This window comes from Sinohyriopsis cumingii, chromosome 13 (assembly GCF_028554795.1).
Source record: "Sinohyriopsis cumingii isolate HCF-2022 chromosome 13, ASM2855479v2, whole genome shotgun sequence".
In the NCBI taxonomy this organism is placed as follows: domain Eukaryota; kingdom Metazoa; phylum Mollusca; class Bivalvia; order Unionida; family Unionidae; genus Sinohyriopsis; species Sinohyriopsis cumingii.
In genome coordinates, this window is record NC_142973.1 from 19,432,322 (window position 1) to 19,720,679 (window position 288,358).

General features: G+C 38.4%; 1 protein-coding gene across 4 annotated transcripts; it reads left to right on the top strand.

The window, feature by feature from the left end:
- The first annotated feature begins 93,235 nt into the window (after nt 1–93,235).
- Nucleotides 93,236–203,243, top strand: LOC149785011 (core alpha-(1,3)-fucosyltransferase-like). Of its 4 annotated transcripts, XM_089978705.1 has the most exons (4): nt 93,236–93,361; nt 99,524–99,605; nt 165,196–166,321; nt 194,427–203,243. In XM_089978705.1, exons 3-4 carry the CDS (start codon nt 165,297–165,299, stop codon nt 194,788–194,790), a joined length of 1,389 nt encoding a protein of 462 aa, XP_089834831.1. In that variant the 5' UTR covers nt 93,236–93,361; nt 99,524–99,605; nt 165,196–165,296; the 3' UTR covers nt 194,791–203,243. The 4 variants fall into 4 exon arrangements, with proteins under 4 accessions (XP_089834831.1, XP_089834832.1, XP_089834835.1 ...); XM_089978706.1 differs by lacking the exon at nt 99,524–99,605 and having other exon boundaries at nt 93,239–93,361; XM_089978709.1 differs by lacking the exons at nt 93,236–93,361; nt 99,524–99,605 and adding an exon at nt 93,511–93,619.
- The last annotated feature ends 85,115 nt before the right edge of the window (nt 203,244–288,358 follow it).

Genomic DNA, 288,358 nt, shown 5'->3' on the forward strand with positions numbered 1-288,358 from the left:
ACCGCCTTGGAAGAAATACATCGTGGTTATTAACGACTGCCCCAAGACGCGTACACCGCATTAGAATAAATACACCGTTGTTACTCAAGATTACTCCAAGATATTCATGGCCAAATTACATAAACCGCCTTGAAAAAAATGAATCGTTCTTACGAAAGACTGCCCCAAGATGCACACGCCGTCCTGGAGAAAAATGTACATTGCTCGCTAAAGAATGATCAAAGACATATATAGCCAAAATGCATGCGCTGTCTGTGAAGAATTGTAAATTTCCTGGTCAATATTTTCCTCAAAATTGTATGGCAATATGATCATCGACTGATCGTAAGAGGCAATTAATATCGATACGGCTGTAATTTAACTCTGAAGGCCGAATACCCAACAAAGAAAGGTTATCTTAATTATTTTCAATTTTGTTTAGTTATCTTTATGTTTTGAGGCAAGAGGTACGTTGGTGTCTTTCATTTGTATTGAAACATACTATGCGATTTAGTATCAAGACGGTCATGTAAAAAATGAACAGGTTTTGATCAAATAACTTCACATGCCTTCTCTAAACCTGCAAGTGCGTATGCAGCACGCCGGGCACATGCAAAAGTAAACATGCGACGTAAAGTAACTAAATGAAAACGAGGTACAAATGTCGTGGAGCATGGAGCTTGCTACAAAACCCATGCGCATTGAGAGTGGGCTCTCACTGATATCAAAACCTGATTGATAATGTTTGAAAATGCAATTCTCAGCCATACCCTAAAATTTTAAGAGGAGGCTCATGTGTTATAGATGATAACAAAGCCACGGAAGATGACCAACATTCTGGAAGGCCGTTGTCTGAGGTCAGAGAAATGGAAATAACTGCTGTGAATGTCATTTTTGGAGTAGATGACCAAAACACCGTTAAAGATCTTCCGTTGTCACTGATATTAATTCGTCAACTTCCTCTTCAATTTTGAAGAATCAATAGAAACTCTGAAGGTTTTGTGCAAGATGGGTCCCACGTTTATTCATGGCTGATTAAAGACAGACTTGGGGTAGCAATCGAAGAACAGCTACTCGACGAACATAACAAGAGTGACTAGAGACGTTTGAATGAGAAAGTAATACGTGATGAAATTTGAATTATTGTTTTGGAACCAGACTATTAGTCGAGTCTATATGGTAGAAAACAAGCAGAGCCCACAAATCACTCGACGTAGCTGGACTACCACTAGAGTTATATATGCATTATTTTTCGAAGAAAAACACCTGGTCGTCCAGGTACCTGTGACTGGTATTATTGGAAATATGTATGCATCCAAAGTGTTGCCAAAAGTTATGGAACACTACTGAATCACGCGTCTTGTACCCAAGGAACCCATCTACTCAATGACAACTAACCGGCGTATAAATCCGCCGTCTTGACAGACGTTTAAAGGAGTACAGTATCAAAACTTTTTAACATCCTCCTTAGGACCCTAATTTAGCTCCAGGTGAATTTTGGCTAAATTCCGTTATCAAAGGCTTGTTTAGGGGCAGATGATTTAAAAGCCGCAATGTGTTTGGAAGAGCAGTTGTCCATTGCATGAACGACGTGCAAAACATGAATGCAAATTGGAATGTAATAACTGTATAATCAAACGAAGAAAGTGCATAAAGGTACATCGAGAGTACTTTGATGTGATGAACCCACATAATAAGGAACTTTGTTGTTGAGGGCACTAATATTCGAAGATTTTTTCCTTCGTAATACGCAGGCTATATCAATATTAATCATGGCCTTATGGGACGTGTCGGAGATTTACCGGTTAGCACGATTGTTTATACATTTTCTACGCATTTTGACATATTAAATGACGTTGCATATAGCTTAACCCAAAGAATATATTTGCTAGCATTGGGTAATTCAGAGACAAACTCAGAGATTTTTTGATAATAAAAGATTTCGTCACAACTGGATTGTCGCGTACTTTATTTTCTACGCTTATGTATGTTATTGAATCCTTTAATTTTTACCACATCAAGTTCATCAAACTTTGGCCCCAAAACTCCATAAAAATCAAACCTATTAACAAAACTAAAACATGTGGCATCATAACTTGTTCTGTAACCTAACTTCTGAGTGTTTTGTTTTTTTCATGTACTAATGTTGCATTTTCTTGAGAAAACCTCTTAGGGAAAAGTGTATCCATGAAACACCAATGTTGACCAGACCGTGTGCGAGTAAGAAAAGATTAATTTTAAGATAAGAACTATGCCGGGGTCTTTCAGCTACATGTAGCCATAAAGTGTGTCGGTAGCTTTATGCCAAACTGCAATCATCTGCGTGCTTTCTATTCAGTGTCGACAATCATGCTTATGAAAATACGAGACAAACTGCCTTGTTTGCAAAAATCACTTTCAAACATAAAATCTGAACAAAGACGATACACGTTCATGATGCCAGATAACGAGAAAGCAACTTGTTTTACAACACTTGCAAAGAGAATTAGTTATATACCCTAATACTGAACTTACAGTAATATTGTCACAACATTACCGTAAGATCATGACTCGCGAAGTAAAAAGGCTACACAAAAATACACAAAGACCTGCAATTGGTGAACATTTAAAATTTTGCGTGAAGTTAATAAAACTTCGAAGGATGTTAAACACGTCGATAAGAGTTTTCAGTTTCGATAAATGTTTGATGTTTGCGTTTACATGTCACGGAGGAAACAAGAATTATGCTATGCTAGCATAAATAGAGTTTTGGTCATTTATTAATCATGTAAAATCATAGTAAAATAAAGTCTACTTGACTTCTTGTGAGAAATGCTAATTATGTATATATAAAACTAAGTCTTCATTTGCAGTCGTGTGCATACGTGGCATTATAAAAATAAGTCCTCATTTGCGGTCGTGTGCATACGTGTCATATATATTAATAAGTAAGAGAAAAACAAATCAGTTTTAATGAATTATTTTACAATTAATTGAAGAAGAAATGGATTTCTTGAAATTAATCTTCACTCGAAAAGCTTGAAAACAATGGATTTGCACACTAAATCTATTTCTCTGTCTCTTTTGCATGCTTTACTTGTAACCTAGTATACGGTGATCGCTATATCACGAATAGTGTCTATACCTGTTTGAAGATGAAAACGAAATAATACAATTTTATCAAAGTATTATCTTTGCAGAATATTCGTCAGTGTTATTGACAACACAGTTATGCATACCTTATATGTGACGAATAGAATTTGGACATTAATTTGCCCAGTTGTCTTTTTCAATCTAACCAGTTCAAACATGTTAGTTTAGTAAAAAGTCCATTTAGAGAATAAAATCAATCAACGTACGTCATCAGAGGATTAGAACTTGAAAATGGTTGCAAGTAATACATGCATAAATATTGATCAGGGAATTGTCAAGCTTTTCTTCTTTTGAAATCTCAACAGACTTTTAGGTGTAAAATAGCTTTTATTGGCAAATTTTAGCACTGGAAAGATAAATTGAACATGACATTTTTCGAAGTTTATCAATTCACCTAACATGGTGAATGCTTTACCAACCGAACATTTATGCTGATTATGACAACGAAACACCTTTAAATCTGATTATTTAGAATCATATAAATGTAGAGTTGTACCCTAAAAGTGGTATCAAATGCTAGGATAGTTTTACCGTAAAAATGACAAGACAATTGTTTTCTAACACCTCTACGAAGTTACAGAAATGAGGGGAGAAAAAAGTCAATAATGTTCCTTTACATGGCGAACGGTAGGATAGCATTCTCGAAACTTTATGCTTTCTAAATTAATTACAAAAGAACAAAAAGGTTTCTTAGCTATCCACTAGATATAAGACAATATGAAAATATATTTTGTGACTGTTAAATCTAATTATATGAGCAAAAAATATCCAGAATCGATTTTTCGTATATGCTCTCCACTTTACTTTACGCAGGATGTGCCATGAACATGTTCATAACAATAGGAAACATGTCGGAAATGGTAGCACAAATGATTCAGTCTCATTAATATTTAAATATCAACAATACATAGTCTTGACTTTTCCTTCCTTAAAAGAGAGAGCATATTTGCTTGTATTGAGCGAATGATCGATATATTTATTTCATCGATTGAGAGAGAATGAGTATTTCACCCACGAGATGAAATGTACCCTTTATTCACTCATAAAAGGCATGTTGTTTTTAAATTACTCTCAGACTTATTATTTAGCAACGAGAATGACATGTTGAAGTAGCCAGTTCCTAACGATATACTGCGCAACGCTATCAGCTGTTTGCCTTATTATGTTCAGCTGTGTGTTTGTGTTTGCTCGCAAAGAAAATGTCAACAGTAATATAATCCTCCTTCCTGAAACGAAAAGAACACTTCAAATATAAGCAGAAAAAAATGAGCATTATTTTTAATTTGAACCGGGATTTTCATAATGATAGGATGCCATACTTCCGACCAGACTAAGTCAATGTTTAAGCGGCAAATCAAATTTCTTAATAATGTTATTGATGTATGTTGACTGCAGTGGGAAAAAACCTTGGTACTATACCCCAGTAAATTATCACAGTTATTTCTCTTGTAAAATCGAGTATTTCACAGCCTATCATAACATGATAAGGTTTCGTGTGTTCTAAAGAAAACGGGTGAAGGACATTTGAACTGTAGGATATCTCATCAGGAGTAATTTTGTTCCGCACATGGATGCCCTTGTTGAATGATAAATACAGCATTGTGCATCACCGATCATCTGATACGCGTTGACTTTTAGGTTCTTCTTAACTTAAATAGGTTCGTTTCAATTTTCTAATTGTGTTTTCCAGAATCATGTTACCCATGATAAACTCCTCCCTATTGTACGCCACTAGGGGTACAGTATTATTTGGTAGACATAAAATAAACACGAGTACATGTTTTCTCATACAAAAGTAGTAGCCGTTTTATTATATAGTCACCTACATAAGGCTAAATACTAAAATGAACACAGTACAAGAAATAAAGTAATTTAATTTATGCTGGATTCCAAAGGAAATACACGACTGTAGGTTATACAGTATACAGTAATATCATTAATGCGCACATATCATCGACCGAACTTGGTCGAACACAAAAAAAATCAAAAACAATAAACAATCTCCTTTGGTTCTACTTAAAATGGAAAGTTAGAGTCATATATTAACGAATGTGCAGTTAAACAACTTTTCCAGTTTGTCACGAATGGTAGTTTATTTTCTTTCTGGCAATCCAACTGAATGCTGCATATGTACTTCTGATGGATTGGATTTATTAGCTGGGTAATTTTGTACGATATGCATGTGATTGGAGGAACTCCCCATTATGCGGCTGCACGTGTATTCCTGTTCTGTCGTGGATTGTTTGGATTCATAATGTTTGAGAAAATATGAATTCTTTTAATTGAAATTCTCAAAAAGACTCAGGATTATATGTTATTTGCTAGGCAGTAAGGAGAATATGATTTTGGTTACAAATATGCTCGAAATTAAAGTAAAATTTCGCTGTGTGCATCCATTTTTTGGAACTCATGTAATTTTGATTAGCAAAAATAACTAAGAAGGTATATTTTTAAGACTTTCCAAAGGATAGTCTTAAGACCCCTTTTTGTACTTCAAGATGCAAATAAATTTAAATTACTGTCATTGTTATTACCAGATGAAGAATTCAAATGTTTATGCCCCATCACTAGCAAGTTCTTTGTTAGAGGGATTCCAGCTGTTTACATGACCTGAATGACTTATACTGCCTCTATGATTCCACGCTTTGCCTCAAAATAGTAAAACGGAAAAAACTGCAAAGCGGCTAGGATATGGTAGCAAATTTCGCCAGCGGAATTAAGATCTTTTCGTTATCTTGGTTAATTGGCTCTGATGCTTTTGATTTTCTACCAAAACCAGCAAACTTCAGTTCCAAATCTTGTTGTTGAATTTACTTTCAAACTAACTTGTAAAACATTACGTTTATGAGAGAGACCAGATATTCCATGACTTAATATGCCTTCCTCTGTTCCCTCATGTGTTGAAAAGCTCTTGCTATATATAGACAGAGGGAGTGGGGAAAGTGAGTTTTGTTGTATATGTTTATTTAATAAAACTGATTTTATTGTGCATATAATCTGTTTAAAAATTAAATCTGTTTTATAAGTTAAGATGAAGTTCCTATCAGAAAGATTGAAATTTTAAGCAATCCTTAAGCAATCCTTTTTTAATTATGCTTTGGGATTTTATCAATTTCGCGTTTCGTAATGATCTGGATTTTTTGGAGCCGACAAATCAACTTGATATAGCTATAAGATCTTGCATAAATATGATTAGATAGATAGATAGATTGGGTTTCCATGGTGTCCTAGAATGGGCATGGCTTTCTGCCTAATAAACGCTGGTCACATTTCAGAAATAAATAAATAAGATATTTTAACAAAACCACAAAGATTCTATTTATCAAGGGGACAGATTATTCGACTCGTATTAATTATAAATTACTAATATAACAATGACAGTAAAAGATTAATGTGACACCTTATGTGACAGTCTTAATTCTACAAAAATAAACATAAGTTTATTTCTAAGCTATAATTTTGTTCCTAAATATCACTTAAACTGTCCATTAGAAAACGTAAGGCGTGTTTAACCCTGATTTTGGCGATTCAGACAATTTATCTTTTTCCTACAATTAAATAATAAAAATCCTCTTTTGGGGGGAAAAAGGCAATCGAAAGGCTAGCATGCCAAAACATTTTATTATCTCCTAACACTGAGCATTTTATTATCTCCTAAGACTGAGCCTCTTATTATCTCCTAAGACTGAGCATTTTATTATCTCCTAAGACTGAGCATTAACCTTTGTGAAATAAGCCAGATAAAGAAGATACCCAAAGAAAAGGCATATTGAGATGTTTGACGAACAACATCATTTGTACGTGGGCACTGTTAGGATATAAAGATGAACCTATTCAAAATAATCTTAGTCTTTAATAATGTTATATGAATCCCAGACTAAAGGAATGTCAGTACCTTAGGATGATTAATGTATTTCACTGTGATAATTGATCTCTAAGACTTATCGGAATGGAATTTTGGTGAGTCAGCGAAAAGTTCTACATGTTTTCTGCTAAGTTCCTGCCAGATGTATGTAAAATTTCAAGATTGTACAATGTTCGGGGTGATTTTGTGTCCTTGTTGCTACAATAAATTGATTTCGCGCCTTAATTATAGGCAAGCGGGAAGAAATATTCGAGGTCAGGATAAACCTGTCGCCTGATCTTTTAGTGGAATATTCAAAGATGCGCATAGTCCACACATTGAAAAAGCTAAGCAGTGGATACATGTAGCATTTCTAGAATGGCTCTCGCTCACGTATGTTATTTCCAGTGCATGCATCCCGCTTTCGCTGGTATCATTTATTACCACTCTATGGTCTGAATCTAAGTATCTGTAAAAGCGAAAACCAACACGTTTTGTAAAATTCAACAAATAACTTTTTTTCCTACAATGCAAAAGAGAAAATGTAAAAAGAAATTACAGTATTGTGAATTAAATCCCAAATAGTCATAAAGGTTTTATCACCAGTCCAAATGTATGAAGTTTTAAATGAATTTCGGTGGTATTCCTAACATGTTATAATATTGAATGTGTTGATGTGCCTGTAGTCTCGAATATTATAATGTGCAAGTAGCCTGGATTGTAGACATGTTTTACGAGTCATTTGATGTATCAGAATAATATAATACAAAATGTTCTTGTCTGAATTCATTGTAACTCCAAATTAATTTTTCTGTCTAAGAATATTAATGATGAACATTTTGTGTTTACAGTGAAAAATAATTTGAATAAATAATTCCACCCAAATGAAAATCCGAACACAACAGTAGGATTGTGTCTGCTTCAAGATGATAAGGCAGTAATCAGTAATTTCTAAAATAAACATTATATATAAAGCCACGACACAACAATAGAAGCAAGCTGAGGGTAAAAAGGTTAGTTCTAGAACAATCTAAGTTGTTAACAAGATAAGGTATATTACTCAAATTATAATAAAGTACATGGCAAACATAAGGAAGAGCTTATTTTCCCATGGGGGTTTTGCAATGTCCTGGACTCAGATGAAGATAAACTTGTTCACATTATTAATGATTTTAACGTTTAGTCTAGACTCATAGACAATATTTTAGATATTTGTTATATTGTTTACAAAATTAATGTCACTAGTCAGATTTACAGTGAACTAGATTTTTTACTAAGGTCAATCATGATTTCAAATAAAAAATATAAGCATTAAGAAAAGCCAATAAATAATGCAAATTTCATGTGCATAACATATTACCACAGATCACTGACGACCAAATTATGTCTCCATATCTGTTTGTCAGTGACGTGAATCACACAACAGTAACTGGTTCGTAGATTTACGTCAGCGCGGTGAATATGCATAAACAACGACATCTTTGTTAGTCGAATGGGCAGACACACAGCCCGTCCGATATCCAACTATGGAGCCATTGCTGTGATTGCGTGCAACAAATCCATTTCTGAATGTCACGATGTTTACACGTACGTTCTACACATAAAACAGCACAGGACAGCCCTACAACAGATACAACAGACAACAACATAGCAACATTAGTCGATGTTAAATTAATTTTAAATGAAACAAAATTAAATCGCTTTATTGTATTCCGAATTACAGGATTTGCCTTGCAAAATCATTGTGCTAATTCACAGGAAAGAAATTCGATAAATGTTTTCACTGTCGCCTCGCTACCACTATCTGTCTTTGGTAAGTATTATCGCCCAGATGAAAAACTGCAGCATTTCCACTCATGGCTTCCCCACTTTCTAAAATACTGCCCTTTCACCCACAAGATGAAATAAACGTGGGACAGGAATCAATTTATAAATAATAATGCGAGTTTTGTTTAAAAACTGTACCCATGGGGAGTAAATCTCATATAAACAAATTTATAATAATTCATTATAAACTCAAAATAGCCTCGTTCCCTCTGCAAGAATATATGTATGCGCATTTGTTTATAGCTTTCCATTTTAAGGATGTCTTAAATTTTTGTGATCACTTGTTTGATGACCGGAAGTCGGTGCTGGGGATATAGTCCTCAGCCCGAATAATTATCCAGTTACTAGGAGCGAACGTCACGAAGTGAGGTGTTGTTGACATTTTTTGATATCTAAGTTTAGTTTTAGTGAGTTCAGGTCAGAGCCGCATAAGTGTCAATTGAGCCAAGTAGTCTGTATTAAAATCTAATTGTGTGGATTGATAGTGTGACTTCATGGGAAGTATTTATTATTGGGGACTGGTAAATTGTACAAAGGAGTAATTGAGAAGATCTGTTTCATCACCTGGTGGCGCCACTTATTGTTGTTATGATGAAAAATGTGGTGTCGAGTTACAGGCCAAATTAGGCTTAAAATCATGATTTGACTGACCTAGAGTAGCATAGGGAAAATAGTTCCCTGTATTTGGTGTTTGAGTTGTATATTTTCACGGCGTGAAATACTGGTGATACGTTACGGAAATGTAAACAGGAGAAACCATGCAGTTATGAGGTTGTCAGGCAATTGTGAAGTTGCGAGATTTGTGCTCATGGATTGATTAGAGGAACATTATGTATTGTCTAGGTTAGTTGGAATTTCCAGTTTACAACAGTAATTGTATAGAAAGTCTTGGAAATCAAGGGGAAGCAAGTAATTTCTAGTGAGATTAACGCCAGGGTTGAATTTGTTGGGCAATGAAACGCCTTTGGCGTATTACAGTAATATTGTAGTACAAATGTTTAGGGATGACGTCATGATTTTAAAAAATATGCATTTCTACTTATTTTTAATCAGATGATGAGAAAGCTTGCCTTTTCCTGTTGGTTTTACTTACATAAGGAAATTATTTTAATTAGTTTCAATTGTAAGATATTCCTAGCAATATCCTGAACGCTCCTGAATATTAAAATATGGAGAAAAAAACAATACATTAAGTTCTGAAAAAATACTTAAGGACCGTTGCAATTAAAGACTCTACCATATAATCTTTATCCGATAGACATGGATATAAGGTGGTCTTTGTGATCTGATAGCGCATTGAACAGTTTTTTGTAACCATACTCATTGTGCTAGAGCAATTACTGGAGAGTATACAACGACATTCTATCATACATGTATACCACTAGTACACTAGTCGGTAACAGATGATTTCGATCTGATCTTTGCAATGATGGATTGATATTGACAAGCGTCATTCAACAAAGCAACATCAAATTCTAGATGAATGTTTTTTATTTTTATTTTCTTCAGTTACTTTTAACACGGGCACCATACTGAAATTAAAACCTCCATTATAAACGAATTTGCATTTAAAACTAATTTGTTTACGTAGAGTGATCTAATAGCAATTATTTGGATTCAGAAAATCTGAAATAGGCTTGGTAAAGAAAACCCAACTCTACTTTATAAGAATTTGGACATGCGCATTGTAGATTCTGCAATTACCATAGAGTTCTAATAAAAACCCAACATTCAACTATCTCTTCATTTGATGGATGATAGTGGAACTATTTATAAAAAGTGCAGTTACAGTATATCTTAAATTGCGAAATTATTCGAAGGAAATAGGCTACAAAAATTATTTTACCCTATTCGCTTCTGGTGTAAAACGGTTTAGCTCGGGCCATGCACATTTGTTAACTTCCCTATTTATCATTAAAAAAACATTTAAAATATATACATGAAAGCTGTAGATATTATTAACTACACTTTCATTAATCGAATTAAACTATAAAACGCAACGATAGAATAAACATTTACATCTTTTCAGGGGCTAGTAAGCTTGCTTTAGGGTGGCATGTCGATATACGATTCGCACAATTTTACGTTCTAAAATGTGTTTTGCTCAACAATCATCATAGAGCCTGTAGTAACCTAAAAAAAAACGTTCATTTCGTGGAGTTCTCGTACTTATTCAAATGTGCTTTATTACGATCAATATTTCTTACGAGATATGAAATGACCGTTACTGTTTGAAACTAAAATATTTAACAGACAGCAACATATTATAAATAAAAGCCCAAAGTGGAGACAAAAATAAGAAAAAGAGCGAAATAGCTAGTTACGCATTTAGTTCCATGACATTATCTGGTAAACACATGACACATGGAGTTCCTTGGACCCGTGATCGCAATGAAAGGCCTGAAGAAGAGGTAGTTGCCCTGCATAAGAGTTGAATTTTATACTTTACACAATTCGTGCAGCTTGAAAATCAGTTAGACGCTACCTGAATGGCTGTAGACAGGTCCGTTCATGCACTGTGTAATTGATTTTCAACCTTTTTTGTATTCTATAGAATATGAAGTTCAATTTTTATCATTACAAATAGTGAGAAAATAATAATGAAGTTCCATTAACAAATAACAGAATTATATTTTAACAGTTTTTTAGAAATATTGTCAATGCGCATAAAAAGGGCGCAAGAATACAACCAAAGTTCCTTTCAGGTGTTATTACTAACAGCTTGTATGTTTCTGAGTCACAGGAAGCGACTGTAACTATTGAGATGTTTGTTACAAAGGTTTCATAAAACTGTCTCTTTATGTGAACAAGAAGATTAATAAGTTATTAAACAATTTATGATGTCCATATTTTATGAGATATAAACCTGCTTGAACTATTTACCCTTAAAAAAAGAAATGTCTGTATTTGTAATAATTCGTTAAACACCCAAGTAGTATATGTTTCTATTTACATTGTAATAAATTTTCACTTGCTGTTACTGACAAGAACACTTGTGCACTTAATGACTTTCGGGTTGCTCAAAACACAGCCTGAAATTGCTGTAACTAACGATATCCGCTATATGATTTCCTTTTAATAACGTCACGTCGATGGAAAATTCCTTTCTTTATTGATTTCGCACACAAAGCAGCAAGTATTCCAACAATAACACGAATAATGTTATGCTCAGATTCTATGATTATAAAAAAACAGTTCAAGAATAGACGGCTATAATTAAGATGTGGGGGTTTTAAACTGTCTTTTACAGTGGAGAGAGTATTTATATAGCATTTAGCCATTACGCTTTCTAAACAATGTTATTCAATTTCACTCCATCAGGATAATCAATACGTTTTTAAACAACTATTTTGTTCTGATTCTATTTTATTTTAATCACTGAGCGGTTTATGACGAGTAAGATGATTACTGTGCAGCGTGTATTGGAAGAAAATATTGATTATTCAAATAGGATGACTTAGAAATTAAGTATTCAGGCTCTCGTAGTTATTACTAGGAAAAAAGATGGACGCCAGAATGGTTAGCTAAAATATAGTGTAGCAATTCTCTCATTTTAAGTGGCCAGTACTTGAAGAGTACCGTATGTACTCATTTATACCTTGGGTCCAGCTGCAAAAAAGATATACCGAGGTGTGCCGTCACAGAGCAGTGTCTAAATTGTTTGTTCTAGTGATTACTCCCAGGAAAATGTAGAAAAAAGGCTTACCTCGACTTCGAAGCGAGAAAAGATAATACATAGTATTATTGCACAACAGCATACCTTTCCACACGTTCTAGAGTGGCCGTAACGAAACATTCTACAGCTTGTACGGACCAATATAAATTGTACCCATTTCTTGACAAAAGTACAGAGAACGGCACATAGTACATCCGCCTCGTGTTTAATAGGTGTATTGGACTAATTGTGACCGGTTGACTTGAAATCATTGACTAATAATTGTCAATTATCGGGACCGTTGGTTAATGTTTGCAGTCTTGAACTAGAGTTGCAGTACAGAAACCATTATTTTTTATGAAATGTGCTATTGCTTTGACTTCTGACATCTAGCTCCCCTGAATCCAAAGATTGCTTTATTACTTTCAATGTAAGCCACCCAAAACTATCGGTCAAGCAACTTACTCTAGAAAACAAAATATTTTGCAAAGCCATTTTTAGTCATAATGATCTTGCCTGTCCACTTTTTGACATCGAAATCATTTAACCTCTCGTATCTTACGTGCAAAATCAACACAAACTGTATTCATGTTATGTAGTCTGGAACACAAGTTATTATGCCAAGAAAGTTTTATTCTTCCATTAAATTACCTACATCTTTGACTTTTCGATCCAAAAATCTTTAAACTTCTTCCTTACTCCAGGTGCACGATGTCCACAAAGTCTTGTTGAAAAAATCCATGAAGTTATTGTGCAGAAATCAGGTCTGTTCTTTTAGTCTAAGTGATTTTTACCTTAGATTTTTTGACCCTAAAAAAAGTAGTACATGGTGAAAGTATATGGTCGAGAACTTCAATAAATATAGAGAAAATATTTTTCTTCTTTTAGACATATTCACCTTGATATTTTACCTTCTGACATCCAAATACATAGGTATTTTCCAACTCCAAGTGCAAGCTATCTATGATGTATGGTCTAGGTATGTTGTATAGAACTAAAGTTGTTGTACGAAATATATTGTTTTCTTTTTTCAGTCACATGTAGCTTGACCAGTACTTATTTTTTAACCACAGCCCCACCTACCCAAATCGATAAGCATATAAACATCATGTACAAGCCATCCATAAAGTATGGTCCATGCCTGTGATGTAAAACCAGTCACAGTGACCGTCCCTTTTGATTTATGTGACCCTCAAATCTATAACATTCTTTCTATAAATTCAAACTATGTACAACGTTGTGTCCAGGTGTGTGATGTGAAACTAACATTATTGCAAAAAAAACTTGTCTTCTTCTTTCAGTCACTGTGACATTGACTTTTGAAGTGTTGACTCTGAATTCATTAGGCTTCTTCCTTTAACGAGGTTCGAATTTTACTCAGGTTCGAGCTTTACCCAGGTTCGAGCTTTACCCAGGTTCGAGCTTTCCGAGCTATCCAAAATCTTGGTGAAAATGCGTCATGTAGATCTGAAGTCATCATTAGGTAGCGAAAACTTTCACGGACAGACAGACATACAGACGGGGTCATAACATAATACTCTCCGCCAGATTTGGATACATAAAATGTTTTAAAATCTTGGAAATAAAATGATACAGTTCCTACAAGTAGATTTTGTGCTACATTATAAGTAATCGAAAATCATATTTTTAGATCACATTTTCTTTCAGAGTACGCTCCTCGTAGCAATAGCTTTTCTCAAAAAACGTAAGTAAACAGTTTTGTTTCTGTATATCAAAATTTTCTTTAAAATAAACACCCTCAAAACAACTCAAATTTGCATAATATAATGATCCATAAACATTAGATAAATATATTATCACATACATCATGATTATGAAACAAAGCACTGAAATGTGAACAACAATTTGGAACACTCACAACACACGCACACACACACGCACGCACACACTTAAACAGATAAATATTCCGCTGAATTTCAATTCAAATAATGAAGCTGACCCTATGGTTCTTTTCTTGATGTTTCCTTCTGCACGAAAGTAACAAAATATGTCAAGATACATACTACACTCCTGCATGGCCAAAAAGTGTTTTTTTCCTGTATTCGATTCTCAAAATTAACCATGATTTCTAAACCATCTACGAGTATAGTGAAAGGTATGAAAACAATATGAACTTACATTGTTGTTTTTATAGATTTTTCCTTCTCGCTCTCTTGTATTTTGATATGCGATACATGTAAGTATGGTCAGGTTCTTTGCCAGAGCTTTTTGAATAAGATTGTTGAAGGTGATGGAACGTGTAGTTCCTTTTTTGAACCCGACGAGAGATGATAATAAAATTTCGATCAGAGAAAATCAGAAGTGACCACAAATCACCCGAAATTGTTGAAATATCGAGAGAATGTTATGCATATTATTTTTTTGTATTATTAAGTGCCTGTGCCGGACTCTTCTAGTGTCACTGGACACTATAATGCCTGCAAAGTGATGCGAGAAGTGTGAACTATTACCAAACCCGGTACCCGACGTATCCATCTATTCCATGACAACGCACCGCTGTATAAATCCGCCGTCATGACCGACGTAATGAACGATCACAAAGTTGTGGTCTGACTGGACAGTTTATCTGATGAATTTTCATCCGACAATGACCTATTGCAGAAAAATGAGAATAATTTTACACTGAAGATACTAATAGAAACAAACTAATGATTTTTGTAGAAAGCATATGTGAGATTTTAACAGCGGCAATCAGGTTAATTCCTGATGCAACTGGTGGCAATTATACTGAACAACGCTGCCACCAACCCCTAAATTTTACATTCATGTTTGACAACAAAGAGCTATTTTGGATATTTTCTTGTGACAAGGCAGCTAAAAGAATCAGTATGTGCCTTATGCATGAATAAAGTACACTAGTACTTTAACAAATTTGCACACTTTTCATCACCCCTCAGCCATCTAAATTTTTAGATATTTACCTCTGTAGCAGACACATGTAAATACATAAGCCAAGTCGGCTGCTCATTTGCAGCCTAAGTTACGCATTTGATCTCCAGTGCTCGTCGAACTGTGACAGGCAGTCACCAACAAGCCAACCCATTTCCAAGCCTAACTCAAAGTAAGCCTCAGCCACACTACAGATTTAGCTTATGTGTCAATTTATAAATGCTAGGCTTGTGATAATTAGGTTCATGCCTTCTACCTTAAAACTTAGGAAGGTGTCAAATTACGAAACTAGCCAGTGAGACCTTAAGAATTTATATGCCAGTCGGATTAGGGGAAACACTTCTCAGTTTCAAAACTTTGGTCAATTCTGAATAAAATGCAACCTCAACATGTGTAAAATTCACTACCGTCTGTTTCCTATGATGTATGGCATTTGTCGATGATCGAGAGCCATTATATAGTGCAACAGCTGAGACACCATCATACTTTCATTTTACTTTCCACGCTTAAACATACAATTTCCTTATAAGAAATTAATGTCATCATTTTTCATAGCTAACATAGCGTGTAGTGTTAATGCCTGGTGATATATGTGATATCTCACAGCAAAAATTATAATATTTATGAAATCTCAAAATGTGAGGAACAAAAGATGTTAAAAAAGCCAAGCTGATTCTCCTGTAAAATAACTGCAAATTTGTGCATGCTAAGTACTTTACGAAATATGAACGATGCACAGCATATATAAACTGACAAGAGCTCTCTCACTGATTTCATGAAGAAGGTCAAATCTATACTAGAACAGATAAATCTTAGGTGGAATGTAAGGGAGGCAACTCATCTGGTAACATAAAATGTATAGACCAATCTTTGTAAACTGAACCACGTCAGCTGAGAAATTTAAACTATGAAATTCCCAGATTCATAGATTCATCCCATCTGTTGACGAAACAATATGTATGGATAATGTATTTTAAGAACACTAAGAAGGTCACATTTGCATCACATTTTCCCACTGGCCATCACATTGTTACTGAACCTGCCGCTATTTAGAGAAATTTGTTTCGCTAGTGATTTTAACCTTCATGGAATCAAATCTAAAGCAAACAGAAAATCAATGAAAGTAGAAGAAGAGAGGAGAAATAACACAATGTAAGAAGGGACATCCATTTCACATAACTCACCAAAAACTCCAATGAAGCTAATCCAGATACATTTGTTCTTGTGAAATCTCCACAACAATTGGTGCGGCTGACTCCAAGGAAATTTCTATCACTTCGGCAGGTGAGCTCCCATACACCTTGAGGCCTACAAGAAAATAAATCCTGAACTTCTTATATATAGGTCATTATAACTTAAATTTCTGGAAATAAGATGCAATCTATGTATTGAAACATTACATCATGAGTAGATATGTATGTATAAGCATTAAATTAAGGCACTCATCATTAAATTAGGAAAATATACTAAGTATGTACTGAAAATATTGATAAACTGAATAAGTATGTGAAATACTTTAATTAAATCACCTTACATGAAACTTATAAGGCTTTTGTTGTTCATTAGCAGAATGTATCAGAAGCAATACCTGGTAAGTCTAACAATGTTGAGTGAACTCCCTTCTTCTACTATGATTAAGTGCTATCAAATCTATAGGAAGTGTATGTTTGGAATATCCAACTATGACAGATTCTAGATATGGAGGTAATAAGGAAATGATTTATGGCAGAGTGAATCACATTTGACAAGACTGAAAAAATGACACTGGTACTTAAGGTCTCACTGGACAGTTTATCTGATGAATTTTCATCCGACAATAACTTATTTGATAAATATGAGAATAATGTTACACTGAAGATACAAATAAAAACAAACTAATGATTTCTGTAGAAAGCATACATGTGAGATTTTGACTGCGGCAATCAGGTTAAATCCTAATGCAACTGGTGGTTATTATAGTGAACCAACACTGCCACCAACACTGCCACCAACCCATAAATTTTACATTCGTTTTTGACAGCAAAGAGTTATTTTGGATATTTTCCTGTGACAAGGCAGCTAAAAGAATCAGTATGTGCCTAACTCAAAGTAAGTCTCAGCCACACTACAGATTTAGCTTATGTGTCAATTTATAAAGGCTAGGCTTGTGATAATTAGGTTCATGCCTTCTACCTTAAAAAATTAGGGAGGTGTCAAAATACGAAACTATCCACTGGGACTTGTGTTCATTCAAATTTTGCCACACTCCCCACCCCCACCCCCCACCCCCCACAAACACACACATACAGCCCTGCTTTAGCGACTGGTAATGTTTGCTGAATCCCGCTCTCAAAGATTTGCTTAAGGGCATACACTTTGAATACCGCCATGCGTTTGAAGAACAGTTTTCCTGTGCATTATACCAAAAAGTGTAACAGAACGCATTTAATAATTTGATTATCGGGCTAAGAAAGTGTGGTAGATGGAAAGCACTTTGAGCAGATGCACTGATATATTGTACACTATCAAAGAACATTTTTGAACTTACATTGCACTAATATGCAAATCGTTTGATATCCCCTCCAATTTGCATTGGTAACCTTACGCATGAGACATATTTATTCGCGGGTCTTTAGAACTGTTTGCCTATAATTATTTTCACGCTAAAACTGACGCTGATGATTTAGAAATTATGAGCAATGCATAGTTTAGTATCAAGCAAAATGATTACATAGATTCTAAGACAATTGTACACAGTTCTTGACGACGATTTTTGCATGTTTAATCTCTTGGAATCCTTTGTAAAGCATTTTTACTCGATTGAATCAAATCAATTTGTCATTTGCAATTCAATGCCACTGGTAGTGTTCCTTCTGACAACTGCATATTATTTTCCTGACAAAACATCATTATTTATTCCAGTCAGTATATGTTTTAAATAAAGCCTCTGTTTCATAATTTTATCACCGAGTGATGTAACCGCAAGAGCACTGCTTAAGAGATCATGTTGACTTTAGCCTGAGAAAAAGCTTGAGTCACAATATGTGTTCTGTAAATCAGATGAAGACATTTGTTTGAAATTCCGTTAGCAACTATATTTGATCAAAACTAACATGGATGGGCTGGTGGCTTAGGGGCCCGAACGGGAAATCGCGATGAAATAAAGTCTTGGGACCAGATCTTAGTGACCGTTACCGTCCTCCCGCACGCACACACACACACACATGCACACAGCATAATCTTTCATCACCCTCAGAAACAAAAGTGTGAATTTTTGCGCAATTATATCATCCTAGAGTTTTTGAATTTGTTCAAAGGTGAACGTAATTATTACAGGTTATTGCAGGTTTCTGTTTACAAATTGGCATCTGCATCAATTTTTGTGGTTTTGGGAAAAACTGAATTTTTCTTGGTACTTAAATTCTTAGATTGGCAAAGAGGCTATATTCTTTATATTTCCACGAAAGAATTAGAGCTCATTAGGTTTTTAATATCGATCTTCGTGGCAACCGGAGAAAAAAATGAACATCAGTATCTCACGAACAATAACGCATTCACGTTATCTGACCTAAAATTACAGTAGTATTATAGAGTTATTATGTTTGATTATGAACGATCCTACACCAAGCAAAGAAAATAGAGCTCTCAGCGTCTAATTCGCGAATATCTTTTTCACTTAAATTCAACTGTTTTCTCACGTTAGTCTTTTCTAGCTGATCCTTCATCAGTCTAACATTAATAATGTCCAGATCAGTATTAATATTCAGATCCATATCAACGATAAGCTCAGTATTAACAACCAGATCAACAGTAATGTCTAGATCAATATTAATAATCAGATCAATATTAAAAATATCCATGTCAAAACTAATATCCATATCAGTATTAATATCCAAATCAATATTTAAAATCATATAAATATACTATCTAAATCAATATTATTAATATCCAGATCAATATTAATATCCAGATCAATATTATTATCCGATTTCCAGATCAATATCAATAACCATATCAATATTATAAACCATATCAGTATTAACATCCAGATCAGTATTACTAATATCCAGATCAATATCAATAACCATATCAATATTAAAAACCATATTAGTATTAATATCAGATCAGTATTAATAACCAGATTTTCAGAATACTTTCGTACGATATGCTCTACAGTTTTCAATAAATTTCAGTTCCTTAGACGTTTGTCGTCTTTGTGATGAAGACTGCTCAATACTGCGACCCTTTTACATCTCTTACGTTCTATAATAAAATTCTGTCTTGCTTATGTTTTTGCCGTATTTATCAGTCTGAATGATTTCGAACTTCTCTAAATCAAGCTTGTGAATTAGTAACAATACTTTAAAAAATGTGGAAATTATGTATTGTTGCCCCTTGCAAGCTGACCAGACATGTTGATTTATTAAAATCGGCATTTGTTTTATAACGGCTATGTCTGACCAATAAATCATTAGGCCCTCTGGAAACCCGTCCACAATTTATAGAGAATCATATTTGTCTCAGTTCTACCGAAATAGACCTTTGTGACATGAAATAAATACCTTTCTGAACATATAGCATTAAGACGCTTGCGCAAGGTTAACATAGGTCATTATATAAACAGAGATAAAAGTTCCCGACGGACAGTGTTATGGTAGAGAACTATAACTCAAATCAAATAATCACACACGTTTGACTTTTGCTAATATCTAATATATAACACGGAATTATAAACCGTCTTATATAGGCTTCTACATATTGACTTTGGTCAGCAAAACAAATCTTGCTCTGTAAAGTAACAGGTCTCGTTGTATTTTAAAGGGAGGTTTATTAACAAGAGTTTTCAACATTTGAGAAAGGTCACCTTAATGTAAACCATGCATTCACGTTCACAAGCCATCACTGTTCCAATTAGTGCTCTATATGTTAACTCTATAACATGATAATTGCCACGAATCATTGTCAAATCAACAAGCCATCATTGTCCTTTGTAGTGATCTATATATTGACTCTATTACATGATAATTGCCACGAATCATTGTCAAATCAACAAGCCATCATTGTTCCAATTAGTGCTCTATATGTCAACTCTTTTACATGATAATTCCCACGAATCATTGTCAAATCAACAAGCCATCATTGTTCCAATTAGTGCTCTATATGTTAACTCTGTTACATGATAATTGCCACGAATCATTGTCAAATCAACAAGCCATCATTGTTCTTTGTAGTGATCTATATATTGACTCTATTACATGATAATTGCCACGAATCATTGTCAAATCAACAAGCCATTATTGTTCCAATTAGGGCTCTATATGTTAACGCTTTTACATGATAATTGCCACGAATCATTGTCAAATCAACAAGCCATCATTGTTCATTTTAGTGCTCTATATGTTAACTCTGTTACACGATAATTGCCACGAAACATTGTCAAATCAACAAGCCATCATTGTTCTTTTTAGTGATCTATATGTTAACTCTGTTACATGATAATTGCCACGAAACATTGTCAAATCAACAAGCCATCATTGTTCTTTTTAGTGATCTATATATTGACTCTATTACATGATAATTGCCACGAATCATTGTCAAATCAACAAGCCATCATTATTACTATTAGTGCTCTATATATTAATTATATTACATGACAATTGCCATGAATCATTGTCAGATCAACAAGCCATCATTGTTCCAATTAGTGCTCTATATGTTAACTCTTTTACACTATAATTGCCAAGAATCATTGTCAAATCAACAAGCCATCATTGTTCATATTAGTGCTTTATAAATTAATTATATTACATGATAATTGCCAGGAATCATTGTCAAATCAACAAGCCATCATTGCTCATATTAGTGCTCTATAAATTGACTCCATTACATGATAATTGCCACGAATCATTGTCAAATCAACAAACCGTCATTGTTCCTATTAGTGCTCTATATATTGACTATATCACGTGATAATTGCCACGAATCATTGTCAAATCAACAAGCAATCATTGTTCCAATTAGTGCTCCAAATGTTAACTCTGTTACATGATAATTGTCATGAATCATTGTCAAATCAACATGCCATCATTGTTTCAATAAGTGCTCTATATGTTAACTCTATTACATGATAATTGCCATGAATCAATGTCAAATCAACAAGCCATCATTGTTACTATTAGTGCTCTATAAATTGATTATATTACATGATAATTGCCAGAAATCATTGTCAAATCAACCAGCCATCATTGTTCATATTAGTGCTCTATATATTGACTCTAGTACATGATAATTGCATGAATCATTGTCAAATCAAATCAACAAGCTATCATTGTTTCTATTAGTCCTCTATAAATTAATTATATGACATGATAATTGCCACGAATCATTGTCAGATCAACAAGCCATCATTGTTCTTTTAAGTGATCTATATATTGACTCTATTACATCATAATTGCCACGAATCATTGTCAAATCAACAAGCCATCATTTTTCCTATTAGTGCTCTATATATTGACTCTATCACATGATAATTGCCATGAATCATTGTCAAATCAACAAGCCATCATTGTTTTTATTAGTGCTCCATAAATTAATTATATCACATGATAATTGCCACGAATCATTGTCAAATCAACAAGCCATCATTGTTTCATTTAGTGCTCTAAATGTTAACTCTGTTACATGATAATTGCCACTAATCATTGTCAAATCAACAAGCCATCATTGTTTCATTTAGTGCTCTAAATGTTAACTCTGTTACATGATAATTGCCATGAATCAATGTCAAATCAACAAGCCAGCATTGTTACTATTAGTGCTCTATAAATCAATTATATTACATGATAATTGCCAGAAACCATTGTCAAATCAACAAGCCATCATTGTTCATATTAGTGCTCTATATATTGACTCTAGTACATGATAATTGCATGAATCATTGTCAAATCAAATCAACAAGCTATCATTGTTTCTATTAGTGCTCTATAAATTAATTATATGACATGATAATTGCCACGAATCATTGTCAGATCAACAAGCCATCATTGTTCCTATTAGTGCTCTATATATTGACTCTATCACATGATAATTGCCATGAATCATTGCCAAATCAACAAGCCATCATTGTTTTTATTAGTGCTCTATAAATTAATTATATCACATGATAATTGCCAGGAATGATTGTCAAATCAACAAGGCATCATTGTTTCTATTAGTGATCTATAAATTAATTATATCACATGATAATTGCCACGAATCATTGTCAAATCAACAAGCCATCAATGTTCCTATTAGTGCTCTATATATTGACTCTAGTACATGATAATTGCCACGAATCATTGTCAGATCAACAAGCCATCATTGTTCCTATTAGTGCTCTAAATGTTAACTCTATTACATGATAATTGCCACAAATCATTGTCAAATCAACAAGCAATCATTATTACTAGTATTGTTTTAAATGTTAAGTCTATTACATGATAATTGCCATTAATGTTCAAAAAGTTAAGGGGCCATCGATATGACGTTACACAATTTTTGGAGGATTACCCCTCGCCACATTTCGTAAAAATACCCCTTCATATATGACGTCAGAAAGCTCTTACCCCCCCCCCTTAAAAATTACAAAATTGTAATTGCTTTAAAATTACTTTATATAGAAATACGAAAATACAACAGTAAGTTCTGAATTATTTAATACTTTCACAAAATATCTTGATCATTCTGGGTTTAATTTTCTGGAAATATATACTAAAGAGGCAACTTAGGAATAAGAAAAAGACCTACAGACCAAGGAAGAACGTTGCAGATATCTCATCTAATTTCTTAATGTTTTCCAAGCATGGTGATAGATCTTTATTAAATAATTTACATTTTCTCTGGAATATGGCGTGTTTTGTGACTTAAAATTTTCAGGAACCAATATCGCACGCCCCCCCGACCCCAGTCACACATTGTCACCCAAGTCTAACCCTCCTCACCTCCGGTGCGTGACGCATATATAGTTGGCCCCTAAAGATTATTAAAGGTCTCACGCCTGTCTAAAAAGTTGTTATCTTGAATAATAAGATGAGTGTCCTATGTTCAGCATCGTTATGAATGTCATATGTTCAGCATCGTTATGGATGCCATATGTTCAGCATCGTTATGAATGCCATATGTTCAGCATCGTTATGAATGCCATTATGTTCAGCATCGTTATGAATGCCATATGTTCAGCATCGTTATGAATGCCATATGTTCGGCATCGTTGTGAATGCCATATGTTTGGCATCGTTATGAATGCCATATGTTCGGCATCGTTATGAATGCCATATGTTCAGCATCGTTATGAATGCCATATGTTCAGCATCGTTATGAATGCCATTATGTTCAGCATCGTTATGAATGCCATATGTTCAGCATCGTTATGAATGCCATATGTTCGGCATCGTTGTGAATGCCATATGTTTGGCATCGTCATGAATGCCATATGTTCGGCATCGTTATGAATGCCATATGTTCAGCATCGTTATGAATGCCATATGTTCAGCATCGTTATGAATGCCATATGTTTAGCGTCGGTATGGAGCATACTAAACAGAAATAGTTGTTGATTGAAGGTAACAGAGTTTAGCGGCTTGCCAAATACTGGTTGTTATTAAGGAAGTCAGAAAACCGGAGAGTCTACTTTTCAAGATGGAACTTGGATGAAATCAAAGTTTAATAAGCGAAATGAGAATAACGAAGTAGTATCGAAGACTGATATTTTGTGGGTTCTGTAATCTTCAATAGAGAAACGTGCCTTACAAACTCTTTAAAGATACTTTAATGTTCCATTGTCATACCTACGTGCTATACTTTATTTATGTACTAATAAAATATCACGTCTACGTCAGGAGTAAAACAACGCTTAGTGTCATTTATCCAAAATTTATATTCCTATCTGTAGAACTGACTAATATTCTGATTATGCTTTCTTATGTTTTCACTTCATATCTTATAACGCCTCGGATGCGGGAGGTCGTGAGTTCGATCCCCGGCCGAGTCATACCAAAGACTTACAAAAATGGTACTAACAGCTGCCTAGCTAGACGCTCAGCATTAAGAGGTTAGTGTTAGGACTGGTCGGCCTGGTGTCAGGATAATGTGACTGGGTGGGACATAATGCTACATATCTGCGGCGTGATGCCCCAGTGCTAGACATAACTATAAACTGCCACACTGCAGACATCGTAGCGATATGACTGAAAAATTGTTAAAGTTACGTTTAAAATCCAAATCACATCACATCACATCTTATAACGTTTTCAAGTCAGTGAGAAAGAGTTACTTTTACAACACAACCTGAAATTATCTTCGCTCGTGCATGTTGATACGTTGATTAACGCTCTAATAAGCCAAGGTAACAAAAACAAATGTGTGTGTATGGATTGTGTGTCTTGGAGCACTGACTACAACATGGCGATCTTTAATTTATTAATAGTGCACAACTGGTAAAAAGCCCGGCGTGAGAGAATTTACAGAAATCAATTATACCTGCCTAAGTCTCTTTGAATGAAAATTACCATCTGGCTAACTGTCTTCCTTTGAGTCATTTATTATATTCTACTTTTCTTTATCCTTTCACTGAATGCTATATTAAGAAGTTTAAAGTGCAGAAAGATGACAGAGCAAATTAAATTCCAAACAATAAGCTATTTCATATTTTCTGAATCGCTCATAGTGAGACAGAAGTAACCCCAAGATTCAACACGATACCTGATATACAAATTAATCGTTCATACTGTTTCTTGGGCTTGTGGGGAATTAAAGTGGTTAATATGTATTGATCGCGTGCTCCATAAACAAGCGCACGAGTGGGATTTAGTGTGAGTTCAAGGACCAAGTTGTATAACTTGTCAAGCCGAATTGATCATACGTTAATCAAAACCTATGGGAAACCCGATAATAAAACACAGAAAGTTACCCCAAAAGTTTGTTGTATATTAAATTGGAGTTTATTGTAGGAAACACTAAAACTTCGATATAACTATGAACAATGTCAAATAGCATTTTATCCACTTTTAAAATTTTGCTACTTATACTAAATATCATTCTCTATCATATATCATGAATAACACTGGAAGATTAAGACCATATCACAATGCGTGAAATCTGTTGATAATATTGCCAAGTTTCATTATAAATACGTATCACACCATCGACATCCTTTACTGTAAAATGCTCCTATATTGTTATTGTTATATGTTATGCAAAGATAACATCAGTAAACGAGAAGGTGTCTTTCCTGCAGTCATTTAAATTCATGATATGCGATGAACCATGTAAATGTCATCAAAATCAAGGATCATTATAACCGTATATACTCGCTTGTAAGCCGACTCCAAAGACAAATTGCTCAGACTCACAATGCGCCGGCACATCTGTGTCAATGCAGTTTGCTAGGTATAACATAATGAGGCGGTAAATCAGGGTTTATGTTGCTTGCAGTTGGACACACCTTCGAGTACATAAGGCAAATATTTTTCCTTCTTTTCGCTCAAATTCCACTCAAACTTTTGTTCCACACCAACCGATTGTGTACATGTCTTAGCCTAATTACAAGATTAGACAAGAAGTAGTGTCCAGTTCCGATTTTTAAAAGCTGAATAAAATAAACTAGCTGCGTGGTATTACTGTGACAGGGTCAACACTTCCGGTCCAAAAATACAACTGATATATTTGGAATGTTTATTACTAAGTGTGTACAATGTAATATGATGCGCAAGCATTAGATGTGGTGATTTTTTATCACAAATTACATTTTCGAACAATTTTTATTTTGTGATATCATTTATGAATATTAAAAGGTGGTTTCAGCGGTAGATTGATACGGATTCAACTTCTGTGTTGAACACTCTTCATCTGGAAAACGCATAAAACCGTGACCGCCAAAGTCAGGGATTCATTTCACGTAGTATTTGTCTTAGAACTACAGACTGATGAGTGAAATCATGACTATACAGTCTACATTCAGCAAGATCTTTAGACGTGTGATGTAGAACTGATGTCTGAATACATGACTAAAATCATGACTATACAGTCTACATTCAGCAAGATCTTTAGACGTGTGATGTAGAACTGTTGTATGAAGACATGACTGAAATGACTATACAGTCTACACTCAGCAAGATCTTTAGACGTGTGATGTAGAACTGATGTCTGAAAACTGAAATCATGACTATAAGTCTACATTCAGCAAGACCTTTAGACGTGTGATGTAGAAATGATGTCTGAAGACATGACTAAAATCATGTCTATACAGTCTACATTCAGCAAGATCTTTAGACGTGTGATGTAGAGCTGTTGTATGAAGACATGACTGAAATTATGACTATAAGTCTACATTGAGCAAGATCTTTAGACGTGTGATGTAGAACTGATGTCTGAAGACATGACTGAAATTATAAATATAAGTCTACATTCAGCAAGATCTTTAGACGTGTGATGTAGAACTGATGTCTGAAGACTGAAATCATGACTACAGAGGTAACAGGTGCATGATTTAAACGTGCGATGCAAATGATGAATTCAGATGGTTCTGTATTATCACAGAGAAAATCACAATGAGATTGAAATTCTTGAGTTACTAAGGAAATAAACGATACATGATATCTTCTGCTGACTCGTACTATATTAATGAAATGTTCTTGAATTTTCATTATTAAATTGGTTACAACTGAGCAGAAATTCTCGCAGGTGCCTTGCTTTGCTTGGCTTGTACGTTTGACCGTTCTGCAGACACTGCTTTTATTTTGTGTTCAGCGTCGACGCAATCTTTGAATTACTCAAGCTAGTATGTGATTTATAACCACCATGTCTGGCCAGTAAATCACAGTGTATTCTAACGGCACCATCAAATTTAAAGAGTAGCATTTATTTCGTCTCCACCAAAGTAATGTAGAGTCATTAGATCGATGGTTTCGAAAAGTGGATATTTAGAATTTTGTTTCAGGTTATCAGCAGTCATTATATAAATTCAGAGTGAAGTTATTGATGAACAGGATTGAATTTGCATTGTTAAATAGAACGATCGCAAAAAGAAATAATAGTGTTTGATATATTTACAGTGCTTGGAAATTCAGACTTTTTGAATGTTTTAAATACTGCGTGTAGGTGAGTGAGTGGCCGGGTATACAAGCAGAAAAATAAATCAGAATTAAAGACTGTCCCACCAACAAGACTTGGGGTGTTATGAAAATTACCAAATTACTAGACCAGATAGACTAAGAAAACTATTAGCGGACACTAATTTTAAATGATTTACACAAATAGCTGCAAAAAAAACCTATTGATTCCATCAGTTCTAGACAGGAGATATACATATTTCACGAGCTTCGTATGAAAAAATAAGCAGTTGATAAAAAAGGTAATTCTCCAACATTAAGATTTAACATTTTCTGGAGCAAGAAAGCATGAAATATTTCTCAGTTAGCGCTGTCAAAAGTATCTTTAGTGGAAAGGATTAACAGGAATTTTAAGACTCGAGTGTGAAATATTTTACATAAAATGAAACCAGAAAATGTTGTGTCGTTTTGTCAATGCTATAATATGGGTGGAACACAACTCAGCATACATGCCTCAAGGTTTAAATAAGTAAAGAAAGAAACGTATGAATATATTTTGAATAACATCCATCTGTCTGAGTTAGATCATTTTGGTCTAATCTGCTAATCGCTACAGTGGGTATGTGTGTGTGATTTGGATTTTTAACTTAACTTTAATACTTTTTCAGTCATATCGCTATGATATCTGCAGTGTGGCAGTTTATAGTGATGCAGTGGGGTATCATACCGCAGACATGTAGCATGATGTCCCACCCAGTCACATTATCCTGACACCAGGTCAACTACTCCTAACACTAACATCTTAATGCTAAACTACCCAGTCACATTATCCTGACACCAGGTCGACCCGTCCTAACACTAACCTCTTAATGCTGAGCGCCAAGCGAGGCAGCTGTTAGTACCATTTTTATAAGTCTTTGGTATGAGTCGGCCGGGGATTGAACCCAAGACCTACGGCATCCGAAGCGGACGCTCTAACCACTAGGCCAGTGGAGCGGTCGTTCTCATTACACGTTTCCATAATGACAAACACTATTAAATGCTTAACTGAGTCATTGATTTTAGGACAGCAAGGTTGCGACACAGATGAGAACATTATAGTATTTTATTTCAACAAGAAGAATCAAAAGTAAAATTACACAGTGGCGGTATTCCTGTGTTACCGAGTAATGTGCTCATGAAAATAGGTAGAATCATCAGATTATTAACATTTTTAAACAGAAGTCCATTGATTTTTTTAAAAGTGTAATGAAACCTTGACATTATTACTGATGTAGAAAAGAAATGTATTTTAAAGAATGATAAACAACACGTGACGGCAAAACAAGAAATAGTACAGGACAAACAAAGGGTTAACGTGTGTAAACATTATCTAAAACAAGAACGCGAGCGGTGATGATAACCCTACCGTTACATGTGTCAACACAATGTAGCGAACAGAACAGATTGTTTCATACGCTCTTAGATATTCCAAAGTTTCAATTCTTGTTGCGGAGCATGTTGTATCTGGCTAGATATGGCTATCAGGAAGTATGGAAAATGTTCATCGCAAAACGTCAACCAATGATGTCCATTGTAAAATTAGAAAACGATCATTTATATTGACATTATTGGTTTACAGTTACGATTTTGGCTCAATTATACTCGTTTCATTGTTTATATATTTAATTCAAAATGTACCTAGCGAGCCCAAGTATGCCAGAACAAGCTATAGGACGAGAGTAGCTGGAAACGAAAAAACGTCTTCACTAATCTAATATAGCTAGCAATACAGATTTCCAACAACAGAAGATATTGCTGCTGATATGGGTTTTGTTTTGATTAATTCGAATAAAAAATGGAGCAAAGAATTACATTTTTGATTGTTAGAAGGCGATTTATTTGGAATATTAGGTGGAGTAAGAAGAATATAATGGTACCAAATCAAACAATACTTTAACCAAATTTGTTATTAAGGAGAGAGCAATTGTTGACATTGTCATTGTCATCGCTATAGCTATTGCATCAATTTTTACACCTTTATATTTTGTATATTCTTTTCAACAATATAAAAATTACTCCTTGCTAAAAATCTTGGTTGCATTGTTTAAATGGTTGTTATATTCAGTTACATTTGTTACAGCAGCTTTTATTAAGAATGGTGATCTTGTTGTATATCAGAGTACAATTATGCCGTAAGGTCGATACTGAAAATATAATAAACACAGTAGAGATCGAATAGACATACGAAAATGTAATCAAAATCTCCTCTCTTATGAAGTTTGCCATCTTCAGTGATTCTGCTTTTTTTTTTTTTTTTCGTGCTCGTCTATTTCTTTCTTCGATGAGATCTTTGCATTTTGTTTCTCTTATTTTTTTTACTGGTTTCATGTATCAAGTCTTTGGTCAATGCAGACATTTTTTTTAATGTTGCTGAATCAGACAAATCAAATGAAAAACGTGGCATGACGTGATCAATGCCTCATGAATCAGAGAAATCAAGTGACATGGCATCACGTGATCAATGCCTCTGTCATCTTAATCTTTAGGCTTTATCAATATTTGTCATCTTCGGTGGAATTCACTTTGCAAAACATTTAATATTTTCGATTTAATGTTTTGTCTTAATTCTTATAAAATTCTCACCCTTATCCTTTTAATTATCATACATTTTCACGATTACGGTACCTATGTTTTGGTGATTTTTACTCACTGTTTTGTTTTGATTTTCTCATTCTTAACATTTCCTTAAGCGTATTCTTTGTTGATATTTTACCATTTATTGCTATTCTACAGGACTCATTTTACATTATTTGCTAGTTTAATTAAGGACATTTATGTAATATATTTTTAAGTGTTTGGGACATATCATAAAATCCACCCATTTCGGACGTATGAAATCCACATCGTTCGAACATATCGTAAAATCCACCTCGTTCAAACATATCGTGAAATCCACCTCGTTTATTTCCAAAAAAAAAATTTATAGAGTTATAATACCACGAAAAGTTCACAAAACCCCAACTGATCAATATTAAACGAAAACTTGGCAGAAAACATTGAAAGTGTTCACAAGAATTTTCGACAGCCACTTCACGCTTAACGAATGAACAAGAAGGTTCCAAAATATAAAGAAAAACAAAACTACGCGAAAGAAGTGATTTAAACTGTTTAATAGTGTAAGTGTTGTAGGAAGATGGTGGATATTTTGACATCATAAACAATAAATTCAATTGCATGGTGTATGAATGTGAATATTTATGTGATGCATGGTCAAATGAGGGGTTGTTGTAGATTGTTTTCGCGCAACATTTATTACTCAGACGGTTTAATCATCTCTGCGATTGGGTTGGACAAAGTTCTGGTTTTTGCCGTTGTCACAGAGTGACGTCCCATGTCAACAACGTTTTATCATACAGGCGTTGCTGTTGTTTTCTAGTGGTCTTGATTTTCATGATCTGTCACATTGTGTTTTTACAGGTTTGGTCATTTTATCATTTGAAAAACAAACAATATAAAAAAGTAAAGACTATGGGCACTGGAGAAATTGCCATATAATTGTTCGTTGTTCACTTACTCTCTTTGCAATCGACCAGCTGATAGCAAGTGAATTGTTACCAAATAAAATTGGTGTCACTGTATTAGACTATGCTACGGCAATGTTTGAAAAAGACGCATGAAATTTGCATTGCTAAATATCTGAAAAGGTGTAGCCATTAAATAGCAGACGTTTTACCTGCAGACGAAGGACGACATAAATGAAAACCATCATAATAAGAATTTATTATGCACCATTTAGCTATGATGAAATCTAAAGAGATGCTAAAGAAACATCCAGATTATATTGTGCAAAGTATATCTTTTGAACTCAAACACGGTTTTTCCGGCGCACACAAGTTGAAAACGAGACTTCAAGTTTCCATTATACAAACTGGTATGCTTATAAACGTGCACTTTATTAGCCCATTTCTGATCTGATAGATGGAAAGTTATGTTGCAATCGATGATCATACGGTGTCTGTCTCCTTGGGAAAGAAATCCATTTCAATGCATAAGCTGAATAACCACCTACTGCATTCCAAAGATTCGATTTTGTCATTGGTTACTACAGTAATTATTATCTGATTAAGATTATCTGGGGTGGTATTATCATCAGTATGAATTTAACTAAAAGGAACTTTAATTAATAGAGAAGCGCAAGTTTTAACAACAAAAACTTTTCTATCTGAGACACATCTGGGTCAAGCCATAAATTAGCTGCGTTTTATAGATTCGACCTTACTGTAGCACGTCTCCCTAAATATAAATTACGCACAATAAATAATTTACAATATTATTTTAATCTAATGAATTAAAAGTGAGGTTTATAAACAACTGTTATCAACCAGGACATTGAACATGTACTAGTTAAAGCTTCTATATATATATATATATATATATATATATATATATATATATATATATATATATATATATATATATATATATATATATATATATATATATATATATATATATATATATATATATATATATAAAAGTAGTAAGGTGGGCCACCATAGGGACAATGGGACTTACTATTAAAAACACCCCTGGGCCACTATAGGGACTATGTAAATTTAACATGGGAATAGATTTTGGGCTTGTTTAGGGACAAGGGGAATTTAACATGGGAGGAAAAAAAACTACTTTAGGGACAAGGGGAATTGAACATGGGAGAAAAAAATAGCAATTCTAGGGACAAGGGGAATTTAACATGGGAATAGAGTTTGGGTCTGTCTAGGGACTATGGGAAATGGAACAGGGTCGGGACCCTATTTTAATACGGTCTCGACCTGATGGGTCTCTATTTTTTTGTTTTTTTAAAAAATAAAAAATAAAAAAATGGGGTAGGCAATTGAAAGTCTATCTCTTTTCGAGAGATTGGAGTGGCCCTGAAAAGGGCCTTTGGGTTTCTTCTTCTTCTTCTAACTCCTTAACTTCTTTATCCATCCCCTTATTTTTTCCATCATTCCTTTCTTCTTCTTTTCTGTTTCCGGTATCCAGTCCGGGTGACCCATGGCTCGGAACTTCTGTTGGATTTTCATCCAGTTAGCGTTCAGTTTCTCTAGTTCTTCCTTTTTCTTTCTATTTTCTTCTTCTTTCCTATCTTTTGCCCACCTGTCCTTGATTTTCTGCACTTCTTCATCTATCACCTTTCTCATCTTTTCTTCCCCTTTTTTCAATTGTTTAACACTCCTTTTGACAAAGGGCCACTCTGACCTTTGTTCTATCTCTTCCAAGAACCTTCTTACTTCTTTTACCTTCTCCTTGGCCTCTTTTATTGTCCCCACTCTGACATAAGGGGGATTTATCAGACCTCTCAATCTCTTCACTTCTTCTTCAATTAATCCCTCTATCATCTCCCTGGCTAATTTTAGTTCGTTCACGTAGTGCAGACTTGTTCTTAACCTCCAATCTCTTTCAATCCTTTCAACTCCATATTCCCCATCCACCATCCAAAAATAAACATGCCTTAAATCATTAAACAGTTGTGACACCTCCATCTTCGTTTTGGTTATTCCGTAGAATGGTGCGAACGACGAACACTGTGGGTTCTTATAGTTAAAGTGCGAACGTGAAGGAAAACATCCCCCTAAAACAAAATTTATCTTACCTAGATCATGACCAAACAACGCGCGGACGTGAAGGAAAACATCCCCTACTTTTCTCATTTCATATTATCTACTATCCACATACGTGAAGGAGCAATAAACAAACCCCAAATCTACTATCCACACACCCAAAGCGTTAAAATGAAACCCAAATCTACTATCCACACAAAACAACTTAAACACTTACAAAACCCAATAATCTACTATCCACACAAACGCACGTGAGCGCTTACAAACACAAACACATGCACTCACACTAGGAAAAAAAAGAGTCAGTGTTTATATTCACACTACTCTACATACACACATAGGCAAATCTATTACTATTTCTTTTCTAAAGGTTTGGGTAGCCCTGAAAAGGGCTGTTTGTTTTTGAACTCCAGTGACACCTGGTTAATGATGGCAACTTCCAGGCCTGGCACCACACACACATCTTCTTCCCCAGTCTCCATTTACTTTTTTTCTTGAGAAAGCAGAGGGAGGATGATTGGCTTCAGCACCCCAATCCTCTGTCTCTGGTATCTTGAAAGCCATCCTCTCTCCTATTTTCTTTTCCTCCTCTTCCCTCTGTCTTCGCTCCTCCTCTTCCTTCTTTATTCTTTCCTCTTCTACTATGGCCTCCGCAGCCAGTTCATTTACTATGCGCCTGGCATATTCCAGGTGCATCTGGAGTTCTAGCAGTTTCACAATCCTTGTATTTATTGTCTTGCTGTTAACAGGTCGACGATGGGTAGCCAAACTGACGATTAGTTTGCAAGTTATACTAAAAGCGCGGACGTGAAGGAAAACATCCCCCAAAAACAAAAGTTATATTACCTAGATCATGACCAAACAACACGCGGACCTAAAAGAAACACTCACTCACATTTTTACTACCCATTACTAATTTAAAAATTTTCATTAATCACTTCAATATACTATCCACATACCCAAAGCAATCAAATCAAACCCCAAATCTACTCTCCACGCACGTCAAACAGCAAAAAAACATTATCATTATCTACTATCCACACAAACACACACACTCACACCACAAAAGAGTCAGTGTTTATATTCACACTACTCTACATACATACATTGGCAAATCTATTGTTATTTCTTTTCTAGAGTATTGGGTAGCCCTGAAAAGGGCTGTTTTTTGTGTGCGAAGTTCAAGTTAGGGCGATCTTTTAGTTTCTAAGAATGCGACGTCCTCTGAAGATAGACTTTCTGACGATAGGTCTGCTTCTTCGGAAAGAGAAGAAGAACTCTTTGGTGTCGATACGACAATCGACAAAGCCTCTGTCAGGTTCAGGTTCCTGCTGCTGCTGCTGCTGTTGCTGTTGCTGCTCTCTCTCTGCTGTTTCTGAAGTCTGTACTTCTCTGTCCATTCTTCTTTCTCCCTGTTCACTTCTATCAGGTCTTCAGTGACTTTTAACATTCTCACATTCTCTATTTCTTCTGGCTTCGGTATCAGACTGTGTCTGACCCTATGCAAATTCACGTAGGCTTCGTTTAGCTTAGCTAGTTTGGAGCACATCTTCGTAGGAGGATGAGTCGACAATGGATGGTTAGACTGGAAACTTCCCCTGCTTTAAAGTGAAAGCGAGGACGTGAAGGAAAACATCCCTACACGGTTTTCGAGCCGCAACGTTTAATGAGTGTCATGAGAGGGATAATAAGATGTCAAAGAGCATGAATCAAGATTCCTATAGTCAAACAAACCACAAAGGCATTTCTTTTCAAAACACAACATTTTTTATTCAAAAATCACTTAACACTAACAAACAACTCTAACATTTTTAACAATAATCCAACAATATAACATCAAACATTTTTTTTTCAAATCACAAACATTTTATTCAACTCACACATTATTTTGGACAGGGCTGACAACGTTGTGAATGAAATTGTGATTTCCACTGTTGGAAGTCATTAGGCCATTGATGGACACTACGTTTCCTAGCTAGAGACAAAAGATAAGCATAATGGTCACAAAACCACTGATCTAGTTTCACATCGTTTCTAGAAGAAGAACGAGGATCAAAATGAGTCACTAAATCTTCAAAGGAATAGCCCTGACTGCGATGATGCAGAAAATACACGCAATATTGTCCACACACCAAGGAATCTGTGCCTTGTAATTTCACATTATTGAATCGGGTGATCTGAGCATTTCTTCTCATAAAGTTAATGATATCATCTTCCAAAAGAGGCAATCCATACGAATCGAAATATTCCACACATCCTTCTTGAGGAAAGTAGACGGCTACCCAGTGGGTTCCTGGGAGATGACTGTTGTCCGTGTTGATCACATAAGCTTGATGGCCTTGAGGTTTGCGATGAGGGAGTTCATCTTTAGCACAGCCGACAGGATTCCAAGAAGCCGTGTACGAGCTGTGGTTCAAAAGGTAATAAAGTTCCCAGGTATCCATTGATTTGTGTTTTTTTTTTTCTTTTCTTCACAGGTAATAATAAGTGATCAATTCGATCCTGACTTTTTGCTTGAAAATGTCTGACAAGTAAAAGGCGTTTAGCTTCGTCTCCCCACTCTGATTCAGAAGAGCTTCGATACGATGGATCTCTTGAGTGGTTAATGGTGGACAAGAATGTTTACGCAAGTCTTTATACCACTGATGCAACACGACTTCGTCCGAGATGAGACTCCAAGCTTCGTCCAGATACTCGTTTAATTTTTCTTCTTGACTCAGCATCAGGCATTCATCGTGTTGAATTTGACTGGGATGATCGTTTTGACATCCATAGCAATCTTTCTTGATCAATTCCGTCATTTTTTCGACCAAGTGTTTGGCAAAACAGGAGACTAAATGGGCTTCTTGTTCAGGCCATCTTGACTTCATCATGATAACTTCTTCGTCTTTGTCTTGCGATTCTTCTTCCCCGGTCTCCTCACATTCCATCTCCAAAGTTTCTCCACTAGGCATAGAGGGATAACAGTCTGCCATGGCTTCTAATAGTCTAGATTGACTTCTCTCAAACTGTTGATTTCTATGGTATTGTCAAATTCTGCATACAGGAGGACGTTCACTGTGTGATCTGGAGGTGGATTTGCAAACTGAAGTTCCACACGAATCTGACCCGATTTTATAGGGTGGAAATGTCCCTCGTCGCTGCCTTGGTCTGGAGTGAAATCAAAACCCCACAAAGCATAGCCTCCTGCATAATCGTCGTACGAAATACCGTGACTGGTGTTGGTTCCTAACTGTCCCGTGGCTTCGTACAGGGACAAGTACGATCTCAAATAATTCTTCGCGACACCAAAGTTGGGTTCAAAGGGTCGGGTACACAAGGTCTTGCCGTCGCGACTGACTTCGATCTTGGACACATTGTAATGTTGAAACTCAAAAGGATTTTGATCGTGGGTTCCGTTGAAGGCTGAATTCCTGACGATACCAACAATCAAACGTTTGGGTAACTGTCCTCGGAACAGATGATCTTCGATCATAGAACGCTGTCCAGCGGGAATGGTGAACGTTTTCACTTCTACGCGTCGTATCGGATACTTGGCAGTCGTTCTGCTCAACATCTGACTGACGTCGTTTCTCACTTTAGGTAACACTTCCACATGACGCACGTAAAGTCGGGTTTCTTGAATGATAGTTTTGTATTCATTGGCATGGGTCATCAAATGGAAAGCGGCACTGATACGATTCAGTCTCAGACGGATATCCACCCATTGAGCAAATACTTTTCCTGTAACCACATGTCCAAATGCAAACGATCCATCAGTTCTAAACTTCGCCCTTGCAGAATTTTCTTACGACGGTCGTTAAACCCCACATTGTGAGGATTGTCATCTTCTGTCAGGACTGTGTCGCTAAACGTGGCCACACCTGCCGTGTCAGGTTTCCATACCACGCAAGCATCCAGATGAGTATTCTTAGCTTCTTTTCCGTACGTCAAGAGATTTTCCAGGTAGGCACGATAAGGGTAAATATCCATGCTGCTGCTGACCAGTTTGTTATTCAAGTACAAGTCCACTTCGCTGAACAAGGAATGCATGGAATTGTTGACAGGAGCTACTCTAGCATCGCCTCCTGGATTGGTGTTGTCCGTTTTGATCACTTTGACTTTCAAATACAGGTAACTGCTATTCAGATCGATGTAATCTTCGGGCTGACCTTTGATTTCAAACTCGATGGGAGCGGAATCCGTCAAAGAGGAGACGGGGTGAAATTCCACCCATTGGGATTCTTGCATCGTCATCATGGTGGGTGGCATGGCAAACAGATCCAGTTCCGACTTGGAACAAGCGCAAGACTCTCGGTGCATCATTTTTTCTCTTTCTCAATAATCAAAAACGTCTAAGTCTCGAACGGTTCTTCTTTTCTTTGCCTTTCTAGCTTTAGACGTGTGAAGTCTGGTGAAAGGGTGTTTTCTTCGTCGTCTCTTTCTGCCTTGTCCTTGCTGAATGCCTGACTCGGTAGCGTGCAGGGCATTTATAGGTGTGTCTCGTCGGCCCAAAAGGTCTTTACCCGTTTGCAGCAAGACATTTTTGCCTGCCCTCATGAAGGCTTCTTTTGGGGTTTTTTTTGTCGATGATGACATTTTGGAGAAATTCTTTGCCTTGCGTCAATGCCGCATCTTTCAAGGCGTTCAATCCGCGTGTCACCATCGGTTTCAACACCGGAGCCACCGAACGAAAGGCCGATTTTAACATATCTCCTAAACCGTGTCCTCGCTGTCGAGCAACCCCTCGGTACACTGGATACATGACTTACGAGTCGTGAGAGAACCGTTTTCGAAAATGGAGTTTCACCGTGACTTTTCTTTTGGTGAATGAAATATTTTGTCCCAGATCTCCTTTTACAGCAATGTTGACCGTGTCCAAATAAGACTTACTGACAGGCAAATAGTGTGGATGAAACAAATTCGCGGTGAACGTGGTAAGTGTTTCCACCTTCCTCGTCAGCGTTCGTGGCAGAATCCACTTTGAAAGGAATCACACGCAGTAACGGCACAGAGGTGTGTCCCACCACGTTGTACTCCACCACATCGGAGTACACAAACATCAAATTCAGTCCTTGGTTCAGTTCTACCGGGGCACGAAATAACTTGCTTAAAGACTCGTTGTCGTAAATGATTGGTAATTCGCTTTTCTTGATCATGGCCATTCTCATGTCCATCTCTCCGCCCAACATGTCAAACAATTCAGGACAAAATAAAATGGACACGATTTTACTCCCGTCAAATTTTATCAAGAAGCGACGAGCTGCTTTGTGGTATTCCATGGTGACACTTTTTTGACACTTTCCAAAGCTTTCAGAAACACGACATTAAACCTGGAGGCTATGGTGCTCACCAAATGTTGACTACTAAAATAATAGACTGGGGGAACGAACAAGTGATACGAGGTGTACTTTTGATTTTGTGTGCCAGGGGTTTTTATGTTATATTTGTCATGGGTATCCATGTACTGTTGCATTGGCGTGTCATGAACTTCCACATCAAAAAAAGTTTTGATTGGGAAGGACATTGAGGACTTGGGTCGGGTGAATGATTTCTACTAAAGCCACTTCCCAATCGGCTTCGTGATCTAAGGGGATGGTTTGAGGTAATTTGGCCGTGTCACAGCACAACGTGTTCTTGGGAAACACCTCCATGGAACTGTCACTGGGTAAGGTTAAGTAAAATTGGTTTTGGTGACTCATAATTCCAGAGTTCTGTGGCTGTCCGAGGGGTTACTGGACGTTAGAGGCGTGTCTCCGCCTAAAATAGGGTTGTTGTTGTGGTTGTTATTGGAGTGGTGACTGGCACTGGCACTGGACACAAGGTTCCCGTGGTTCCCGTTCGAGGAGAATTTCAGGGAGGGATTGGGAAGCAGGTAACCGATGCAACTGCTTAATAAAATGGTCCACAATTGTTTGTCTCCTTGTTGCAAATTCAAATTAGCGATGGCTGCCCCGATGACACAATACACCACAAAGATTTGGCAGAAAAAAACGATTTGCGTTTTAGGCAGACGTTCTCCACACCACACCCACAAGGGTTGTTTTTGCAAATCTTGTAGAGAAGAACTGGGTGAAGGCTTGGTAGCCGTAGTACCTGCGTCTGTGTGAAAGGGCATGATGGTCACTTCTTTTTATAGTCGATGACTTGCAAAGCGCCGATCCAAGAATCAAAACTGGGTGGATATCCTTTCCAACGTACTTTGACTTCTTTGACACGTCGTTTGCCTACTTTACGGGTTCTGCGTTCGAGAATGCTTTCAATGTCGTACACGTCGTCTTCTTTTTTGGCGACACGTTGTAACTCGGGCAAATAAAACGCTCCTTTGAGCACTTCTCCGTTTATTTCTTCTAATTTATAGACGGTAGGATGACGGCCATGCACTCGTCCAATGACACGAAACAATTTGGTCGTCCAGTTAGGTAAGTAACCTTTGTCGAAAGTGCGTTTAGTTTTGCCAATGCGCACCCAATCTCTACGGTCAACACTCCACTTTTCTTGGGGACAGCCCTCGTCGGGGACGTACCAAACAGGCGCTCAAACACCAACAATTCGTTCTCGGGAGTCACTTCTTGCGGGGCACGTCCAATGCTTCGATGGTAAGATTGGTTGTACGCTTGCACCAGGTGCGGTAAGATGTCGATGTACTTCAGAGTGTGGTGATGCATAAAATATTTCCACATGCGTTCTTTCAAAGTGCGTTGAAAACGTTCCACGATGCTGGCTTTGGTTTCAGGATTCTCGGTGGTAAAAAAATGAATGTCACGTTTCTTTAATTCTTTTTGGAAAGCTTGGTTCAGAAATTCGGTGCCTTTGTCCGTTTGCCATCGAAGAGTGTGACGACCACTTTGTTTCAACACCCGTTGCAGGGCTCGGACTAACTCGCTACTCGATTTGGAAGTCAAGGGTACGACCCAGGCAAATTTGGAAAAGACGTCGATGACACAAAACATATTTGTACCCGCGATTGTAGCTGGCCAAATGAGAGTCATCGGCTAAATCGGCTTGCCATTGATGATCGATGCCTTCCACTAGGGTACGACTTGTGGAAATGCGTCGAATGGGTTTGTGTAAAGTGTAGGTAGCTTGTTCTTGTAACCATCGTTGCACTTGAGGTAAACGGAGACTTTTCAGTCGAGTTTTGGCAGCACGATACAATTTTTGAACTCCTGCGTAACCTGCAGGATGGGAGGGATCGTAGTAAATGCTGGCTAAGACTTTTTCCATTTGTTAGTTTGTGTGTTAATAAGGCACCCACTCTTGGAAGATGCTACTCTTTTTCTCTTGGGGTACTTTCTTGGATTGTAATGCTTTGCGTGTGAGGCCGGCAATAGGTGTCGAGGAGGAGGAGGATGTCTGAACAGGAGATATTTTTTCTTGTTTCACTTCTGTCTTCACCTTCTTTTTCTTTTGCTGCTGGACTTTTCATCAAGGTCTTAAAATCTTTCAGAGTGGGAAGAGCTGTTTCGTCTAAAGCTTCTTGGTGAAAGAGTTGCAGTCGTTGCAAGAGTTGACCGTACTTTTGCGATTATTCTGTTTCGGACAAATCTTGGCGATCCATCAAGGACTGCAATTCGTGTTGTAACTGGGACATCTCGCTCAAATGGGAATTGGGAGGTAAATGCGGGGTGCGTTGTTCTTGCCAACGATGGTATTCCATCCATCGCTTGTAAGGTACTAAAGCTAGTTTTCGTCCTTCCATGGGATGTCAGGGGTCGATTCTGAGATCTTGGGACTCCAGAGGGCCTTTTTATCTTGCTCCCATCAGTCCTCCCAACATGGTTCCCAAGACTCCTTTCAGTAATGGGCCTAACAAGAGGGGTAAAATTCCTCCACGTTGGACCAACATCTTCTTTTGGCGAAGGGGGGTTTTCTTTTGAACCATTTGGCGAAGAACGTGACGATGTTTGCCTAAGCATTGTTTCTGGTGTTTGGACAAAGGGATCGTGCCTTTCAAGACGTTCAAACAACATTCGCACACGGTATCGATGACCTCTTTGGAGGCTGTTTGAATTAGTTTTTTTCGTAGGGGTGGAGAAGCTTTGGACAGGACAGATAACATGTCGCCATGTTTGACTAAACGAGGAGGTAGTCCTTTCCTTTTCTTTCCTTGGGGCTGCTTAGAAGAGGGATGTTTTCTGGAGGGTGACATCTTCAGGAGCACCAAAACACTGATACCCCTACTTGGTCACAGAGCTTTTTTATACTGGAACGCGTCGTCACTGATTGTCTTTACGTCGTATTAAAATCAGAACAGGCATGACACGTCGTGCAGGGGTACGCAACGGACTAAATCGAGCCAGTTCTTGCTTGGACAAATCCAGTAAACTTTGTAACATGCCCGATCTTTCTTGAACTTTGATTTTGGGAGCAGGTACTTTGTGAGCAGCGGCCACTGCCACTAAATTGGAGGGTCCTGCCACTGGAGAAGTTCTTGGGGTCATCAACGGAGAAGTTCTTGGTGTGATCAACGTCTCCAAGTACTCTTCAGTTCTTGGTGACATCAACGGAGAAGTGAATGAACCTGAGGCTACCGGAGACGCGGTCACTGCCGTGGCAGGTCGTGGTTTGCGAGTGTAAGGTTGCGTCCTGGCCGAAGTGCCTCTCTTGCGACTAGTTTTTTGTGGACTTTTCTTTTTCTGGGGACTTTTTCTCTGCTTCTTTTTCTGGGGGCTTCTTTTCTTTTTCCGGGGTGGTGTCTGGTAAGAGGAGGGTCCCGCCACTGGAGAAGTTCTTGGAGACACAGGTCTCCTTGGGGACCTGGTCTTTTTCTTCTTCTTCTTCTTGGAGCTTCGTTTGACTTTTTTCTTGGGGAGAACTTTGGGGGCATTAGGATCCCATCTTAAGAGAGAGCGAACGATGACCCCTCCTAGAGTACCGCTCCCTCCAGGTTTCAAAATGATTTGTTTTTTGGTTTGAGTGTCAATGCGGGGATCGGCCAGTTGGGTCAAAGCGACTTTGTTTCGATCAAAAAAGCGTTTGGTTTGATGAGGAATCTGAATGATCCCTTGCAGTAATTGACGTGCAGTCACCGTAAACCATTGTAAGACTTCTTTGAGACTAGCTTCTAAGACACGAGCTCGTATTTGTGGATTTTTTTCTCGACTGATGCCATACAAGGCACGAATCAATTTAACGGGGAGATGTGATTGTAGGGACGTCATGTTGACGATGTGTGAGACAGACGAAAAGTGTCTGAGGTTTTTAAAGATATTTTTGGTGCGGTTAAGTCGAGGACGGAGACGTGTACAGGACAGGCCCTCCGTCTTGGCACCAGTGGTGAAACAATTGGGTACGAAATCGCAAATCATCAGAGGTCGTAGATTTCAAATCGACGAGTAAATAAGCGTGTGGAGTTTGAGTGGCATCGTCGTACGCCTGAGTCAGCCAATGCGTTCCTAACTGTTTAGCTAAGACTTGCACTTGCGATTTATCTCGAGGGCTTTTAAACAAGACCACGTAATGTGCATTGAGACTGATGGTGCGGTGGGCTTTACTTTGTTGAAACAAATTTTAGGTGATGTAAACGACACTAGCATTACGGTGATGCCCTTTGCGCATGAACCACAGTTTAATTTCTTCTTCGTCTTCTCCTAACATGTCGTCGAAAATGACCAAATGGGTTTGACGGGAGTCAGAGACGATGCCGTCGTCTTCTTTAGGAATGCCTTCCACAAACACGATGGAATCGCCTTGACTTTCTCGCAAGAGGCTGTACGCCGATTGCCACTCTTTGTAACACCACACGATGCGTTGAGGTGGTCGATCGATCAAATGATGCTTATGTTCGATCAAACGTTTGACAAATTCGGTTTTGCCTGAACCGCTAGGTCCAGCAATGAGCATGTTAAAGGGATGGCGAAGATACAAAGCCTCCCAACTGACACGATCTAAGTGTTCGTCGATGACTTTGATAGTGGAGGAAGAGGGAGCAGAGACAGCAGAGGTAGTCATAGTGTTAGGAATGTCACTTGTGACACGAAAACAAGCAAGACAAGAGTTTGTATACTTTTTTCAGAACACGTTTATTGAATGTTTTAAGCATGAATACAAAAGACAAAAATACATAAAAGCCAAAGGCTTAAGTACAACGATAAAAGGCACATGAAAACCATTAACGTGGAATAAAAACAAGTGTCTGTACAACATGTTTTGGGTAAGGTTCTGACCAGTTCTATAGGGGGTAAGGTCACACAAGTGTCCTCCCGAAAGGGTCTTTCAGGCATGTCCACGACAGTCCTGTCCTGGCTGACGGGTTCTTCTGACACTGTCACTAACACTGGTTGAAAAGTGACTTTTTTCCTTGAACAACTCTCGTGCATACTGGGCCACTTCTTGGGTCCAAGCCTCAAAATCCCATTTTTTTCAGTCACGGACATCTGTCCAATGGGGGTGTAAGTCACAAGCTACACACACATCGTCATACACGTCTTGGGTAGCTAAAAGTTGACGAATCTTTTTTTCCTGTTGAGGTCGAGAAGTATCCAGATGAAAACGCAAGGCTTTGAGCAAAAGGAGTCTTTCGTGACTATTTAAGGCCATTGGGGTGGTAAGTACTGATCGTAAAGAGCCCACAAAGAATCGGCTGGTAAACGAAATCCCAGAAAACAAGTCACTAAGAAACACACCACTTGTCGACCCAAATTGAATGGATACAGTTCTTGTAATAGTTGATGGTAATGATCCACGGTTTGAATGTGGTCATTGAGTTCATTCCACGGAATCTGTTCAATCACTTGTGACATAAGCCGTGGCATGGATTCCTGATTTTATAGTCTCTTTATTTCGGAAGCAATAAAGGTACGTTCTAACTAGACATCTTCGTTCTCCAGTAGGGAATCTAAATATTGCATACGGTAACCTACACTTCAGAGTTTGTTTAGATGTTTCGTCTTCCGCTAAGCAGATTCCACGTAAGATATGTTGGTAATCCTTTAACTCGTTTTCCTCAATACGTTGCTCTAGGTGAATCTCGAAGTAACCAAAATTATGAACATTTAGTTCATTCACTAACTGAAAGTGTTGAACAAGGTCTGACCACTGAAACAATTTCTGACGAATCAGTCCTCTTATACCATTCAGGTACCAGTGGTTAAAGATCTGGTGACGTAACGGATGCAATTGTTCTTTACGTTTGACTTGTATTTTGACAAGCTCTCGGTAAATGCGTTCTCTCAACTCCACAGGCAAAGCACGAATGTTCTCTTGTAAAGTATCCATGAATAGGCCAGTCCGTACAATTCACAATCTTCTCCTAGAGCAAAAGTAATCCACATGGTGAGTAATTCCTGACCACTGCCATTCAGGGTAACGTCCAAGAATCTCATTGAACTCTTTTGATGTAAACGTTCTAGAGTGATATAATAGGATGAATGCACACTTGACCCAGAGAAATCTAACACACTGATTGACTTTTTTCACTTTCCTCTTGTGAATTTCTCGGCACAAAAGTTCTACAGTTACCCACTGAGATTTCACTCTGGCAAACCCCTGCCAAACTTCCTTGTAAATCTTCTCTTGCAGTTCTTTAGGTAATGATTCAATATCGTTTTTTAAATGGAGTTTAAATACTGGTCTCGGTGATGTCCAGCATTTGCTTCCTAAACAGTCTGGTTTCTTCTTCTTCAACGACATGGTAAGTTACTTCAATGTCTCGGTCCAACTAAGGGTAAGTAATGACAATTCGGTGACCATCGAGCATGTTCTAGGTAGGCCGAATCTTGCGGTTCCCAGTGGTGAAGTGACACACCGCAACTGAAGCACTTGACTTTATCCCCTTCGCCCAAGTAGAAAAATCCAGCTCTGGCTAATTCTTCGGGGGTCGGTCCTCCCAGATACTTAGGCCATTTTCCTTTGAACGATTGAAGACGATTTTCAAAGTCGCAGTATTCCGACAAACGCACAGGAAACGAATATTCTTCTTTCACAGGTTCGTTTCGATGAGGGTTGGGTGACATGGACAGGAGTTTGCTCAGGGCTGAATGACATCCGTAGGGGGGTAGACGTGAAGGTGAACATTCACCTTTAAAATGAAACCCAGTAAAGTGTCCAAGAGGACGAGCGGCATCGTTTTCGCATCCCTCAGGTTTCACACGAACAGCATCACTTTCCATGATAGGGGTTGTGAGAACAAAGTTCCCATGATGCTTTACGGCGTCGCTAAGGTCACAACGTACAGCATCGTTCCCATCGCAAGGCTCACAATCGCATTCCACTTCAGAAGTCCCAAACTTGAATTGTGCCCGTCTGAACTTGTTTTGTGTTTCTCTGAAAGTATTCATCTTGTTCGCTTGGTCTTAGTAGTCACAATGAACTATCGATCTTACCTAGGGTTCCTTTTTATATACAGACCAATACCGACGTGTCCATACGGTAAAGTGAAATGATTGGGAAGTCGCACTCGCTTCTGGTACACAATTTGATAGACTTTTTCTAGGGATCGACTCACAATGTGGTGGGTGGGTAAACGTACAATCTTGTTGGGTTGATAGGTGGTCACTTTAAAGTGTTCATCTTCTCCAGATTGCAAGGCTTCTTTCAATACCCCAAAGTTCACCACTCGACTGGTACGATAATTCAGAGTCAGTCCTTTCACTTTGCACTTCGTGTGCGCTTCTCCTTGTTTGTCCCGGTATTCGTAGCCGTAATTTTTAGGACCACCACTGACGAAACTTAAAATCTTGTCGTCGGGATGCTCGTCTGTCCAGGCTCCTAAACGGTCTCCTTCGATGTCAGGGTGATGTTGACTCGGGTGATGGATGTAAATGCAACTGTCTGTGTCAAAGTACAGGACGCGTTCCCCTAACAGTTCTAAAGCTTCGTACAATTTTAAGCGAGCATGAGCTGTCACGTAAGCCGCAATGATGACATTTCCAAAAGGGTCGTCTTGTCCAGATCTTCTTCGTAATTCATTAAGATCAAATTTTCGCGAACTACGTCCACGTGTTTCATGAATTTGGTTTTGTCGTGAATCATCTGGAAGTAGCGGGAAGGTTCTGTCAAACATTCCGTCTTGGGTAAACACGGTCGTTGTGCCATTTTGCCCCACAAGCAATTTCACATCACTTTGGCAAACGATCGCCTGCCTTCGTTTTTCTCGATGTGATCTAAAGTGATGCCTTCTTGTGCCCAGTATTTCTCTTTGAATGTCTTTCGGTCTTCGGGAGTGTGACACCAGGAAGGAAAGCCACTGGCTTCTTGCTTCAGTTTGTTTCAAAAATGCATCCACGTAGTCTGCGAAAATGCCTTTCTGACTGGGGTCACCCTTGTGGTATTGTTGTGTCTTGGGAAAGTGACAAATTTCGTACACTCCTAACAGTTGGTATCCCATGTCCAAAGCTTTGAACAATTCTTGACCCACGTCCCCGTCAAGGCCCGTTCTTCCTGGGTGTGATGACAAGGTTGATCTTGGTTGCACGTTTCCGCACAAGTACGGCACAAAGGAAACATCAGTTTGCCTTGCCAATGGTGAGGTAAGACGGGATGGTGCAAGTCCGTGGGAGGCAAAACTTTGCACTTGATCAAGCCTTCGTATTGTCGAATGTTTTTCAAGTCGATGTGTTCCGTGAACAATTGCGCGTGTCCTGCAGGAAAGTGACAATATTTGCACACGAAGGGATACTGCGAACACACGTCGAAGTATTTGATTTCTTCTCCTTTCTCTTCGTCGGCTTGGTACAACAAACAGGCGGCATTGGTCCTCCTCCGTACAAACTATCCCTCGGGTTCAGGGGGTCCATGAACTGGTAGCTTTCCACGAGGCGTTTAAACTCGGGATAGGTTTTCAAACGGTGATCGTACTCGTGTTCCCACATTTCCACCACCTGGTATCCTTGCTGTTCTAACTTTAGGCGTCGCTGACAAGTGGCCTGGTACAAGTCTTCCATGGTCCGTTGTAAAAACTGATTTTTAGTGTCACGATCATGGTAGCAGACGGGACATCCGTGAAATAAGCAACCGTTAAACTCGTACACGATCTTGGGGTTTTCTAAGTCCCACCCATCGACCGAACACGTTCCGATTGTCTTTTCGCCCCCTCCGTTGCGGGCATGCTGAATCCATTTGTCTTCCTTGTCGCACAAGTAGCGTAACCAGCGTAGGGCTTTGACCGAATATTGACGTTTGACATAGTTGGTCGTTTGAGGACTGATGACAGCCACGGTGTTTTCAGGCATGAATCGTTGCCGGTAGATTAAGGAACACGCTTTGGCAATGGTGCAAGCTTCTTTCAAAGGATCGACCCCTCCGTGTTCCATGAACAGTTCTCGAAATTTTCCACAGCAACGTCGTAAAATGTCCACGTCGGAACGACAATACTTTAATATTTCTTCCTGAAAGTAGAAAGGGTCCGAGGCGTGAGCCTGGTACCAAGCGTAGAAAGCTTCTCGTTGTTCGGTACGCATATTGTCAGGGTCGTAATAGTGAGCCTCAGGTAATTGGGGTAGAACGGCGTGTTGATTGGCTTCCGTATCGAAAAAGTATTGAAAAAGTGTGGAAAGTACCCTTTAGCCATTTCTGTCATTCCAAACGTTTTAGGCATTCGGCTCAAAGGCATGGCCAAATAGCTCATGGAATCTTTAAACTGTACTTGTCCCACTTGCATGGAAATGATTTTGGCTCCGTTCAAAGTCACTTTAGGACGTTCGGTGCCTTGTTCCGTATAGTATCTGAGAAGAAACTTTCCATCGTATCCGGAGAAATTGTGAGCCATCACCGTGGCATGACGATGACAATCTCGGTAACGTTCGATGTCCTCTTGGCTCCACGTCTTGTCGATGGGGTCTAAGACCCATTGTGCGAAATCGGCTAGCGTGTTCGGCCTTCGAAAGATTTTTTCACGCCCTCCAGGAATCTTACTGCAGTGAGGGCAATGACTGAAAATAGGTTCTTGAATGCACTTTTCGCACGCTCGATGAGCCACGCAGAAATTAGGAATGTGAATGCCGGTCTCTTGCATGCATTCGAAATCGAAAAAGATGAAATTGCCTTTCTTCTTGTGTCCATCCTCTTTCTCTGGTTGGGATTGGCATTTTTGCACGTAGCATTGGTGTTCCAAGTCCACGATGTGGTGACAAATGTGACATTTTTCTTTCCTGAACATACGTGTGCTTTGGCATTATTGGTACGTATGCCTTGTCCACACGTAGGGCACAATCTCAGCAGTTGACAAGCATATTTCTGCTGTGAACCTTGCGTCTTCAAATGTTGTTGGTAACAGGCAGGGCTGACAAACGTGCGCAGACAAGCAGAACAATGCACTGGTTCTTGTCCCTCGTTCAGACAGGGTGGAGAGGCCAAACATCCTGAGCATTTCGATCCACAATGTTTGTGTTGCTCTCGATTGTTATAACCATAGTCACATTTCTCACAATAATATATGTATCCCAGGAATCCAGTGATACTGGTAATGGTATCAAAATGGTCATCGTGATGATAGAGGTGAATGTATTTTCCATCCTTAAAGTCTTGGCCTCGAAACAACAGAGGCCCGCGTACTTCTTGAGGGCACACTTTCAAGGTGTAGCGTGGAGCTAGGATATCTTGCAATTTTTGCATTTCAAGAATGCCACAGGGTTTGTCTTTGGGCAAGTCGGCTTGTTGCAACAGGAGTTCTGCTTCGTTTCGTTGTTTGGCTCTGTCCGATTATCGAATGTTCTCCCAGGCTCTTTTCCATTCTGTCGTGTCGTTTTTGTCGACATAGGTTCGTCCCACCACAATGGCACGGGCTAAACACATCTGGTCCTGAGGGTTGTGAATTCGGACGAGGCTCTTTTTGGTGGTGCGAAGGTCGTTCACCAATAAGACCTTTTTGCGACCAGTCCCTTGAGGAGGAGAGACGTGGGTCATGTCCAGTGTGGCTTTTCCATCGGTGATGTCAAACTGGTCATTGGATTGTTGCACGTGTTGAATCTATCTTGTCCATGACTTTGGAAGCGGTCAATTCTGCAAGGGTGCTAAACTCGATCCAAACAGGGGATTTCAAACCGTCGTGTTGTATGGAAAGTCTCAAGCGATCGTCTTCTTTGGGTTGACATTGTCGCTTGAGTGTGGTAAGTAAAGAATACCACACCCCGGTGATGAACCCTTCTGCTTTCTCTAACGGTACTTCGGACTTGAAATCTTTAAACTTCACCGTGTATTTGTAAGCCGTGGTTCTAAATTTTCTAGAGGAGCGCTTTTCTGTCTCTCGAATGTCATAGTACTTTTCAGGGTTGACTAAGGGCGGTGAACTTTGTTTAGAGGGTTTGGATTCTGGTTCACTCATTTCCTCTTCAAAATCAATGGCATGAATTTGTGCCAAGACTTCAGCCCTGGTACGAGGCGATAGATCACGTTTCTGCCTCTTACTTTCTTCTTCTTTCTTCTTGAATGAATTGGATCGTTTCATCTTGATAGCAAACAGTCAAATGACTACAGTTTAAACACCATGGACTAATTTATAGTCATGGCAGACCAGCGTATATAAAAGGGTGTGTGTCTTGTCCTTTCACTATTCATTTCACTCTCAAACCGAGCACAACGATGGAAGAGACTACACAAATCGAACGTTTCATCAGAGCGTTGCGAGGAGTCATTAGAAAATTTTCTTCAGACCAGCCAACAGACTACTCTCCTTCCTTGCGAGATAAAAGTCAAGATACTTGCTATATCTGTCAGAAAAAGGGGCATTGGTCTTCAGAGTGTCCAGACCGTCAAAAAAGAAAAAAGGGGTTAGAAAAGACAAAAGTCAAGATACCTGTTATTATTGTCAAGAAAAAGGACATTGGTCTCCAGATTGCCCAAAAAAGAAAGAAGAGGAGCCAGAAGAAGAGAGGGATTCTTCAGAAGAAGAGAGGGATTCTTCAGAGGAAGAAGAAGAGGAAGAAAGCAGACAGGTGAAGAAAAAGAAACAGGAGAAGAAAAGAAGAAGGGAAGAAAGTGAGGAGGAAGACGAGGAAAAGACTGTGACGGTGAAGAAATTTAAAAAACAGAGAGACTAAACAATGAGACAGAAGAAGTGTATGAACTTTTTAAAGTGTTCTGTTGAGAATTGTAAATTGTGAATTGGATTGTAAATATTTATAAAAGAATAAATTAGGTATAAACGGTAAGTGTCTTTGAGTTTTGATTTTAAAATAAGAACGTACACTCACACACTCATACACACGTACTATAGGGTAAAATGTTTGGGGTTTTTTTGAGTTATTGGCAACTGAAAGTCTATCTCTTTTCGAGAGACGTGGGTGGCCCTGAAAAGGGTCTTTTTTGGTGTAGGGGTGAGTTTAAGCAGTCAACTTTAACTGCCTTAAGCCTTTGCCACGGCTGAGGCCTACTTCTAATGATGATGATTTGGTTGAAATCACTAAGGGTGGTATGGTAGGCTTAGTCACAGGGTTGGCGTGTTTAGCTCGGGAAGGACGTATTCTCTTCGGTCGTAATAAAGAAGTCTGATACATTTGTTTCAGACTTCTTAACTCCGCTAAAATGTCTAACAGTACCGTGACCGTTTGATTTTCACCCTCTTGTTTCTTTGCTGCTACTGCTTCTTCTTCTTCTTGTTTTTTTCTTACCTCTTCTTCTTGCTGTTGTTGCTGTAGGAGAAAAGCTTGTTCCGCTTCCTTTTGCTGTTGTATAAATTTCTCCAATTCTTCTTTCTGTCTCTGTCTAAAATTCTCCACGTGCGGTAATGAAGAAGGTGACGAAGGTTCCGGAACAAATTCTTGCGAGGTAAGAAAATCCACAAAATCCCAATTTACCTCTTCTGAAAGTAAGTCCGGGTTCCCTTGGGTGGTCTCCACTGCTGGTGCACCCCAATTGATCGTTTTCTGAGTTTTCGTGATGTTGAATAACTGTCGCATGAATTGACTGCGCACAGGCCACGTGACGTCACAGACTGCTCTCTTCGGATTGGCTGCAAGCTGACTGAATTTTGAAATGCGTGTTTGGATTGGTCAATGAACTCAATCTGTTTCAATCCTTCCTCTACCTATAAATAAGCGCAGTTCACTGCATTGATTCACCTGTTCTCGGCGCCTCAGCATGTAGACTGACGTTGAATCTTCCACCCTTGTGTCAACAATGATGTTCAGGACGGACATACATATATTATTGTATAAGAAGGAAACATAACAGTTGTATTACTCATTAGACGATAAAAAGAATCTGATATTTGCAGAGAATAAGAAACACTTACATACTTAAAATAAGAAAACAATATGTTCATGAAAGGATTGGAAAACTAAATATGTGCTAATAAGTGAGGACATAAATTACAAATATTACAACAGAATTAGCTAAACATCAGGCATTTACACGACTCAAACATTTGTTCAAGTTATTTGATCTTAATATATGTGATGAGAAAAGATAAAAGTGACAAAATATGAAAGAATAACAGAAATTCTACCATGTTTAATGAAAACAAAAGAACGAAACAACGACACCCGGTTACTTGAGCGGGAGATTGAGAAAACGAGATTTTTTGATGAAACAGAATTAATAAAGTCTGAATGATGTCTTGCTCTTTATATCTGAATGCACATTTCATGGGTGTCTGGGGATTTTTTTCTTGCAAATTTTTTGATCTTATTCCTCGCCTGGAGTGACGAAAAAGTTAAGTTTGCTTTCATTATATCATGGAAACCTGTACTTGCCCATTACATGGTCATGATGATTTTTAATGATGGACACTTAGACTTGCGTTATTTCTTTTCTAGTCACAAAACGTTGTATTTGTTTCTAATTTGTTGTAATCGAGAATAAAACCTTTTTTTTATTCATTTAATGTTGAAATATTTAGTAAATATTTAAGTATTTTGTATTTTTAACTACACATATTTCATTATATATATATATATATATATATATATATATATATATATATATATATATATATATATATATATATATATATATATATATATATATATATATAACTATCTTGCATTTGTATGTAAAACTATTTCAATATATATATATATATATATATATATATATATATATATATATATATATATATATATATATATATATGTTGCATTTTATTATTTAAACGTTTACCTTTAATGTAAACGTTTGTAAAATGTCCATCACAGTCAAAAGATTTTGTTAGTGAGGTAGCCATTTTGCCATTGTACCGTTTAACACCCTAACGTAATGTTACTTATGAATGGCGTCCTAGTGGGCGTATGACACACCTCGTAACAGTATCACGCGGTTCCTTTGTGTCAGACGTAAAATGCAAATTTATCTCCTTTTAGCACGCCTTTTTTTAAAATCCTTTCATGATCGTGTAGCTTACATTTATTTCCATATCATTTTTATCTAGTTGGTTTCTATACACAGCAAAATGGTTCTTCACCTATGATACCCAATGACCTTGCGTGCTAACATTATAAACTTACTTGTATAATAGGATCGTGCAATTGAAATATGATGATGGTTGGGCCTTGAACATAGTCTAAGAGGCCCCTATACTAACAATTATATTAGCCAGATTTCAGCTCGGTTTTCGCTCTGAACCAGTTGGTGATGTGCGGTATATCTTGAACTAGTACCTAGAAAGATTTGGACATATATCAAAAGTATATTGTTCTCAGCAAATACCAACACATTTTCTTTTTAAATCTTGTTGTAGACCCTATTGATAACAAATTCCTAACAAAAAAGTAAATTCTGTAACAAAACATATCTGCAGTCCGAGGCAATCAATATTTCACTCGTAAAGAGAGATAACCTAAAATAATCTTGCCTTGCTCATCACGTGATACTCTGATCTAGAAGCTAGAACCTGTTGGTAAGATTTGACTCAAGAGAGTTGATATTTAGGATGATTTGAAACACAAATAGCCAGTACATGAATTCTACTTGTGTATTTCTTCTAGGTCATATTTTTAAAAATTGTAATATGGTCCAAAATATTTTTAATTTTAATACGATATAAATATGAATAGTTTTGTAAATTGTAGCGATTATTGTTTTTAAAACAAAAGGATCACAGGTCCTGCTGGTCTTGCCATTTTAAATTTGATTTTAAGTATTCTCTTATTACTATGGAAGCAGTTTTAAAAAAAAATAAAAGATATTTTCTAAACAAATATAAATGTTAACTATCAACTACTAGTATCTAAACATGACACTGATGCATGTTTTCGAAATTTAAAAAGACAACAAGTGAATGAATTTGATAAATAATGTTACTATCTGGCTTCGTTCACTAAAAACGCCACCCATTATAATACTGACCTTTATTAGTTTCGTATAAAACAATTAATGATATTAAAATATTACAAATGTAAAACCTAGTTCTACACGACATATACCGCTATATTCGACGTCAAAAAGCTATGCTGCTGATATTTTGTGTGTGTTGCAAGAGGTTATCCTTATACCATGGTAAAAGAAAACATAAGACATTTCGTTGAAGCAGTCATGAATTTAATATGAGTTCACTTGATATCATAGCATGCATTTATTACGAGTTCACATGATGACATATCATACATTTAATACGAGTGGGCATGATAACGTATCGTGCATTTAATATGAGTTGACATGATAGCATATAATGCATATAATACGAGTTGACATGATAACATTTCACGCATTTAATACGAGTTGACATGATAACATTTCACGCATTTAATACGAGTTCATATCATACACTTACGAAAATATCCTTATTTGAATTTGACACATGTCTACGTCATTTAAAACGTATTGATATGGATATCAAATTAGACATGAAACATTAACAGTTTTTGTTTTTATAGCATGATCAGCCATGTACGGATCTGAATATATGTGGAAATGTGAAATACTGACTTGTGTTTTATTGAAAATGTCATTGTACCTTGACAACATAACATGCAATTGTACATGTTCTCAAAACGTGTTACTTATGTTACATCTAGGACAGTGGTTCCCAAGCTTTTCAAGGAGAGGGCCATATCTACTATTTTCGGTAACTAAGCGGGCCACAACGTTATAAAATTATAAATGTTTATAAAATTATAAAAGTCGTGTAATATCATTCTTAAATATATTAACTTTCAGCAACCAAATTCTAAAACTTTAAAAGCAGTCAGTGTGAGTCCTGCACTACAGTCATTTTCGGTTTTAAATCAAATCTGCAAATTAAGCAAATTGGTTTACCACTACGACTAGGCATAAACATAAATTTCTCCGTCCAATCTGCGTTGAATTCACGACAAGCAACGTTCTCACGTTTTCGCTTATTAGCATTGTTTGATTCTACGTTATCCACGTTCATGCTTATCGGCTTGAACGGTAAATTTGTATTTGAAAAATCTAATTTCAGCACAAAACTGCAGACTACTAAACAGTTGTAACAGATGACATCATGGCGTCTTGCGCACTCTGATTGGTCGACAAGGCTGGGAAAGGGTATTTCCAAAGTTTCGTTCGCTAACTCAATGGGCGCATTCGATAATTATATCCGAGCACAACAACCACGCGCAGAGTCAATTATCGAACGCCGACGGAGCTCCGAGTGCTCGACCAAAATGACACACTTCTTAGAAATAACATTCTAGACTCTAGAATACTGTAGATCGCGCATTATTGCAACTTTCGTCTAGTTATTATTTATTTATTTGAACGTCAATAAATTGTTGAAATTATTAAAATACATTTGAGTAAATATAGAGGCCTCGCGGGCCACTTTATGAGAGCTGACGGCCCACAAGTTGTCCGCGGGCCGTGGTTTGGGAACCTCTGAATCTAGGGACTTAAACTTAAGAAACAAGATTGGATGAACCCTAAAAGCAGTCCATTATCCAAAATATAAACTTGTTTAAATAAAATTCAAAGTCAAACAAAGCGAAAGAATAAAAACAACAGTGTATGAATTCCTAGAATAGTATCCTAAATTATATTACAAATTTCTCACTAATCCGGAAACTGGCCAGAGTTATATAGCCTGAAGGTTCTAATATTTTAATTGCTACCGTGCTAATACCACTTGAAAATCAGTCATTAATACAGACGTATTTACTTCAGTGTAATCACCTGAACATAGAATATCACTGACGTCCTTGAAAGTTACACATAATCCAATAAAATTATTTAAATATTCAAATCCACTCTGCTAAATCCAAGAAACAAATATTATAAATATATCACTATTTCTTCTCAACGAATCTTACAAAATTGGCATAAACTGAAGAATAGAATACATGTGGGTATTCTCATTATATGGTCTCTATATATAAGCATTAAAAAATCAACAAACACTGATTCGCTAACAGACTCTGGAACAAATCGTATTAGTTCAAAATAAATCAGTCACGTTCTGACTTTTTCCAGCTAATGAACCAATAAACAAAGGAGCAAATGCGCTCCATATTTTAACGTGATGTTTGTCTGACCTCCATTCAAATTAAAGCGTAGCGCCTTCGACCTAAATAGTTCTTGACTTGGCCTTAGCGATCGGCCATGGTTTGTAATTGAGATTCCTACAATGAAGCATACATAGGAATCTAAAGTTCTGTTCAGCCACTGAATTAAAGAATTTCAAAAACAAAAGTCAGAAACATAATAAAGCTATAATATAATTTTAATATATGATTTAGATATCCGTAACATTTATTAGTGATAAAATCCTGATTGGATTAGTTTTATGGAACTGGGATTTACAATATTCGTTATATTGGCTAATTAGATGTTAATTAGTTCTTGGAGTTGTGACCCTTATGAATCGATCAAATAGTGTGTGTGTGTGTGTGTGTGTGTGTGTGTGTGTGTGTGTGATTTGGATTTTTAACGTAACTTTAACAATGTTTTAGTCATATCGCTACGAGATCTGCAGCGTGGCAGTTTATAGTGATGTCTAGCACTGGGGCATCATGCCGCAGACATGTAGCATTAAGTCCACCCAGGTAATTATCCTGACTCCAGGCCGACCAGTCCTAACACTAACCTCTTTATGCTGACAGCCAAGCGAGGCAGCTGTTAGTACTATTTTTATAAGTCTTTGGTATGACTCGGCCGCGGATCTAACCCACGACCTCCCGCATGCGAGGTGGACGCTCTAACCACTATTCCACCAGAGCGGTTTGGCTCAAACAGACCTTGACCTACTATGTATAACTGTCAAGAACTGTTCCTATTGAGTCATGGAAATAAAAGAAAGTGAGCTCGCTTTTAATGTGATATAGACAAACCTGGCCATTAGTTTAACATAAAGAAAGAAGATAAACTGTTCTATAAATCACTTATTGTCACTTATTCATCATCATTATCATCGTTATCCATCACAGTAATGTCGTTATCGGAATTGACCGCATGAAGTAAAATCAATTAGATTCAGCAGTCTAATTCATCAAATATAAATATAAAAATTAATAACATTGAACACATTGAAACATTAACATGTACCAAAAGAATGCAAAACTTCGCACATTTTCCAACGTAAATCTTTCTGTGTATGAAAAAGGTTCATTCTTAGTACTAGTTGTGTATTCAAATTCCTATCTAGGAACTTTGACAATTTTATGTAGCTAATGTCGTTTTTCTTCTTTTGAGACTTTGAAGATTTATATTGATATTTCAAAAACACCTAAAACGATCAAAATCCGCTGCTTGTCTCTAGTTAGTCTAGTTTGTTTAACCGTTGTCATCACACCACATAGTAGTAAGTATAAGGCATTTAAATTAGATGATCTAGTACTGGAACGTCTACGATGTCAATAGCTTATGACGGCCAACTGACATGCTTTTTGTTGCCGTCCTCATAAATATCTATCATTTATTGATTAATCACCTTAATGAATGTTAATCATTGCTGTATCATCCCTTCACATATTTCCAGATCTTTCACACCACAGTCAGTCGACCGTCATTTGTGGCTTTTAAATTTTAAGACTTCAGCTAATGTTTAGAATCACATTTGATTGCGCAATGAAATTCCCTGAAATAAGAAAATATTAATATTGTAAACCACTTTTGCAGCATTCGGTCTTCCCAATTTTGTAATAAGAAAATAATTAGCCGATCAAAATATATGTATTACCTTCCCTATATAAATGCCATGTCAATATATCAACCAAGGAAACTTTCTGATTTTATTCTGACGCGATAATTCAGCAGAAAACATAAGGTCCGTCACCACTAATATATCTGCTTTTATGTTAACTGACGCTTCTTCCTTTATGAATGTAGTCTGTATATAAATAGTCAAAATAAATGATTAGAAACAATAACAAGTCAATACTCAGACGCAGTCGTTTCATCTCTTTCAAATTATTAAATCGGTAATAAATTAGAGCTTTTCTTTGTCGAACATATTAAACATTACATTTTTTAAATTAGTTGATAATTATTTTTGTAGGTTGATATTTTTGTTTCTAGACGTGTTAGATAGGTTGAAACATGGTACAGTGAAACATATACTTCAGGGTTGTGAATTAGTGAGAGAAGCTGACAATGAACAGGAAAACTTTTGGTGTTCTTTCTCACTTATACATTGTTTTATTTGACATGTGTTTAAAAGATACATTATTAATCTGAACGGGAGTTTACAGATACATTATAAATCTGAACGGATTTTGAAGATACATTATTAATCTGAACTGGAGTTTATAGATACATTATTAATCTGAACAGGAGTTTAAAGATACATTATTGATCTCGTAGGGATTTTAAAGATGCATTATTAATGTCGACGGTATATTAGAGATACATTGTCAATCTGGACGGGAGATTAGAGAAACAATATTTATCTGGACATTAAATGAGAGATACGTTATTAATCTGGACGGGAGTTTAGAGATAGATTGTTAATCTTGATAGAAGTTCAGAAAGACACCTTTTGATATTAAAAGATTTCGCGATTTTAAAAAACTTGGCAATGATGCTAAGATCTTGGACTTGGAAATAAAGCAGAAAACGCGTGAATAAAACTTGTGACACGTGTATCAATGTGCTGCGCAAGTTTTTGTGGGAGTGAAAACATAAGTTATTCACCTAATTTCGCTATCTGGATACGGTTATATTATACAACCCTTATATTATCCTATTTAACAAGTTCTGCATTTTGTACAAGGTCAAGTCCCTCTTCTCCAAATATGTCATATGGCGTCCCAAAAACATGAGGAAGAGTTATAACTTTGGGATGAGGAACAAAATCCTTCACCAGTGAATATGATAACTTATGACTTACAAAAACTACGGAAGGAACTTTCTTTGGAAGAGACCATTCTTTGGAACAATATTCTGCCTTTCTTGACAAGATGGATCCCCTTAATGGCCCCTCCTGATGAACGGCAAACAAAATGGCAGTATTCACTGCAGTTATGTTAATTAAGGTACTTGTTAACGTGCTTTGCTGAAATCAAAATTCAAACTTATGGAATACCATAACAGAGACGAATGAGTTATCCTTTGCATCACTGCTTCCTGTACGAAGGAACTTAGTAGGCAACAACTACTTTCACGCGAGTATGTAATGCTTGTACCCTCTGTAAAGTTTAACTTTTTACAGCTATTTTCAAAGTCAGCCTTGAAACATCCACTTTCGTTTAGAACAAGACCAGATATACTACCTAAAGTATTCGATGGACTTTCCAAAGGCTGTAACCATCGTTCCTCTTTAGAGGAGGAGAGGGACAGGAGGGTACTTTTGTTGTTGTTGTTGTTGTTGTTGTAGGGTTTAAGGACATTTTACAGCACACGATAGGTTATACATGGCGGCCAGTATTAATGGTGGAGGAAGAACCCTGGAAAACCCAGGAAAGAACCACCGACCCACGAGAAACTACTGGCAAGCTTTCTTACATACCCACATTGGCTGAATCCGAGACTCGAACCCACGCAGACAGAGGTGAGATGGCAGTGATCCGTAACGGAGAACGCTTTAGACCACTCGGCCACTAGGGGCCCCCGGTACTTTTTGTATGTGTACTAATTGCATTCACTGATTATATTACTTAATTATAAAATATAGACCGTATCTGATGCTTAAATATTATTCCGATATAGTACTTTCGAAGTGCAAAATGACAAAGCAATGCATCTTGCATATAAAATTGCAGTTGCAAATACAGAATAAATGCGAATTGTATTAACTATTTTGACGAGATGTTTTATGATATTGTTTTAACAAATTGTAACCAGACGTTTAAACCCCCAATGCCGCCGTGTTTCATAAATTCACCAGTCTACTAATCTAATAAAGCCTAGAAGGAAGAAAATTATTTGTTAAAAAATGCTATCTGACACAAACTGTTCTTTAAAATATTTAAGATGTTATGTTTAAACGACGGTGAGATATTCGGTTTAGAATTAAGAGGTGCCACCTCTTAATTTAGTCACCGAAGTCGTTCGTAATTACATCCTTTTAAAGGAGTGCTCAAAACATAGTGACGTTATTCATTCCACAAATTTCGCTCGTGACTAATCTAATAACAACAATATTCGCAGATGGCAATTACGTTGGATAGAGAGGTAAGGAAGAGAGGCAGGCCCGCTTTTTTAAGTGGATATGAGATGTTAGATTTTTTGCACGTAACGACAGCATTGGAGCTTTAAAATCGCATTGGACTTTGACACGAAACAAAGAAAATCCACATATTGTAAAGTCTGCCATGTTTTGACATAATCAGAAGCCTACAATCATGTTCATTTGTCATAACAATTAAGTCCTTTATTATGTAATACAGTGAGCCATTCTCTGCATATGGCTTGTGGCATACAATGCTGTTGAACTCGTTTCGTAAATTTCATAGAGATTGAAAACTCGCTAAAAATCCTCCATAAATCCTATGAAATGCATAAATTCGATTTAGTATGTTCCGAAGAATTGTAAAATTAATATAGCCATCGGTAAACAAAGCCGCAAGTAGCATCTATTTACGTAATACATTTATATTTGGTGACTGTCGATGCCGATATTGCGATCGCATCCAGATCAAATCACGCATGGCATGCTGCAAGATGGTATTTATTTAAGGAATATTGGTAATACGAATAGGCTTAGCACGGTGGGTGGGTGAGGTATCTCCAAATATCACGTATAGTAAGCAATAAATGAAAAGGAATAAATTGTTACCAAAAAAAAAGACTTAAATATTCAGAACAAACTCTTTTGAGGAAAATATATTTGTTTTACCTCAAATAGCCAATTTGATATTGTATATTACGCACAGTAGATCACTGTATTGATCTATTGCATTGTAATTGTCTTGTTGCATGAAGAAAAAGCAAGATGCAACAAGCGTTACATTTTTTATATACACTCGGCCTTGCGTACAGTGCACGTGACAAACATCACGATGCCATGTAAAAGGGGCTTCCAAATTAGACTTCTTCCAACATTCCCGGTCCCTTGACTGAATGTCATATTACACGCGTACCTGTAACCCGGTGGCTATTTATCTTCCCATATAGAAAACAGAAAATGTTGTCGGTACTGATAATAGCGATGTGGATTCATTCCGAAACATTCCTGAAATGCATAATATACAATGACTTATTTGCTCGTTTTCATTTGAGTTCTTTTCCTCTTTTCCTTCACCGCATGTAGTTCTCTACATATTAATCCATCCAAGTTTATATTTTCGGGTATCATCAGTTCTTTATTCTTAATACCCATTTGATGATGGTGCAAAGTACTTGCCATTAACCACGTATTCTATATAAACATTATACGTATGCATGAGTGGGATATATGTTGAATTAGCCTATGAGCATGAGAACTATAGCTGTTGTGGTATGCGTTTCAGAGTGTGGGAAGGCACCTCCATCAAACAAAAGTCAGGTTCAAACTTAGTATAAAGACAAGTTTTAGCAAAATTAAAAACTGATCATATGAACAGTTGCTTACTTAAGATGATACTTGGTTCAAGTCTGGTGGATGCCACGATTGTCACTAATCGTGAAAGTTAAACTTAATATACGGCTACATGCTTAGCGTGGATGAATATTACATGTGTACCTGTATATAACCATGTGCGTTCTTACACGTGTACCTGTATATAACCATGTGCGTTCTTACATGTGTATGTGTATATAACCATGTGCGTTCTTACATGTGTACCTGTATATAACCATGTGCGTTCTTACATGTGTACCTGTATATAATCATGTGCATTCTGTAATGAATTCTACGGTGTGTCTATTATGATAAGCATTGTGAAAGAGTTTATACTTATTAGTACAGTTATTTGTGTAACTATTAGTGGTAATTTACCTACTTTTTTCTGTATTTGTGATACAGGGGTCTTTACTTGACCGAACGGTGTCAACCCTGGCACGATTCGCGCTAGAAGTCATACGTTTACCCCAAATTTCCAAAGATTTCCATACAACTTCAGATGTAAATTAGAAAGCCCGACGTGTTCGTTCTATACATCAATTATACTCGAATCAATGCAACACCACAGATCACACAACCTGCCAAATATCTATCAACCGCACATCAGAACTGTTTCTCTTCGTTAGGTTTCCAAACCGGCAGCAGTTTACGCAGTAGAAACTATACAACTGTCCCTTAACACAAGGAACTATTTTAACTACGCCACCTTAGGCCAGAAAACTATGGTTTCCAGGCAAATTTCACCAGTACAACTGCATCACATTTGCCACCATGGCGACTTAAACAGTATCTGCCGACTCCCTTCTTATAGATTTATTGTGTAATTTACCGGTTTCCTAACGTAAATACCGCCACTGCAGTTACACCACCAATGTACACCGCTAGGTTTTAACAGGGACTATGTTCATTCGGTTTTGACCTGAATTCACTACTAGTGAACCATTGCATCATGGAAACTCATATATACTTTACTCTGTGACGTTTGCTCCTAGTAATTAGCTAATAAATTCGTGAAAAGACATATGTCTATTGCACCAAATTCCAATAATCATACAAGTCGTCACAAAAATCTAAGAATACCTTAAAATGGATATAGTGTTACGAGTCTAGGCTCTTACCAAAAGTAACAGAAAGAGTGAAGACAACAACCTTTGTAAAATTAAACAAATAATTTATTTACCTAGAATATCAAGTGAAAAATTGAGAATAAAAGAACTTACGGTTTTACGAAGCAAATACAAAAATAATCCAAGAATTAAACAATAGAAGTCCTAATAATAAAATGTCCTGAATGAAACTGAGTTCGAATCCCTATGAAATCCAAAATGGAATACAATGACGTATGTTGTAACCTGCGAAGTGTTGTTGTGTCAGAAAATACCATTCAAGTTTTGAATTCAATATAACTTCCAGTAAATGTTTTTATCCAAGAATTTGTAGAAACACGTTTGTATTTCCAGGGAAAAGAATCACTTGAAATTCAATAAAATAAAATTTCAACTCAATTTGAACACAAACTATGTTTGGTGCCCGACTGAACAATCACTATAAAGACCTTGTCGACTCATGCAGTACAATCATAAGTATTAATGGTGACAGATGCTGCAAGATCAGCACGCCTTGTATGAAGCATTAACTGGTTATGTGATTAGTAATCTTGCTAAACACGGAAAGTGCTGGGCAGCAAAGACTAGACTGTATAATTCTATATTATTGCTGGTAGTAACTGGTTATTTTGTAAAGCTGTACTGGAAGTCAATACGACGTTACACTCTTATTAAAATCGAAATCTCCAACATAATGGCTATCTCGTGTATAAAGTTTATATTCTGCGGACATAAAATTCGCTGCATGCCTAGTTTTCAGTAGCCAGTCTGATAAAGCCTCCCACTTCTTGTGAGTATCCCTTTTCGTTAGTGACCATACGTTCCGAATGACGTAAGCTGTACAAAAGCTGTAGTTTGATGGTAATAAAAATGATCATTAGAACATGACATCGTGGGGGTGCCGGTCAGACGTACTTATTGATGCGCAAATTTCGAACTGAGTCATATTGTAGGAAGGTCTAGAGTGGGTAGGAAGCTGTTTCGGTAACATATTACCCTGCATGAGTTGACATGTAACAATACATTGCGATAAAGATACAGATCATTGGATTTGGGGTGACATTAGCATCGACTCCCACGCAGATTTTCTTTTTTTTGTTTTTTTTTTTGGCTTTTTCTTGCATTTTGCTTACGTATCGATGAAGATGAATACGTTGTCAGCTTCCCCCTTTATAGTCCACAAGAATAAATGATAAAGTCCAAGGTTTCATCAAATGTCACGACAGTTTAGAAAACGACATGTTCATAGCTCCGATGAACAGTTAACTGCCACAATCGAGAGAATGATTGTGTGAATCCCTCTGTGCTGCTCTGATATACTGGGATTGAAATGTCTTTATATGTGATATTAGGAACACGAAGCTCTGTCGAATGCAGGCACTTGATCAAATTGTCTGGTGCCATATGTTCGAGACATGGACTTGAATTTGTCCAAAGTACATTAACTTTGGTAGTTATTCCAATAAGGAAAATTAATTTGCAAGAATGGACCATACTAGTTTCCGAATGAGCAACAAACTATGAAAAAAGATATGTTCTAGACTATTTTGTTTTCCAGTTCACCTCTGGAGTCCAGGAAGTGAAAATGACCAATAATAGCCACAGTCTTTTGAGAGCTGTACATCGGAAGTAACGCCAAGTTAAATATCCTCAAGCTCAAATTACACCTATTAATAGTACAACCATCAATCATACAACCATCAATCAAACACCAAACTGAAGGAAATTGAACTCTATTGTTACAATACCAAATCCCAATTTTATTTGTTTTAAATATATAAGATTACCAGCGACGAAGATCTGGAAAAACAAATCTTTAAAAATGAAAGCCTATGCAAAGTTCAAACCTGTAGAGCGAAGCCTATAGTGAGTACTAAAACGAGCGATTATAAAAGAACAAATCTCCTGAACTCCTAAAAAGACCAGCCACACCTTCTGAATGGCGATTTCCGATTCTATTTTCTTTTCTGTAGAAATGCAATATGTAATTGTCAGACAGCTTAAACCAAGCTTTCAATTAATCATCCAGTATTTAGAAATATCCGCAAAAGAATTGATTCAAACTAGTTCTCTCGGTTCGGGAATCGTTTTGTTAAACCGCGTCCCATTTTACTGAAAGAGCGTTCGTCACCGTGTATCAGTGACGGTAATTATCTTCAGAAATGTAGTGAAAGATGGCGATTTTCTACTGAATATGGAAAAGTTCAGAAATTCAGAAAGAAGTGATTACATAGCTTTCTTAAGGACTGGACGATTTTGTTTGAGACAATTTGTGAAAGCATACTTTTGTTTGGAGCAATATATTCTAATTCAACTTTTTCTTGGAATAATACTATTTAACCTGCGTATGCGTTCTAAGTAGAAAGTACGAAATTGTCTTTCATTTTAATTTGAAGAAAGTCTATTTTAATATTTGATAAACGTCTAAAGTTATTCAGATCGATTCCAAATGATTGTTAAGAAATAATTAGATTCCTTGAAGAATCATGATAGGAGAAACAAGATTCCAAAAATTTATCCATCTTATATATAACAACACAAGTTTCAGTAGAATTACGCTCGGTACCGACACTTTATTAGGTAATTGATCAATAACGCCAAGTGACAGCTATTTAGTGTCAGTCAGTTTAGTTAATAAAGTTGTTTATAACCATAAAAGTTCCAATTTAACAATGCATGACGTTCAGTGTTGACAATCAGCAAGGTAATTGATCAAAAACGTCACGTGAGAGGTGGATTATTTCGGTTCAGTTAGATAATAAAGTTGCCTATTACTGCTACGGTAGATAGATAGTTAGATATCTTTTAGTTTATTTTCGAGGGTAATAGGTAACATATACATATATACAAAGATATGTAGGGCAGGGAGAAGAAGATGGAGACAGACAGACAGACACACAGAAAGGGAGAGATAATGAGAGAGAGAGAAGTCTTACGTATATGCCTTTTAAAAGTTTGCAAAGTGCTTATAGATACTTAGCCAAGGCAAAATAATGTGCATTTCCACAATTAAACTCAGCCTAATTGTTTGTTAACTGGTAATATGCAACATTTTAAAGAGAAAATGAAACGAAAAATTAATGAAAGAATATAGATTTGGTACCTAGACATTTGAGCAGTGGCAATACAATAATTAGTCCGTAGGCCTGATTCGTCCCTATGACAGTTAGATTTCCAGGCAGAAACGTCTTAAAAATCAAAGTACCAAGAATATTAATGAGGGACAAATATCTCCATGAAATGTAGTTAAGCTGCGAGTGCTTTTGTAGAATTGAAGAAACGTGCCATTTTTCAGAAAGTCTACAAGAAACGGAAAGACAGTATTTTGTAAATACTTGTTGAAGCTGATGAAGCTAACAAAGACTGCCGTTCTACCATGCAGACCGGACACTATTGCGACCAGACAAAGAAAAAAATCAAGTGACACAAAATGCGCAAGCAAATAAAACATATGTCGAAGACCATCACAAAAGAAACTTTAATGAAAGCCGGCATAATAAAAACTGGCCGACAACTTATGCACGAAATATCAGTGTCTTCAAACTCATAATCACTGTTTTGTCTTATCCACCTTGCTAAAGACAGTCTTCCCCGAAGTGAAAACTGTAGAGGAGGAAAGCTAAGAAATGGGATTCGTATTCATGTATTATGGGTACAAGATACTCTATCAAACATAACGCAACCATGTCTTTCCGATGCTATTATCAGCGTTGACATGAGACCTATTTTGCAATTCAGTCAAGTGTCTGAACAAATTATGGAATTCGAAAATATTTAAAGTGAACTGCACTTTACTTTGCAGAGGAGATTTTGTGTTCTGATTGAAAAGACTGTGCTGATCAAAAACGGTATTAAACATTGACACCATTGGTACAATGATAGCAGATGTATAGATAGGAAACTTGTTTCAATTTCTTATTGATTCTGGGAAATCTACAGACGCCGGCATGAAGTATTACACTGGTGTACTACAGGGATATAACTGTTGAGCAGGTCATTGACTTTGATTCTGCTTACTTTTGAGCTAAGCTCTGTTTGCAAAAGCTTTCTGTGGAGTCTCTTGAGTCGCCGTTAAAATCCAAATGCAATGTCCCAACGCATCCTGGCCTAACAGTGTATGCAACACCAGGAATGCAATTTTCCAACGCTTCCTGGCCTACCATTGTACTCCAACACCCAGGAATGCAATTTTCCAACGCTTCCTGGCCTAACAGTGTATGCAAGACCCAGGAATGCAATTTTCCAACGCTTCCTGGCCTAACAGTGTATGCAAGACCCAGAAATGCAATTTTCCAACGCTTCCTGGCCTAACAGTGTATGCAACACCAGGAATGCAATTTTCCAACGCTTCCTGGCCTAACAGTGTATGCAACACCCAGGAATGCAATTTTCCAACGCTTCCTGGCCTAACAGTGTATGCAAGACCCAGGAATGCAATTTTCCAACGCTTCCTGGCCTAACAGTGTATGCAAGACCCAGAAATGCAATTTTCCAACGCTTCCTGGCCTAACAGTGTATGCAAGACCCAGAAATGCAATTTTCCAACGCTTCCTGACCTAACAGTGTGTGCAACACCCAGGAATGCAATTTTCCAACGCTTCCTGGCCTAACAGTGTATGCAACACCCAGAAATGCAATTTTCCAACGCTTCCTGGCCTAACAGTGTATGCAAGACCCAGAAATGCAATTTTCCAACGCTTCCTGGCCTAACAGTGTATGCAACACCCAGAAATGCAATTTTCCAACGCTTCCTGACCTAACAGTGTACGCAAGACCCAGGAATGCAATTTTCCAACGCTTCCTGGCCTAACAGTGTATGCAACACCCAGAAATGCAATTTTCCAACGCTTCCTGACCTAACAGTGTATGCAAGACCCAGAAATGCAATTTTCCAACGCTTCCTGGCCTAACAGTGTATGCAACACCCAGAAATGCAATTTTCCAACGCTTCCTGACCTAACAGTGTATGCAAGACCCAGGAATGCAATTTTCCAACGCTTCCTGACCTAACAGTGTATGCAAGACCCAGGAATGCAATTTTCCAACGCTTCCTGACCTAACAGTGTATGCAAGACCCAGGAATGCAATTTTCCAACGCTTCCTGGCCTACCAGTGTACGCAACACCCAGGAATGCAACGATACAAGAAATAATTTTGTATGTTTCGGATACTGCAAAAGACCAAGTTAATATGATTGTCAGGTCCCCCGATACTGGTATGTGTTCATTTCTCCACCCAATTTAATCTCATGATCAGGGTTGAACTGGTGTAAAGAAAAATATCATGATATAGCCTAGGCAACGAATATTATTCTCTTCTCCTATGACTCCAGTCTTTAAAATAGTGTGATCAAACCTATGGATTCGTCCTAAATAGGAGAAATGTTCAAAACAAAACGTTTTGTACTCGGATGTCGCAAATAAAGTTAATTAAAAAAATAAAGTAGAACTGTTTGCCAAGAAACTATCTGCAAATTGTATGATGAAAATTGTGCCGTTGACTAATATTCACAAACGCAAGTATACGCCGGAGATACGATCCGCGGAGGGCTCTACATGAACGACAACAGAGCTATCGCTATACAAAGCGACCCGAAACTAAACCAGGATGTGGCAATAACAAAAGCTCGTGGACATCCAAACCACAGTGCATGAATACGATCTCGATGAACATGTAAAGGCACTTATCCGTTTACGTAACAACGTCCAGGACAACTATAAAACCATCAATAGATAGTTTGGAAAAACCCAATGTTGTTGCAGCAAAACTTGTCAATATTGTAACAAGACAAACCACGCTAGAAACAAGGGTTAGTGTTAAAATGTCACAATCTAAACTAGAAATTGGCAGGACTTGTATTAACACACTCACAACCCATTTAAGTGTCGTCTATTTATAAATTTGTGATTTCCGCGACGAAATAAAAACTATTATTGAAACCCCAATAAATTCCTTTGAACTTATTGATATTGCCACGCAACAAACCACGCTAGTAACAGTATAAATACCACAAAATGAAATTAGATCGTTACAAAGTGATCTTAAGTTAACCAAGAATGAAATAAGGGATGAAGTTCAGATAGTTATTAATTTAATAAATCAAATGGTTTGCTGACAACCCAATGACTCATCCAATGGTTGTGCTGGAGATACGGCTCGATTCGTCTATATGAATTTTGAATGATGTTACAAGCGGCGTAAAACAAGCCAATAAATTAATTAATAATCCACAAAGTTTACAAATTTTGGGCAAAGACTTCCGAGCGTAGTTGCATCTGGAGCCGGGACGTGGAAGGGAATAAGACGAGATGAGTATCTGGCTTTTTACCTGAACATAATGGTATTTATCTTGTGTCAATACACGGTGAGACAATATTCATCGTTATCGTACACCCCCACCCCATCCCTCGGGACGGGTACCCACAGCTGAGTCCAATGGAGGGTTGATAAAACTGGAAAACACTCTGGATATGATCGGAGCGGGAAAGTAGTTTGGTTAGATATTGTTTCTAAATTAGTCCCAGATGACAAAAGTATGCCTCAAGCAGACTGTCTTCTGTATTGCAATTTTATACATAACCACGTGATTTTGTGAAGAGTGCCACGACACTCTGACTTCATGTCAAAAGTTATAATGTCAGCCTTAGAAAATAATGTACCCTCGGCCGTATCACTGTCTTAGAATCAACAACGCAGAAACGCAATTGCGAATGGAAATTGACAAACTCCAAAGAATACTTCAGCGATATAAAAGTGGAAATAGAAACATTGACGTCACATATGGTGCAGCTTCTGTCGCCATGCTGGGCCTTGGAGTAACTGGAATAGCCACCACTTTGATGATCGGCGTGGGTGGGTTCCCTGTTGCAATAACTGTTGCTGATGTACTTTTATTGCTGGAGCAGTTAGTGCTAGTGGAAAAATATTATCAACGAGACTTCATAAAAAAATTAGTGGTCATCGCGCTATCATTACAGCTGCGGAAAGTAGTTTATAAAGGATTATTAAACTGTTTTCGAAAGCCATTAATGACTCTACACTGACCGCATATGAATGGGCTGATGTGCTGGTCTAGCTTGACAGTTTCAACTCACACAAGCATACAATAAGGGCGTCAAAGGAAAATAAATGACCATTTTCTCGTAATCAAGCATGATGTATTAATGATAATTATAAATATTTTTGCTTTAAAAGGTTTTACTATAGTCCCAAATTCTCTCCCATTCACACATTTTTTTCAACTATTTAAGACGTCTTTGATTTCATAACTTGTTTCTCATATTGTTGGTCCACTTGAGCTAGACTTTTATCAACAATACCATGAAGTGTAACTAATTCTTCCAAGTCTATGTAGGTTTCAGAAAAGGATTATTCAATTTCATTGAGAAGTTTACATTCAGTTTGTAGTGCACAACAACTGTTGTTTTTAGCTAATGTATCTTATCAAACTTTTCTACTATACAACCCGCGGTTAGATTTGGGTGAGGAATGTATCCCTTTCATCAGTATTAAATCTATTCTCACAACCTTCGTGGTTATATAAAATTCATCTTACAAAAAGAGATAGTAAAGCTTAAGATTAACCTTGAGAAAACATATCCCGTGGGCGTGGTTCGAACCTATCATGTCGTTTTCTATCATTACACTATCCGCCATTTAATCAGTTCGCCACCGAACAAGTTACATTTAGATAAAATGAACAAATATATAAAGTTAACAGTTAATAGAAAAATTAGTCGTATATATCCCCTACACATTTTATAACCAGTAACTATAGTCGGCTATAAAGTGAAGATCTCAGGAGTTTCAAATTTGAGACCAAGAAATTAAATCTCTGGGGTTAGGGTTGAATCAACTGGTCAATGTCAGGCTAATGCATACATTTGTGTTTTGCACCTGAAGTATGTACGTATGTGGTTGTAAGTTGGGGGATCTCAATCGGTTCTACGTGAAGACCCAGGGACTACACCCCTGGGGTGGAGAAAAACACCAGAGACATAACTCTACAGAGTTATTTTAAATTGATGTAAAATCACCCCACATACTAGTCCCACCACCAGCAGTGTTGGTACAATGTATACAATAGCTCTCATTTGACTATCATAAACCCAATCTTCAGGTAATTAGCTTCAAGGATGTGGTAGGAGTTTGAAGACACACCTGACTTAAGTTCGTATGGAAAAAATTGTTATCAGTACAAAAGAGAGCTTTTTAAAAACGCTAAGGGATAATAAATTTGTATATTAAAAATACATTTGTCCTATTTGATATCACCAAAAGCTGTTTTCTCAAGTAAGCAAACATACTGCTTACAAAATTTCGGCCAGAACAGGTTTGCTTTGTAATACCACCAAAATACACCTTTGGTTGAGTCATGCATGGGTCAGTTCAGTACATTCTATTTATGGATTATGCATGAGCAATGAGTTAATTATCTCGTCCTTTGTTTGTATGCACATATTTAATGTCGCATCCACCTACATAATACTGAAATTAAATAAGGAATAAAATACACAAATGAATTTTAAAAAATTCATACCTTTGGATCACTATTTAGAAATGAAACATTCGAGTAGCATTTCAGTTAACCTGACTAGTCACTGGAAGTTCATAACCTAAAGAGGTTTATGCACCTCAACCCCAAAAGTATTTATACATGCGTTTTTCACGTACAAAGATCGTGGTTTACAAAGAGTGATGATCAAAGCCCTGCCCTTTTCTTAGGCGATACTTTTGAAGGAAAAAAAAACTTGTGTGCTTTTAGATTGTTAACGTAGCTTTAATTTTAGTCCTATCGCTACGATATCTGAGCGTGGCAGTTTGTTATGATGTCTTAGTACTGGGGCATCAATCCACAGATATGCAACATCATGTCCCGCCCAGTCACATTAACCTGACACCAGGCCGACCAGTCCTAACACTAACCTCTTAAAGCTGAGCAACAAACAAGGAAGCTCCTAGTACCATTTCGTGTAAGTCTTTGGTATGATTCGGCCGGGGCTCGAACCCACGACCTCCCTCATCCAAGGCGGACGCTCAAACCACTTAGACCACCTCAGCAGTCCGAAAACAAATTGTTTATTAAACAGCTTGATGCATTTCAAAATAAATTTACTTTACTTGTCTACTGATATGTGGGGGGGGGGCCGAGTGGCCTAAAGCGCTCACCGTTACGGATCACTGCCATCTCAACTCTGTCTGCGTGGGTTCGAATCTCGGGCTCGGCTAATGTGGGTACGTGAGAAAGCTTGCCGGTAGCTTCTCGTGCATCGGTGGTTCTTTCTAGGGTTTTCCCGGGTTCTTCCTCCACCATTAATACTGGCCACCATGTATAGTCTATCTTGTGCTTAAAAATGGCGTTAAACCCCATTACAACAACAACAACAACTGATATGTGCGACTAGCTCTGTTTCCTATCCGACTATTGGTATTTTGCTGTCTACAAACTGCGAAGTAATGATGGGAGGTGGCTTTGTGTAAGCCCCATCACTCTTCAGTCCGATGTTTTCTACCACGTGTACTGATGCCGTCTGTGACACACATACTGTGATCGACGTTAGATACCGGACTGGTGGCATGCTCTTCGATCCAAGCAGACTAAAGGCGAGGGCGAAGTTACAGGAAGTGCCTGTTCGTGATATTCTATTTGCTGACGACTGCTCCCAGAATGCCAGAATTGAGTATGTAATGCATCACAGAATGGAAAATTTCTCTTCAGTTGTGACAAGTGTGGTCTCATAATAAATATCAACAAGACATAGCTGATGAAAGAATCTGCACCATAAAAGAACTACAAAGAGCCTACTATCAAAGTAAATAGCCAACCCTCGTGAAAGTGGAAGAGTCAAACAATCTCGGCAGCATACTGTCACGTGCAGTCCTCAATGACGTTGAAAATACCACCAGAATTGCTAAAGCATGTCACACTAGGGGCAAATGTGTGTTTATAAAGCCATTGTGTTGCATATCCATATGTTTATTTGCGAAAGCTGGATAGTGTACACACGCTGTGCCAAGCAGCTGAGGCATTTCACATGGGCTGCGTGAAGACACTGAAGAGGATAGTATGGCAGGAGAGGTTCCAGACAATGTAGTCCTCATGCGAGCAGGAATTCTAAGCGTCCACACTTTGCGGATGAAATCATAGTTGAGGTACCTGGATGTCTGAGGAAAGACTACCAAGGAAAATCTTCTAGAGCGAGCTGAAAGGGAAAGCGATTTCAGGGTGACGCTCCAAAGTTTGCTAAAGGCATTCTGAAACACTTCATTATTGATCCTGGATCCAGGTAAGATCGTAAACAAGATCGCTCCAGCTGAAGGAGTCTATTCCTTACTAGAGTTACATACGTTGAATGGAAGAAAATTTCAGAAACAATGCAAAAGCGCGAGCAGCGTCAGAACTGCAACACTTCCTCTATTGATCAAACAAACCCAAAAATCATCTTCAGTAATGTGGGACATTCATTTTAGAGCACAAACTGGCTTGATCACTCATTCACGGACTCACAGAAATAAAACCAGTTAGTAATGGCTTGGTCATTTTTTAACTGGAAGGAAGAACATTACTTAAAATTTGTTATACAGTATTTCCTTCGGATAGAAAATGGTTACAAATCAAATCATGTAACATACTAGGAAAAAAGTACAGAGAAACGAGGTAGAGATGCACGATTGGCATAAATATGTATATAGGCTTTTTCAGTCAATTGATTTCTGATATCTTGTATGTCCTCCTCCAAAATTAAATCTATTGTAATCTGATTATGGAATGTATCTTAAAGGGTTATGAGTTGGTGCCTGAGCTTATCGACAAAAGTTTAGGAACTATAAAAAAGAAACTGGACAAACCTTTATTAAATTTGAAGAGAAAAAGAGCATATATTTGACATGTGTTGTTAAGCAAAGAACGTTGGTCATGATTATGAAAATCTCATACAACTCATGTTATTTGAAGAAGTCAAGAAATGTGTCCATAGTAACGTTAAGACTTACGTTAATGAGCACAAAGAAGAGACTTTAGAAAATGCGTCTCATACAGATGACGAATCCTCCTTAGCTCATATTTGTTATCAGTTAGTCTTCTACTCAGCAATCTTCTGTATGTCACGGAATAATATAAATCCTTTTATTTATTAAATACATTCACTCGGGTTTCGTTTTTTGTGTAAAACGGTACCCGAGGGTGATTTGTGTATATTGTACAATATTTCGAAACAGTGAGTTCAGTTTATCCTATGCCGCACGTGCGAAGTACGTTCGATGGGAGAACGGAATACTTCCAGCGCATAGACGATGTATGGCTGCATCGTCTGTGTATAAATGCCTCCCAGTATGACTAAAATCTTTACATTACGGACCATCTTGTCAAAGAGCGGACTACTTAAGGATTTGCACATCTTCAGCTGTAGAGCTGATCGGAGTCGACGTGGTATTAGTTGTATAGCTAATCAAAGAAGTTGACCATAGCATCGGTAAAGCTCAATCATAGCAGCCGTAGAGCCGATTTAAGTGTTGCGGGTTGAGTAGTATGTGACCGTGTGTTGCTGACCGGTTGGTGGGCGCTGATTGCTTGAGTGACCAAGGAATTGAATGATGGTCGGTGACTACCTGGAACACTGACTACTTGACTGACCAGTGTGACTGGTTGCTAAGTGTGCTGGTGACGGAGTGTGTAACTCCATACGTATAATATTTTAGCCGTTAGCTAATTATGGAGTTTGTAATAACCAGTGTTTGGGATTATAAAGATATTTTCTATATGTGTCCCTTTGTTTTCATCATTTTACTATTGGAGTAAAATACCTTATTTTTCACTATTTGAGTGAATTCATTCTTTTACTATTTGTGTAAAATTAGTAAATCATCCACCCTTGTCCTTGTACTGTGTAAAGTCATGTATTTGTATTTTGATTTGTTGCATTATTAGGTTCATGCGGATTATATTAATTTTTCCACTATTTGGATCTAACAAACGCCCGTATTAATCATAATTCATACGCCCGTATTAATCATAATTCATTTCTCCTTTACGTCATTCATCATTAAACATCGTATTTGTATCAACATCAAAATCCAAACTCCAACCCGCTTATCTTTTTACACTGGTATAAAGTAACTATTTCAATTTGATGCGAGCAGTTTCAAATCGCAATCCGGCACAACGTTTAGAAATTAAGTTTCTCATAAGACTGATCAGAAATACTTATAGCTTTCTACTTGCACCTATTGCAAGAAGAAAAGGCAGGTTATGTCTGATTAAAAATTGAAATTTAAGCACCAGAATCAAGACAGACCTATTCCAAAGGCTCTTCTTATTTCTAAGAGGTCATGGTTACTATCATGTGCTGAAAGCAATATATCTTTGGGGTCTAACAAAACACTACTCTGATTTTGTTATGGCGAATTATGAACCATTCATGTTGAAAGGTTCTATATCACTCTTGGGTGATTCTTCCAACATTATTGCCAGTAAAATTGTAAGGAACACACAAGCGTTTCAGAGTATTGTATTATCAAGTACTTTTCCTTTTTCTGACAAGTCTTCTTCCAATTGGAGTTTTCAAATTCAGGGAGTAGAGAGCGGCTTTGTTGATGTTCATCTCCACATCCCATATTTGTCCAATCTGATCAAGGGTAAAATTTTGCCTGGAATTTTCAAGCAAGTTATGCGTTAATTAGGCATCCAGAAATACAAGTTTTGTGCCTATCACCCAAAAAACCAAGGAGCTTTAGAAAGATTCCATGAAACTTTTAAAAATATATTTTGGTCATATTGTTTTGATGCTGGAAAAGATTGGGACAAAGGTGTGTATTTACTGTTGTTTGCTGTTAGGTAATCAGTTCAAGAATCTTTAAAATTTAGCTCCTTTGAACTAGTTTTTGAATATACTGTATCCGAACCATTGAAGTTGTTTAAAAAAAGAAACTCCTTTCAAATGAAGATACAGAACTTAATCGGCTATGTTTCTGATTTCTAATATAAGTTGTCAAAGGCTTGTAAAGTTGCAAGAACTAGTCTGCACTGTATTTAGTAAAAACTGAAATTAAGGTACGACTAAAATACAAAGGAAAGGAGTTTAAATAGTAGGACTTTTATTAGATATTATATGATTATAGGGATTTAATTCGCAATATCGTAAGTTCTTTTTACATTTTTTGCTTTGACTTCTCGGGAAATAAATTGTTCGTTAACGTGTGTGTGTGTGTGTGTGTGTGTGTGTGTGTGTGCTTATACTTACGAGAATTACCGTAACCCCTGTACAATCCATGTAAGGTCCATCGGTGGTTTATAAATGAACTACTTATCGAAATTTTCGATGGCATGTTTTAAATATACGCAAAACCAGGTAAACCAAAGCATTCATAAACATTTTCATAAACAGGTTATTCGTCCACGTAAGATATTGATTTTAAGTGCACAACTGGCAACTCTAGGTATTAGATTTAATACCATATAATACACGTGCAGAGCTAATTGTTAGATCCCTTTATGGCATTTAAATGACGTCTAAATAACTTTGAGAAATCAATACTAACCTTGTCCATTTGATATGAAAATTGCATGAATTACAATGCTCTTGGGAGGGATGCATTTCCAGGAAGCAATGCGCTTAGAGCCTGTCCTAATGTACATTAATGTTTGGTTTCTTACAAGCAATGTGCTTGCAGACATCGCCTATTGTATATTAAAGTCTGGTAGATATTCCGATCAAGGTGCTCCAGCCATTCAAGCATCGCCAGTTTCTGAAGCTGGACGTACTAAAATGGGAATTATACACAGCTATGAATGAAACAATGGAATCATTCAAACAGGTATTTAAATCTTAATAATACATTTGATGGGATCACTATATTTTATAAACATTGCATTTAATGAAATCAGTGATACGCTTTATTTTTGACATAGTAGATAAGTCGTGTTCACTGACGCTATGAAGAAATATTCGATTTTTGCTGGATTTTTGAGGGTATTTTATGGATCAATCAACAGCGGAGAAGATTCGTAAAATCCTCAATAATTAGACCATTGAGAGAATTAATTTTATCGTGAGAAAAGTAGAAATAGAGTTGATATATCTAGATACAATGAAATAGATGGAATAAAAAATGTAAATTCAATAGCCTATTTTCATAAGCATGTACAAGTTCATAGACTACATACTACGCATATTGCGTGGATATCAAATTCTTTAGAGTACATACTAGAAATATTGCGTGGATATCAAATTACATAGGGTACATACTAGAAACATTGCTTGTTCGCAAAGATATACGTACAATTTTAAATTGAACCTCAAACAAGGTAATAAAATAAAGCTGGACAGGAGAGGTTAGACAAATATAAACAAATGTTGTAACAAATTACTATTCAAATAATGATTTATCATATTAAACGTTTCGAAACCATATTTATCTAATGTACATATTGTTTTCTTGTTACTAGGATTTAACAATTGAATACAATAATATATGGAATGTTTGTTCAAGAAGTATGTTTTAACTAATTTTACCCGTAAGTTAGTTTATACTTGAGACTAAACGAAACGTATATTCGTCTTCAATAGAATGGTTGTCATATAGAAATACAAAATCCGTACCTTCTATGCATTCTTTTTGTTCCTGAGATATTGTGAATACATACTGTTTAATTCAATTTTGTATCAGTATCCGTGAATGCTGTATTATTGCGATACTTAATGTTGTTATCGGGACATATTAAAATCATTTTGCTACTGTTGCATGGTTACATATTGTATGGTTTGTATGGCCTCGACTCCATTTATTTATATCAAAAATGTCTGTCAATCGTAGCTAATAAATGTAAACAAAATTGTAAATGGTAGCTGACCCAAACTACTGTACCATGGATAAACAACACTGTATTATAGCTGTATTTTCCTAACCCAGTATAGTACAACGCTCGCATCATAATGTACATAAATGTGAACACACTGATAAGAAGGTATATCCACACCTGGTTGAATATTTTCACACACATATAAAATACACAACAGATCGAATGATTAAAGGAAACACAGAAAAGTCAATTCAGTTGAAATACATGAATAAGAAACAGAAAAAATCACAAACTCATTATTTAATATTGTCTGAATTTAAACACAACGTGAGCAAATAATCGAATCATGTCAGCTCACAACTAACGTTTCAAATAAACATGGCGTGTCCAGTGGTGACAATTGTCTCATTTCGCCAATTTAACAATCACACAATAAGTACATCAACTGGATGCATTTACACAGAAGTTTTGAAGTTTCATCCTCAGACGTAAACTGTCTTGACTGTCATCGAAATTATTCTCATCAGAATCATCCATATAAAGTGTCCATGCACGGCAGTTTGAGGATTCATTCTCAGACATGGGTAAGCTATCTTAAATGGAAAATTGGTAGCTTTTTCTGTAACTTCTTAATTCTGCAGTTGAAGACTTCAAGGATGAAGAGGATGAGTTTGTGAAGTCACTCTGTCTTAGAAGTTACAATTGCGGATTTAGTTTAATTCATGTGTCAATTTTAGAAGATGATGATTCTGCATCGTGGTAACATTCTTCCTTCTACCTAGACTTATGGCGAGAAAAGGTTGAAGAAACTTCTTTCTGTGCATTTGGACGCCTTTTATTCTTTTCATAAAAATATAACATAAGTCTTCGTCTTTCTCTGGTGCTCTGGCTTTCCTAACGTGTTCCTGGTAATATGTTTGTATCAGTCTAACGAAAAGATTGCCTAGAGTAATATAGTACAGTGTCAGTCTATCAACATGAGTGCCTAAGGTAAAATATTTAAGTGTCAGTCTAACACCAGGATTGCATGGAGTAAAATATTCGAGCGTCAGGCTAACAACATGATTGCCTGGAGTAAAATATTTGAATGTTATGTCTAATAACAGGATTGCCTGGAGTAAAATATTCGATGTTGAGTAAAATATCTTGTGGTGTTGGTTGAGAGGTTCAGTAATATTTTTTCTTTCCTGACTGACAGCATTTTCTGCACGGTAAATGGTTTATAGTGTTACCTGGGAATCTAACGTTGACTTGTTCAAAAATTAATTGTTACGTATATATTATTTAATTCATATTAATTATAATTTTATTGTTTGTTTGTCAGCTTTAAAAAAAAAATATTTTTATTGTGCATGCTATTATAATATAATCTGGTTCACGTGATTTGGAATTTATTTTCAGAAAAGAGTTTGACAATGACTGATTCATTTGCAAACACATAAAGCTGACCTAGTTCCCGACCTTAATTCACAATTAGTAGCAGTAATATGAACAAGTTCATATTTTATTTATTTTTCTTGTGGAAATAATAAGAGTGATATCGAGGCTGTATTAAATACGTGACTCTATGCTTGTAAACAGTTTTATTGAAGTAAACAACTTTTTAATTTTATTCTTCGAGTAAAATGTTTGGTTTTCGTCAGGGCCATGTTTTGAGTAAGAGATTTAAACAAGATTATGTGACCCTCATATGGAGACCCATTATGCGCCTCACAATTAGTGTATGACCATCGTTTTAGAGAAATAATCTCAGTCGAGCTTCTAAACACTGGGACGTAAAGGTGTTTCTTTTGTTGTGTCAGTTTGGATTTGTTTTAACGGTTATTCGAATTATTTGGAGTCAAAGGGATTAATTCTTTTTCCCTGGAAATATGTGTGCTCATGCAGAATTCTTTAGCAAAGACATTTCTTAAAAACTGTATTCGGATTTCGAACACCGGGGTGTTATTTCTTGTGTTTCTACAAGGAACTGTAGACAACCACAATATATAGGATACATCATATGTCATAGCCTTCCATCCTGGATTCTTCGTAGGGACTCAAATTGGAATTCATTAAAACATTTCATTATTAGGACTTCGAAAATTTTATTCGTGGATTATTCTTTGATTATTTTTGGATTTGATTCTTAAAACCGTAAGTTTTTTCATTTTACGGCATTTTTCCAAGGAAATAAATTATTTGTTATATTTTTCAAAGCTTGTTGTTTTCACGCTTTCTTGTGATACTATTTATTCGAGTCTAAACACGTGACAGAATAAACTCCAGCCTTACCCAAAGGCAGAAGTGTTACGCAACATCATACTCTGCTTGTGACTGGCACAAGTACAGGCGATAATAACTATTGTACATGCGTTTTGATGGTCCATCAGTAGCAATGTCCAGAATATCTTTTCAGATACAATTCTTGAAGGGGGGATATTCATTATTGATGCCGGCTTCCTCAATGTTAAATATTATCTCTTACCTGTCTCCTTAAAATAGCGGTTTCATGCTTCCCTTAAAGTAAATTTTGCTCGCAGCATATACAGTTTTATGGGTGTGTCAAACTTTAAATCTGGTCGCCTATCCATAAGCACATAACACCACCAGTCGCTAAAAGGTTTGTCACTCAGATCTTTCTTTCCACGTAAGCTACACAGTTAGTCCGAGTTTCCTCTGACCCTTGCCACCCCATTTTTGGATATTTGGACATTTATGGTGGGGTGTAGGGTCAGAGCGCATTCCCTATCTAAAAGTTGGAATTCGCCGACACCATTTGGTGTCGGCATGGGGTAGCAGCTTTCTAGCCGACCCAGCACACTTGAACGACCTTTCATCGAGATATACCTGCATGAAATCGATAGGAATATGATTTATTTTCTCAAAAATCGTGAGCACAGCATTCGTCATGTCTTTAATCCGCTGACAGACTAGACGAAAGTACGTCGATGCTGAAATCTGACCTGGATCTGGCTATTTGCATTCAGAGTCACATGATTATACAAATCTCGGAACCTACATGTCAATGACATCAGAGGTCATATAGTCACGTGCTATCGAAATAAACAAATTTCCCAAGTTGTTGTACATAGAATTTGGACATATTATATAGAAGTCACTTAATATTTGTAAATAAATATAATGCACACTTAATTCTCAACATATTTATTTTGAGAGCAACGAACAGAAACCTGTCAGTATCGCAGCAGAGTGGAGAAAACCGTTTTCAAGAAGTACCGAGCACGTGTCAGCGATGGGTTTTTTGTTGGTGTCACGTGACTACCACATTGACACGTGCTCTTTGTAGTGAATCTGGTTTTCTTCAAATTTCTACAACATTTACAGATTTTCGTCGTTGTTTTCACAATAAATATTTTGAGAAGTTTGTTTTTTAATTTTTCTATAATAATTACATTACCTTTATTTATATGTTCGATTTGTTTTCCTACAGCAACACTAGCAATGGTCTGTTGTTGATATCACGTGACTGTATGACCTCTGATGTCATTCAGATCTCGGTTGCGAGAGTTGTGTAGTCACGTGACTGGTAATACAAATGGCCAGATCCAGGTCAGAATTCAGCAACGACGTACTTTCGTCTAGTCTGTCAGCGGATTAAAGACATGACGAATGCTGTGCTCACGATTTTTGAGAAAATTAATCATATTCCTATCGATTTCATGCAGGTATATCTCGATGAAAGGTCGTTCAAGTTTGCTGGGTCGGCTAGTAAGCGGCTACCATATGCCGTCGGCGAATTCCAAATTTTAGATAGGGAATGCGCTCTGACCCTACACCCCAACATAAATGTCCAAATATCCAAAAATGGGGTGGCAAGGGTCAGAGGAAACTCGGACTACTACACAGTCTGCTTCAATGTATAACATACACAGCTGTCCTGGTGTATCCATATTCAATTTTAGCCTTGTGTTCGGACCTTGATTGGCACTGAAGTCCGTAAGTCTAAAGGTAGACTCCGACATTCCGAATTGCCTGGCTCTGTGATAAACCGACATGCTTGCAAGGGTTGCAATCAATGCTCTGCTTACATTGTCTGAAATTGTACAACCGTAGTCAGACTTTTCTGCGCGTTATGTTTCTGTCACCAATATTTGCGCTAAACACATACCGAATTCGACTGATAGACCAACAAATATACTATAATACTTACCGTCTGGAAAGCGATTATTGAACATAATACTCATACTGGATATTAAACAGGGATAACCTATGAGTTATTTTTCACGATTTGTCGATCTATTCTCAAGTTCATTAAAAGATGTAATATATATGCATCAGGCTATGGAAGTGGAAAACTTCAGTTCCACAGCTAGTTAGCAGTACAAGTAAATCCTGTTTAGATTTTGTTTTACAAAAAAAAAAACAGCGTAAAACTGTCACTAAATTGCAAGAGATGTTAGCCAGACTAAACAGTTATTTTAATATTTTAAAAATCAGTTTACTTTCAACATTGTGTGAGACATAAAAAATTATAAAATTCGATATTGAGTCATTATTCCTCTGAGTTAAATATTATTTTTTTTAATAATTTATCTCTTTGTACGATTTTATAAGATAAATACTAGATAGACATTGATCAATGGCAGCCTTTACTATGGATTCAGGGACTCAAGTCGAAGAAGGTCACAGGGTACTTATTCATGTTGACATTTGGAAAGCACATAGTCAGATGCATTCCGAATAGATGTGGAATCTTTTTACACTTTATTAATATCTTTTTTCTCAATTCAAATTCGATCTTCGCCAATAGAAAACACGTGAGCCTACGTTTAAGGAATGGCTTATCGTTGCGAATAAAATTTTTATAATAATTGTTTTTATCAACCTCATTATTATTATCGTTATAATCATCACCATTATTATTGTTATTATCATTATTATCATTATTATTATTATTATTATTATTATAGAACTTAAATATATTTTAATATTATGTTTTCCTATTAAGAGGTTAGTGTTAGGTCTGATCGGCCTGGTGTCAGGATAATGTGCCTAGGTGGGAGACCATGCTACATGTCTGCGGCATGATGCGTCAATGCAAGACATTACTATAAACAACCACACTGCAGACATCGTAGCGATATGACTTTAAAAAAATAAAACTAAGTTACAAATTCAAATCACACACACACATACATAGAGTATTGTCATTTTTGGGATCTAAGTGAATGCAACCGAATGAAATTCGATGCGCAGCCCTGCTATGACATGTACCTCACTGCCAGTTTCATAATCGTGACTGATGCAGATGTAAATAACTGTTATATGCGCTTCAGAATATGGGGGTAGATGGAATTGCAATAAAAGTGAGGATTTTTCAGACAAGACCAAAAACTTTGAGATTTTTTTAGGTAGTATTCCCCTGACAGCTTTGCGAATTTCCTGGTTACAAATTAAAGGAGGTAAACTACTTCTCGATGTCGCGTGTTCAAAATTTCCCGGAAAATCACATTTTTCGCGGCAATAGAGCGCCCGCGATAATACAGCGTTAGAGTATAATATCTTTAGTTACTATTCGTTCGGGTGTTTTCGAGTCCTTATAATGGACTCTTTTCAGATATTTAAATTATACTTTGAAAGTACATTTTGATGTCATTGTTGTGACGATTACATCCTTGTTTATTGGTTGAGAAATAAACAACTTTTATACATCAATGTGCAACACATATTTACAAAAAAACACATATGTTAGAAATCATTAAATAACAGTGTGTTGTATTGTTAACTTAAATGAGAGCTGATATGAACTTAAGGAAAAGGTACAAGTAAAGGAATTAACGTTCTAGAATAAATATGTTCTCAGCAACTTATGCATTTTATAAAAGCTCTTGTGAAGTCCTGAATTTAATCTTTGGCATTCATATGTTCGTTGTTCTCTTCATTTTCGATGAGCAAAGAATCAATAGTAACAAAACAGTATCAAGATACAAACAGTCCCATGGATCAGTCAAACAATGTGCTGTTATCAGTAATTTTAGAAACGTTTGATCAATATTTATATGACATTAATAGTCATGGATGTAAATATTTCATTAATACTGTGGTCAATAATTTAACAGATATTTTCAGTCATAGTGCAAGGCTGATTTTTCCAGGAAAACATACATCTGTTTTTATTTTAGAAAATGGTAGAAACTTCGACAAGGTAAAGCTGTGGAAACTGCCAACTTAAATTACTATCTGGCAAGCAAGGAATATAAGTTCAGTCGTACTAAACATAACAGGCAAACTATGATGCCAATAGATTTTATAAAAGAATAACGGATAAATATTTTGTTCTGATTAGAAGAATGACTCAAAAGAAAATCCTAATTATGAAACAAAGTTCATGCATGTTTTTGGAGACAGATCAGTAATGTTGGAAAAGAAAATGGATTCAAACAAATAAGAATTTTAATATCTAGTTACAACGAGGAACTAACAAATTTCCCATTTAAGCAGTGTGTATTCAACCTTGATGTCTGAGCTTAAACTAATTATCCCCACCTCCACTCACCCACCTGTCAAAAAAACTACAACAATAAACGAACAAAACAAACAAAATAAAAAGCCTAACAGCGACCTCTTTAACACATGATCAAAAATCCGATCTTGAACCACCTCCCCCGTATCCTGCATCGACCGTAATCCAAGCCTGGATTCGCCTATATGCACCTCTAACTTGTTTTGCTGCTTGAAAAATATTCCCCAAAGATACAAAGATTCAACTATACTATCCCGACACCAATTTATGAAAATGATTTACGGTAAAATCCGTTCTGAGATCTGATGTTTTAATGATGGAAATCTCTGCAAGTGCAAACAGTTAGAATTAACCTTCTTTGAATAGAAAACGTCAAAGATACATAAATATACGGAATGGATGGTATATTGTCTTGATAAAAACAATACATTGCCGCTTTCATTTCCTCTGACCTCGAATTTCATGAGTCATATCCATGGTAAAATGACAACTATGTTAAAAATGTCTTGCCAGTAAAATGGCATTCCCCTACTGAAAACGAATGGAAGGGACTATTGTTAAATAAACTTTCAGACAAACGGCTCGTTAAAAGAGGACTATAGATGGAGACCATTCATGGATTGAAAACTAATCAGGAAAGAAATTAACAGAACAGTTAAGTACTACTTCCTCACGTTAACTGTTACTTGTGTGATTCAATCTCTATCATCCATCATGGTTAAATGTCACACATAAGAATGTTGACGTAACTGCTACATGTGCAGCCCTTTTTTCTCGTTTTGATCTGCAAATTTCCGCACTCATACAACTTTTGCTGCTCAACTTAATTTAAGACTTTAAAAAAACCGGAACTCCCCACTACCATCACCCTCATCGAAACGCTGCATCTCCACACCAATTCACCCTTATCGAAACATCGCACCCTCCGACAACCTTCACCCACATCAAAACACCGCACTTCACGACTATCATCACCCGCATCGAAACGCCGTACCTCCCCACTACCATCACCAGCATCAAAATACAAATCCTCACGGCTGCCATCATCTGTTTCAAAACACCACCTTTCAACTTCTTCATCCGCATTGAACAAAACGTCTGTCAGAATTCCCTGGTATTTTTGGATACCCACCCCCACTTCAGTCACACTATATAACCATCAACATATTCGATAATTTTACAAAACTTGCTAGTCACTATACAAGGCAAAGTATAAACTCAGATCAGATTTTCATATATGTCTCGTAGTTCATAACTTCAGAAAATGAGAAAATCATAATTCAAAATTTCAGTAAGTTTTTCGGAAATCAAAGTTCATAATCTCATAAAATATAAAAAGCCATCTTCTCTCCACAAGTAACGTACACAGAGTTCTTTGGGTGTCACTCAATTAAGCATAATAAAAAAATAAAACTACTTTTAGCCTTGAAGAAATCCGTAAACTCGAACTCTTGTACCTCGCCGTGTAAATCTTTCCAAATAAATACGGTTATATCAAGACTGGTTCGAGGTATGTCGTATATTTTCATACATCGGTAAACTTAATCCATTTTTCCAAACAAAATCGGCGATACGCTTTTAAAAACTGAGAGTACGAGTCAATGAATTGTATACAGGTAGAAAATGGCATGCAGTACAAATCAAAGAAGTCGATCAGTATGTCAATAAATGCGTGTCATACGAAATGCTAGCCAAACTGTACGTGAATATCCCGGTAAGAACCACCGGCCCACGGAAGGCTACTGGAAGCTTTTTCACATACCCACATTAGCAGAGTCTTCGACTTGAAAACACGCGGACAGAGGTGAGATGGCAGTGATCGATCAAGGCGAGCGCTTTAGACCGCTAGGCCAACTATGGCCCCAATATCAAAGATACAATAAACGTAATTTAACGTCAGTCGTGTTAAGATATAAAAACACTAGATCCACACAGCTTACAGTGCCGACCTTGACAGCAGGTGAATGAAAAGGAGTCCCACATGTATACATATTAAAAACACGTAGCGTGGCTCTTAATACCTATCTGCTGATGTTTGTTAGAAGATATATAGTGACCGCGATTATACGCATTTGTGCACAAACGACTGTTCTCTTTGATTTAATACAACCATCCAGCCTTTGAATTGCATATGATGAGATTTGGGGTTATAATTTACGAATTCTGATGCACCTTATCCGACCCCATATCACTCTAGAAGTAGGACATTAGTTGTTGGTAATGTGGAATAGTGCAAAGCATGGACCGCGTAGTTGTGGGTAATGTGGAGTAGTGCAATGCATGGACCGCGTAGTTGTGGGTAATGTGGAGTAGTGCAAAGCATACTTCGTTTTATCTAGTATCTGGTAAAGGCAGTACATGTATGTAAAAATATTTATGGAAGGGGAAGAAACTTTATTTTCATTTTCTAAGCTTTAAAATATACTCTTGCTCTGTGAATGTAATAAGAAAATAAGTTTTTTTATCAAATTTGTCGATAAAAATATTATCTCGAAAATAAAAAAACATCCGTATTGGAAATACAATTCTAGACGTCTATTCTCGGTGAAGTATGAAATAATCTGTCCCCTAGGAAAGCACAGTCTTGTACAAAATACGAGACGGTTTATTATTTCCATGTACAAAAAAAACTTGTATTTTTACTTGACCATTAGAGGATTTCCAAACCCTAAACCATTATAATTTTATAACATACAGTGAGCAACGGGATTTATATGAAGTGTTTGTAGGCGGTTGTGATCATACAAAAAATTTCGTCAAACAAATTATAGAAAGGGCCCTTCTAGGAAGTGTGTGTAAAATATTTTTTGTACACCAGCCCTATACATGCACATAAAAGTGGCGTACCTGAAGATGACGGTGAATGAACCGCAAGTTTCTTCAAACAAGTAGCTAAAATAATGGTTCGGGTCGGCCAGAACCCAAAGAGGGCGAACGACTAAAATAGTGGACTCACAAAAAAGCCATTAAGTGCTGTTTTTAATGGCACACGTTCTTTTGAGAAATCTATATTTTTAAGATATTTAAAAATGCCTGTGGGTGGGGATATTAACAACACGAGTTTTGGCGAAAATAAATTTTGAATCGTGGGGTTTGAAGTGTAGTGTGTTAGCCCATCATGCCGTTCATAAGGCTGTTTTCCTTTGAGTATGTATGTATGTATGTATGTATGTGTGTGTGTGTGTGTGTATGTATGTGGTTGTGTGTGTGTGTGTGTGTGTGCGTGCACTGAATAAGCTCAAGTGATGAATGGAGTTACAATTTATCACTGATAAACATATGCATATGTTTTGCTGTTACGATTTATATGCCTACCATATTTAGCCTTGTAAAGGTAAATTGTGTACCGGTTATTTTATTATGGACGCTTTTGTGCCGAACAGTTGCAAAGTTAATTATTGTGGGTGCCGTTTTGGGGCAGCGGTGGCAAATAAAGATGATGTCACAAGCAATGGCAGCGCACGACCGGCTGCTGTAAATTAAACCGTACACCGTACACAAGGTTGGTGATGACAAGCGAGAGTCTGTCAGTTTTCTTTACGAGACGAAAAAATAGGTGTTGAAAACTCCGCATTGTTTAATCCAGTGTAAAGATGTAGTCTATAAAGATCTATGAACGTCTAACGAGTAAGTTTTCAGCAAATATCTCATAATTTCTATCAAGCGTGCTGAAACCATAGGAGGGCAAACAATTATTTGGTAAATGAAGAAAGCCAATGCGTTCCATTTTGTGGGTTGCGTCATACATTCAGCAAGTAATCTGCGTTTTCTGGTGAGACAAATGTTGCGGGAAGCTTTAAAGTGCACGCAGCCGCTCTTTCTGAGAGCATATGTTCCGATTCCTTCTCTGGTAACAACAAGGTGTATACTAAATTGTTGGGAGGGGGTGCCGCGGGGAGGGGGTGCCGCGGGGTAGTAAACTGAGGTTGGCACTTAGTATAATGGTAAACTACGGATAGATCTCATGCACTGCTCTATCAACAGTGGAGCATTCGAGCAAGAAGGCTGTCTTTCCGATGTTCCATTGTTACTGTTCTTTCCACGATTTTTGTTTCGACGGAGGCCGCACATGTCACAACTATAATGTATTCTCAGCTATGTTTTCATCATCTCTACGCGTATTTCAGTTTTTCTGCAGGAACTGAGCTCGTTACATGCTAATCTGTCGATTACAACCGAATATGTGCCTTGTGCGCTCTAGCCTGTATTTCATTATTATGACCGTCTATTTATTGACTTCATCGAGGATAAGCTTGAAATCTTCCTCAGAGATTGCGTTTTCATCAAGAGGCTTGAATATATGGACAAAGATTATGTTGCGTTTTTTTATAGCCAAGACGCATATTTCATCATGATTTGGGGTTGTCTTGGATAGTCGACAGCTATTTAGATTTTGGCAAAGGAAACTAGTACACTGCCCAAAACGGTAATTCAAGGACAACCGTGTTACGGGCGGCAGCGATTGTTGACAGTATCTCAGTCCCCGCCGGACTGTTGCCCACCAAGTCACTGCTGTAAGTGTAGAGTCAAAGCCGTGAAACACATATAGTGTACGTAAGGATGTTTCATGTTCAAATGAAAAACTTGTGGATCTTAGAGATTTCGGGTATGGTGACATTTTAATTCCTCTACGAGCAGATTGATATGAAATTTCATTGCACAGAAGGGTGGGAGAAATAGCTCCTCTGTGAAAGTGCACCTCTAGCCAGTCATTTTGCTGGCGAAACGGAGATTACGTCAGGAAGATATCAGTTTCCTTAATATTACTAGAATTATGTATAACATATCCTTCTTTACGCCCATGTTCATCATTGACTAAAGATACCATTACATCGGACATCGCTTTCAGCGATTGTTATGTTTTGCTCCCAAGTACGGTGGTCCGGTAAAATACTGGATTTGTTTAAAATTGTAACTTTTATTTTGATTTGTGTAAGACGAGTGAAAGACGTGCATACATACCCTGGGGGAAATGTTATTGTTATGATGTCACTTTAATCTAATACCACTCTGGCATTGTATAAACAATAGCGCCTGAGATGATCCAGTGGTTGTGCTTTTTCTCTGTGTTTCTTTTTGACACCGATTTGCAATTACTCCTAGCTGCATGTGGATTGGCTAAATTACAATTACTCCTAGCTGCTTGAGGATTGGCTTAATGTGATGTGGGTGGTTCCTGTTCTAAAATTCTGTCTGCTTTGCCTTTTCGTTCCATCCAGACGTGAACTAGTATATGTCAACCCCGTGTTGGTGCTGATACACTTGCACCTGCTTATCTGTGTTCCTTGTCAATATCAATTCATTTGCTAGGTGTGCCAAAACTTAATTTCGTTCACTTCCACGCGCTTGGCAGAAGTCGCAATGATTCGTATTCATTCTCTATGTCAGAAATACTAAATAATATGGACCAGAAACAAAACATTTGCAGCTGCAAGAAAATTGTAAACTGAAAGGGGTTTTTAAGTGAATATGAGCACGTGTTTCCAGATGTTCAAACACGAACAAATAATATATACCTGATGTTGGAGTTGTACATTTCACGCCTGTGAAATAGCAACCTTACAGGTTGAATCCTCTCAAACAGGAATGTTTGAAAAAAGAAATTCGTTATTTGCTGGAGAATGGCTCTGGCTTAGATTTTTATATAATGTTGTTTACTTAAGGAATTATTTATTTTGCCTCAACATCTTTAAGTAAAATCAGTCTTATTGTTTGTTTAGTTTTTCATTTGGGTCAAATTATTTATTCGGATTATTATTCACTGGAAATACAAAGTGAAAACCAAGGATATTCTTGGGCTGGAATCTTAATTTGGCATTATACTGAATTCATACTAGGACATTTATGGACTTGAAAGACTATTAGTAACTCATTTCGCTCTGTGTAATTGGTATATTGGCAGATTCAAAACTACAGACACAGCAACACGTTCAATATTGGAACTTATTTGGAAGATCACTGGAATTCAATTGCAATTTTTTTCATTAAGACTTGTAATAAAACTTTTTAAGACCATTTGAGATTTGATTCACAGTATTGTAATTTCTTTTTACATATTCACTCTGTATTTTAATGAAATAAATTATTTGTTGAATTTTACAATACTTGTTGGCTTTTGCTCCTTTGTGTTACTTAATTTTGGACCATAGAGTCTAGCACATACTTGCACCATCAACAATAATAACTTGTGTAAGGCCACTGTTTTCTCCTTCAAGAATATTCTCGGTTGGGGTAATCTGATCAATCAGAACACAAAGCTACGAGATGTTGATAAACACTGAGGGATTGCATGCTTAATAAGTGATCCGTGAACCGATAACCTCGTCATAGTGTTAACCAAAGAGAGAAGACAGATATACAGACAAATAATCGGTGGATCCATCCAGGTGCAGCGTTCTCTTCCAAAACCAAACAGGGTAGAACGCGCTTCGAACTAGTATTGGCATGGTTGCATACGAGCGCTTGATTGCAGCTGACATGAAGCTTACAGTTGACACCTATGGCGGTTGAAGGAAGGAGTTTCTTATAACAAATGACATAAACTATATTGATTCGATATAGATTCGCGTATAACTGGCCACCTCACAAATACAAAGCACACAATTTGGGCAACATCCAAATGGCAACGAAACATGAAGAGGTCGGGTCTGAACTGCTCGCTGATTTATGCGCTTCTGAACCGCTAGTTAAGTCACTTATCTGTTATCGCAGACAAGCTCGAACATAGAACGCCAACAAGCCCGACGGCTATCGTGACCAGAAGCTCTGCGATGTGTCTGGCCAGCTAAGAGATGTCTTTGTCAGTGGACTTTAGCAAGAACGACATGACTGACCCAGGGGATCCGGTTATGGTCGCTGCTACTTCCTCTGCCTATGATTTAGCATTCATGCTAATTTTTGTGTCCATTATTTGGCAATTGAGGGATGCAGATGGGGGGAGGGGAATAGGCGTCGGAGTAAGATGAGCAGACATGCACATGACTGTAAGTAAAATCGTGCTTACTATGAACCCCAGCGTAGTGAGAATCGATGCCATTGTAATGATTTGTTTGCAGAATAGCGTTCTCAGCCTCTGCGCTTGGGTTTTATCCTCATGGGTTGTTCTGTTGATGGTCTACCTTAACTAACTATACTGGATGCGAAGTGGTTCTCGATTGATGCTGTCAGCATTTAGCTGTGGCCCATTCTCATTTTCAAAGTTTTCAATGCGATTTTGTATCTTCTGGCTGATCCTTTTGTGCCTCGTTGACAGACTCGTATAGTTCTCCACCAAAATCAGCTTTATTATTTTTACGGTTATATGATTATCCAGCTCTACAAGCTTCAAGTGGTTATTTATATGATCCCCACGCATCGTTAGAAACTATTCCTTGAGACCATGGATGTTTAATATTTAAAGGTAGCTAGGCTCCTGTGCTGTTGCTTCCATGACTGATGTGTCAGCAGACACCGCTTAAGCAAGTATCTTACAATCTGTCAACACGTCCACAGTGGTTTCATTTGGGAGCTCTTCTCCAGCTTGGGAAAGAAATCTTTGTGCTCCGGGTGGCATCTCTCTTCTTTAATGCCCAGTGATCAGCTGAAATCATTCCAATGCAGTCCGTGTAGGCCAAATTGAGATGAGATATATTTTGACTGGGTGTTTTCCACTTTAGCAAAACCCTGTTTTACTACACTTTGCAAAGACGACGACTCATTTAGCGACACGCTAAGAAAAAAACGAGATTAGTGTGGTCTTAAGTCGACCTACGTCTTTCTTTAAAAAATGAAAGATTTTTTAAACTCCACCTCCGCACATATCCGCCAGTGTCTTACTAGTTTGACTGCTTGGCCTGTACACAGCAGTTGTAAGCCATATTTTGACTATAGACAACCGCACGCACCTTGCGAGAGACTTTAAAGACGATCCACTCATCCATGTCTCTGTATTCGCATCAGCAGCAATTATTACTTTTGGTGGCCCAGTACAAGCGATAATTGTTGCTGACATCAAGGGCGTCCTAAGAACGTTTTCCAGTGAGTGGTGCAAACATGTAGTGGCCAGCATCAAGTTTTAGGGATGTAAGCCAAGACATGTTTAGAGGTGACAACGGGGGGGGGGGGCCACCTTGCCCCTATGTGCGAGCGCCCATGCCAAGAATGATAACTTACCGGTATGTTGAAATAAAGCAGAAACAAAACATAGTAAATGATCAGTGCGGCTTCGGAATCTAAGCAGGAACCCGCACATGTGTAAACAGAACTGATGTTAGAATCAGATTCGGAACTTGCACACGTGCAGCAGAAAACGACGAAAACGGCAGCTCGACGGTAAAATAGCGTGATGCTTTCATATGTTCCTTGGAACGGTCTAGTAAACCCCACAACAGCGGACCATAAAGGGCAACAAGCGTCGCAAGCGCTATCAGGCACTGTTAGACATACATTCGACCCTTTTATATGGAATATTAGACTTGCAGATGAGCAAATATCATATTAATGTACATCGCCTTACGCCAGAGACTTTGAAACCTCCTTTACCAAGGAAAAGAACTCAACGGCCTTGACGTTGGTATACGATGATTAGCAAACTCTTGTTAAGAATGGAACTGGATGAACACGCAGCAAAGGCTGTCACCGTTACAGTTTATGGACAATGTCAAACGTCTCTTGGCCAAGCATAAAGTACAGGTGAAGTGTTGCGAGGATACCGTGCACATTTGGCAAGACATTTATAGAGACGTTAAACCGTACTTTAACCTAGTATCTCTTTGGGCTCCTTGTGTAAACGTTGTTTGCACTGAGTGGGTTCGAGAACTGTTGTCATTGTAGTGGCCCTAAATAGTGAGGTAACGACGCTCACAGGAAGGTGCCCTAATGATGACATTCGTGCTACATCCGAGCGGGCTACGCCTGCTTCAGACGTCTCAGCTATAATGCGGCCAAAGTAAGGCGGAGCAACGGCTGCTTTCAGGTACCATGGTGCAGAACCTATATGCACCAATAGAGCTGGAAGAAGGAAAACGTCGTGCCATCGACCTTGTGAGGTGTAAAGGGTTACAAGCTACAGTGTACGGTTGATAAGACCAGCTTGCCCATACTATAATATATACTTACCACCAAGCCTAAGGGATCGCTTGTGTGTGAAGAAGTGCGGGAGAAAGCGGAACAGTTCCCCTTTTGTGGTTGCACCCTGAACAAGTCAACCTTACCCTTCGACTGTCATTATGCATTGTACAGGCCATCTACGCTAATCTGCCACGTGTCGTTTGAATCGTAAGCCCAGAGCATTTTGATACTGTAGGAGGTACAGGGGTTGTTTGTTATAACTTCCGGGAAAACACATCATCGACCTTGAAACATTCTACGTGGGCTATAATGTAACAACTGATCCTTTCCCTCCTCTCTCTCTCTCTCTCTCTCTCTCTCTCTCTCTATCTACCTATATATATATATATATATATATATATATATATATATATATATATATATATATAAAGGGCCCCGAGTGCCTGAGTGCATCACTGCCATCTCACTTCTGTCTGCGTAGGTTCGAGTTTCGGGCTCTGCCAATGTGACTATGTGAGAAAGGTTGCCGGTAACTTCTCGTTATACCCGCCGCACGGAGATAATATACATATCTAGGCATTCTGAAAGATTTCAACTAATTTGAACTCGAGGTCTGCTGCCTTTTGCCGTCAAAATTAAAATTTCATTACACAAGTTAGATTTACATTTTAAATAGGTATGCAGACAGAGAGACCCGATGCCAGTAAATTCTTCCCCAATAAACCAAGTAGTGTCAAATGTGACAGCAAATTTAAAAAATGTTGGAGTTCCATGTGAACATATGCTCAGACATGTACGTTGTGCTCTATTGGAATAAGTTGTATCCCATTCAAAACCGTGAGTTTACTTATTAGCTTTATTTACAGTGTTTCCTCTCACAATTCTGTCCCACATTAAATCGCCAGTCAATAAACGTGTAATAGACGCTTTCCTCGATAAACTAAGACAAGGTAGGACACATTACAAGGAGATATAACTACCCCACGACAACCCTTCGCTGTGCCTAAAGCATGATTATAGTCAATTGTATTCGAGCTTTTGAGCTGTATTTCTAAAGCACCTGTTTACTATTGTGTTTGCCATTAGTTTGCGACTTGGCGGTCAATGATACCGGTTCAACACGCTATTACTCACTCAAGGTAAGGTATTTTACCTGCATTTTATGTATAATTGTCCGAGAGGAATGTATGTCCGAGTCATATATTATGTATTGGTTGCCTTAGATTGTGAGATAATGTAAAGATCTACATATTCGAGGAAAATGGAGTACATGAGATGTTCATAAATTGTTCCGGGTACGTGACTAGTTGGTGATTACCTGTACATAAATTGCTTTGTGAATAACAATCCAGATTACTTTCAGAAAGGTGGGGTGGCATGAGCTGAGCGTAACGAAGGTACTGTTTGTTTCTTCCGTAACTAATACAACCTACGAGTATAACTGTTTGTTTTTGTTTGTTTTGTTTGGGTTTTTTATATTTAGCGTCAACCTTTATATTATAAATGTGATCAAAACAAATGAAGCAGATTTGTAAGGAGTCTGCCAGCAGTAACGTATATAAATTTGTGTGGGAATACACATTGAGAGAGGGGTTGGGGGTTAACAACTATAGTGAGTATTGGTGAGATTTTAAATAAAGGAGTTTTGATCGCCGGGGATGGGGTTGGGGGTTGTAAAAATGCATGCAATAGCAGCTGGGCGTAAATAGGAGTTACTTGCGATATTTTCAATCGCAGATGGGGTTTTCCCAAAACACGTGTCATTAAAACAGACAATCAGAGTTGTTCTCTTTGCGTAATTGGGCTGTGGTTGATTCCCAGATTTTTATTATATACAAGACTGGATACACCACAAGTGCAATATAGCTTTTATTTTCAACCCAAAAATAAATCAAATTTATTAAGAAATAGACATCGAACATTTAGAAACTTGAGACGGAATGTAATCTTGACTAATTAATCATACTAATTAAAGGCCTATACTATCTGTAATTAATTACTTGAGCAAGCGAAATTTTCCTTCCGGCAATTAAAATTAGTTGTTTCTTGTTCTGCTGGTTATAACTTTTATCACATTAATACCTAATCATACCAAGGAAGTTGTAACTAAGTGCCTATCAGACCTGCGACCCTGGATTACGAGGCCGACGCTCTACCAACAGAGCTACCACGGTTCCCTTTGATATGTCCATTAAAAGGGGGTAAAAGTGCCGTTAAAAACAAGACATTTTGTGTGCGAGATTACTACTACGAGTAAATATATCAGCAAGTTCTTATCATATTAATCACAAGTCTGATGATAACGTTCCTAAGTTTTAAATTTGTAATATCATTTTATTTAAAAAGAAATACAAAAATCAAAGCGTGCACGTGTTGTTCCAAACACTTTATGTGAAACTTATTTGTTGAAACTAAGTGTTATGATTTTCAAAAAAGCAATAACAGACACAGTACTACTTGTCATCGTCTGTGGGGTACATTCGAAACATTTTGTCATATTAATAGCTTATTTTTCCAACTGTATAAAGCCTTCCTTGTTGTGGGTTGGGGGGGGGGGGAAGACTCAAAGCGATTTTAAGGCTTTGTTGTTTTGAGACAAAATAACCGTATGTACTCGCTTATAGGATGAATCAAACTATAAATTATACAGCCCCAGATCTGCTGTCACATAATACACCGGTATATCTGGCTCTGTGAAGTTTGTTAGGAGTAATCAATAGAACAAATATCGTAGATCCTGATCTGAAGGTGCATTATCCTACGACAGATATTGATCTTTGCTGATTGCAGTTTAACTCAGCTATTAATTGAGTATATACTGTGGGAGTTTATTCGTTGGAGTTCATGCGTTACCTCTACCGCAGCGACCTGTCCTTGTTAAATTTGGCATCTTTTCTTGCAGCTATTATATAATAGGAGTGTGAGACCAAAAATTAAAAAAAAACAATACAAGGAGTCATAGAAGGAGTCCCGGTGTTCATACACGTTGTCTTTTGAGTTAATACATCCCGGTCAGTCTTATTGTTTTTTCTTTCTTTGTGTGGTCTTTTTTATAGTTAGTATAGCTTATTAAGTGAAAATGTTAAACATTAGAGATTGTCTACTGAAAGGTTTTGAGCACTGTTTTTCTAAATCGTTATTTGACAATTAAGGAAAGAGAAAATAACCGTAGGCTACGATTAAAACCAGCAGGGTCTGTCAATACTAATGTAAAACCTAAGATCGGGAACTAATCTTGTATGCATCTGTAAATAGAATTTTTATTGAACACATGATTCGGTCAATACTGCATTTTCAGACCTTTGCAAACTAGTCACGTACTTGCATTTCTCTACAATTGTAACTTCACAAAGACGTGTTTGAAGTATGGACATAACGGGTATATTTGTTCTTTTTATATATTAAGAGCGCTATGGAAATATCAGACAGTCGATACATAAGCCAATGTTGTTGTTGCTGTTGAATGGAAACCAATCAAATTTGTCCGGATTGTCTCAATAAATTAGACCCACATGATGTTTAGAAATTAAGGCGTTATTTACTCACCTAGTTCACGTCATCGCGTCACCGCAACAGGTGGAAATACTATCGGAGCAATAGAAAATGGGGCAAAATCTCCAACATCTTTCATAAAATTGTCAAAAAATGGTTTTAGCTCTATTGGTCGTAGACCGTCCGTCCGTCAGCATAAGTTTTTTTTTCAATCTCTACTCCTACTACTGGGACGATAGCCAAGAAAATGTACACACACACACACACACACACACACACACACACACACACACACACACAGACACGTCGCACGGTTTTGTTGGTCTTCAATGAAAATAGTGCTGCTCAGAGACCAGCATCTTGTTATCGCTACTCCTGTTGAATGCATCGTGATATCATCATGGGGCTATCTCGTATAAAAGATTCGTGTCATGTCTATTCGGTCCTAAACGCAAATGTTTCCAGTATGAAGACCAGAATGCCTTCAATGGAAACCATCTTGAAGATTTTGTTGTCGCTACTCGTCTTGAACGGAAATTAATATCGGCATGGGGTTTTCAACTGAAGATTTGTTATCTTGTCCAGTTAGCTACAAGTAAAAACGATGCAATCTGGACATAAAAAAAAAACATAGCGTTCATGTTGAAAATCTTGTTGTCAATGTTATCCAGAATGGATGATCATACCAACATGGAGTTTTCCGCAGAAGGCTTTTCATCACGTCTGGTTGGTCGTAAATGAAACTGGTGCGAATCTGACGTCCATCACAGCTGCCATCTTAAAAATATGGTTATTGCTGTTCCTCCTGAAAGGAAAGGCATATCTGAACAGGATTTTCGCTGGAAGATTTCTTACTTTGTCTAGGTGGTCTTCAACAAAATCTGCGCCGATCTTACATCCAATATGGCCACCATGGCGACCGTTTAAAAAATTTTTTCGTAACATCTCCTAGATACAAAGACATGTCAATATTGACGTGTCGCCAGAATGCATATTGATATCTAGTTGGTATTAGACGAAAGTATTATTAATCTGGTATCCAGGTAACCACCGTCACATCACTCGTAAAAAAAAAAAAAAAAAACTTGTTATTGCTATTCCTTCTAAATGGAAGGTTGCATCGATATGGTGATTTCTCCAGATGACTCCTTGTGATATTTAGATGATTCTGAATAAAACTAGTGCTATTTGGACCTTAAATATGGCTGTCACAGTGAACATGTTGAAAATCTTGTCACTAATTCTTTTAAAGTCACACTTACATAGCATTTTCACCAACATTTTCAAGTGGTATATAGTGGGTCTTACAAGAAAATGGTATTGATTTTGCATCAAATATGACTGCCACGATGTATAACTTGAAAACCTTAACGCTTATAATATCAGATGGTTTGAATACTCAGCCGTTAAAAAAAGAAATGGTCTTATCTTGAACTCGTGGACATTTTTTTTTCGAACAGTATCGCTTCACTCTCTTTGAGGAACATTTATTTAGCTTTATTTCAGTCCTTAGAATAAGTTTGTTATCGATAATCTTCTCACACATAACACACGCACGCAGGCACGCACATGCATACATCCATCCCAAGGTTTAGTTGGTCCTCAGTTAAAATGATGCTGCTTGGTCATCCAAAATAGCCGATACGGCGGCCGTTTTAGAAATCTTATTATCGCTTCTCCTCCTAATGTAACGTAACGTAAAGTAACGTAAACTAGCAAAGTAGAGCACAAAAACATTTCATATATCATATCATATCATATCATATCATATCATATCATATCATATATCATATAATATCATATCATATCATATCATATCATATCATATCTCAGATCATATATCATATATCATATTATATAGGGGGCCCCGAGTGGCCGAGTGGTCTAAAGCGCTGTCCGTTACGGATCACTGCCATCTCACCTCTGTCTGCGAGGGTTCAAGTCTAGGATTCGGCCAATGTGGGTATGTGAGAAAGCTTGCCAGTAGCTTCTCGTGGGTCGGTGGTTCTTCCCGGGGTTTTCTCGGGTTCTTCCTCCACCATTAATACTGGCCGCCATGCATAGCCTATCGTGTGCTGAAAAATGGCGTTAAACCCCACAACAACAACAACAATCATATTATATCTCGTATCACATTGCATCACATCGCATCGCATCACATCACATCACATCACACCATAAGCACACACATCACATCGCATCACATCAATTCACAATACATCAATTCACACCACAAACATACATCACATCGCATCGCATCAGATCACATCATAATGATCCATCATTTCATCGTAGATTTGTTATTGTCGAGTCCACGTTAGTGGGAAGGGAGACATAGATGTCACTATTATGGCGGCATGAACAGTTTTTTTCAAATGATTTTTAAAACAAGTTATTTGCTCATATTTACTAAACCCCTTGATTCTCATCTTACTTGTCGTTAATCATTAGGAAGCCAATACAATTCTTTTTACGACATATTCGCAGTGTCCTTTGCAAGGTCCAAGTCATACCATTGAGGTTTATGGTTATTATTTTTTTCATCTGTTTATATTGATATATTTGCTTTCATGTCAAGATCACAGTTTTAGAATTTTGCGTAGATTTTGTACAAGTTGTCATAGTTTGTTTATATTGTTATGTATATTTGATTTAATTTATATTTGATTTAATTTAATTGTTTGTTTGTTAGTTTAATTTTTTTAATTCCATTATTTGCTATTGTAATGTAACTTAATTACTGGAATAGAGTTCAGTTATGACTGAATCTTTTATATTTTTGACGTAAACAAACTTTATAGAGATATTGTTTCTAACGCTGACCTAGTTACTGACCTTGATTCAGAAATCGGTGAGGGTTGTAGTAAGCGACGTTTTTTTTTTAAAACAAAATTTCTCAGATTCAGATTCATAAAGTGAAATTGACGCCATACTTGGAGTACGTGACAAATAAAATGTCGGAATTGTTACAAACTCTGGTTTTTCCAGCGGATTGACCCACATCCGGTCATCTGTTTTGCGTTGTAGCTAGATTCATTATTGATGTTTTGAGAAATAATAGTTATTCTTGCCATAAGTTTGGAGAAAAAAAAGTGTTTTATGTTGTGAATAGTTTGGAGTTAATTATTTTGTTTTCTTCAATTTATTTTGGATTTCAAGTTTTTTTCCCCTGGAAATACTAGTGCTCAAAGTTAATTCTTGGACAAAGACATTTATCGAAATTTACACAATTCAAAAACTGGAATATTATTTTATGTGATTCAACAAAGAACTGTTGATACATGAGTACGATGCTGACCACAGCATACGTCATCGCGTTAACTGGGGAGAGAGCTGATATTTTTCCAATAATTTTTTGTAGCTTATAAAAGACATTTGTTTCAGCAGATAAAACGAAGTATGGGCTGGTGGAGTTGAAAGTAAATGTTATTTGTAAGCTTCCCATACTCTCTTCATAAAATAGTCTGTGCCTTTATGTACACGACCTCTGCCACGGTTAGTCTACCAAGCCGTCATACCCTCCATATTTCGTGTGCAGTTATGCAATAAACGAGATATTAATTTCACATAGTATGCTCTTCTCGATTAGCCACAGATATAAAACAAATTTCACAACAACAACAACAAAAAAAAAAAAAAAAAAAAAGAAGGAAAACAAAACAAATGGGTGCCAGGAAAGAGATACATAAAGAAAATATATGTGACCCGGTTCCAAAAAAAAAAAACAAAAAAAAGAAACAGTTATGCAATATTCTTAAATTTAGTGACGAAGAAAAGTATGTTTCTACATCACTATTTTTATCTTCTAGGTTTACGATATTACCGGATATTCCACTCGACTATATCGTCTATAAACACACCCTGCACATGTAGTCCACTGGGTCCAGCCAGGTAATGCTTTAGTTGATATAACTGCTTTCAAGTAACATGATACCAGTGAACATTATTATTCAGGGTTGGTTAATTTGTCATGATATTATTATACTGTCAACTCATGGTTATTTTTACTGCACAGTTAAAAGAACAAGTTGTCATATTTTTTGTATTTTATTATGAAATTTTACATAGAAGAGTCTTTCAGTAGTTTTTAATCTGTCTCCTGATTTAATCCTGTATTTAAGCGTCTTGCAAATGATAGGTTCCAGTCGTAAAGCATGACCCAGTTTTTATTTTTGTAAAGAAATTCATGCTAACATTGTACAACAGAATTTTTCTTTTATAATGCACACCTGTATTGTTACTTTTGAAACGACCCGACGACTTCTTTTTCAAAACCCGTTAAACTAATTTGGGTCAAACTTGGCATTAATATGCCCTATGATTTGCACTGAAAAAATGTCATTGTCGGCCTGGCTTCCCTAGAAACGGCGTGGATTCCATATTAGGAATATGGAAAACATCTTTACTTTCTCTTCTAGTACTGCTGATTCGATAAAGTAGACATGTTTTTCAGGGCCTAGTCTATAGGAATTGTCTCCTGTGTGGCGCTCCAACGCTGTGGCTTCCATGATGAATACAAACAATATTTTTGACTTCTTGTGAATGGCTGATTCAGTTTTGATTAAATTTGTTGGATTGTCTCATAGGTTATGCTTTATGCAATGTAGAACTGGGCATTGGGCATGGGAGCCCGCACATAGGGACAAAGGGTGGGGTAACACTCCCCTCATCCCCAGTTTCACTTCTAAACCTGTTTTGATCTACATCCTTAACACTTAATAGCTGAACACTACATGTTTGCCCACCACCTACCCCCGGCCAAATTTCTGTGGGCGCCCTTGTAACTGGGGTGATTCCCCTATCAATGGCGTGACTCTTTGCAACCATCTGTGAAACCTATTATTAACTTATACAGAACAGCTAGATGATTTAGGATTAAATGAGCGTCGGGGTTATTACTCGGGTATTGCCTTTAGTCTCATGAAATCCGTACGCTACATTTTATGGCAGTGGTAACCATTCATAAAATTAACAAAATGTTTTATTAATAAATAAGACACACAAACATACACACACATATTCCATCTTTTCTCATTATTATTGTATCTCAGCAATAATATTTATAGTATAAACAAATATTCAATGATAGAATTTCTTTGTAATAAGGCAGACATGTTTTAATAAGCCTCGACATTTTTTCCTACCGGCCCCCCCCCCCCAATAATGCATTGTTTTGAATTATATGCTAAGATGTTTTCTTGAATAAATATTCTTAAAATTAAATGGAAGTGGGGAAGAGATGCATAGCAGTACAGACGCTAGTGGGACGACGGTTTGCGTCAAGCACGTGTTATGACCGTGAGGATGAAATGATCTTACAAGAAGAAGACTTCTGTTTTTATTCTCGACATATGATGTGCTAAAAAAGCTGTAGAGACAGTTGTACGAAACAAAAGATTATAATTTCTTTAATAATGGAATTATATATATATATATATATATATATATATATATATATATATATATATATATATATATATATATATATATATATATATATATATATATATCTGAATTAAATGACATAAACTTGAGCAGTGTGTCCAAAATTATATACATGCTGTAATAATGAGAATTGAGGTGGGCAGCGCTGGCGTCGGTTTTGCTCGTCTGTTGATCGCTAAAGCTTGCCAGTAGCTTCCTATAGGTCGGTAATTCTTACCGTGATTTTCCCCGTTATTCATCCACCAGTTATCCTGGCTGGCACGTATAACCTATCCTTCGCTGAGAAATGGCGTTAAACCCCACCAAAAACAAAACAAACAAAAAAACGTACATACACAGTTGTTCCCCATAGTCTAAGAAAGACTTATATTCGTGTTGGGGTTTGTTGTTGTTTTTGTTGTAGGGTTAAACGCCATTTTTCAGCACAAGATAGGCTATATATACTTGGCGGCCAGTATAAATGGCGGAAGAAGAACCCTGGAAAACCCCAGAAAGAAATGCCGACCCACGAGAAGCTACTGGCAAGCTTTCTAACCCATATTAGCTGAATCCGAGACTCGAACTCACGCAGACAGAGGTGAGATGGCAGTGATCCGTAACAGTGAGCGCTTTAGACCACTCGGGGCCCCCATGTTGGGGGTAAATGGCTCCAGGACCGCAGAGAGCGATCACGGACCATGGCGTAAGAAACACCCGGGCCTCTCCTAGTTCTTGTTCAAACAAACAATTTCTGTTATAAAATTAAAAAGTGTTGTTCGGTCCATGCCACCTTACGGTCCCGGTCCCCGGGGATATATCCCCGGCTGCACCACCTCCCCTTGTCGGACCTGAGTGGCTCCAAGGTCGAAGTACATGTTGCTAAATATATACTTCGCCCATGAATTTTATTTCCGGATAAAAGTTTCGTGATTTATTTAAGAAAGACTTTGCATATCTTGGGCATTGTTAAAATAACTTTTAATTTACTTTGTATTGGTGAATGATTGATTGGTGTAATTAGGACGTATACAGCTTGGCCTTAACTCATGCACCTATCAAAAGATTGCTATGTCCACTTGTTCATTTTCACTTCATGGATTTCAAATAAAATTTGAAAACGAGGGAAAAACCTGATTTCTTTTTTTACTTTGTGCATGTTTGATAATTCGTTATTGCACTTTCAGAAGCTGCCATTGTTGACTCTTTGTACTCTTGGAAATAGATCAGTATGATTTTTCGAGCAGGTGGGAACAAACATTATGATGCCTGTCTGCTTTAGAAGTTTTGATAGTGCATGGTTTCCATAATTACCAAATGCAAAGAAAGCTTCAGCCACATTACATGAAAGTAGCACAGAAGTATAACAATATTCTTTTCATTTCGCTTGTTACCAGTGCAATCAATATCACCTTATACCGGTTATTCTCAGAAGTACATATAAACTGTATAGGGGTACATACGTTGGAGATTCCTTAAGAGCTGTACCTGAATTGCAGATTCCTCATAGAGCGGTACCTAACTTAGAGATTCCTGACAGAATTGTACCTAAATTAGAGATTCCTTACAGAGCTGTACTTAAGTTACACATTCCTCACAAAGCTGTTCCTATGTTACAGAATCGTCACAGAGATGTACCTAAGTTACAGATTCCTCACAAAGCGGTACCTAACTTAATAGATTCCTCACAGAGCGGGACCTAAATTAGAGATTCATGACAGCTAATTACCTCTTTTGAATAGTATAATTTCTCTGCCACACCGCTGAAAATATACACTTTGATAAAAGCATGACACACAATTTAGACTGCAGTTGTTGCAATCTTTATTCAGCAATGACTTGAGAGCAGACCGTGAAGATTTTGCCAAAATACGTCAGAAAAAATTATTTTTTTTACTTTCCGTGGCTTACAGTGGTACAACATAGCTTGCAATATATGTAACATACCTATGATGTCACACTGATGCTCTTGTGAGCCACCTAAACAGCCTAGTTCTTATTGTTTGTTCTTGTCTAATTGGATTTGAATTTATGATATGTAATCTAAGGTATCATTTAGTCGGTGTGTGTGTGTGTGTGTGTGTGTGTGTGTGTGTGTGTGTGTGTGATTAGGATTTTTAACGTAGCTTTAACAATTTTTCAGTCATAATGCTACGATGTCAACAGTGTGGCAGTTTACAGTGATGTCTAGCACTGGAGTATCATTCCGCAGACATGTAGCATGATGTCCCACCCAGTCACATTATCCTGACACCAGGCCGACCAGTCCTAACACTAACCTCTTAATGCTGAGCGCCAAGCGAGGCAGATGTTAGTACTATCTTTATAAGTCTTTGCTATGATTAGGCCGGGGTCGAACCCACGACCTCCCGCTTCCGAGGCGGACGCTCTAACCACTAGGCCACCACAGCAGTCACGTGTACTAAAACCCGGAGACGATTTACTAACGGTTATATGACCATAGGGGGCAAAAGAGCACATGACAACAATATTCTGAAAGAGGATTAGCTGTGAAGTGTGTGCTTAAGTTATAAACAAAAGATATCAACGGAAGAAGACACGCTCTACTATCCACACAGAAGGGATGGAAAACAAACTCCAAATATAATATTCACACAAACGTACGCGAACACATACAAGCACACTATCTACTATCCACACAGAAGGAAGGGGAAAAAACCACACACTCTACTATCCACATAAAGAAACGCTAACTCTCTCTCTCTCTCTCTCTCTCTCTCTCTCTCTCTCTCACACACACACACACACACACACACACACACACACACAATTACATCAGCAAAGGAGTCAGTATTTATAATTACACTACTTCACATAGACACCAATTGGCAATTTGAATTGTCTATTTTCTAGAGATCTGGGTAGTCCTGGGAAGGGCTGTCTTTTTTTTTGGGGGGGGGGACTTCAGACGCACCAGCTTGATGGCGACATCTCCCAGGGCGAGCACCACAGACACAACGCCGACTCCAATCATTGTCCCAGTTGATTGTTGCGGTTGGAAGCGCAGATGTGGCTTGAGTGGCTTCACTATTCCACTCCTCCGTTTGAGGGATAGTGAAGACTTTTTCTTCTCACCTTCGTCTAGGTTTTGCCATCTCGACTGACTTCGATCTTGGACGTGTTGTAGCGCTGAAACTTAAAAGGATTTTCTTCGAAGGCTCCATTGAAGGCTGTATTTTTGACAATACCAATATCAAACGTTTGGGTAACTGTTCTTGGAACAGATGATCTCCGATCATCGATTAATGTCCAGCGGGAATGGTTAAAGTTTTCATTTCCATTCTTCTTATCGGATACATGGAGGTTGTTCTGCTGAAAGTGTGTCTGATGTCGTTTGCCACTTTAGGTAACACATCCACACGTCGTACGTAGCGTCTGGCTTCTTGAATGACTATTTTTTAATAGTCAGACTCGGTTATCAAATGGAACGCGGCACTGCTACGATTCAGTCTCAGGCGGATATCTACTCCGTTCAGCAAATATTTCTCTTGCAACCACATGTCTAAATGCAAACGATCCATCACTTCTAAATTTTTGTTGAGTCTCTTTCATTTTGTTTCGTCGATCGTTGAATCCCACTTTGTGGTTTGGTTCTTTATCTGTAATCAAATCGGTATCGTTGAATTTGCCTGCTGTGTCAGGTTTCCATACCACGCAAGCATCCACATGAGTGTTCTTGGCTTCTTTTCCGTACGTCAAGAGATTTTCCAGGTACGCTCGGTAAGGGTAAGTGTCCATACTGCTACTGACCAGTTTGTTATTCAAGTACAAAATGCACTGAGCTAAACAAGGAATGCATGAAATTGTTGACGGGGTCTACTTTATCTTCGTCTATTTATATCGGAACTGTCTGTCGATGTGTCAATCACTTTCACTTTGAAGTAACTCCTATTCAGATCGATGTAATCTTTGGGCTGTCCTTTGATATCAAACTCGATGGGAGCTGATCCTGCGTCCTTGACAGATGCGACGGGATGAAATGCGACCCATTGGGATTCTTGCATCGTCATCATCGTGGGGGGCATGGCAAACAGATCCGAATCCGACTTTGAACAGGCACAAGACTCTTGGTGCATCATTTCTTCTCTCTGTGTGTTTTTCAATGATCAAAAACGTCTAAATCTTCAGCAGTTCTTCTTTTCTTTGTCTTTATTGCTCTAAGGGTATGAAGTCCCATGGAATGGTATCTTCGTCGTCTCTTTCTGCCTTTTCCTTACTGTGGCGTCAGGGAAGAGTTGTTTTTGTACATATTGCAGAGAAGAACTGGGTGAAGGAGCGGTCACTGCGTTGACAACGGTAGCTGAGGCTGTGCGGAATGGTATGATGGTCACTTCTTTTTATAGTCGATGACTTGCGAAGCGTCGATCCAAGAATCAAAACTGGGAGGATATCGTTTCCAACGTACTTTGACTTCTTTGACACGACCTATTTCCACTTTACGGGTTCTTCGTTCGAGAATGCTCTCGATGTCGTACACTTCGTCATAAGTTTTGGTTACGCGTTGTAACTCGGACAAATAAAACGTTCCTTTTAACACTTCCCCGTTCATGTCTTCCAATATATAGGCTGCAGGATGACGGCCACGCACTCGTTCAGTGACATGAAACAATCGGTGGTCTAGTTGGATAAGTAACATTTGTCGAAAGTGCGTTTGCTTTTGCTAATACGCACCCTATCTCCTGCTGCCAACACTCTACATATCTTGACGGCAGCCACCGTCAGGGACGTACCAAACAGGCGCTCAAAAACAGTCACTTTGAAGTCGGCAGTCACTTCTTGTGGGGCACATCCGATGTTCCGATGGTAATATCGGTTGTACGCTTAGACCAGGTGTGGTAGGATGTCGATATACTCGAGAGTGTGTTGATGCGTAAAATATTTCTACACGCGTTCTTTCAAGGTACGTTGAAAACGTTCCACGATGCTGGCTTTGGTTTCGGGATTCTCGGTGGGGGACAATTGAATGTAACATTTCATTATTTCCTTTTGGAAAGCTTGGTTCAGAAATCGGTGTCTCTGTTGGTTTGCCATCGAAGATAGTGATGACCACTTGTTTTCAACACCAGTTGGAGGGCTCGCATTAACTCATTGTTCTATTTGGAAATCAATGGCACGATCCAATTAAATTTAGAAAAGACGTCGATGACACAAAACAAATATTTGTAGCCATGACTGTAGGTGGCCAAATTAGAGACATCGGCTAAATCGGCCTGCCATTGATGACTCGAGTGTGACTTTTGGAACATTTTCTTCGAACGGATTTTTGTAAGGTGTCCATGGCTTGTTCTTGTAATCATCGTTGCACTTGAAGTAAACGGTGAAGTTTTGGCAGCACGATACAATATCTAAACTCCTCCTTAATTGCAGGATTGGATGAATCGTAGTAAATGCTAGCTAACACCATATCCATTTGTTTGTTAATAGGTCACCCACTCTTCACTAATGCTACTCTTTTTTTCGTGTGGCATTTTCTTGGCTTGTAATGCTTTGCGTGTCCGGCAAGCAGAAGGATGTCTGAACAGGGGTAATCTGTTGTTGCTTCACTTCTGTCTTCACCTTCCTTTTCTCTTCTGTTGTAGAAGGGGTGGACATCGTCATTTTAATCCATCCAATTCTAGATGTAGGTGGTGTTGTTAACTTGCGTACTATTTCTGGTGCAATTTGAAACCGTTCTTCTTCTCCTTTTTTTGTCTTCGTCACTGAATTTAGTGGCGGAGGTGGGCAATTCATCAGGGTCTTAAAATCTTTTAGAGTCAGCTGAGCTGTTTCGTCTACAGCTTTCTGATGAAAGTTTCAGTCGTTGCAACAGTTTACCGTACCTTTGCAGTTTTTCTGTTTAGGACAAATCGTCGCGATCCATCAACGATTGCAATTCGTATTTGTAACTGGGACATCTCGTTCAAATGAGAATAGGGAGGTAAATGCGGGGGTCTGTTGTTCTTTTCAACGATGGAATTCCGTCTATCGTTTGTAAGGCACTAAGGTCATTTTTGTCCTTCTATCAGTTTCCAATGGTAACGTCTGAGATCTTTTAACTCCAGAGGTCCCTTTTATCTTCTTGTCCATTTCATATTTGAGCTATGGCGGGTAAAGCACTTCCCATGAGTCCCAACGTTGGTCCTACTATTGCTTTGGCAAGAAGTCCTAACAGAGTTAAAAATCATCCGTGTTGCACCAAGAGCTCTCCTTTTTAAATAATGGTATTTTCTTTTGGACAATTTGGCGAAGAACGTTGGATGCTTGGCTTAGTATTTTTTCTCATGTTTAGACAAAGATATCGTGCCCTTCAAGACATTCAAACAACATTCGCACACGGTATATATGCCATCTTTGGAGGCGGTTTGAATGATTTGTTTTCGCATGGGTGGAGAGGCTTTGGACAGGACTGACAACACGTCCCATTATTTGGCTAAACGAGGAGGAAGTCTTTTCCTTTTCTTTCCTTTAGGGATAGAAGATGAATGTCTTGGGGGGTGGGTGATGTCTTTATTTGTTGGTTGATTTCTTGGTTCTGGGATACACACCAAACGTACACTGACGTCGATGACTTGGCGCACTCCCTTTTATATTTTTTATTTGCTTATCGCTTCGTCAAAAAGGTGACGATGTGTTTTCCAAAATCCCCAAAGAATCTTCCCCTTTGGTTGCTATAATTTTCTTTTGACGATTGTGTCTTTTGTTTTGGGGGTTTCGAGGATTGGCTAACCTTTTCTTTTTTCTCAGATGAAGACGCTGTCCTTTTCTTTACTTTTCCTTGTTGGACAAGAGAATTTCGATGGTGACGATGTGCACCTCTTTGAGGGGACATGTTTGGGCGTTCAGGAGCACACATAAAAGTGCATTGAGTCCCATGGTTTGACACGTGTCCTTTTATCTTTTTTAATAAAATAAATTCTTCAAGGTTTTCTATAAATTGATTAACCATATGTTCTATGCCAAAATATCCTTCCCTTCGTTGGCTTCTCCTTTTCTTTGGACTATAGGGTCTTTTCTGGGAGTGACGTCGATGTTTGGCTAAGCATTTTTTCAGGTGTCATTGTCTTTTTCCTTTTTATTCTTTTCGGACAGGAGAATGACGATGGTGACGGTGTTAGCTTCTTTGAGTGTGCATCTTTGGGCCTTCAGGATCTCAAAAACACTGATACCCATCCTTTACCGTAGTTATTTTATGCCGGAATGCATGGTCACTGATTGTCTTTACGTCGTATCAACTTGATGACAGACATCACACGTCGTGGAGTAGTCCCGCAACGGACTAAATCGGGTTGCTTGGACAAAGCCAGTAAACTCTGTAACATGCCGGATATCTCTATGATTTTGATTTTGTGAGCAGGTACTTTGTGATCAGCTGCCACTGCAGCTAAAGAGGAGGACGGTGTCACCGCTGGAGGAAACGTTCTTGGAGAAGCGGGTTTCCGTTGTTTCATCAAATTAGGAAGAACGGGTTTCAAATTGAGTTCGGCAGGCATCACCAACAGCGGAGAAGTGGAAGAACCTGAGGATACCGGAGACGCGGTCACCGTCGCTGCAGGTCGTGGTTTGCTAATATAAGGTTGGTCCTAGCCGAAGTGTCTGTCTTGCAGGGAGAAACTGTCTTCTTTGGGCTTTTCTTTTTCCGGTGACTTTTCGTTTTCTTTCTGCTTTTCTTTTTTCTGGACTGTAACCTGGTCTTGATACCGTTCCTCTTTTTCTTCTTTTGGGTTCATTTGGCTTTTTGGGGAGTGGCATTTTTCTTGGGGAGGACTTTGGGGTCATTAGGATCCCACTATATTAGGGAGCGAATAATGACACCTCCTAAGAACCGCCACCTCCAGGTTTCAAAATGGGTTGGTTTTCGGTTTGAGTGTCGATGCGGAGATCGGCCAGTTGCGTAAAGGCTACTTTGTTTCTGACAAAAAAAGCGTTTGATGAGGAATGTGAATGATGCCTTGCAGTAATTGACGTGCTGTCACCGCAAACCTTCGTAATTCTTCTTTGAAACTGGCTTCTAAGACACAAGCACATATCTGTTGATGTTTTTCGCGACTGATACCGTTCAAGGCACGAATCAATTTGATGGGAAGATGAGACTGAAGGGACGTCAAGTTGACGCTGTATGAGACAGACCCAAAGTGACCGAGGTTTTATAGAGTTTTTGTTTCTTAAGTCAACAACGGAGACGTGTGCACGACAGGCCCTCTGTATTGGCATCAGTGGTGAAACAGATGGGTACGAGACTGCAAATAATCGGGGATGGTTGGTTTTAAATCTACGAGTAAATATGCATGTGGGTTTAGAGTAGCATCGTCGTACGCATGAGAAAGCCAAGGCGCTCCTAACTGTTTGGGTAAGACTTGTACTTGCGATTTATCTCTAGGGCTTTTAAACAAGACCACGTAATGAGCATTGAGACTGATGGTGCGATGGGCTTTACTTTGTTGAAACAAATTTTGGATAATGTAAATGACACTGGCATTACGATAATGTCCTCTGTTCGTAAACTATAATTTAATTTCTTCTTCGTCTTCTACTAACATGTCGTCGAAAATGACCAGATGGGATTTACTGGGAATCAGACACGATCAACTCGTCTTCACAATGAATGGCTTCCACAAACACGATGAAATCGCCTTGACTTTTTCGCAAGAGACTGTACGCTGATTGCCACTCTTTTTAACACCACACGATCCGTTGACGTGAACTATCGAAAATGATATTTATGTTCGATCAAACGTTTGACAGCTTCGGTTTTGCCTGAACCACTATTTCAGGCAATTAACATGTTAAAGGGAAGGCGAAGATATAAGGCCTCCCTAATGGCACGATCTAAGTGTTCATCAATGACTTTGAAAGTGGATGAAGAGGGAGCAGAGAAGCAGAGGTATCCATAGTGCATGGAATGTCACGTTTGACACGAAGACAAACAAGACAAGATTTTGTATACTTTTTCAGGATTACTTTCTTTTTTACGTTTATTGATTTTTAAAATGGAAGAAGACGAAAGACAAAAATACATAAAAGCCATAGGGTTAAGTACGACGATGAAATACAAATCAAAACGATCAAAGTGAAATATAAACAACTCACTGTACAACATGTTTTTTGTAACAAGGTTCTTACAGTCTTTACATTGGATACAGTCACACAGGTGTCCTCCCAGAATGGTCTTCGGGAATGTCCCTGACAGTCCTGTACAGAAGGGAGTGGTTTTCCTCGGTGGCGGTTTCTTATTATGGCACTGTCACTAACACAGGTTTAAAAGTTACTTTTTAAAGGTTACGTTTTTCACTGGACGTATGAATTGAGGATCACAACTCTTGGGAATAATTGGCTACTTCTTTGGTCATAGCCTCGAAACCCCAACTTTTCCAGTCACGCACATCTGTTCAGTGAGGGTTTAAGTCACAAGCTACACACATATCGTCGTACACATCTTCAGTACCTAAAAGTTGACGAATCTTTTTTCCAGTAGAGGTTAAGAAGTATCCAGATGAAAACACAAGGCTTTGAAGAAAATGAGTCTCTCGTGGACATTTAAAGGGACCACTTTCATGTCTTATTTGGTGGTAAGTACTGTTTGGAAAGAGCCAACAAAGGAATCGGCTAGTAAAATAAATCCCAGAAAGCAAATCAATAAGACACACAACACACGTCTACCCCAATTCATGGGACACATTTATTATAATAAGTGTTGGTAACCCTCCACCCTTTGAATGCTCTCATTGATTTTCTTCCACGGAATATGTTATATCACGAGTCATAAAGATCTTCGCATGGTAGCAAGTGTTACACCCTCTTTGGTGTAAGGTAATTAGTGTGCCTTTTTAACCGCATCAGTTTTATTTTAAATCCGTACCAAAATTGTTTAGTCACTAACTCAAACACCACAAGTCGTACAAAAGTTTCCGCTTGAACCAAGATTTATTGGTGTAAAAGAATTTGGTAATCCTCTAACTCGTCCGTTGAAATTCGGTCTACTAGGATCACCTTTTAACAAAAATGAGTTGCATCCAAAACTTTATGAACCTCACGCGATTCATCAATGCCTGACCAATGGAACGCTTTGCAGTGAATCAGTCCTCTTATGCCCTTCAGGTAACAGTGGCTCCAAAATCGGTGACGTAACGGATGCATTTGTTCTTTGCGTCGAACTTTTATTTCGACCAACTCTCGGTAAAGGCGTCCTCTTAACTCCGCAGCAAACCACGAATATTCTCTTACAATATTCAGGGAAACGCATAGGGAACAAATACTCGTCTTTAACGGGCTCATTTCGATGAGGGTACGATGAAATCCTCAGGAGTTTGGATGACACCCGTAGGATGGTAGACACATGGTTTTACGTGGAGGATGACATCACCATGAAAACCAGTAAAATGATAATGTGTTCTGTAACGAGTGGCATCGCTTTAGCATCCGTCAGGTTTGACACGTGCATCAACACTTTCCATGATACGTTTAGTGGTAGTAGTCATAACAAAGTTCCCATGATGTCCTGCTGAAGTAGTCATAACAAAGTTCCCATGATGTCCTGTTGAAGTAGTCATAACAAAGTTCCCATGATGTCCTGTTGACGTAGTCACCGCAAAGTTCCCATGATGTGGTACTGAATTGCTGGGGTTACAGGGTACGACATCGCTCACATCGAAAGGCACATCATTGCTCTCCACTTGAGAACCACCGAAATTTAATGATGTCAGTTTAAAAGTATTCATCTTTCTCGCTTGGTCTTGGTAGTTACAATGAACTATCGGTCTTGGACGTTGTCTCTTTTTATATGCTGAAAAAATATACGTGTCAATACGGCAAAGTGAAGTGGTTGGAAGCCGTACTCGCTTCTGGTACACAATTTGATAGACCTTTTCCAAAGGTCGACTGTCGATTTGATGTGTGGGTAAACGTAAGTTCTTGTACGTATCGTAGGTTGTCACTTTAAAGTTTCCATCCTGTCCAGACTGCAAAATTTATGTCAGTATACCAACGTTCACCACTCGACTCGTGCGATGATCGAGAGTCAATCCTTTCACTTTACACTCCGTGTGCACTTCTCCTTATGGGTCCCGGTATTCGTAGACTAATATTTAGGACGGCCACTAGCAAAACTTAAAATCTTGTCGTCAGGGTGCTCGTCCGTTCAGGTACCTAAACCGTCTCCTTCGACTTCAGGGCGACGTTCACAAAGACGATCGATGTAGATACAACTGTCGTTGTTGTTGTTGAGTTTAATTATAGTAGCGTTCGCACAATTGTGCATGTGCCACGTTTTTCTGACTGCACCGCAGCCTGCTAGTTGTTCCTGGGGAAGGGGATGGTGCCACCTCCCCCAGGCTTTTATGGATTCAAGGAACCCTGATAGTTTGGCCTCAATCTGTGGGTCCATAAAGGTCCCTACAGTTGAATGGTTGGCTGTCATTAGTGGGAAGGAGAGCTCGGGAACGGTCCTGCTTGCTTTACATCGCTGGTTTCTTGTTGCATTTGCCTTTTTTTTTTTTTTTTTTTTTTTGAGATATTTTTTTCCGATTTTTTTTTTTTTTTCCTCTTCAAAATGTTCTAAAAGGAGGGGGGATGTTCTATGCTGTTTATAGAGGTTCTTAGTAGATATCATGTATGAAGAGAGATTTTCAAGATTATTATGGTATTACTAGTCGAGGTGTTTAGGGTGTGTTTCCTACGTTATGTTATTTATAAGTTTTTAGATATTACCTCTTTAAGTTATTTATTAATTGATGTTTTTAGAGATTGAATGTTATTTATACTTTATTTAGCAAGAGACCGGAGTCCTAGCCGATTACACGGTTCGTTAAGGACATCTAGGACAGGAATCCTAGCTGATTACTAGGTTCGTTAAGGACATCTAGGGCATCCGATTTTGCGGTTTCCTTAGTTTTTTATAGGTGCTTCGTAAGTGAATTATTTTTTAATACTTTTATAAAATTGAATGATATGTTATGGTTTTTTATGTGGTGGCTTCTACATTTATTTAGCTAGTTACTGGGTCTTTTGGTTTTGTGGGGATAGTAATTATATTTTGTTCCTAAGTCCTGCTGAGTCTATGAATTGATTTATATTTTTATATGCTGATTGTTTATTTTTATTAGAGTCCATAAGTAACTCTGGGTATGTGTGTGGTAATCCAATCTCTTTTTGGTTTTTGATAAATATTTTCCGAGCGAGTTGATATTTTGGGCATATATTAAATACGTGGTGTAGATCTTCGGTGGTGTGGCAATTAAAGCAGTTAATGGTTGCTGGTTTGGGTCCTATAAACCTTCCAAAACTGCTTGCTAGTTTAGTTTTTCCAGTTATTATCCTGTTTATGGTTTTCTGTTCTAAATAGGTACCCTTAGGTAGCTGTATGTTCCTATCTACGTTTTCTTGGGTTTCATGGTGATTTTTCCCTTTTGTGGAGGAGTTCCAAAAATCTTGCCATGTTTGGTCTATATATGTTTGTGCGAAGCTTATTGCTTCTGTAGAGCTATAGTTAAGTTTGATAGAGTTTTGATCTCCTAGTTTGGTTTTTGCAACTTTGTCTGCTGTTTCGTTGCCAGAGATTCCAATGTGCGACGGTATCCACATGAGCTCGACTAATTGATGTGCTGTGGTGATATCGTCGATTAATTGGCATGCTCTGTCGAGGAATTGTTCCCTAGAGTGTGTATTGCGATTTTGGATCGATTTGATAACGCTTAGGGAATCGCTTATAATGACTGCTTTAAGTATTTGGTTGTCTTTGATCCATTGTAGTGATTCAAGTATAGCCCAGAATTCAGTGGTGTAAATGGAGCAATAGTCAGGTAATCTGGATCCCGTTTGTATATTGAATTCAGTGATGACTATTGCTGCTGCTGTTCTTGGTGGGTTGTTTGTTTTTGATCCATCGGTATATATTTTAACATAGTCCGGGTATTTTTGGTTGATTTCGTTTACCAGTACAGGTTTTAGTAAGTTTTCTTGTCCTTCTTTATTGCCTAATTTGGTAGCTTCAATGTTAATCCTTGGTGGTTTTTGTAACTATGGTGATTTGTTCTGGTCTGTATTGTTTGTTACCTGTTTTTTTAGTAGAGGTATCTTTTCTCTTAGTTCAAGGATTACTTTGCACTTGGTGTGATAGGTATGATTTTGGGTTTGAAGACAACTTTACACTTATTTATAGCTATTTTGGTGGGATGGTTGTCTGGGTGGGTATCTAATCGAATGGAGTATCGGAGGAGCAGTTCTTGCCTACGTAATTTTAAGGGTAGTTCTCCTGTTAGTGTTTGTAGTTCTTCTAATGATGTTGAAGGGAGTGTTCCTGTGCATAATAGCAAGGCTTTTCTCTGGATAGTGTCAAGTTTTTGTAGTACAGGCTGCTTAGCCGAGTTCTGTGCTTCGCAACCGTAATCCAGTTTTGATCTAATTAGGCTTTTATATATCGTGAGGAGTGTTTCCTGGTTGGATCCCCAGTCAGTCCCTGTGATGTTCCTGAGTAAATTGAGATCTTTGTTACAATTCTGGGTGAGTTGTTCAATGTGCTGTTTCCATGTGAGGTGGTTGTCAAAGAACATTCCTAGGAATTTTACTACTGTTACGTATTTGATTAATTGATTTTGTATATAGAAGTTTGGATAGACTAGGTTGTTATTTCGTTTGGGGGTGAATATGATTGCCACAGTTTTTTCATGAGATATTTTGAAACCCCATTTGTCCGCCCATCTCCCTATGTTGTCTAGGCTCTGCTGGATTTCTTTAACTACTGTGTTATTGGCAGGATTTCCATTCCTCCATATGCCACTATCATCTGCAAATTGTGACAAGGTTATTTTTCTGGAGGCTACATTGAGGTCAAGGTCGTTTACCATTAGGTTAAATAGTAACGGACTTATTACACTGCCTTGCGGTGTTCCATTTTCAAGTGAAAATTCTTCCGAATGGGTGCTGCCTATTCTTGTGGTAATTTTCCGGCCTGTGAGGAAATCGCCAATCCAGTTGAACAAGCGTCCAGTTATTCCAAACTGGTTTAATTTGGCCATTAGTCCGTTGGTCCATACTAGGTCGAACGCTTTTTCTAGGTCTAAAAAAACCGCTGTGAGGTTGCGATCGGTTTTCCTATGTGCGTTAAAAGCGAGTTTGATGTCTGTTTCCAATCTGAGAAGTTGGTCAGTTGTGGACCGTTTGTTCCGAAAGCCACATTGATTTATGGAGAGTAGGTTATTGGTTTCTAGGTGGTGTTTTAACCTATTTGCGATTATTGTCTCCATTATTTTGCAAATATTGTTTGTAAGGGAGATGGGTCGGTACGAATTTATGTTGTTGGGATCTTTACCTAGCTTCGGGATTGGTATTACTATGGCCTGTTTCCATTTGGTGGGTAGTTGGCCTTTATCCCATATCCTATTAAACAGTTTGATTATGGCTATTGTTATATTGATAGGTAGTTTTTTGTAGATAATGTAACCTAACTGATCCTTACCAGGGGATGTTTCGTTTTTGGATTGTAGGGCTATCTTCCATTCATGTACTGTGATGTCGCTATTTAGGTGAGATTCTTTTGTTCCTTGGTCTTGAAACATTTGAGGTTGGGTTCCCTCCATTAGTTTTTTGTGTTCTTGAAAGTTTTTGGTGTGATTATTGTTGCTACTCATGTTCGAAAAATGCTTCGCTAGGAGGTCTGCCTTATCTTTATTTGTTATGGCATTTTTAATTTTACTGATTTATTGATAGGGTTGTTTGGTGGTTTGTGTATTTGCGTGTTTGGATTGAATAGAGCCATTTGTTTGGACCTAGTTTGCATTCTTCTACTTAAATTGCGTATAGCATTGAATGATGACTTATCTTTTGTTTTTGTCCTAACCCAGTCTGCTCCTCTGCTAGAAGTCTCTCCTTTGTTTTCTGTTACGTGTTCCTATCGTTCCTTTGTTTGATAGTTCCTTTGTTCTGTTCAATTCCTTTGTTCACGGCTTGGCGGTTTGCTAATCGTTTCCTCTTCTTGGTATTATTTCTTTGCTCTTGTTTTCCTGTTCCTTTATTCTATTTTAATCGGTGATGGTGGTGGCCGCACTCAGTAGAACTTTTAAAATTATACACGAAGCCGGTTTTACACAGTAAACGATACAACTGTCTGTGTCAAAATACAACACACGATCTTCTACTTGGTATAACACTTCGTACAGTTTTAAGCGAGCATGGCCTCTCACGTAATCCACAATGATGACATTTCCTAATACGTCGACTTCTACAAAGTCCAGTTCTTCTTCGTAATTGACTAGGATCAAGTCTTTACGAACGACGTCCACGTGTTTCATGTATTTGGTTTTGTCGTGAATCATCTGGAAGTAGCGGGAAGGTTCTGTCAGATACTCCGTTTCGGATAAACACTATCGTTGTGCCATTTTGCCCCACAAGCCATTTAACATCACTTTGGCAAACGATCGCCTTTCTTCGTTTTTTCCACATGGTCTAAAGTGATGCCTTCCTGCTCCGAGTATTTCTCTTTGAATTTCATTTGGTCTTCGGGAGTGTGGCACCAGGAAGGATAGCCAATGGCTTCTTGTTTCAGTTTCAAAAATGCGTCCACGTAGTCTACGAAAATGCCTTTCTGAGTCTCGCTCTTGTGGCATTTTTCTGTCTTGGGAAAGTGGTAACTTTCGTACTCTTCTAACAGTTGGTATCCCAGGTCCAGAGCTTTAAACAATTCCAAGCTGACCTACGTTCCCGTCAAGACGCGTTCTTCCTGGGTGTGCTAACAAGGTCGGTCTTGGTTGCACGTTTCGGCACAAGTACGGCACAAAGGAAACATCAGTTTTGGTAATGGTGTGGTAAAACAGTGTGTGTCTTTGGATATCCAAGCTTGCTGTAACACGAGTTCTGCTTCACTTCGCTGTTTGGCTCGGTCCGATTGTCGAATAGTTTTTCCGGCTCTTTTCCATTCTGCCGTGTCGTTCTTGTCAGCACACGTTCGTCCCACCACGATGGCAAGGGCTAAGCAAATATGCTCTTGAAGGTTGTTAATTCGAACAAAGATCGTTTTTGTGCTACGAAGGTCGTCCACCAACAACACCTTTTTGCGACCGGTCCCTTGGGGAAGAGACACGTGGGTCATGAACAGTTTCGCTTTTCCGTCAGTGATGTGAGACTTGCTTTGGATTGTTGCACGTGTTTAATCTTGTCGATGACTTTGGAAGGTGTTAATTCTGTTGGGCTGCTAAACTGGATCCGAACGGGGGACTTCAAACTATCATGATAAAGGGAACGTCTCAAGCGATCTTCTTCTTTGGCTTCACATTGCCGTTTCAGTGTGGTTAGCAAAGGAGAATCCCACTGCTCAGTAATGAACCCCTCTGCTTTCTCCAACAGTTAGTCGACTTGAAATCTTTAAACTTCACCGTGTACGTATAGGCTGTCGTTCTAAATTTTCTAGAGGAGCTATTTTCTGTCGCTCGAATGTGGTAGTACTTTTGAGGAGTTAATGGTGGACTTTCGAAGGGTGTAGACTCTCTGGGTCTGGATTCTGGCTCACTTATGTCATATTCAAATTCACTGGCATGAATTTGAGCCAAGGCTTCAGCTACTGTGCGAGGCGATATATCAAGTTTCTGCCTCTTTTTTCTGCTTTCTCCACGAAATAATGCGATCGTTTAATTTTGACTTCAAAAAGTCAAATGACTACATCTTAAACGCCATGGGGCCCTATATCTATGTCAGACAGATCAGATCAGAGCTTTGCGAGGTGTCATACGAACGTTTTCTTCACACAAGCCGAGGGACTACTCCCCTTCCTTTCGATATAAAAGGTCAAGATACCTGATATATCTGTAAGAAGAAAAGACATTGGGCTACAGAGTGTCCACACAATCAAAAAAGCAAGACAGGTGTCAGAAGAAACAAAAGTCAAGATACATGTTATCATTGTCATGAGAAAGGACATTGGTCTGCAGAATGCTCTATAATATGAAAAAAACCAGGAAACAGAGGAAGAGAGGGGATCAGAACAGGAAGAGTTACCCTATCAAAAGGAAGAACCCAGACATGTCTAGAAAGAGAAAAAATATAAGAAAGGACGACTAGGAGAAAGTGAGGAAGAAGAGGAGAGAAAACCTGTGAAAGTAAAGAAATTCAAAACACAGAGTAAACAAAGACACATAAGAAGTCTATAAACTTTTTAAAGTGTTATGTTGTGAATTGGATTGTAATATTTGTACCAGAACAAGGCCTACTTCTGGACTTGCTCGTGTCGATGGTGATTCGGTAGAAATCACTAGGGCTATTATCTAGGGTATATTAACAGGGTTGGGTTGTTTGGCTCGGGAATGTATTTTTCTCTTGGTTCGTATTAAAGAAGTCTGATACATTTGTTTCAGACTCCTTAACTCCGCCAAAATGTCTAAGAGTACCGTTACCATTTAACTTTCACTGTCCTCCTTCTCTCCTAAACCTTGTTTCTTCTCTGCTGCTGCTTTTCCTTCCTGTCGTTTTCTTCTTCTTGCCTCTTCTTCTTCTTCTTGTTGCCGTTGAAGGAGAAAAGTTTGTTCTGCTGCTTTCTGTTGCTGTAAACATTTCTCCAATTCTTCTTTCTGTCTCTGTTTAAAATCTTAGACGTGCGATAAAGAAGGAGATGGTGGCGATGGTACTGGCACCGGAACAAATTCTTGCGAAGAAGAGAAAATCGACAAAATCCCAACTAAAGTCGGTCTCTTCTTGAAGTAAGACTGTGATGACTTTGGTAGCCGCTGTTATGCCATCACTTCTCGTCTCCACGGCAGGTGCAGTCATTTCATCATCTTAATACTTTCCGTCATGTTTGAAAGTTTTGTCGCATTGATTCACTGCTCACAGACGCTACCGCATCTATATAGGGAATGTGACGTCACAGGCAGCTCTCTTCGAATTGGAAGATTTTATCCACACTGTGACTAAATTTTGTCACGCGTGTTAGGATTGGTGAAATAAACTCAATCCGTTTCGATCGCTCTTCCACTATAAATAACTGCAGTTCATTTCATTCCCTTCACCTGCTCTCGTCGCGAGATGTAAACTAACGTTGAATCATCTACTCTAGTATCGTCGATGCTGATCCGTAAGGACTTGCTCATGTATGTCAGATAATCATAGGCAATCATCCGGATCACCGATACGAGCGTTTGGAAAATAAGAATTTATGTGGCGAAAAGGGCTGTTTGAAAAGAGTCCTCATCTACGGTCCAAAAGTCAGAAGAAGTTTGAGGAAGAGAAGAATAAGTATGCGATGCCGTCTATGTTAACGGAATGGTGTTAACAAAAAAAAAACAACGGTCGTTTTCAGGACCACTCATATGCCTCGAAAAGATATTTATTCTCTTTGCCATCTATGTGTGTGTGTGTGTGTGTGTGTGTGTTTATTGGTTCTATACAAACTCACTCCATTCCATTGTCCGCAGACAGACCCAATATTCTCAATGTTCAATTCTCCTTGTCGCCAAACGTGTCCATGACTTTTCAAAATCCATTGAGGCTATAGTTGCCCACGACCTTTCAAAAACCCTTGAGGCTAGGGTGTCCCACGACCTTTTTGATTGGGAGTTCCATTGATGCTAGGGTGTCCCAATCCCTTGTCGCTATGTTCAATTCCCCGTTCACTCCATGTTAAATTTCCCCATGTTATGTTAAGTTCCCTTTGAGGCTAGGATATCCCAATATACTACTATCAAGGCAATGTTACTTAAATTCAGTTTATTCTTGTATTTCATTCCTGATCAAGAAATGAACTTCTTTATAACCGATTAAAAAATGTGTATCTTCTTTGGAGATAGAATGAAATTTTTTATGAACGCTTGATTCCGTGTGGTATTAGGGTTGCCATACGTCTCAATTCTCCCAGAAATGTGCTCCTTTTCGGTCCTTAAATCTTTATATAGATTCACCCACTCTACGGAGTGTCCTCTTTTTTGAAATTTCAAATATGGCAACGCTATGCATGCATGGTAAAGTTCAAATGTGGCAATGGTATGCATTATGCATGGTAAAGTTAAAATGTGGCAATGCTATGCAGCATGCATGGTAAGCTCAAATATGGCAACACTTTGCAGCATGCATGGTAAAGTTCAAATATGGAAACGCTATGCAGTATACATGGTAAAGTTCAAATGTGGCAATACTTTGCAGCATGCATGGTAAAGTTCAGATATGGCAACGCTATGCAGTATGCATGGTACAGTTCAAATGTGACAGCGCTCTGCAGTATGCATTGTAAGCTCAAATATGGAAACACTTTGCAGCATGCATGGTAAAGTTAAAATATGGCAATGCTATGCAGTATGCATGTAAGTTCAAATACGGCAACGCTATGCAGTATGCATGTAAGTTCAAATATGGCAACGATATGCAGTATGCAAGGTAAAGGTCTTTCAGTATTCTTTATTTTAGGTTCAGACACCTTTCAGTTCAAAGTTCTATATATGTTGAAAATAGCGTTTTCCTATATATGGTAAAATCATACATGTTATTACCCTTATTCATCCGCTAAATCTGAATCACAGCTTAAAAGAACTTATTTAACGTTCTTTGCTTTGCCTTTTAATAAATTGTATCTTTTAATCCTTTCTTCCCAAATATACAGGCTCTTTATCATTACTTGTAGTCTTGTCCGTTACATTTGTATATGTTGTCCGTTACCTTTGTATCTATTGTCCGTTACATATCTATCTATTGCCCGTTCCCTTTGTATATATTGCCCATTATAGATGTATATTTTGCCCATTATAGATGTAAGTAATGCCCGTTATATATGTATCTGTTGACCGTTACAGATGTATCTATTGCCAGTTACAGATGTATATAATGCCCGTTACAAATGTATCTGTTCCCCGTTATAGATGTATATATTGCCTGTTACAGATGCATCTACAAAGGAGTAATATCTCTTTTCTTGGAACATTTCAGGCCAGAAACATAAAACAAATGAATGAAGAATGGTCTATGAGTACTGATGGCGTTGTGTATGTCTTTTCACGTGTATACTACAGAACAAGCATGCATCCATCCATTCATCCATCCGAATATGCATCTATGCATACATACATACATACATACATACATACATACATACGACAGGGTGTAGTGTGTCGTTTGTGGAGCTCTTGCTGAATCAGAGAAACTTGACGATGGGCAAAGTTATTTGGTTAAATGTATATGGCCAACTCAGAATCAAACCTACTGATGCTAATCAAGTAATTATCAACTTAAAAATAATACCATTTAAGAAAAAGTCATTCAGTCTAAACTTTATCTGTTTTAATGGCCATACTCCGGTCACCCAGATATGGTGCATTTCTTTTAGTTTAACTGTTTTCAGAGCTATCGTTCTTTAGTTGCCTAGCGTTAATATTATTTTGCGATAATGTTTTGAGTAGAGACTGAAAAATAAATGCATTGCTGGCGGGGTTGCGACACTCGTGTATGCACTAACTGCATTCGTCACCCTGTTCGCTCTCTGTAATATTGATCTAAAGTTTTGATATTTCCCACTGACTCAAGATGATATATGCAAAGAAGACACATTGCATGCACATTTTCGCTGTTAAACCTCTTTTTTCAATGGTTCTAACAAGGTTTTTCAACATTAAACCTGTTTTCAATGGCTCTGACAAAGTTATTCACTGTTAAATCTCTATTTTCCATGTCTCTGAGTATGTTATTCATACGTTTATACATACTGCATGTAACAGGCATGGACTGATTTTTTATATTTTATTTTTTTTTTTTTGTTTTTTTTGTAAGATTACTGAAAATTGTGTTTTCTCGAAACACGGCAGGTTTAGAACCTTATTTTTAGCAAAGAATCCATTTGATTAAAATCAGATATCAATTTCACATAGAACAGTGGTGATTTGATTTAGATTGTGCTGTGTTCAGGCATGTATGTCAACATCTTGAAAATACATTTACTCATTTCACCAGCGCGGTCAAAGTTAACTCAGGCAAACAATTTTTGTTTCGACAAGCTCGACGGGCACCTCAGTAGTGAAGTGGGATACTATAGGCTCAATGGGAATTAGCATTAAAAACACCCTTGGGAACATATAGCCTCAATGGAAATTTAACATGGAGAAAAATCGTGGGAACATATAGCCTCAATTGGAATTTAACATAGAGAAAAATCGTGGGAACATATAGCCTCAATGGGAATTTAACATAGAGGAAAATCGTGGGACGATATAGCCTCAAGAGGAATTGAACATGGGAATTGGGACTGTATAGCGTCAAAGGAATTTAAACAGGGTGGGACTATATAGCGTCAAGGGAAATTGAACATGGGATTTTTTAAAAAAAATAAAATAAAATAAAATAAAAAATGGGGTAGGCAATGGAAAGGCTATCTCTTTTCGAGAAATATGGGGGCCCTGAAAAGGGCCTTTGGGTTTTCTTCTTCTGCTTCTAATTTCTTCTTTTCCTCCACCAACTTCTTATTTTATCTCCAACACTCTTTCTCTTCTTTTCTTTCTTTTTTTTCTCCTCCTCTTCTTCTTTCTTCTCTTCCTCCTCTTCTTCTTTCTTCCTCTTCTCATTTTCTTCTTCTTTTTCAATTTTTTCGTTCCATTTGCGTATTCTTATTCTTTCCTCTTCATCCTCCTAATCCTCCTTTATCTCTTTCATGACACCACTAATCTTGTCCTTTGCTTTTCTTAAGTTATTAATTTCCATCTTTACACGATGGGGACTATAGGAATAATGGTCTTCAACGAGTCTTATTAGCATCTGTTCCATTATTCCTAAGTTGTCTAAAACGTCTTGCAAGGTTTGTATTTTGTCCATTTGGTTTGACGCCATCTTCTTTTTATTCTTTGCAGAATGGTTTGAACGACGAATACTGTGGGTTCTTATACTTAAAGCGCGTACGTGAAGGAAAACATCCCCCTAAAAACATAAAATGGATCTTACCTAGATCATGACCAAACAACGCGCGGACGTGAAGGAAAACATCCCCCTACTTTTTCATTTCATATAATATAACCCAAACTATACTCTCCACAATTGCTAAGAAACAATAAAGAAACCCATAGTCTACTATTCTCACAAACATACCTTTACTCTTACAAACACAAACACACAAACACATACCCTCACATTTTTTTAAAAAAGAGTTAGTGTTTATATACACACTACTCTACCTACACACATTGGCAAATTAATAGTTATTTCTTTTCTAGAGTATTGGGTAGCCCTGAAAAGGGCTGTTGGTTTTTTTGAACTCCTGATGCACCTATCTAATGGTTGCACCTTCCTGGCCTGGCGCCACACACGCATCTTCTTCCCCAGTCTTCTTTCACCTTTCTTCTGGGGAGCGCAGAGGGAGGATGATTCGCTTCAACACCCCAATCCTCTGTCTCGGGAATATTGAACGACATCCTCTCTTCTCTTTTCTTTTCCTCTTCTTCCCGCTCTCTTCTCTCCTCCTCTTCTTTCTTCATTCTTGCTTCTTCTACGATAGCCTCCGCTGATAGTTCGTTTACTATGCGCCTGGCATATTCCAGGTGCATCTGGAGTTCTAGCAGCTTCACAATCCTTGTATTCATTGTCTTGCTGTTAACAGGTCGACGATGGGCCAAACTGACGATTAGTTTTTAATTTATACTGAAAGCGCGGACGTGAAGGAAAACATCCCCCTAAAAACATAAAATTCATAGTTAGTTAGTTAGTTGGATTATAGTGGTTTTCGTTCTTTTGAACATGTACCACTTTTTTATTCACGCACTGCGTGATTTTTAATTACTCCTGGGGGAAGGAAAAGGAGCCTCATCCCCCAGGCTTTTATGTACTCAAAGAGTACTTTTTAATTTAGCCACTCAGGTGTAGGACTAACTAGTCCTTAACAACCTGACTGAAAGGCTAATAGACATGAGTGGGAATAGTCACACCACACACTCGTGTTTCTTAGTTGGATTGAAATGCCCCAGGTGTCAAACCAAGCAGTATGTGACTCCCGCCACGATTGGTCGGCAGCGATGAGGTCACATTAGGACACCCGGTCTTGTGGCATTGACGAAGTGGCCCGCTTTTTTGATATCATAAAATTCATCTTCCCTAGATCATGACCCAAAACAACGCGCGGACCTAAAAGAAACACTCACTCACTTTTTTATGCTACCCATCACTATTGTAAAATTTTTATAAATCACTTCAATAGACTATCCACATACGCAAAGCAATCCAATCTAACCCAAAATATACACCTCTAACAGCCAAAAAAACAAACATCATTTTAATCTACTATCCATACCAACTTACTTAACCACTTACAAACACAAACACACAAACACATACCCTGACATTTTTTTTAAAAAAGAGTTAGTGTTTCTTTTCACACTACTCTACCTACACACATTGGCAAATGGATCGTTATTTCTTTTCTAGAGTATTGGGTAGCCCTGAAAAGGGCTGTTTTTTTGTTTGCTATGGCATTCTTTTTTTAGTTTCTAAGAATGCGATGTCCTCTGAGGATAGACTTTCTGGCGATAGGTCTGCTTCTTCGGAAAGAGAAGAAGAACTCTTTAGTGTCGATACGGCAATCGACAAAGCCTCTGTCAGCTTCAGGTTGCTGCTGTTGTTGCTGCTGTTGCTGCTGTTGCTGCTGTCTCTGAAGTCTGTACTTCTCTGTCCATTCTTCTTTCTCCCTGTTCATTTCTTCTCTGAAGAGCTCTTCTATCAGGTCTTCAGTGATTTTTAACATTCTCACATTCTCTATTTCTTCTGGCTTCGGTATCAGACTGTGTCTGACCCTATGCAAATTCACGTAGGCTTCGTTGAGCTTAGCTAGTTTGGAGCACATCTTCGTAGGAGGATGAGTCGACAATGGATGGTTAGACTGGGAACAAACCGGTTCTTAAAGTCAAAGCGCGGACGTGAAGGAAAACATCCCCCACACGGTTTTTCGAGCCGAAACGTTCATGAGAGGGATAGTAAGAAATGAAAGAGCATCAATCCAACATTCTTATAGCTAAACAAAAGAAAAAAGCATTTTTTCAAAACACAACATTTTTTATTCAAAAATCACTTAACACTAAACAACAACTCTAACATTTTTAACAATAATCCAACACTATAACATCAAACAATTTTTTTCAAATCACAAACATTTTTTTCTCATTTTACAACCTACTTTAAACAGGGCTGACAACGTTGTGAATGAAATTGTGATTTCCACTGTTGGAAATCATTAGGCCATTGATGGACACTACGTTTCCTAGCTTGAGACAAAAGATAAGCATAATGGTTACAAAACCATCGATCTACTTTCACATCGTTTCTAGCAGAAGAACGAGGATCGAAATGAGTCACTAAATGTTCTAAGGAATAGCCCAGGCTGCGATGATGCAGAAAATACACACAGTACTGTCCGCACACCAAGGAATCTGTGCCTTGTAATTTCACATTATTGAATCGGGTGGTTTGAGCATTTCTTCTCATAAAGTCGATGATATCGTCTTCCAAAGGGGGCAATCCGTACGAATCGAAATATTCCACACATCCTTCTTGAGGAAAGTAGACGGCTACCCAGTGGGTTCCTGGGAGATGACTGTCGTCCGTGTTGATCACGTAAGCTTGATGGTCTTTAGGTTTGCGATGAGGGAGTTCATCTTTAGCACAGACGACAGGATTCCAAGAAGCCGTATACGAACTGTGGTTCAAAAGGTAATAAAGTTCCCAGGTATCCATTGTTTTGTGTTTTCTTCTTCACAGGTAATAATAAGTCGTCAATTCGATCCTGACTTTTTGCTTGAAAATGTCTGACGAATAAACGGTTATTCGTTCTGTTTCCTCACTCTGATTCAGGAGAGCTTCGATACGATGGATCTCTTGAGTGGTTAATGGTGGACAAGAATGTTCACGCAAGTCTTTATACCACTGGTGCAACACGTCTTTGTTCGAGATGAGACTCTAAGCTTCGTCCAGATACTCGTCCAATTTTTCTTCTTGACTTAACATTAGGCATTTATCGTGTTGAATTTGACTGGGATGATCGTTTTGACATCCATAGCAATTTTTCTTGATCAATTCCGTCATTTTATCGACCAAGTGTTTGGCAAAACAGGAGACTAAATGGGCTTCTTGTTCTGGCCATCTCGACTTCATTATGATCACTTCTTCTTCTTCCACAGTCTCCTCACATTTCATGTCCAAAGTTTCTCCACTAGGTAAAGAGGGATAACAGTCTTCCATGACTTCTAGTAATCTAGAATGACTTCTCTCAAACTGTTGATTTCTATGGTATTGTCAAATTCTGCATACAGGATGACGTTCACTGTGTGATCTGGAGGTGGATTTGCAAACTTAAGTTCCACACGAATCTGGCCTGATTTTATAGGGTGGAAATGTCCCTCGTCGCTGCCTTGGTCTGGAGTGAAATCAAAACCCTACAAAGCATAGCCTCCTGCATAATCGTCGTACGAAATACCGTGACTGGTGTTGGTTCCTAACTGTCCCGCGGCTTCGTACAGGGACAAGTACGATCTCAAATAATTCTTTGCGACACCAAAGTTGGGCTCAAAGGGTCGGGTACACAAGGTCTTGCCGTCGCGACTGACTTCGATCTTGGACACATTGTAATGTTGAAACTCAAAAGGATTTTGATCGTGGGTTCCGTTGAAGGCTGAATTCCTGATGATACCAACAATCAAACGTTTGGGTAACTGTCCTTGGAACAGATGATCTTCGATCATAGATCGCTGTCCAGCAGGAATGGTGAACGTTTTCACTTCTACGCGTCGTATCGGATACTTGGCAGTCGTTCTGCTCAACGTCTGACTGACGTCGTTTCCCACTTTAGGTAACACTTCCACACGACGCACGTAAAGTCGGGCTTCTTGAATGATAGTTTTGTATTCATTGGCATGGGCCATCAAATGGAAAGTGGCACTGCTACGATTCAGTCTCAGACGGATATCCACCCCGTTGAGCAAATACTTTTCTTGTAACCACATGTCCAAATGCAAACGATCCATCAGTTCTAAACTTCGCCCTTGCAGAATTTTCTTACGACGGTCGTTAAACCCCACATTGTGAGGATTGTCATCTTCTGTCAGGACTGTGTCGCTAAACGTGCCTACACCTGCTGTGTCAGGTTTCCATACCACGCAAGCATCCAGATGAGTATTCTTGGCTTCTTTTCCGTACGTCAAGAGATTTTCCAAGTAGGCACGATATGGGTAAGTATCCATGCTGCTGCTGACCAGTTTGTTATTCAAGTACAAGTCCACTTCGCTAAATAAGGAATGCATGAAATTGTTGACAGGAGCTACTCTAGCATCGCCTCCTGGATTGGTGTTGTCCGTTTTGATCACTTTCACTTTCAAATACAGGTAACTGCTATTCAGATCGATGTAATCTTCGGGTTGTCCTTTGATTTCAAACTCTATGGGAGCTGATTCCGTCAAAGAGGAGACGGGATGAAATTCCACCCACTGGGATTCTTGCATGGTCATCATGGTGGGGGGCATGGCAAACAGGTCCAGTTCCGTCTTGGAACAAGCGCAAGACTCTCGGTGCATCATTTTTTTCTCTTTCTCAATAATCGAAAACGTCTAAGTCTCGAACGGTTCTTCTTTTCTTGGCCTTTCTCGCTTGAAGTCTGGTGAAAGGGTGTTTTCTTCGTCGTCTCTTTCTGCCTTGTCCTTGCTGAATGCCTGACTCGGTAGCGTGCAGGGCATTTATAGGTGTGTCTCGTCGGCCCAAAATGTCTTTACCCGTTTGCAGCAAGACATTTTTGCCTGCCCTCATGAAGGCTTCTTTAGGGTTTTGTTTGTCGATGATGACATTTTGGAGAAATTCTTTGCCTTGCGTCAGTGCCGCATCTTTCAAGGCGTGCAATCCGCGTGTCACCATCGGTTTCAACACCGGAGCCACCGAACGAAAGGCCGATTTCAGCATGTCTCCTAAACCGTGTCCTCGCTGTCGAGCAACCCCTCGGTACACTGGATACATGACTTACTTACGAATCGTGAGAGAACCGTTTTCGAAAATGGAGTTTCACCGTGACTTTTCCTTTGGTGAATGGAATATTTTGTCCCAAATCTCCTTTTATAGTAATGTTGACCGTGTCCAAATACGATTTGCTGACAGGCAAATAGTGAGGATGGACAAATTCGCGGTGGACGTGATAAGTGTTTCCACCTTCCTCGTCAACGTTCGTGGCAGAATCCACTTTGAAAGGAATGACACGCAGTAACGGTACAGAGGTGTGTCCCACCACGTTATACTCCACCACATCGGAGTACACAAACATCAAATTCAGTCCTTGGTTCAGTTCTACCGGGGCACGAAATAACTTGCTAAAAGACTCGTTGTCGTAAACGATGGGTGATTCGTTTTTCTTCATCATGGCCATTCTCATGTCCATGTCTCCGCCCAACATGTCAAACAATTCAGGACAAAATAAAATGGACAGGATTTTACTCCCGTCAAATTTCATCAAGAAGCGACGAGCTGTTTTGTGGTATTCCATGGTGACACTTTTTTTGACACTTTCCAAAGCTTTCAGAAACACGACATTAAACCTGGAGGTAATGGTGCTCACCAAATGTTGACCACTAAAATAATACCCTGGGGGAATGAACAAGTGATAGGTGGTGTACTTTTGATTTTTTGTGCCAGGGGTTTTCTTGTCATATTTGCCATAGGTATCCAAGTACTGTTGCAATTGTTCGTCATGAACTTCCACATCAAAAACATTTTGATTGGGAAGGACATTGAGGACTTGGGTCGGGTGAATCATTTCCACTAAAGCCACTTCCCAATGGGCTTCGTGATCTAAGGGGATGGTCTGAGGTAATTTGGCCGTGTAACAGCACAACGTGTTGTGGGGAAACACCTCCATGGAACTGTCACTGGGTAAGGTTAAGTAAAATTGGTTTTGGTGACTCATAATTCCAGAGTTCTGTGGCTGTCCGAGGGGTTATTAATGGACGTCAGAGGCGTGTCTCCGCCCAAAATGGGGTTCTGATTGTGGTTGGAGTGGTGACTGGCACTGGCACTGGACACAACGTTCCCGTTCGAGGAGAATTTCAGGGAGGGATTGGGAAGCAGGTAACCGATGCAACTGCTCAATAAAATGGTCCACAATTGTTTGTCTCCTTGTTGCAAACTCAAATTGGCAATGGCTGCCCCGATGACACAATACACCACGAAGATTTGGCAGAAAAAGACGATTTGCGTTTTAGGCACACGTTCTCCACACCACACCCACAAAGGTTGTTTTTGTAAATCTTGCACAGAAGAACTGGGTGAAGAAGGACTGGTCGACGTAGCTGCGTCTGCTGTGTGAAAGGGCATGATGGTCACTTCTTCTTTTTATAGTCGATGACTTGCGAAGCGTCGATCCAAGAATCGAAACTGGGTGGATATCCTTTCCAACGTACTTTGACTTCTTTGACACGTCGTTTGCCCACTTTACGGGTTCTGCGTTCGAGAATGCTTTCGATGTCGTACACGTCGTCTTCTTTTTTGGTGACACGTTGTAACTCGGGCAAATAAAACGTTCCTTTGAGTACTTCTCCGTTCATGTCTTCCAATTTATAGACGGCAGGATGACGGCCATGCACTCGTCCAGTGACGCGAAACAATTCGGTCGTCCAGTTAGGTAAGTAACCTTTGTCGAAAGTGCGTTTGGTTTTGCCAATGCGCACCCAATCTCCTACGGCCAACTCTCCACTTTTCTTGGGGACAGCCCTCGTCGGGGACGTACCGAACAGACGCTCAAACACCAGCACTTCGTTGTCGGGGGTCACGTCTTGCGGGGCACGTCCGATGCTTCGATGGTAAAATTGGTTGTACGCTTGCACCAGGTGTGGTAAGATGTCGATGTACTTCAGAGTGTGGTGATGCGTAAAATATTTCCACATGCGTTCTTTCAAAGTGCGTTGAAAACGTTCCACGATGCTGGCTTTGGTTTCGGGATTCTCGGTGGTAAAAAAAATGAATGTCACGTTTCTTTAATTCTTTTTGGAAAGCTTGGTTTAGAAATTCGGTGCCTTTGTCCGTTTGCCATCGAAGAGGGTGACGACCGCTTTGTTTCAACACCCGTTGCAGGGCTCGCACTAACTCGCTGCTGGATTTGGAAGTCAAGGGCACGACCCAGGCAAATTTGGAAAAGACGTCGATGACACAAAACAAATATTTGTAGCCACGATTGTAGCTGGCCAAATGAGAGACATCGGCTAAATCGGCTTGCCATTGATGATCGATGCCTTCCACTCGGGTGTGACTTCTGGCAAACTTGCGTCGAATGGGTTTGTGTAAAGTGTAGGTAGCTTGTTCTTGTAACCATCGTTGCACTTGAGGTAAACGGAGACTTTTCAGTCGCGTTTTGGCAGCACGATACAATTTTTGAACTCCTGCGTAACCTGCAGGATGGGAGGGATCGTAGTAAATGCTGGCTAAGACTTTTTCCATTTTTTATTTTTTGTGTTGGTTGATGTGTTAATAAGACACCCACTCTTGGAGGATGCTACTCTTTTTCTCTTGGGGTATTTTCTTGGATTGCAATGCTTTGCGTGTGCGGCCAGCAATAGGTGTTGAAGAGGAGGATGTCTGAACGGGGGATATCGGTTCTTGTTTCACTTCTGTCTTCACTTCTGTCTTCACTTTCTTTTTCTCTTGTGATGAAGAAGGGGTGGCCATCATCTTTTTAATCCATCCAATTCTGGAGGTAGGTGGTGTTGTTAACTTGCGTACTTTTTCTGGTGGAGTTTGAAACCCTTCTTCTTCTTCTTCTTTTCCTTTCCCTGTCTTGGTCACTGGTACTGGTACTGGTGATGGTGCTGAACTTTTCATCAAGGTCTTAAAATCTTTCAGAGTGGGTAGAGCTGTTTCGTCTAAAGCTTTCTGGTGAAAGAGTTGCAGTCGTTGCAAGAGTTGACCGTACTTTTGCGATTTTTCTGTTTCGGACAAATCTTGGCGATCCATCAAGGACTGCAATTCGTGTTGTAACTGGGACATTTCGCTCAAATTGGGATTGGGAGGTAAATGCGGGGTGCGTTGTTCTTGCCACCGATGGTATTCCATCCATCGTTTGTAAGGCACTAAAGCTAGTTTTCGTCCTTCCATGGGGTTGTCAGGGGTCGATTCTGAGATCTTGGGACTTCCGAAGGCCTTTTTATCTTGCTCCCACTAGTCCTCCCAACATGGTTCCCAAGACTCCTTTCAGTATGGGGCCTAACAAGAGAGGCAAAATGCCTCCACGTTGCACTAACATCTTTTTTTGACGAATGGGAATTTTCTTTCGAACCATTTGGCGAAGAACGTGACGATGTTTGCTTAAGCATTGTTTCTGGTGTTTGGACAAAGGAATCGTGCCTTTCAAAACGTTCAAACAACATTCGCACACGGTATCGATGACCTCTTTGGAGGCCGTTTGAATGGGTTTTTTTCGTAGGGGTGGAGAAGCTTTGGACAGGACAGATAACAGGTCCCCATGTTTGGCTAAACGTGGTGGCAGTCCTTTCCTTTTCTTTCCTTGGGGTTTTCTGGAGGGTGAGTCTTTAGGAGCACCTAAAAACACTGATACCCTACTCGGTCACAGGCCTTTTTTATACTGGAACGCGTCGCCACTAATTGTCTTTACGGCGTATCAGTTTGAGGACAGGCATGACACGTCGTGCAGGGGTACGTAACGGACTAAATCGAGCCAGTTCTTGCTTGGACAAATCCAGTAAACTTTGTAACATGCCCGATCTTTCATGGACTTTGATTTTGGGAGAAGGTACTTTGTGAGCAGCAGCCACTGCCACTAAATTGGAGGGTCCTGCCACTGGGGAAGTTCTTTTGGGGGTCATCAACGGAGAAGTTCTTGGTGTGATCAACGTCTCCAAGTACTCTTCAGTTCCTGGTGACATCAACGGAGAAGTGGATAAACGTGAGGCTGCCGGAGACGCAGTCACCGCTGTGGCAGGTCGTGGTTTGCGAGTGTAAGGTTGCGTCCTGGCCGAAGTGCCTCTCTTGCGACTAGTTTTCTTCTGTGGACTTTTCTTTTTCTTGGGGCTTCTTTTCTTTTTCCGGGGTGGTGTCTGGTAAGAGGAGGGTCCCGCCACTGGAGAAGTTCTTCTCTTTGGGGTCTTTTTCTTTTTCTTCTTGGGGCTTCGTTGGACTTTTGTCTTGGGGATAACTTTGGGGGCATTAGGATCCCATCTTAAGAGTGAGCGAATGATGACCCCTCCTAGAGTACCGCTCCCTCCAGGTTTCAAAATGATTTGTTTTTTGGTTTGAGTGTCGATGCGGGGATCGGCCAGTTGGACCAAAGCGACTTTGTTTCGATCGAAAAAGCGTTTGGTTTGATGAGGAATCTGAATGATTCCTTGGAGTAATTGGCGTGCCGTCACCGTGAACCATCGTAAGACTTCTTTGAGACTAGCTTCTAAGACACGAGCTCGTGTTTGTGGATTTTTTTCTCGACTGATGCCATACAAGGCACGAATCAATTTGACGGGAAGATGCGACTGAAGGGACGTCATGTTCGCACTGTGTGAGACAGACGAAAAAGGGTCTGAGGTTTTTATAGATTTTTTTCATGGGGAGTGAAATGAAGTCGAGGACGGAGACGTGTACAGGACAGGCCCTCCGTCTTGGCACCAGTGGTGAAACAAGTGGGTACGAAATCGCAAATCCTCGGGGGTCGTAGGTTTCAAATCGACGAGTAAATAGGCGTGTGGTGTTTGAGTGGCATCGTCGTACGCCTGAGTCAGCCAAGGCGTTCCTAACTGTTTGGCTAAGACTTGCACTTGCGATTTATCTCGAGGGCTTTTAAACAAGACCACGTAATGCGCATTGAGACTGATGGTGCGATGGGCTTTACTTTGTTGAAACAAATTTTGGGTGATGTAAACGACACTGGCATTACGGTGATGCCCTTTGCGCGTGAACCACAGTTTAATTTCTTCTTCGTCTTCTCCTAACATGTCGTCGAAAATGACCAAATGGGTTAGACGGGAGTCAGAGACGATGCCGTCGTCTTCTTTAGGAATGCCTTCCACAAACACAATGGAATCGCCTTGACTTTCTCGCAAGAGGCTGTACGCCGATTGCCACTCTTTGTAACACCACACGATCCGTTGAGGGGGCCGATCGATCAAATGATGTTTATGTTCGATCAAACGTTTGACGAATTCGGTTTTGCCAGAACCGCTAGGTCCAGCAATGAGCATGTTAAAGGGATGGCGAAGATACAAAGCCTCCCAACTGGCACGATCTAAGTGTTCGTCGATGACTTTGACAGTGGAGGAAGAGGGAGCAGAGACAGTAGAGGTAGCCATGGTGTGAGAAATGTCACTTGTGACACGAAAACAAACAAGACAAGAGTTTATATACTTTTTCAGAACACGTTTATTGAATGTTTTTTTATCAAACATGAATACGAAAGACAAAAATACATAAAAGCCAAAGGCTTAAGTACAATGATAAAAGGCACATGATAACGATGAACGTGGAATAAAAACAAGTGTCTGTACAACATGTTTTGGGTAATGTTCTAACCAGTTCTATAGTAGGGGGTAAGGTCACACAAGTGTCCTCCCGAAAGGGTCTTTCAGGCCTGTCCACGACAGTCCTGTCCTGGGTGACGGGTTCTTCTGGCACCGTCACTAACACGGGTTGAAAAGTAACTTTTTTCCTTGAACAATTCTCGTGCATACTGGGCCACTTCTTGGGTCCAAGCCTCAAAACCCCATTCTTTCCAGGCACGGACATCTGTCCAATGGGGATGTAAGTCACAAGCTACACACACATCGTCATACACGTCTTGGGTAGCTAAAAGTTGACGAATCTTTTTTTCCTGTTGAGGTCGAGAAGTATCCAGATGAAAACGCAAGGCTTTGAGCAAAAGGAGTTTTTCGTGATCATTTAAGGCCATGGGGGTATGGTAAGTACTGATCGTAAAGAGTCCACAAAGAATCGGCTGGTAAACGAAATCCCAGAAAACAAGTCACTAAGACACACACCACTTGTCGTCCCAAATTGAATGGATAAAATTCTTGTAATAATTGATGGTAATGATCCACGGTTTGAATATGGTCATTGAGTTCCTTCCACGGAATCTGTTGGATGACATGTGACATAAACCGTGGCATGGCAGCCTGTTTTTATATTCTCTTTTTTTTTGGATGCAATACACGTACTTTCTAGCCAGAGATCTTCGTTCTCCAGCAGGGAATATAAATCTTGCATACTGTAACCGAAACGTCAGAGTTCGTTTAGAAGTTTCCTCTTCCGCTAAGTAGATTCCACGTAACAAATGTTGGTAATCCTTTAACTTGTCTTCCTCAATGTATTGCTGTAGGTGAATCTCGAAGTAACCATAATTATGAACATGTCGATCATTAGCGACCTCAAAGGGTTGAACAATGTCTGACCATTGAAAGAATTTCTGACGAATCAGTTCTCTTATACCATTCAGGTACCAGTGGTTAAAGATCTGGTGACGTAACGGATGCAATTGTTCTTTACGTTTCACTTGTATTTTGACCAGCTCTCGGTAAATCCTTTCTCTCAACTCCACAGGCAAAGCACGAATGTTCTCTAGCAAAGTATCCATGAATAGGTCATACTAAATCCTCTTTGGTCTGACACAAGAAATGTACTGTTTGCACAAACATGGTTTTAATTCATTGTCGAATCTAAATCGTTTCACCACTAATCTACACATTACAATTCGTTCAGAAGTTTCCTCTTTCACCAAGTTGACATTGCGTGAAAGATGTTGGTAATTCGTTAACTCTTCCTCTGGAATTCGATGCAGTACGTTTACAATGTAGTAGATAGAATCGTCAATACCAAACCATTCCTTTTTATAACCAGGAGGTCGTTGATCAATGTCTGTCCAATGGAACACTTTCAACTCAATCAGTCCTTGTATAGCCTGAAGGTACCAGTGGTTCAAACACCGGTGACGTAACGGATGCAATTGTTCTTTACGTTTCACTTGTATTTTGACCAGCTCTCGATAAATGCGTTCTCTCAACTCCACAGGCAAAGCACGAATGTTCTCTTGTAAAGTATCCATGAACAGATTATTATGGTAAGAAGTTACTTCAATGTCTCGGTCCCACTAAAGGTAAGTAATGACAATTCGGTGACCATCGAACATGTTCAACGTAGGCCGAATCTTGCGGTTCCCAGTGGTGAAGTGACACACTGCAACTGAAGCACTTCACTTTATCTCCTTCGCCCAAGTAGAAAAATCCGGCTCTGGCTAATTCTTCAGGGGTCGGTCCTCCCAGATACTTTGGCCATTTTCCTTTGAACGATTGAAGACGATTTTCAAAGTCGCAGTATTCCGACAAACGCACAGGAAACGAATATTCGTCTTTCACAGGTTCGTTTCGATGAGGGTTGGGTGACATGAACAGGAGTTTGCTCAGGGCTGGATGACATCCGTAGGGAGGTAAACGTGAAGGTCGACATTCCCCTTTAAACCCGGTAAAATGTCTAAGAGGACGAGCGGCATCGCTTTCGCATCCCTCAGGTTTGACACGCACAGCATCACTTTCCATGATAGGGGCAGTGAGAACAAAGTTCCCATGATGCTTTACGGCATCGCTCAGGTCACAAGGTACAGCATCGTATCCATCGCAAGGCTCACAATCGCACTCGTCTGCAAACTCCGTTACGCAATTACAATGGTAACCACATGGACAATCGCAGTTTCCTTCCGGACATTTTCCGTCGCAATGCATGGGTCTTATCCATCCAATATTAGTCACACTAGAGGAAGATACAACTTTTTTACAATCCCCAAACTGGAACGATGTCTCTTTCAAAGTATTCATCTTGTTCGCTCGGTCTTGGTAGTCACAATGAACTATCGATCTTGCCTAGGGTTCCTTTTGTATATACAGACCAATACCGACGTGACCGTACGGTAAGGTGAAATGATTGGGAAGTCGCACTCGCTTCTGGTATACAATTTGATAGACTTTTTCCAAGGGTCGACTGACGATGTGGTGAGTGGGTAAACGTACAATCTTGTTCGGTTGATAGGTGGTCACTTTAAAGTTTCCATCCTCTCCCGATTGCAAGGCTTCTTTCAATACCCCAAAGTTGACCACACGACTGGTACGATAATTCAGAGTCAGTCCTTTCACTTTGCACGTCGTGTGCACTTCTCCTTGTTTGTCACGGTATTCGTAGCCGTAATTTTTGGGACCGCCACTGACGAAACTTAGAATCTTGTCGTCGGGATGCTCGTCTGTCCAGGCTTCTAAACGGTCTCCTTCGATGTTAGGGTGATGTTGAATCGGGTGATGGATGTAAATGCAACTGTCCGTGTCAAAGTACAGGACGCGTTCCCCTAACAGTTCTAAAGCTTCGTACAATTTTAAGCGAGCATGGGCTGTCACGTAAGCCGCAATGATGACATTTCCAAAAGGGTCGTCTTGTACAAAGTCCAGATCTTCTTCGTAATTGACCAAGATCAAATTCTCTCGAACGACGTCCACGTGTTTCATGTATTTGGTTTTGTCGTGAATCATCTGGAAGTAGCGGGAAGGTTCTGTCAAATATTCCGTCTTGGGTAAACACGGTCGTTGTGCCATTTTACCCCACAAGCAATTTAACATCACTTTGGCAAACGATCGCCTGCCTTCGTTTTTCTCGATGTGGTCTAACGTGATGCCTTCTTGTTCGTAGTATTTCTCTTTGAATTTTATTTGGTCTTCGGGAGTGTGACACCAGGAAGGATATCCGCTGGCTTCTTGCTTCAGTTTCAAAAAGACATCCACGTAGTCGGCGAAAATGCCTTTCTGCGTGGGGTCACCCTTGTGGTATTGTTGTGTCTTGGGAAAGTGGCAAATTTCGTACACTTCTAACAGTTGGTATCCCATGCCCAGAGCTTTGAACAATTCTACGCTGACCCAGGTTCCCGTCAAGGCCCGTTCTTCCTGGCTGTGATGGCAAGGTTGGTCTTGGTTGCACGTTTCGGCACAAGTACGGCACAAAGGAAACATCAGTTTGCCTTGCCAATGGTGAGGTAAGACGGGATGGTATAGGTTCGTGGGAGGCAAAACTTTACACTTGATCAAGCCTTCGTATTGTCGAATGTTTTTCAGGTCGATGTGTTCCGTCAGCAATTGCGGGTGCCCTACGGGAAAGCGACAATATTTGCACACGTAGGGATACAGCGAACACACGTCCAAGTATCTGATTTCTTCTCCTTTCTCTTCGTCGGCTTGGTACAGCAAACAGGTGGCATTGGTCCTTCCTCCGTACAAACTATCCCTCGGGTTCAGCGGGTCCATGAACTGGTAACTTTCCACGAGGCGTTTAAACTCGGGATCGGTTTTCATACGGTGATCGTACTCGTGTTCCCACATTTCCACCACTTGGTATCCTTGCTGTTCTAACTTTAGGCGCCGCTGACAAGTGTCCTGGTACAAGTCTTCCATGGTTCGTTGCAAAAACTGATTTTTAGTGCCACGGTCAGGGTAACAGACGGGACATCCGTGAAATAAGCAACCGTTAAACTCGTACACGATCTTGGGGTTTTCTAAGTCCCAGCCATCGACCGAATACGTTCCGATGGTCTTTTCGCCCCCTCCGTTGCGGGCATGCTGAATCCACTTGTCTTCCTTGTCGCACAAGTAATGTAACCAACGTAGGGCTTTGACCGAGTATTGACGTTTGACAAAGTGGGTCGTTTGAGGACTGATGACAGCCACGGTGTTTTCAGGCATGAATCGTTGTCGATACACTAAGGAACACGCTTTGGCAATGGTGCAAGCTTCTTTCAAAGGATCGACCCCTCCGTGTTCCATGAACAGTTCTCGAAATTTTCCACAGCAACGCCGTAAAATGTCCACGTCGGAACGACAATACTTTAGCATTTCTTCCTGAAAGTCGAAAGGGTCCGAGGCGTGAGCCTGGTACCAAGCGTAGAAAGCTTCTCGTTGTTCGGTACGCATGTTGTCGGGGTCGTAATAGTGAGCCTCAGGTAAATGGGGTAGAACGGCGTGTTGATTGGCTTCCGTATTGAAAAAGTGTGGAAAGTACCCTTTAGCCATTTCTGTCATTCCAAACGTTTTAGGCATTCGACTCAAAGGCATGGCCAAATAGCTCATCGAATCTTTAAACTGTACTTGTCCCACTTGCATGAAAATGATTTTGGCTCCGTTCAAAGTCACTTTAGGACGCTCGGTGCCTTGTTCCGTATAGTATCTGAGAAGAAACTGTCCATCGTATCCGGAGAAATTGTGAGCCATCACCGTGGCATGGCGATGACAATCTCCGTAACGTTCGATGTCCTCTTGGCTCCACGTCTTGTCGACGGGGTCTAAAACCCATTGGGCAAAATCGGCTAACGTGTTCGGTCCTCGAAAGATTTTTTCACGCCCTCCGGGAATCTTGCTGCAGTGAGGGCAATGACTGAAGATAGGTTCTTGAATGCACTTCTCGCACGCTCGATGAGCCACGCAGAAATTAGGAATGTGAATGCCGGTTTCTTGCATGCATTCGAAATCGAAAAAGATGAAATTGCCTTTCTTCTTGTGACCGTCCTCTTTCTCTGGTGGAGGTTGGTATTTTTGCACGTAACATTCGTGTTCCAAGTCCACGATGTGGTGACAAATGTGACATTTTTTCTTTCCTCGACATACGTGTGCCTTGGCATTGTTGGTAAGTATGCCTTGTCCACACGTAGGGCACAATCTCAGGAGTTGACAAGCACATTTCTTCTGTGAACCTTGTGTTTTCAAATGTTGCTGGTAACAGGTAGGGCTGACAAACGTGCGCAGACAAGTTGAACAAGGCACTGGTTCTTCGCTCAGACAGGGTGGAGAGGCCAAACATCCTGGGCATTTCGATCCACAATGCTTGTGTTGCTCTCGATTGTTATAACCATAATCACATTTCTCACAATAATAACCGTATCCTAGGAATCCGGTGATACTGGTAATGGTATCGAAATGGTCATCGTGATGATAAACATGAATGTATTTTCCGTCCTTAAAATCTTGGCCTCGAAACAACAGAGGCCCACGCACTTCTTGAGGGTGCACTTTCAAGGTGTATCGTGGAGCTAGGGCATCTTGCAATTTTTGCATCTCAGGAATGCCACAGGGTGTGTCTTTGGACAGACCAGCTTGTTGCAACAGGAGTTCTGCTTCGTTTCGTTGTTTGGCTCTGTCCGATTGTCGAATAGTTTTCCAGGTTCTTTTCCATTGTACCGTGTCGTTCTTGTTGGCATAGGTTCGTCCCACCACGATGGCACGGGCTAAACACATCTGGTCATGAGGGTTGCGAATTCGGACGAGACTCTTTTTGGTGTTGCGAAGGTCGTCCACCAATAACATCTTTTTGCGTCCAGTCCCTTGAGGAGGAGAGACGTGGGTCATGTCCAGTGTGGCTTTACCATCGGTGATGTCAAACTGGTCATTAGATTGTTGCACGTGTTGAATCTTGTCCATGACTTTGGAAGCAGTCAATTCTGCAGGGGTGCTAAACTCGATCCAAACAGGGGATTTCAAACCGTCGTGTTGTATGGAAAGTCTCAAGCGATCGTCTTCTTTGGGTTGACATTGTCGCTTGAGTGCAGTGAGCAAAGAATCCCACACCCCAGTGATAAACACTTCTGCTTTCTCTAACGGCACTTCAGCCTTGAAATCTTTAAACTTCACTGTGTATTTGTAAGCCGTAGTTCTAAATTTTCTAGAGGAGCGCTTTTCCGTCTCTCGAATGGAATAGTACTTTTCAGGGTTAACTAAGGGTGGTGAACTTGGTTTAGAGGGTTCTGATTCTGGTTCACTCATGTCCTCTTCAAAGTCACTGGCATGAATTTGTGCCAAGATTTCAGCCCTGGTACGAGGCGATAGATCACGTTTCTGCCTCTTACTTTCTTCTTCTTTCTTCTCGAACGAATTAGATCGTTTCATCTTGAAAGCAAAAAGTCAAATGACTCAAGTTCAAACACCATGAGTTACTTTATAGTCATAGCAGACCAGCGTATATAAAAGGGTGTGTGTCTTATCCTTTCACTATTCATTTCACTCTCAAGCCGAGCACAACGATGGAAGAGACTAACCAGATGGAACGTTTCGTCAGAGCTTTGCGAGGGGTCATTAGAAAATTCTCTTCAGACCAGCCGACGGACTACTCTCCTTCCTTTCGAGATAAAAGTCAAGATACTTGCTATATCTGTCAGAAGAAAGGGCATTGGTCTTCAGAGTGTCCAGACCGTCAAAAAAGAACAAAAACAGGGACTAAAAAAGACAAAAGTCAAGATACCTGTTATTATTGTAAAGAAAAAGGACATTGGTCTCCAGATTGCCCAAAAAAGAAACAAGAGGAGTCAGAAGAAAAGAAGGATTCTTCAGAAGAAGAGAGGGATTCTTCAGAGGAAGAAGAGGAAGAAAAAAGACAATTCTATTTACAAGAGGCAAAGAAACAGGAGAAGAAGAAAAGAAGAAGGGAAGAAAATGAGGAAAAGACGGTGAAGAAATTCAAAAAACAGAGAGACTAAAAAAGGAGAAAGAAGAAGTCAATGAACTTTTTATTAAAGTGTTGTGTTGTGAATTGTGAATTGGATTGTAAAAACTGGATAAAAGAATAAATGAATGATATAAGGTAAGAGTCTTTTAGTTCTGATTTTAAAATAAGAACGTACACTCACGCACTCATACGCAGACACGTACTATAAGGGTAAAATGGGTGGGGTTTTTTTGAGTTATTGGCAAATTGAAATTGTATTTCTTTTCGAGAAATGTGGGTGGCCCTGAAAAGGGCCTTTTTCTTTATGGTGAAGGGGTGAGTTTAAGCAATCAACTTTAACTGCCTTAAGCCTTTGCCACGGCCAAGGCCTACTTCTGGACTGCGTAATGTTGATGATGATGATAATGATTGGGTTGAAATCACTAAGGGTGGTACGGTAGGCTTAGTCACAGGGTTGACGTGTTTAGCTCGGGAAGGTCGTATTCTCTTCGGTCGTGATAAAGAAGTCTGATACATTTGTTTCAGACTTCTTAACTCCGCTAAAATGTCCAACAGTACCGTGACCGTTTGATTTTCACCCTCTTGTTTCTTTGCTGCTACTTCTTCTTGCTGCTGTTGCTGTTGTTTTTTTCTTACCTCTTCTTCTTGTTGCTGTTGCTGTAGGAGAAAAGCCTGTTCCGCTTCCTTTTGTCGTTGTATAAATTTCTCCAATTCTTCTTTCTGTCTCTGTCTAAAATTCTCCACTTGCGGTAATGAAGAAGGTAACGAAGGTTCCGGAACAAATTCTTGCGAGGAGAGAAAATCCACAAAATCCCAATTCACCTCTTCTGAAAGTAAGTCCGGGTTCCCTTGGGCGGTCTCCCCTGCTGGTGCACCCCATTGGATCGTTTTCTGAGTTTCCGTCATGTTGAATCACTGTCGCATAGATTGACTGCACACAAGCGCTAGCGAATCTATATAGACTACGTGACGTCACAGACTGCTCTCTTCGAATTGGATGCGGGCTGACTGAATTCTGTAACGCGTGTTCGGATTGGTGAATGAACTCAATCCGTTTCAATCCTACCTATGCCTATAAATAAGCGCAGTTCAGTGCATTGATTCACCTGTTCTCGTCGCTTCAAGATGTGGACCACAGTTGAGTCATCCACCCTTGTGTCTTCCATGATGTTTAGGACAGACATGCTCATGTATGTCCGATCCAAGTGGACCGTTGTCCACATGACAAACACCAGCCTGTGGATACGTAGGATCTACGTTGAAAGACAAGGATGCCTGAAAAGAGTGCTAATTTACGGGCCAACAGTGAGACGCAGCCTAAGGACAAGAAGAAGACCAATGCGGTGCCCTTTATGTTAATGAATACATTAACATAAACCCAAAGGCCCTTTTCAGGGCCAGCCATATTTCTCGAAAAGAGATAGCCTTTCCATTGCCTACCCCTTTTTTTATTTTATTTTATTTTATTTTTTAAAAAAAGTCCCATGTTCAATTTCCCTTGACGCTATACAGTCCCACCCTGTTTAAATTCCTTTGACGCTATACAGTCCCAATTCCCATGTTCAATTCCTCTTGAGGCTATATCGTCCCACGATTTTTCTCTATGTTAAATTCCCACTGAGGCTATATGTTCCCACGATTTTTCTCTATGTTAAATTCCCATTGAGGCTATATGTTCCCACGATTTTTCTCCATGTTAAATTTCCATTGAGGCTATATGTTCCCAAGGGTGTTTTTAATGCTAATTCCCATTGAGCCTATAGTATCCCACTTCACTACTCACCTCACTCTGAATACATGATGGGCCCTAACTAAAATCAGAGGGGCCCCGCGTGTCGGGCTATCCGATTTTTTAGCACTGCTGCTGTAGATAATAGATCTGTGAATTGATTGTTGCATTTTGTGGTCACTTACTCGGCCTTCTGCCTATTTTCGTAGCTCACACGTTTAACACTTTTCCCAGGATTTAAAATATCCAACGGTATGTCTGGAACAGCGCCAACTTTTACTCTAGGCCTAGCATTTGTGTATCCTAGAGCTGCCATTTTTCAGGATCCCTCTCGTAACATTCCTTTGAGAAATGTAACAAGCAGAGAGTGATGTATGGTGTTGCTTTGCAATCAACTCGCTTGTATTAATGTATCCATACTTTCTTTATACCTTTATCTTTTGGAAAAAGAAAAAAATGTTGTCCACAGGCTTTTCTTAATGTTCTATTACAACCGTAAGCAACGCAAAACGGCATTGTCTTTTACTCTGGCAACTCCCACTTGGGATGCTGTAGTCGCTACTGTGACGTCACATCTCGAAAGTAACCAAATAGGCGTAGAAATTTTGCATACGAGGTCACGGAAAATCACTCCTAGAAGATATGCTAATATTTAAGTATTGGCATTACGGTCGCAGATGATACTTCAGAATAAAGTTTTCTTTTATAGTGCTTTAATTATTATTCTATTATTTCCATTGATTTCTGGTCTCCTTTAAACCTCTATTATCATTGGTTCTAACAAGGTCTTCCACTAATTAACCTCTATTTGCAATGGCTATAACTAGGTCATTCACTGCTAAACCTCTATTATCAATGGTTCTAACAAGGTCGTTTACTAATTAACCTCTATTTGCAATGGCTATAACTAGGTCATTCACTGCTTAACCTCTATTTTCATTGGTTCTAACAAGGTGATTTGTGTGCCATGCTATTGACTGCTAGGTGTGTTGCACAGGTGTATTGGGCAATGCGGCGAACAGTCATGGTCTATTAAATTGCCATCGGGCGTTCACGGGCGAGAGGACTACCTCACAGTTCAGTGGGCAATTTGATACTTTACTCCCAAAGCCTAAGGTTAGGGATACGTAAAGATTTGTGATTCAGGGTAATAGCTGTCATTTCTTATCAAATTCTCAAATCTAGCATGTTGAGTGCCATATATTGACCCAGTTGTATTTACTTGATGTTTGAATGTGGTTTCGTATCAATACAGCACAAGGGCATATAGTTATCTAACTGTAACTATGCTTTTTTTTAGATGTGGTTTCTTCCTTAAGGGTATTTTTATAAGATAATTTTTATTTGTATTTAACTTGTCTTCCATTTATTATTATAATTATCATCATCATCATCATCATCACCGCGAATTTTATAAGTTTCATATCAAGTAACTTCAGAACATCATGTCGTAATGGACACGATACTTAGATCATCACCCTCATTCATCCTTACATCGTACGGACTCGATTATAAAAAATAGATCCGATGCGCTTTTCTGCACATCGTCAGAGGCGACAAATGGATGCTGCAGCCTCGGCGAATCATTAGTTATCATGGTGGACTTGCGACCGAAAAGGGTGAACACTGGAATCCTTCAATCAGACAAAACCCATGCTGGCATCCGTCGCGTGTCTTTCGATAAGGTATTATTCTCCAACCTTAGCACTAAGTAACCTATTTTACGTTGATGTGTCGTTAACACCAAATCAAACCATTGGTCAGTCTTATAGAACACTGAGAGATTGATTAAGATTGTTGTGCCCATTTTGGGGTTTTGCAACATGTATTTGGGCCATATGACTTGAAATGACCGTAGCAGAACCTAAATATTGCATTTAATTGTTCCTGATAAGAGTATGGACATTAGCTTTGTTTAAATACACATGGTACACATATTTCATCAAGTGCCACTAACTCAAATGATTAATTTTGTCTTTTTCTTTAGTTTTTAAATCTTCACTAAAACAACACCAAATCCAAACATTTCAGAGCAGCTAGTATACTGAAACAACGCTTTGAAATGGACACGAGAGCAAATGCGCGGGTGACTTCACACCATATTGTTCATCTATTCAGACCTTTGAGCAAAGTTTACAAATACATGTTTAAATGGTCAACTAAAACATAAATATGAATATTTCGGACTTTGTCAGTTTTTGCTGCAATGTAGCACATAAATCTTAAAACTAACAAATTGATGACGAAATATGTGGTCTTTTGTGCATATGGGTCGATTTTAGTCTCTTTTGAATGAAGGCAGCTTTTTTTGCCAGATCTTTTCCATGCTGACTGTTGATGCCAGACGATGAGAAATTGGTACTTTTCTTTCAGCAGCGGAATGTTGTCAGGGACCAGTGACAATTTCTGTATTAATAATATCCTCAACTCTATGTCCAGATACTTTCTCATTTCCAGTCCTGCCTTCACTACTGTCTAAAATGTCCGGCAGATGTTTGTCAAATAGTCTTGTACTGTTCAACGTATATGCACATATGACATGTTAATTAGCAATTTGGAGGAGGCAGGAGCAGCTGAAGAAATGATTGGCTACATTTGATTCTAACGGATGATGCAACACGGAAGAGAGAAAAAACAGAAACCGGGGTTGCTTAGAAAGAGGCTTATAAGGAGAACATAAGACCAACGTGGAAAAAAGAGTTTATCATCTAAAAATCGAAAAGAAGGGAGCGGTCATAAAATAAATAAGTTATACAACATGTCCTCGTAAGAAACCGGTTATTATGTAGAGTGGGAGAATCAAAGGGTAATGGCAGAGAAAACACATGGGCTAAAGCACCCTCGCCACTGGCCGTTTAGTCGCCACTCCCTACAATTCGTCTGGTATTCCACTCGCTCATATCGCTTAACTAGTACATATTTCAGTTATTATGTAAAGTATTGAGACTGGGAAGGCAAATTAGTTCACCAGCTCGATAAGTTTTATATGTATACACAAATGTTTCGCGTATTAACTCCGGTAGGCATCTTGATTCAAGAAGATATGCCATTCTAACCTGTGAATTCGGATGCAGGGGGTCGCGGGTTCGAATCCCGACTGAGTCATGCCAGAGACTTATAAAAATGGTACAAGCAGCTTCCTCGCTTGACGTTCAGTATTAATAGGTTAGTGTTAGGACTGTTCGGCCTGGTGTCAGGTAGTCCGAGTATCCTGTCATCCTTGTCACTCCATTTTTAATATTTAGACATTTATGTTGGGGTGTAGGGTCAGAAACCATTCCCTATCGAAAAGTTGGAACTGGCCGACACCATTTGGTGTCGGCATGGGGTAGCCGCTTACTAGCGGGCCCAGCAAACTTGAACGACCTTTCATCGAGATATACCTGTATGAAATCGATAGGAATATGATTTATTTTTCAAATATCGTGAGCACAGCATTCGTCATGTCACGTCTTTAATCCGCTGACAGACGAGATGAAAGTACGTTGCTGAAGTTCGATATTGGATCTGGTCATTTGCATTCTGAGTCACATGACTTTACAAATCTCGCAACCTACACGTTAACGGCATTTTCTCTCCCCATGTCCTTCATACCTATTTAACCCAAACAACAGTATTCTCCCTCCCACGGGATAAAAACAAGGATAATCATAGAATCCGTTACTTGTCATATGTTCTTAGCCTTGACAATGATAGATTTCCACTATTCATAATTCAGACATTTTGAATAACAGCAGCAAAACAAAAGGACAAAAAAATTAAAACCTTTCCACTCCTAACACCACAACCACATTAATATTTTAAAGCCAGTGTGCGCATCTTCATACAAACTTCAGCTATATCTCAAAGTTTCATGTTGCGCTTATTCAAGAGATGTCGAGATAACGGAAGGAAGCAAATGATTCTAAGACTTTTCGATTGAAATTTGCTGGGGGGGGGGGGGTACAAAAGCAGCCAAACGTACTGACATAATGTGTCAGAAACAGCGACGTTTTTTTGTTGTTTGTTTTTTTTTTTTTTTGGTCTTGTTGCTTTCTACGGCTCATTTAATTTAACATATAATTCCGAGGAAATGTTTTTATGGCACATTTAACATATCATATCGAGGAAATGTGAGCCAACTCCTCATCGAAGGACACACAGAAGAAGCTGAATTGGGCTGGCCTGGGTGGGTATTGAACCTTCGACCCTTGGATTACGCATCCAACGCTCTACCAACTGAGCTACCGGTCTCCAGAAAAACAAACAAACGGACAGACTGGAAATTAAAGAAAGTCTTTATTTTATATGTGCTCAGTGTTACAGAAGATTCCATGAGTACACCATAACTTCGGTAACATCTGTCATGTGAGATCAATTAGCAAATGTACAATTCGTACTAGGTCAGTGTAAGTAGCACCAGATTTGTACCATAATAAGATTTAAGTTCACGTGCATCGTGTTTCACAACTTAATTTTCCTCATTTGTCTTTTAGTTTCCGAACGTTAAATCCTCAGCTAACAACCATACAGCAAAACTCCTATTAGAAGCGAAATAATCCGGTTGAGAGGAAGTATAGGGAATCGAAAATTGACAGCCTTAATTCCCAATCAAGGGACCTTGTCAAAAAGAACAACATAAATTCGATTGAAATTGACAACCCTAATTCCCAGTTCTGGGACCATGTCAAAAAGGACAACACAAATTCGATTGAAAAGATTCGGTAATACAAGGATGTTGAACAGGCAAAATATTACTTTCACTACAAAACGAATGGATCACACAGATACTTGCTTGAATTTGATTTTTCGACAGAATTGCTTTAAAGTAAGGTTTTCACCTAGTTAAGTAGACGCTTTACCTTGGGAACAGCTTGGAACTAACGAGGAAGAATTTGATTGGGAGAGGGAATAATGGTTCATTGGAATGAATGGGAGTAAACATCTCATTTTCAAACATAGCGTCTGTTTGTATATAGCTCCCTCGAAATAAATCGTATGCGTGTGTGTATGTGCATGAGAGAGAGACAGAGACGGAGAGAGAGAGTACCTGCATATAGTAAGAAATTTGGCTTGTGCAATGTGCAGTCATGAACTCATGATTCCAATGTCCAGAAATAACCAGTTCAAAATGTACTATAACACCGCCTATTTTTTTTAAATCTCTGCCCTGTCAATATGTACTATTCCCTTGCTTCTTAAAAACTTCGTTTTAAAAAATTATCCCTTATAGTCACCAGGATATATACATTAAAGTTTCATAGTACAGAAGTATGTCATTGTATGCAGATTGAGTGTGTGAATATGATAGATGAACATAATGCGCCAGTATTCCTTGTCGTGTGTGTGTGTGTATGTGTGTGTGTGTGAGAGAGAGAGAGAGAGAGAGATATTTGGATTTTTAACGTAGCGTTAACAATGTTTCAGTCAAATCGCCACGATGTATGCAGTGTGGCAGTTCATAGTGATGTCTAGCACAGGGACATCTTGCCGCAGACATCTAGCATGATGTCCCACCCAGTCACATTATCCTGACACCAAGCCGACCCGTCTTAACACTAACCTCTTAATGCCGAGCGCATAGCGAAGCAGCTGTTAGTACCATTTTTGTAATTCTCGGTATGACTCGGCCGGGGATCGAACCCACGACCTTCCGCATCCAAAGCGGACGCTCTAACCACTAGGCCACGAGAGAGAGAGAGAGAGAGAGAGAGAGTATCTGAGTGTGTGCAAGTACTTTATTAAATATAACCTGTAACTATTTTGACGATCACCTGGCTGATGTGTCTTTTACAACTAAGTGGGTTATCCTTGATAAATAATGACTGAATAATAATAATAATAATAATAATAATTGTCCTAATATGGTGTTATCAAAAAGATTAATCGTGTGTCAAATGAGATTTTCTTTTAGATAAATATTACACAGCATTCATCAAAAAAAGGATATTATTTTTAAAAATCTGATGAAAATGCTACTTGTTTTGATGGCTAGTAGTTACAACTGTAAACTGTCAATAGACTGCATTATTGTTTATATCAACGATTTTCGAAAGTGTTTGAAACGTTCATTTGTGCCCATGTATGTTGAGAGTACATCATAATATGTGATGAGAAATGTTGGCATTGTTAACAGCAAACTAAATGGAGATGCACAATGTGCAACGAAATGAATTATGACGATAAACTTGCATTTCTGGTAACTTTGTTAATACTCCTTGCGTAACATAGCGGGAAGCTAAATGTAGAGTGTTGTTATTAGAAGTAATTGGTGCTAAAATTGAAACGATTAAATGTGGCCTACTTGTATATATTGTTATTGATCATAGTTTTCTTGGTCCAGCAACGTGAGAAACTCATAGTAATATATTTAAAAATAGGAATCATGAAATGGTTAGAGGTTTAATGGTTTTATATAATTTAGCACAAGAGTATGTTAATGTTATTTTTGTATTTTGTAACGAACATCATTAGAACGACGAGTACACACACGGTCGAGTGAAGGCAGTGTTTTATAATTAAATGTGTATTTCTTCATTGCCTTTTCAGTTTATTGTGATCAGACCTGTATGAACGAAAAAAATTATAAGAATTTGTCCTCTCTCCCTGGCAGTACTTTTCCGATATTCACATAAAATGCGTGTAAAATATTTGCAAGCTACGCTGACGTCATTTTGGCTTACATCTACAAGGCAATGTGATCATATCATTTTTCCTGTTTATAAAAAAATAATGTTGTGAATGAAAAACAAAAAGACAAAATAAACACACAAAAAAAACATAGAAAGAATAAAATAACAAACCAAATACTACTTGATAAACGGCAGAAAAATAAAAACCTGAAACTTTGATCCAATACATAATTTTGATATGCCAGAGAGAGAAAGAGAGAGGCCCTTACATTCCAAATGTTCATCCAAGTTACATTCTGACCTGTACATTTTAACAGTGTTACATCTAGCACTGCAAAGACGAGTCGATAATTCCAACAGGATTGAATAGTTTAGATTCGTGAATTTTTTTTTTTTCATTTTTTTTTTCCATTTTTTTTTATTTTTCCTTTTTGGCCCGTTGAATATTTTCATATTTTACACACACAAAAGCGAAACTTTTACAGAAGCTAATATTCTTTTCAGCTGTAATTCCAATTTAACTACATCATTTAATCTCTATTCTTATAGCTTGGACTTTACCATACTCACCCATGAAAATATTGAATCTGTCCTTTACTTTGGTTGAAAAGTTGTAGATACAGAGTTTAAATGAACGCTAGCGTTAGGATTTAAAGAGATGATAAGTGTGCATTTCTAATGAATTTAGTATGGATAGACCCCGATACAACAAAGAAGTTAAACAGTTTGAATGAATCGACTGGTGAGTAGAAGATCCATGTTTTAAAACGATCAAATCAAGTCAGCCTATTTTCGCATGTGCAACCGTACAATCTCTCTCTCTCTCTCTCTCTCTCTCTCTCACATACACACACAAACACACACACACGAGGATATATAGATAAAAAGTACATTTCCGTGGATACAGTCGATGAATAGACCTACATTAGTCTAAATTGGCTTCAGCCGCTTCGTTTAGTTTTTAGTCGAGAAGGCTATTGCTTGGATACAAAAATTTATTTGTTTAAATATGTTTTTGCTTTACTTTTGGGGGTGGGGTGGGGGTATTTCTAGGGTCCCTAACACTGCCAACTTGTTTGCGTTTCCATTCGAAAGAGTTTCTTTACAAACATGATCGCCATATTTGCAACGGCATCTGTCTTCAGACAACAGTTGTGATGTAGTTCACTGTCTTAGATAATCTCAGGGCTTTTTCTGTAAATTTTTGGAGCTGTACCTCGTTGAACACATGTATATGTATGTATTTGTATTATAAATATTAAAGATTGACATTCTAAATATTGGACGTCTACAGAATTTTTACAGAAATGAACTGTTCTTAAAACCAGAAAAGGACAATGAATATGTTTATATGGAGAGCTACCGTTTGGTTTGAAACGTCAAGCTGACAGTGTCAGGGACCCCCTGGTGACGGTCAGGTTGTAGTCTTCACCTGCCTTCCCGTTTGTATACACCCCACCTCCACCGATTTCAATAACGAAAAGAACGAAGGAGAATTTAAAATAATGTACAGAACATAGTCATTTCGTTCGTCAGTTTATATTTTCTGAGATGGGTGGTTGGGGTACTAACACTATCATCGTCTTCTCGTTTCATACTAAACGGAGAGCGGGGTTTCTACATCAGCATGACGCGATATTGTATACCCTAGGCGAGTCTATATTTCTCACTCAACATTGAGTGACGCAGTTATATCCCTTGCCACTTGCACATTTGTACAGGCCAATTACCCTCCTTGTCAAAACCGCGTGAAAGACAGATATATCATTCCTTTCCTTTGCTTGATTTTCCTAACATGTTTAAATAACTTTTCAGTATGTAATGGTTGGTGCTTATATTTAAATGTTTAATGTCAGCAATTTGACATATAATACACGTTTCAGTCTTGTATCAAGCTGAATTATGTACATGTTCGAACAATATAACAGTATGTAACAGTTAGAAACTCAAAATTTATATACATTTTGAAAAAAATCTGCTCTTTCTATTCAACCGGGACGCTTGGACCAATACAGTGTCTGCATAAAGTGTTTTTCCGTGGGAAGTAATAGAGCCAGTCTTCCCCTATTGTTTCAGGTAAAATTTCAAGTAACAATTTGTTTGGTGGGTTGGGTTGGGTGGGTTAGTGGATGTGGTTTGTAATAAAGTATGTACTTATTAAGAGTGGAACCAGACAAGCATAATAAACAATCTTATTTCAATGTTCTTGTATTTCATTGGCATAGATGTTTAACATGTATAAAACATTGACTGATTTAACAGTATTATCTGATTCAACAGTGTGTTATGTATATTTAATTATATTATTTGTTGGCTTTTTTATTGATCGTATGTTATATACATCAGTATTTCGTACATAACCTTGTCTAAAATCAAATTCATATTATATATGACCAGGAACATTTATTCTTTAAACAACATACTACATAGCTAATATTTCTCAACGAGTGTGGATTAAATATTCAGATCATTATCAGTGGAAATGAACATGTTTATTTGGACCTGGAACTAGGACATCAGATTTCAATTTGGAAATTCCTAAACTTTTGATAACTTCGAATTTAATTTTTTTTTGAAGGAGACATACCTACATCTAGGCTCTGTTATTGTGTCTTAACATTTTACATGATGTTATTTACTCTTTGTGTGTGCGATTTGGATTTTTTACATAGCTTTAACAAATTTTTAGTCATATCTCTAGAATGTCTGCAGTATAACAGTTCATAGTGATGTCTAGCTTTGGGGCATCATGTCGCAAACATAAGGCATCGTGTCCGGCCCAGTCATATTAACCTGACACCAAGCCAACCAGTCCTAACATTAACTTCTTAACGCTAAGCACCAAGTGAGGCAACCTCTAGTACCATTTTTATAAATCTTTGGTATGATTCGTCCGGGGGTTCGAACCCGCGACTTCCCATATCCGAAGCGGATGCACTAACCGGCGACTGGAGTGGACTGGTGTTTACTCGAAAAATTACTTATTCTTGCCTTAACATCCTGAAGCACAATCAGTCTTACTGCTCAATACTATTCTTGGACAGAAACTTTAATTTGGAATTATAGTGAATTCAGACAAGAACGTTTAGTGCGGTTAACACATTATCACAATCCTGGCCACTGTCACATTACCTTGTTCGAAACTACAGGCACATCAACACATTCAATATTTGAACTTTTTTGAAAAAACAGCAGAATTAAATTGGAACCTAACGTATTTGGACTTGTAATAGAACTTTAAGACTATTGCGGATTTAATTCAAAACAAAAGTTCTGTTAAAATTTTCACTTTGTATTCTAGGGAAATAAATTACTTGTCGAATTTCTCAAAACTTGTTGGGTTTTTTTTCTGTTGCTTAGTTTAAGACCATAGATTCCTAACAAGTGTATAATTTAAACTACATTTCCATTTCTATATAAATTTCATTTCATTTCCATATAAAATATCAGCTTTTCCTTCTCTTCTCTTTTAAATTTAACTGCAAGTTGAATTTTATTGACCTTTGATTTGAATATTAATATTTGAGCTGTGCAGTAATTTGTGTAATATACAGAGCTTAATAAAGATTCAGAGACAGTCACAAAGAAATAACACAATCTAAGTCAGAGTTTCGTAAATAATTTCACATAAAACCACAATGTAGACACGTGTGAAAATTGTGGCTCTTTTGTAGAATATTTTGTGCACAAGGAGATTGAGAATAAAAAGATTAAAGCCCCATCGATTAGATGGGCCCCTCCATAACAGCATGGTCCAATGAATGTAACAAAAAAAAAATTATACCACACCGATATTGTAGATCCTTTCCTTTGATTACATAATTTGTTAATTTCATTACAAATATGAACATGGAATAAAATGCCTTTCGTTTGGTGCAGATCATGTATGAGTGGAAAAGATTGATAATAATAATAATAATAATCATCATCATCACCAACGTTACTAATACACTGTGATGGTGAACATTTCAATTTTATGCAAATACGCTGGTACAGTTTGTCAACACCAACTCCATAAATAATGAAATATGGTTTCCAATATATATATATATGGTCTAATGAATGTACATTAATGTTACAAATCATGAAACAACTTACTGTGCAGATTCTCAAATTTAAGCCCCCCCCCCCCTTTTTGTGCAATATTTTGGGAAATATTACAGTGATTTTAAATATTGTAAGCATATGATGGACTGTTGACCTTCTGTACACCTATATGTGAAGTAGTAGTAGTAGCAGTACATCACCCCTTTGCTGAAAATGGACATGTCCAGGAACTAAAAATAACCGCGAGCACGATCGTCTTTTACACTGGCAACTTCCGCTTGGTTTCGAAAGCGATGATGTTATGGGACCTTAGTAATACTCAAGTTAGAAACTTTAATTGATGAATGAAATGACTGAGCTATGTGAATTTTTTGTTATCTTCTTGTTGCTTGTCGTTGTTAACTTATACTGTATCTATTTTTCATATACTTACTACTTTGGTTCATTGTTGTGTTTCGGGATCTTACGTCATCAAGCACTTGATTAACCTAATGTAATCTATGTTGAACGGGAGATAAAGTCGTACATACATACATACATACATCATGTATACGCGCATAGAAACATACATACATGCATACATGTTTTGTAGTAAGAAAGATGCATGTTGTTACCATTTGTATACAGTTTTCAATTTTGTGTCTTTCTTTTTATTTTGTCAGACTAGATACGGATCATTTATTCAACTTATCAGCCACCAACTTTAGAAGTCATTATAGGTTAATTCTCAAAAATAATCCAGAAACATATAAAAATCGGCGTCGTTCCTTTTCCAAGGTCATTGTTAATCATGTAACAATCTATGTTTGATGTACTGACACTCGCTGTAGCATTAGCAGTTCCAGACAAATATGTAAAAAAAGAAAAAAAGGTTGGGGTCATATTCTGTCATGGAATATTTAGGTCCAAAATTTCTTAGATATAATTTTATGATTGCCACATCATCAATGTTTGTCAAGACGTTAGTTGACGCAATCTTTCTCTTGTATATGTTCTCGGTTCTATTTTGTGGCTCATGATTATATAAATATATATATACACATACCTTCCGATTTCTTTTAATATATCATTTCTTCGCCATACATGATTACGTAGTCACACTTGGCATGTTAGTTACCTACACATTTAAAGTATGGTAGGCAGATATTGCCTTTGGAACCACCGCGCTTTTTTTTTTTTTTTTTTTTTTTTTCGTGTTAAATCTATTATCTTTCAGAATAGTTTATAACAACCTATATATATTTTTAACTTGAAAATAACTTTTTTAGCTCAGGGGAATTTTGTTGATTTTAACGGCATTTTAGCTCCTTATTGATTATATCGTGGGGAGGAAGCTTGATCTAAGTGCCTTTCCAAGGAGGCAGCCGATCCAGATTGTCCTGAACTATTATCGAAACTGAGACTCTTGGATTACGTGTCCAACGCTCTGCCAAGTCAATTACCGCGGCTCACTTACAGAGTATATTGTGTGTCTGAGGGAGCTTCCAGGTGGTAAAACCTTCCCAGCGCTTTGAGTGGCGTAGCTAGTCTATTTGGGTCCCTATACAAGGCTTACCGATGGGCCCCTGCCTCTGTTTCTATTAATATCAAATGCCAACGCCATATTTTATACTCGTAAGTATGTATTATCAATTACGGTATTGGATGGGTGGAATATTTCCTGCCCTAGTTTCTTCTATAGTGTAAAAAAAAAATAAGTTGTTTGGACGGGCAAATTGACCTCCTATATTCGCGGACCCCTATGCTGTGCACATTTTTGCTTATAGTAGCTACGCCTCTGTACGCTTTCCTCCGACCCCTTAGTGTGTTCGGTTCACACACCACCCCCATCTCAGCTGCTTCAAGTGTTCCCTAGGTCATGGATAAAATTTGGAAAATAAAATATAAGCAGATAGTGTTATGCGTGTATTTAGCTGGATTGCACGTCAGTGTGCCATATTTTTGGTTGCCAATTTGCATCATGCGCTTTTATTGTCTGATACTTCTTGGGGGGGGGGGGAGATTTCACTAGCAGATATTACAATGTTCTTGTCGCTTGATCATTATCGGAAATCTAAACTGTATTATGTTATATTTTATTAAAAATTGTTACCTGGCGCACCTGGTCGACTGCTCAGTAAATATATAGATATAATCAAAATGCAATAAGAACTAAAATAATTTATACTCTTTAATTAACCAAACTAATATTGTTCTTAAGCTGATAAAAAGGCAGTAAACAAAAATCCCGGATGTCATGCAACTGGTGTGGCATTGTAGTTCCTCTAGTTCATATAATTGTGAAGAAAAATTTCGTTTTACAAACAAAAGCAAAATTAAACATATACCCTACCCTGATCACCACTAGTAATTATTTCTAAGCGGAATAGAAGTTCGTATTGGAAATAAATAAGCACAAGCTACCGGTCTTCCTCGGGTAACTTCTATGGGGTGATGGAAGATCCCGCCTTCCGCATGTTGAAAATCTCTCATAAATCAGAGTGCACAAAAGGGGTATATATACCTGGAGATTTTTTGAAGCACTAAATTACATATTATTTTATTTTACCTTATTTATAATACGTTTTATTTAAGCTGCTATTCAAAAGCACAGCCCGTATGGTACATGGTATTGTTTATGGTGTGAGACTTTTAAAATATCTGAAGCCCTTTCATTTGCAGGTTTTCCAATACATACCTGGAAAATATCATTGTCTCATATTAAACCGGTTTCTAGCGTCTTGGCATTGAGTTTTATTGCAGTGCCCACTAGTTTAATTATTTTGCAATTATGTCGAGTTCATACTACAGACGATACTTTTGAATTAAAAAATAATTAATTTATCGATATATCTTATTGTACAATACATGTATGTGTGTGTGATTTGGATTTTTAACGTAGCTTTAAACAAATTTCAGTCATATCGCTACCATGTCTGCAGTGTGGCAGTTTATAGTGATGTCTAACACTGGGTCATCATGCCGCAGACACGTATCATGTTGTCCCACCCAATCACATTATCCTGACACCAGGCCGACCAGTCCTAACACTAACTTCTTAATGCTATTAGTACCATTTTTGTGAGTCTTTGTTATGACTCGGCCAGAGATAGAACCCACAACCTCCTTATCCGAGGCGGACGCTCTAACCACTAGTCCACCGGAACAATACTTGCAAGATAAGTCGTGAAGAGTTGAAATACGTAACCAAAAAAATAAACACTCTACACTCAAGGGTCGCACGGCACTATTGTTCCGATATCTTTGATCAAAATATTGTTTACGGATTTATCAGATATTGTTTGGCAGATTATATTGAAAGTATAGTATGCATTATTTTAGGTTTAGGTTCGTGCTTTTTTTCCTTTTTGGCCCGTTGAATATTTCCATATTTTACACACACAAAAGCGAAACGTTTAAAGAAACTAATATTCTTTTCAGCTTTAATTCGAATTTCACTACATCACTTAATCTCTGTTCTTATAGCTTGGACTTTACCATACTCACCCATGAAAATATTGAATCTGTCCTTTACTTTGATTGAAAAGTTGTAGAGACAAAGTGTGTTTAAATGAACGCTATGGTTGGGATTTAAAGAGATGATAAGTGTGCATTTCTAATGAATTTAGTATGGATAGGCACCGATACAGCAAAGAATTTAAACAGTTTTAATGAATCGACTGGTGAGTAGAGGACCCATCTTTCAAAACGATTAAATCAAGTTAGCCTATTTTCGCATGTGCAACCGTACAATCTCGATCTCTCTCTCTGTCTGTCACACACACACACACACACGCACACGCGAGGATACATAGATTCAAACGTACATTTCCGTGAATACAGTCGATGAATAACTAAACTAGTCCTACATTAGTCTAAATTGGCTGCAGCCGCTTCGTTTAGTTTTTAGTCGAGGAGACTCTTGCTTAGATATAAAAACCTCTTTGTTTAAATATCTGTTTTGCTTTGCTTTGGGGGGGGGGTAAGATGGGGGGGGGGGGTTCAGAGGGTCCCTAACACTGCCAACTTGTTTGCGTTTCGATTCAAGAGTTTCTTCAGAAACACGGTCGCCATATTTGCAACGGCATCTGTCTTCAGACAACAGTTGTGATGTAGTTCACTGTCTTAGATAATCTCAGGGTTTTTTCTGTAACTTTTTGGAGCTGTACCTCGTTGAACACATGTATATGTATACAAGAGTTCCTTTTTTTCATTTGTTCAATTTGTGTTTTAAATATTAAAGATTGACGTTGTAAATATTGGACGCCGACAGAATTTTTACAGAAATGAACTGTGCTTAAAACCAGAAAAGGACAGTGAGCAGCCCGTCTCCTTGTTTATATGGAGAGCTACCGTTTGGTTTGAAACGTCAAGCTGACAGTGTTAGGGACCCCCAAGTGATGGTCAGGTAATAGTCTTCACCTGCCTTCCCGTTTTATATACACCCCACCCCCACCGATTTCAATAACGAAAAGAACGAAGGAGAATTTAAAATAATGTACAGAACATAGTCATTTCATTCATCAATTTATAATTTCTGAGATTGATGGTTGGGGTACTAACACTGTCATCGTCTTCTCGTTTTATACCAAACGGCGAGCGAGATTTTTACATTAGCATGGCGCGATATTGCATACCTTAGGCGAGTCTATTTTTCTCACCCAATATTGAGTGACGCAGTTATATCCCTTTGCACTTGCGCTCTTTTTTTTTTTTTACAGACCAATTACACTGCTTGTCAAAACCACGTGACAGACAGATGTATCATTCCTTTTCTTTGCTTGATTTTCCTAACATGTTTAAATAACTTTTCAGTATGTAATGGTTGGTGCTTATATTTAAATGTTTAATGTCAGCAAATTGGGATATATTTCACTTTTCAGTCTTGTATCCAGCTCAGTTATGTACATGTTTGACATAATTAACAGTGTGTTATGTAAATATGTAATTGTGTTATGTAAATATGTAACAGTTAGAAACTAAACATTTATATACATTTTGAAAAAAAATCTGCTCTTTCTATTCAACCGGGACGGATAAAGTGTTTTTCCATGGGAAGTAATAGAGCCAGTCTTCCCCTATAGTTTCAAGTAAAATTTCAAGTAACAATTTGTTTGGTGGGTGGGGTGGGGTGGGTCGGTGGATATGGTTTGTAATAAAGTATGCACTTATTCAGCGTGGAATTATAAAAGCATAATACACAAGCTTATTTCAATGTTCTTGTATTTCATTGGCAAAGATGTTTAACATGTATAAAACATTGACTGATTTAACAGTATTAACTGATTCGGTGGTGTGTTATGTATAATTAATTTTATTATTTGTTGGCTTTTTATTGATCGTATGTTATACAATCAGTATTTTGTACTTAACCTTGTCTAAAATCAAATTCATGTTGTACATGACCAGGAACATTTATTCTTTAAACAACATACTACATAGCTAATATTTCTCAACGAGTGTGGATTAAATATTCAGATCATTATCAGTGGAAATGAACATGTTTATTTGGACCTGGAACTAGGACATCAGATTTCAACTTGGAAATTCCTAAACTTTTGACAACTTCGAATAATTTTTTTTAAAGGAGACCAGACCTACATCTAGGCTCTGTTATTGTGTCTTAGCATTTTACATAATGTTGTTTACTCTGTGTGTGTGTGTGTGTGTGTGTGTGTGTGTGTGTGTGTGTGTGAATGTGTGCGATTTGGATTTTTAACATAGCTTTAAAAAAAATTCAGTCATATCTGTAGGATGTCTGCATTGTAGCAGTTTATAGTGATGTCTAGCAGTGGGGCATCATGCCGCAAACATATGGCATCGTGTCCCGCCCAGTTACATTATCCTAAAACCAGGCCGACCAGTCCTAACATTAAACTCTTAACGCTAACCGCCAAGTGAAGCAACCTCTAGTACCATTTTTATAAGTCTTTGGTATGATTCGTCCGGGGGTTCGAACCCGCGACTTCCCATATCCGAAGCGGACGCAATAACCGGCGACTGGAGTGGACTGGTGTTTACTCGAAAATTACTTATTCTTTCCTTAACATCTTGAAGCAGAATACTATTCTTGGACAGAAACTTTAATTTGGAATTATAGTGAATTCAGACAAGAACGTTTAGTGCGGTTAGCACATTATCACAATCCTGGCCACTGTCACATTCCCTTGTTCGAAACTACAGGCACATCAACACATTCAATATTTGAACTTTTTTGGAAAAACAGCAGAATTAAATTGGAACCTAACGGATTTGGACTTGTAATAGAACTTTAAGACTATTGCGGATTTAATTCAAAACAAAAGTTCTGTTAAAATTTTCACTTTGTATTCTAGGGAAATAAATTACTTGTTGAATTTCTCAAAACTTGTTGGTTTTTGTTCTTTTCTGTTGCTTACTTTAAGACCATAGATTGCTAACAAGTGTATTATTTAAAATACATTTCCATTTCTATATAAATTTTATTTCATTTCCATATTTTTAAAAAAATAATCAGTTTTTCCTTCTCTTCTCTTATAAATTTAACCTCAAGTTGAATTTTATTGACCTTTGATTTGAATATTAATATTTGAGCTGTGCAGTAATTTGTGTAGTATACAGTTCTAAGTAGAGATTCAGAGGCGGCCATAAAGAAATAACACAATCTAAGTCAGAGTTTCGTAAATAATTTCACATAAAACCACAATGTAGACACGTGTGAAAATTGTGGCTCTTTTGTAGAATATTTTGTGCACAAGGAAATTGAAAATAAAATGATTAATGCCCCATCGATTAGATGGGCCCCTCCATAAGATCATGGTCCAATGAATGTAACAAAGAAAATTATACCACGTCGATTATGTAGATCCTTTCTTTATGAGCATAGTCTAGTGCGAATATCTATTTCTGTAATGGTTTCTTAATGATTTCATCCAATATGTCATTTGGCATGACCTGGGTAAGAGATAATAATACTTGCCAAAATTTGCAACTAGTATATGTAGTACTTTGATATTACTTGGAAATTTCCAACCAACCAACACACACACACACACACACACACACACACCGTCCCATATTATGCCCTCATCAGGGTGCTTGTGTAAAATGATGTTGTGTTCAACAGCTTATATGATGACATGAACAATTTTTTCCTTATTTTTGTTCGAGAGAGACTAGTGTGTTGGAGCATGTGTGTTTTCAAGTATTATATAGGATAATAGATATGCATTTAATGCTTTAAACATTAAAATAAGCAACGACTATAATAATAATAATAATAATAGTTAATAGTAGCAGTAGTAGTATTGATTACATAATTTCTTAATTTCATTAAAACATGAATATGGAATAAAATGCCTTTCGTTTGGTGCAGATCATGTATATGTGGAAAAGATTAGTCATCATCATCATCATCATCATCATCATCATCATAAAATTGAAATGTTTACTTGCACAGTGTATTAGTAACGATTACTAATACACTGTGCAAGTAAACATTTCAATTTTATGCAATTATACTAGTAGAGTTTGTCAGCACTACCTCCATAAATAATGAAATATGGTTTCCAATATATCTATATATTTCTGATGAATTTGTAAGTTATTAAAGTTACAAATCATGAAACAACTTACTCTGCAGATTCTCAAATGTAAGCTCTCTCCTCCTCCTGCCCCCCCCCCCCTTTTTTTTTTTTTTTTTGTTGCAGTGCAATATTTTGGAAATATTACAATGATTGTAAATATTGTACGCATATGATGGACTGTTAACCTTCTGTACACCTATATATGAAGTATTAGTAGTAGTACATCACCCCTTTGCTGAAAATGGACATGTCAAGGAACTAGAAATAACCGCGAGCACGATCGTCTTTTTCACTGGCAACTTCCGCTTGGTTTGAAAAGCGATAATGTTATGTATGGGCTCCCTAGTAATAATCAAGTTAGAAATTTTAATTGATGAATGAAATGACTGAGCTATGTGAATTTTTTATCTCCTTGTTGCTTGTCGTTGTTAACTTATACTGTATCTATTTTTCATATATTTGCTACTTTGATTCATTGTTGTGTTTCGGGATCTTACGTCATCCTGCACTTGATTAACCTAATGTAATCTATGTTGAACGGGAGATAAAGTCGTACGTACATACTTACATACATGCATACATACATACATACGCGCATAGAAACATACATACATGCATACATATTTTGTAGTAAGAAAGATGCATGTTGTTACCATTTGTATACAGTTTCCAATTTTGTGTCTTTCTTTTTATTTGTCAGACTAGATACGGACAATTTATTCAACTTATCAGCTACCAGCTTTAGAATTCATTATAGGATAATTCTCAAAAATAATCCAGAAACATATTAAAAAAAACGGTTTCGTTCCTTTTCCAAGGTCATTGTTAATCATGTAACAATATATGTTTGATGTACTGACACTCGCTGTAGCATTAGTAGTTCCAGACAAATATGTAAACAAAACAAAAAGGTTGGGTCATATTCTGTCATGGAATATTTAGGTCCAAAATTTCCTAGATGTAATTTTATGATTGTATGTATTAATATGTTTCATCTTGTAAAGACGTTAGTTGACGCAGTCTTTCTCTTGTATATGTTCTAGGTTCTTTTTTGCGGCTCATGATCTGGTATTATATGTGTGTGTGTGTATATATATATATATATATATATATATATATATATATATATATATATATATATATATATATTTCTTTTAATCTCAAATTTCTTCGCCATTAATGATTTCGTAGTCAAACTTGGTGTGTTAGTTCCTTACGCAGTTAATTTATGGAAGGCAGATGTTACCCTTGGAACAGGAAGGGGATCAGAATGGTCAAAACGTAGACATCACCACCGCGCGTTTCTTTTCTTTTTTTCTTTGGTGTTAAATCTATTCTCATTCAGAATATTTTATAACAGGCTATATATTTTTTACTTGATAATAATTTTATTGGGGAGGAAGCTTGATCTAAGTGCCTTTCCAAGGAGGCAGCCGATCAAGGTTGTCCTGAAATATTATCGAAACTGAGACTCTTGGATTACGAGTTTAATGATCTGCCAAGTCAATTACCGCGGCTCACCTACACAGTATATAGTGTGTCTGAGGGAGCTTCTAGGTGGTAAAACCTTCTCAACGCTTTCAGTGGCATAGCTAGGATTTTTGTTGTTGTTGTAGGGTTTAACGCCATTTTTCAGCACACGATAGGCTATACATGGCGGCCAGTATCAATGGTGGAGGAAGAACCCGGGAACACCCCGGAAAGAACCACCGACCCACCAGAAGCTACTGGCAAGCTTTCTCACATACCCATATTAGCCGAATTCGAGACTCGAACCCACGCAGAAAGAGGTGAGATGGCATTGATCCATAACGGAGAGCGCGTTAGACCACCTGGCCACTCGTGGCCCCGCGTAGCTAGGAGATTTGGGTCCCTTTGCAGGGCTTACCGATGGGCCCCTGCCTTTATTTCTATTAATATCAAATGCCAGCGCCATATTTTATACTCGTAAATATGTATCATCAGTTACGGCATTTGATGCGTAATAAATTTCCTGTCCTAGTTTCTTCTATAGTGTAAAAAATAATAAGTTCTTTGGACGGGCTTATGGACCCCCTCTATTCGCGGACCCCTATGCTGTGCACATTTTTGCTGTATGGCAGCTACGCCCCTCTGCGCTTTCCTCCGACCCCTTAGTGTATTCGGTTCACACACCACCCCCACCTCAGCTGCTTCAAGTGTTCCCTAGGTCATGGATAAAATTTGGAAAATAAAATATAAGCAGATAGTGTTGTGCGTGTATTTAGATGGTTTGCACGTCAGTGTGCCATATTTTTGGTTGCCAATTTGCATCATGCGCTTTTATTGTTTGTTTCTTTCTTGGGGGGAGGGGATTTCATTAGCAGATATTACAATGTTCTTGTCACTTGATCATTAACGGAAATCTTAACTGTATTGCTATATTTTATTAAAAATTGTTGTCTGGCGCACCTGGTCGACTGCTCAGTAAATATATACATATAATCGAAATGAAATGAGAACTAAAGTAATTTATCTCTTTAATTAACCTAACACCTATTGTTCTTAAGCTGATAAAAAGGCAGTAAACAAAAATCCCGGATGTCATGCAACTGGTGTGACATTGTAGTTCCTCTAGTTCATATAACTGTGAGTCTTGGCATTGAGTTTTATTGCAGTGCCCACTAGTTTAATTATTTTGCAGTTATGTCGAGTTCATACTACAGACGATACTTTTGAATTAAAAACTAATTAATTTATCGATATATCCCATTTTACAATACTTTTATTTGTGTGTGATTTGGATTTTTAACGTAGCTTTAAACAAATTTCAGTCATATCGCTACCATGTCTGCAGTGTGGCAGTTTATAGTGATGTCAAGCACTGGGGCATTATGCCGCAGACATGTAGCATGATGTCTCGCCCAGTCATTATCCTGACACCAGGCCGACCAGTCCTAACACTAACTTCTTAATGCGATTAGTGCCATTTTTGTAAGTCTTTGGTATGACTCGGCTGGGGATCGAACCCACGACCACAGGCATCCGAGGCGGACGCTCTAACCACTAGTCCACCGGAACAATACTTGTAAGATCAGTCGTGAAGAGTTGAAATACGTAACAACAACAACAAAAAACTCTACACGTGATCAAGGGTCGTACGGCTCTATTGTTCCGATATCTTTGATCAAAATATTGTTTACGAATTATCAGATATTGTTTGACATAGATATTAAAAGTATTGTATACATTATTTTTGTACGGTTTAATAATACACGACATGGATTAGACGGTCCAGGGCATTACTTCCTTAAAGATCTATATCGATTGGAATCCGGTCTTCATATAGTTTGTAATTAAATAACAATTTACGTCGAGCGAGGACTCTCTCTCTCTCTCTCTCTCTCTCTCTCTCATTTATTACGATCTTTATGTCCCAGACGCATCGAATACTGCATATACATATGTGCGTTCATATGACTGTCTGTCTACCTACCTATCTATCTACCTACATGTCTCTCTATCCATAAGACCTTCTGTCTGACTGTCTGTTTATATATATATATATATATATATATATATATATATATATATATATATATATATATATATATATATATATATCAGAGGCGTAGGTGGGGGGGGGGGCAGGGGGGTACATATGTCCCCGGGCGCCAAGGTACAGGGGCGCCAAAATGAGGCTTACAACGTTACATTATAATAAGTAAACAAGGGTAATATTCAAAAATGTGATTAAACGGGGAGGGGGCTGGGGCGCCAATTTTATAGTTCGTCCCCGGCCGCAAAATATCATAGCTACGCCTCTGATATATATATATATATATATATATATATATATATATATATATATATATATATATATATATAGATAGATAGATAGATAGATAGATAGATAGATAGATAGATAGTCAGTCAGTTAGTTAGTTAAGTTAGTGTCATAAATAATGCAGTTAAAACCCAGAATTAAAAAAAAAAAACTAGCAATGTACCAAGTACGTCAGCTGCAATGACCAACCTGTTCCTTGGCAATTCGTCTTGTTGTCAGATCACAACGTTGTCCATAGGCGTCGCCGGCCTTAGGTAAGATATAAACTCAGACTATATTAATAAACACAACGGGGCTTAAACGCCGTCAGCTAGCAAATGCGATAAAGTTGTATATCGTCCGTTTAAAAAACACTGCGCCAACGGATGTGAACATGCCTCCACGGTATTGGTGACAGATCAAGACAAAACTTTCTTTTGAAATGACGTCATAAAATATTTCTCTCTGGGGTTTCCAAAACAGAAGTTCACATTTGTTCAAAAACCTCGAGTCCATTATACAGAAAAGAGTACAGGCAGGCTTGAGAATTGAGCATCCGGGACCAGAAACTATCTCATCATAATGAATCCTTAATGACACGGCCATTCGGGATGTAACGCTTTCCTCTTAGCGATTGTTATATAATAGAGCTTCGTGTGGACTTGATCCGGAAATGGAATAGTATAGAGCAAGGGGATTCTAGGATTTGTACATGAAATGACACAAACGTGAATTGAATTGAAACGCTATCTAAACTTTAGTTAGCTTTTACCTCAATGTAAACAAATCTGTGGTAAATATTATCGACAGTTCAGTTTCTTAGTGCGATTTATTTTTACCTGGAAAATGCCAATTTCGAAAGGGGGAACATTTACCAATGCACATGTTGAAATATTTCATGAAACTTCCTTACATTTCTCCTATTTTTCAGGTCCTATGTGCAGAATGTGCAAGTGAAAAAGTAAATGCATCATTTCAAGTAGACGTCGATAATATCAACGGTCGTTTGACTGTTTAAGAAGGGTCTTTACCATGCGGGTAACCTTGAGGAAAGCGGTTACATGGTTCATAACACTGTGCGTTTTTTTCTTACTCGTCTTTAATTTCTACAATCGAAGTTTATGGATTTATGAATCAAACGCCCATCCATGGGGTCGTGATTTCAATACAGATAAAGCAGAACATAATAAGATGCACAAACCGGCGATGCCGTATGAGCGGATTGGCATACACACGACACTCCATGGATTAAATGTGCCTCTTTTGAGAAATTTCACCGTTGCAATAAATCCCGTGCAACCGCCAGCAGCAAAGATAAAGAGATTAGTTGTATGGCCGGACAAGGAACAGTTTGACGACGACAGGATAGTAGCGCAACTGGAATACAAACCAAAATGGCTGGAAGAAAAGGAGACAAGAAAAGAAAACTTGTCTTTGAAACAAATTCTTCTCTATAGTGGTTTTGGAAATTGGCAGGTCAAGCAAGGTCAAGAAACCTTCAAAGAACAAAACTGTAGAGTTAACACGTGTAATTTGATAGCAGATCGTAACAAGGCAGCGGAAGCTGATGCCATTTTGTTTCAGCATTCGCCAACACGCCCTTGGTTCCAAAGACCAAAAAGTCAGATCTGGATCCTATTTTTGCTAGAATCTCCAAATCATACCCCTGGACTAAATGGCTTTGAAAATCTTTTTAACTGGACCGCAAGTTATAGACATGATTCTGACATAGTTGCGCCTTATGAGAAATTTGTACGCTATAACGAGAGCGTAAAGACATTGCCACAAAACAAGAGCTATTCTGTAGGTAAAGTGAAGCAGGTGGCGTGGTTTGTGTCCAATTGTGGTGCCAGAAATGGCCGCCGCGAATTTGCCAATGAGCTGGCGAAATACATTCAGGTGGATATATATGGTGGTTGTGGTGATCATAGGTGTCCCAGGCAAGACTCAGGCCGATGTTTTGAAATGCTAAGCAAAGAGTACAAATTCTACCTTGCGTTTGAGAATTCTAACTGCAGGGATTACATTACGGAAAAGTTCTTTGTTAATGGGTTGTCGTAAGTATATTTTGCATTTCTTAATGAACACACATACAAGAAAGTTTTTTTCTTTTTTCAAAAAAGTTTATTTTCCGAATTTACTGCAACACTTTTAGTGATAGATGCTTTGTCTGAGCAATTTTTGGTGTAACCGTTGTTGATATTTTGCACGGATATATATATATATATATATATATATATATATATATATATATATATATATATATATATATATTCGTTAAACGTACGTTCCTAAGCCTTGATTTTAAAATTTTGATGTATGTTTCTCTCTGGAGGCGGGGGTGGGTGGGTGGGTTTGCAGTCTGGTTAACACAGCTTCGACGTATTAGCGATGTCACATGAACCAGCTGGTTGTTTAACCCAGTGTGGAATATCCTATTACTTTTACTGTCAAGTGATATTACAAAGCTAATTAGATTAAAGCTTACACTACATCTCCCCTCCTGAGAAGTTTACATTAAAACGAAACGTGGTCTGATGACTGCATTTCTAAACAAGCTACATCAGCTTTGTTTTTATAAGTTCAGTCTCTCAGGTTGTTTTGACGATCTTCCCGAACGTGTGAAATATCCATTTTGCCTGGCTGGCATTGCTTTGCTTTCATCTGATTCAGTCAAAGTATCAGGGTTTGAAACAGTCACTCTGAGAGGCTCAAATAGTGAGGTGGGTATGGAGATTGAATTTATAAATTTCTCCTATTACGCGGTATCTCTCCATCGTCAGTTACTACCATGTATGAACGAGGTGTAGATGCATCAGATTTAACAATGCCTGAAGAAAAACGATCTTTAATCCATACTTTATTCCCTACCGGAAGTTTTTCGTATTTCGGGCGTGATGTCTACAATCATAATTTCTCTTGTAAGTTTGCTTTTGATAGTTTTCCGATTTCTTCAGTTTCATTAAATCTAACCATTTTGGATCTAAGTTGTTTGGTGCCATTGGTAAAGTAGTTTGTAATTTTCTTCCTATCAATAATTCGGCAGGTCTGTATCCGTTTGGTAATAGTGTTGCGCGATACGTTAAAAAGAGCTATGTAAGGATTGTTTGCTTTTTTAAGCGTTTTTTTAAAATTGTTTGAACAGCTCTTTAGGCGAGACCGTTGTTCTCTGGATATTTTGGACTATATGTAATCCATAATGTGTCGCAAATTCTTTGAGTATTGCGGATGTGTATACCGGACCATTATCTGAAACTAATACTTCTGGTATACTATGTCACGCAAAGACTGATTTGAGATTATTGACAATGGCTTTCGAACCTGTGCCTTGCAATTTTGCTAGTTCGATGTATCGTGAGAAATAATCAATCACCAAGAGATATGTTTGACCATTCAGTTCAAACAAGTCTGAAACGACTCTTTGCCAAGGTCGACTTGGAAATTCATTAGGTGTCATTGGTTAAAATTTATCTCTTGTGTTTTCGATGCTGTTTTGGCAAGACTTTACCAAGTGTTCTAGCTGAGTACTTAGTCATTTCCACCAAACTGACGTTTTGGCACGTTTTCGGCATTTAACAATGCCTTGGTGACCATCGTGAATCCTCTCTACAATTTCTTTTTTAAATGATTCTGGTACGACCAGGCGTGTAACTTTTATTAAAAGACCATTTTGAATTGTAAATTCACCTCTATCTGCCCAGTACGATTGAAGTTTTCCGTCAATAGCGGATTTCTCTGGCCACCCCTTTTCACAAAATCGTACAAGTTGTTTGCAAATTAAATCATTTCGATACTGAGACTTTATTTGTTCAAGTCGAGTATTTGATGCAGGCAAATTACTAACATAGGCGTTAGTTTCAGCCTGAAATTCTCTGTCACTCTCAGAGTGATAAGTTAAAGGTGCTCTGGATAGAGCATCAGCAGTTAATAGATTTTTGTCAGCAGCATGAACTATACAAACGTTGAAATCACATCAAACGCATTCTAAAGCGTTGAATTCTAGGGGGTAAATCTCCCAAGATTTTTGTGCTCGTTGGTGGTACTAATAGCTTATGGTCAGTTTCAAGTTTGAATTGTGACCCAATTAAATAACTATTGAAGCGTTCACAAGCCTAAGTGATTGCAAGGGCATCTTTTTCTACTTCGAGCATAGCGTTTCTCAGTTTCTGACATATCTCGTGCTACCGTGCTTCTGCCGTAGCACAGCAACTAGTCCAAATGAAGATGCATCTGCAGATACAACTATTTCTCTGTCTGGATCATAATGTGCAAAAGTTGGTGAAGATATAATTTCTTGCTTGATATCTCTAACAGCTTGTTCTTGATCTGGACCCCATGTCCACGAGTTTTTACCTTTCAAAAGCTCACGTAATGGTTTTGATTTTTCTGCCAAATTTGGACTAAATTTGCCAAGCTGATTTGCCATACCGAGAACTCGTCACATCTCTGTTACTCATTTTGGAGTTTCCATTTCGGTTATAGCTTTGACTTTTTCCGGGTCAGGTCGGCAATCATTTTCGTCAACAACATGCCCAAGGAATCAAATGGATGATCTCGAAAATTCACTTTTTTCAGCGTTCAAAGTGACGCCGGCCTTTTGAATTGATTTCATGACCATTTCTAGTCTTTCGTCATGCTGTTTCTGCGCTTCCCAAAACACAAGAACATCGTCCATTTGACAGTGTTCCGCCATGTCGCTCCAGAGTTTCTGACATCCTTTCTGAAAAAAATTCAGGTGCGGTACTGATTCCGAATGGAAGGCGATTAAAATAAAACCTGTCAAAAGGAGTAATGAAAGTTGTAAGGCGGCTTGAATCTTCTGACTGGTTTATCTGCCAAAAGCCTGAGTTTGCATCAAGTTTGGTGAAAAACTTTGCACCTGCTAGTTTTGCAAGAGATTCTTCAACTGTGGGTGGTTCTGTCTTTTAACTGATTCATTCAGTATAGTTAGATCCATGCAAATTCTTACTGTACCATTTGGTTTCGGAACGACAACCATTGCCGCTCACCACTCAGTGGGCTCATCTACTTTTGAAACAACACCATTTTTTCCATTCTGTCAAACTTCTCTTGATCTTTATTCAATTAAAGAGATATGAACATTTCTTGGGGTAGATAAACCAAAAGGTTCGGCGTTTGTGTCTAGAGTTATGTTATAGAACCATTTTGTTTTCCCTAGACCATTAAACAAATTTGGGAATTTCTCGCGATAATCTCTATCTAAATTTATGGATTTATCGTGAATTTTGCTTGCATTTGTGAGTTTTTATCTGAGGCATTTACTTAGGATATAGTTACCTGTTCAATAGGGACCCCGAGTGGCCGAGTGGTCTAAAGCGCTCACCGTTCGGGATCACTGCCATCTCACTTCTGTCTGCGTGGGTTCGAGTCCAAGGCTCGGCTAGCGTGGATACGTGGGAAAGCCTGCCAGTAGCTTCTCGTGGGTCGGTGTTTCTTCCCTGGGTTTTCCAGGGTTCTTCCTCCACCAGTTATACTGGCCGCCATTTGGGCAGAAAAATGGCGTTAAACCCAAAAAACAACAACAGCAACAAAACCTGTTGAATAATCTTGGGAGTCTGAATCGCGGGCCTGCCCAAGAGTGCCTGATTCAGTTGCTTTACAACAAATATGTCTTGTACACTGAACGCATTGTTTGATTCCAGTCCACATTTAAATTTTCCCAGCACTTTAAGTTCAGAGTTTCCACGTCCATACAGTTTTCGATCAGACTTATATAGTTTTTGATCTCCAATTTTTCGTAAATCCCTCTCAGGAATTACAGTCACATCAGCTCCAGTATCAGTCTTGAATAAAAGTGAAGCGTTGTTCAATCTCACACGCTTTATCCACGGCTGACCCTTCTTTGTGCTAATAGTCCCTAGTAATCCAGGTTCTGCTCTCGATTCTTTTGTGCTAATTGCTGAATTTGACAGACAGTATTTCTTGCACTTGTAGCGTTCTGCTTCTCTTCCTGGACATTGGTCTCGAAAATGATTAACTTTCTTTCCACATCTCGTGCATTCTTTTCTACTGACACTATTCTGTTGAACTTTTGGGATTTTATGTTTGTTTCCCATATTTCAGTAAAGACGATTTTACTGCATCCATTGCAGTTATTCGTTCTCCAGTTGCTCGTATGGTTGATTGTTGCTTTTTCACAGTCTCATTTTGTCAAGCTTGACTTACGATAGACTCTAGAGTTCGATTTGCACCTAACTGCAATTTTTCTGACAATTTTGAATCTCGTAGTCCAACTACAACTCTATCTCTGATCTTTTCATCAGGTAGTGGCCCGAAATTACAAATATCTGCTAACACATGGACAGCTGTAACAAAACTGTCCACTGTTTCTCCCTCTTCCTGTTTTAAATTTTGCCCTTTCAAAACTTACATTCCTCTTTGGAATGAAATATCGCACGAATCTCTCTTTCACGGGCTCCCACTTCTTTTAATCTTCCTATGTCAGGTTGAACGAAGACAAAATGTCATCAGCCTCACTTCAAGTGGAATAAATCAAGGTATTTACTTGAATTTCTTCCTCTTTTTCACTAAGTCCAGACGCTTGACGAAAGCGTTCAAAGCGCTGAAACCACTTTTCGCAAGTTTCAGGTCTCGAAAAGTCAAAATTGTCCGGATTTGTAAATTGTAATGAAGCTATTTTCAACTCTGATAATTTCCATCTTGTGTTTTTTCCGCTGCCACCATATAATGTTATTTGTTTTGAAGAATAACTGCAGAAGGCATTCTATACTATTTATTAAATACAATACATCAATGCAGCTAGGAAGGGGAGTAAAGACTGTCCTGAGAGTGTTTTCCCATGGAACATAAACCCTAGTGATTGTATAACATAAACCAGCTGTTGGTGTGTATCAGTTCTAATCCAGTGTGGAATATCTGATTACTTTTACTGGCAAGTGATATTACAAAGCTAATTAGATTAAGGCTTATACTACACACAAACGTGTGCCAGAACAATTGAGAAAGACTTTAAACCATCTCATTTCATCCCTGGCTTCACAGTCAGACTATCCTCTCATGTTAGTTACACTGCTTAACCTGTTATTGTTATTGTTGTTTGTTGTTTGTTTCTGTTGTGGAGTGGATACAAAGGAGCACTACTGCATAAGTTTTCAAAATTGCATGTTGCTTTCATATTTTCTGTTGGATTCAAATGTCGAAAAATGTTGAAATTAACCTTATGTTCAATCAAAGAGACTGAATATCGCGTTTAAGGACGGTCAAACTTCGCATTCGTAGTACTTTTCTCATGTAAAAATAGGGCTTGTCGTGTCGACAACCGTAATACATGTCGTATTATCGTCAGTAGACAAATATAACTGGTAATCTAAGGCGCAGACGGCACGAGTGGATGTTCAATGTGTCATTTACATTGTTAACGTAGCTTTAAAAATTTTAGTCATATCGCTATGATGCCTACAGTGTGGCAGTTTATAGTGATGTCTAGGACTAGGGCGTCATGCTGCAGGCTTGTAGCATGATGCCCCACCCAGTCACATTATCCTGACACCAGGCCGACCAGTCCTAACATTAACCTTTTAATGCTGAGTGCCAAGGGAGGTAGCTGCTAGTACCATTGTTATAAGTCTTTGGTATGAATTTGGCCTGGGTTCGAACCCGCGACCTTTTGCATCCGAGGCAGACGCTCTAACCACTTATGTCAAATGAGCGGTTGGATGTTTATGTTTTTTAATTGATTTACCTGATAATAAAAGAGTATGAACTGCTGTCGCCCATGGAATGATAGAGTTTAAATACATTGTAATATATTCTCCTGGAACGAAATCAGTTTGTGTAAGCATTATTAGAGCAGTGGATAAACATATACATTACTCGTGTAATTGGATCGTGAGGGTCATCTCAAAGAGTTTTTAAAAAATGTACATTATCAGATCTCTCTCTCTCTCTCTCTCTCTCTCTCTCTCTCTCTCTCTCAGAATGATGAATCCTCTATCTGTTTATCTACATCGCAAACTCACACTAATACCATGTATACCCTTAGAGAAAGTCTAATGTTAATAAGTGTAAGAGTTTCAGCATGGACACTGAAGACAGGTTAACCCGCACACATAGACGGACAAAGTAAATCCAATATACTGCCTTCTTATTGACATGAAAGTATAAAAGGAATTATTTTGTATAGGTCACAACTCTTGCCTACTTTTCAAGAAATGAAGAAAATTTTATTTTGGCTAATGAAACATGCTTTGAAAGAATCAAGTATGATCTTGAAGATGACACAAAACAACTATAGATTTCATCATAAAAGACTTAATTGTTTTAGATTTTAACAAGCAATAACAATTCTCAAAAATGGATCCCATCTCAAGAATTCTAGTGAAAATTCTACGCCTACTATGTATATCTAAAGACTACACCAGCTTTTACCCCCCAAATTTAAAGTTTGTGTCTTTAATAGTGTAGGAGATAAATTGCATCGCTAATGGAGGGACAGACAGACATGAAGACACAATCCCCACCTTTTTTAAAGTTGCATGGGGATAATACTCGTACTGTGTTTTATACCTATTAAAATATTATGAATATCAATGATAATAATGGAAAGGTTTCAAATAATAGCAATGCTTACAGAAAAAAATATTTGGTTTACAAAAAGAATACACTTTCTATGAAAAGGCTTTTCTTGATATGCAAATGCAAAACAATTTACACATCTCTGAACTTAAAGACGTTACTAATAACTACAGACATCAACTATACTGACAAGATTTTTTTTAAATGTTTAATAATAAGTACACTTTCATTACAACTATAACCAGCATAAAACTCTTGCTGGAACATTATTTTCCATCCAAACTAATATGATATTCTATCTGTTCATAATATATACATGTTCTATTCAATTGTCATGACTGTACAAGGAATGCTTGTCAGGTACATAACAATAGGTAACGAGCAAAGGAAAACTGCACAAGAAAATTATGCGCATTGCAGTTGACTATAAGCTTTTACAGTTTGTAGTTTTTGTGTGAAGCTTTCTAGGTTATTTCATGGTGATAGCAAACTTCTTCATAATCCTGAGTATTGAAAGTCAGCTAATGTTGGAAACAAGAAAATTTGCTTTCTTTCCGTCAGTGATACTTTTAAAATGTACTGAAATTATTATTTATTTTTGTGGTACTGGACAGCAACATTGTTTTACATGCAAACAATGAATTTTGTAAACTAAACCCATTTATTGGATGCACTGTATGTAACGTATATATAGAATTCTTGATTATCCCTGTTAAACTTCTCTCAGTGTACACTAAGTCAAAATGAGTACAGTATAAACGAGCAAAATAGTTGTGATTCCATAATATGAGAGTTACTGTCAGCCATGTTCGCTCTAACACTTCTGTTAAACGCTGGTTTTAAAGATCCTTTATGTGAAGTGGTACGCGAAAAAAATAAAATAAAGAATATAAGCTATAATTCATGAAGTATGATGCCCAGCTCAATGCATCAGAAATGTTGAGTAAAGCAAGTGAATCGGAATTTAACAGTAAAGGTTTCTGAATTAAAGTATTGATGATATTACAAACAGTCTCTGATTATGCAGATGGCATGCACCACAGTCTTGCACTCAATTCAGGGTCAAAAGGATGAGTACGCGTTTGCTTTCTACGTTAATTTCCGGTAACGATAGATTTTATCTATTATATAGAATGCATATCCACTCCTCCATCACGAAAATATGTAAAAGTATCACTGTGATTTAAATTTGGTGCTAACATCGATTCGAAATCTTTCAATCAACTAGATCATTAATGCTCGCACGTTTGTAGTTAAGTGTTTTGAGACGCCCTTCTTTTTCTCGTATCAACCTATTCAAGTCATTTTCCATTGGTTGGAAACATTACGCTCCCTAGCATCGTTATACTTTCAGCCATTTATTCTTTCTCCGTCTCCGTCATGTTACTAATCCCATCTGTATAGACGGCTTTTTTTCTCAAAACACTTTTTCATAACTTCTGGTTTGCGAGTCTTCGTCTCGTTAATGTTTACATGGAAGCTTCAGCTTCTACGGTAACAACTGCAGTTATTCGAATATCTTATTGGTGTGAGCTATTTATAATTTCAAAATCGACGCTTGACACTTTTGAAAATGAAGAAGTTTGGCTAAGATTATCTATATATTCCCAAATGTTTGATTGTACTTCATGGGTCAGAAAGTTGAGTTTTCTCGAAATTTGTGATATATATATATATATATATATATATATATATATATATATATATATATATATATATATATATATATATATGAGAGAGAGAAAGAGAGATTATGCAGTAATGCTCCTTTAACGCCGTTCCTCAGCACAAGACAGGCTAAATATGGCGGCCGGTATAACTTAGTGAAGGAGAACCCTGGAAAATCCCGGTAAGAACCACCATCCCGCGGGAAACTACTGGCAGCTTTTTCACATACCGGCACTGGCCGAACCTGAAACTTGAACCAACGCGGACAGAGGTGAGATGGCAATGATCGATAAAGGCGAGCGCTTTAGACCACTCGGCCACCCGGGGCACCTGCTGAACCTATCAAACCACTTATGATCCGTATAATTTATAAGTAGATTATTAATGAAAGAACATTAATAAAATGTTAAACCTTGTCAGTTTTATCTTAAATAAAATTGTACACGTGTAATTCAAATGTAATAAAATTAAATGGCTGGAGGCTATGCATTTCGTGTATTTTTCTGTATTTGCTGCTCATCTAATCAAACGTGGTGGAAGCAATTTTGACGTTGACAGAACAGTAAACAATTATTTTCAGGGTATATTCTCTACATTGCTTTTCAGTACTGAAGTTTCCGGTATGTCCGAGTCTAACTAAATCACATGTTGGTCAAAAATATATTCCTAGAAAAATTTACGATTGAATTCCTGTCATAAGCTATCAGGAATATGGGGGGGGGGGGGGGGGGGCAGACAAAACTATAAACACAACAACGTGCCATGGGTCACAGACTACACTTCCAGGACAGCACCAATGCACTAAAGTCAAAGTACACACAGACAATCACGCCATAATTCTATATAAGAAACACTTTACTGTGAATCAGTACCTGCAACCAAGTCGAAAATTGCCGCCAAAAATAAAAGAAAGCTACCACACACAAGATTGTGACTACATGCGTAGGCATTGGAGTTATAATTCTGATCCAATTCCAATTACTAATAACCCGGACATAAACTGTTACGACGAGATAGATAACATATGCTACGAGTTACAGCACACCTATCTAAAGTGCTCTCTCTCTCTCTCTCTCTCTGTAATAGTCAAAATTGTTGCACTGACGTCCATAATGGTGGGCAGTGTTTGAGCTCTTAAAATGGGGATTTGGGTACTTACAAGATACTGGTAATGCACAATGCAGTATGGATATTAATTACGCTAATTGTGATGCACTATTTCTTTGTATTAAATATCTAGCAAAATGTAGCAGTGAGTGTGGGAAGCAACACTTTCTAATATATAAAAAAATTCCATATCTTTTTGTCAACATAATTTGATGCAATGTACAGCATATGACTTCTGTATGTAATGAAAATGAAATATCACTGAAACTTATGAATAATCCATTTAGTGGCAATGATATGTTGATTTTGTATAAAACCTGGCAATTTCCGCCACACAAGCCTCAAACCCTAAAACCTTTCCTCTCCGCTACGTAAAAGAACTTACTTCCTAGTGAAGCAAATTACCTTAATGCATAGCTAAATTACCTTAGTTGACTCAGTTTTGATATTTTGTACTAGACTTCCTTATAATTATACAATAAGTATTATCAAATACTGTTAGGTTACACAAAACTTCCTTTTTCCGAAACAATATTTTGTAATGTCCCCATTGACTTCATTTCCGGTTCTCTACGTTCGCTTTTGGCGGCAATTCGTTTCATTTTGGTTCATTTTAATTCATTTCCAGCGAACTTTTGTTCATTTTTACCCTTTTCATTTCGTGTTCGGTGATTATGAATGCTCTTCTTCAGTCGTACCCTTTCCAAACCCATTCCTTTTCTCCACCCACCTATAACCTAATTATCGTAGAAAATGAAAAGTAGGTGTACGTCAAGGTAGCAAAACATTTGCATGTAAGTAAGCCAAACCACACAAAAAAACATTTTTTTTATTATTTGGTCTGCCTTAATTTAAAGTGTCACAACACAAAACAATGTAGAAGTTCAATAAAGTAGCTTGTCTTAACAACTATATGGAATGCAACCTCGTTGTGAATCATTTGCAGTTTGCAATTGCAGCATCCTCGACCTTTGAAGTTATTTTCCTTCTAATCTGAGGCATTTCCAAACTCCTGAAGTTGAATAAATAATTCAGGTATACCTAACTTTACTGGTATTACGTATTATTTGTTAGCTTATGGGACATAAGGTTCCACATTCTATATTAAAATGTCGAGACTATTGCAGTCACTGAGGTTTGATCACTAAGGTATCAGTTGGAATTCCCTTCGATTTTGATGGTAAACTATTTGCAATTGAGACGTATACACGTCTATGTTTTCTTTGAAAAGTGCAATTAGTAATGATTTTCCTGAGCAAATGAGAATGGACGGGATTAAGAAAAACTAATGTAGCTAGATGTATCAGTTCTTCTCATCCTCCACATGATAAATATGAACTATAGAGTGTATGTATGCGGTCATTTCTAGTACCTAGAGGGCATTGTTGTTGCTGTTTTATCTTTGAAAGTTAAATTGTTTTCTACTGTTTAACACTCCTTTAACATTCAAAGACTGAAGCAGAAAAAAGCATTTAAAGGGCAATTTGTCAAATCCACACATTCCACAAACTATTCATCTTCAGTTTCATTTCATTTCCTTTATTATGATGTCGTGTGGTTCCTGTAAAAAGGTGGACAGTAGTTAAGTGGGATACTATAGGGACAATGGGACTTAGCATTAAAAAGACCCCTGGGACAATATAGGGACAATGGAAATTTAACATGGAGAAAAATCGTGGGTCACTTTAGGGACAATGGGAATTTAACATAGAGTTTGGGACTGTCTAGGGACAATGGGAATTTAACATGGGAATAGAGTTTGGGTTTGTCTAGGGACAAGGGGAATTGAATATGGGAATTTTTTTTTATTTTTTTTTAAAAAGTTTTTTTTAAATTTAAATTTAAATTTAAATTTAGAAAAGGGGTAAGCAATGGAAAGGCTATCTCTTTTCGAGAAATATGGCTGGCCCTGAAAAGAGCCTTTGGGTTTATGTTAATATTAATATTAACATAGATGGCATCTGTCACATCTTCTTCTTCTTCTTCTTCTTAAACTCCTTCTAACTACCGGTCCATACACAAGTACCCTCTTGAGACATCCTTGTCTTTCTATGTAAACTCTCCTCATCCATTGACTAGTATCTGTCCTATCAACAACAGTCCACTTGGACCTGACATACATGAGCATGTCCGTCCTAAACATCATGGAAGACACAAGGGTGGATGACTCAATGAGCGGGTACAAACACAAAGACACAAACACAAACACACAAACACAAATACACAAACACATACGCTAAGAAACAATAAACAAATCCATAATCTACTATCCACACAATCGTACGTGAGCGGGTACAAACACAAACACACAAACACAAACACACAAACACAAACACACAAACACAAATACACAAACACATACGCTAAGAAACAATAAACAAATCCATAATCTACTATCCACACAATTGTACGTGAGCGGGTACAAACACAAACACACAAACACAAACACAAATACACAAACACATACGCTAAGAAACAATAAACAAATCCATAATCTACTATCCACACAATCTTACGTGAGCGGGTACAAACACAAACACACAAACACAAACACACAAACACATACGCTAAGAAACGATAAACAAATCCATAATCTACTATCCACACAATCTTACGTGAGCGTGTACATGTTGTTGTTGTGGGGTTTAACGCCATTTTTCAGCACACGATAGGCTATACATGGCGGCCAGTATTAATGGTGGAGGAAGAACCCGGGAAAACCCCGGAAAGAACCACCGACCCACGAGAAGCTACTGGCAAGCTTTCTCACATACCCACATTGGCTGAATCTTAGACTCGAACCGCCGCAGACAGAGGTGAGATGGCAGTGATCCGTAACGAAGAGCGCTTTAGACCACTCGGCCACTCGGGGCCCCGAGCGTGTACAAACACAAACACACAAACACAAACACACAAACACATACGCTAAGAAACGATAAACAAATCCATAATCTACTATCCACACAATCGTACGTGAGTGGGTACAAACACAAACACACAAACACAAACACACAAACACATACCCTCACACTATCTTAAAAAAGAGTTAGTGTTTATATTCACACTACTCTACCTACACATTGGCAAATTGATGGTTATTTCTTTTCTAGAGTATTGGGTAGCCCTGAAAAGGGCTGTTGTTTTTGGAACTTCATGGACACCTGGTTAATGGTGGCACCTTCCAGGCCTGGCGCCACATACACATCTTATCCCCCAGTTACTTTTTACTTTTTTGGGGGAGAGAGCAGAGGCAGGATATGTCGCTTCAGAATCCCAATTTTCGCTCTCTGGGATTCTGAAATTTATTCTTCTTCTCTTCTTTTCCTTCTCCTCCTCCTCTTCTTTGTTTCTTCTCTCCTCCTCTTTGTATCTTCTTTCCTCTTCTTCTTCTTTATATCTTCTCTCCTCCTCTTCTTTTTTTCTTCTGTCCTCCTCCTCTCTTATCCTTCCCTCCTCCACAATGGCTTCCGCGGCCAGTTCATTCAACAGGCGCCTGGCATATTCCAGATGCACATGAAGTTCCAACAGTTTAGACAGTCTCGTGTTCATTTTTGGTGTTGATCAATCAACAAGGGTAGCTAGACTGCCCAGCGAGTTTCAATTTATAGTGAAAGCGCGGACGTGAAGGAAAACATCCCCCTAAAAAAACATAAAATTGATGTTACCTACATCATGACCAAAAACAACAACGCGCGGACCTAAAAGAAACACTCACTCACTTTTTTATGCTACCCATCACTATTTTAAAATTTTTTATAAATCACTTCAATAGACTATCCACATACGCAAAGCAATCCAATCTAACTCCAAATATACACCTCAAACACCAAAAAAACATGATTTTAATCTACTATTCATACCAACTTACTTAAGCACTTACTAACACACAAACACATACCCTCACATTTTTTAAAAAAGAGTTAGTGTTTATTTTCACACTACTCTACCTACACACATTGGCAAATCGATCGTTATTTCTTTTCTAGAGTATTGGGGTAGCCCTGAAAAGGGCTGTTTTTGTTTGTTTGCTATGGCATTCTTTTTTTAGTTTCTAAGAATGCGATGTCCTCTGAGGATAGACTTTCTGGCGATAGGTATGCTTCTTCGGAAAGAAAAGAAGAACTCTTTGGTGTCGATACGGCAATCGACAAAGCCTCTGTCAGGTTCAGGTTGCTGCTGCTGCTGCTGTTGTTGCTGCTGTTGCTGCTGTCTCTGAAGTCTGTACTTCTCTGTCCATTCTTCTTTCTCCCTGTTCATTTCTTCTCTGAAGAGCTCTTCTATCAGGTCTTCAGTGATTTTTAACATTCTCACATTCTCTATTTCTTCTGGCTTCGGTATCAGACTGTGTCTGACCCTATGCAAATTCACGTAGGCTTCGTTGAGTTTAGCTAGTTTGGAGCACATCTTCTTAGGAGGATGAGTCGACAATGGATGGTTAGACTGGAAACAACCCGGTTCTTAAAGTCAAAGCGCGGACGTGAAGGAAAACATCCCCCACACGGTTTTTGAGTCACAACGTTTAGTGAGTGTCATGAGAGGGATAGTAAGAAATGAAAGAGCATCAATCCAACATTCTTATAGCTAAACAAAAGACAAAGGCATTTTTTTCAAAACACAACATTTTTTATTCAAAATCACTTAACACTAAACAACAACTCTAACATTTTTTAACAACAATGCAACACTAAAAGTTTCTCCACTAGGTAAAGAGGGATAACAGTCTTCCATGGTTTCTAGTAATCTAGGATGACTTCTCTCAAACTGTTGATTTCTATGGTATTATCGAATTCTGCATACAGGATGACGTTCACCGTTTCATCAGGGTCTCGGTCTTTAAACTGAATTTCCACACGAATCTGGCCGGATTTTATAGGGTGGAAATGTCCCTCGTCGCTGCCTTGGTCCGGAGTGAAATCGAAAGCCCACAAAGCGTAGCCTCCTGCATAATCCTCGTACGTAATACCGTGACTGGTATTGGTTCCTAACTGTCCGGTGGCTTCGTACAGGGACAAGTACGATCTCAAGTAATTCTTCTTGGTAAAGTCAGGTTCGAAAGGTCGGGTACACAAGGTCTTGCCATCGCGACTGACTTCGATTTTGGACACGCCAAAGTGTTGAAAGTAGAAAGGATTTTTTTCGGCAGCTCCGTTGAAGGCTGTATTCTCGACGATACCAACGATCAAACGTTTGGGTAACTGTCCTTGGAACAGATGATCTTCGATCATGGATCGCTGTCCCTTGGGAATGGTGAAGGTTTTCACTTTCACGCGTCGTATGGGATACTTGGCGGTCGTTCTGCTCAACGTCTGACTGATGTCGTTTCCCACTTTAGGTAACACTTCCACACGGCGTACGTAGAGTCTGGCTTCTAGGATTTTGGTTTTGTAACCGTCACTATCAGCCATCAAATGGAAAGCGGCACTGCTACGATTCAGTCTCAGACGGACATCCACCCCGTTCAGCAAATACTTTTCTTGCAACCACATGTCCAAATGCAAACGATCCATCAGTTCTAAACTTGTGTCGGCTCCCGTGATTCTCTTTCTTCGTTCTACAAATCCATCATTGTTGTCTTTCTTTTCATCAGTTTCCAATATTTCAAACTTGGTAGGTTCGTCAGCTTCCCATACCACACAGGCATTGAGATGAGTGTTCTTGGCATCTATTCCGTACGTCAAGAGATTTTCCAGGTAGGCACGATAAGGGTAAGTATCCATGTTGCTACTGACCACTTTGTTATTCAAGTACAAGTCCACTCCACTGAACAAGGAATGCATGAAATTGTTGACGGGAGCTACTGCTTCATCGTCTATAGCACCTCCAGTCTTATCTAGAATTTTGACTTTCAGGTACAAGTAACTGCTATTCAGATCGATGTAATCTTCGGGCTGTCCTTTGATTTCAAACTCGATGGGAGCGGAATCGGTCAGTGAGGAAACGGGGTGAAATTCCACCCACTGGGATTCTTGCATCGTCATCATCGTGGGGGGCATGGCAAACAGATCCAGTTCCGTCTTGGAACAAGCGCAAGATTCTCGGTGCATCATTTTTTTTTTGTCTCTTTTCTCAATAATCGAAAACGTCTAAGTCTCGAACGGTTCTTCTTTTCTTGGCCTTTCTCGCTTGAAGTCTGGTGAAAGGGTGTTTTCTTCGTCGTCTCTTTCTGCCTTGTCCTTGCTGAATGCCTGACTCGGTAGCGTGCAGGGCATTTATAGGTGTTTCTCGTTGGCCTAAAATGTCTTTGCCCGTTTGCAGCAAGACATTTTTGCCTGCCCTCATGAAGGCTTCTTTAGGGTTTTGTTTGTCGATGATGACATTTTGGAGAAATTCTTTGCCTTGCGTCAGTGCCGCATCTTTCAAGGCGTGCAATCCGCGTGTCACCATCGGTTTCAACACCGGAGCCACCGAACGAAAGGCCGATTTTAACATATCTCCTAAACCGTGTCCTCGCTGTCGAGCAACCCCTCGGTACACTGGATACATGACTTACGAATCGTGAGAAAACCGTTTTCGAAAATGGAGTTTCACCGTGACTTTTCCTTTGGTGAATGGAATATTTTGTCCCAAATCTCCTTTTATAGTAATGTTGACCGTGTCCAAATACGACTTACTGACAGGCAAATAGTGAGGATGTACAAATTCGCGGTGGACGTGGTAAGTGTTTCCACCTTCCTCGTCAGTGTTCGTGGCAGAATCCACTTTGAAAGGAATGACACGCAGTAACGGTACGGAGGTGTGTCCCACCACGTTATACTCCACCACATCGGAGTACACAAACATCAAATTCAGTCCTTGGTTCAGTTCTACCGGGGCACGAAATAACTTGCTAAAAGACTCGTTGTCGTAAACGATGGGTAATTCGCTTTTCTTCATCATGCTCATTCTCAGGTTCATGTCTCCGCCCAACATGTCATACAATTCAGGACAAAATAAAATGGACAGGATTTTACTCCGTTCAAATTTTATCAAGAAGCGACGAGCTGTTTTGTGGTACTCCATGGTGACACTTTTGTTAACATGCTCCAAAGCTTTCAGAAACACGGCATTAAACCTGGAGGCTATGGTACTGACCAAATGTTGACCACTAAAATAATAGCCTGGGGAAATGAACAAGTGATAGGTGGTGTACTTTTGTGTACGGGTTTTCTTGTCATATTTGACATTGCTATCCATCCACTGTTGCAATTGTTCGTCATGAACTTCCACATCAAAAAAATTTTGATTGGGAAGGACATTGAGGACTTGGGTCGGGTGAATCATTTCTACTAAAGCCACTTCCCAATGGGCTTCGTGATCTAAGGGGATGGCTTGAGGTAATTTGGCCGTGTAACAGCACAACGTGTTCTTGGGAAACACCTCCATGGAACTGTCACTGGGTAAGGTTAAGTAAAATTGGTTTTGGTGACTCATAATTCCAGAGTTCTGTGGCTGTCCGAGGGGTTAGTGGACGTCAGAGGCGTGTCTCCTTCTAAAATGGGGTTCTGGTTGTGATTGAAGTGGTGACTGGCACTGGCACTGGACACAAGGTTCCCGGGGTTCCCGTTCGAGGTGAATTTCAGGGAGGGATTAGGAAGCAGGTAACCGATGCAACTGCTCAATAAAATGGTCCACAATTGTTTGTCTCCTTGTTGCAAACTCAAATTGGCGATGGCTGCCCCGATGACACAATACACCACGAAGATTTGGCAGAAAAAGACGATTTGCGTTTTAGGCACACGTTCTCCACACCACACCCACAAGGGTTGTTTTTGTAAATCTTCCACAGAAGAACTAGGTGAAGGAGGAGTGGTCGACGTAGCTACGTCTGCTGTGTGAAAGGGCATGATGGTCACTTCTTTTTATAGTCGATGACTTGCGAAGCGTCGATCCAAGAATCGAAACTGGGGGGATATCCTTTCCAACGTACTTTGACTTCTTTGATACGTCGTTTGCCCACTTTACGGGTTCTGCGTTCGAGAATGCTTTCGATGTCGTACACGTCGTCTTCTTTTTTGGTGACACGTTGTAACTCGGGCAAATAAAACGTTCCTTTGAGCACTTCTCCGTTCATGTCTTCCAATTTATAGACGGCAGGATGACGGCCATGCACTCGTCCAGTGACGCGAAACAATTCGGTCGTCCAGTTAGGTAAGTAACCTTTGTCGAAAGTGCGTTTGGTTTTGCCAATGCGCACCCAATCTCCTACGGCCAACATTCCACTTTTCTCGGGGACAGCCCTCGTCGGGGACGTACCAAACAGGCGCTCAAACACCAACACTTCGTTGTCGGGAGTCACGTCTTGCGGGGCACATCCGATGCTTCGATGGTAAGATTGGTTGTACGCTTGCACCAGGTGCGGTAAGATGTCGATGTACTTCAGAGTGTGGTGATGCGTAAAATATTTCCACATGCGTTCTTTCAAAGTGCGTTGAAAACGTTCCACGATGCTAGCTTTGGTTTCGGGATTCTCGGTGGTAAAAAAATGAATGTCACGTTTCTTTAATTCTTTTTGGAAAGCTTGGTTCAGAAATTCGGTGCCTTTGTCCGTTTGCCATCGAAGAGGGTGACGACCGCTTTGTTTCAACACCCGTTGCAGGGCTCGCACTAACTCGCTGCTCGATTTGGAAGTCAAGGGTACGACCCAGGCAAATTTGGAAAAGACGTCGATGACACAAAACAAATATTTGTAGCCACGATTGTAGCTGACCAAATGAGAGACATCGGCTAAATCGGCTTGCCATTGATGATCGATGCCTTCCACTCGGGTGCGACTTCTGGCAAACTTGCGTCGAATGGGTTTGTGTAAAGTGTAGGTAGCTTGTTCTTGTAACCATCGTTGCACTTGAGGTAAACGGAGACTTTTCAGTCGCGTTTTGGCAGCACGATACAATTTTTGAACTCCTGCGTAACCTGCAGGATGGGAGGGATCGTAGTAAATGCTGGCTAAGACTTTTTCCATTTTTTGTGTTGGTTGGTGTGTTAATAAGACACCCACTCTTGGAGGATGCTACTCTTTTTCTCTTGGGGTATTTTCTTGGATTGCAATGCTTTGCGTGTGCGGCCAGCAATAGGTGTGGAAGAGGAGAAGGATGTCTGAGCGGGGGATATCGGTTCTTGTTTCACTTCTGTCTTCACTTCTGTCTTCACTTTCTTTTTCTTTTGTGATGAAGAAGGGGTGGCCATCATCTTTTTAATCCATCCAATTCTGGAGGTAGGTGGCGTTGTTAACTTGCGTACTTTTTCTGGTGGAGTTTGAAACCCTTCCTCTTCTTCTCCTTTTTCTGTCTTGGTCACGGGTACTGGTGGTACTGGTACTGGTACTGGTACTGGTGATGGTGCTGGACTTTTCATCAAGGTCTTAAAATCTTTCAGAGTGGGTAGAGCTGTTTCGTCTAAAGCTTTCTGGTGAAAGAGTTGCAGTCGTTGCAAGAGTTGACCGTACTTTTGCGATTTTTCTGTTTCGGACAAATCTTGGCGATCCATTAAGGACTGCAATTCGTGTTGTAACTGGGACATCTCGCTCAAATGGGGATTGGGAGGTAAATGCGGGGTGTGTTGTTCTTGCCACCGATGGTATTCCATCCATCGTTTGTAAGGCACTAAAGCTAGTTTTCGTCCTTCCATGGGGTTGTCAGGGGTCGATTCTGAGATCTTGGAACTTCCGAGGCCTTTTTGTCTTGCTCCCACCAGTCCTCCCAACATGGTTCCCAAGACTCCTTTCAGTATGGGGCCTAACAAGAGAGGTAAAATACCTCCACGTTGCACTAACATCTTCTTTTTTTGACGAATGGGAATTTTCTTTTGAACCATTTGGCGAAGAACGTGACGATGTTTGCCTAAGCATTGTTTCTGGTGTTTGGACAAAGGGATCGTGCCTTTCAAAACGTTCAAACAACATTCGCACACGGTATCGATGACCTCTTTGGAGGCTGTTTGAATGAGTTTTTTTCGTAGGGGTGGAGAAGCTTTGGACAGGACAGATAACATGTCCCCATGTTTGGCTAAACGTGGTGGCAGTCCTTTCCTTTTCTTTCCTTGGGGTTTTCTGGAGGGTGACATCTTTGAGTCTTCAGGAGCACCAAAAAAACACTGATACCCGAGTTGGTCACAGGCCTTTTTTATACTGGAACGCGTCGCCACTGATTGTCTTTACGTCGTATCAGTTTGAGGACAGGCATGACACGTCGTGCAGGGGTACGTAACGGACTAAATCGAGCCAGTTCTTGCTTGGACAAATCCAGTAAACTTTGTAACATGCCCGATCTTTCTTGAACTTTGATTTTGGGAGAAGGTACTTTGTGAGCAGCAGCCACTGCCACTAAATTGGAAGGTCCTGCCACTGGGGAAGTTCTTTTGGGGGTCATCAACGGAGAAGTTCTTGGTGTGATCAACGTCTCCAAGTACTCTTCAGTTCTGGGTGTCATTAACGGAGAAGTGGACAAACGTGAAGCTGCCGGAGACGCAGTCACCGCCGTGGCAGGTCGTGGTTTGCGAGTGTAAGGTTGCGTCCTGGCCGAAGTGCCTCTCTTGCGAATAGTTTTCTGTGGACTTTTCTTTTTCTGGGGGCTTCTTTTCTTTTTCCGGGGTGGTGGTGGTGTCTGGTCAGAGGAGGGTCCTGCCACTGGAGAAGTTCTCCTTGGGGACCTGGTCTTTTTCTTCTTGGGGCTTCGTTGGACTTTTGTCTTGGGGATAACTTTGGGGGCATTAGGATCCCATCTTAAGAGTGAGCGAATGATGACCCCTCCTAGAGTACCGCTCCCTCCAGGTTTCAAAATGATTTGTTTTTTGGTTTGAGTGTCGATGCGGGGATCGGCCAGTTGGACCAAAGCGACTTTGTTTCGATCGAAAAAGCGTTTGGTTTGATGAGGAATCTGAATGATTCCTTGGAGTAATTGACGTGCCGTCACCGTGAACCATCGTAAGACTTCTTTGAGACTAGCTTCTAAGACACGAGCTCGTGTTTGTGGATCTTTTTCTCGACTGATGCCATACAAGGCACGAATCAATTTGACGGGAAGATGCGACTGAAGGGACGTCATGTTCGCACTGAGAGTGAGACAGACGAAAAAGGGTCTGAGGTTTTTATAGATTTTTTTCATGGGGAGTGAAATGAAGTCGAGGACGGAGACGTGTACAGGACAGGCCCTCCGTCTTGGCACCAGTGGTGAAACAAGTGGGTACGAAATCGCAAATCCTCGGGGGTCGTAGGTTTCAAATCGACGAGTAAATAGGCGTGTGGCGTTTGAGTGGCATCGTCGTACGCCTGAGTCAGCCAAGGCGTTCCTAACTGTTTGGCTAAGACTTGCACTTGCGATTTATCTCGAGGGCTTTTAAACAAGACCACGTAATGCGCATTGAGACTGATGGTGCGATGGGCTTTACTTTGTTGAAACAAATTTTGGGTGATGTAAACGACACTGGCATTACGGTGATGCCCTTTGCGCGTGAACCACAGTTTAATTTCTTCTTCGTCTTCTCCTAACATGTCGTCGAAAATGACCAAATGGGTTAGACGGGAGTCAGAGACGATGCCATCGTCTTCTTTAGGAATGCCTTCCACAAACACGATGGAATCGCCTTGACTTTCTCGCAAGAGGCTGTACGCCGATTGCCACTCTTTGTAACACCACACGATTCGTTGAGGGGGTCGATCGATCAAATGATGTTTATGTTCGATCAAACGTTTGACGAATTCGGTTTTGCCTGAACCGCTAGGTCCAGCAATGAGCATGTTAAAGGGATGACGAAGATACAAAGCCTCCCAACTGGCACGATCTAAGTGTTCGTCGATGACTTTGACAGTAGAGGAAGAGGGAGCAGAGACAGCAGAGGTAGCCATGGTGTGAGAAATGTCACTTGTGACACGAAAAACAAACAAGACAAGAGTTTATATACTTTTTCAGAACACGTTTATTGAATGTTTCAAACATGAATACGAAAGACAAAAATGCATAAAAGCCAAAGGCTTAAGTACAAGAATAAAAGGCACATGATAACCATGAACGTGGAATAAACACAAGTGTCTGTACAACATGTTTTGGGTTTAGCTCTAACCAGTTCTATAGTAGGGGTAAGGTCACACAAGTGTCCTCCCGAAAGGGTCTTTCAGGCCTGTCCAGGACAGTCCTGTCCTGGGTGACGGGTTCTTCTGGCACCGTCACTAACACAGGTTGAAAAGTAACTTTTTTCCTTGAATAACTCTCGTGCATACTGGGCCACCTCTTGTGTCCAAGCCTCAAAACCCTGGTCTCGGTGATGTCCAACATTTGACTCCTAACCAATCTGGTTTCTTCTTCGTCAACGACATGGTAAGTTACTTCAATGAACAATGAACTATCGATCTTGCCTAGGGTTCCTTTTCATATACAGACCAATACCAACGTGACCGTACGGTAAGGTGAAGTGATTGGGAAGTCGCACTCGCTTCTGGTATACAATTTGATAGACTTTTTCCAAGGGTCGACTGACGATGTGGTGAGTGGGTAAACGTACAATCTTGTTCGGTTGATAGGTGGTCACTTTAAAGTTTCCATCCTCTCCTGATTGCAAGGCTTCTTTCAATACCCCAAAGTTGACCACTCGACTGGTACGATGATTCAGAGTCAGTCCTTTCACTTTGCACGTCGTGTGCACTTCTCCTTGTTTGTCCCGGTATTCGTAGCCGTAATTTTTGGGACCACCACTGACGAAACTTAGAATCTTGTCGTCGGGATGCTCGTCTGTCCAGGCTCCTAAACGGTCTCCTTCGATGTCAGGGTGCTGTTGAATCGGGTGATGGATGTAAATGCAACTGTCCGTGTCAAAGTACAGGACGCGTTCTTCTAACAGTTCTAAAGCTTCGTACAATTTTAAGCAAGCATGAGCTGTCACGTAAGCCGCAATGATGACGTTTCCAAAAGGGTCGTCTTGTACAAAGTCCAGATCTTCTTCGTAATTGACCAAGATCAAATTCTCTCGAACGACGTCCACGTGTTTCATGTATTTGGTTTTGTCGTGAATCATCTGGAAGTAGCGGGAAGGTTCTGTCAAATATTCCGTCTTGGGCAATTCCACGCTGACCCAGGTTCCCGTCAAGGCACGTTCTTCCTGGCTGTGATGGCAAGGTTGGTCCTGGTTGCACGTTTCGGCACAAGTACGGCACAAGGGAAACATCAGTTTGCCTTGACAATGGTGAGGTAAGACGGGATGGTATAGGTTCGTGGGAGGCAAAACTTTACACTTGATCAAGCCTTCGTATTGTCGAATGTTTTTCAGGTCGATGTGTTCCGTGAACAATTGCGGGTGCCCTACAGGAAAGCGACAATATTTGCACACGTAGGGATACAGCGAACACACGTCCAAGTATTTGATTTCTTCTCCTTTCTCTTCGTCGGCTTGGTACAGCAAACAGGTGGCATTGGTCCTTCCTCCGTACAAACTATCCCTCGGGTTCAGCGGGTCCATAAACTGGTAACTTTCCACGAGGCGTTTAAACTCGGGATCGGTTTTCAAACGGTGATCGTACTCGTGTTCCCACATTTCCACCACTTGGTATCCTTGCTGTTCTAACTTTAGGCGTCGCTGACAAGTGTCCTGGTACAAGTCTTCCATGGTTCGTTGCAAAAACTGATTTTTAGTGCCACGGTCAGGGTAACAGACGGGACATCCGTGAAATAAGCAACCGATAAACTCGTACACGATCTTGGGGTTTTCTAAGTCCCAGCCATCGACCGAATACGTTCCGATGGTCTTTTCGCCTCCTCCGTTGCGGGCATGCTGAATCCATTTGTCTTCCTTGTCGCACAAGTAATGTAACCAACGTAGGGCTTTGACCGAGTATTGACGCTTGACATAGTGGGTCGTTTGAGGACTGATGACAGCCACGGTGTTTTCAGGCATGAATCGTTGGCGGTACACTAAGGAACACGCTTTGGCAATGGTGCAAGCTTCTTTCAAAGGATCGACCCCTCCGTGTTCCATGAACAGTTCTCGAAATTTTCCACAGCAACGCCGTAAAATGTCCACGTCGGAACGACAATACTTTAACATTTCTTCCTGAAAGTCGAAAGGGTCCGAGGCGTGAGCCTGGTACGAAGCGTTGAAAGCTTCTCGTTGTTCGGTACGCATGTTGTCGGGGTCGTAATAGTGAGCCTCAGGCAAATGGGGTAGAACAGCATGTTGATTGGCTTCCGTATTGAAAAAGTGTGGAAAGTACCCTTTAGCCATTTCTGTCATTCCAAACGTTTTAGGCATTCGGCTCAAAGGCATGGCCAAGTAACTCATCGAATCTTTAAACTGTACTTGTCCCACTTGCATGAAAATGATTTTGGCTCCGTTCAAAATCACTTTAGGACGTTCGGTGCCATGTTCCGTATAGTACCTCAAAAGAAACTGTCCTTCGTATCCGAAGAAATTGTGAGCCATCACCGTGGCATGACGATGACAATCTCCGTAACGTTCGATGTCCTCTTGGCTCCACGTCTTGTCGATGGGGTCTAAGACCCATTGGGCAAAATCGGCTAACGTGTTTGGTCCCCGAAAAATTTTTTCACGCCCTCCAGGAATCTTGCTGCAGTGAGGGCAATGACTGAAGATAGGTTCTTGAATGCACTTCTCGCACGCTCGATGAGCCACGCAGAAATTAGGGATGTGAATGCCAGTCTCTTGCATGCATTCGAAATCGAAAAAGATGAAATTGCCTTTCTTCTTGTGCCCATCCTCTTTCTCTGGTGGGGGTTGGTATTTTTGCACGTAGCATTCGTGTTCCAAGTCCACGATGTGGTGACAAATGTGACATTTTTTCTTTCCTCGACATACGTGTGCCTTGGCATTGTTGGTAAGTATGCCTTGTCCACAGGTAGGGCACAATCTCAAGAGTTGACAAGCACATTTCTGCTGTGAACCTTGCGTCTTCAGATGTTGCTGGTAACAGGCAGGGCTGACAAACGTACGCAGACAAGTTGAACAAGGCACTGGTTCTTCGCTCAGACAGGGTGGAGAGGCCAAACATCCTGGGCATTTCAATCCACAATGCTTGTGTTGCTCTCGATTGTTATAACCATAATCACATTTCTCACAATAATAACCGTATCCCAGGAATCCAGTGATACTGGTAACGGTATCGAAATGGTCATCGTGATGATAGACATGAATGTATTTTCCGTCCTTAAAGTCTTGGCCTCGAAACAACAGAGACCCGCGCATTTCTTGAGGGTGCACTTTCAAGGTGTAGCGTGGAGCTAGGGCATCTTGCAATTTTTGCATCTCAGGAATGCCACAGGGTGTGTCTTTGGACAGGCCAGCTTGTTGCAACAGGAGTTCTGCTTCGTTTTGTTGTTTGGTTCGGTTCGATTTTCGAATGTTCTCCCAGGTTCTTTTCCATTCTACCGTGTCGTTCTTGTTGGCATAGGTTCGTCCCACCACGATGGCACGGACTAAGCACATCTGGTCTTGAGGGTTGTTAATTCGGACAAGACTACGCTTAATGTTGCGAAGGTCGTCCACCAATAACATCTTTTTGCGTCCTGTCCCTTGAGGAAGAGAGACGTGAGCCATTTTCAGTGTGGCTTTACCATCGGTGATGTCAAACTGGTCATTAGATTGTTGTACGTGTTGAATCTTGTCCATGACTTTGGAAGGGGTTAGTTCTGCAGGTCTGCTAAACTCGATCCAAACAGGGGATTTCAAACCGTCGTGATCTATGGATAGTGTCAAGCGATCGTCTTCTTTGGGTTGACATTGTCGCTTGAGTGAGGTGAGCAAAGAATCCCACATCTCGGTGATAAACCCTTCTGCTTTCTCCAAGGGTACGTCAGCCTTGAAATCTTTAAACTTCACCGTGTAGGTGTAAGCCGTGGTTCTAAATTTTCTAGAGGAGCGCTTTTCCGTTTCTCGAATGGAATAGTACTTTTCAGGGTTGACTAAGGGTGGTGAACTTGGTTTAGAGGGTTCGGATTCTGGTTCACTCATGTCCTCTTCAAAATCACTGGCATGAATTTGTGCCAAGATTTCATCCCTGGTACGAGGCGATAGATCACGTTTCTGCCTCTTACTTTCTTCTTCTTCTTTCTTCTCGAATGAATGGGATCGTTTCATCTTGAGTGCAAAACGTCAAATGACTCAAGTTTAAACACCACAGACTAATTTATAGTCTTGGCAAACCAGCGTATATAAAAAGGGTGTGTGTCTTGTCCTTTCACTATTCATTTCACTCTCAAGCTGAGCACAACGACGGAAGAGACTACCCAGATGGAACGTTTCGTCAGAGCTTTGCGAGGGGTCATTAGAAAATTCTCTTCAGACCAGCCGACGGACTACTCTCCTTCCTTTCGAGATAAAAGTCAAGATACTTGCTATATCTGTCAGAAGAAAGGGCATTGGTCTTCAGAGTGTCCAGACCGTCAAAAAAGAACAAAAACAGGGACTAAAACAGACAAAAGTCAAGATACCTGTTATTATTGTAAAGAAAAAGGACATTGGTCTCCAGATTGCCCAAAAAAGAAACAAGAGGAGTCAGAAGAAAAGAAGGATTCTTCAAAAGAAGAGAGGGATTCTTCGGAAGAAGAGAGGGATTCTTCAGAGGAAGAAGAGGAAGAAAGAAGACAATTTTATTTAAAAGAAGCAAAGAAACAGGAGAAGAAAAGAAGAAGGGAAGAAAATGAGATAAAAACGGTGAAGAAATTCAAAAAACAGAGAGACTAAACAAGGAGAAAGAAGAAGTCAATGAACTTTTAATTAAAGTGTTCTGTGGTGAATTGTGAATTGGATTGTAAAAAAATGGATAAAAGAATACATGAATGATATAAGGTAAGTGTCTTTGAGTTTTGATTTTAAAATAAGAAGCTACACTCACGCACTCATACACAGACACGTACTATAAGGGTAAAATGGGTGGGGTTTATTTTTGAGTTATTGGCAAATTGAAATTGTATTTCTTTTCGAGAAATGTGGGTGGCCCTGAAAAGGGCCTTTTTATTTTGGTGTAGGAGTGAGTTTAACCAATCAACTTTAACTGCCTTAAGCCTTTGCCACGCCCAAGGCCTACTTCTGATGATTGGGTTGAAATCACTAAGGGTGGTACGAGAGGCTTAGTCACAGGGTTGGCGTGTTTAGCTCGGGAAGGTCGTATTCTCTTCGGTCGTGATAAAGAAGTCTGATACATTTGTTTCAGACTTCTTAACTCCGCTAAAATGTCCAACAGTACCGTAGCCGTTTGATTTTCACCCTCTTGTTTCTTTGCTGCTACTTCTTCTTGCTGTTGTTGCTGTTGTTTTTTTCTTACCTCTTCTTGTTGCTGTTGCTGTTACTGTAGGAGAAAAGCTTGTTCCGCTTCCTTTTGTCGTTGCATAAATTTCTCCAATTCTTCTTTCTGTCTCTGTCTAAAATTCTCCACTTGCGGTAATGAAGAAGGTAACGAAGGTTCTGGAACAAATTCTTGCGAGGTAAGAAAATCCACAAAATCCCAGTGTACCTCTTCTGAAAGTAAGTCCGGGTTCCCTTGGGCAGTCTCCCCTGCTGGTGCACCCCAATGGATCGTTTTCTGAGTTTCCGTCATGTTGAATCACTGTCGCATAGATTGACTGCACACAAGCGCTAACGAATCTATATAGACCACGTGACGTCACAGACTGCTCTCTTCGGATTGGATGCGAGCTGACTGAATTTTGTAACGCGTGTTCGGATTGGTGAATGAATTCAATCCGTTTCAATCCTTCCTGTACCTATAAATAAGCACAGTTCACTGCATTGATTCACCTATTCTCGTCGCTTCAAGATGTGGACCACAGTTGAGTCATCCACCCTTGTGTCTTCCATGATGTTTAGGACGGACATGCTCATGTATGTCAGGTCCAAGTGGACTGTTGTTGATAGGACAGATACTAGTCAATGGATGAGGAGAGTTTACATAGAAAGACAAGGATGTCTCAAGAGGGTACTTGTGTATGGACCGGTAGTTAGAAGGAGTTTAAGAAGAAGAAGAAGAAGAAGATGTGACAGATGCCATCTATGTTAATATTAATATTAACCCAAAGGCCCTTTTCAGGGCCAGCCATATTTCTCGAAAAGAGATAGCCTTTCCATTGCTTACCCCTTTTCTAAATTTAAATTTAAATTTAAATTTAAAAAAACTTTTTAAAAAAATTTTTTTAAAAAAATCCCATATTCAATTCCCCTTGTCCCTAGACAAACCCAAACTCTATTCCCATGTTAAATTCCCATTGTCCCTAGACAGTCCCAAACTCTATGTTAAATTCCCATTGTCCCTAAAGTGACCCACGATTTTTCTCCATGTTAAATTTCCATTGTCCCTATATTGTCCCAGGGGTCTTTTTAATGCTAAGTCCCATTGTCCCTATAGTATCCCACTTAACTACTGTGGACAAAGAGTTCATAATTTATTTCAAAAGCTGAAGACATAGTTCATAACCTTATTATCTAAAACAAACCAGTCATTAACCGATTATAAATCGACATTCATTTAAGGAGATAATTTACTCAGTAGTTATTCCACGACTCCTTCAACTTCAGCGATGATAATGCTTCGGAAAAACCGTCGCTTGTTGTTTGAGATAAATTAGTATAATGAAAGGAATAAGAAAATGCATTCCCATGATTTTCAGAATTTTTATTTTAAAAAATGGCGAATTACTCCTATCGAAAATTCGGCACAATATGCAATAAAGTCCGAGTAAACCGAATGGTTTCATCTACCGGAGACAATGATCAAACCCTTATGTATAAGTTCAGGATAGATACAGTACATTTTTTCATGAATGTATTTTTTAAGTTCTCTTCATGGTCTATTCAAGAGATTATTCTTTTACATCAAGATGCATATATTAAGTTTCTATCTTTGATTCTTTCCCTTCACAGAAATGATATCATTCCAATCGTGATGGGAGCCGCACCCGAGGACTATGCAAGATCAGCGCCACCACATTCCTACATCCACGTCGAAGACTTCGAAACTCCAAAACTACTGGCTGAATACCTCCATAAATTAGACCAGAACGACGATTTGTACAATGAGTATTTTGCCTGGAAAGGTACAGGAAGACTGATCAATACATACTTCTGGTGCCGAGTGTGCGCTATGCTGCATGACGACACAAGAACCCCTTCTTCCTACAAAGATGTTGAGAAATGGTGGCGCGGAGATGGAGTGTGCATAGGAAAAGATACATGGCGATCGCATCCTAGAAAATCCAGATTTATTATTGAAGATTATTTGTCTTAGATCATTCCATTTTCTTTCAAGAATTGTGATATTTACTCTGTCAGATCTTTATTTTTGTTATACTGATGATTTCATAAGTAAGGTGGAGGCTATATTCAAGATTATGCATCGGTTTTTGTAAAAGTATAATTTGTATTAATCAGAACAAAATACAGCTTAGCACATAAATAGTAACTGGTGTCTTATGCAATAGTTTTTATTGTAGAGGCGATTCGATCGTCTCCATTTCTACCATGAAAGTCCAACATAAATTTTTGTTTCCCAGCTAAGCCTCGGCTACCTACCATAAAAGTCCCAGTTAAGTTTTAGTCCCCATTTGCTAGCAATCTATGATTACATATCACAAAAGTAAAAGTTTCTGTTTTAATAGCATGCTACTGACATTCATATACGAAATTTACTTTAAAATATTGAATAATGAGAGAAACAATATTTGTGATCCACTCTTGGTAAAAATGGATTACTGTGACCCGTTTAGTTATCTTAAAGCACCTACAGGCAATTGCATAGCCTTTTTAATCAAGCTTTACTGGATTCAAGTTTCAAGTGTAAACGACAATACATTCTCACTGGAACTTATATTCTTTTGAACGTTTAGTGTTTGAAATACTTCTTTTATTTTATGTCAACGGTACAGCCAGTTCTGCCAACTTATAATATATGCTCTCGATAACCCAGATGTTGATATAATATTGTCTTGCAAGTGTCGGAAGTTGGAAAACCTGGAGTGAAACCACCGTCCTTGATTGCCGCCATGAAACCCTTGCATGTGACAAGGGGTATAACTCAGTACCGCATAGGCAGTACTGAGTATTTAACCGCTACCTGTCTTGGCTTCATATATTATTTGATAGGCCAGCTCTTGATTGATCAGCACCCTCGGTGCAGTCATGAGCAACTCTATGTATATTCGCACACATAAACATACTGGAACCCTATAGGAATTACCTTTCCTTCTGTACGTTTATTCGCACTTCTTGAAATCACCAAAGCTCCGCAACACTGCACATAAATGGATGCCTATTGGTAAGTAATTTTTTTTTTTGATGTACATGTACCTTTCAAAATTTTGGCCTTTGCCGGTCCAGTTTCGGTGGAGTTATTGCCCCTTTTCCATCAAAATCTCCACTGTGGCAGATTATTGTAACCTTTATTGCTAAGTAACATTACTATTCTGATGCAGTTTGGTGTATATATTGTAACACAGACCTATATGTGCCTGTTCTGGGGTTTTGTCTCGTCAACTTCACCCAGGGTAGAGTTATGTCCCTTTGATAATTAGCATGATCATCACATATGCTACTTTTAACGAGCACATCTAAACAGTTCGGCATGTTATAACACCATTTAGTATGGATACTGACTCATAAAACCATTTAGTACGGATACTGACTCATAACACCATTTAGTATGGATACTGACTCATACCACCATTTAGTACGGATACTGACTCATAACACCATTTAGTATGGATACTGACTAATAACGCCAGTTAGTGCGAATACTGGCTAATAACGCCATTTAGTATGGATACTGACTCATAACACCATTTAGTATGGATACTGACTCATAACACCATTTAGTACGGATACTGACTCATAACACCATTTAGTACGGACACTGACTAGTAACGGCAGTTAGTGCGGATAGTAACTAATAACGCCAGTTAGTGCGGATAATGACTAATAGCGCCATTTAGTATGGATACTGACTCATAACACCATTTAGTATGGATACTGACTCATAACACCATTTAGTACGGATACTGACTAATAACGCCAGTTAGTGCGGATACTGACTAATAACGCCATTTAGTACTGATACTTACTAGTATACGTATATGAGTTTTTTATGTATTTTGGGCTCGTTTATTCCATTGTGGACAAAGTTATGCCCCATGCTGAGCCAATTCTTGTTGTTTCATCGAAACGTGGCATTTTGCTTTCCACAGCATAGATAAAGAACTATTGAACATTCGGATGGAATCGGTAAAAACATTGGTTCTTATCTCTAGATTACCTTACATGGGTTTCATCAGGGCTATTTCATTTTAAACATATTTTTGGTCCTTGAAAATGGATCGTTCAGGAACAGTTTAACATATTCTGATGTAATTTAATTTGAGCCGTTCCTTAAACTGCTCCGGTGGCCAAAAAGGTTAGAGCGTCCACCTCGGATGCGGGAGATGGCGGGTTCGATTCATGCCAAAGACTTTTAAAAAAATGGTACAAGCAGCTTCCTCGCTGGGCCCTCAGCATTAAGAGGTTAGTGTTGGAACTGGCTGGACTGGTGTCGGGACAATGTGAATGGGTGGGACATGATGCCACGTGTCTGCCCCAGTGCTAGACATCACTATCAACTGCCACAGTGCAGACATCGTAGCGATATGACTAAAATTGTAAATTCTACGTTAAAAATCCAACACACACACACACACACACTGTTCCTTATATATAGACGTGGTTTGTTGGGGGGGGGGGTGGAGGGAAGCAGATGTAGTTGTTGTCTCGTCTGCTCCATTTTGACAGGGTTATGACCAGTTTCAATCAATTTCATTGCTTTACACTAGAAGTCGCTTGCCCTTGATGCGACCTTGAAGGCGTTGGATTAAAGCAGTCATGGCCCCAGAATGCCTCTCTTCTCCTGACTTGGCTTTCCCAATACATGGTCCTCTGTTTAGTGGCACAGAGAGCCATTTTTAATTAATGCTGTCTATTATGATGCACTCATCGCCAAATGTGCAAGTTGAAAGAATTATCATGATATTTTTATCAACCTTCAGAGTCAGTTACTTTCAATTTTCTAAGGCAGTAGCAATGTTACTTAATATATTTCTAGCTGATCAGTACTTTTCCTTTCCGTAGAAACACGAAGAGAACAGAATTATTTGCGACTGAGAACTTAATTTTCTTTGGTGTTATATGTGATTTATTGCATTGTACACAAGTTGTAATCTCACGGTGAGCAGTGTATGATTTTAGTCCGAAAAAAAATTGCAATGCTTCTCACTTTATTAGTATGTGATAACTTTTTTATCGTTTTGATTTCAATTTGTGTTTATTTGTGTTTTTTCTCTCTTGCAAAATGTCACACGTATGACAGTCTTGTACATTCACATCATGGTGTAATATTTTGAAATATAATTCATATCAGTTTATAGCATATTTCCTCTTTATAGCAAAGCATGGCAATCCTATGTAATGATTTTTATAATTACGTTGTGGCTGGTATAAATGCTGCTCAACCAATAAGAAGAAATTATTTGGATTTCATTTGAAGAGTTTGATGGCTCGGGTTTTTTTTTCTCCAGTACATAAGATCATATTTAGTGTTCTCCGGATCAGACATTGGTTGGTTGCTTTTAACGACACTGTCAGTACTTTATTTGACTGTATTATTCAGAGAAAATGAAAACTAAGTTCCTTTCCCAAGGACGATTTGGGGGATGACCACGAATCCGCGTCCGACCAGATGAGGTTCTGCGGCTCCAGCTGATCAAAAGAACGCGATATTAAGAAAGACAGTCTCCCATTTTTTTTTTCTAATATAGTTTTGCTTGTAAGATTACCCATTATTGCACGTTAGCATAATTTCATTCCAATGTTTTGGCTTACAAATTTGCTAAAAAGAACATCTTTGTGCGATTCACGATTTTTTTTGTCTTACACGGCTTTATCATTATATTGCAAGTTAGGTCATTACGACCCTTCAGACTGTATAATATGTACTCCAGTTAGTGTAATTTATTATGAATTTAAGTGTGGGATACAGAAAATTAGTGTATCATATTATGTGTCATTTAATGGAAACGGTTTTAAAGTCAGAAAATACATGAAAGATACTTGGCAACAAAGTCGCGTGCAACAATTTTTATCAAATTTCATTCTTTCTATAATACAATGCTTCCGTGTCAGCAGTGCCTGTTTGTTTTATACACTTTAAGCTTGCAGGGGAGGGGGGCAATTTGAACTCCAGTTAGTTTCCAGTCCGTATGTCCACCGATCTGTCTTAAGGAACTTGTTAGGATCACGTAAAAGCACTTGAAGCAAACAAATGAAATTTGAACGGCATGTTTATACCGCTTTATATGTCAAATAAACTCATTAGATTATCCCGCTGTTTATTTAGGTTTCATTTCTCCTTAAGACCTAGACTGGTTTGTGATAACTTGTTAGCGCACTTACACATAAACCGCTTTTCCTGGACTAATTAGGTATCTATTTTTATGTGCATACGTACATGTTTCTTTTGATTTCTCATATTCATGCCATTTGATTATTGTAAGGCCTATCAAATTTGAGGATTTTAAGGTCTCTGACTTTTCTGCAGTGTCTGGGCATGCGTGTTTAATAATAGAGCTAATGTTTATTTTCACGAAGATGATTCACGACTTACGCTGTAACTTGGTTCGTAAAGCGTTGGACTAGAAATCAAATGGCCGCCGTTTGATACCCGCCCAGGCCAGCTGCCTCAACGTACCCTTGGGAAATGCACGTCACTTCCTTTTCCCTGGCAAGATGTGTCCATTAATATTTAAAATGCCATTAAAACCAACAAGCACAAAATTCAAATTGGCGGTTAACTGTCTATTTTATTTGAATAATGTTGTACCAAAACCATATTCCATATCATATAAGTTTCGCATGAAATTATGATTTTCTTTCTTTTTGCCTTTCTGATGCATGCTTGCAAGCGTTGATTTAAACATATTTTAACTATTTTGCAAAAGGCACGAGACTTCTATTTTTCTGTCCTTTTTATATCGTTTACCATCAGTAGTTATCCTTTCATCACACCAAAATTAGGGATTTCATGTGAGAGATGTTGTTTACAAGGGATACTATCATAAAAAATGAGTGTGGTTTCGATGTTATGCACTAAATCAGGTAATAAAAAAATTATTAAACTTTGCTCTGGCAAATATGAAACTTTACGAAGCAGCAGACGCATCGGTCAATCCTTGGACTACTGGTCATTAAACTTCCTACTCACCTGAACTAAGGTCAATCATTTTATAATAAATGATCCACTAATCTGTATTGTACTGCCTCTCACATTGCACATGCTGCCGCATTCAGGATTTCATGATGTCTTTTTTATATTTAATTTCTTTTTTCGATACGTTCACCCACCCACCCACCCACCTCTCTCTCTCTCTCTCTCTCTCGATCGATCGATGGATCGATCGATCGATCGATCGATAGAAACAACCTGTTTATACCATTGTAATATTCTAAGTACATCCGAGCTGCAAACATCGGCATCCTATATATGACAAAGAACACTGTTTTGATCGAACAGTTTACAAAGAAAGTTTATGTGTTGACGACATGCCGTCGAGCACCATTTATAACCATTCTTGTTACCATAGCTATAACATATGTCAAACATATCAGATATGTTATTTGTTGATTGTAATCTTTTGTAATGAATATCATCATCCACGTTGTTGCCCGTTATCTTCAATACCACAACCACCACCTCGATCATGGTTGTTATCATCTTAGTCGTCGTCATCGTCATTATCATCTATTGTATGACATTCAGTCTAGTACTGCAACAATTTGATTTTACCAAAAAATTTTATCCATTTAGGGCTTTTGGGTTTTTTTATATAGAGTTTTGCCTACATTTTGAAACTAATCAGCTACCTGTTTTCTTTTTTTGTGTTATTTTTTAATTCAAAAGAACAAATATTTATGGCCCCAAAACAAATATTATTGCTCTGATTTATAGAGAAAAATGAACTAATTATATCTATTATGTTAGTTGCTCAAATTCATTATCTCGAGGTCAGAGGAAACCCAAAATATCTAGGTTCCAAATAAATTCCCAAGGCATTTCCTTCCCACACACACATATATACATAAACATTGAAAATTACATGGACGGTTCGTTACAACCTATGTGCTCCTGCATTCCCAGCTTCGAGATGAATCCTCCAGATCATACATCGAATGCATGCAAATAACTAACATAAGCTGCAGTTCGGACCACCTCGGTTATTTACGAAACAAGAATATACAGAAGTTGCGAATGCTTCGAACTGTTTTTCCATTCGGATCTCCTTGGTCAAACCGATGGTCAGTCCAAGCGTAGAAATAACCAAGCTTGTCAAAACAGATTGTAGTTTCCTTTCGGCGAAAAAAATTCCGGCGAATCAAATTTATGATTTGTTTGACAAATGCTGTTTCGACTTATCTGTTCCATTCATGCATTTTAAAATACAGGAGAGTGGGTTTATTCGAAAGTGTTTAAACATAAGGTAACATAGCGGTTTAAAAAAAATCGATAAAACTTTAGTTTAAAAAGCATCTCTGACACAGTACACAACCATACATTTGTGCAATCTCTCACTTTCCCACGCACTAATTATGCAAAACGGCTGAAAATGACAGTACTTTAAACAAACTCTCGCTACTTCTTAATTGACATAGTTGGGACTAATGCAGTGAAAAACCCCGTGGCGTCCTAGATGGAAAGAACTGATTAAATTGCTATTTTTTAATTGCCAATGCATTTTTGTATAGTTTTCGCCATTTTGAATTTCGACACCTGTATCGGCCATTCAACAGTATGTGCCTGGCATCGCGTACGGAGCATCATGGAATGCCAGGATACCAGGCCGTTTCATAACCAACACATGGGAGCCACCCACCCCCGATTTCTCCTTTAGGCACGTTTTGGCCTACACTCTTAAAACTTAATAGCTGACCATTACATGCTTGCCTCGATCCCCAGAAAATAAAGCTGCAGGCGCCCTTGAATCCACACCCCAGCCGAGCTACCTAATCGTAAACGTGATATTGAGAAAATGTAGGTGAAACTCTAAGCTGGTTTGAGTTATTAAGAGAAATCTTGTCCATTAAGAATATCTGTCTCGATACCACTAGTGTCATTTAGTTTCTTAATTGTTAAGATTCATCTTAAACTCTAATTATATATATATATATATATATATATATATATATATATATATATATATATATATATATATATATATATATATATATTGATATGGATAGCTTATATGTAGTTTAATTGGTGGGTGAGTTGCGTGTGTTATTGAAAGAATATGTATATCTATTATCCAGTTAATAACTGACCATTGTTTTTACTTTTTTGAAAGAATCTCGTGTTTATTAACAGAATTTATTTGCACAAGTAAGTGGATAATTTGCTTATTTTTAATTGAAATCGGTTGTTACTATCTCCGCAAAATTTGACCGTATATCAGTTCTTGCAAGAGAAAAAAAAAAACTAATCTCCGCAATACTTTACTTTTTGTGGTTTTATGAAAAAAATAAAGAATCGGAACTCTCACAATAATAATAATAATAATAATAATAATGAGGACTTTGTATAGCGCCTAATCTTTAGAAGCTCTAAGCGCTGTACAACATTAGACAACACCTGTAAGATAAGAAACATAATAATATTATTACAAAAACAAACAACACGAAATTAGAAAAACTTAAAAAATAAAAACATGCTGAGAATATTTCAGGTAGGAAACATTATTAGGTCTTTAAGTTTGTTCTTGCAGTCGAAATAAGTGAGTTTTGAGAGCCCTCTTGAATGTGATCACTGTGTCTTTGTGTCTAAGTTCAGTGGGCAATTCATTCCACGTTGCTGGGCCCTGGTATGCAAAAGAACGCTGTCCATATGGCTTTGTTTTCATAGTGGGAATAATGAGTATACGATTGTCAGAAGAGGAGCGTAAGTATCTTGCTGGTGTGTACACATGGGTGAGGTCAGATAGGTATGTTGGACTCAGTCCGACAGTGAAATGTAGCACAGAGAACAAATTTTGTGTTTGATTCTGGATCGAATGGATAGCCAGTGTATGGTACAGAGCAACGGGGAGGTGTGCTCTGATCGTGGTACTCTAAGTATGATCCGAGCAGCTGTGTTTTGAACTTTTTGAATAACAATAAGCCTATTTTGTTACTGAATGCAGTGAGAATGTTTTCAGTTGTGGTATGTGTTTATTAATTAGTTTATTAAAAAGATAATTGGGGTTATTAACTGATTCAGTTTTATTTTAGAAAAGAAAGGAGTCATTTAAAATTGTATACATGGAAGTTATACATTATATAACAAAGATCAGTGTTTCTAAATGCACCGGATGATTAAGAGAACATTTCTGTAAAATGTTCATCACCGAGATAATCAGTATGACGAAGCAATATGTGTGTGTGTGTGTGTGTGTTCCCAATTTTTTCTTTTGGAATTGTGTGTGTGTTTGTGTGTGTTTCAAGCATTCATTCAATTTTGAATCTGCAGTAACACTGATAGATCATTTTGTTTCTCATTCTGTCAAATATATCCTTGGTGATCAACAAATTATATCAGTGATATTATATAATATAGATACCCTCTATTCTTAATTTTTACTGTTATTGTAAGTATTTCTCATGTCTTCTTTATTGATTAAAAGTGCCTTTCTTTGATACGTATTGTGTTTCTTTTCTTCCCTCTGTGAAATCAAATCTTGCAAATTATGTTCTCTGTTACTTCTAAACAAAACGTAGCACAAAAAATCAGTACATGTCTGTAACCTATATAAACGGTACCAGTCCGTCTCTATGAGGCGCCGTAGCAGACAAAAGATGGCACAATCGGAACGTTGCCGTTGAAATTTTCAGGTCATATGTCCCGAATTCCAGTTTCACGTGTTGTATCAAAAATGCTTGTCCTTAAAGTTCCATTTTTTAGGTCGAGATTTTAGATTGTATTGTTGAATTGAACAGTAGTGATCGAAAGTTATATTTTCTTTCTCGAGGTTTAATATTGTGTCGTCTGAATTGCACGGAGGTGGTTGAAATTTCAATGTCATGCGTCGAGAATTTCTAATTTATGTATTGGTTCAAAGAGTTTATATTGAAAGTTCCATTTCACGTGCTGAGTATTTAGATTTCATCTAGGGAATACATTGCACTGTCTGAAAATTCGGAGTCCAATGTCGAGGTTTTTTATAACATATTCTTAATTACATGGCGGTTGTTGAAATTTTAATGTCATATGTCGAGAGTTTCAATTTAACATGTTGAATCACATTGATTGTGCTGAAAGTTCCATTTCGTATGTTGAGGTTTTAGATTATATCTGTTGAATTACACAGCGGTGATTGGACATTTTATTGTGCTTGTCAGAATTGTTATTTTTATATGGTGAAATGATGTGTTGGTGTTAAAAGTAACATTACACAAAGTCCAAATTTTAACAATTCAAAATAATATCGAGTATTAAGATGTATCATTCGTGTATTCAATTATGAGGCGCCATTACATTTCACGCATTGACAGTTTGAAAGTTACCATTCACAGGTCGAGAATTACTATGAATTTCTTCGCTAGAGGTCGCTCTCGTGACCAGACCGCGTTATTTTTAAACATGGAGGCTGCTTCTCATTGCTGTTATATTCAGCACGTGAAATCTAAATACTGGCCATATGAAATGGAACTTTCATCACAGTTACATACAGTTTGTGAATTGGGGATTCTCGATATAGGATATTCGTATTTCAACCACCGCTGTGTAATTCAAAATATACACTGTAAAACGTCGACGTAGGAAATAGAACTTTAAACCACCACTGTATAATTCAACATTAAAATTTAAAATCTCGATCTAGAAAATGGAACTTTTAGGATATGCAATTTGATTCAACACGTGATATTGGATTTCTCGACATACGACATCGAAATTTCAGTTGCAACTTTCTCACTGGACCAGCTTATGTCCGCTACGGCGCCTAATACCTTGTTTGAAATAACGCGGTCCGTTCACGATCGCCCAAACCTTTAAGTGGCGATTATTCATTTCATTTGGACCCTCGCACATCCGTGTTCGCTTGGAAGGTTAATATTTATACGCTCCGAAAAGTACAATGCTAAACTACGTGGACATGTTTGGACGAGGTCAACCTAAAGACGTGATCCAGTGCAAACCAGACTGAATGTAGCGCGCTTTGACGTCACAGTCAAAGCAGCGTGCGTTGAAAACAGATTCGCAGTATCAAATTATTTATTACGATAGACCCGACGTCCTCTCTTCTTGAATCAGTTTACTACCTGGACACCATTGTAAAAGTCCATAGCATTAAAAACAAAATTCATCTGGAATAATTTGTATGACATTAAATGTCATCATTGCACATCATTCAACAACCAGGACTGAAAATACTTTGGTAAAACTATTTTAGTATTACATTTTAGAAAAATAATTTATATAACATTCCCAAACTCAAAATGCCATGCACTGTGTGATAGGCTAATAAAAGTGGACCGACAATTACAAAGGTCATCCGACGAACAGTTTTCTTTGTGTCTTTTTCTTAGAGGAGCCTTGATCTTCAACCTATAAACATTTCATACATTTTTAAATATTCGTTCAGCTTTTAATGTTTCAGCAATTAATAATAGATTAGTTTTTCCCATTTTCGTTTGTTCTGGCCCTTACGTGTGAATAACTATGCAACTTGTAGCGCAAGAAAGCGCACATCAACCAACACATTATTTTATATTATATTTGGACTGTTTGGCCTCTTCGCTTTGTATCAAAATATCCATGCCACAAGCAGTGATCCTGAAAAGAACAGTGTGCATCCTGATAGGAAGCAAGATGAAATCGGAAATTCGAATTAGCTTCCTCGATAAACGGGAAGTAACCGTACTCGCATAAAAAGATTCCTTCAAACATGAATAACTTATCAAGAAAAGTGCAGTGTCGAAGAGAATCAATCTAGACAATAGATCAAATAGACATTGAATGACCAAGATTGCGTAAAGAAGAATGAAGAGCAGGAAAGTAGGTTTACATATCAATGCTCTCAACAATTTAGTCTGGCCGTTAAATAGTCTGATTTGTGCCCACACGTTCCCTCTTAAAGAGTCCTTTCCCGCGTACGACAAGTATAGCTTTTTCTGTTTTCCTTAGTTCAGTATCACAAATTTAGTGTATAAAATAAAATGGACAAAAAAACGAATTTTCATGTGTGTGTGTTTGTTTGTGTGTGTGTGTGTGTGTGTGTGTGTGTGTGTGTGTGTGTGTGTAATTTGGATTTTGAACATAGCTTCAGCAATTTTTTAGTCATATCGCTACTTTGTCTGCAGTGTGGCAGCTTATAGTACTGGCACATGGGCATCATGCCGCAGACATGTAGCATGATGTCCCACCCAGTCACATTATCCTGACACCAGGTCGTCCAGTCCTAAAACTAACATCTTGTTGACGTGCGCAAAGCGACGTAGCTGCAAGTACTATTTTTATAAGTCTTCGGTATGACTCGGTCAGGGTTCTAACCCGCGACCTCCCACATCCAAGGCGGACGATCTAACCACTTAGACCACCGGAGCGTTCTTCATAAAGTGACCTTTCCCGCGTGTGACCAGAATAGCTCTTTTTGTTTTTCTACATTTGTTCAGCATCACAAATTTGGTGTATAAAATAAAATCAAAAAGAAACCATAGGACTTTTGATGATATATTCATTTCTTAGATTTGACATATTAGGATTCATATAAGCTAGTTCAGAATACATTCCTTTTGTAAACATTGACTCCCATGGCTACATAATTTGTTTACCATTATTTAAATAATTGGTTTAAATATGTAACAATTAGTTCTTCAAAGAAATATCAGATTTACAAGAACGCGGTCCAAAAATAAATAAAGATTTGACTGTTATCGTCAGTCTGTGAATATAATAGTTAGGACAATCGATCACGTTTATAGGTAAAATCTTTTCACCCAAAATGCAGTCTCCATTAGCAGAACTAAAACCTACATTGTATAGTTATAGATGTTAAGAAGGGATACTATCTGTAACGAAACCCGATTTGAGAGTTAACAATAGTTCAAGAACAGGTAACGGTGTGATTCTTCACTTGGGCTCTCTACGGGAAATGAGAACCTCTCTCTCTATGTACATACCTGTATGCCAACCAACCAATCAGCATACATACATACATACATACATACATACATACAAGCCAACATCCGAAAAACACAGTACATATTAGTACATGTATTAGGACAGAACTTTTTAGTAAAAGTAGTAAGATTGAAACTTCTCTAAATTGTATTAAAAGTAATTTTTGTCATTAAATTATATTGAAAGTAATTTTCTATTAAAATATATTGACATTAAATTCATTTATTTCGATATTACAATTATATAATAATTGATAAAGATTGCGCCCTTATGAGCAAAAGGCAAAACTCTCTTTACATTTCCCTTGTATCATAAGTCAGCAAAAAACAACACTCGATACGTTGTGTAGATAGATAAACTAAACAAATTCCAAAGATTCTTTCTAAATGGGTAATTGATCTGACGTGGCAGAATTGTCTGTCTAATGGCGTACATAGACCCAGACCATAGTCTGTAAGAAACTATGAAGCCTCGCTTTGAGATTCTGGCGAAGCTCAAGAACCATACGTATGTCCATATTTGGATTCTTCCTAAAAAACTGTACAAAAGCAGAAGATCTGTTTGAGAATCAGTCCATTCGTCAGAATCTCAAAGAGGCTTGTGTCGTTATAGGTAAGATTATCGTCTATGTACAATTTTTTAAATAAAGTATAAGGATTTTTAGTGTTAAGATGTTAATCTAACATCAGTACGTTGCAACTTAGGATTATTTTAATATTTCTTTACTATTCTTTAAAATAATGTATTAGCAAGTTTAATTGTTTGAAGAACTTATATTTACTTGTAATTATATTATTAATACTAGTAAAATAAACGACGTTCGCTACCAACTTCATACTTATTAATAATTAATCAAAAATAAAATACTCTTTAAATAACAGTGTTTAATATGTTGACATTTTAGATTAAATTCAGTAAATTATATTTCTATTAAATACTTGCGGTATTATTCTGAAATACTGAATTTTAGATTCTTTAGCTATCGTGAATTTATTCTGTATTATATTCTAAAAGGCAGAAATTATACGATGTATGATGCTGGTAAGTGAAGGAATATCGTAGTTTTATAGGTATCTCTTATATATGTAATTTAAGTTTTTATAGCTTGATATTGAAATGTAATTTTATATGTTGAGTATTTCAATAAAATGAGTCCACTCGTCGGAATCTCAAAGAGGCTTGTGTCGTTACAGCATCCCGTACCTCCACTATTTTTGTGATTCTATGTAGTTCATTTCATTTCTATACTTTATCTTAAAATCTTCAGAAAATGGAGGAATAAAAGAATGTCAATCAATCAATCAATCATCTCTCTCTCTCTCTCTCTCTCTCTCTCTCTCTCTCTCTCTCCATGGGCAATGACATTTCTTAACTGATGAGTAATTTCTTCTCATAGCAAGAAATGAGAAGAAGGTTATGAGAAAAATATTTTTCATAACATTATTTATATTCATCTAATAAAATTAAGCGAGTTTTATCAGGTAACCATAAGTGTGTAAATTAATACCCTTGCCCAAGCCTATCACAAGTCTGTAAATTAATACCCTTGCCCAAGCCCATCACAAGTCTGTAAATTAATACCCTTACCCAAGCCCATCACAAGTGTGTAAATTAATACTCTTGCCCAAGCCCATCACAAGTGTGTCAATTAATACCCTTGCCCAAGCCCGTCATAAGTGTGTCAATTAATACCCTTGCCCAAGCCCATCACAAATGTGTAAATTAATACCCTTGCCCAAGCCCGTCATAAGTGTGTCAATTAATACCCTTGCCCAAGCCCGTCATAAGTGTGTCAATTAATACCCTTGCCCAAGCCCGTCACTTTGATTGAGCACAATTAAACTTCTTACAATGCAGGTCAAGTCTTGACAAGCAAGTAGTGGCGAAAACGTATACACTCACAAATTGTCAGACGTACATCGGCATATACAAGCCATTATTAATCAAAGAAAAAGAAAAAGACACTGCAAACCAAACTTACATTCTTGTACTATTCGGGATGAACATTGGCTGATCTATTTGATGTTAAGCGAAAGCTTAATGACGCTCATATTTTCATAGTGGTGAACTTCATACGGGTACATGCAAAGAACGGTTAATCATTCCAATAAAATGAAGGTCGTTTCTGGATTTCCTATTGAGCCAGCAATGAGGGCATAACATAATAATAATAATAATAGAACACGTGTAAACGTTGACAAAAACAGTTGTATGTATGAACTCTCCTGCTTTGGTGACACGCCCATGATATACGTGTAGAATCATTATAACAAGGCCCTTTCTTCGTCCATTGTTAAAGGTAAGTTCTTTGAGTTAACTTTTCCTAGTATGGTCTTAAGATGCATTTTTTTAATATCTGATTTTTAAATACTTCCTATTATTTTTTTTTATAATTTTGTCCTGTAGTGACACATCCAAATGAAGGAAAACAAAAAAATGCTTTATCGTCCTGAAAGGTTCAATCACTCAACTGACCATCTGTTATGAATAAAAATTTGTAACAGCAATGAAGACTTGAAGTAAATGCTAAACTTTATGTTTCTTATACAAAATGATAGTCACAAATCTGCAATATTCATATTCTAATTTATATCCTTTATCATATGCCCCTTTTCAAAAAGACAATATCATTTACTAGCTTTCGTTTCATATTCAAGAATGGGCTTCAGATTGATACTCTACTCTCTCTTTCTCTCTCTCATATATATATATATATATATATATATATATATATATATATATATATATATATATATATATATATATATATATATATATATATATATATATATATATACATAGTACATACATATGTATATACATATACATAGTAATTATGTATATGTTGAAAATAAGTATATACACTTATGTTATAGTCCTATTCATGTTTTCGGTTCGTGGGCAGATATATAAATTTCATGGGCAGTTTTGACCTTTAGGTTGAAGATGACAAAGTAACTGCCCAAAAATACGTTCACGAAGAACAAACATATAGCATTCTGCCCGTGAATACGGCCACGGGAACAATATATAGCATACTGCCCACGAATACGTTCACAAGTAACAAATATATAGCATGACTTTCCGGTGTGCGCGCGCAAAATGGTTGTCAAGACACGACGATAAACATTAATCTATTAAAGCATCCTTTGCAATGGCCAGCGTACATATAGCGGACGTGAGGTTCGTTTTTCACAGCTTGTTTGAAATAAATGGATGATTATATATCCAGTGTAACAACTTGTCTTGACAGCTTATGGATGCTAATGTTTGACATTTATTGTGAAGATGATTGTTCACTGCTTGTTGATGAATTCGTAGCTTCTGTTAATCGATGCTATAGCTCAATTTAACTGTCATACACTGATATGTTTAAGTCTGCTTGCACAGTTAACTATGCAGAGTTATGGAAATATAACAAATTGGTTTTAATAACTTTCAGAGTTTGTTTTACTATTACTCAATATTTGTTTCAAGTACTATAAAGGCTGTGATAGGTTGGGTGGCTTAGATTACAAATCAGGCCCTTCTCACTTGGGGGGTGGGGGGTGGGTACTGCCCATTATGAATATTACTGGTCCTAGATGTCCAACCTGATATTTATGACATATAGGTTCAACATCTTACTGCCAGCAGAAATGGTGTTCTGTAGTATTTTTCCCAGTCAATAGTTTATAGATATATTATGTCATGTACTATGCTTGTTTAATTCTCTCATCTCAGTTCTGACGTTACCATTGAATGCTATAATGTTCCCAGACATCCGGTATTCTTGGTTATTAAAATAATATATATACACAGATAACTGAAGGTGAGTTCTCATTATTCCCTAACAATTGTAATTAGTGGGGCTGTAGCAATTGATGGTCTGAGAATTCAAGTTAACTGGTTCAAAACTTGGGTAAACAACAAACTGTTTTCTTCCTTTGACAGGCATCATAAAGTTTTGCATCTTTGTCTCTCTGATGACTGTGGTACACAAGTTACAGACTTTGCCTTAGAATGAGCCTGATTTTTGATACTTGTTACTGAATGGGGTGGGGTAGGGAAGTAACAAAATTATTAAAGGTGGAATGTATGCAAACCATGCTGGAAATAGATATGTGCCAGCAACTGCAACATGTAAGCTTCAATCAATTTGGAAACTATAAGCTTTATCCTGTAAATATTAACAGTTCACACCCTGTATAAAAGATGATTTTGTGTTTGATTAACTGGAACTGTTAATTTATTATGTTAAGGAATTTATTGTTTTAACCCTAGTAAATGTAATATAATTAGGTCAAAAGTTCCAGTTTGTTTATTGTTTCCAGAGTTGATTATTGTAACTGGAAGAACCTGTTTCTAAGTGTTAAATGAAACGAAAGAGATATTGTTTACTCAAGTGATATACAATAAAAGTTTAAAATGAACTGAAAGAAATATTGTTTATTCAAGTGATACAAAATAAATGCAAAAGTGTATATTCATTAAGAAGTGTATTGTCAATTGCAAATAAATGAAGATTTATCTTATTTTGTTCTTTACTTGTGTACAAAATTATACCTGGATTGGGCAATAATTACTTGGACTCCATTTGGAAAAGAAAAATCTATATGTCCTAAATACCTAATGTTCATATCATAATGCTCTTTTAATGGATGATTATACTTTTCAGCTGACGTTACCATATTGCCAAGTGAACTAATAGTATGGCCTTCGGTGTGGCCCACTAATCACATTTGTAAATGAATTATGCATACAATAGAGAAATAGCTTTTAAAATATCTTAGGAGTTGAACAATGTGTGTACACAAATAAACATGAAGCAAATCTTTGAACTTGTATGCCACACATGCAAGTGAATTGGTGGTTTTCATATGTAACTTGTGTACTCTTATGGCTTTTGTCTATATTACTTTTAGCCATTTCTATTCACACACCAGAACACAACCTTTTTTGTCTGATTCAGGTACTAATGCAAAACTTATTTCAGCTGTAACTGAAGTATACAGAATTTTTCCTGACGTTGAGGCCTACTGTGTAGACAGTATAGCTGTAAGTCATCAAATCAAATGGAAGACAACAGTGTGCAGTTGAAGAAAATGATATATACCCAGTACCATTTAGAGTTATCTTAAAGAAAAGTCACAATGCACACTGATACAAGTAGTTTTAGAAAATGCATTTGTTCCACATACATTTTAACTTAACCCAAAAGTTCAGTCTCTTGCCTAAAATTCAATCAGATGTATGCATTTATTCCATAAAACACAAAGATATAATGAACCAAATCATTTTCATTATTGAGTTAGGTAGTAGGCTATGTTAAAGAGTGCAATCACTTTATCGATTTTTTTTTCCATTACATTTTTATTTATTATAAAATGACATTTCTTAGTGGAGTGCTAGCAACTGTAACTTGAGGAATATTTTGTACATGCTGGCCTAAGTGTCATGAATATACTGTGCTACATTTTGCTTTATTAGGTATAATACTATCATGAGACTTGCTTGATTAAATCCTGAATTTGTCAGTTACACTTACAAGTCCACTGGTAGAATTTAAAATCTGTGACAGTTTGGGAACTTTTTTTGCAGTAACTGCAAATCACTTTGCCTTCACAGTCAATGAATTCAAGCCATTGATAACTGTCAAACCATTGTGACTGAAAATGTGATTGTCTCTTAGATTATAATCAGGAAATTTAAATGTTACAATGTCAGCTTCGGATATTTTGTACTTGGTTGCGAAAAATCTTCTATAATCGCCAGATGATTCAAAATCCAGGTTTATGATTCTATTATGAAAATATTCAATAGTATCAGCTATATGATTTAAAATTTCCACTCGTTTAATAATTTCTTCACGCGTAGATGTCAAATCAGACAAATATTCATGAAAACTATCACGTAAATTAACCAGTTGTTCTTCGTGATCTGAATTTATGATATTAATGACATTATTGATATTTATATCGTAAAATGAATTACCACCATCAACGTTGTGTAAGAGCCAATAGTACTCACCAATATTATTGACATGAAATTGATCCCGTTTATCCCATACACGTTTTTCTATATTCCACCAGAAACTTGTATAATTCATTTTAATATTATGATGAAAACTTTTCGATGATGTAAAATCATCCCGAGTTGGTTCTGGTAGTCCTTCATACACCGGGGGAATTTCAGGCCAACCTAGTACGGATCTGATTGAAGATTGATAAATATCAACGACGTAATCGGGAGAATGTATTTCAACCGTCGAGGACAGGGTCGGTTCATGAACATTAATTGATATTTTTGCTTCTTTTCCCGTTATTGATTTTATTCTACGTTGAAATTCCTCATTGATCTCTTCAATCTCGTAACTGCCAGTTGGTATTCCAACAACAACCCAGTCAGGTGTTCCATCGGGTTTATCTTTACTAGCAAATACAAGCGAATTATTTGCTGGTATACCATGAAATGATTTTGATCTGATATTTGGCCAGCTGTAATATACTCGTAATTGTGCTAGTGCTATTTCTTTTACTGGAATTGCAGTAGGAAAATTAACACTAAATTCAGGATTAATTGAACTTACAAAGATCATCGTTATCTTTGGCGGAGTTGTGTTGGTCACGATCTGCTGGAGTAATTCTGTCATTATTAATACTTGTATCTTTAATACCGATACCTTCGTCGTATATTTTGGTCATCATTGAAAATTCGAAATCAGATATAATTCCATCACTGAGACTCGCTGATAACAACGAGGATAATTTCGAGTATGCTACCGTAGCTGTATGTAATTTTATTATGTAATCGGATAATTTTTCGTTCGTGCAAGTACATATTTTTTTTGCGATGATATTAAACACACCTGCAATAGTTGTTGCTGCTGAAATACAAATAGTCACAGCTACTGGTGCCATCGTTGTCAACGCTGATAATATGACACCGGTTCCAGCAACAACAGCGGATACTGAATAAACAATCACATCAACGATAACCAATCGTCGTCGATATTTTTTTAATTTTACTGTATATTGATCGACTTGATCTTTTAGCGCCGCCTGCCATTCACGCGCTTGATTGTACCTGTATTGTGCACCATCCATATATATTTTTATGCAGTAACCAATTGAGGTGTTTCAGCTACAAATTCCAAACACCACCAGTAAGATGTTGCGGTTAATTTCTTATCAGCTGCTTCCAGAATAAATATTTCTTCCGTTCCGCTATTTAATATAACAGATACAACCCCGGAAAACCTGTCGGTGGAATGACGCCATGGAAACGTTGTAAATATTTCAAATTTTGCAGCACTAAACACAGACAGCCTGTACACGCCAGTGATTGTTGAGGTATATTTGATAGTATTATTTTGCTGCGACCATGTTGCAAATCCCGATGATACCGTGCATACGATGTTTGTGATATGCCCGGGAGTTATTCCAGCTGGAATTTTAATCAAATTGGTTTTATTGACAATCTCAGGAATTCCCGCTACGATGTTTTGCTGTGTTTGTTTGATCGTGTCTATGTTAGTTTTGATATCAACGAGTTTCATATCAATGGTGTGCGGAGTGCCGAAGAATTTATCAATGGATTCGTCGTTTTTTTGAAAATTTCTTCGAAATCTTGCAAAAGAGCCCACGTGAACATCATACTCAGCCCGCAACGTGGATAATTTACCATCTACGGTGTCGACGTATTTTTTTGTTGCTGCGTCTTCGTCAGATGTTGAATCTCTTAAAACTACTATTTTATTTCCGTTCATGCTGAGTTCACCCGTCATTGTGTCACCGGTGTTCTTCACACGATTAGCAACGTTTCTTGCAATTTCACTTCTAATTGTTGCTAATGATACACTTGAATCTCTGATTTTGCCGCTATCAGTAAACACGGGAATATTATCCGTAACTGCACCAAGTACTCGTCGAACTATATCATTCCATTTGATATTGCTGGTTTTTAGTTTACCATATCGATCTTGAAAAATAACAACCTCATCTGGGTCAACTCCAGCCAGGTTCATAATATCAGCGAGGTCATCCTTAGTCGCATACTTCGACAGATCAACGTCGCCGGGCTTTTTCTTAACGCGTGAAGAAGATCTTCCGTAAATATCAACCATTATATAAGATCCTTCGGATCTAAGATCTGTTTAAAACGCTTTACGCGCAACATATCGGTTGCTTGTATAATCGTGCACGACTTTATGTGGCGGCCTGGATGATTTTGATATAGCGTCGAGTACATTAATTACTTCACGGCCGCATATTGGCGGATCTGTCATTGTTTGTGTGGGTAGCGTTGAATACCAAACTCTGGTTGTTGCGTGAAGTGGTGCGACATACTTGATAAATTCAACAGGTGGAGCTAACCCGTACGAATCAAAATAAATGATTCCACGTGGATCAACCGCGTATGATACCCAATGAGTACCGGGTCCGGAACGTTCGTCAAGATTAATAATACCTGTTTCGAGTTTGTTTGGTTGTTTCGGTAATTGATCTCGCATAAAAACACCTCTAAAGGCTTTTATTTTTAATTTTTTAGCAGCATTAAGTAAATCAAAATTTGATGCTGGAACGTCTAACGAAGTGATCCTGGAAGCCTTAGGCCTCTCCCCCAACGAGATCCTGGCAATCTTAAGCCGCGTCCCTTTTTTTGTATCCTTGCCCTGTTGCTTTCTTTAGTGCCATTCCAGCAGCTGTTCCAACAGCACCTAACGCGGCTGCTTTTGCTACGGCTGGAGCAGCTGCAGCTATTAATGCCGGAATGGCCGCGAGAAGTGGAAATATACCACCTATTTTAACCATGTCTTTGATGGCGCTCGGGGAAAGATGAAATTGAACTCCAGTTTTTGATTCCAGGGCTTTATTGAAATGTTTAATCTGATTATTTGTCAACGATAATTTGTTTGGACCACCACTAATCTGATCTCGTTTTAGTGATATTTTAGTTCCGCATTTGTTGGCGGTTTTTGATTGAAGCTTTTTTACCTGACCGGGAGTCAGAGTAACATTAACATGACTATACGACATTTTTATATAAATAATATTTTTTCTGAATAATTAAAGATTTTCCATTGGTGCATCAACAACTCTCATTCGACCACTACCACCTTCAAGTAACATGGCTTTGTCGCTAAGTATGACCGCGATCGCTCTGTAATCAACACCACCGGTATTTAATGTTGCTTTGAGATGTATATCAACGACAGATTGTTTTGATAGATCAAGATGTTCTAATGAAAAATAATAAATCGGGTACAAGTTTTTAAAATCTAGTTGTGATATTTGCAACCCAGTATCAACATTTTGATCACGTCCCATAAATGACATCAAACGATGATATGCACGTCCTATATGATTTTGTACATAATTTAGTTGTATATTCTCTGTTGGTTCTTGTTGTCTGTTTATCCGTAAGGAAATATTTGTGAGACCTAGTTGGTCAAATATTATATGAGAGTGAGTTTGTGAGTTTAAACGATTAGTTTCCTGAAAAGCAATAAAAATATGTCGTGGTGCAGAAACACCCTGTTGTGATGCTATATGCCATGTAAACTGACCGTTAACGTTAGTTTGCATGCTATCCGTGCTTGTTGTTAACCATGACAACAAGGATTTACCACCTGCATCCATGAAAGAAATCAATTTTTGTTCTTCTGCGATCGTTGGAGTCATTACCGGCATCCACAGTGAAAGTTTCGATAATACTACTTTACCAGCATCACCAGCGGGTCTCCACAGAGCATCATTATCATCGTTCTTTCTTACAAGAACAACCGTGTGTCTAGCTCCAAAAATAACCTTTTGAACATTCCTGCAAAATCCAAAAATATGCGATAGTGGAATTGTACATGAAAAACCTCTATTGCCTGCTAGCAACATATTTCTACGTGCTGCAAATCCCAAGTTGAAATTTTCATTAACACTTTTAACCACTGACTCCACATCAGCATCAGCGTTATTGGCATTATTTCTTGGTCGTCCTGTATTATACAGAGTACTTTCAGGGTGATTAGAATTATCTTTCACAAACATCATTGTAGGACCTGCTGATCTTGTATAATCATCAGAATATCTTGCTAATCCTATTATTGTTGCAGCAACGTCGACATCATTCTGAATTGATTCAATATTTTTTCCATCAATCATATATGTGGCGCTACTAAATAATGCCATGATCCCGTTGTTGACAAAACCAATTTTTACTGGATCTAAGTAATTAGTATTATCCGTTTTCACAATTGTACCTTCTACCTCAAGAAAGGCATCAGCGGGTAAAAAGTATCTACTTGTGTCATGAACTTGTAGTTCAATTCTTCCACGTTGATCTGGTTGTTTTGCGTCATAGGAATAAAATTGATAATCACGTACCGATTCATCCTTAAGGACGGGTGCTTCCATGTCAAATGCTGTGTCGGATACGCGCTTGAACATTTTATTATAATTATTTTTCGTCTAACACGTTGATTACCGCGTTCGGGAAATTCCACTTCGGGAAGTTCCAATTCCGGATATCAAACTTGAGATATTATTTCCAGATTCACCGAGTCCTTGATCTGCTAACGCTGCTAGTTTTTGATTTGCAGCTTGATTTATTATTTTACTAACATCTGCAGGCATCACCTCAGTACTTGGTAATTTTACCGGTTGTTGTTTTCGTCGCAATAATTGTGCTAGTCTTTCTTTGATCGCCGAGAACGCCTTACCAGCAACATTGACAATTGCACCAGGAGCTTTATCACGAACAATATCAATAGCCTTCATCGATAATTGTTTTGCTACAGGTGCTACTTTTGGAGCTATCCTTGTAAATAATCCCTGAATAACATCACCAAGTCCATCTCCGTAAGTAGCTCTATAGATTGGTAATCGTGAGTTTACCGCTCTGACCTGTGCAGGTTTGCGATGATTATTATGTATTATCATCTTATTTTTATTTACCATTTATCTAACAACTAGTCATCAACAAGTTCATCGATAAGTTCTCGGTAAACGCCGATATCCATGATGCCGCCGCGAAATAATCGCTGGCAAATATCAGCTGCTTCATTGGTTATTTCTGGTGAATTATTTCCGGCACGTTTTCCTCCCATGAGAACCTCTAACCGTGACACGTCATTGAGGATATTATCAGGACAAATAAAATTATTTCCCAGACCACTTCCCGTTGCTCCTTCTTCTTCTTCTGATTTCTTAAATAGTCTTAAGGGAGACCTTTTCTTAAATAGTCTTGAGGGTGATACTTCTTCTTCTTCCTCACTTATTGTTCTGAGAGATTGTGATACTTCTGATTCTTTTTGTGCAAGATACATGTCTATTTTTCTGCGATAATCATTATATACCTCATCATTGGAATAAACTCTATCTTTATCGTAATGTATACGATATATCCATTTATACCAGATTTCGGGATTACTAATACGAGCGGAACTATATTCAGGCTTTAAAAGTTTTTCTTTTTTATCAAAACTTTCTACTGCAAGTTTTGATAACGTATTAATATCCCTAATTTCTTTTTTTTATGAAATTGATACCCTCCTCGGTAAATTTATTGTTCAGCGTAATCATTCTCCCTTCTTCTGATTTTGTTGATTCACGATCTTTCATAACACCTATCTCATCACGAAGTTTTCCAATTTCTTCAAGTATTTCCTCACCAGCAGGTGGAGGTTGAGCTGCAGCTATTTCCCTGGCTATGCCAGGTGGAAGATCTCGTAAAATCTTTTTTGTCTGTTTAGTTCTTCTTGCTATTTTTTCAGTCTGCGCCGCAGTTTGTTTTGATACCGGAAGAAGATCTTCTTTGATGACTGTTGTAACTTTCTCAGTAGCTGCAGTGACGGGCTTAAATAGTTTTTTAGTTTCTTCTTCATACTCAACTTGTGCTTCTTGCTGCGCTTGCAGATTTTTTCTGAATGAGTCTCTGACAGGAAGAAATTTTTTAATTGCTTCTAATCGTTCTCGAGCTGTTCTTGCAGTATGAGATTCTGGATGTATCATTATTTTTTTAATATAATATATCAATCTTTTAATTAATATCAGCAGAAGAGGTGTAAATTTAATTAAAAAAATAATGAACAACTGTGCGTGGCTGCGTCAAGGAACTACTAACAATTGTAATAAAAAATGCCGTGGAGAATATTGCAAGAAACATAATTATCTTATAAAGAAAAACCTTCATGCTGGTCCACGAAGTTGTGTTGGATGTAACAACGGCGTTAGAGGATTGTATCAGATTTGCAAAAATTGCGGTGGAGATCGATACAGAAGTTTGATGATATATTATAAACACAGAAAGAACATAAATCCAAAAATAGAAAAACCACCATCAGAACTTGAATATTACTTGAAACATAGAACAAATAAAGATGAAACAGATGAAGATGAAACAGATGAGGAAAAACGACAGCGAGAACGCGTTGAAAAATATTCATCAAACTTGGTATGGTGGTAAATTAATAGCAGCAGAGAGGGTACCTACCAACGTTGGTCGTCAAAAAAATAAACAAAAATAAATAAACACGTAGAGTACTTTATTTTTTCAGCTACTATTTCGAACTGAGGTTTTATTAGTACAATCGGTCATTACAGAAATAAAACATCTCAAGGAAAAGTTCATTTGTAAAAATTTGAACCTTTCTACGAGATGATTTTATTTGTTTGTTTTATTTGTTTTGTCGGAATTTTATGGTCTGTTCACCCTCTCTGCTGCTACCTGCCTAAGTCTCTTTGAATGAAAATTACCATCTGGCTAACTGTCTTCCTTTGAGTCATTTATTATATTCTACTTTTCTTTATCCTTTCACTGAATGCTATATTAAGAAGTTTAAAGTGCAGAAAGATGACAGAGCAAATTAAATTCCAAACAATAAGCTATTTCATATTTTCTGAATCGCTCATAGTGAGACAGAAGTAACGCCAAGATTCAACACGATACCTGATATACAAATAAATCGTTCATACTGTTTCTTGGGCTAGTGGGGAATGAAAGTGGTTAATATGTGTTGATCGCGTGCTCCATAAACAAGCGCACGAGTGGGATTTAGTGTGAGTTCAAGGACCAAGTTGTATAACTTGTCAAGCCGAATTGATCATACGTTAATCAAAACCTATGGGAAACCCGATAATAAAACACAGAAAGTTACCCCAAAAGTTTGTTGTATATTAAATTGGAGTTTATTGTAGGAAACACTAAAACTTCGATATAACTATGAATAATGTCAAATAGCATTTTATCCACTTTTAAAATTTTGCTACTTATACTAAATATCATTCTCTATCATATATCATGAATAACACTGGAAGATTAAGACCATATCACAATGCGTGAAATCTGTTGATATGTTGCCATGTTTCATTACAAATACGTATCACACCATCGACATCCTTTACTGTAAAATGCTCCTATATTGTTATTGTTATACGTTATGCAAAGATAACATCAGTAAACGAGAAGGTGTCTTTCCTGCAGTCATTTAAATTCATGATATGCGATGAACCATGTAAATGTCATCAAAATCAAGGATCATTATAACCGTATATACTCGCTTGTAAGCCGACTCCAAAGGCAAATTGCTCAGACTCACAATGCGCCGGCACATCTGTGTCAATGCAGTTTGCTAGGTATAACATAATGAGGCGGTAAATCAGGGTTTATGTTGTTTGCAGTTGGACACACTTCGAGTACATAAGGCAAATATTTTTCCTTCTTTTCGCTCAAATTCCACTCAAACTTTTGTTCCACACCAACCGATTGGGTACATGTCTTAGCCTAATTACAAGATTAGACAAGAAGTAGTGTCCAGTTCCGATTTTTAAAAGCTGAATAAAATAAACTAGCTGCGTGGTATTACTGGGACAGGGTCAACACTTCGGTCCAAAAATACAACTGATATATTTGGAATGTTTATTACTAAGTGTGTACAATGTAATATGATGCGCAAGCATTAGATGTGGTGATTTTTATCACAGATTACATTTTCGAACAATTTTTATTTTGTGATATCATTTATGAATATTAAAAGGTGGTTTCAACGGTAGATTGATACGGATTCAACTTCTGTGTTGAACGCTCTTCATCTGGAAAACGCATAAAACCGTGACCGCCAAAGTCAGGGATTCATTTCACGTAGTATTTGTCTTAGAAATACAGAATGATGAGTGAAATCATGACTATACAGTCTACATTCAGCAAGATCTTTAGACGTGTGATGTAGAACTGATGTCTGAATACATGACTAAAATCATCACTATACAGTCTACATTCAGCAAGATCTTTAGACGTGTGATGTAGAACTGTTGTATGAAGACATGACTGAAATGACTATACAGTCTACATTCAGCAAGATCTTTAGACGTGTGATGTAGAACTGATGTCTGAAGACATGACTGAAATAATGACTATACAGTCTACATTCAGCAAGATCTTTAGACGTGTGATGTAGAACTGATGTCTGAAAACTGAAATCATGACTATAAGTCTACATTCAGCAAGACCTTTAGACGTGTGATGTAGAACTGATGTCTGAAGACATGACTAAAATCATGTCTATACAGTCTACATTCAGCAAGATATTTAGACGTGTGATGTAGAGCTGTTGTATGAAGACATGACTGAAATTATGACTATAAGTCTATATTCAGCAAGATCTTTAGACGTGTGATGTAGAACTGATGACTGAAGACATGACTGAAATAATGACTATACAGTCTACATTCAGCAAGATCTTTAGACGTGTGATGTAGAACTGATGTCTGAAAACTGAAATCATGACTATAAGTCTACATTCAGCAAGATCTTTAGACGTGTGATGTAGAACTGATGTCTGAAGATAATGACTGAAATTATACATATAAGTCTACATTCAGCAAGATCTTTAGACGTGTGATGTAGAACTGATGTCTGAAGACTGAAATCATGACTACAGAGGCAACAGGTGCATGATTTAAACGTGCGATGCAAATGATGAATTCAGATGGTTCTGTATTATCACAGAGAAAATCACAATGAGATTGAAATTCTTGAGTTACTAAGGAAATAAACGATACATGATATCTTCTGCTGACTCGTACTATATTAATGAAATGTTCTTGAATTTTCATTATTAAATTGGTTACAACTGAGTAGAAATTCTCGCAGGTGCCTTGCTTTGCTTGGCTTGTACGTTTGACCGTTCTGCAGACACTGCTTTTATTTTGTGTTCAGCGTCGACGCAATCTTTGAATTACTCAAGCTAGTATGTGATTTATAACCACCATGTCTGGCCAGTAAATCACAGTGTATTCTAACGGCACCATCAAATTTAAAGAGTAGCATTTATTTCGTCTCCACCAAAGTAACGTAGAGTCATTAGATCGATGGTTTCGAAAAGTGGATATTTAGAATTTTGTTTCAGGTTATCAGCAGTCATTATATAAATTCAGAGTGAAGTTATTGATGAACAGGATTGAATTTGCATTGTTAAATAGAACGATCGCCAAAAAAAATATTAGTGTTTGATATATTTACAGTGCTTGGAAATTCAGACTTTTTAAATGTTTTAAATACTGCGTGTAGGTGAGTGAGTGGCCGGGTATACGAGCAGAAAAATAAATCAGAATTAAAGACTGTCCCACCAACAAGACTTGGGGTGTTATGAAAATTACCAAATTACTAGACCAGATAGACTAAGAAAACTATTAGCGGACACTAATTTTAAATGATTTACACAAATAGCTGCACAAAAAAAACTATTGATTCCATCAGTTCTAGACAGGAGATATACATATTTCACGAGCTTCGTATGAAAAAATAAGCAGTTGATAAAAATAAGTAATTCTCCAACATTAAGATTTAACATTTTCTGGAGCAAGAAAGCATGAAATATTTCTCAGTTAGCGCTGTCAAAAGTATCTTTAGTGGAAAGGATTAACAGGAATTTTAAGACTCGAGTGTGAAATATTTTACATAAAATGAAAAAGAAAATGTTGTGTCGTTTTGTCAGTGCTATAATATGGGTGGAACACAACTCAGCATACATGTCTCAAGGTTTAAATAAGCAAGAAAGAAACGTATGAATATATTTTGAATAACATCCATCTATCTGAGTTAGATCATTTTGGTCTAATCTGCTAATCGCTACAGTGGGTATGTGTGTGTGATTTGGATTTTTAACTTAACTTTAATACTTTTTCAGTCATATCGCTATGATATCTGCAGTGTGGCAGTTTATAGTGATGCAGTGGGGTATCATACCGCAGACATGTAGCATGATGTCCCACCCAGTCACATTATCCTGGCACCAGGTCGACCCGTCCTAACACTAACCTCTTAATGCTGAGCGCCAAGCGAGGCAGCTGTTAGTACCATTTTTATAAGTCTTTGGTATGAGTCGGCCGGGGATTGAACCCAAGACCTACGGCATCCGAAGCGGACGCTCTAACCACTAGGCCAGTGGAGCGGTCGTTCTCATTACACGTTTCCATAATGACAAACACTATTAAATGCTTAACTGAGTCATTGATTTTAGGACAGCAAGGTTGCGACACAGATGAGAACATTATAGTATTTTATTTCAACAAGAAGAATCAAAAGTAAAATTACACAGTGGCGGTATTCCTGTGTTACCGAGTAATGTGCTCATGAAAATAGGTAGAATCATCAGATTATTAACATTTTTAAACAGAAGTCCATTGATTTTTTTAAAAGTGTAATGAAACCTTGACATTATTACTGATGTAGAAAAGAAATGTATTTTAAAGAATGATAAACAACATGTGACGGCAAAACAAGAAATAGTACAGGACAAACAAAGGGTTAACGTGTGTAAACATTATCTAAAACAAGAACGCGAGCGGTGATGATAACCCTACCGTTACATGTGTCAACACAATGTAGCGAACGGAACAGATTGTTTCATACGCTCTTAGATATTCCAAAGTTTCAATTCTTGTTGCGGAGCATGTTGTATCTCGCTAGATATGGCTATCAGGAAGTATGGAAAATGTTCATCGCAAAACGTCAACCAATGATGTCCATTGTAAAATTAGAAAACGATCATTTATATTGACATTATTGGTTTACAGTTACGATCTTGGCTCAATTATATTCGTTTCATTGTTTATATATTTAATTCAAAATGTACCTAGCGAGCCCAAGTATGCCAAAACAAGCAATAGGACGAGAGTAGCTGGAAACGAAAAAACGTCTTCACTAATCTAATATAGCTAGCAATACAGATTTCCAACAACAGAAGATATTGCTGCTGATATGGGTTTTGTTTTGATTAATTCGAATAAAAAATGAAGCAAAGAATTACATTTTTGATTGTTAGAAAGCGATTTATTTGGAATATTAGGTGGAGTAAGAAGAATATAATGGTACCAAATCAAACAATACTTTAACCAAATTTGTTATTAAGGAGAGAGCAATTGTTGACATTGTCATTGTCATCGCTATAGCTATTGCATCAATTTTTACACCTTTATATTTTGTATATTCTTTTCAACAATATAAAAATTACTCCTTGCTAAAAATCTTGGTTGCATTGTTTAAATGGTTGTTATATTCAGTTACATTTGTTACAGCAGCTTTTATTAAGAATGGTGATCTTGTTGTATATCAGAGTACAATTATGCCGTAAGGTCGATACTGAAAATATAATAAACACAGTAGAGATCGAATAGACATACGAAAATGTAATCAAAATCTCCTCTCTTATGAAGTTTGCCATCTTCAGTGATTCTGGTTTTTTTTTTTTTTTGTGCTCGTCTATTTCTTTCTTCGATGAGATCTTTGCATTTTGTTTTTCTTATTTTTTTTACTGGTTTCATGTATCAAGTCTTTGGTCAATGCAGACATTTTTTTTAATGTTGCTGAATCAGACAAATCAAATGAAAAACGTGGCATGACGTGATCAATGCCTCATGAATCAGAGAAATCAAATGACATGGCATCACGTGATCAATGCCTCTGTCATCTTAATCTTTAGGCTTTATCAATATTTGTCATCTTCGGTGGAATTCACTTTGCAAAACATTTAATATTTTGGATTTAATGTTTTGTCTTAATTCTTATAAAATTCTCACCCTTATCCTTTTAATTATCATACATTTTCACGATTACGGTACCTATGTTTTGGTGATTTTTACTCACTGTTTTGTTTTGATTTTCTCATTCTTAACATTTCCTTAAGCGTATTCTTTGTTGATATTTTACCATTTATTGCTATTCTACAGGACTCATTTTACATTATTTGCTAGTTTAATTAAGGACATTTATGTAATATATTTTTAAGTGTTTGGGACATATCATAAAATCCACCCATTTCGGACGTATGAAATCCACATCGTTCGAACATATCGTAAAATCCACCTCGTTCAAACATATCGTGAAATCCACCTCGTTTATTTCCAAAAAAAAAATTTATAGAGTTATAATACCACGAAAAGTTCACAAAACCCCAACTGATCAATATTAAACGAAAACTTGGCAGAAAACATTGAAAGTGTTCACAAGAATTTTCGACAGCCACTTCACGCTTAACGAATGAACAAGAAGGTTCCAAAATATAAAGAAAAACAAAACTACGCGAAAGAAGTGATTTAAACTGTTTAATAGTGTAAGTGTTGTAGGAAGATGGTGGATATTTTGACATCATAAACAATAAATTCAATTGCATGGTGTATGAATGTGAATATTTATGTGATGCATGGTCAAATGAGGGGTTGTTGTAGATTGTTTTCGCGCAACATTTATTACTCAGACGGTTTAATCATCTCTGCGATTGGGTTGGACAAAGTTCTGGTTTTTGCCGTTGTCACAGAGTGACGTCCCATGTCAACAACGTTTTATCATACAGGCGTTGCTGTTGTTTTCTAGTGGTCTTGATTTTCATGATCTGTCACATTGTGTTTTTACAGGTTTGGTCATTTTATCATTTGAAAAACAAACAATATAAAAAAGTAAAGACTATGGGCACTGGAAAAATTGCCATATAATTGTTCGTTGTTCACTTACTCTCTTTGCAATCGACCAGCTGATAGCAAGTGAATTGTTACCAAATAAAATTGGTGTCACTGTATTAGACTATGCTACGGCAATGTTTGAAAAAGACGCATGAAATTTGCATTGCTAAATATCTGAAAAGGTGTAGCCATTAAATAGCAGACGTTTTACCTGCAGACGAAGGACGACATAAATGAAAACCATCATAATAAGAATTTATTATGCACCATTAAGCTATGATGAAATCTAAAGAGATGCTAAAGAAACATCCAGATTATATTGTGCAAAGTATATCTTTTGAACTCAAACACGGTTTTTCCGGCGCACACAAGTTGAAAACGAGACTTCAAGTTTCCATTATACAAACTGGTATGCTTATAAACATACACTTTATTAGCCCATTTCTGATCTGATAGATGGAAAGTTATGTTGCAATCGATGATCATTCGGTGTCTGTCTCCTTGGGAAAGAAATCCATTTCAATGCATAAGCTGAATAACCACCTACTGCATTCCAAAGATTCGATTTTGTCATTGGTTACTACAGTAATTATTATCTGATTAAGATTATCTGGGGTGGTATTATCATCAGTATGAATTTAACTAAAAGGAACTTTAATTAATAGAGAAGCGCAAGTTTTAACAACAAAAACGTTTCTATCTGAGACACATCTGGGTCAAGCCATAAATTAGCTGCGTTTTATAGATTCGACCTTACTGTAGCACGTCTCCCTAAATATAAATTACGCACAATAAATAATTTACAATATTATTTTAATCTAATGAATTAAAAGTGAGGTTTATAAACAACTGTTATCAACCAGGACATTGAACATGTACTAGTTAAAGCTTCTATATATATATATATATATATATATATATATATATATATATATATATATATATATATATATATATATATATATATATATATATATATATATATATATATATATATATATATATATATATATATATATAAAAGTAGTAAGGTGGGCCACCATAGGGACAATGGGACTTACTATTAAAAACACCCCTGGGCCACTATAGGGACTATGTAAATTTAACATGGGAATAGATTTTGGGCTTGTTTAGGGACAAGGGGAATTTAACATGGGAGGAAAAAAAACTACTTTAGGGACAAGGGGAATTGAACATGGGAGAAAAAATAGCAATTCTAGGGACAAGGGGAATTTAACATGGGAATAGAGTTTGGGTCTGTCTAGGGACTATGGGAAATGGAACAGGGTCGGGACCCTATTTTAATACGGTCTCGACCTGATGGGTCTCTATTTTTTTGTTTTTTTAAAAAATAAAAAATAAAAAAAATGGGGTAGGCAATTGAAAGTCTATCTCTTTTCGAGAGATTGGAGTGGCCCTGAAAAGGGCCTTTGGGTTTCTTCTTCTTCTTCTAACTCCTTAACTTCTTTATCCATCCCCTTATTTTTTCCATCATTCCTTTCTTCTTCTTTTCTGTTTCCGGTATCCAGTCCGGGTGACCCATGGCTCGGAACTTCTGTTGGATTTTCATCCAGTTAGCGTTCAGTTTCTCTAGTTCTTCCTTTTTCTTTCTATTTTCTTCTTCTTTCCTATCTTTTGCCCACCTGTCCTTGATTTTCTGCACTTCTTCATCTATCACCTTTCTCATCTTTTCTTCCCCTTTTTTCAATTGTTTAACACTCCTTTTGACAAAGGGCCACTCTGACCTTTGTTCTATCTCTTCCAAGAACCTTCTTACTTCTTTTACCTTCTCCTTGGCCTCTTTTATTGTCCCCACTCTGACATAAGGGGGATTTATCAGACCTCTCAATCTCTTCACTTCTTCTTCAATTAATCCCTCTATCATCTCCCTGGCTAATTTTAGTTCGTTCACGTAGTGCAGACTTGTTCTTAACCTCCAATCTCTTTCAATCCTTTCAACTCCATATTCCCCATCCACCATCCAAAAATAAACATGCCTTAAATCATTAAACAGTTGTGACACCTCCATCTTCGTTTTGGTTATTCCGTAGAATGGTGCGAACGACGAACACTGTGGGTTCTTATAGTTAAAGTGCGAACGTGAAGGAAAACATCCCCCTAAAACAAAATTTATCTTACCTAGATCATGACCAAACAACGCGCGGACGTGAAGGAAAACATCCCCTACTTTTCTCATTTCATATTATCTACTATCCACATACGTGAAGGAGCAATAAACAAACCCCAAATCTACTATCCACACACCCAAAGCGTTAAAATGAAACCCAAATCTACTATCCACACAAAACAACTTAAACACTTACAAAACCCAATAATCTACTATCCACACAAACGCACGTGAGCGCTTACAAACACAAACACATGCACTCACACTAGGAAAAAAAAGAGTCAGTGTTTATATTCACACTACTCTACATACACACATAGGCAAATCTATTACTATTTCTTTTCTAAAGGTTTGGGTAGCCCTGAAAAGGGCTGTTTGTTTTTGAACTCCAGTGACACCTGGTTAATGATGGCAACTTCCAGGCCTGGCACCACACACACATCTTCTTCCCCAGTCTCCATTTACTTTTTTTCTTGAGAGCGCAGAGGGAGGATGATTGGCTTCAGCACCCCAATCCTCTGTCTCTGGTATCTTGAAAGCCATCCTCTCTCCTATTTTCTTTTCCTCCTCTTCCCTCTGTCTTCGCTCCTCCTCTTCCTTCTTTATTCTTTCCTCTTCTACTATGGCCTCCGCAGCCAGTTCATTTACTATGCGCCTGGCATATTCCAGGTACATCTGGAGTTCTAGCAGTTTCACAATCCTTGTATTTATTGTCTTGCTGTTAACAGGTCGACGATGGGTAGCCAAACTGACGATTAGTTTGCAAGTTATACTAAAAGCGCGGACGTGAAGGAAAACATCCCCAAAAACAAAAGTTATATTACCTAGATCATGACCAAACAACACGCGGACCTAAAAGAAACACTCACTCACATTTTTACTACCCATTACTAATTTAAAAATTTTCATTAATCACTTCAATATACTATCCACATACCCAAAGCAATCAAATCAAACCCCAAATCTACTCTCCACGCACGTCAAACAGCAAAAAAACATTATCATTATCTACTATCCACACAAACACATACACTCACACCACAAAAGAGTCAGTGTTTATATTCACACTACTCTACATACATACATTGGCAAATCTATTGTTATTTCTTTTCTAGAGTATTGGGTAGCCCTGAAAAGGGCTGTTTTTTGTGTGCGAAGTTCAAGTTAGGGCGATCTTTTAGTTTCTAAGAATGCGACGTCCTCTGAAGATAGACTTTCTGATGATAGGTCTGCTTCTTCGGAAAGAGAAGAAGAACTCTTTGGTGTCGATACGACAATCGACAAAGCCTCTGTCAGGTTCAGGTTCCTGCTGCTGCTGCTGCTGTTGCTGTTGCTGCTCTCTCTCTGCTGTTTCTGAAGTCTGTACTTCTCTGTCCATTCTTCTTTCTCCCTGTTCACTTCTATCAGGTCTTCAGTGACTTTTAACATTCTCACATTCTCTATTTCTTCTGGCTTCGGTATCAGACTGTGTCTGACCCTATGCAAATTCACGTAGGCTTCGTTTAGCTTAGCTAGTTTGGAGCACATCTTCGTAGGAGGATGAGTCGACAATGGATGGTTAGACTGGAAACTTCCCCTGCTTTAAAGTGAAAGCGAGGACGTGAAGGAAAACATCCCTACACGGTTTTCGAGCCGCAACGTTTAATGAGTGTCATGAGAGGGATAATAAGATGTCAAAGAGCATGAATCAAGATTCCTATAGTCAAACAAACCACAAAGGCATTTCTTTTCAAAACACAACATTTTTTATTCAAAAATCACTTAACACTAACAAACAACTCTAACATTTTTAACAATAATCCAACAATATAACATCAAACATTTTTTTCAAATCACAAACATTTTTTTCAACTCACACATTATTTTGGACAGGGCTGACAACGTTGTGAATGAAATTGTGATTTCCACTGTTGGAAGTCATTAGGCCATTGATGGACACTACGTTTCCTAGCTAGAGACAAAAGATAAGCATAATGGTCACAAAACCATCGATCTACTTTCATATCGTTTCTAGAAGAAGAACGAGGATCAAAATGAGTCACTAAATCTTCAAAGGAATAGCCCTGACTGCGATGATGCAGAAAATACACGCAATATTGTCCACACACCAAGGAATATGTGCCTTGTAATTTCACATTATTGAATCGGGTGATCTGAGCATTTCTTCTCATAAAGTTAATGATATCATCTTCCAAAGGAGGCAATCCATACGAATCGAAATATTCCACACATCCTTCTTGAGGAAAGTAGACGGCTACCCAGTGGGTTCCTGGGAGATGACTGTTGTCCGTGTTGATCACATAAGCTTGATGGCCTTGAGGTTTGCGATGAGGGAGTTCATCTTTAGCACAGACGACAGGATTCCAAGAAGCCGTGTACGAGCTGTGGTTCAAAAGGTAATAAAGTTCCCAGGTATCCATTGATTTGTGTTTTTTTTTTCTTTTCTTCACAGGTAATAATAAGTGATCAATTCGATCCTGACTTTTTGCTTGAAAATGTCTGACAAGTAAAAGGCGTTTAGCTTCGTCTCCCCACTCTGATTCAGAAGAGCTTCGATACGATGGATCTCTTGAGTGGTTAATGGTGGACAAGAATGTTTACGCAAGTCTTTATACCACTGATGCAACACGACTTCGTCCGAGATGAGACTCCAAGCTTCGTCCAGATACTCGTTCAATTTTTCTTCTTGACTCAGCATCAGGCATTCATCGTGTTGAATTTGACTGGGATGATCGTTTTGACATCCATAGCAATCTTTCTTGATCAATTCCGTCATTTTTTCGACCAAGTGTTTGGCAAAACAGGAGACTAAATGGGCTTCTTGTTCTGGCCATCTTGACTTCATCATGATAACTTCTTCGTCTTTGTCTTGCGATTCTTCTTCCCCGGTCTCCTCACATTCCATCTCCAAAGTTTCTCCACTAGGCATAGAGGGATAACAGTCTGCCATGGCTTCTAATAGTCTAGATTGACTTCTCTCAAACTGTTGATTTCTATGGTATTGTCAAATTCTGCATACAGGAGGACGTTCACTGTGTGATCTGGAGGTGGATTTGCAAACTGAAGTTCCACACGAATCTGACCCGATTTTATAGGGTGGAAATGTCCCTCGTCGCTGCCTTGGTCTGGAGTGAAATCAAAACCCCACAAAGCATAGCCTCCTGCATAATCGTCGTACGAAATACCGTGACTGGTGTTGGTTCCTAACTGTCCCGTGGCTTCGTACAGGGACAAGTACGATCTCAAATAATTCTTCGCGACACCAAAGTTGGGTTCAAAGGGTCGGGTACACAAGGTCTTGCCGTCGCGACTGACTTCGATCTTGGACACATTGTAATGTTGAAACTCAAAAGGATTTTGATCGTGGGTTCCGTTGAAGGCTGAATTCCTGACGATACCAACAATCAAACGTTTGGGTAACTGTCCTTGGAACAGATGATCTTCGATCATAGAACGCTGTCCAGCGGGAATGGTGAACGTTTTCACTTCTACGCGTCGTATCGGATACTTGGCAGTCGTTCTGCTCAACATCTGACTGACGTCGTTTCTCACTTTAGGTAACACTTCCACATGACGCACGTAAAGTCGGGTTTCTTGAATGATAGTTTTGTATTCATTGGCATGGGTCATCAAATGGAAAGCGGCACTGATACGATTCAGTCTCAGACGGATATCCACCCATTGAGCAAATACTTTTCCTGTAACCACATGTCCAAATGCAAACGATCCATCAGTTCTAAACTTCGCCCTTGCAGAATTTTCTTACGACGGTCGTTAAACCCCACATTGTGAGGATTGTCATCTTCTGTCAGGACTGTGTCGCTAAACGTGGCCACACCTGCCGTGTCAGGTTTCCATACCACGCAAGCATCCAGATGAGTATTCTTAGCTTCTTTTCCGTACGTCAAGAGATTTTCCAGGTAGGCACGATAAGGGTAAGTATCCATGCTGCTGCTGACCAGTTTGTTATTCAAGTACAAGTCCACTTCGCTAAACAAGGAATGCATGGAATTGTTGACAGGAGCTACTCTAGCATCGCCTCCTGGATTGGTGTTGTCCGTTTTGATCACTTTGACTTTCAAATACAGGTAACTGCTATTCAGATCGATGTAATCTTCGGGCTGACCTTTGATTTCAAACTCGATGGGAGCGGAATCCGTCAAAGAGGAGACGGGGTGAAATTCCACCCATTGGGATTCTTGCATCGTCATCATGGTTGGTGGCATGGCAAACAGATCCAGTTCCGACTTGGAACAAGCGCAAGACTCTCGGTGCATCATTTTTTCTCTTTCTCAATAATCGAAAACGTCTAAGTCTCGAACGGTTCTTCTTTTCTTTGCCTTTCTAGCTTTAGACGTGTGAAGTCTGGTGAAAGGGTGTTTTCTTCGTCGTCTCTTTCTGCCTTGTCCTTGCTGAATGCCTGACTCGGTAGCGTGCAGGGCATTTATAGGTGTGTCTCGTCGGCCCAAAAGGTCTTTACCCGTTTGCAGCAAGACATTTTTGCCTGCCCTCATGAAGGCTTCTTTTGGGTTTTGTTTGTCGATGATGACATTTTGGAGAAATTCTTTGCCTTGCGTCAATGCCGCATCTTTCAAGGCGTTCAATCCGCCTGTCACCATCGGTTTCAACACCGGAGCCACCGAACGAAAGGCCGATTTTAACATATCTCCTAAACCGTGTCCTCGCTGTCGAGCAACCCCTCGGTACACTGGATACATGACTTACGAGTCGTGAGAGAACCGTTTTCGAAAATGGAGTTTCACCGTGACTTTTCTTTTGGTGAATGGAATATTTTGTCCCAGATCTCCTTTTACAGCAATGTTGACCGTGTCCAAATAAGACTTACTGACAGGCAAATAGTGTGGATGAAACAAATTCGCGGTGAACGTGGTAAGTGTTTCCACCTTCCTCGTCAGCGTTCGTGGCAGAATCCACTTTGAAAGGAATCACACGCAGTAACGGCACAGAGGTGTGTCCCACCACGTTGTACTCCACCACATCGGAGTACACAAACATCAAATTCAGTCCTTGGTTCAGTTCTACCGGGGCACGAAATAACTTGCTTAAAGACTCGTTGTCGTAAATGATTGGTAATTCGCTTTTCTTGATCATGGCCATTCTCATGTCCATCTCTCCGCCCAACATGTCAAACAATTCAGGACAAAATAAAATGGACACGATTTTACTCCCGTCAAATTTTATCAAGAAGCGACGAGCTGCTTTGTGGTATTCCATGGTGACACTTTTTTGACACTTTCCAAAGCTTTCAGAAACACAACATTAAACCTGGAGGCTATGGTGCTCACCAAATGTTGACTACTAAAATAATAGCCTGGGGGAACGAACAAGTGATACGAGGTGTACTTTTGATTTTGTGTGCCAGGGGTTTTTATGTTATATTTGTCATGGGTATCCATGTACTGTTGCATTGGCGTGTCATGAACTTCCACATCAAAAAAAGTTTTGATTGGGAAGGACATTGAGGACTTGGGTCGGGTGAATGATTTCTACTAAAGCCACTTCCCAATCGGCTTCGTGATCTAAGGGGATGGTTTGAGATAATTTGGCCGTGTCACAGCACAACGTGTTCTTGGGAAACACCTCCATGGAACTGTCACTGGGTAAGGTTAAGTAAAATTGGTTTTGGTGACTCATAATTCCAGAGTTCTGTGGCTGTCCGAGGGGTTACTGGACGTTAGAGGCGTGTCTCCGCCTAAAATGGGGTTGTTGTTGTGGTTGTTATTGGAGTGGTGACTGGCACTGGCACTGGACACAAGGTTCCCGTGGTTCCCGTTCGAGGAGAATTTCAGGGAGGGATTGGGAAGCAGGTAACCGATGCAACTGCTTAATAAAATGGTCCACAATTGTTTGTCTCCTTGTTGCAAATTCAAATTAGCGATGGCTGCCCCGATGACACAATACACCACAAAGATTTGGCAGAAAAAAACGATTTGCGTTTTAGGCACACGTTCTCCACACCACACCCACAAGGGTTGTTTTTGCAAATCTTGTAGAGAAGAACTGGGTGAAGGCTTGGTAGCCGTAGTACCTGCGTCTGTGTCAAAGGGCATGATGGTCACTTCTTTTTATAGTCGATGACTTGCAAAGCGCCGATCCAAGAATCAAAACTGGGTGGATATCCTTTCCAACGTACTTTGACTTCTTTGACACGTCGTTTGCCTACTTTACGGGTTCTGCGTTCGAGAATGCTTTCAATGTCGTACACGTCGTCTTCTTTTTTGGCGACACGTTGTAACTCGGGCAAATAAAACGTTCCTTTGAGCACTTCTCCGTTTATTTCTTCTAATTTATAGACGGTAGGATGACGGCCATGCACTCGTCCAATGACACGAAACAATTTGGTCGTCCAGTTAGGTAAGTAACCTTTGTCGAAAGTGCGTTTAGTTTTGCCAATGCGCACCCAATCTCCTACGGTCAACACTCCACTTTTCTTGGGGACAGCCCTCGTCGGGGACGTACCAAACAGGCGCTCAAACACCAACAATTCGTTCTCGGGAGTCACTTCTTGCGGGGCACGTCCAATGCTTCGATGGTAAGATTGGTTGTACGCTTGCACCAGGTGCGGTAAGATGTCGATGTACTTCAGAGTGTGGTGATGCGTAAAATATTTCCACATGCGTTCTTTCAAAGTGCGTTGAAAACGTTCCACGATGCTGGCTTTGGTTTCAGGATTCTCGGTGGTAAAAAAATGAATGTCACGTTTCTTTAATTCTTTTTGGAAAGCTTGGTTCAGAAATTCGGTGCCTTTGTCCGTTTGCCATCGAAGAGGGTGACGACCACTTTGTTTCAACACCCGTTGCAGGGCTCGGACTAACTCGCTACTCGATTTGGAAGTCAAGGGTACGACCCAGGTAAATTTGGAAAAGACGTCGATGACACAAAACATATTTGTACCCGCGATTGTAGCTGGCCAAATGAGAGTCATCGGCTAAATCGGCTTGCCATTGATGATCGATGCCTTCCACTCGGGTACGACTTGTGGAAAACTTGCGTCGAATGGGTTTGTGTAAAGTGTAGGTAGCTTGTTCTTGTAACCATCGTTGCACTTGAGGTAAACGGAGACTTTTCAGTCGAGTTTTGGCAGCACGATACAATTTTTGAACTCCTGCGTAACCTGCAGGATGGGAGGGATCGTAGTAAATGCTGGCTAAGACTTTTTCCATTTGTTAGTTTGTGTGTTAATAAGGCACCCACTCCTGGAAGATGCTACTCTTTTTCTCTTGGGGTACTTTCTTGGATTGTAATGCTTTGCGTGTGAGGCCGGCAATAGGTGTCGAGGAGGAGGAGGATGTCTGAACAGGAGATATTTTTTCTTGTTTCACTTCTGTCTTCACCTTCTTTTTCTTTTGCTGCTGGACTTTTCATCAAGGTCTTAAAATCTTTCAGAGTGGGAAGAGCTGTTTCGTCTAAAGCTTCTTGGTGAAAGAGTTGCAGTCGTTGCAAGAGTTGACCGTACTTTTGCGATTTTTCTGTTTCGGACAAATCTTGGCGATCCATCAAGGACTGCAATTCGTGTTGTAACTGGGACATCTCGCTCAAATGGGAATTGGGAGGTAAATGCGGGGTGCGTTGTTCTTGCCAACGATGGTATTCCATCCATCGCTTGTAAGGTACTAAAGCTAGTTTTCGTCCTTCCATGGGATGTCAGCGGTCGATTCTGAGATCTTGGGACTCTAGAGGGCCTTTTTATCTTGCTCCCATCAGTCCTCCCAACATGGTTCCCAAGACTCCTTTCAGTAATGGGCCTAACAAGAGGGGTAAAATTCCTCCACGTTGGACCAACATCTTCTTTTGGCGAAGGGGGGTTTTCTTTTGAACCATTTGGCGAAGAACGTGACGATGTTTGCCTAAGCATTGTTTCTGGTGTTTGGACAAAGGGATCGTGTCTTTCAAGACGTTCAAACAACATTCGCACACGGTATCGATGACCTCTTTGGAGGCTGTTTGAATTAGTTTGCTTCGTAGGGGTGGAGAAGCTTTGGACAGGACAGATAACATGTCCCCATGTTTGACTAAACGAGGAGGTAGTCCTTTCCTTTTCTTTCCTTGGGGCTGCTTAGAAGAGGGATGTTTTCTGGAGGGTGACATCTTCAGGAGCACCAAAACACTGATACCCCTACTTGGTCACAGAGCTTTTTTATACTGGAACGCGTCGTCACTGATTGTCTTTACGTCGTATTAAAATCAGAACAGGCATGACACGTCGTGCAGGGGTACGCAACGGACTAAATCGAGCCAGTTCTTGCTTGGACAAATCCAGTAAACTTTGTAACATGCCCGATCTTTCTTGAACTTTGATTTTGGGAGCAGGTACTTTGTGAGCAGCGGCCACTGCCACTAAATTGGAGGGTCCTGCCACTGGAGAAGTTCTTGGGGTCATCAACGGAGAAGTTCTTGGTGTGATCAACGTCTCCAAGTACTCTTCAGTTCTTGGTGACATCAACGGAGAAGTGAATGAACCTGAGGCTACCGGAGACGCGGTCACTGCCGTGGCAGGTCGTGGTTTGCGAGTGTAAGGTTGCGTCCTGGCCGAAGTGCCTCTCTTGCGACTAGTTTTTTGTGGACTTTTCTTTTTCTGGGGACTTTTTCTCTGCTTCTTTTTCTGGGGGCTTCTTTTCTTTTTCCGGGGTGGTGTCTGGTAAGAGGAGGGTCCCGCCACTGGAGAAGTTCTTGGAGACACAGGTCTCCTTGGGGACCTGGTCTTTTTCTTCTTCTTCTTCTTGGAGCTTCGTTTGACTTTTTTCTTGGGGAGAACTTTGGGGGCATTAGGATCCCATCTTAAGAGAGAGCGAACGATGACCCCTCCTAGAGTACCGCTCCCTCCAGGTTTCAAAATGATTTGTTTTTTGGTTTGAGTGTCAATGCGGGGATCGGCCAGTTGGGTCAAAGCGACTTTGTTTCGATCAAAAAAGCGTTTGGTTTGATGAGGAATCTGAATGATCCCTTGCAGTAATTGACGTGCAGTCACCGTGAACCATCGTAAGACTTCTTTGAGACTAGCTTCTAAGACACGAGCTCGTATTTGTGGATTTTTTTCTCGACTGATGCCATACAAGGCACGAATCAATTTATCGGGGAGATGTGATTGTAGGGACGTCATGTTGACGCTGTGTGAGACAGACGAAAAGTGTCTGAGGTTTTTAAAGATATTTTTGGTGCGGTTAAGTCGAGGACGGAGACGTGTACAGGACAGGCCCTCCGTCTTGGCACCAGTGGTGAAACAATTGGGTACGAAATCGCAAATCATCGGAGGTCGTAGATTTCAAATCGACGAGTAAATAAGCGTGTGGAGTTTGAGTGGCATCGTCGTACGCCTGAGTCAGCCAATGCGTTCCTAACTGTTTAGCTAAGACTTGCACTTGCGATTTATCTCGAGGGCTTTTAAACAAGACCACGTAATGTGCATTGAGACTGATGGTGCGGTGGGCTTTACTTTGTTGAAACAAATTTTAGGTGATGTAAACGACACTAGCATTACGGTGATGCCCTTTGCGCATGAACCACATTTTAATTTCTTCTTCGTCTTCTCCTAACATGTCGTCGAAAATGACCAAATGGGTTTGACGGGAGTCAGAGACGATGCCGTCGTCTTCTTTAGGAATGCCTTCCACAAACACGATGGAATCGCCTTGACTTTCTCGCAAGAGGCTGTACGCCGATTGCCACTCTTTGTAACACCACACGATGCGTTGAGGTGGTCGATCGATCAAATGATGTTTATGTTCGATCAAACGTTTGACAAATTCGGTTTTGCCTGAACCGCTAGGTCCAGCAATGAGCATGTTAAAGGGATGGCGAAGATACAAAGCCTCCCAACTGACACGATCTAAGTGTTCGTCGATGACTTTGATAGTGGAGGAAGAGGGAGCAGAGACAGCAGAGGTAGTCATAGTGTTAGGAATGTCACTTGTGACACGAAAACAAGCAAGACAAGAGTTTGTATACTTTTTTCAGAACACGTTTATTGAATGTTTTAAGCATGAATACGAAAGACAAAAATACATAAAAGCCAAAGGCTTAAGTACAACGATAAAAGGCACATGAAAACCATTAACGTGGAATAAAAACAAGTGTCTGTACAACATGTTTTGGGTAAGGTTCTGACCAGTTCTATAGGGGGTAAGGTCACACAAGTGTCCTCCCGAAAGGGTCTTTCAGGCATGTCCATGACAGTCCTGTCCTGGCTGACGGGTTCTTCTGACACTGTCACTAACACTGGTTGAAAAGTGACTTTTTTCCTTGAACAACTCTCGTGCATACTGGGCCACTTCTTGGGTCCAAGCCTCAAAATCCCATTTTTTTCAGTCACGGACATCTGTCCAATGGGGGTGTAAGTCACAAGCTACACACACATCGTCATACACGTCTTGGGTAGCTAAAAGTTGACGAATCTTTTTTTCCTGTTGAGGTCGAGAAGTATCCAGATGAAAACGCAAGGCTTTGAGCAAAAGGAGTCTTTCGTGACTATTTAAGGCCATTGGGGTGGTAAGTACTGATCGTAAAGAGCCCACAAAGAATCGGCTGGTAAACGAAATCCCAGAAAACAAGTCACTAAGAAACACACCACTTGTCGACCCAAATTGAATGGATACAGTTCTTGTAATAGTTGATGGTAATGATCCACGGTTTGAATGTGGTCATTGAGTTCATTCCACGGAATATGTTCAATCACTTGTGACATAAGCCGTGGCATGGATTCCTGATTTTATAGTCTCTTTATTTCGGAAGCAATAAAGGTACGTTCTAACTAGACATCTTCGTTCTCCAGTAGGGAATCTAAATATTGCATACGGTAACCTACACTTCAGAGTTTGTTTAGATGTTTCGTCTTCCGCTAAGCAGATTCCACGTAAGATATGTTGGTAATCCTTTAACTCGTTTTCCTCAATACGTTGCTCTAGGTGTATCTCGAAGTAACCAAAATTATGAACATTTAGTTCATTCACTAACTGAAAGTGTTGAACAAAGTCTGACCACTGAAACAATTTCTGACGAATCAGTCCTCTTATACCATTCAGGTACCAGTGGTTAAAGATCTGGTGACGTAACGGATGCAATTGTTCTTTACGTTTGACTTGTATTTTGACAAGCTCTCGGTAAATGCGTTCTCTCAACTCCACAGGCAAAGCACGAATGTTCTCTTGTAAAGTATCCATGAATAGGCCAGTCCGTACAATTCACAATCTTCTCCTAGAGCAAAAGTAATCCACATGGTGAGTAATTCCTGACCACTGCCATTCAGGGTAACGTCCAAGAATCTCATTGAACTCTTTTGATGTAAACGTTCTAGAGTGATATAATAGGATGAATGCACACTTGACCCAGAGAAATCTAACACACTGATTGACTTTTTTCACTTTCCTCTTGTGAATTTCTCGGCACAAAAGTTCTACAGTTACCCACTGAGATTTCACTCTGGCAAACCCCTGCCAAACTTCCTTGTAAATCTTCTCTTGCAGTTCTTTAGGTAATGATTCAATATCGTTTTTTAAATGGAGTTTAAATACTGGTCTCGGTGATGTCCAGCATTTGCTTCCTAACCAGTCTGGTTTCTTCTTCTTCAACGACATGGTAAGTTACTTCAATGTCTCGGTCCAACTAAGGGTAAGTAATGACAATTCGGTGACCATCGAGCATGTTCTAGGTAGGCCGAATCTTGCGGTTCCCAGTGGTGAAGTGACACACCGCAACTGAAGCACTTGACTTTATCCCCTTCGCCCAAGTAGAAAAATCCAGCTCTGGCTAATTCTTCGGGGGTCGGTCCTCCCAGATACTTAGGCCATTTTCCTTTGAACGATTGAAGACGATTTTCAAAGTCGCAGTATTCCGACAAACGCACAGGAAACGAATATTCGTCTTTCACAGGTTCGTTTCGATGAGGGTTGGGTGACATGGACAGGAGTTTGCTCAGGGCTGAATGACATCCGTAGGGGGGTAGACGTGAAGGTGAACATTCACCTTTAAAATGAAACCCAGTAAAGTGTCCAAGAGGACGAGCGGCATCGTTTTCGCATCCCTCAGGTTTCACACGAACAGCATCACTTTCCATGATAGGGGTTGTGAGAACAAAGTTCCCATGATGCTTTACGGCATCGCTAAGGTCACAACGTATAGCATCGTTCCCATCGCAAGGCTCACAATCGCATTCCACTTCAGAAGTCCCAAACTTGAATTGTGCCCGTCTGAACTTGTTTTGTGTTTCTCTGAAAGTATTCATCTTGTTCGCTTGGTCTTAGTAGTCACAATGAACTATCGATCTTACCTAGGGTTCCTTTTTATATGCAGACCAATACCGACGTGTCCATACGGTAAAGTGAAATGATTGGGAAGTCGCACTCGCTTCTGGTACACAATTTGATAGACTTTTTCTAGGGATCGACTCACAATGTGGTGGGTGGGTAAACGTACAATCTTGTTGGGTTGATAGGTGGTCACTTTAAAGTGTTCATCTTCTCCAGATTGCAAGGCTTCTTTCAATACCCCAAAGTTCACCACTCGACTGGTACGATAATTCAGAGTCAGTCCTTTCACGTTGCACTTCGTGTGCGCTTCTCCTTGTTTGTCCCGGTATTCGTAGCCGTAATTTTTAGGACCACCACTGACGAAACTTAAAATCTTGTCGTCGGGATGCTCGTCTGTCCAGGCTCCTAAACGGTCTCCTTCGATGTCAGGGTGATGTTGACTCGGGTGATGGATGTAAATGCAACTGTCTGTGTCAAAGTACAGGACGCGTTCCCCTAACAGTTCTAAAGCTTCGTACAATTTTAAGCGAGCATGAGCTGTCACGTAAGCCGCAATGATGACATTTCCAAAAGGGTCGTCTTGTCCAGATCTTCTTCGTAATTCATTAAGATCAAATTTTCGCGAACGACGTCCACGTGTTTCATGAATTTGGTTTTGTCGTGAATCATCTGGAAGTAGCGGGAAGGTTCTGTCAAACATTCCGTCTTGGGTAAACACGGTCGTTGTGCCATTTTGCCCCACAAGCAATTTCACATCACTTTGGCAAACGATCGCCTGCCTTCGTTTTTCTCGATGTGATCTAAAGTGATGCCTTCTTGTGCCCAGTATTTCTCTTTGAATGTCTTTCGGTCTTCGGGAGTGTGACACCAGGAAGGAAAGCCACTGGCTTCTTGCTTCAGTTTGTTTCAAAAATGCATCCACGTAGTCTGCGAAAATGCCTTTCTGACTGGGGTCACCCTTGTGATATTGTTGTGTCTTGGGAAAGTGACAAATTTCGTACACTTCTAACAGTTGGTATCCCATGTCCAAAGCTTTGAACAATTCTTGACCCACGTCCCCGTCAAGGCCCGTTCTTCCTGGGTGTGATGACAAGGTTGATCTTGGTTGCACGTTTCCGCACAAGTACGGCACAAAGGAAACATCAGTTTGCCTTGCCAATGGTGAGGTAAGACGGGATGGTGCAAGTCCGTGGGAGGCAAAACTTTGCACTTGATCAAGCCTTCGTATTGTCGAATGTTTTTCAGGTCGATGTGTTCCGTGAACAATTGCGGGTGTCCTGCAGGAAAGTGACAATATTTGCACACGTAGGGATACTGCGAACACACGTCGAAGTATTTGATTTCTTCTCCTTTCTCTTCGTCGGCTTGGTACAACAAACAGGCGGCATTGGTCCTCCTCCGTACAAACTATCCCTCGGGTTCAGGGGGTCCATAAACTGGTAGCTTTCCACGAGGCGTTTAAACTCAGGATAGGTTTTCAAACGGTGATCGTACTCGTGTTCCCACATTTCCACCACCTGGTATCCTTGCTGTTCTAACTTTAGGCGTCGCTGACAAGTGGCCTGGTACAAGTCTTCCATGGTCCGTTGTAAAAACTGATTTTTAGTGTCACGATCATGGTAGCAGACGGGACATCCGTGAAATAAGCAACCGTTAAACTCGTACACGATCTTGGGGTTTTCTAAGTCCCACCCATCGACCGAACACGTTCCGATTGTCTTTTCGCCCCCTCCGTTGCGGGCATGCTGAATCCATTTGTCTTCCTTGTCGCACAAGTAGCGTAACCAGCGTAGGGCTTTGACCGAATATTGACGTTTGACATAGTTGGTCGTTTGAGGACTGATGACAGCCACGGTGTTTTCAGGCATGAATCGTTGCCGGTAGATTAAGGAACACGCTTTGGCAATGGTGCAAGCTTCTTTCAAAGGATCGACCCCTCCGTGTTCCATGAACAGTTCTCGAAATTTTCCACAGCAACGTCGTAAAATGTCCACGTCGGAACGACAATACTTTAATATTTCTTCCTGAAAGTAGAAAGGGTCCGAGGCGTGAGCCTGGTACCAAGCGTAGAAAGCTTCTCGTTGTTCGGTACGCATATTGTCAGGGTCGTAATAGTGAGCCTCAAGTAATTGGGGTAGAACGGCGTGTTGATTGGCTTCCGTATTGAAAAAGTATTGAAAAAGTGTGGAAAGTACCCTTTAGCCATTTCTGTCATTCCAAACGTTTTAGGCATTCGGCTCAAAGGCATGGCCAAATAGCTCATGGAATCTTTAAACTGTACTTGTCCCACTTGCATGGAAATGATTTTGGCTCCGTTCAAAGTCACTTTAGGACGTTCGGTGCCTTGTTCCGTATAGTATCTGAGAAGAAACTTTCCATCGTATCCGGAGAAATTGTGAGCCATCACCGTGGCATGACGATGACAATCTCGGTAACGTTCGATGTCCTCTTGGCTCCACGTCTTGTCGATGGGGTCTAAGACCCATTGTGCGAAATCGGCTAGCGTGTTCGGCCTTCGAAAGATTTTTTCACGCCCTCCAGGAATCTTACTGCAGTGAGGGCAATGACTGAAAATAGGTTCTTGAATGCACTTTTCGCACGCTCGATGAGCCACGCAGAAATTAGGAATGTGAATGCCGGTCTCTTGCATGCATTCGAAATCGAAAAAGATGAAATTGCCTTTCTTCTTGTGTCCATCCTCTTTCTCTGGTTGGGATTGGCATTTTTGCACGTAGCATTGGTGTTCCAAGTCCACGATGTGGTGACAAATGTGACATTTTTCTTTCCTGAACATACGTGTGCTTTGGCATTATTGGTACGTATGCCTTGTCCACACGTAGGGCACAATCTCAGCAGTTGACAAGCATATTTCTTCTGTGAACCTTGCGTCTTCAAATGTTGTTGGTAACAGGCAGGGCTGACAAACGTGCGCAGACAAGCAGAACAATGCACTGGTTCTTGTCCCTCGTTCAGACAGGGTGGAGAGGCCAAACATCCTGAGCATTTCGATCCACAATGCTTGTGTTGCTCTCGATTGTTATAACCATAGTCACATTTCTCACAATAATATATGTATCCCAGGAATCCAGTGATACTGGTAATGGTATCAAAATGGTCATCGTGATGATAGAGGTGAATGTATTTTCCATCCTTAAAGTCTTGGCCTCGAAACAACAGAGGCCCGCGTACTTCTTGAGGGCACACTTTCAAGGTGTAGCGTGGAGCTAGGATATCTTGCAATTTTTGCATTTCAAGAATGCCACAGGGTTTGTCTTTGGGCAAGTCGGCTTGTTGCAACAGGAGTTCTGCTTCGTTTCGTTGTTTGGCTCTGTCCGATTATCGAATGTTCTCCCAGGCTCTTTTCCATTCTGTCGTGTCGTTTTTGTCGACATAGGTTCGTCCCACCACAATGGCACGGGCTAAACACATCTGGTCCTGAGGGTTGTGAATTCGGACGAGGCTCTTTTTGGTGGTGCGAAGGTCGTTCACCAATAAGACCTTTTTGCGACCAGTCCCTTGAGGAGGAGAGACGTGGGTCATGTCCAGTGTGGCTTTTCCATCGGTGATGTCAAACTGGTCATTGGATTGTTGCACGTGTTGAATCTATCTTGTCCATGACTTTGGAAGCGGTCAATTCTGCAAGGGTGCTAAACTCGATCCAAACAGGGGATTTCAAACCGTCGTGTTGTATGGAAAGTCTCAAGCGATCGTCTTCTTTGGGTTGACATTGTCGCTTGAGTGTGGTAAGTAAAGAATACCACACCCCGGTGATGAACCCTTCTGCTTTCTCTAACGGTACTTCGGACTTGAAATCTTTAAACTTCACCGTGTATTTGTAAGCCGTGGTTCTAAATTTTCTAGAGGAGCGCTTTTCTGTCTCTCGAATGTCATAGTACTTTTCAGGGTTGACTAAGGGCGGTGAACTTTGTTTAGAGGGTTTGGATTCTGGTTCACTCATGTCCTCTTCAAAATCAATGGCATGAATTTGTGCCAAGACTTCAGCCCTGGTACGAGGCGATAGATCACGTTTCTGCCTCTTACTTTCTTCTTCTTTCTTCTTGAATGAATTGGATCGTTTCATCTTGATAGCAAACAGTCAAATGACTACAGTTTAAACACCATGGACTAATTTATAGTCATGGCAGACCAGCGTATATAAAAGGGTGTGTGTCTTGTCCTTTCACTATTCATTTCACTCTCAAACCGAGCACAACGATGGAAGAGACTACACAAATCGAACGTTTCATCAGAGCGTTGCGAGGAGTCATTAGAAAATTTTCTTCAGACCAGCCAACAGACTACTCTCCTTCCTTGCGAGATAAAAGTCAAGATACTTGCTATATCTGTCAGAAAAAGGGGCATTGGTCTTCAGAGTGTCCAGACCGTCAAAAAAGAAAAAAGGGGTTAGAAAAGACAAAAGTCAAGATACCTGTTATTATTGTCAAGAAAAAGGACATTGGTCTCCAGATTGCCCAAAAAAGAAAGAAGAGGAGCCAGAAGAAGAGAGGGATTCTTCAGAAGAAGAGAGGGATTCTTCAGAGGAAGAAGAAGAGGAAGAAAGCAGACAGGTGAAGAAAAAGAAACAGGAGAAGAAAAGAAGAAGGGAAGAAAGTGAGGAGGAAGACGAGGAAAAGACTGTGACGGTGAAGAAATTTAAAAAACAGAGAGACTAAACAATGAGACAGAAGAAGTATATGAACTTTTTAAAGTGTTCTGTTGAGAATTGTAAATTGTGAATTGGATTGTAAATATTTATAAAAGAATAAATTAGGTATAAAAGGTAAGTGTCTTTGAGTTTTGATTTTAAAATAAGAACGTACACTCACACACTCATACACACGTACTATAGGGTAAAATGTTTGGGGGTTTTTTGAGTTATTGGCAACTGAAAATCTATCTCTTTTCGAGAGACGTGGGTGGCCCTGAAAAGGGTCTTTTTTGGTGTAGGGGTGAGTTTAAGCAGTCAACTTTAACTGCCTTAAGCCTTTGCCACGGCTGAGGCCTACTTCTGATGATGATGATTTGGTTGAAATCACTAAGGGTGGTATGGTAGGCTTAGTCACAGGGTTGGCGTGTTTAGCTCGGGAAGGACGTATTCTCTTCGGTCGTAATAAAGAAGTCTGATACATTTGTTTCAGACTTCTTAACTCCGCTAAAATGTCTAACAGTACCGTGACCGTTTGATTTTCACCCTCTTGTTTCTTTGCTGCTACTGCTTCTTCTTCTTCTTGTTTTTTTCTTACCTCTTCTTCTTGCTGTTGTTGCTGTAGGAGAAAAGCTTGTTCCGCTTCCTTTTGCTGTTGTATAAATTTCTCCAATTCTTCTTTCTGTCTCTGTCTAAAATTCTCCACGTGCGGTAATGAAGAAGGTGACGAAGGTTCCGGAACAAATTCTTGCGAGGTAAGAAAATCCACAAAATCCCAATTTACCTCTTCTGAAAGTAAGTCCGGGTTCCCTTGGGTGGTCTCCACTGCTGGTGCACCCCAATTGATCGTTTTCTGAGTTTTCGTGATCTTGAATAACTGTCGCATGAATTGACTGCGCACAGGCCACGTGACGTCACAGACTGCTCTCTTCGGATTGGCTGCAAGCTGACTGAATTTTGAAATGCGTGTTTGGATTGGTCAATGAACTCAATCTGTTTCAATCCTTCCTCTACCTATAAATAAGCGCAGTTCACTGCATTGATTCACCTGTTCTCGGCGCCTCAGCATGTAGACTGACGTTGAATCTTCCACCCTTGTGTCAACAATGATGTTCAGGACGGACATACATATATTATTGTATAAGAAGGAAACATAACAGTTGTATTACTCATTAGACGATAAAAAGAATCTGATATTTGCAGAGAATAAGAAACACTTACATACTTAAAATAAGAAAACAATATGCTCATGAAAGGATTGGAAAACTAAATATGTGCTAATAAGTGAGGACATAAATTACAAATATTACAACAGAATTAGCTAAACATCAGGCATTTACACGACTCAAACATTTGTTCAAGTTATTTGATCTTAATATATGTAATGAGAAAAGATAAAAGTGACAAAATATGAAAGAATAACAGAAATTCTACCATGTTTAATGAAAACAAAAGAACGAAACAACGACACCCGGTTACTTGAGCGGGAGATTGAGAAACGAGATTTTTTGATGAAACAGAATTAATAAAGTCTGAATGATGTCTTGCTCTTTATATCTGAATGCACATTTCATGGGTGTCTGGGGATTTTTTTCTTGCAAATTTTTTGATCTTATTCCTCGCCTGGAGTGACGAAAAAGTTAAGTTTACTTTCATTATATCATGGAAACCTGTACTTGCCCATTACATGGTCATGATGATTTTTAATGATGGACACTTAGACTTGCGTTATTTCTTTTCTAGTCACAAAACGTTGTATTTGTTTCTAATTTGTTGTAATCGAGAATAAAACCTTTTTTTTATTCATTTAATGTTGAAATATTTAGTAAATATTTAAGTATTTTGTATTTTTAACTACACATATTTCATATATATATATATATATATATATATATATATATATATATATATATATATATATATATATATATATATATATAACTATCTTGCATTTGTATGTAAAACTATTTCAATATATATATATATATATATATATATATATATATATATATATATATATATATATATATATATATATATATATATATATATTGCATTTTATTATTTAAACGTTTACCTTTAATGTAAACGTTTGTAAAATGTCCATCACAGTCAAAAGATTTTGTTAGTGAGGTAGCCATTTTGCCATTGTACCGTTTAACACCCTAACGTAATGTTACTTATGAATGGCGTCCTAGTGGGCGTATGACACACCTCGTAACAGTATCACGCGGTTCCTTTGTGTCAGACGTAAAATGCAAATTTATCTCCTTTTAGCACGCCTTTTTTTAAAATCCTTTCATGATCGTGTAGCTTACATTTATTTCCATATCATTTTTATCTAGTTGGTTTCTATACACAGCAAAATGGTTCTTCACCTATGATACCCAATGACCTTGCGTGCTAACATTATAAACTTACTTGTATAATAGGATCGTGCAATTGAAATATGATGATGGTTGGGCCTTGAACATAGTCTAAGAGGCCCCTATACTAACAATTATATTAGCCAGATTTCAGCTCGGTTTTCGCTCTGAACCAGTTGGTGATGTGCGGTATATCTTGAACTAGTACCTAGAAAGATTTGGACATATATCAAAAGTATATTGTTCTCAGCAAATACCAACACATTTTCTTTTTAAATCTTGTTGTAGACCCTACTGATAACAAATTCCTAACAAAAAAGTAAATTCTATGACAAAACATATCTGCAGTCCGAGGCAATCAATATTTCACTCGTAAAGAGAGATAACCTAAAATAATCTTGCCTTGCTCATCACGTGATACTCTGATCTAGAAGCTAGAACCTGTTGGTAAGATTTGACTCAAGAGAGTTGATATTTAGGATGATTTGAAACACAAATAGCCAGTACATGAATTCTACTTGTGTATTTCTTCTAGGTCATATTTTTAAAAATTGTAATATGGTCCAAAATATTTTTAATTTTAATACGATATAAATATGAATAGTTTTGTAAATTGTAGCGATTATTGTTTCTAAAACAAAAGGATCACAGGTCCTGCTGGTCTTGCCATTTTAAATTTGATTTTAAGTATTCTCTTATTACTATGGAAGCAGTTTTAAAAAAAAATAAAAGATATTTTCTTAACAAATATAAATGTTAACTATCAACTACTAGTATCTAAACATGACACTGATGCATGTTTTCGAAATTTAAAAAGACAACAAGTGAATGAATTTGATAAATAATGTTACTATCTGGCTTCGTTCACTAAAAACGCCACCCATTATAATACTGACCTTTATTAGTTTCGTATAAAACAATTAATGATATTAAAATATTACAAATGTAAAACCTAGTTCTACACGACATATACCGCTATATTCGACGTCAAAAAGCTATGCTGCTGATATTTTGTGTGTGTTGCAAGAGGTTATCCTTATACCATGGTAAAAGAAAACATAAGACATTTCGTTGAAGCAGTCATGAATTTAATATGAGTTCACTTGATATCATAGCATGCATTTATTACGAGTTCACATGATGACATATCATACATTTAATACGAGTGGGCATGATAACGTATCGTGCATTTAATATGAGTTGACATGATATCATATAATGCATATAATACGAGTTGACATGATAACATTTCACGCATTTAATACGAGTTGACATGATAACATTTCACGCATTTAATACGAGTTCATATCATACACTTACGAAAATATCCTTATTTGAATTCAACACATGTCTACGTCATTTAAAACGTATTGATATGGGTATCAAATTAGACATGAAACATTAACAGTTTTTGTTTTGATAGCATGATCAGCCATGTACGGATCTGAATATATGTGGAAATGTGAAATACTGACTTGTGTTTTATCGAAAATGTCATTGTACCTTGACAACATAACATGCAAATTGTACATGTTCTCAAAACGTGTTACTTATGTTACATCTAGGACAGTGGTTCCCAAGCTTTTCAAGGAGAGGGCCATATCTACTATTTTCGGTAACTAAGCGGGCCACAACGTTATAAAATTATAAATGTTTATCAATGTTTATAAAATTATAAAAGTCGTGTAATATCATTCTTAAATATATTAACTTTCAGCAACCAAATTCTAAAACTTTAAAAGCAGTCAGTGTGAGTCCTGCACTACAGTCATTTTCAGTTTTAAATCAAATCCGCAAATTAAGCAAATTTCTTTACCACTACGACTAGGCACAAACATAAATTTCTCCGTCCAATCTGCGTTGAATTCACGACAAGCAACGTTCTCACGTTTTCGCTTATTAGCATTGTTTGATTCTACGTTATCCACGTTCATGCTTATCGGCTTGAACGGTAAATTTGTATTTGAAAAATCTAATTTCAACACGAAACTGGGGGCCCCGAGTGGCCGAGTGGTCTAAAGCGCGTACCGTTACGGATCACTGCCATCTCACCTCTGTCTGCGTCGGTTCGAGTCTCGGATTCGGCTAATGTGGTTATGTGAGAAAGCTTGCCAGTAGCTTCTCGTGGGTCGGTGGTTCTTTCCGGGGGTTTCCGGTTTCTTCCTCCACCATTAATACTGGCCGCCATGTATAGCCTATCTTGTGCTGAAAAATGGCGTTAAGCCCTACAACAACAACAACAATCAACACGAAACTGCAGACTACTAAACTGTTGTAACAGATGACATCATGGCGTCTTGCGCACTCTGATTGGTCGACAAGGCTGGGAAAGGATATTTCTAAAGTTTCGTTCGCTAACTCAACGGGCGCATTCGATAATTATATCCGAGCACAACAACCACGCGCAGAGTCAATTATCGAACGCCGACGGAGCTCCGAGTGCTCGACCAAAAATGACAGACTTCTTAGAAATAACATTCTAGACTCTAGAATACTGTAGATCGCACATTATTGCAACTTTCGTCTAGTTATTATTTATTTATTTGAACGTCAATAAATTGTTGAAATTATTAAAATACATTTGAGTAAATATAGAGGCCTCGCGGGCCACTTTATGAGAGCTGACGGGCCACAAGTTGCCCGCGGCCCGTGGTTTGGGAACCTCTGAATCTAGGGACTTAAACTTAAGAAACAAGATTAGATAAACCCCAAAAGCAGTCCATTATCCAAAATATAAACTTGTTTAAATAAAATTCAAAGTCAAACAAAGCGAAAGAATAAAAACAACAAACAGTGTATGAATTCCTAGAATAGTATCCTAAATTATATTACAAATTTCTCACTAATCCGGAAACTGGCCAGAGTTATATAGTCTGAAGGTTCTAATATTTTAATTGCTACCGTGCGAATACCACTTGAGAATCAGTCATTAATACAGACGCATTTACTTCAATGTAATCACCTGAACATAGAATATCACTGACGTCCTTGAAAGTTACATATAATCCAACAAAATTATTTAAATATTCAAATCCACTCTGCTAAATCCAAGAAACAAATATTATAAATATATCACTATTTCTTCTCAACGAATCTTACAAAATTGGCATAAACTGAAGAATAGAATACATGTGGGTATTCTCATTATATGGTCTCTATATATAAGCATTAAAAAATCAACAAACACTGATTCGCTAACAGATTCTGGAACAAATCGTATTAGTTCAAAATAAATCAGTCACGTTCTGACTTTTTCCAGCTAATGAACCAATAAACAAAAGAGCAAATGCGCTCCATATTTTAACGTGATGTTTGTCTGACCTCCATTCAAATTAAAGCGTAGCGTCTTCGACCTAAATAGTTCTTGACTTGGCCTTAGCGATCGGCCATGGTTTGTAATTGAGATTCCTACAATGAAGCATACATAGGAATCTATAGTTCTGTTCAGCCATTGAATTAAAGAATTTCAAAAACAAAAGTCAGAAACATAATAAAGCTATAATATAATTTTAATATATGATTTAGATATTCGTAACATTTATTAGTGATAAAATCCTGATTGGATTAGTTTGATGGAACTGGGATTTACAATATTCGTTATATTGGCTAATTAGATGTTAATTAATTCTTGGAGATGTGACCCTTATGAATCGATCAAATAGTGTGTGTGTGTGTGTGTGTGTGTGTGTGTGTGTGTGTGATTTGGCAGTTTATAGTGATGTCTAGCACTGGGGCATCATGCCGCAGACATGTAGCATTAAGTCCACCCAGTTAAATTATCCTGACTCCAGGCCGACCAGTCCTAACACTAACCTCTTTATGCTGACAGCCAAGCGAGGCAGCTGTTAGTACTATTTTTATAAGTCTTTGGTATGACTCGGCCGCGGATCTAACCCACGACCTCCCGCATGCGAGGTGGACGCTCTAACCACTATTCCACCAGAGCGGTTTGGTTCAAACAGACCTTGACCTACTATGTATAACTGTCAAGAACTGTTCCTATTGAGTCATGGAAATAAAAGAAAGTGAGCTCGCTTTTAATGTGATATAGACAAACCTGGCCATTAGTTTAACATAAAGAAAGAAGATAAATTGTTCTATAAATCACTTATTGTCACTTATTCATCATCATTATCATCGTTATCCATCACAGTAATGTCGTTATCGGAATTGACCGCATGAAGTAATATCAATTAGATTCAGCAGTCTAATTCATCAAATATAAATATAAAAATTAATAACATTGAACACATTGAAACATTAACATGTACCAAAAGAATGCAAAACTTCGTACATTTTCCAACGTAAATCTTTCTGTGTATGAAAAAGGTTCATTCTTAGTACTAGTTGTGTATTCAAATTCCTATCTAGGAACTTTGACAATTTTATGTAGCTAATGTCGTTTTTCTTCTTTTGAGACTTTGAAGATTTATATTGATATTTCAAAAACACCTAAAACGATCAAAATCCGCTGCTTGTCTCCAGTTAGTCTAGTTTGTTTAACCGTTGTCATCACACCACATAGTAGTAAGTATAAGGCATTTAAATTAGATGATCTAGTACTGGAACGTCTACGATGTCAATAGCTTATGACGGCCAACTGACATGCTTTTTGTTGCCGTCCTCATAAATATCTATCATTTATTGATTAATCACCTTAATGAATGTTAATCATTGCTGTATCATCCCTTCACATATTTCCAGATCTTTCACACCACAGTCAGTCGACCGTCATTTGTGGCTTTTAAATTTTAAGACTTCAGCTAATGTTTAGAATCACATTTGACTGCGCAATGAAATTCCCTGAAATAAGAAAATATTAATATTGTAAACCACTTTTGCAGCATTCAGTCTTCCCAATTTTGTAATAAGAAAATAATTAGCCGATCAAAATATATGTATTACCTTCCCTATATAAATGCCATGTCAATATATCAACCAAGGAAACTTTCTGATTTTATTCTGACGCGATAATTCAGCAGAAAACATAAGGTCCGTCACCACTAATATATCTGCTTTTATGTTAACTGACGCTTCTTCCTTTATGAATGTAGTCTGTATATAAATAGTCAAAATAAACGATTAGAAACAATAACAAGTCAATACTCAGACGCAGTCGTTTCATCTCTTTCAAATTATTAAATCGGTAATAAATTAGAGCTTTTCTTTGTCGAACATATTAAACATTACATTTTTTAAATTAGTTGATAATTATTTTTGTAGGTTGATATTTTTGTTTCTAGACGTGTTAGATAGGTTGAAACATGGTGCAGTGAAACATATACTTCAGGGTTGTGAATTAGTGAGAGAAGCTGACAATGAACAGGAAAACTTTTGGTGTTCTTTCTCACTTATACATTGTTTTATTTGACATGTGTTTAAAAGATACATTATTAATCTGAACGGGAGTTTACAGATACATTATAAATCTGAACGGATTTTGAAGATACATTATTAATCTGAACTGGAGTTTATAGATACATTATTAATCTGAACAGGAGTTTAAAGATACATTATTGATCTCGTAGGGATTTTAAAGATGCATTATTAATGTCGACGGTATATTAGAGATACATTGTCAATCTGGACGGGAGATTAGAGAAACAATATTTATCTGGACATTAAATGAGAGATACGTTATTAATCTGGACGGGAGTTTAGAGATAGATTGTTAATCTTGATAGAAGTTCAGAAAGACACCTTTTGATATTAAAAGATTTCGCGATTTTAAAAAACTTGGCAATGATGCTAAGATCTTGGACTTGGAAATAAAGCAGAAAACGCGTGAATAAAACTTGTGACACGTGTATCAATGTGCTGCGCAAGTTTTTGTGGGAGTGAAAACATAAGTTATTCACCTAATTTCGCTATCTGGATACGGTTATATTATACAACCCTTACATTATCCTATTTAACAAGTTCTGCATTTTGTACAAGGTCAAGTCCCTCTTCTCGAATTATGTCATATGGCGTCCCAAAAACGTGAGGTAGAGTTATAACTTTGGGATGAGGAACAAAATCCTTCACCAGTGAATATGATAACTTATGACTTACAAAAACTACGGAAGGAACTTTCTTTGGAAGAAACCATTCTTTGGAACAATATTCTGCCTTTCTTGACAAGATGGATCCCCTTAATGGCCCCTCCTGATGAACGGCAAACAAAATGGCAGTATTCACTGCAGTTATGTTAATTAAGGTACTTGTTAACGTGCTTTGCTGGAATCAAAATTCAAACTTATGGAATACCATAACAGAGACGAATGAGTTATCCTTTGCATCACTGCTTCCTGTACGAAGGAACTTAGTAGGCAACAACTACTTTTCACGCGAGTATGTAATACTTGTACCCTCTGTAAAGTTTAACTTTTTACAGCTATTTTCAAAGTCAGCCTTGAAACATCCACTTTCGTTTAGAACAAGACCAGATATACTACCTAAAGTATTCGATGGACTTTCCAAAGGCTGTAACCATCGTTCCTCTTTAGAGGAGGAGAGGGACAGGAGGGTACTTTTGTTGTTGTTGTTGTTGTTATTGTTGTTGTAGGGTTTAAGGACATTTTACAGCACACGATAGGTTATACATGGCGACCAGTATTAATGGTGGAGGAAGAACCCTGGAAAACCCAGGAAAGAACCACCGACCCACGAGAAACTACTGGCAAGCTTTCTTACATACCCACATTGGCTGAATCCGAGACTCGAACCCACGCAGACAGAGGTGAGATGGCAGTGATCCGTAACGGAGAACGCTTTAGACCACTCGGCCACTAGGGGCCCCCGGTACTTTTTGTATGTGTACTAATTGCATTCACTGATTATATTACTTAATTATAAAATATTAGACCGTATCTGATGCTTAAATATTATTCCGATATAGTACCTTCGAAGTGCAAAATGACAAAGCAATGCATCTTGCATATAAAATTGCAGTTGCAAATACAGAATAAATGCGAATTGTATTAACTATTTTGACGAGATGTTTTATGATATTGTTTTAACAAATTGTAACCAGACGTTTAAACCCCCAATGCCGCCGTGTTTCATAAATTCACCAGTCTACTAATCTAATAAAGCCTATAAGGAAGAAAATTATTTGTTATAAAATGCTATCTGACACAAACTGTTCTTTAAAATATTTAAGATGTTATGTTTAAACGACGGTGAGATATTCGGTTTAGAATTAAGAGGTGCCACCTCTTAATTTAGTCACCGAAGTCGTTCGTAATTACATCCTTTTAAAGGAGTGCTCAAAACATAGTGACGTTATTCATTCCACAAATTCCGCTCGTGACTAATCTAATAACAACAATATTCGCAGATGGCAATTACGTTGGATAGAGAGGTAAGGAAGAGAGGCAGGCCCGCTTTTTAAGTGGATATGAGATGTTAGATTTTTTTCACGTAACGACAGCATTGGAGCTTTAAAATCGCATTGGACTTTGACACGAAACAAAGAAAATCCACATATTGTAAAGTCTGCCATGTTTTGACATAATCAGAAGCCTACAATCATGTTCATTTGTCATAACAATTAAGTCCTTTATTATGTAATACAGTGAGCCATTCTCTGCATATGGCTTGTGGCATACAATGCTGTTGAACTCGTTTCGTAAATTTCATAGAGATTGAAAACTCGCTAAAAATCCTCCATAAATCCTATGAAATGCATAAATTCGATTTAGTATGTTCCGAAGAATTGTAAAATTAATATAGCCATAGGTAAACAAAGCCGCAAGTAGCATCTATTTACGTAATACATTTATATTTGGTGACTGTCGATGCCGATATTGCGATCGCATCCAGATCAAATCACGCATGGCATGCTGCAAGATGGTATTTATTTAAGGAATATTGGTAATACGAATAGGCTTAGCACGGTGGGTGGGTGAGGTATCTCCAAATATCACGTATAGTAAGCAATAAATGAAAAGGAATGAATTGTTACCAAAAAAAAAGACTTAAATATTCAGAACAAACTCTTTTGAGGAAAATATATTTGTTTTACCTCAAATAGCCAATTTGATATTGTATATTACGCACAGTAGATCACTGTATTGATCTATTGCATTGTAATTGTCTTGTTGCATGAAGAAAAAGCAAGATGCAACAAGCGTTACATTTTTTATATACACTCGGCCTTGCGTACAGTGCACGTGACAAACATCACGATGCCATGTAAAAGGGGCTTCCAAATTAGACTTCTTCCAACATTCCCGGTCCCTTGACTGAATGTCATATTACACGCGTACCTGTAACCCGGTGGCTATTTATCTTCCCATATAGAAAACAGAAAATGTTGTCGGTACTGATAATAGCGATGTGGATTCATTCCGAAACATTCCTGAAATGCATAATATACAATGACTTATTTGCTCGTTTTCATTTGAGTTCTTTTCCTCTTTTCCTTCACTGCATGTAGTTCTCTACATATTAATCCATCCAAGTTTATATTTTCGGGTATCATCAGTTCTTTATTCTTAATACCCATTTGATGATGGTGCAAAGTACTTGCCATTAACCACGTATTCTATATAAACATTATACGTATGCATGAGTGGGATATATGTTGAATTAGCCTATGAGCATGAGAACTATAGCTGTTGTGGTATGCGTTTCAGAGTGTGGGAAGGCACCTCCATCAAACAAAAGTCAGGTTCAAACTTAGTATAAAGACAAGTTTTAGCAAAATTAAAAACTGATCATATGAACAGTTGCTTACTTAAGATGATACTTGGTTCAAGTCTGGTGGATGCCACGATTGTCACTAATCGTGAAAGTTAAACTTAATATACGGCTACATGCTTAGCGTGGATGAATATTACATGTGTACCTGTATATAACCATGTGCGTTCTTACACGTGTACCTGTATATAACCATGTGCGTTCTTACATGTGTACGTGTATATAACCATGTGCGTTCTTACATGTGTACCTGTATATAACCATGTGCATTCTTACATGTGTACCTGTATATAATCATGTGCATTCTGTAATGAATTCTACGGTGTGTCTATTATGATAAGCATTGTGAAAGAGTTTATACTTATTAGTACAGTTATTTGTGTAACTATTAGTGGTAATTTACCTACTTTTTTCTGTATTTGTGATACAGGGGTCTTTACTTGACCGAACGGTGTCAACCCTGGCACGATTCGCGCTAGAAGTCATACGTTTACAACAAATTTCCAAAGATTTCCATACAACTTCAGATGTAAATTAGAAAGCCCGACGTGTTCGTTCTATACATCAATTATACTCGAATCAATGCAACACCACAGATCACACAACCTGCCAAATATCTATCAACCGCACATCAGAACTGTTTCTCTTCGTTAGGTTTCCAAACCGGCAGCAGTTTACGCAGTAGAAACTATACAACTGTCCCTTAACACAAGGAACTATTTTAACTACGCCACCTTAGGCCAGAAAACTATGGTTTCCAGGCAAATTTCACCAGTACAACTGCATCACATTTGCCACCATGGCGACTTAAACAGTATCTGCCGACTCCCTTCTTATAGATTTATTGTGTAATTTACCGGTTTCCTAACGTAAATACCGCCACTGCAGTTACACCACCAATGTACACCGCTAGGTTTTAACAGGGACTATGCTCATTCGGTTTTGACCTGAATTCACTACTAGTGAACCATTGCATCATGGAAACTCATATATACTTTACTCTGTGACGTTTGCTCCTAGTAATTAGCTAATAAATTCGTGAAAAGACATATGTCTATTGCACCAAATTCCAATAATCATACAAGTCGTCACAAAAATCTAAGAATACCTTAAAATGGATATAGTGTTACGAGTCTAGGCTCTTACCAAAAGTAACAGAAAGAGTGAAGACAACAACCTTTGTAAAATTAAACAAATAATTTATTTACCTAGAATATCAAGTGAAAAAATGAGAATAAAAGAACTTACGGTTTTACGAAGCAAATCCAAAAATAATCCAAGAATTAAACAATAGAAGTCCTAATAATAAAATGTCCTGAATGAAACTGAGTTCGAATCCCTATGAAATCCAAAATGGAATACGATGACGTATGTTGTAACCTGCGAAGTGTTGTTGTGTCAGAAAATACCATTCAAGTTTTGAATTCAATATAATTTCCAGTAAATGTTTTTATCCAAGAATTTGTAGAAACACGTTTGTATTTCCAGGGAAAAGAATCACTTGAAATTCAATAAAATAAAATTTCAACTCAATTTGAACACAAACTATGTTTGGTGCCCGACTGAACAATCACTATAAAGACCTTGTCGACTCATGCAGTACAATCATAAGTATTAATGGTGACAGATGCTGCAAGATCAGCACGCCTTGTATGAAGCATTAACTGGTTATGTGATTAGTAATCTTGCTAAACACGGAAAGTGCTGGGCAGCAAAGACTAGACTGTATAATTCTATATTATTGCTGGTAGTAACTGGTTATTTTGTAAAGCTGTACTGGAAGTCAATACGACGTTACACTCTTATTAAAATCGAAATCTCCAACATAATGGCTATCTCGTGTATAAAGTTTATATTCTGCGGACATAAAATTCGCTGCATGCCTAGTTTTCAGTAGCCAGTCTGATAAAGCCTCCCACTTCTTGTGAGTATCCCTTTTCGTTAGTGACCATACGTTCCGAATGACGTAAGCTGTACGAAAGCTGTAGTTTGATGGTAATACAAATGATCATTAGAACATGACATCGTGGGGGTGCCGGTCAGATGTACTTATTGATACGCAAATTTCGAACTGAGTCATATTGTAGGAAGGTGTAGAGTGGGTAGGAAGCTGTTTCGGTAACATATTACCCTGCATGAGTTGACATGTAACAATACATTGCGATAAAGATACAGATCATTGGATTTGGGGTGACATTAGCATCGACTCCCACGCAGCTTTTCTTTTTTTTTGTTTTTTTTTTTGGCTTTTTCTTGCATTTTGCTTACGTATCGATGAAGATGAATACGTTGTCAGCTTCCTCCTTTATAGTCCACAAGAATAAATGATAAAGTCCAAGGTTTCATCAAATGTCACGACAGTTTAGAAAACGACATGTTCATAGCTCCGATGAACAGTTAACTGCCACAGTCGAGAGAATGATTGTGTGAATCCCTCTGTGCTGCTCTGATATAGTTAACCAAGAATGAAATAAGGGATGAAGTTCAGATAGTTATTAATTTAATAAATCAAATGGTTTGCTGACAACCCAATGACTCATCCAATGGTTGTGCTGGAGATACGGCTCGATTCGTCTATATGAATTTTGAATGATGTTACAAGCGGCGTAAAACAAGCCAATAAATTAATTAATAATCCACAAAGTTTACAAATTTTGGGCAAAGACTTCCGAGCGTATTTGCATCTGGAGCCGGGACGTGGAAGGGAATAAGACGAGATGAGTATCTGGCTTTTTACCTGAACATAATGGTATTTATCTTGTGTCAGTACACGGTGAGACAATATTCATCGTTATCGTACACCCCCACCCCATCCCTCGGGACGGGTACCCACAGCTGAGTCCAATGGAGGGTTGATAAAACTGGAAAACACTCTGGATATGATCGGAGCGGGAAAGTAGTTTGGTTAGATATTGTTTCTAAATTAGTCCCAGATGACAAAAGTATGCCTCAAGCAGACTGTCTTCTGTATTGCAATTTTATACATAACCACGTGATTTTGTGAAGAGTGCCACGACACTCTGACTTCATGTCAAAAGTTATAATGTCAGCCTTAGAAAATAATGTACCCTCGGCCGTATCACTGTCTTAGAATCAACAACGCAGAAACGCAATTGCGAATGGAAATTGACAAACTCCAAAGAATACTTCAGCGATATAAAAGTGGAAATAGAAACATTGACGTCACATATGGTGCAGCTTCTGTCGCCATGCTGGGCCTTGGAGTAACTGGAATAGCCACCACCATGATCGGCGTGGGTAGGTTCCCTGTTGCAATAACTGCTGCTGATGTACTTTTATTGCTGGAGCAGTTAGTGCTAGTGGAAAAATATTATCAACGAGACTTCATAAAAAAATTAGTGGTCATCGCGCTATCATTACAGCTGCGGAAAGTAGTTTATAAAGGATTATTAAACTGTTTTCGAAAGCCATTAATGACTCTACACTGACCGCATATGAATGGGCTGATGTGCTGGTCTAGCTTGACAGTTTCAACTCACACAAGCATACAATAAGGGCGTCAAAGGAAAATAAATGACCATTTTCTCGTAATCAAGCATGATGTATTAATGATAATTATAAATATGTTTTGCTTTAAAAGGTTTTACTATAGTCCCAAATTCTCTCCCATTCACACGTTTTTTCAACTATTTAAGACGTCTTTGATTTCATAACTCGTTTCTCATATTGTTGGTCCACTTGAGCTAGACTTTTATCAACAATACCATGAAGTGTAACTAATTCTTCCAAGTCTATGTAGGTTTCAGAAAAGGATTATTCAATTTCATTGAGAAGTTTACATTCAGTTTGTAGTGTACAACAACTGTTGTTTTTAGCTAATGTATCTTATCAAACTTTTCTACTATACAACCCGCGGTTAGATTTGGGTGAAGAATGTATCCCTTTCATCAGTATTAAATCTATTCTCACAACCTTCGTGGTTATATAAAATTCATCTTACAAAAAGAGATAGTAAAGCTTAAGATTAACCTTGAGAAAACATATCCCGTGGGCGTGGTTCGAACCTATAATGTCGTTTTCTATCATTACACTATCCGCCATTTAATCAGTTCGCCACCGAACAAGTTACATTTAGATAAAATGAACAAATATATAAAGTTAACAGTTAATAGAAAAATTAGTCGTATATATCCCCTACACATTTTATAACCAGTAACTATAGTCGGCTATAAAGTGAAGATCTCAGGAGTTTCAAATTTGAGACCAAGAAATTAAATCTCTGGGGTTAGGGTTGAATCAACTGGTCAATGTCAGGCTAATGCATACATTTGTGTTTTGCACCTGAAGTATGTACGTATGTGGTTGTAAGTTGGGGGATCTCAATCGGTTCTACGTAAAGACCCAGGGACTACACCCCTGGGGTGGAGAAAAACTCCAGAGACATAACTCGACAGAGTTATTTTAAATTGATGTAAAATCACCCCACATACTAGTCCCACCACCAGCAGTGTTGGTACAATATATACAATCAGCTCTCATTTGACTATCATAAACCCAATCTTCAGGTAATTAGCTTCAAGGATGTGGTAGGAGTTTGAAGACACACCTGACCTACGTTCGTATGGAAAAAATTGTTATCAGTACAAAAGAGAGCTTTTTAAAAACGCTAAGGGATAATAAATTTGTATATTAAAAATACATTCGTCCTATTTGATATCACCAAAAGTTGTTTTCTCAAGTAAACAAACATACTGCTTACAAAATTTCGGCCAGAACAGGTTTGTTTTGTAATACCACCAAAATACACCTTTGGTTGAGTCATGCATGGGTCAGTTCAGTACATTCTATTTATGGATTATGCATGAGCAATGAGTTAATTATCTCGTCCTTTGTTTGTATGCACATATTTAATGTAGCATCCACCTACATAATACTGAAATTAAATAAGGAATAAAATACACAAATGAATTTTAAAAAATTCATACCTTTGGATCACTATTTAGAAATGAAACATTCGAGTAGCATTTCAGTTAACCTGACTAGTCACTGGAAGTTCATAACCTAAAGAAGTTTATGCACCTCAACCCCAAAAGTATTTATACATGCGTTTTTCACGTACAAAGATCGTGGTTTACAAAGAGTGATGATCAAAGCCCTGCCCTTTTCTTAGGCGATACTTTTGAAGGAAAAAAAAACTTGTGTGCTTTTAGATTGTTAACGTAGCTTTAATTTTAGTCCTATCGTTACGATATCTGAGCGTGGCAGTTTGTTATGATGTCTTAGTACTGGGGCATCAATCCGCAGATATGCAACAGCATGTCCCGCCCAGTCACATTAACCTGACACCAGGCCGACCAGTCCTAACACTAACCTCTTAAAGCTGAGCAACAAACAAGGAAGCTCCTAGTACCATTTCGTGTAAGTCTTTGGTATGATTCGGCCGGGGCTCGAACCCACCACCTCCCTCATCCAAGGCGGACACTCAAACCACTTAGACCACCTCAGCAGTCCGAAAACAAATTGTTTATTAAACAGCTTGATGCATTTCAAAATAAATTTACTTTACTTGTCTACTGATATGTGGGGGGGGGGCCTGAGTGGCCGAGTGGTCTAAAGCGCTCACCGTTACGGATCACTGCCATCTCACCTCTGTCTGTGTGGGTTCGAATCTCGGGCTCGGCTAATGTGGGTACGTGAGAAAGCTTGCCGGTAGCTTCTCGTGGATCGGTGGTTCTTTCTAGGGTTTTCCCGGGTTCTTCCTCCACCATTAATACTGCCACCATGTATAGCCTATCTTGTGCTTAAAAATGGCGTTAAACCCCATTACAACAACAACAACTGATATGTGCGACTAGCTCTGCTTCCTATCCGACTATTGGCATTTTGCTGTCTACAAACTGCGAAGTAATGATGGGAGGTGGACACGCCTTGCATACATTTTAAGAACACAAGATCAAAACAGCTAATTCACAAATACATCCATAGCTTTAATTTATTAAACAATAGTAACTGAAATGTCATCACATAACCTTAGGTTTTAAAAAAAATGTAAGCCAATTTATGACACTATACCCTGCCACCTTTAACATGATAACCGGGTGGGATTTTCGGATTCAAAACAGAACACTTTGGAAGATGATATAAATACAATGCTTAATAATGGATGACTTGAAATGAGCAACTAATTATGAAAATTTGCGTATGTATGTATGTATATATATATATATATATATATATATATATATATATATATATATATATATATATATATATATATATATATATATATATATATATATATATATATATATTAAAACGGGGGGAGTGAATTGTCCCGCCCAATTTTGGTTTTCGTTATCTAGTGGTTGACCGCCCTCGATGTTATTGCCCGGTTCGAGTAATTGTAAATATAAGTGGTGAAACTTATAGGTGAAATAGATAGAGATCTGAGCAGGTATATAGAACAAACCAACACGAGCCCCCGTACATGTAAACAAACAATTTAATCAATTACATACAAACACTGAAAATTCATTACATCAGGAATGTACTCTGCTTTTAGGAATTTAAACTTTCACCGAAATACAAAGAAAATGCAAATAGATTTAAATAAAATAGTCGATCTGTTTACTGATAGATTTAGTTCATCATAGGATCGAGTAGACAAACGAAGTCAACGTCTTGTACGATTTCATAACCTGCTCGTCCTCAGTTTGGCTTGCTCCCTCTGTAGCTGTTCAGACTCTTGGATCTCAGGATGATACTTTCTACCATCCGTCTCAGGATATTCTCAGAATACGTCTTCAGGAATTAATACGTCGCAGGATTGTGTCACAGGATAATTCGTCTCATACGTCTCAGAATAACATCACATCATACGTCCCAGCATATTGCCAGGATAATACGTCTCATACGTCTCAGGAGCTATTTTCTCTCTTTGCTTTCAACGTTCCTCCCTCTAATCGGTAAATTAGTTCGTCGGTTCCTTTCGACAATAGTCCCCTTTTGGACAACAGTTCCTTTTTTACGAGAATTTCTTGCAAATCCTCGGAGTCCTAGTTTTTGGGTCTCCTCTTGCAGGAAAAGCTTAGACTGATTAAAATTCGATGCGGGCGATATTAAAACCTATGAAATTTTGTGTTGGAACACGCCCCCTCATTTAACGTAACCAATCACAATCAAATATCTCTGCCGCCTTTTTTCCAGAGGCGCCAAAGTCAGGGTCAGCTTGACCTTGGTAGTTTAAGTAACAGAGTTTCTGCGTTCTCTCAATTGTGACAACTTTACCATAAAAATGAAGTTTTCCTTGTCCTTAATAATCCGCCTGGCTGCTGTATAAACAAATGTTTAATTAGGAACGAAATTCTCCCTCTCAAGGACATTACCGTACACGGTAGTATGGCGATATGACACGCGCTTGTCTCCATAAATCTAATTAATGGTTCTCTGGTCTCTACTAATGTATTCTTGTCAGATCGACATAAAATTTGCCATTTCACAATATATGTGTGTGTGTGTGTGTGTGTGTGTGTGTGTGTGTGTGATTTGATTAACATAAGAACGCACAGATTCAATGATGACGAATACAAGTAAATTAATTTAGCAAATATAAAGACAAGGGGTGAATGGTTGACAACGATTTGACAATGAAATGATGGATATAGTTTACTCAGGTAGTAAACGCTGTAAAACTTGACAGTGTAGTAAAATGCATTCGCTCAGGTAGCGAAATTATGTTGATAAATAAAAGAGGGACAGATATGCAACTTATCTTTACAGTCCCGAAAGATACACTGGGTTTTACGAACCCCAAAATTAGCCCATGGCTAACAAATTACATGTACGGAGATACACTCCGTCATCAGTACACTGTTTCAGCTCCACGGCTGGTACAATTCAGCTTCACAGATATTACAGACTCCGAACACTCCGAACACTTCGAAACACTCGGAACATTAGACCCTCCGGACATTCCGGGCAATAGACCCTCGGGTCACTCCGAGCATTAGACCCTCGGGTCACTCCGAGCATTAGACCCGCTGACAAGACTATTTCGTATTGTAAAGAAATGTACATACGGTGATGTATTTATACAGACAGTATGTGCAATGGAGGCATTCGGTTCGTCCCATCGAAAGCACTTCTCATGTGCGGCAGGGGATGAACCGAACTCGGGTCACTCCGGGCATTAGACCCTCGGGTCACTCCGGGCATTAGACCCTCGGGTCACTCCGGGCATTAGACCCTCGGGTCACTCCAGACACAGACACTCGGGTCACAGACAGAGACACTCCGGTCACAGACAGAGACACTCCGGACACCCCGGACGTTAGACTCTCTGGACACCCTGGACATTAGACATTCCGGACACCCAGGACATTAGACCCTCCGGACGTCCCGGTCACAGACAGCTGAAAATATATCCAATAACGTGTACTATACATGACACAGGCATTATAGCGTAATGACGTTATACACAGTAAGTTATATAGCTTACATTATCAGCACAATAATTAAAAAATGACAGGTTCAAAAATAAACCTAATCCTGTTCGATAAGAATCCTACTATATTAAACAGTTCTTAAAAAAAATGTAGCTTTACATTACCGATATAAATCCCGTACTAAGTCGAAAACAATAGAAATATGTGCATTATACTGCGTACACCAAAGCTACATAGCAAACATTCAAAAATAAGCGTGGTAATACAGTAGTTACATCGTATAGACTAGAAATTAATAAACTTACATACCTCTACAGCTGCAGATGTGCAAGTCATTGAAGAAGACTGCCCGCTGACAAGACTATTTCGTATTGTAAAGAAATGTACATACGGTGAGGTATTTATACAGACAGTATGTGCAATGGAGGCATTCGGTTCGTCCCATCGAAAGCACTTCTCACGTGCGGCAGGGGATGAACCGAACTCACTATTTCGAAATACGGGACAATATACATAAATCACCTTCGGGGTATCGTTGTACACAATAAACGAAACCCGAGTTCATGTATTCAATAAATAAAAGAATTTAATTCCGTGACACCACCCTTGCTGTGCGTATTATGGTATGTGCAAAGGAGTTCTTCCGCTTATTGCAGCTAGTTTCACGTGATCAGTTACATTCAGGTATTCAGTTTTGTCCCAAATACGGTTATGGGGAAACAAATAAGCGACGTTGATAGCAAATTACTAGATCCTAACTCGAGTTTAGAAACAAATAATCATCAGAAAGTCATTGAACCAACTTAGATAGACTTATTCTTCATATTATCTTCTGAATCTGGTTTTGAAACTTTCTGCAATGTAATTTAGATCTCAGTAAAGCCAATGGGATTTGGAAATTACTCAGTATTGCTTGTTTTTTCTCGTACCAGTATGTTGGTATGCGCTTCTCTGTATTTTCTTTAGAGAAAATTTAAAGCAGCCAATAATAAATGCATCTCATCTCAGCAGTTTTTATTTTTACTTTCCCCTTCATGTAAATTAAGTTATAAATTTAAACAACACTCATACACACTCAATGTGTGGTTAAATTCAAACTTGTAAACCATGTCGTAGCGAGTAAAGCAAACGTCGATCGAGGATATGATTTTACCAAACAGAGACGAGTGTAGGTAAAATCTTACCTTTTGCTTTAAAATTCAGACAACTGTTATATTTCGTACTTGTATGCCCACGTTCTCATGAGAAACATTTTAATGATAGTGACAGATGTGTTAGATTGTAAATTGGGTCTAAAAATTAGTAGAATGGCATTGAAACACCACTTGACAGAGCATAGTTCATAAAATGTCCCTCCTAATACAATAAAGAAATAATTCAAAATATAAGTCCGAACAATAAAAAGGTGATTGGCAAGTAGTTCAGAATATTTCGCCTTTTTTACCAATGAGCAGATATAGCATTTGTTTTTATTGTTACAGGCATGGGGTCTCATTCCCAAAGAATGAAACACTGGCGTTCGTGTGGCGTCATAGTCCATGTTTCCCTTGTTTCCAAAGACCTTAACACAATATTCGCCGTCAACTGAAAGACTCTACAAATTCGTTCCATCTAATTACCTAATGACTACGCACCACGAAAGTCTAATTTTCAAACTTGCACGGTGTTTCTTGTTTATTATTTGTGTGAGTCACCAGTATTCCTTTTCTACCGGAATATTAGGAGTTCAATCCAAAACAAGACTCAAACACCTAATTCACCTATGTCAAATTAATAAATAACAACACCCAGATTATCCATAGAACTCCCGAGAGAGACTTCTGAATAACAAACATCGGTCACATAAGGCCTGCTTAGAAGACACCATTTCGTCATCTGAGAACGCAGCCATCAACAACATGATGAGGACTGTCTAATGTAAACTCAGAGAGTTACAAGACTAAGGACTAACCTATACGGTAGATGATATTCGGTTCTTTACAGAGAGGAATGACGTGCGGAACGGCTATAAGGCTTTGAAGACAATATACGTGCCACAATTATCTGGAATATCTCCAATATTGAGTGCTGAAAGTGCCACGCTGCTCACTGACAAAGAAAAAATTCCTCATTCTTTGAAGATGGCAGAACAATTCAACAGCATCCTCAATCAACCTTCATCTATCAATAGGGAGGCAAATGATTGATTTCCCCAAGTGGAAATCAACATAACACTTGCTGATCCTCGAATGCTGACTGAAACCGTGAAAGCAATTAACCTGATGTGAAATGGCAAAACCCTTGTAGAAGATGATAAACCAGCAGAGGTTTAAACAGTCGAAGGTTCGCACATGACACAGAAACTAAATGACCTTTTGCGGTCAATGAATACAGTTGTGCATCCATCAACAGAAATGTATGCGACAACTATCGGGGCATTTTGTTGCTGTCAATAGCCGGCAAAATACTTGCCAGATTTCTGCTGAATTGTCCTGTATCATATACATCAAGACCATGTTTTCTGCTAATAAGTGAATGTGGCTTCAGGAAAGGACGAGGGACCAGACATGGTGTTGGCAGCTTGTCAACTCAAAGTAATAGGCCTGGAACAGAACTCAATCCAGTACACGACATTCATCGACCTGACCAAAGCCTTTGACATAGTTAGCCATTGGAGACCATTTGAAGATCATGACAAATTTTGCTTGTCAACATACATTTATCATGATAGCTTGGCAGTTATATGATGGCATGCTCTCTTGTGTCGAGAACGACGGCGAGCTATCTGAAGCAATCTCAGTAACCAATGGTTTCAAGCAAGGCTTTGTGTAAGCCCCATCACTCTTCAGTCCGATGTTTTCTACCACGTGTACTGATGCCGTCTGTGACACTCATACTGTGATCGACGTTAGATACCGGACTGGTGGCATGCTCTTCGATCCAAGCAGACTAAGGGCGAAGGCGAAGTTACAGGAAGTGCCTGTTCGTGATATTCTATTTGCTGACGACTGCTCCCTAAATGCCAGAATTGAGTATGTAATGCATCACAGAATGGAACATTTCTCTTCAGTTTGTGACAAGTGTGGTCTCATAATACATATCAACAAGACATAGCTGATGAAAGAACCTGCACCATAAAAGAACTACAAAGAGCCTACTATCAAAGTAAATAGCCAACCCTCGTGAAAGTGGAAGAGTCAAACAATCTCGGCAGCATACTGTCACGTGCAGTCCACAATGACGTTGAAAATACCACCAGAATTGCTAAAGCATGTCACACTAGGGGCAAATGTGTGTTTATAAAGCCATTGTGTTGCATATCCATATGTTTATTTGCGAAAGCTGGATAGTGTACACACGCTGTGCCAAGCAGCTGAGGCATTTCACATGGGCTGCGTGAAGACACTGAAGAGGATAGGATGGCAGGAGAGGTTCCAGACAATGTAGTCCTCATGCGAGCAGGAATTCTAAGCATCCACACTTTGCGGATGAAATCATAGTTGAGGTACCTGGATGTCTGAGGAAAGACTACCAAGGAAAATCTTCTAGAGCGAGCTGAAAGGGAAAGCGATCTCAGGGTGACGCTCCAAAGATTGCTAAAGTCATTCTGAAACACTTCATTATTGATCCTGGATCCAGGTAAGATCGTAAACAAGATCGCTTCAGCTGAAGAAGTCTATTCCTTACTAGAGTTACATACGTTGAATGGAAGAAAATTTCAGAAACAATGCAAAAGCGCGAGCAGCGTCAGAACTGCAACACTTCCTCTATTGATCAAACAAACCCAAAAATCATCTTCAGTAAAGTGGGACATTCATTTTAGAGCACAAACTGGCTTGATCACTCATTCACGCACTCACAAAAATAAAACCAGTTAGTAATGGCTTGGTCATTTTTTAACTGGAAGGAAGAACATTACTTAAAATTTGTTATACAGTATTTCCTTCGGATAGAAAATGGTTACAAATCAAATCATGTAACATACTAGGAAAAAAGTATAGAGAAACGAGGTAGAGATGCACGATTGGCATAAATATGTATATCTTGTATGTCCTCCTCCAAAATTAAATCTATTGTAATCTGATTATGGAATGTATCTTAAAGGGTTATGAGTTGGTGCCTGAGCTTATCGACAAAAGTTTAGGAACTATAAAAAAGAAACTGGACAAACCTTTATTAAATTTGAAGAGAAAAAGAGCATATATTTGACATGTAGTGTTAAGCAAAGAACGTTGGTCATGGTTATGAAAATCTCATACAACTCATATCATTTGAAGAAGTCAAGAAATGTGTCCATAGTAACGTTAAGACTTACGTTAATGAGCACAAAGAAGAGACTTTAGAAAATGCGTCTCATACAGATGACGAATCCTCCTTAGCTCATATTTGTTATCAGTTAGTCTTCTACTCAGCAATCTTCTGTATGTCACGGAATAATATAAATCCTTTTATTTATTAAATACATTCACTCGGGTTTCGTTTTTTGTGTAAAACGGTACCCGAGGGTGATTTGTGTATATTGTACAATATTTCGAAACAGTGAGTTCAGTTTATCCTATGCCGCACGTGCGAAGTACGTTCGATGGGAGAACGGAATACTTCCAGCGCATAGACGATGTATGGCTGCATCGTCTGTGTATAAATGCCTCCCAGTAGGACTAAAATCTTTACATTACGGACCATCTTGTCAAAGAGCGGACTACTTAAGGATTTGCACATCTTCAGCTGTAGAGCTGATCGGAGTCGACGTGGTATTAGTTGTATAGCTAATCATAGAAGTTGACCATAGCATCGGTAAAGCTCAATCATAGCAGCCGTAGAGCCGAGTTAAGTGCTGCGGGTTGAGTAGTATGTGACCGGATGTTGCTGACCGGTTGGTGGGCGCTGATTGCTTGAGTGACCAAGGAATTGAATGATGGTCGGTGATTACCTGGAACACTGACTACTTGACTGACCAGTGTGACTGGTTGCTAAGTGTGCTGGTGACGGAGTGTGTAACTCCATACGTATAATATTTTAGCCGTTAGCTAATTATGGAGTTTGTAATAACCAGTGTTTGGGATTATAAAGATATTTTCTATATGTGTCCCTTTGTTTTCATCATTTTACTATTGGAGTAAAATACCTTATTTTTCACTATTTTAGTGAATTCATTCTTTTACTATTTGTGTAAAATTAGTAAATCATCCACCCTTGTCCTTGTACTGTGCAAAGTCATGTATTTGTATTTTGATTTGTTGCATTATTAGGTTCATGCGGATTATATTAATTTTTCCACTATTTGGATCTAACAAACGCCCGTATTAATCATAATTAATTTCTCCTTTACGTCATTCATCATTAAACATCGTATTTGTATCAACATCAAAATCCAAACTCCAACCCGCTTATCTTTTTACACTGGTATAAAGTAACTATTTCAATTTGATGCGAGCAGTTTCAAATCGCAATCCGGCACAATGTTTAGAAATTAAGTTTCTCATAAGACTGATCAGAAATACTTATAGCTTTCTACCTGCACCTATTGCAAGAAGAAAAGGCAGGTTATGTCTGATTAAAAATTGAAATTTAAGCACCAGAATCAAGACAGACCTATTCCAAAGGCTCTTCTTATTTCTAAGAGGTCATGGTTACTATCATGTGCTGAAAGCAATATATCTTTGGGGTCTAACAAAACACTAGTCTGATTTTGTTATGGCGAATTATGAACCATTCATGTTGAAAGGTTCTATATCACTCTTGGGTGATTCTTCCAACATTATTGCCAGTAAAATTGTAAGGAACACACGAGTGTTTCAGAGTATTGTATTATCAAGTACTTTTCCTTTTTCTGACAAGTCTTCTTCCAATTGGAGTTTTCAAATTCAAGGAGTAGAGAGCGGCTTTGTTGATGTTCATCTCCACATCCCATATTTGTCCAATCTGATCAAGGGTAAAATTTTGCCTGGAATTTTCAAGCAAGTTATGCATCAGTTAGGCATCCAGAAATACAAGTTTTGTGCCTATCACCCAAAAAACCAAGGAGCTTTAGAAAGATTCCATGAAACTTTTAAAAATATATTTTGGTCATATTGTTTTGATGCTGGAAAAGATTGGGACAAAGGTGTGTATTTACTGTTGTTTGCTGTTAGGGAATCAGTTCAAGAATCTTTAAAATTTAGCTCCTTTGAACTAGTTTTTGAATATACCGTATCCGAACCATTGAAGTTGTTTAAAAAAAGAAACTCCTTTCAAATGAAGATACAGAACTTAATCGGCTATGTTTCTGATTTCTAATATAAGTTGTCAAAGGTTTGTAAAGTTGCAAGAACTAGTCTGCACTGTACTTAGTAAAAACTGAAATTAAGGTACGACTAAAATACAAAGGAAAGGAGTTTAAATATTAGGACTTTTATTAGATATTATATGATTATAGGGATTTAATTCGCAATACCGTAAGTTCTTTTTACATTTTTTGCTTTGAGTTCTCGGGAAATAAATTGTTCGTTAACGTGTGTGTGTGTGTGTTTATACTTAGGAGAATTACCGTAACCCCTGTACAATCCATGTAAGGTCCATCGGTGGTTTATAAATGAACTACTTATCGAAATTTTCGATGGCATGTTTTAAATATACGCAAAACCAGGTAAACCAAAGCATTCATAAACATTTTCATAAACAGGTTATTCGTCCACGTAAGATATTAATTTTAAGTGCACAACTGGCAACTCTAGGTATTAGATTTAATACCATATAATACACGTGCAGAGCTAATTGTTAGATCCCTTTATGGCATTTAAATGACGTCTAAATAACTTTGAGAAGTCAATACTAACCTTGTCCATTTGATATGAAAATTGCATGAATTACAATGCTCTTGGGAGGGATGCATTTCCAGGAAGCAATGCGCTTAGAGCCTGTCCTAATGTACATTAATGTTTGGTTTCTTACAAGCAATGTGCTTGCAGACATCGCCTATTGTATATTAAAGTCTGGTAGATATTCCGATCAAGGTGCTCCAGACATTCAAGCATCGCCAGTTTCTGAAGCTGGACGTACTAAAATGGGAATTATACACAGCTATGAATGAAACAATGGAATCATTCAAACAGGTATTTAAATCTTAATTAATACATTTGATGGGATCACTATATTTTATAAACATTGCATTTAATGAAATCAGTGATACGCTTTATTTTTGACATAGTAGATAAGTCGTGTTCACTGACGCTATGAAGAAATATTCGATTTTTGCTGTATTTTTGAGGGTATTTTATGGATCAATCAACAGCGGAGAAGATTCGTAAAATCCTCAATAATTAGACCATTGAGAGAATTAATTTTATCGTGAGAAAAGTAGAAATAGAGTTGATATATCTAGATACAATGAAATAGATGGAATAAAAAATGTAAATTCAATAGCCTATTTTCATAAGCATGTACAAGTTCATAGAGTACATACTACGCATATTGCGTGGATATCAAATTCTTTAGAGTACATTCTAGAAATATTGCGTGGATATCAAATTATATAGGGTACATACTAGAAACATTGCTTGTTCGCAAAGATATACGTACAATTTTAAATTGAACCTCAAACAAGGTAATAAAATAAAGCTGGACAGGAGAGGTTAGACAAATATAAACAAATGGTGTAACAAATTACTATTCAAATAATGATTTATCATATTAAACGTTTCGAAACCATATTTATCTAATGTACATATTGTTTTCTTGTTACTAGGATTTAACAATTGAATACAATAATATATGGAATGTTTGTTCAAGAAGTATGTTTTAACTAATTTTACCCGTAAGTTAGTTTATACTTGAGACTAAACGAAACGTATATTCGTCTTCAATAGAATGGTTGTCATATAGCATACAAAATCCGTACCTTCTATGCATTCTTTTTGTTCCTGAGATATTGTGAATACATGCTGCTTAATTCAATTTTGTATCAGTATCCGTGAATGCTGTATTATTGCGATGCTTAATGTTGTTATCAGGACATATTAAAATCATTTTGCTATTGTTGCATGGTTACATATTGTATGGTTTGTATGGCCTCGACTCCATTTATTTATATCAAAAATGTCTGTCAATCGTAGCTAATAAATGTAAACAAAATTGTAAATGGTAGCTGACCCAAATTACTGTACCATGGATAAACAACACTGTATTATAGCTGTATTTTCCTAACCCGGTATAGTACAACGCACGCATCATAATGTACATAAATGTGAACACACTGATAAGAAGGTATATCCACACCTGGTTGAATATTTTCACACACATATAAAATACACAACAGATCGAATGATTAAAGGAAACACAGAAAAGTCAATTCAGTTGAAATACATGAATAAGAAACAGAAAAAAATCACAAAGTCATTATTTAATATTGTCTGAATTTAAACGCAACGTGAGCAAATAATCGAATCATGTCAGCTCACAACTAACGTTTCAAATAAACATGGCGTGTCCAGTGGTGACAATTGTCTCATTTCGCCAATTTAACAATCACACAATAAGTACATCAACTGGATGCATTTACACAGAAGTTTTGAAGATTCATCCTCAGACGTAAACTGTCTTGACTGTCATCGAAATTATTCTCATCAGAATCATCCACATAAAGTGTCCATGCACGGCAGTTTGAAGATTCATTCTCAGACATGGGTAAGCTATCTTAAATGGAAAAGTGGTTGCTTTTTCTGTAACTTCTTAATTCTGCAGTTGAAGACTTCAAGGATGAAGAGGATGAGTTTGTGAAGTCACTCTGTCTTAGAAGTTACAATTGCGGATTTAGTTTAATTCATGTGTCAATTTTAGAAGATGATGATTCTGCATCGTGGTAACATTCTTCCTTCTACCTAGACTTATGGCGAGAAAAGGTTGAAGAAACTTCTTTCTGTGCATTTGGACGCCTTTTATTCTTTTCATAAAAATATAACATAAGTCTTCGTCTTTCTCTGGTGCTCTGGCTTTCCTAACGTGTTCCTGGTAATATGTTTGTATCAGTCTAACGAAAAGATTGCCTAGAGTTATATAGTACAGTGTCAGTCTATCAACATGAGTGCCTAAGGTAAAATATTTGAGTGTCAGTCTAACACCAGGATTGCATGGAGTAAAATATTCGAGCGTCAGGCTAACAACATGATTGCCTGGAGTAAAATATTTGAATGTTATGTCTAATAACAGGATTGCCTGGAGTAAAATATTCGATGTTGAGTAAAATATCTTGTGGTGTTGGTTGAGAGGTTTCAGTAATATTTTTTCTTTCCTGACTGACAGCATTTTCTGCACGGTAAATGGTTTATAGTGTTACCTGGGAATCTAACGTTGACTTGCTCAAAAATTAATTGTTACGTATATATTATTTAATTCATATTAATTATAATTTTATTGTTTGTTTGTCAGCTTTAAAAAAAATATTTTTATTGTGCATGCTATTATAATATAATCTGGTTCACGTGATTTGGAATTTATTTTCAGAAAAGAGTTTGACAATGACTGATTCATTTGCAAACACATAAAGCTGACCTAGTTCCCGACCTTAATTCACAATTAGTAACAGTAATATGAACAAGTTCATATTTTATTTATTTTTCTTGTGGAAATAATAAGAGTGATATCGAGGCTGTATTAAATACGTGACTCTATGCTTGTAAACAGTTTTATTGAAGTAAACAACTTTTTTATTTTATTCTTCGAGTAAAATGTTTGGTTTTCGTCAGGGCCATGTTTTGAGTAAGAGATTTAAACAAGATTATGTGACCCTCATATGGAGACCCATTATGCGCCTCACAATTAGTGTATGACCATCGTTTTAGAGAAATAATCTCAGTCGAGCTTCTAAACACTGGGACGTAAAGGTGTTTCTTTTGTTGTGTCAGTTTGGATTTGTTTTAACGGTTATTCGAATTATTGGAGTCAAAGGGATTAATTCTTTTTCCCTGGAAATATGTGTGCTCATGCAGAATTCTTTAGCAAAGACATTTCTTAAAAATTGTATTCGGATTTCGAACACCGGGGTGTTATTTCTTGTGTTTCTACAAGGAACTGTAGACAACCACAATATATAGGATACATCATATGTCATAGCCTTCCATCCTGGATTCTTCGTAGGGACTCAAATTGGAATTCATTAAAACATTTCATTATTAGGACTTCGAAAATTTTATTCGTGGATTATTCTTTGATTATTTTTGGATTTGATTCTTAAAACCGTAAGTTTTTTCATTTTACGGCATTTTTCCAAGGAAATAAATTATTTGTTATATTTTTCAAAGCTTGTTGTTTTCACGCTTTCTTGTGATACTATTTATTCGAGTCTAAACACGTGACAGAATAAACTCCAGCCTTACCCAAAGGCAGAAGTGTTACGCAACATCATACTCTGCTTGTGACTGGCACAAGTACAGGCGATAATAACTATTGTACATGCGTTTTGATGGTCCATCAGTAGCAATGTCCAGAATATCTTTTCAGATACAATTCTTGAAGGGGGGATATTCATTATTGATGCCGGCTTCCTCAATGTTAAATATTATCTCTTACCTGTCTCCTTAAAATAGCGGTTTCATGCTTCCCTTAAAGTAAATTTTGCTCGCAGCATATACAGTTTTATGGGTGTGTCAAACTTTAAATCTGGTCGCCTATCCATAAGCACATAACACCACCAGTCGCTAAAAGGTTTGTCACTCAGATCTTTCTTTCCACGTAAGCTACACAGTTAGTCCGAGTTTCCTCTGACCCTTGCCACCCCATTTTTGGATATTTGGACATTTATGGTGGGGTGTAGGGTCAGAGCGCATTCCCTATCTAAAAGTTGGAATTCGCCGACACCATTTGGTGTCGGCATGGGGTAGCAGCTTTCTAGCCGACCCAGCACACTTGAACGACCTTTCATCGAGATATACCTGCATGAAATCGATAGGAATATGATTTATTTTCTCAAAAATCGTGAGCACAGCATTCGTCATGTCTTTAATCCGCTGACAGACTAGACGAAAGTACGTCGATGCTGAAATCTGACCTGGATCTGGCCATTTGCATTCAGAGTCACATGATTATACAAATCTCGGAACCTACATGTCAATGACATCAGAGGTCATATAGTCACGTGCTATCGAAATAAACAAATTTCCCAAGTTGTTGTACATAGAATTTGGACATATTATATAGAAGTCACTTAATATTTGTAAATAAATATAATGCACACTTAATTCTCAACATATTTATTTTGAGAGCAACGAACAGAAACCTGTCAGTATCGCAGCAGGGTGGAGAAAACCGTTTTCAAGAAGTACCGAGCACGTGTCAGCGATGGGTTTTTTGTTGGTGTCACGTGACTACCACATTGACACGTGCTCTTTGTAGTGAATCTGGTTTTCTTCAAATTTCTACAACATTTACAGTTTTTCGTCGTTGTTTTCACAATAAATATTTTGAGAAGTTTGTTTTTTAATTTTTCTATAATAATTACATTACCTTTATTTATATGTTCGATTTGTTTTCCTACAGCAACACTAGCAATGGTCTGTTGTTGATATCACGTGACTGTATGACCTCTGATGTCATTCAGATCTCGGTTGCGAGAGTTGTGTAGTCACGTGACTAGTAATACAAATGGCCAGATCCAGGTCAGAATTCAGCAACGACGTACTTTCGTCTAGTCTGTCAGCGGATTAAAGACATGACGAATGCTGTGCTCACGATTTTTGAGAAAATTAATCATATTCCTATCGATTTCATGCAGGTATATCTCGATGAAAGGTCGTTCAAGTTTGCTGGGTCGGCTAGTAAGCGGCTACCATATGCCGTCGGCGAATTCCAAATTTTAGATAGGGAATGCGCTCTGACCCTACACCCCAACATAAATGTCCAAATATCCAAAAATGGGGTGGCAAGGGTCAGAGGAAACTCGGACTACTACACAGTCTGCTTCAATGTATAACATACACAGCTGTCCTGGTGTATCCATATTCAATTTTAGCCTTGTGTTCGGACCTTGATTGGCACTGAAGTCCGTAAGTCTAAAGGTAGACTCCGACATTCCGAATTGCCTGGCTCTGTGATAAACCGACATGCTTGCAAGGGTTGCAATCAATGCTCTGCTTACATTGTCTGAAACTGTACAACCGTAGTCAGACTTTTCTGCGCGTTATGTTTCTGTCACCAATATTGGCGCTAAACACATACCGAATTCGACTGATAGACCAACAAATATACTATAATACTTACCGTCTGGAAAGCGATTATTGAACATAATACTCATACTGGATATTAAACAGGGATAACCTATGAGTTATTTTTCACGATTTGTCGATCTATTCTCAAGTTCATTAAAAGATGTAATATGTATGCATCAGGCTATGGAAGTGGAAAACTTCAGTTCCACAGCTAGTTAGCAGTACAAGTAAATCCTGTTTAGATTTTGTTTTACAAAAAAAAAACAGCGTAAAACTGTCACTAAATTGCAAGAGATGTTAGCCAGACTAAACAGTTATTTTAATATTTTAAAAATCAGTTTACTTTCAACATTGTGTGAGACATAAAAAATTATAAAATTCGATATTGAGTCATTATTCCTCTGAGTTAAATATTATTTTTTTAATAATTTATCTCTTTGTACGATTTTATAAGATAAATACTAGATAGACATTGATCAATGGCAGCCTTTACTATGGATTCAGGGACTCAAGTCGAAGAAGGTCACAGGGTACTTATTCATGTTGACATTTGGAAAGCACATAGTCAGATGCATTCCGAATAGATGTGGAATCTTTTTACACTTTATTAATATCTTTTTTCTCAATTCAAATTCGATCTTCGCCAGTAGAAAACACGTGAGCCTACGTTTAAGGAATGGCTTATCGTTGCGAATAAAATTTTTATAATAATTGTTTTTATCAACCTCATTATTATTATCGTTATAATCATCACCATTATTATTGTTATTATCATTATTATCATTATTATTATTATTATTATTATTATTATTATAGAACTTAAATATATTTTAATATTATGTTTTCCTATTAAGAGGTTAGTGTTAGGTCTGATCGGCCTGGTGTCAGGATAATGTGCCTAGGTGGGAGACCATGCTACATGTCTGCGGCATGATGCGTCAATGCAAGACATTACTATAAACAACCACACTGCAGACATCGTAGCGATATGACTTTAAAAAAATAAAACTAAGTTACAAATTCAAATCACACACACACATACATAGAGTATTGTCATTTTTGGGATCTAAGTGAATGCAACCGAATGAAATTCGATGCGCAGCCCTGCTATGACATGTACCTCACTGCCAGTTTCATAATCGTGACTGATGCAGATGTAAATAACTGTTATATGCGCTTCAGAATATGGGGGTAGATGGAATTGCAATAAAAGTGAGGATTTTTCAGACAAGACCAAAAACTTTGAGAGTTTTTTAGGTAGTATTCCCCTGACAGCTTTGCGAATTTCCTGGTTACAAATTAAAGGAGGTAAACTACTTCTCGATGTCGCGTGTTCAAAATTTCCCGGAAAATCACATTTGTCGCGGCAATAGAGCGCCCGCGATAATACAGCGTTAGAGTATAATATCTTTAGTTAATATTCGTTCGGGTGTTTTCGAGTCCTTATAATGGACTCTTTTCAGATATTTAAATTATACTTTGAAAGTACATTTTGATGTCATTGTTGTGACGATTACATCCTTGTTTATTGGTTGAGAAATAAACAACTTTTATACATCAATGTGCAACACATATTTACAAAAAAACACGTATGTTAGAAATCATTAAATAACAGTGTGTTGTATTGTTAACTTAAATGAGAGCTGATATGAACTTAAGGAAAAGGTACAAGTAAAGGAATTAACGTTCTAGAATAAATATGTTCTCAGCAACTTATGCATTTTATAAAAGCTCTTGTGAAGTCCTGAATTTAATCTTTGGCATTCATATGTTCGTTGTTCTCTTGCATTTTCGATGAGCAAACAATCAATAGTAACAAAACAGTATCAAGTTACAAACAGTCCCATGGATCAGTCAAACAATGTGCTGTTATCAGTAATTTTAGAAACGTTTGATCAATATTTATATGACATTAATAGTCATGGATGTAAATATTTCATTAATACTGTGGTCAATAATTTAACAGATATTTTCAGTCATAGTGCAAGGCTGATTTTTCCAGGAAAACATACACCTGTTTTTATTTTAGAAAATGGTAGAAACTTCGATAAGGTAAAGCTGGGGAAACTGCCAACTTAAATTACTATCTGGCAAGCAAGGAATATAAGTTCAGTCGTACTAAACATAACAGGCAAACTATGATGCCAATAGATTTTATAAAAGAATAACGGATAAATATTTTGTTCTGATTAGAAGAATGACTCAAAAGAAAATCCTAATTATGAAACAAAGTTCATGCATGTTTTTGGAGACAGATCAGTAATGTTGGAAAAGAAAATGGATTCAAACAAATAAGAATTTTAATATCTAGTTACAATGAGGAACTAACAAATTTCCCATTTAAGCAGTGTGCATTCAACCTTGATGTCCGAGCTTAAACTAATTATCCCCACCTCCACTCACCCACCTGTCAAAAAAACTACAACAATAAACGAACAAAACAAACAAAATAAAAAGCCTAACAGCGACCTCTTTAACACATGATCAAAAATCCGATCTTGAACCACCTCCCCCGTATCCTGCATCGACCGTAATCCAAGCCTGGATTCGCCTATATGCACCTCTAACTTGTTTTGCTGCTTGAAAAATATTCCCCAAAGATACAAAGATTCAACTATACTATCCCGACACCAATTTATGAAAATGATTTACGGTAAAATCCGTTCTGAGATCTGATGTTTTAATGATGGAAATCTCTGCAAGTGCAAACAGTTAGAATTAACCTTCTTTGAATAGAAAACGTCAAAGATACATAAATATACGGAATGGATGGTATATTGTCTTGATAAAAACAATACATTGCCGCTTTCATTTCCTCTGACCTCGAATTTCATGAGTCATATCCATGGTAAAATGACAACTATGTTAAAAATGTCTTACCAGTAAAATGGCATTCCCCTACTGAAAACGAATGGAAGGGACTATTGTTAAATAAACTTTCAGACAAACGGTTCGTTAAAAGAGGACTATAGATGGGGACCATTCATGGATTGAAAACTAATCAGGAAAGAAATTAACAGAACAGTTAAGTACTACTTCCTCACGTTAACTGTTACTTGTGTGATTCAATCTCTATCATCCATCATGGTTAACTGTCACACATAAGAATGTTGACGTAACTGCTACATGTGCAGCCCTTTTTTCTCGTTTTGATCTGCAAATTTCCGCACTCATACAACTTTTGCTGCTCAACTTAATTTAAGACTTAAAAAAAAACCGGAACTCCCGACTACCATCACTCTCATCGAAACGCTGCATCTCCACACCACCTTCACCTTTATCAAAACATCGCACCCTCCGACAACCTTCACCCACATCAAAACACCGTACCTCATGACTATCATCACCCGCATCGAAACGCCGTACCTCCCCACTACCATCACCAGCATCGAAATACAAATCCTCACGGCTGCCATCACCTGTTTCAAAACACCACCTTTCAACTTCTTCATCCGCATTGAAAAAAACGTCTGTCAGAATTGCCTGGTATTTTTGGATACCCACTCCCACTTCAGTCACACTATATAACCATCAACATATTCGATAATTTGACAAAACTTGCTAGTCACTATACAAGGCAAAGTATAAACTCAGATCAGATTTTCATATATGTCTCGTAGTTCATAACTTCAGAAAATGAGAAAATCATAATTCAAAATTTCAATAAGTTTTTCGGAAATCAAAGTTAATAATCTCATAAAATATAAAAAGCCATCTTCTCTCCACAAGTAACGTACAGAGAGTCCTTTGGGTGTCACTCAATTAAGCATAATAAAAAAATAAAACTACTTTTAGCCTTGAAGAAATCCATAAACTCGAACTCTTGTACCTCGCCGTGTAAATCTTTCCAAATAAATACGGTTATATCAATACTGGTTCGAGGTATGTCGTATATTTTCATACATCGGTAAACTTAATCCATTTTTCCAAACAAAATCGGCGATACGCTTTTAAAAACTGAGAGTACGAGTCAATGAATTGTATACAGGTAGAAAATGGCATGCAGTACAAATCAAAGAAGTCGATCAGTATTTCAATAAATGCGTGTCATACGAAATGCTAGCCAAACTGTACGTGAATATCCCGGTAAGAACCACCGGCCCACGGAAGGCTACTGGAAGCTTTTTCACATATCCACATTAGCAGAGTCTTAGACCTGAAAACACGCGGACAGAGGTGAGATGGCAGTGATCGATCAATGCGAGCGCTTTAGACCGCTAGGCCAACTATGGCCCCAATATTGATACAATAAACGTAATTTAACGTCAGTCGTGTTAAGATATAAAAACACTAGCTCCACACAGCTTACAGTCCCGACCTTGACAGCAGGTGAATGAAAAGGAGTCCCACATGTATACATATTAAAAACACGTAGCGTGGCTCTTAATACCTATCTGCTGATGTTTGTTAGAAGATATATAGCGACCGCGATTATACGCATTTGTGCACAAACGACTGTTCTCTTTGACTTAATACAACCATCCAGCCTTTGAATTGCATATGATGAGATTTGGGGTTATAATTTACGAATTCTGATGCACCATATCCGATCCCATATCACTCTAGAAGTAGGACATTAGTTGTTGGTAATGTGGAATAGTGCAAAGCATGGACCGCGTAGTTGTGGGAGCAGCAGAGGGGGCGAATCGGACATTTTGTCCAATCGTTATTTTGCTTAATTATTACTTTCTGCACTCAGCGGATCCGGTGTAGTCAGCGCTGGTAAAAAAAAAACGACGTCGGTCCATCCTACACGATGGTGACGTCATTTGGTTTAATTAACACCTTCTGCGCGCCGATCCCTAGCGTCGTCAGCGTCCGGTAAACACATCGACGACCGCGTCGATGTCGTCGCCCCCTCTGCTGCTTACAATGATCTTACAAACAGAGTGATCACTAACTCCTCCTCCTGTAGATCAATTAGGTTATTTGACTGATCGGTGAGTCTGAAATTAATTCTCGTTAAAAACCGATTATGGCATCTCATATAGACCGGATTAATCGGACTCTCAACTATTAAAAATCCCGGAGGGGCTGTTGGTGAAAATGAATAAAGGATATATCCCTGTTGAGCTTGATTTGATTGCTTGGTATCTACCTGGTAACTCCCTTCGATAACATCACACACTAGATTGATTGCTATCACCGATGCGATATTTACGTTGTACGGGGCAATATGCCTACCATCATCCCCGTTATCGTGTCTGAGGATATAAGTTGATGGACTGATAAAATCATTAAGAGACTTTCTTAGTTCTGGCGCGTTGTATCCTGGAAACTTGAAATCGGGTAAATCGGCTTCTGCGATATTATACTCGGTTAGGAATTTTTGTTTATCATTAATTCTGCTAGCGGATATTACCCCGACGATTCGTTCATTGATATATTCCATGTCTGATATAAGTTGATTTAACACCTCAACGTGTTTTTGTGCTTTTGTTTCCCGTAGCTGTTCTAGTTGTGATTGGTAAATACGATTAATCTCGATAAAAAACCTATCGATATCATTTAAATTAATTTCGGCCGTCGAGACCGATCTAGGATTTTTATCGTCCCTAAAATACCAATACATGGTATTCCTGTCTTGAAATGTAAACCAGTCGGGGAGTGACGCGTTTTTCATAATAAACAAAACATCTCGATAACTGGGATTAATCTCATGATACGATTGCTTGTCCGCGGGGTTTTCATGAGGTGGATTCTTAGGCCATCCTAGTATGGTTCTTATTGAACTGTTATAAATATCAACCATATACCCCGGTGTGCTTATTTCAATCGTCGACGATAACGTCGGTTCATGAACCGTAATAGCGATTTTTGATTCCTTTCCTGTGATCGATTTTATCCTGCGTTGAAATTCTTTATTGATTTGTTCTATTTGGTATGACCCAGTTGGTATTGTAACCTCCTCCCAGTCTGGGGTCCCATCGGGTTTATTTGTCCGTGCAAAAACCAGCGAGTTATTAGGTTGTTGTCCGTTAAATGCGTCCGCTCGAATATTAGGCCAACTGTGATATACTCGCAATTTTGCCAGCGCTATTTCCTTCACTGGAACCGGCGACGGGAAGTTCACACTGAAATCGGGTTTCGTTGACGTTATCGATATCATACTTGTTTGTACCGGAGTGGTGTTCTCCGCGATCCGCTGAAGTAATTGAAACCCTTCGGGGTTCAGCGACATTATTATTATTTGTTGTCTTTAGTGTTTAATATTAATAACCAGAGCCCATTGAGGTGGTTCCGGCTTCCAGTTGAAAATCCTCGATTTTTGACATCGCGGAGCTATACAACTGGACCATCGTTGAGAATTCAACATCGGATACGAACAAATTATCAATCGATAACGAGATCAACCCGGATAATTTCGAGTACGCGTCGGATACTATTTGATGTTTTACTGTATACTCGTTGAGTTTTTTCTGAAAACACGATGATATCTTCCTAGTGATTGCGTTGGCGACTCCAGCAACTGTTGTCATCGCGGAGACGGCGATTGGAACAGCGATCGGGGCTATCGTGGTCACCGTGGATAAAATAACACCGGCGCCAGCTACTATACCCGACACCGAGTACACGACCGCGTCGATGGCGGTTATTTCTCGGCGGTATTTTTTTATTTTTGCACGGTATTGTTCGGAAAGCGTTTTCAAGTTCGCGGAAAATTCTTTTGCGGTATCGAATCGATATTGATGTGACGTCGGTGATACCTCTGATTCAATTTCCTTGGTGGTCATTTTTATTTTAAAAGAGCTAGTGTTTTTAATTACTTAGATTCGCTACAAATTCCACATACCATGTGATGTTTGCCCCGGTTAGATTTCTATCAACGGCATAAATTGTAAACAGTTCAGTTGCGTTCTTGTCTATAATTGTTGATATTGTATTGTTAAACCCCGATGAACTAGACGATAATATATTAAACTGCATCATTGAAACCAGTGTCAATCGATAGATGCCCTTAACAGTTGCGGTAATATTTACTGTATTCTGTGTAGGAGTCCAATCGAATGATCCATGCCGAATTGTGCATACTGTGTTGATGATGTTCTCATGAGGGATTTTTATTTTTTCGAATTGCTCTGCTACTCTCGGTAGTCCGTCTTTAATCGCTTCAACATCAGTTTTAATTGTTCCTATTTCCTGTATATGCGTGTCCACATCTTTTTTGTTCGCTGCAACCCTAGTAATGAGTGTATTTATTTCCTGTATATGCGTGTCTATACTTTTTTTGTTCGCTATAACATTAATTTTGAGTACTTCTATTTCCCCTTCATGCACGTCTATACTTTTTTTGCTCGCTATAGCATTAATGTTAATTGTTTCTATTCTCTGTCCATGCGCGTCTACATTATTTATGATCGTTACAACATTAGTTTTGATTGTTTCTATTTCCCGTGTATTCTCGGGTATACTTTTTTTGTTCGCTGCAACATCAAGTTTGATTGTTCCTATTTCATATGTATGCACGTCTATACCTTTTTTGTTCGCTGCAACATCAGTTTTGATTAATCCTATTCCACGCCAATACGCGTCTACATTTTTTTTGTTCGCTTCAATATCAGTTTTGATTGTTCCTATTTCCTGTGTATGCGCGTCCATATTATTTATGATCGTTGTAACATCAGTTTTGATTGTTTCTATTTTCCGTCCATGCGAGTCTACATTATTTATGATCGTTGCAACATTAGCGCCGATTATTTCTATTTCCCGTTCATGCGCGTCTACACTCCTTTTGTTTGTTGCAACATCAGTTTTGATTGTTTCTATTTCCTGTCCATACGCAGTGATATCATTTATAGTTATTGTGATTTCATCCGGTTTGGCATTTTTTTTACCAAGGAATTTATCAAAGTTGTCATCGATCCTGTTAACATTTTTTCGTAACGAGGTAAATTGGCCCGACAGCGTTGTAAACTCCGAAATAGTATTCTTTATTGTTGCAAGATTTGGTTCGGTTACCGTCGGGGTCCCAAAAAAACTAGCGGTAGTGAGTTGTATATCGGTGACAGATTTTTTCACCCGCGCGTCGAATTCGATCATAGATATATTCAACGATGTAAGTCTGTCTCGAACGGATATTATCTCATTCATCACCTCCGATATATGTTTACCCGGTTTGAGTCGTCCGTCGCCGGTATACAACGCGATAGTGCCATTGGCGACATTAGGATGTCGTATTAAAATGTCATCCAGCGACACATTACTGGATTTCAATTTACCCTGGCGGTCTTGAAATACAACTATTTCGCCCGGGTCAACACTGGTTAAATTCAACGTATCAGCGATTTCATCCTCAATTAGTTTTTTTATGTCGGCGGCGGCCGTTTCCGTGGATTCTTTCAGCGCCGAAACCGGTCGTCCCCAAATATCAATCATCGTTATTGTAAAAAAAACCAGCGTTTCTAATTAACCCGCCGGGCCTCTACGACCCCACTAGTGTATTCGTTTACAACCACATGAGGTGGTTTTCGCGATGATGAAATCGCCGCGAGTACGTTCAATACCTCGCGGCCACATATCGGTGGGTCACTTAATTGCTGTGTTGGCAGCGTGGAATAAAAAACCCGGGCTGAACACGCCCGGATATACCGCATGAACTCTTTCGGCGGGGCTAACCCGTATGAATCAAAATAGACGATCGCACGCGGATCAATCGCGTACGCAACCCAATGAGTTCCCGCTCCGGAGGACCCATCGAGGTTAATTATGCCGGTTTCAATATTCCTTGGTGCCGCCGGTAATTGATCCCTCATAAAAACACCTCTGAAGTTTTTTATCGCTAGCGCGTTTGCGGCGTCTATTAAATCAAAATTAGACATGGGAGTCATTGACTCCTGCGTTAATAAACGGTTCCCGGTAGTCTTAGACCCTTTCCCGAGTACCATGAATACGGGGTTCCCGGTAGTCTTAGACCCTTTCCGGCCACGGGTCGTTTTTTTTTGTAGCCTTTCCCGGTTGCCTTCTTCAATGCCATTCCCGCCGCGGTACCAACGGCCCCCAACGCAGCCGCCTTAGCCACTGCTGGTGCGGCCGCGGCAATCAACGCTGGAATCGCAGCTAACAGCGGAAATATCCCACCGGTCTTTTCCATGTTTTTAATTGCTGCGGCTGAAAAATCTATTTGAACACCCTTTTTATTCTTCATCGCATCATTGAAATGTTTTATTTGACGCGCCGTCAACGATATCTTATGATTACCACCCGCCATCTGTGACGGCTTCAGCGTTATTGTGGTCCCGCATTGTTTAGCCGACTTTGATCGTAATTTCTTGACTTGACCATCAGTCAACTCTACACTGACGACACTATACGACATTTTATTGTAAACGCGTTTTGTGCTTTCAATTACATGTTTTCCACTGGCGCATCAACGATTCTCATTCGTCCACCAACGCCTTCCAACAGCATTGATTTATCGCTGAGAATGACAGCAACCGCTCTGTAATTGGCACCAGCCGGGGCTATACGAGCTCGGAAGTGTATATCAACGACGGATTGTCTCGTTAAATCAAGATGTTCCAACGAAAAGTAATAAATCGGATACAGGTTTTTAAAATCAAGTTGTGATATTTGCAAACCAGTGTCGACGTTTTGATCACGACCCATATACGACAGCAATCGATGATACACACGTGCGATATGGTTGTCGCCGTAATTAAGCTGTATATCCTCGGATGGTTCCTGTTGTCCGTTTATTCTCAGCGAAACATCCCTGACTCCTAATTGATCAAATATCATATGGCTGCGTTCTTGACTACCCAATCGTTCCCTATTCTGTAGCGCTATGAATATATGACGCGGGGCTGAAACACCCTGTTTTGATGCCAAGTGCCATGTAAACGTATCGGCGACGTTATCCTCTTTAGCATCAGTTGTTACCGCTAGCCAACTCAACAGCGATTTCCCTCCCTGTTCCATAAATGCTAACAATCGTGCTTCCGTGGTAACTGATGGAGTCAGCACCGGCATCCACAATGCCATTTTAGTTAAAATGACTTTACCGGCAGTGACGCCAGCAGCATGCCATATTGCATTGTTATCATCGCCCCTTCGCGTCAGCGCGATTGTATGCTTAGCCCCATAGACAACTTTTCTAACATTTCTGCAGAATCCAAATATGTGATGGAGTGGAATCGCGCATGAAAACTGTTGGCGTGGTCTTTGCAACATCCCTACTCGTGTTGCGAATCCCATATTGTAATTATCGTTAAGACTTTTTATAATATTGAACTCGGCGCCCGGTCTTGCTCTGCGGTCTGGATTGGCTGCTTCAGCTTGATCAGCAACTGCGGTATCTCTTTCCACCAGCACGTTAACGTATTGAAGATGGTCACCGTTATCGGTGGAGTCCTTTGCGAACATTATAGATGGGCCCGCCGATCTTGTATAATCATCCGAGTATCTTGCTAGCCCAATTATCGTCGTTGCAACATCAACCTCGCGTTCTATTGATTCAATTTCTCGCCCGTCAATAAGATATCTGGCGCTCTCAAATAACGCCATGATACCGTTGTTGACGAAGCCAACTCGAACACGATGGTCATCTGCGTATGGTGCATTATCGGCGGCATTTGTCACGAGTTCTCCCTCAATTTCGATAAACGCTTCACACGGCAGAAAGTATTTACTGGTATCTTGGACTTGAAGTTCAATTCGCGATCGTAGGTCAGGTTGCGCTGCATAATAAGAATAATATTGATAATCACGGACAGAATCATCCCTGCGCACTGGGGCATCAATATCAAACGCGGGGTCAGCGGTTCGCGCAAACATTTTATTATTATTCATGTCGATGTTTTCAATTGCGATTTTTTCGTCGTAAATTCTTTGAATTTAAACCACTCCCCGCTATCGCGTTCATGAGCGCGTTGGTTGCCGCATCGGCTGATGGCGAAGTCGCCAACGACTCTAGTTTTTCTTCCACGGCGTTATTTATTACTTTACTGACATTCGCAGGCATCACTGTCGTTGATGGCATTACCGGTGGTTTCTGTTTTCTTTTTGAAAATCCCCTAGATTTCACCAACGACATTAGTTTGTCCCGCGCGGCTGAAAGCGCCTTTCCGGCAACATCTCCAATAGCACTAATTCCCTTATCACGAATAACATCAATAGCCTTCATTCTTAATTGTTTGGCTAACGGCGCTACTTTTGGAGCCATTCTTGTAAATAACCCCGCAATGGTGCTACCGAGACCATCTCCATAGTACGCGCGGTAAACAGGCAATCGCGAGTTTACCACGTAGACGAGTACTGGTTTATTGTGGTTGTAGTGTATGATCATCCTTATTAAAAACACCAGTTTTCCAATTAATCATCCACGAGTTCGTCTATGAGCGTTCGATATGCATTAATGTCCATAATACCGCCTGCAAATAACCGCTTGCAAATATCAGCGGCCTCATTGATTATTTCCGTAGAGTTATTTCCGGCTCGTTTTCCTCCAATTAGTACCTTTAGCCGTGATATATCACTGAGAACACTACCAGGACAGGTAACGCCGTAGGATTCTTTACCAACAGAGTATCCTTTTCCTTTTTTTTGGTGTTCTACTCTTAACTTCCTTGTGGAATTCATCGTAATCGGGATCACCACGATGTAGTAATGCGTCTCTATGTTTACTCGCTAAATACACTATTCTTGCCCAGTCCTTTAACGACTTTATATTTTTCTCGTAACCGCTATTGATATGCTTCTTATCTCGTATGCTCTTAGCAAAATTGTTGGCAGCAAAATTAATTAATTCTTCCCTGCTGCTGAAGCCTCTAATTTGATCTATTGTGCTCTTCTTGAGTATAATACGGGGTATATTCGCCTCTTTTTCTTCCGGTTCTCTTGCGGTGGCGCCTAGTTCTTCTTCCGGTATTTCTTCTTCTGGTTCTCTTGCGGTGGCGCCTAGTTCTTCTTCATCGGCCATTGTAACATAGGGTTCTTGTGGTTCGGTTATAGCGAGTGGTGGTGGCCTCCGTGTTGTAGCAGCCGCTATTTTCGCAGGGAGTGTTTCTAAAGACCTTTTTGTTTGTTCGGTCTGAGCCGCTATCTTTTCAAGCGCATC

Excerpts from the sequence above, each read along its gene's own strand:
- LOC149785011 (XM_089978705.1), top strand. The coding sequence starts at position 165,297 with ATGCGGGTAACCTTGAGGAAAGCGGTTACATGGTTCATAACACTGTGC. Across the intron at positions 166,322-194,426 it reads TTCTTTGTTAATGGGTTGTC|AAATGATATCATTCCAATCG; the intron begins GTAAGTATATTT and ends TTCCCTTCACAG.